Here is a 283,179-nt window from a genome sequence, read left to right as displayed (position 1 = left end):
AGTAACACCAATAGCTCCCTGCTCAGAGATGAGGCTTTTCACCCACAGCTCACACAGCTCCACGCGCTGCTCCCAGTCTTTAGGGACATTCCACAGGAGTACGACAGCCCCATGGGATAATCTGTGTGCCAGCAGAGCCACGGTGCCCAGCCTGGCACCCCCAAACCACTGCCAGAGCTCCCTTTTGGGCTGGAGCCCTGTGAGAGCACACCTGGGCTGCTGCTGCTCCTGGCTGTGCTGCTCCTCCTCTCTCCTCTCCTGTTTTCCCTTCTCCCCTCCTGTTTTCCCTTCCTCTCCCCTCCTGTTTTTCCTTCCTCCCCTCCTGTTTTCCTTTCCTCCCTTCCTGTTTTCCCTTCTCCCCTCCTGTTTTCATTTCCTCCCCTCCTGTTTTCCCTTCTCCCCTCCTGTTTTTCCCTTCTCCCCTCCTGTTTTCCCTTCTCCCGTCCTGTTTTCCCTTCCCCTCCTGTTTTTCCCTTCTCCCCTCCTGTTTTCCCTTCTCCCGTCCTGTTTTCCCTTCCCCTCCTGCTCCTCGGGTCTGGCTGCGCTGGATGATCCCCGAGGTGTTTCAATGGAAGGTGTGATGCCAGCAGCGAGTTGGGGTGGGTCAGCCAGGTGAGGCCACACCTGCCCAGGGCTGGCAGCAGGGGCAGTGCCAGGCACCAGGACTGTCACCTGTGGGCCGGGAACCGGGGCAGGTGAGCCAGGAGAGCTCTGCTCTCACACCGAGCACACACACAGCACCACACCTGAGCACCACACCTGAGCATCACACAGAGCTCTCCAAGGCCCAGGAGCTGCCAGATTCCCTCCCCTCACTGCCTGCTCCCAGCTCTGCTGTGCTCTGTGTCCTGCAGGAGGTTTTCAGCTGTTCTGGTTATTCCTCAAACTCTCCTTGTCTGCACCAGGCCCTGGCTGGCACTGGGACTGTCAATTCTCATTCCTGCATTTTTCTATTAAATTTACCGTCCTGTTTCTCTGCTTTACCTCATATAACATTTGAGCTTTTCTTTCCCAGCGTTCTTTTAACAGCACTATTGATTCAAATGGATGCAATAAATCGTTTTCAAAGAACATGTTCCTGTTTAAGATCAAATCAGAACACTCAGCCAACTTAATTGTCTTAAAAGGTGTGCTGAGGATCAGTGGTGAAAAGTTTCTTTATTGGATCAGATTCTGATCACAGATTTAATGAGACTTGCATGGTATGAGACAGGACAAATCTGGCCTTTAATATTCACAGTTCTCCAATAAACCTCAGCAATTAGTTTTTAAATAGCAGTAGCAATATGCACACTATTACTTACTGTGAGAGCTTCAAACATTTAGCATAGGATGGTTTTCCTATAAAAATAACTTTTAAACTTTGATTGACAAAGACATTAATAAAATACTAAAAATACCTTCCTGTAGAGAACATAAATGTTATTTATCCCAAGCCATCCTGTGTCCAAACCACACCAAGTCCCTGTGATTCAGAGTTAGACATCTTCCATATATATTCCTAATTTATAGACAGAGTACATTGGATTGCTGGGATGACAGGGATCCAAGATGAGCCTGATACAGAAAAAAGACCAGAAGAGAGCCTGTCCTGCCTCCAATGAAATAATGACACCAGGCAGCACCACTGCCAGGTAAAGGGAGAGAAACAATTCCCAAAGCATCCTGCTAGCTGGAAAACAAACCATTCAGAGATGAGAGAATGATGTTCTGGGCAACAAATGCAACCTGTAAAACGCTCTGCAAACTCCCCAAGTGCTGCAGTGAGTGTGCAATGCAGAACACCAGGACAGCTCCTCCTCCTCCCTCTGACAGTCCCCAAGGAAAGGCTCCTAAACAGCCAACAGGGCTGTGCCACAGACCCTGCTCTGTGCCAATGTGCCACTGTCACATTTTCTGAAAAATCCCCTCACCAGGATTTCTTCTCCTGAGAAACCTCAGGGAAAAAGGAAACCAGTATGATCTCATTTGCTTCTGCTGTGTTTTGCAGGGAGGGTGGGATGCAGGGGGATCATTCTCCATCCCAGGCCTGCTTCACACCCACCCAGAGCGGCTGAATTTCCAAATCTCCCTTTTGTCGCAAATCTCCAGGTTCCTCTGTGCCCCTCTGTGGTGCACAGGAGCATTTTAATGTGTGCAATCCTTAAATGTCAGTGGCGTGGCAAGCAGATGAGTCTTTTATGACAGCAATTTTTCTTTCATCTTTCCTGCTAAAACTATGCAGCAGGAATAAAGACAAGGTTTAGATGGTGAAAAGTGTGGTTTATCTCAGCCATCACAATAATTGTGCCTTTACCCACATGAGGCTATCAGGGCACTGAGGCTCCATCTTCCTTTCAGGGGGCTCCGCTGCAAACTGAGCCGCTGGAGCAGAATCCCCCTTAGTGCTGCCCAGGCTTTGTTCTGGGCTCTTCTGGAGCTGCCCCAGCTGCCCTGGGCACCGAGGGACCCCAGAGCTGAGGGACAGTGCCTGCCCAGCCAGCAGCACAGCCCAGCTGCAGCACAGGGCAGGAAAAGCCATTTTTATCCTGCTGCTCCTCCCACCTCGCTCCCAGAGTTTGGTACGTGGCACTGGCAGAGCCTGCAGAAGGAGCCAGGGATTTAATGAGCATTTGAAAGTTAAATAATTTGTGGATGTGACTGTTCTGAAGCCTCTGTTTGCAGAGAGCCAAAAAAAGCAACATCTCTGTATGCAGAGGAAGCTGAACCTCTCTAAACTTCCCCAAAATCTCTTCAGAAAGTCCTGGAAATGCCAGTTGAGGCAGACAGGCTCCAGTTTGGGAAGGCCACAGACTCAGGACATGTTCTGTTACAGCTGCTTAAGGATGGAGAGATCTGAAATCCACCACGAGTAGATGGAATAGATTTTCTTTGCACCATTTTGAAAACAACTTTGCAAACATTTATCACAGTGGCATTCAGCTGAATCACAGTGAAGCCTTGAGGTGTTTCTGCTGTCAGGCTGAGACAGCACAGAGCTCACTTAAAACAAAATTGTAATAGCATTAAAAGGAAAAAACACACACGAGTAGCAGGGGAAAAAAGAAGGCAACACTTCAGAGGTTGGATGCTGGCCGTGAGATCACCTGGCTGCTTTGCTTTTGTCTGGCTTAGGGATGATTGCTCTGGTGGGAACAGAGCAGCCCCAGCTCTGCCTGTCCCTCTGCAAACCCCTGTGCCCATCCCAGCAGGGAGAGCAGAGCTGGCACCGCGTCAGCACCCAAACCCACTCCCCTCCTGCCAAAGCTCATCAAACACGCCCTGAACAGCGACATCCCCGACCAGGAACAGTGGGAACCGCTCCCCAACCCTCAGCTCTTCCACATGCCCAGAAAGGAACCTGCGATGAAATGACAGCTTGTGAGGAGGAGCAGGCAGGAGCTGTGTCCATGAACCTGCTCACAGAACCTGCTCGGAGCCTGGCAAAGCCTCACCCCTCTGCTCTGCCTGCCCAAGAGAGCTCATGAGCCACTGCAGGAGCCTGGATTAACCCCTCAGGTGATCTCTAATGGAGCTGTAATTAACAATCTGCCTGGAACTGAGCAAATCACCGTCAGTCCTTCAGGCTCTGAGGGAGAGCAGGACTCCTCTGGGGCCTGGTAATTCCAGGGTGGCTGATAAAATAGAAGTCAGGAAGTTGAATAGCTGATGTGTTCAACACAGCATATTTTTAATTTCCCCTGCCTTGTTTGTGACTAAGATCTTTCCCATGCTGAGCCACGGAGCTGCAGCATTATTCACATGCACAATTGGAACAAAGCAGCAAGCAGCTCTCACTAATTCCCTATAAAGCCCGAACAAACCGTGCCATTTGCAATGCAAATGTGATTTCAAGCTTCATTAACGTCCTCTGTAGGGCCTGGTGCCTCGGTGGTGGGACAGTGATGCTGCCCTGCCCCCAGACGTGTGCCCACACCCTGGCACCCCCAGCCCCTCTGCCAGGGGAGGAAACAGGAGCACAACGAGCAGCAACAGCCACCAGCACGAACAGAGCTTGCTGTGCTCCACTGGGAAAGGTTAACTTTCATTTTAATGGGGTAAATCCCTGGTGCACCCAAACAGTGCCATTTCTTCTGCCTGTGCTTCAATAACCTCAGATCACAGCGGTGAGCGGGGATGAAAATGGGAATTAATTTCCTCAAAAACAACCCAGACCACCCCTGTGAGCTTCCTTTTAGTCTCAGGACCGAAAATGAGATCAGATTGTGAGATAAAACCTTTGTGCCAATGGAGATGTGAGATAAGAGCTGTTGTGGCTCCTCCTGTGCATCGCTGGTGCTCCCAGCAGCACCCAGACCCTGCTCCATGCTGAGGAGGAGGATGGAGCAGGGACAGCCCAGCTTTAGGGCAGCAACTGTGCCCATGGCAGGGGCACAGGGGTGACTCCACGGGAGCCCTGCTGGCTCTGCAATGTTTAATGTCCAGTAATTACATTTCATGGAGGACGTGGGAGCAAACGCTAATGGACAGTTTGGAAACAGCACTGCAGAGATTTAAAGGCTGCTTGCAGAGGAAACTCTGCTGGTTGTGTTGGCTTGTGGATTCAGGCTGATGCAATTACACACCAGAGCAGCTTTCCACGAGGGTAACAGAGGTGTAAACTCTGTAACTTAGATATTTTCGTGCACTTTTTAAACTTTGTTGGCAAACCTGGCGAAGTTTTCCCTTGAAGCAAACCCCAGGGGAGGTGAGTGGGGTTTGGCAGTGCCAGGTTCGGGTGGAGCGGCCACGAGGGGTCCTGCTCAACCCAGCCTGTTCTGCACCTCCCTCAGCTGAATGTGACAGAATGCAAATGCAGACAGGCTCACGGGCTGGCTCCAGAGCTGCACGCGCTAAATTTAGGGAATGCAAATACTCCTCTGATTCATCTGCCCAGGGAGTGCCAGTGCAGGGATAAATCAGAGCTGGCCCAGGCCACAGCAGCTCTGGGTCAGCCCAGACCCTGACCGTGCCCTGCCACAGCAGGACCAACACCTGGGCACAGCCAGGCTCTGCCCTGCTGGGCAAGCTGAGCTCCTGCCTGCTCCGGGCTCAGCCAGAGCCTCCCTGCCCTCCTGGCACCCTCTGGGGGTGTGCCCAGGGCTGGCTCTGCCAGCACAGGGGGCACAGGGCACTGCTGGCACTGCCAGGGATGCTGAAGCACTCCCATGAAATGCTGGTGGCACAGCCCACCAGGAGCTCCTCTGGGACAACAAAATTGTGAATGAGGAAATAAAACCCTGACAAATATCTGCCTTTTGTGTGCAGGACCTGGAGCAGCAGGGCTGGAGCTCAGCACTTTGGGAGCTGCTGTGCTCCCTCAACCCTGGGCTTTCCTGACCAAAGCGGCTTTTGCAGCTGCTCAGCCTGCAGAGCACACAGGAGCAGATCCCAGCCTGCAGAGCACACAGGGAGCAGATCCCAGCCTGCAGAGCACACAGGGAGCAGATCCCAGCCTGCAGAGCACACAGGAGCAGATCCCAGCCTGCAGAGCAGATCCCAGCCTGCAGAGCACACAGGGGCAGATCCCAGCCTGCAGAACCAGGACACAGAACAAGAGCAGATCCCAGCCTGCAGAACCAGGACACAGAACAAGAGCAGATCCCAGCCTGCAGAACCAGGACACAGAACAAGAGCAGATCCCAGCCTGCAGAACCAGGACACAGAACAAGAGCAGATCCCAGCCTGCAGAACCAGGACACAGAACAAGAGCAGATCCCAGCCTGCAGCCCAGGTGCAGCACAGCATCCCTGCCATTCACAGCTCACTCTGAAGAATGGCACCTGCAGGCTCACAGAGCCAGCTGGGACAAAAACAAACTCCTCATGTCCCCTGTGAGACCCGACCTTTCCTCTTCATCTGAGAGGATCCCTTAAACCAACGTGAGCCCTTCCCCAGTGCACGCATGCCATTGCTCTGAAAACTTCTATAATCACATCCTGTGAACAAACATGAGTCATGAACCAAACTCTGAAAGCAAACAGGCTCCAGAATGAATCTCCATAATGATCCCATTACCCTGGTGCTGCCCGAGCTCTCCCCATAACTCACTCTGGCATTTCTCTGATGGAGATAAGGGGCAGAAAGAGTCCAGTGGCCAGGCAGCCTCGGGCTGGGGGAGATTATGGAAGGAGACAAACAAACCATTACTGAGGGTCAGCTGGAACCGATCCAGTGACCTGCGGGCAGGGAGAGGCGCAGAAAGCAGGGAAAGGAATTAATTTATTCCTTTTTGTCCCCCAGAAAATGCTAGGAGCTGAAGCATCCAGAGCCAGGCTGTGAGGGACCCAGAGCTCTGCCCCTGTCACTTGTGTGTGTGAGGAAAGCCAGGGTGTGCAGGCAAAGCCAGGAAAGGCTGGGGAGCTGCCAGCACTGGAATCACAGCCCCGGAGCTGGGGCTGAGGGGGGCAAGGCCTGCGGTGACCAGGGCAGAAATGGGAGGTTCAGGAGCTGCTGCTGCAGCCCTGGCTCCTTGCAGAGCTGTTCTGACACAAACCCAGGCTCCCATCCATCACTCCTGACTCCACAAATATCAGTGGGAGCACACTCCAATCTCCACCACGTCCCATGGAGCCAGGTCACCGCTTTTTTGTCAGATCATACCTAAAAGGCATTATACATATATTTATTTCCATCTGTTTTATAGCCTTCATCACCATAGTAACTTATCCTCCTGTCAGGCTGCACTCGGGAGAGGGAAAATCCACATTCCCTCATCGGCACTCAAGGTTACTGCACCATTTCCACAAGTGATCTCAGGAGCCCGTCCTGGCTGCCACATTCTGTGCTCCTGCTGGTGCTGCTGATGGCCTGGGCCTGGGGCAGGAGAGGAAATTCTCCCAGCAGGGCATCAGAAATGAGCTGCATGGAGCACAGAAAACAGCGCTGTAAATCCTTGCATTCAGCTCCATCTCAGGCCACATCAACTGCTCTGAATATTGGATTCTTGTCTGATGCTTAAACTTTAAAAGAAAAAAAAGAAAGAGGCAAGATAGAGAATATGAGTCCAAGGAGAGGCTGCAGGCACTAGTTGCTGCATGTAATCACTGAAAGCTGTAGCACTGTGAATATATTTCTGATTATGTTTCAGTGTTTCATTATTAAAAACGGGCTGCAGTTGATTCATAGTTTTGTTGCAATCAGCTGAAACCCAATCACCATCACAGCACCAAGCACTTCTGAGGCAGCCTGGGGCTGCCAGGGAGAAACACCACTGAATTCCCAGGGCCCTGCACCTCCCCGGGGGCAAACGGCTCATGGGTTTGGGAATTTTCTACAAAACTTCAGCGTTGGGTTTGCCCTTCCCAGAGCAGCAGCTCCCTGAGCACAGCCCTGCATCCCAGCATCACCTGAGAGCTCCATGGGCACAGCCCTGCATCCCAGCATGTTCTGAGAGCTCCATGAGCACAGCCCTGCATCCCAGCATGTCCAGAGCTGCCATCCCTGAGCACAGCCCTGCATCCCAGCATCACCTGAGAGCTCCCTGAGCACAGCCCTGCATCCCAGCATCACCTGAGAGCTCCCTGAGCACAGCCCTGCATCCCAGCATGTTCTGAGAGCTCCCTGAGCACAGCCCTGCATCCCAGCATCACCTGAGAGCTCCCTGAGCACAGCCCTGCATCCCAGCATCACCTGAGAGCTCCATGGGCACAGCCCTGCATCCCAGCATCACCTGAGAGCTCCCTGAGCACAGCCCTGCATCCCAGCATCACCTGAGAGCTCCCTGAGCACAGCCCTGCATCCCAGCATCTCCAGAGCTGCCATCCCTGAGCACAGCCCTGCATCCCAGCATCACCTGAGAGCTCCATGGGCACAGCCCTGCATCCCAGCATGTTCTGAGAGCTCCATGAGCACAGCCCTGCATCCCAGCATGTCCAGAGCTGCCATCCTTCCCCAGAGCAGAGCAGCCTCTGCTGGGCTCCTGCAGAGCCCCCGGGCAAACCTCCCCTCTCCTCCTCCTCCTCTCCTCTCTCCCGCCCAACCTGTTCTCAGCAATTCCCATCAGGCACACCGAGGGGTAGCAGCAGGGTGGGGAACAGCGTTTGTATTTTTGCCAGACGTTGAGCAGGAGCAGCAGGAGCAATAATGGCTTGTCACTCTGCCCATCCCTCTTCCTTCCCTCCCTCCAACCTGTCACTTAGCTTTGGGGTTGCCCACGCAAAGAAGCAGGAAATTACTGCCATTTCCCTGAATATCAGACAATTTATCCTGTACCTTTGGTGGGTTCTTCCTACACAATTACAGCCCAAAGGGTGTCGGTGAAGTTGTTAAGAGTGTGGCAAGAATCCACAAATCATTAATCCAGTCCTGTGTTCCACCTCTAATTAGAGGCAATTTGCATTGCTCCATACACACATTGGTGCCAAGAGCACTCAGGCTGAGGAAGAAGATGGATCTGAGCATCATTTGAAGCTCGAGGGGCAGCAGGGGGAGGAGGGAAGGGAAAGGGGTGAGCAGGGATGGGGCAGGAGGGAAACAGAGCCCCACTTCATGTTCCTGTCCTTCCCCAGGGCTGTCAGTGAAGTCACATCTCCACTGGCAACATCACAACCGTCTCCACAGCAACAAATGTGATGCTGCAGATCGCTGAAATATCTATTTTTGAAAAGGTAGGAGGAAAACACAAATGTGGAGCATGTAGGGGTTGAACAGCCACACAAGCCTAATGACTATAATGGGAGGTGCACAAAAATACTGAGAGAGGAGCTGAGCAAAACCCCCTCTTGCAAACTCCTTGCTGGGCCCCTCAACACCTCAGGGCAGAGAGCAGAGGTGTCCCGGGGCACCAAAGCCCCTGACCCCTCAGTGTCCCTGTCCCTGCTGGACGTCCCCAGCCCAGCAAGGCCAGGCAGGAGCTGGGAACCCTCTGGGTGCCAGGCCCAGCTGAGCCAAGGAAAGCCAGGATTACACCGGGTTAAAGTGCAATTACTCCCCAGGAAAGGACCTAAAAGGGATTTGCATCCATAAAACACAAAGGGAATAAAGTGAAGGGAGACTTGTTTCCAGTCTAATTTAGATGTAGCCGAGGGCTGTGAGCAGCGCCGCCCCCAGGCTCCTTCAGCTGCTGCTGGAACTTGGAGGAAGTTTCTGCTGTGATTTTTGTGCCATCCAAGGTTAAAGCGCGCCTGCAGGTTAGCAGCTCTGGGAAACGCTTCTGACACTTTGGACAGAACCTTAAAGAGCTCTTCAAAGGCAAAGAGGTGTGAATGCTGAGTCTGTTTGACAGGCTCTGTGCCAAACCTTCTGTGCCAGACCTTCCTGTGCCAAACCTTTCTGTGCCAGACCTTCCTGTGCCAGACCTTCCTGTGCCAAACCTTCCTGTGCCAGACCTTCCTGTGCCAGACCTTCCTGTGCCAGACCTTCCTGTGCCAGACCTTCCTGTGCCAAACCTTCCTGTGCCAGACCTTCCTGTGCCAGACCTTCCTGCTGGGGTCAGGGCTCTGAGCATGGGATCCCATCACCTCCTCAGCAGGGTGGAGCACTCAGGAGGAAAGACAAGAGCCCTTATCTCTCCCTGGGGACACGGCCTTGCTCCCAGCAGAGCTCCAGGGCCACTCAGGCTGTGGGCTTGGGGCTGTGACATAATTAATTATTCCTTCCTGAGGCAGCTCCCTGAAAAGCCATTTCCTCAGGAGATGCAGGAGGGGAGGTGGAGGCCCCAAAGTGGGAGGTAGATGCTCCCTCTGTGAAGCATTATGAATAAATAAGAGAATTAAGAATAAATAAGAATAAATAACCTCCACAGTCTGATGTGGTTGTGAAGAGGATATGGATTGTCAGTGCAGTTTCTGCATCCCCTCTCCTGGAATTGTCCTTAATCACAAGAAGCTTCAGAAATTGGCATTTCCCTATGCCCTTTGTACCATGGCAGGGGTCTCTTAAGTAAAAGGTCACAATTCAACACATAATTCTGTAAGCTAAAATTTAAATGCTTAATTTATATTGCTAACTTAAGCAAACCCCCAAAACCTCCATTTCCTCTGCTCCTCCAAGCTCCCTCTGCCATTCTGGAGGGTTTGGACAACGCCCTCAGGCTCAGGGTGGGATTGCTGGGGCTGTGCAGGGCCAGCCTTGCACCAGAGACTGACCCCTGTGGGTCCCTCCCAAGCAGCAGATTGGTAAATACCCAGAATCACAGAAAGTCCCCAAATAATTGGGAAATGAGAGTGTGGGGTAAGAGCAGAGGTGGACAAATGAACAGAGCTGTGGTGCCTCCAAATGCCTTCTGGCACACTCCAGCCATCACTGCTGTTCCTGCCTTTGGGAACTGCAGATTGTAACCAAATTTATGCAAAGCAGAGCCCCGAGAAGATGCAAAAGCTGTGTTTAAACTTCACATAGGAAGTGCAGTGCAGTAAATATTTTTAATTGGTGCTGTGAGTGATGCTGGCTGCTGCTGTGGCTGTGCCCTGCTCGGGTTGAGATCAGCACTTTGTCACCGAGCTGCTGATGGCTCCCACTGCATGCACACTAACAAGGACCAGCATATGAGAGCACCATAAATACTGCAGAATAAATGGGAATACTCTCCTCTCCACAAATAATATATCTTTCTTCAAAATGAGTCTCCCTGCTCTGGCACAACACAATTGGATTGCCTTGGGTCTGTTTGGAAGAAAACCCAGCCCTCAGAAAATGCCACTTTCTCAAAACACAGAGGAATGGATCCATTTTTGAAAAGGGATCCCCTGGAAACATTTGACCCTACATCCCTCCTGGAGACATTACTTTATCTCTGATTTTTACATGGATAGCAGAACACTAGCATGCACAACTGCAATTAATATTTTCTAATTTTCCTACCTCATGAAATACAGAAATTTAAATCACCAAGGAATTAGAGGAATGAAAGGAGCATTATGTTTAAGCAGGCACATAATGTGGTTTGCATCATGTAATGGATGTGTTTAATGCAGTTTTACACAGCAAAGAGCCCCCCTGGGATGTCCAGCAGAGCAGTTTGTCCTGGGGCGAGCAGGAGCTCAGCCCACACCCAGCTCTGTATTTTTCATTCTCCGGCCAGGGGAAGGTTCTGCAGGGCAGGAATGTGCTGTACACCTTAGGAGGCTGTCAGGGAGCTGCCCTGTGGGAGCTGGGGCTGCCAGGAGGGCCAGGGAGGGTGGGGATGCTCTGAGCCCCTTCCTGACCACCCCCAGCCCCTCCATCCCCCTGGCCTGGGGCTGCCAGCACAGCTGCCCACATCTGGGGCCCAGCAGCTGAGGAGCAGGGGCAGGAGCCTGGAGCTTCCCAGCCTCAATACTGGGAAGGGAAGGAGGTGCTGGGATCATCCTGGAGCCCAGGGCAGCTCCATGAGGAGCAGGCAGGGCCAGGGCCCTTCCCAGGGCATCACCGAGCTCCACTGATGGGGCAGAGAGGAACAAACAAACAAACAAACAAACAAACAAACAAACACAGCTTTTCCCAGCCTCCAAGTGAGGGAAATACATCTGCACACCTTTCTGTGCCCAGCCTGGCCCCTCTGCTCCTCCAGACCCCCAGGGGTTAAAGGAACAGCAGGAGCTTTGGAAGCCGTGCAGCCCCAGGTGCTCCGTGGGACCCTGAGCATCACCTCAGTGCCAGACACAGACCCCAGCAGGGCACAGCACACTGACCTGCCCACAGCCAGAAATGAAGAGACATGCCTAGGATCACTCTGTTTTCCAGTGTAAACACGAAGCCAAGAGCATACAGGGAGTATTGGCTTTAGTATCCAATAAAACAAGAATAAACTTTATGGGGATTTCTTGAAAAATTACCTTTCACAGCCACTTTTATGCAGGCAGAGTTTCTGATGTACAGAGGTTCACTTAGGAGGCTGCAAGAACAGAGATCCCTGATCTCTTTCATCTTTTTTCATTAAAAATCTGCGGTTGTGCAGGGTTGAAAGTTCTCCAAGATTTTATTAAATTGGGCAAAGCCAGAGGAGAAATAGCAAATAATGTTCACAAGGATAAAGTTGTGCTCTCATTATAGACTTCACACTCTCCTCTCGATGCTGGGTTTTCATTCTCCCCTCTGGCACTCTCTGGCCCCTGTTCATTTTGATGAACAACACCTTCTTAGTCTTAATTTAAATCTAGATGCAGTGTAATCTTTGTTATGCCATATCACATACAAATCTTGTTTGGGACTTGCTTGCTTTTTAATAGGCATGCCAAGGCATGGCTTTCATAAAATTCTACCTAAAATGTTCTTTAGACTTAAATAACAGAGTTACAAAGTCAGCATAATGGCAGCAAAAGAGGGTGGGGGGAGGGAGAGAAAAAAGGAAATTAAAGAGGTAATAAGAGAGATTTCCAGGTGAGATTTGGAATCCAAACAGTGCCAGGAAGGCATTTCAGTGGAAGGGAAGTACCCATGCATTGGACACTGCAGAGGATGGGGCTCTGCTATAAACCTGACACAGAGCTGAGGTGTGCAGGCAAACAATCACAGCTCTCCAGGAAAGCAGCAGGGCCAGGGCACTTTGGGGGTGGGAGAAGGGCCTGGAGAAGGCTGTGGCTGCATCCCCAGGGTACATCCACAATGGAAGGGGCATGGAGAAAGGCTGGAGCTCTCAATTAGCCACCAAAACTCATGGGCAGAGACCTTGGAGAGAACCAAATCTCCATCCAGGACCTTGTGGAGATGGAATTTGGGACAGGGGGATGCTCAGACCCTGGGCCAAGGGAAGGGAAGCCAAGAATGGCAGCAAGAAATGGGCAGACAACAAATCTGTGCTGGTGGCCTGGTATCCCCCTGAAGGAGGCTGCACCCAAGGGGTGGCTCCTGCCCACAGCAAAGCCCCTTTCACCCCAAACCCAAACAATCCAGGAGATGAACCCCAGCAGGGGCAGGGACGGCTTCCACTCACAGCAGAGCCCCTTTCACTGCACACAGTTCAGGAGATGAACCCAGCAGGGGCAGGGGTGGCTCCTGCTCACAGCAAAGCTCCTTTCACCCCAAATAATCCAGGAGATGAACCCAGCAGGGGCAGGGATGGCTCCTGCTCACAGCAAAGCCCCTTTCACCCCAAATAATCCAGGAGATGAACCCAGCAGGGGCAGGGATGGCTCCTGCTCACAGCAAAGCCCCTTTCACCCCAAATAATCCAGGAGATGAACCCAGCAGGGGCAGGGATGGCTCCTGCTCACAGCAAAGCCCCTTTCACCCCAAATAATCCAGGAGATGAACCCCAGCAGGTGCCAACCCTGGCACAGGGAGAAGGAGCAGCCCAGAGGAAGGTGGCACCTCTGCCACCCCCCTGCAATCACTGCACTCACCCTGAGCCCCCTCATCAGAGCTCATCGAGCAAACAGAGCTGATGAAATCAGGGGAAATATTGCCTGAATAGCTCTTGAGACGGGCTCGGAGATTTCTGCAGCCTTATTAAAAATGATGGGCAAATCCTGATCAGCTTCTAATAATGTCAGGTGTAATTACCCACGTGGATTTAGTCCTTACAAGAAACAATTTGCAGCACTTGTAGGATTAAATATTTCATACAGTGGAATGAGAAAATGGACACTGGCCCTACACAGAGCAGAATTCTCCTGGGAACAAACTTTCTTACAGAGGTTTATGAATTTTCTGCTTCCAGATGCATTGGGAGCACAGGTTTGTCTGTGGCACGAGAATCCCCACTTCCAGCCTGGGTAGGAATCAAGATTCACAGAGAAATGTGGAAATAATTAAAGGAGGGGGGAAAGCTACTCATGTTTTAATTTCATGCCTAGGTTCATTCAGAGTTTAAGATGAAGGCATGAGTCACCAGTTCCTATTTTATCCAAGCCCAAGCCCTGGGAGTGTTAGATTACAGGGAGTTGCTGTGGTTCTGTGCTCTGCCAGAAGCACTCTGGGTACTGGGGTACCCCAGTTCTGGGCTGCCATTCTCCTGATCCCTTGCCTTTGAGATTCAGCCCAAAGCAGAGGCTGTGCCACACTCAGGCCGTGCCAGGCCCAGCCTGCCCCGGGAACGGCTCCAGGGCTGCAGCAGGGCTGCTCACGGAGCTCAGCCCTGGGTCGTTGGTGTGACGGCCTCAGGAAGCACCTCCAGCCACAGCTGAGGGGAAAGACAGAGCTGCTGGTGTGCCCGAGCAGCCCCTGGCCCTCCCTTGGTGCCACCGGGGCTCAGGGGAGGGATGGATGGGACAGGATTAACCACAGCCCCTGCGGGTCAGACAGTCACCTTTCCTAAAAGCCACGATTTTCTGAGAAAAGCCTTGTGAATGAGGAGGAGCTTGGCTGTGTTTAAAGGTTCTGGCCAGGAACATTGGCCCTTTCCCTGGCTGTGCCTCAGCAGCTGCATCAGAGACGTTTCCAGAGCAGGGAGCAGGATGAGACTCCTGCAGCCCTCACCTCTTTCCCTGTCACACACTCCTTCAAAAGGTTGCTGTTAAAATGCAGGGCAGCCTGGGATCAGAAACCAGCAAAACAAAGCCAAAATCCCCACTTTTGGTACCTTTTGTACCCCAGCTGGAGCTCCTGACTGTCCTGTAAGAACGTGACCCTGGTTTCACTGGTTCTAAAGCACTGACCCCAACAAACACCCCCTGATGATGGTGGTGTGAGACCTCCGCCTCTCTGACCTCTTCAGACTCCCAGAGCCTTTATTCCTTACATTTCATTAATTAAAACTACACATGGCACAGGCTCCATGCTTGGCTTGTATCCAGCTTCCCTTCATTCTTCCACTTGACTGAGAGCCTTTAAGTCGTTTCATTCTCCAGTGCTGGACAGAGCTTTACCCTTAAACAGCAGAGTATTTTCTTCTGCTCAGCATGAAAGGATAGTTTTAGCTGATTAACTCAGACATGCTCCAGAAAGAGTTTTTAAATTCAATTTTTACATGAACATCGTGTTCACATTAGAAGCCTCCATAATGGGGGAAAAAAAGGGATGATTTCTCAATAATTATTAAAAAGACCAGAATTTCAATTAAATTCCTGACCAGTAACAGGAAGGGTAAGAGAATCCAATTACAGCAACTCTTTCTTCCATCAGATGCTCCATGGGGATAGAAATGTCCACGTGTGCGAGTAGAAATTGCAATCTGAGATCCCACATTAGGATGTTGGCTCTGAACTGAGCTTTGATTTTCTGCCACTTTCCCTGACCAGCAAGGTGCTCCCCCCTAATCACACAAAATCAGAATTTATCAACAAGGGCTCTTTAGGGTTTGGAGATACCAAGAGCCCATTACAGGCATTTTGCTCTCCATCCTCTCAGCCTGCATTCCAGATCTGTGAATGTGCCATCAGCTCAGCTACATCGTGATAAGTGGCAGCAGAGTTGTGCCAGCCACTCTATAAATGGAATTTTCAAGACAGGCGAAAAAAAATAACATGAAATGAACCAAACCAAAACAACAACTGAGTCTGTGCTGTTTAATAGGATGAGAGAGGGAGAAAATTCTCGATTGTCAGAACAACTGTTGTCGTTGTGGGGAGAAAAAGGATGGCTGTGCCCAGTGTTCTTTGGGCCCAAAAACAAAGGAGGAAATAAATATTTCCCTTTTGTCTCTGTCTGATTGCAGGGCAGTCTCTCAGTGGCACGATTTGGGAGTGACCTGTGCGTGGAAAGCTGAGCCCTTGCAGAGGGCAGCACACACAGCACAGAGCAGTCCTGGCTGTGCAGTGACATTTACCCCAATATCCCAGCCAGGCAAGCAGGAAAGGCCAAACTGAGACCTCCTACAATGAAAGGGCTGAAGTTTGGGGGTTACAGCTGCAGTAGCAGTTTATAAGGTCGGGTTTCTGTGCCTTTGTGCTGCCACCTACACTCCACCAAGCAAGGAAACACTCCAGCTCTGCCAGCACAGCAGCACCTGGAAAACCCTAAAACTCTTCAGGGCTCAAATGTCTGAGCTGGGACTCATCACACCCAGCTGGGCTACTTGGCTGCCTTGGCTGGAGCTCCCCACACCACGGCCTGGAGGGAAGGAGGGCTCACCTGGCCTGAGGCTGCTGCCAGCAGCAGGGCAGGGCAGTTTGTCCCAGGCGCCCTCCCTGTGGGTTCAGGTGACCCAGGTGTCACCCCAGGCCTCCCCAGGGATCCCCCAGCACCCCCACATCACCAGGCACACACACAGGCAGGGCTGCAGCTGCTGCTCTGAGGGATCTGGGGGGTTCTGCACAGGACTGATCCCATCTGCTGTTATCTCCCACTGCTCCAGGTGCTAAAACAGCATCACTAGTAAAGCCTAAACGCTGGAACACTGAGAATATCCTTTTTCTGCAGGAAAACACAGAGGAATATTAACGAGACAGAACTGGCTCACTCTGGAATGTCACCACAAGGAGATTGGCTCTGGCACCAGCAGCCACCCTCCCTCAGAGGCTGCACCTGCAGGGGCCAGGCTGGGTTCCCTGCACAGGGAAATGGACACACACCCTGCAATGGCACCTTTGGAATGCTGCATTTCCAACTGACCAACACTATTTATCCTTTCATGAGGCATTTCCAACTGACCAACACTATTTATCTTTTCATGAGGCATTTCCAACTGACCAACACTTTCATTCACCCTTTCATGCTGCATTTCCAACTGACCAACACTTTCATTCACCCTTTCGTGGGGCATTTCCAACTGACCAACACTTAAATTCACCCTTTCATGCTGCATTTCCCACTGACCAACACTTAAATTCGCCCTTTCATGCTGCATTTCCAACAGGACAAACACTTAATTCACCCCTTCATGGGGCATTTCCAACAGGACCAACAATTTCATTCACCCTTTCGTGGTGCATTTCCAACATGACCAACACTTTAATTCACCCTTTCTTCACAAGCCCATCAACTTTCTGAGAATGCAGCTGCACTGAAATAATGGTGCCATTACACTCATATCTCATTTATGATGAAAGCCAAAAAAGCCACTTTTATCACTGAATTCCCAGTACTTCTGTGGCTGGCTGCAAGGAAGGCCACAGTGCCAGGGATTATTTCTCTGTTTCAGAAAAGAACATGACCCACCAATTAAAGTCCAGCACTAAAGCTCACCCAGCCTGTGACAGCAGTGACACATCTCAGCACCCACTACAAAAGAAAAGCCACTGACCACAAAATACAAAGGACAGGGTTGTTTAAAAAAAAAATTATTTCTTAATAAGGACAGGCCATTTTATATAAAATAATAGGAGAAAATTACTGATTTTGTTTGACCCCAAATGACCCCATTTAGCTGCAACAAGACCTCAGTGGGGTTTAAAGCATCAGGCAGAGCCTTTTGCCTCCAGCCCAGTGGAAGTCATTGAGCATAAGCTGCACAAATAGAGATGCTCAGATGTTCCTGTCCTCACTTTAACTCAGCACACGCTGTCAGGTGGAGAACATGCTTTTGGAAATGGTGAGGGGTTCCCAAGGACAAACACACTTCAAAGGAAAATACCTAGTGCCACTTTATTTCTTTTTTTAAAGTATTAAAATGGATTTTTAGACAAATAATGGCACTGCACAAATCCTGTCCTCATTTTCTCCTAGAGGTTCTCCCACTGATGCTAGGGCTCAGAAAATGAATAGCTGGAGAGGCGAGTCACAAATCAGCACTGGAAGCAAAGGGAGATAGCAAAAACTATTACCTGACAGCAGATAGCTACAGAGCTCAGCATTTTTATCAGGGTTTGAGTAATGGAACTTCCACAGCAGGAGAGCAGGGAGGGGAGCAGGTCAAGGCCAAACTCTGACTCTGAAAGGGATGCTGTGACAAACCAGGAGCTGCCAGACCCCTCTGGGGGCCCCAGACACTGAGAAATGCCTGGGCTGCACACACTGCGCCCAGGCCTGGCCAAAACCCAGGGAAACCACACCAAAACTTGGTCTGCAGAACACAGCCCCAGGTTTGGGTCTCCTCTCCCAGAACCAGCAGCACTGGGGTTGCTGAGTGCTGGTTCTGTGCAGCACCTCAGCCCTGCCCATCAGCAATGCCAGGGTGGCAGAGATGGGGCAGCTCCCAGGAGCCTGGGTACAATATTCTCAAAATATTGTGAGAAACAATATTGTCTGTTCCTAAACCAGATCAATGCAAGTGCTGGGATAAGAGTGCTGAATAACCTCTCACCCAGCGCTAATCCCCTCCTGGGCTCTCCATCCCCAAATTGCTGTGGCTGGGGAGTTTAGGATGCTTCTGAAATGCTTTGATTGTCTTCAGCTTCCCATTTTCTTCCCTCATGCAGCTCTTCCCTCTTACTGAGTCAACAGAATAATGAGGATGCTGTTCTTAGGTTTAAAGCTGAGTAAGTGACATTTCTATCCATTATTTATTTGCCTGGAAACTCTCATGAATGCCACCAGTGATAATCACCTAATTCCTACCAATTTATTTCTAGATCACCATCACACACCAAGCGTGCTGCAGGTAGCAGCTCAATCCAATATTTATGAAGTGGTTTTTCTGTCAATGAATGCAGAGAGCCTCAGCGTGGTCACAAGCACAGCTGCTTTGTGGAACTGGGGACACATGGAGTTAAACAAGTTACTCACCCTGTGCTGCAGGAGTTACTGTGCACACAGGTTACTCACCCTGTGCTACAGGAGTCGCTCTGCACACGGGTTACTCACCCTGTGCTGCAGGAGTTACTGTGCACACGGGTTACTCACCCTGTGCTGCAGGAGTTACTGTGCACACAGGTTACTCACACTGTGCTACAGGAGTTACTGTGCACACAGGTTACTCACCCTGTGCTACAGGAGTCGCTCTGCACACAGGTTACTCACCCTGTGCTGCAGGAGTTACTGTGCACACTGCAGTTACTGATAAAGAATGAGAATGAATGAGTAAAATACAACTCAGGTAAAAGTGGTGCAGAGCTAAAGGAAAAGCATTCCCTGGGTGCCATAACAACAAGCCATACATTTATCCATTCTGCTCAAATCAAAGACAAACAATTGCATGTGACTGCAGACTGAAAACCAAATTCTATTTCTCACTACAGCCTCTGCCAATTCCACAGGTCTGTATAAACCATAATTTTTCCATATTTTAGGAATCCTCACAGATCTCCTGCAGAAGGTTGGAGGTCACAGAAACCCCAAAGCCCTTTGGCCCCAGGCAGGGCCAAAGCCCAGCCCTCAAACCCTGCCAGGTTCCTGGGGATGTTCTGACTGGCAGCCTGTGATGCCAACATCACTCCTGCTCCACCACCAAGATCCATCCAAAGCCCCACATTTCACCTGCTCAATCTGCACAGCCAAAAGGACCTCACTAATACAGGTGACTGAAAGATTTCAGGGCAGCTCACTCTTTTGGGGTGGATTTATGAGGATTTGTGAGGTTCAGGTGCCATCCCTTTGGGCTCAGAGGTGGAGCCAAGGCTGCTGCAGCTCAGTGCCAGCAGCTCTCCCCAGTCCCACTGCTCTCCCTGAGCCAGGCCCAGGCTGTTGGGAGTTATTTTCCTCAGAATCTGACAAACTTCACTCTGACTCAGCCTGATCTCCATTCCAAAACAGGGAAGGGGAAAGCAGCCAAGCTGGGGAGAGGAGGAGGAGGAAAGGGAGGAGCAGGCAGCTGATCTGTTTTTAGAAAGAAGAGCAAAAGGCAGCTCAGATGTCCCTGATCCCAAGCAGAATAGTATCCCATTGCTGATCTTTGTTCCCCACTGGATTCAGGACTCCCATGGGCCTTGGGGCCAGTGGGGCACAAGAATGGGCACAGCATTCCCCTGGCAGGGATGCAGCAGCAGTGGGTAATTCACTGAGGGTGGTTCTGGCACACAGCCACGAAGAGGATGGTCAGAAACCCTGGCAAATGGCACAGGGAAAGATCCAAAGGGGAAAGTTTCACACCAAGGATGCCCAGCCTGGGTCAGGATCACAGGGAAGAGACTTTGCAGTCCTCATTTGATCATTTGCTCTTCTCTCTCCCGCTCAGAGCACATCACAAGGGTAAACCCTCCCTCCCTCAGAGCCATTTGTAGCAGAAATCCTCCATGCCCAGCTCTGCAGCCCCTCAGCACCAACCTGGGCTGCTGGGAGCTGCCTCTGGGACTGGGGAAGGGAGCAAGGGAAACGAACCAGAAAATATCCATAATAAACCCAGGACCCAAACTAACACCTGGAACTGAGAGCCATCCATGAGGCAGGCGCGGGGCCGGCTCCCCGGAGCTCTGCTGCACCGAGGGAAGCTCAGGAAATCCAGCAGAGCTTTGGGTTTGGTTTTTGTGCCGTGCCCACCTCCCACTGCCCCGTGCCTGCAGAGTGCCAGCCAGAGGTGCCAGCCAGAGGTGCCAGCCAGGCCCTTCACAAACCCTGCCAGGGCTTGGAACACGTTTTGCTGTCTAAATGCCAGAGCTAAATGGTGCTCAGCTCCTGCTGCCTCCCCTGCCATGGCCAGGCCCTCTCAGCTGCACAGACCATGCAGACAGACATGCAGCAAATAAAAATAAAAATAAAAATAAAAATAAAAATAAAAATAAAAATAAAAATAAAAATAAAAATAAAAATAAAATAAAAATAAAAATAAAAATAAAATAAAAATAAAAATAAAAATAAAAATAAAAATAAAAATAAAAATAAAAATAAACTCTTAAATAATAATAAAAATAAAAATAAACTAAAAATAAGCATAAACATTAAATTAAAATAAAATAAAAATAGAAGTAAAAATAAAAATAAACGTAAAATAAATAAATTAACGTAAACATAAACATAAAATAGAAATAAATTAAAATTAAAAATAAAAATATAGATAAAATGCTTCCCAAGGAGCTGGGGGTGTTCCCAGTGCTCCTGGGCTCCTGCAGCTGCCTTGATCCTACTGATGCTGGGCTAAACCCCAAAATGAACAACACACTGCATCTCCCACCGCCTTTAATGTAATTAATGGGTACAATTAGTCAACCAAAGAGAAAATCCTCTGGCAGAAAGTCCATAGCAATGTAAATTTCAGACTATTTTTTGGAATTATTTTATTTACTTGGCACCTTTGGCTTTGTTTTTCATTCATCATAATCCTTTTATCCCCTGAAATCTGTATTGATTCCATTTCAAACTCTGCTCTTAATCTCATTTAATACATGTAGACATTAGACCATTTCATATTCCAGTTGCCTGGGAAGTTGACAAAACCAGCTTTTTATAACCTCATTTTTCATTCAAATATTTCTCAAATTCTGTTTGCAGCCCCCTCACTCCTCTGGTTTTCTTTATTCTGAGCCTAAATAAATGCATACCATGACAAACACCTGTGATTACAGGGCAGCAAATTCCCAAATAACACCTGCAAAGAGCTGATTCCCGGATTTGTGTCTCTGATTTGGGACCTCTCAGGCCTCCACACAAGGGTACAATATTGGCACGTGCTGAGGCTCCTCATTAGTGTGCCCTGCACGCCCACAAATGGCTTTTTATTTTTTACCCACTTGTGCATTCAGTGCCGTTAACTCCTCCTGTCGATTAGGCAAGGAATTCTGTGAATGTTTTACTGAAAATGGCAGGAAAAAATCAGAGTGCAGGTATGGGAGCAAGAGAGACTGATCTGAAAAACCTGAACCTCATTCCTCAAGCAGCTGCAACTTTCATTGATGCTCAAAGCCAATTGAAGTCAAGCATGTGAGGCAACAGCAAAATCATTTCTCTATATATTCAGGAGATTTTCATCCCAAGGGCTGCTGAAGAGCTTTTCCAAGATACATAATGAGGGCTAAATCAATGGATCTCAAAAGGGAGAGACTTCTGGGCTGGAATTTGATACATTTCTGGGAGAAAGGATGGGCAGAATATGTTGTGCATTAAAATGACAATGAAATGCAGCGCTGGGTCGTAGGGGTGATATCACAGGACTTTCAAAAGGCACTTGCATTGCCACAGGAACATGTCAAGGAGAGATAAAAATAAACCAGCAGCTCTAAACAGCTCATTAGCAGAGCCCCACGTCCCCTGGTTCCCGGGGACAGCGACCCACGGGGGCACAGCCTCCAGCCCTGCCCTCCTCAGCAGCAGAAATCCTCTCCTGGGGCACAGGGGACAGGGAAACTGGGCTGGGAGGTGAATCCTGGGTGGGAAACTGGTGAATAAGTGACAGCAGAACAGCACTGCCACAATGCTGACGGCATTGTCCCTCTCTGTGCGATGACATTTTTGTTATGGATAGCCTTCGCATGCTTTAAAGTGGAAGTTGGCACCTGAGGGCCAAAGCAGCTCCCCTGGGACACAACCAGCAAATTCCAGGCACCGTTCCCAGGGACACCTTGGCCAAATGAACTCCCCCAGCCCTCTGGTGAGGAATGAGAAGCTTTGTGAAGAAACCTCCCCAGAGCAACATGGTCCAACGGTCCATGGTCTGCAGTTAATGCAACAAACCTCTCCTCACACTGACCCTGGCAGGGCCTTCCCTGGAGAGAGGAGCTCCTCAGTGCCCAGGGCTCCATCCTGAGCCAGGAGCTCCTCAGTGCCCAGGGCTCCATCCTGAGCCAGGAGCTCCTCAGTGCCCAGGGCTCCATCCTGAGCCAGGAGCTCCTGAGTCCCCAGGGCTCCATCCTGAGCCAGGAGCTCCTCAGTGCCCAGGGCTCCATCCTGAGCCAGGAGCTCCTGAGTCCCCAGGGCTCCATCCTGAGCCAGGAGCTCCTCAGTGCCCAGGGCTCCATCCTGAGCCAGGAGCTCCTGAGTCCCCAGGGCTCCATCCTGAGCCAGGAGCTCCTCAGTGCCCAGGGCTCCATCCTGAGCCAGGAGCTCCTGAGTCCCCAGGGCTCCATCCTGACAGAGGAGCTCCTCAATGCCCAGGGCTCCATCCTGAGCCAGGAGCTCCTCAATGCCCAGGGCTCCATCCTGAGCCAGGAGCTCCTCAATGCCCAGGGCTCCATCCTGAGCCAGGAGCTCCTCAATGCCCAGGGCTCCATCCTGAGCCAGGAGCTCCTCAATGCCCAGGGCTCCATCCTGAGCCAGGAGCTCCTGAGTCCCCAGGGCTCCATCCTGAGCCAGGAGCTCCTCAATGCCCTCAGCCTCTCCAGGCACCCCCAGGCTCACTGAGAGCTCACACCTCCCTCCATGGCAATGAAGGCAAAGCTCCAACCACTGCTGCAGCTGTATCTATAAATCCACCAAGGGAGGGGGTTAAACAATGTGTTATCAGCAAATATTCTCTTAAAGGAAAAAAAATTGTGGCTAAATGTTGTAATAATTGTGGGATAAGTTTTCCCTGAATAATAATGGTTACAGATCTGAACTGAGTATGGTGAGGAGCAGAAACAGCTCAGAAACTTCAGGTCACAGCTTGGAGAGAAGCAAAAACCTCCCCAGATCAATATCAGCAATGAGTACAGCCCATGTCAGGTTTGGATTTTGCAGAGCCACTGGTAATCTGACAGGACTTCTTCTCATCTCAGACCCCAAAGTTCAAAGGAATATTCTAATATTGATTTGGCTCTAAACACCTCCCCTGGAACAGCAAGGCCAGCAGAAGAAAGCCAGGCACATGAAAACATGAAAACAAAGGAGATTGCAGAGAGAAAATTTTCATTCTTACCAAAAAGAAGAGAAAAACCCAACCAACAACAACAACAAAAAAAAAAAAAAAAAAAAAAAAAAAAAAAAACAACCCCAAACCCCTCAACAAACAAACCCAACCCAACTCAGCTGTTACATCCCTTTCCAAATTCTCTCTACACCTCTAATTTGAAGATATTTTTGCCTTGAAAGAAATAATTTCAATGTAAAATTATTCCATAGCATTTGCAGTTGAAATCTGCCTCTGCAAGGACTACTCCATAGTTCATTTAGAAGAGAGAGAATAAAATGCAAAGGAAATGTTTATTTCTGTACCATCAAAAGTCAGCTGTAATTTAATTAGCAGCTATGGCAGATTACAAGATTTGTGATTCCTCCAATAAAGACAGATTTTTTTAGGGGCAATTAACACAAGACCAGATGTGAAGCCTTGAAATTCAGAGAGAACAAAAGTGGGAGGTGGAGGTGACAATAAAAACGCAGGAAGTGGAAACAAACAAGGTGTTTTCTAATTTTTATCACAGTTGTCCTTGCCTGGGGGGAGACAGGTTACTGTTACAGGGAGATTAAATAACTAAAATTAGTGTGCAGAGCTTCCTCATGTGCAAAATTGAGTTCCTGTTCTCCATGCCCCTCCATTCACAGCAAAGTTGTTTATTCATTAAAAAAAAAAAAATTACTTGTAGCAGTATTTTGGGGGTTCATGAACTTTTATTATTTGTGCCATTTAATAAGCACAGGGAAAGAAAAAGGTCATGCCTTGACTGGAATAGCTTGTAAGTGAATTTATCAGCAAAACACAGAAGCTGGAGATAAAGGCAATCCACGTTTAGTTGCTGTATTTGATTGTTTTCCTTGTGGCTTAATAGTGTAAATTAAAAGAGAGCTTAAATGTTAGCACCACTGACAAGATGGCACATCCAAAATTATAAGGAAGCAAATAAAATGATTCATGTGGAATTTTGAAATATCTCAAAATATGTCAGCCAGCAGATGTCACAAAACCTGCAGGGGATGATGCAGTGCACCAGGAGAAGGGCAAGGCTCTGGCACAGCACAGCATGGCAGGAAATTATCCTACCAGTGCCCATAAATCTGAGAGCCTGCGAAGGAAGGGAATAAAACACACCAAAGACACAACAAACTGAGATTTTCTCTGCCACCATCTACCCCAAAGGAGAAGTGAAGTGCTCAAGAGCAGCATCTTGAGCATGGCAGAAAACAAAGCTGCCATAAACTAAAACAGAACATTAAGAAACCTCCAGGACAGTGTGACCTCACCTGGGTGTGACAAGGTCAGTGTTCAGCATCACCACAAGTGCTGCAGACCAGGCAGTGACCTGGAACTGCCAGCAGAACAAATTCCCAAATATTGATTTTTATTCACACACAAAATGCAACAAATCCCATGTGAAAGACACCATTCAGAGCAACTGGAAAGTGCTTTCCCCACTGGCTTTGCCAAATGCATTTCCATGTACTTATGGAAACACGGGAAATGTGTATGAATTCATTTCTACCCCAGCGTGATGCTGACAGCAAAATCCTCAGCCTAAGCAGTGATGCTCAGTAAAGAATGGACAAAACCTGACCCAATTTGCCAAAAAAAGGCAGCAAAGGGTGCAAACAAGCATTTATCCTGTGCAGGAAAGAGCCCCAGCAAATAAACTCTCTGTTAAGACCCTTGAACACTTCTAAAGGCCCTGCAAGAGCACTTTTCCTGCTGCCCCTGCATTTATTCATTGGGCTGAGGGACTGGGGAGCTCTGGCAGAGCATCACCCCCAAACCAGGCAGGGATGCAGAGCCTGGGGACAGGGGGGCAGCACAGGGACTGCAGAGTGTCAGGGGAGGGGGTGTGTGCTCAGATTAATTAATCCAATTAAACATCCGTGCTGGGAAAGGTTAATAAAGAGAAAGACAGATTTCCAACCACCTTGACCTTGAGTTGTTAATGAGGTGCAAATCCTCTCCCTAGGAACTGTGGCTGCTTGAGACAGGCTGCAAGAGAACCTGCAGAGCAGCAGAGCATCCTGTTTATCTCCTCCTGGCCATGGATGCAATCAGGAAATGTGGGAAATGTGGGGCTCCTAACTCGAAGCAGCTTGTGACATATAGAGAGGAAACAGAAGCGCTGTTTCAGTCAGAGCACCCACTACGTCCAAAATAACAATCCACCCTATCCACTCTGACAAAATAACACATAATAGAACTAAAACTGTGCTGACAAAAATAGTCTGTTAAGCTTCCCATTCCTCTGAGGCCTGCAGTCTATTTTTGCTGCTGAGAGCTGAAGTTACACACGCCCCACCGAAGCTCAGCCACTTGAAAGAAGCAGCCTGCAAAGCATTAATAATTCATCTGATTGAGTTTAGCTGGCACACTCTGCAACCAAACTGCACCAAACTCCTGAGGAGCGAGGGGAGCTGCTGCAGAAGGATATTTCCTGCTTTCCAGCACCTTTCCTTTTTCTCCTGCGTGTGTTTATTGGCCATGAAAAGCAGTCCAAGAGGGGAAGGGGCTCATGTGGCACCGGGGTAGGAGAAGAGACATCAGAAGGGTGAATTCTCCATGTCAACCATGACCCACCAATCCAACTCACTTCTGCCAGCTCTGTGCCCTTTGCCAGTCCTTCTGAGGAGTCACCCCTGGCAGGGGAAGGGCACAGAGAGCTCTGGTGCCATCCTGCCCTTCCCTCAGCCCTCAGGTGCCCAGAGCTGAGGAGCAGCTCACACCTCAACACCCCATGGCTCCTGTGCTGGCACAAACAGCTCCAAAGGACAGTCCCTGTGCCACACCACGGACTCAGCCCTACAGTCAGGGCCATTCTTTTGACTTTCCAAACATTTTCCAGAGAATGGGACTGAACTAAAGCCCTGGCAGCCTCCAGGTTTGTTCACTCTGGAGATGAGTGGGAGCAATTATCTTGAAAAGGTTCATTCTCCAGAGTGAAGATGGAGAAAGTTAAATGTATTGCAAGCAGTGAATAACAGCTGAAAGGGAGAGCACATGCAGCTAGGACTGACTGAAACAGGAATGCACAGAGCACTGGGGTCTGCAACAGCAATCTGTGATGGCACAGAGGGGATGCTGAGCATGCCCCAAACAGAGGTTCCTCCTGAGGTGAGATGGAGAAGGCCCAGCTTTATTTCCTGACACACCTGTTCCTGGAAGAGTTGCAGGTTTTATTTTCAGTGTCCCGGACCCCAATCCCTGCCCGTGGCTGAGCAGGAGTGGCACTAAAGCAGCCAAGGGAGCCAGGGCAGCCCCAGCCCCACCACAGCAGAGGAGCAGCAGCTCCAGCAGCAAAATGATTTATTATCCAAAAGGATTTGTCCCAGTTTAGTTACAGAGCTGGGTTTCAGTGTTTTGTAACTAACACAGGCCCTGGGAGGCCCACAATTACCTTTTGTATTGCAGCTAAAAGTGCAGGTGTCCAAACCTGAGACAGATGATAATCCATGGGCATTCATCATCCCAGCACCTGGGGACACAGAGCTCTGCAAAAGGCAGGACACAATGTCTGGCAAAATATGTCCAGGAGAAAATCCACGGGCTGAGTGCCATCAAGAAGAGCTGCAGCTCACAAAGAACTTTGTGCTTTCAGCTCTCTGCTTCTGTATAATCTCATATATATATTTATATAGATAAGCTAGATCTTAACAGATGGGGAAAATCCATAAATTAGGCTTCTCTGGCATTAATTTGTTGGTGATTTTTCATTTGCATGAAACCAACCTTAAGTAATTTGTGTTTATGAGAAGGAAAAAAACAACAAGATCTTTTACCATATTGAACCTAACCATCTCATGGAACAGGTCATTCATTGAATCATTATTGGATTATCTTCCAGTAATTAAGTCTCTTCGGTACAGCAGTTATTCATCTGAGTAGGTCTTAAAATACCACAGCAAGAGAGCATTAGCAACCACTTTTAGAAAAGTAATTCAGCCTAAAGAAGATGGAATATCATTTGTCCTTCCCAGTGTGTTATTCTGGCCCCCAGAAGCCTCAGATCCTGCTGGAGCACCAGAATGGCTCAGAAACACCTGCTCACCCCACAGAGACCTTCCCTTCTTCCAGAAAATTCAGGATTCGAGCAGGGTGCTCATTGTCCTGGTCTGTACAGCTGCCTGTGCCACAGCAGTACAAAATGAACAGCCAGGTCTGTCATCACTTTGATATCTTGTGAGCAAATAAACCACACGCAGGAATTGGCCAAAGTTTCTCCAGGATGTGCACACCAAGCCATTTCTCTTAAGAAGACATCCCGTACATTGGGACTGATTTATTCTTTTCAGCTGAAAAACGTGTCCATGCAAGAAGAGAGGAATCTGATTGTTTGTCTGGGGGATTTCCAGACCTTCAGTGCTGCAAATCCCCGGGCTGCAGCCACCAGGAGGGCCCAGACAAATTGCTGCTGAATGGGCTCAGTTTATCCAGCAGCACAGGACATCTTTGGTGAGACAAAGACAAAGCCCAGTGAAACCCTGAGCAGAGCCACACCATCTCTGCTATTTTCCATCCCTGTGGCCACATCCAGCCTTTCCCCTGGGAGCAGCAGCCCCAGAGCCCCACCACTGGGGGCACAGGGGCTTCCACAGTCACTGCTGGGGTTTGGTGCCCAGGAGAGCGCTGCGCTCACAGAGTGGGAACAGCCCGTTGTTCAGAAGTGGGTGATTCAACATCTCCAGGGTGGCTCCCCTGCCCTTTGCTTTCCCCTCCAATTTGTTCTCCAGTTTGGGTGTCCCAGTCTCCCTGCTCTCACTGCCCAGCACCAGGCGTGCTGTGGCACCGTGGAAACCAAAGCCACCCTCATCCTTGTGATAAGCAAACACAGCACTTTTGAGGATGAGCAGTTCTGCATTTCTGCGCTTATTTCAGTTCTGTTTATTTTCTGGTCTGGCACTTCCCAGCTGAAGTTAAAGCTGAAGTTATGCCCTATCACACTGCAGAAGCCATCAGCACACAAATCCCCAGTTCAGCATTGTGCCCACCCACACAGAGCTCTGCAGGCAGGGACACATTTTTGTTCCATCCCATGGAACACATTTTAATCACCTCAACAAGGGAAAAACATTGCCACCCTCTGCTGCACCTTGCCTGGGGATGCCACAGCATCAAGAAAAGCCAAAGATCCCCCACAGAAAGGCCAAGATTGGGACAATAAAGCAGCCACCAAAAGCCAACCCAGCTTCCCCCTGCACCAGGATCTGCTCGGGCAATAAGCCCCTCTGAAAAGGAACCTGGCACATGAGCCAGCATTACCTCTGCTGGGGTTTCATTTATTCAGTTTCAGACCTTTATTTTTAATTCAGAGCCCTGACAGTGCTGCCCTGCCCTGTGACAGGGAGCAGTAAAAGCCAGAAAATGAAATGTTGTAATGAATAAATGGAGAATTCCAGAGAACTCAGGCTGGAGTCCCCAAGCACTGTTATTTGAGACTTGCAGTGAATGAGGGACAGAAATTTTCTGGACATTACCGTTAAAGTTTTATTGAAGTTTCTCTTCGAAGTGTAGGTGATAAAATTTGGCTCATAAACCCTCTGAGCTCAGAATATTAAAGAGACATTACATTATTTATGGCTGAAAAAGGACAAAATACCAGACCAAATTACAGAGAGCCAGCTATGCCAGCTGTTTCACCACAATGTGTATTTTCAGTCCTTAATTAAAAGAAGAAACACGAAGTCCCAAGTCACAATGATTACACAGCTTTGAAGGAAAGAACTAAATCAAGTTTCTCATGATTCTCTGTGGACTTAAATTAAGTTCTCAATCAAGTGGGCAGTTAACCATGTAAGAACAGATCTCTTCAGGGCTTTAATTCAATGTGACTCATCTAAGTCACAACTGCCTTGGAAACTTCAGGTTCTCTTCTCAAGGGGGAAAACCCAGGTTACACAAGAGAACAAAGCTGAAAGTTCACCCTTTGGAGGTCAGATGTACAGAGAATGGAGGACAAGGAGCAGACACAGAGAATTTGCAGGCTGTGCCATGCAGTGGATATCTGCCTTTCCTGCCAAGGGGAGGGTAACAGCAAGAAGCAGTTTCTCAAAAGAATTGGAAATTATAATATATATAGATGTACCCTGAAGTGCAGCCCCCTCAGGAAAGAGCAATCCAGGGCTGCTGCTCCATTCAGAGGATCAGGACGCTTTATTTCACACAGGCTGGGGGTGGAACTTTCAGCCTCAGCAGATGTTCCTTCCTGAGCTGCTCCTTACAGGTGGGCAGGGAAATGTCCCGGCTCCTGCCCTCTGCCAAGCAGCCATCAGGGTTGGAGGGGTGATCCGCAGGGGACAGCGTTTTCAGAGGCAATGAGCACATTTTGGAACACAAAGTTCTCTGCTCATGCAGGGCACTTTAGTGCAGGTTATTGTCTAATCCCTCCAGGGCTGTGTGCAGCACAGGCAGGGGGCTGAACACTGCATTTACTGACCCTAAGCTTGTGTCACCACAGTGACAATCAGTTATTTCAAACTGAAATAACTTCAGTTTTCAGTGGGAATTTGGGTGTGAACTCCAGTTTTTAATTACAGCTAAACTGTTCCCATCCTGACGAAGGAGAGCCCTCAAACACAGGACAGGCTGAGCAAGCCCAGCAGAGAAGTGACTGCAATAAATCACTGGCAATCCACACACCTCCAAAGTGCCCAGATTGTCTCGGATCCTGTTCCCAACCACCCATCCCTGTTCTTTACAGCTGCCTTTCCCTGCCAGAGCCTTTATGGGCGTTAAGACAAGGCAATGCTAACAGGATTTGTGCAGCTGACGCCTCCCAGGGGTCACTGTGCCCTGACTGGAGCACAGACTGTTCCTGCTGCAGGGCAAACCTGCCCAGAATGGCCACTGAGCACCTGGGGCTGCAGGGAAAGATCCATCTCACCCTGGGACACCGAACCACGCTTGAACTTCCAAAAACCTCATTTTGCTGGGGATCAATACAGTCAGTGCAGGTGTTCGGGGGAAAACAAACAATTCCATTTGCTGGGCATTGCCTGGCAACCCCCCCAGAAGCTCTGCTGTCCCTGGTGATGCTCAGCTGGAGGATAAAGCACTGACAGAGGGCACAGCCTGTCATTATTCCCTGCAGTGACCCCAGCCCTGATGCTCTCACCTGCAGATCCACCACGAACCAGGTGCTCTCCCCTCCTCTGCCTTATCTGACAATCAATTTCCTGGCATATCAAACCAATGATTATTAATGGTGCCACAGCTGTCCATGCCAGCGATTGGGATCAGCTCAAGTTCTCTTCAGCAGATAAATATTTTTCTATTTAAACCTAGCAACACTGGATTTATGGGGAAAACTGTCAGCTCCTCAGTGAAGAAACTCTATCTTCTCAAACATTTGTGCAGCGTGTAGTAAAACATAACCTTGATCCAAATATAAAAAAAGTGTTTAGGTAGGAGATGAAAGGGGTGGTTTCTTGAATTAGAAATAATATCCTAGCCAGGAGTTATTCATGAAAGTGGAGTCTTAATATTTACTTAGGCTTTCAGCAGCACTGATGTGCACTAGAATTTATTAACTTTTCAAGTATTGCCCAATGTACCTGGGCACTGAGATGTTCCCCAGAAGCTCACCACAAGTTGGGTCTATCAGTGTCTATTTTAGGCATTCAGCTGGGCTTGGTTCTGCCTCACCTGGAGTCAAGGTTTAAAATACTCCTTTCCAGACCCAGAGGTATGGTTTGCTTACAGAAACGGCCCAGGAAAGGCTCTCAGAGCCGTGCCAGGTCTGTGGGCAGCTCCTGAGCCCCTGGCTGCTGTGGGTTCCTGGGCAGGGACAGATCCATCCCCTCTGTGCTGGCCCAGGGGCAGTCAGAGCCCCCAGGGGTTTCTGCAATGCCAGCCCCCACCGGGGCCCTTCCCAAATGCCCAGGCACATCCCAACCCTGCCAGAGCCAGAGGGGCTGAGGAGCCCCGTGAGCCAGGGCCAGTGCAGGGGCTGCACACGAGCACAAGGCGCAGCAGAACCCTGTGCTGGCGTTTTCCTGCATGCCCAAGCTGTGGGGATGGCTCTGGCTGCAGCTGCTCTCACACCCAGAACATTCCCTGCCTTGCGCCCTCTGCAACACTCACTGCATTTCACATTGCGGTGGGTGAGCCCTGACAAGGCACAAAACTCATCAAACAACTCCTGGCATGGCATTGGGCAGTTTCCTGCAAGCCTTCTCTCTGCTGAGTTTGGGTGCAGAATGTCTCTTTTAATAAACTGGGTTCTGCAAACACGTATCTGAATATTTCCATAAAAAATAACTCAGATGTTATCTACAAACAGAAGCTGCCCATTTCTTTATGGCATCAGCTCAGGAACACACCTGGGGAATTTGCAGTTGAATGGTGAAAGGGCAGAATGCATCAAGCACCAGAGATGAGGAATCACCAGATGGGAGCAGGACCTGCCCTTGGAGGGGCCAAAAACACCAAGCTCTGTCTCAGGGCTCCAAGCTCATCGGGAATGGATTCCTCATATCCAACTGCATCCCTTCCCCATTTTCAGTTTGATGCAGCACGTTCATTTTCAGGAGATATTTTTTCCCCAGGAGCCCCAACACTGTTGTCACAGCTCCTGGAACTTCTCTGCTGGCTCCTGGCCCAGACAAGCTGTCAGTGAGCACATGCCTTTGTTATTGCTGAGACAGGAGATTGGCCAGCTCTGCTCTGAGCAGGGCCGGCTGCTCCAAGGGTGCTCCCTGGGCTCTGAGTGCTCAAATGGCCCCTGAGCACCCACAGACGCCCAGGCTGAGCCTGCCTCAGGGAGAGCTGCAGGCCAGGAATCCTCGCCCATCCTTGGCAGGGTCTGTGGCACCCAGGGGCTGCACACCAAGCACTGCAGAGAGGCCCAGGTACCCTCTGGAAATGGTCACTGCTGAGCACTGAGCTAGTCTGGCTTGCTGGAACCTGATCCCAGGGCTGGGCTCGTGCCTGGGGCCCTGTCCCAGCTCTGGGCTGCTCTCAGAGCTGCTATTGGGTGGTGCTGTTGATTTCTGCAGTTTTTCCCCATTCAGAGCCTCTCCCTGCTGTCACTTGGCTCAGCCCCACTGAGGTGTGACAGCCCAGCATGACAGATCTCATCACAAGTTCCCAGATAGCCCAAGCTCTCCTCCCTGGACTCCTCTGTGCCAGAGGACTTTGCCAACCTCAAACCATATGGTTTTCCTTCTCATGCCTGGAGACCCCAGTGCTCCCCTGCCCGGAGCTCTGCAAGCAGCAGATGGGGCTGCCATGGACCCCTCCCAGCAGAACCCAGCGCCAGCACACCCAGAGCCCAGGCAGGGCCACCCAGAGCCTGCTCCCACTGCTGGGAGCCCCAGAGCTCAGGGAAACTCTCCATCACCACCAAAACCCTGCCAGCAGCCACTGGCACTGATCGCACTCAGAGCCAATTCCAGACATGAGCTAAACACAACATCCAGTTCTGTCCAAATCAGCTGGGAGCTCCTTATGAGAATGAAATGAGGAGTTGAATTGCTGTGCTTTTACATCCTCCCTGCAAAGGACAGGCCAGCCCTGTGAGCTGCCAGCCTGAGCCTACCTGAGGCTGTATTTCCCTTGCTGGGAAGGGAAATCCTTGTTCTCCTCCCTGGGAGCCATCCAGGGCACACTGAGAGTCACCCCCAGCCCTGGCCCTGCAGAGGGGTTAGCACAGAGCTGCACCCCAAGGTCCATCTGCCCTGAGACCCCAAGGGAACCCTTCAGCACACTGAGCTGTGTTTGTGACCCACCTTGGGGATCCCATGCCAAGGGAACCCTTCAGCACACTGTGATGTGTGTTTGTGACCCACCTTGGGGATCCCATGCCAAGGTCCAGCTGGCACTGATGGCAGGGAGGACCCTGAGTGATGGGAGCCCCGGCACAGTGACAGAACCTGCAGCAGATGGGTCAGGATGAAACACAAGTGCTGCTGCCCTGGAACACAGCAGTGATTCTGTGCTGGCAAATGCACTCCGTGCTGAAAACAAACTTCTACTCATGTTATTGGTTCTGAGGCTTGTAAGTGGTTTTCAGCCAGAGTTCTCTGTGGGAATGGTTTGATCTCTTCAGTGCTACTCAATTCCCAGAATCAAGTCAGATCCAATAACACAGAGCAGCTTGCAAACAGAATATTTGTTTCTAACCCGTTTCTGAATGATTTCCATTATTACTATTGAAGGCGGGAGGATCAGACAGCCCTTGTACCAAAGACTTGAGGGGTTTTCTGTAAAGCTAAGGAAGTTTTGTAAGAGCAGAACAAGAGCTGCACACTGCCAGTGTGAGCACAGGGCTGAAGTGAGCATCAGCAGGCAGTAAACTCGCACTACCATCAGCAGGAACACACATGCACTAACAGCAGCAGGAACAAACATGCACTAACATCAGCAGGGAACAAACTTGCACTAACATCAGCAGGGAACAAACTTGCACTAACAGCAGCAGGGAATAAACTTGCACTAACAGCAGCAGGGAATAAACTCGCACTAACAGCAGCAGGGAACAAACTTGCACTAACAACAGCAGGAAAAAACATACACTAACAGCAGCAGGAGCAAACTTGCACTAACATCAGCAGGGAACAAACATGCACTAACACCAGCAGAGCACAAACATGCACTAACATCAGCCTTTGCAGCAGGAAGGAGCCAGATCTGAGTGCTGGGCAGGCTCCCAAGCTCAGTGCTCTGTGACCTGCAGGCAGAGGTGCTGCAGAGTTCATTGCAGCCCCACAAGTGCCAGACCCCTCACAACCAAGGGAGCCACTCGACCTGTTAAAATGAGGAATATTGCAGAGTGCTACCTTTCATTTCTGCCCAGAGAACCCCCCTGTGGCAATGGGCTTCCTTCAGAGCCCCTCACAGCTCTGCTCTCCCCATCCTCCTGCACAACTGCTGCACAGAGCTGCAATTGCTGCAATTTCTGGGGTGGGAATCCCATCCCCAGCCCAGCCAGGACCCCCTGAACTCAGCCTTGCCTGGCAGGGGCAGCAGGAAGGAGAACATTGCTGGAGATGCAGCAAGCCTCTGACACATAATTCTGATTTAAAGTCACCTACAGAACACCTGAAGCTAAGCTTGGACTCAGCATCACCCACAGCTGGTGCTGCTTTCAGCAGAACCTGCATGGAAATGAGATGAACCTGAGTGAGGGGCAGTAAAACCTGACCAAACCAGCTCCAACATCAGCCCTTGGCTCTCATATCACAATAACAAAAGTACAGCACAGCCAGAGTAATGAGAGCTGGGCCAGCTTCACCTGCACTCTAACTCAGCCTCTGCCTCACTGGAGGTTATTAAATGCATAAATTGGTACAAATCAAAAAGGTGTCTTGAGAACGCTCACGTGGCTTCCCAATTTTATTAAAGTGTTTGAGGATGGGAGTTCTTAATTGTCACGAAATTCATCTTCTAACACCAGCAAGCTCTTGTCTAGACAGATGAAAATGAATAATTTTGTAGCCAGTGCTGACAAACTGCAGTTCTCCTGCCATGGCAGATGCTCCCCAAACACCTTTATGTAAACATTACTTTTAAAATCCATGTGGCACGGTCACCTCATCCTACCAGAGGGGAAACAGACTCAGCATCTCTTCATCATCAGGGAAGCCATTTCAGCAGCCCCAGAAGCACCAGACCTTGTCCTGACACTGTTTAGTGCAGCTCTGTCTTTACACAGTTAACGTCCCCATCAAGAAATGACAAAAAGCATTAATGACTGCAATGTCTCATTAATTAGTGTAAGTACAGGTGAATCAGTCAGACCAGCCAACTCAGTAGAACTTCTGGTGCTCACAGCATGTTAATACGTTCCTAATTAAGACCATCAGCATTCCTTTTAATTGATACATTGACTTGGTTAAGATTTAATTGAAATTTTCCCAGCTCTCATTTTTCCAATTCAGAACGTGTACAACAGGAAGAATGAAGCTGTTCCCTGCATGTTTGTGGGGATGAATTCAGCATTTCAGCTCCCAGCTCATTCCACCCTCCAGGTCAGGATGGAGTGTGAGAGAAGCCCAGAGAACATTTGGGAACGTGCACAGACACACAGACACTTTCACACTCAGAGCTGTCTTTGGGCAGGACAGGAGCTGCTTCTGCTCCAGGAGTGACACATGGGCACCAGAACTGCACAACTAAAGATTCCTGTGCCTTTGGTGCCTCTGAACCCAGAGACTGAGATCCACCAACATCCACTGAGCTTTGTCTCCAGAATTGCAGATTTGGAGAAAAACCCTCAGGGACAGGATTCCTTCAGCTCCTGTCCCACCAAGTGTAAAGTTCCAGACTGAATCAGTGAATCGCTGGTTTAAATTTCTGTCCCCAAAGGCAAAATGAGAACTATTTCCACTATATCGCTGCGTTTTTTAAAAACAAAGAGCACTCAGTGTATCCTCCCATCTGCTTTCTTCTGTGCTTGAATCACTTCAAACCCAACAGAGCTTCTGAGCAAGTTGTGTGTTTAACAAATACCCTGAAGAGCTATTGAATTGAGATTCACAAAGTGTCAGAGAGAGCCTCCAGAGGATTTACCTGCAGGCAGAAGAGGGAGATGAGAAACAAAACTATTTCCATTTTCCCTTGCTAGAAATATTTCAAAACATTAGAGAAATATCGGAGTGCTTTGCATATATTAAAACTGAACAGGGAAATGCCTTTTAATTGCACAGAAACTTCAGTTTCCCAGAGTTCTGGAGCACTTTATCAACCCTTAAATCATATTCCCATTCCCACTTTAATTGCCTCTCTACAGTGCTGGTTTCCCTTGAGGCTGAGAACTTCAGGAACAGATTTCCAGGGAATATCAGAGAGCTGTGAGCAGGAACCTCTGCCAGGGGTTTGCAGGGAGTCCTTCCCATGGACCAAATGGCAACACAAAATCCCAATTCTGCCTCTCTCTGTCACACAAACAGAACATCCCCTGCCCTTCCTTCCTCTGCGGATGGAGTTGAGCACAAACTTCCCCCTTGGCCATGTACAGCAGTTTGCTGAGGGACGTGGGGCTCCTGCCCCAAAACTGCACTGAATTACCCTGAAAACAGCACAGGCAGGGCTGGTTCCCCCAGCAGAGCAGTGGGAATCACTCGGTTGGGGGTGATTCTGGGGGTTTGCACCAGAGCTGTACCCACGGTCATCCCCAGTACCCTCCCCAAAACAATTCTCCCTGTGCCACGTTCCCAGAGAAAGAAAGAAACTCTCCCCAAAGAGGCTCTCTAGAAACTGCCCCACTTCATCTCCTAAAGAAAACAGCAAAAATCCTTCAGCCATTTCATTTTTCCCATGGAATTGTGCAGTGATGGAGGCACACCAGGAGTGCAGCCCCTGCCATGTGTGGGGTTCCTTGAAGGGCTGGAATCCAAATAACAGTGCCTGGGAGGGAGAACAGAGGGGGAAGCACAGAAATAGAGGCATCGAGAAGGACAAATATTCTGCTGGTAGGCAGGCTCATGATGGAAGGGGGATTATGATTAAAGAACTCTCGAGAAGAGAACTTGAAAACAAAGAGAAGAACTGCCCAAGTTACAGGACCCAAACCCAAACAGAGCAGAGGAGGCTGCATCTCCCTGGCCCCTTACATGGCAAATCCCCGAGGAACCCCAGCCTTTGTTTGCATTTCACGTTGCCTGTCAGGACAGCACAAGGGCTCTGCTCACGTCTCCCGTTTATCCTTGGGACTTCCATGGGGATTTTAAGGCCTTTTTGCGGGGGGGAAGCACAGCCTGGTTTGTCTCCATGGCTTTGCCAGGCAGAGGGTCTGGGCAGCACCAGCCACCACCCAGGAGCCTCCCAGGTGGGCACGTCCTGCGCTGAGCAGGGCAGAAAGCATCACCCGGGGGCTCAAACCCTCCCTGCCAGGGAATGTGGGGCTGCTGTCACAGACATATTTTATGACACTTTTTTTTGTTAAGATTTTTTTTTTTTTCCTGAGAAGCTGAGAAGCTTCAGAAACGAAATGTAAACAATTATTTGTTGCTGTAAAATGCAACAGGTGCATTTTTGATTAGTTTTATGTAGTTGTTTTTAATTAATGGTTAATTACAGTCTAGCTGTCTCAGACTTTCTGGTCAGTTATAAAATTTTATTATCATTCTGTTTATTTCCTTGCCAGCCTTCTGATGAAATCCTTTCTTCTATTCTTCTAGTATAGCTTTAGTATATAATTTTCTTTTAATATAATATATATCATAAAATAATAAATCCGCTTTCCGAAACACGGAGTCAAAATTCTCATCTCTTCCCTCATCCTGGAACCCTGCAAACACCACCCCAGGCTGCTGTGTTGGGATTTAATTCCAATACTGCTGCTCTCAGCCCTCTGTTCCTTGCCCAGCTTTGCCGTCCCAGCCTCAGCTTTGGGCAGACACAAAGCACTGCAAATACCACCATGAAACCTCCTGAAACTGGGCACCTCAGTTGTGCTGATAAATCAGTAAATGCTGCCTGAACAGAAACGTTTGACTTTAACCTGGGCACCTCTGGAGGAAGCCCCTGCTCCCCTCACTAAAATCCCAGCACCAGGGCAGTGTTTGTTGTGGAGTCACTGGGCAGCGCTAAAACTGCATCACTCCAGGTGCCCACGTGTGGATCAGTACTTAACCAGTCAGGTATTTTTAGCCCTGCCAGGCAATCAGGATGCTGTTCACAAAACACTTTACCTCAAAATAAAATTGCCTTCCTCAAATAACACTGTCAGGTTCTGTCCTTTTCACGCTTAATGTGAAACTTCAAATAAAAGATAAGGCAGTTTGTTGAGAAAGGAAGGACTGCTCTTAATGGGAGAGAAAAATGAATGTGTAATAGGCTAAATTTTAGTGATTATCACTGAGAGAAGATGTTGAGGTGTAAGGGACATGAGATAAGGGAGGAGGAATGGGGGAAGGAGCAGCCCTGGTTGGAAGGAGCCTTTCCATGGCCACAGCCTCACACCATGAGAGCCCTGGGGGTTAGGGGTGATTTAGGGGTGATTTCTTTAGAGCCTGCACAGCTCCCAGGGGCTCCAGGGACTGCCCAGGGCCTGGGGGAGCCTCCCACCCAAAGCCCAGCTCCATCCCATTCCCAACACCAACCATCCACATTTCCCTGTCAGGCTCTCCCCTGCTGCTGCTTTCCCTTCTCCCCTCCCTCCTGACCCTCAGATCCCACACAAATGCACTTTCCCTCTTTCCCAGACTCCAAAAGCCTTTCCAAAGCACCAGCTTTTCTCCAGTGGTCCACTCTCCCTAATCCCCACCAGTCCTGGCACTTCCATCTTCTCAGGCTGAAGATGAATGAGGATCTGAGGTGCCAAGGGATCTGCAGACAGGCCCTGCTCTGCTCTCTGGGGTGTTTATGTAACCCAGAGAAATGCCCTTTGCAGCAGAGCCAGGCTGGTGGGACACAGCATCAGCAAGAGAAAACCCTGGGTCTGCCACAGAGAGACAGAGCCTGAGAGCAGGGCAGGACAGACCCCAAACAGCTGGATGCCAGGGAGCAGGACTGACCCCGAACAGCTGGATGCCAGGGAGCAGGACTGACCCCGAACAGCTGGAGCCCAGGGAGCAGGACTGACCCCAAACAGCTGGAGCCCAGGGATCAGTGTCTCTGAGCAGCATAAACAGCTGGAGCCCAGTGAGCAGAATAAACCCCAAACAGCTGGATCACAGGGATCAGCATCTCTGAAATGGACATACCCCAAACAGCTGGATGCCAGGGATCAGTGTCTCTGAGCAGATAAACAGCTGGATCCCAGGGATCAGAGTCTCTCAAGACACCAGCTGAAGAACGGAGCCCCATTTGTGTTACCACAAGCCAGAACGGGCACAATTAACCTTGCAGAGTGACAGGAGAATTCTTTGCTGTGTCACAAATCAGCCCCATCCTCGGCAGAGTTTTTGACTTTCACACGGTCCCATTTGCAGGAGGGATTCATCTTTATCTCAAACTGTAATTGAATGCCAGTAGTTACCTTGGTGACATTTAAAAATCTATCCCTGTGCTTTGCTGTCAACACTTTATAACACAATAAAGTGCCTCATGGAAAAAGTCAGAGCACAGCTCAGGGAATAGTTCCTATGACAACTCCATGAATCAGGGGACGGCAGAGGTGCCCAAATGGACAGCAGCACACAGGCAGGGAAGGGCCAGGCTGGGGTCAGTGCTGTTCCCAAAGCTGTGCTGAATGCAGCTCCCAGCCCTTCTGTAATTACACAAATCCTCCCGTTCCCCAGGCACTCTCATTGCACTGCAGATCCCATATCCCTGATATTTATTGTGCAGCCAGTCCAGTTGATTTCTGCAGCCTCTGCTGGAGGAGCCACACTTCTGTCAGTGCTGCTTGTGGTATTTCAGGCGTTAAACGTGAGTGGGAATTGAGTTATTGGTCAAAACCAGAATTCCCACTCTGGTTCTGGGACATCCCCTGAGATGCTGGGACAGAGGGCACTGGGCTCTCATTCACCCCTGGCAGGTTCATTGGCCACCAGAGGCAGATTTGTTGCACTGGTGCTGCCCCACAGCTCCAGCTCTCCATGAGAAGCAGGAGAGGAGCTTGGCTGAGGCTCGGCATTGCTGAGGAAAGGCCCCAGTGCCCCGCTCCACCTCCTCTTCCCGTGCTCTTGCCTTTCCCTTTCTCCTCCTTTCAGCTTCCCTGCTCCCTCCCAGCTGCCAGGGCTCCTCCCCAGCGCTCAGCCCTTCCACCCCTGCCCCTCTGGGCCCACAGCACACAGACATCTGGCCCGTGGGTCCCTGGAGCAGAGAATTCATTCTGTTCTGTTGTAGAACTAAATCTGAGCTGAGTTTATCTGGAAAAGGCCCCAAAGCAGCTGCCCCTGGCCCTTCCTTCTTGGCAAAGCTGTCCTGGCTCCTGTGGCTGTCCCCCATCCACACCCCAGAGTCCTCAATCCATCTGCAGGAGACAAACCCAGCCTGGCATGCCCTGAAGATAAGGCTGAGCTTTCCAGCTGCCCTTGCACTTCCAGCATCACAAACCCAGGTTATCCATTTTATTAAAGAGCATTTCCCACTCACACAAAAGTGATGGGCCCTGCCAGGCACAGGCAGGCAGATATATGAGGAGTAAAAAGGGCAGATCTCAATCAGAGCATCCAACAAAAACTGTCCTTGTTCAGCACTCCCCAAAGATGCCAGAAGTTTTGCCACTTTCACTGGAATTTCAAACAGAGGGAACAAAACATGAGCAGACTGATGATAACAACGTGCCAGAGAAAGACAAACCAGGTAAACCAGCAGATTATAATCGTGCCCTTCAGTAAAGTTCTTTTCACCTTAAATCCACTCAGAGTGGAGATAATCTTGCCACTGGAGACCACAAAAGAAAAGTTATTTGCATACAGAATAGGCTCACAGAAAATTAAACTGCTGTGCAAAACTAGAGCTTATTATGCAAGAAATGTGATAAGCTAAAACATACAAAAATCCTCCTCAAGATCTGAGCAACACGAGCTAAAAATACCTCTATTGCATGTCATTTACAAATTCAAAGAGTTGTTTAGGCTGTGTTTAGATTGTGATCAAACAACACTCAATACATATTTTTTTTCCACTTATGATTAAAGATAGTGCTGGATTTTAGGTGTTCTGATTGCTTTCCTCACTTCATTTTTAGTGCTATTTTTAATTTGCTCTCGATGTTCCCTGCACCCTTGCTGAGGGCACACTGGGAGGGTACCACGGTCCTGCTCACCTTGCTCTGGCAGCCAGGAGGGCTGGCAGCGAGCAGCCCTGGGCTAACCCCAGGCTGGAGGGTGGGGAATGCTGTGTGCCCCTGCTCACAGCCCTGCAGGGCCTGGCACAGGCACCCACTGCAGGGCTCCCACCCTGGGACATGGCACAGACCTGCTGTGCCAGGGCTTTGTGCACCCAAACTGCTGGGAGATGGCACAGAGCTCCTGTGCCAGGGCTTTGTGCATCCAAACTGCTGGGAGATGGCACAGAGCTCCTGTGCCAGGGCTTTGTGCACCCAAACTGCTGGGAGATGGCACAGAGCTCCTGTGCCAGGGCTTTGTGCACCCAAAACTCCTGGGACATGGCACTGATCTGTGCCAGGGCTTTGTGCATCCCAAACCCAGGGACAGTCACAGACCTGCTGTGCCAGGGCTTCCTGCATCCAAAGCCCAGGGATGTGGCACTGATCTGAGCCAGGGCTTTGTGCATCCAAACTCCAGGCTCCAGGTGTCGCAGCCTGGGCTGGCACTGTCCCTGCCTGGCCCAGCGCTGGGACAGCTCAAGGCAGGTATCCTGTACCTCAGGGCAGGTGTCCAGGAATGCTGTGCAGGTGCCAAGGCAGGTGAGTTAAGTCTCGCCATAACTCCTCAAACTTTTCATTCTTTCCAGCTGCAAAGAGCAGAGCTCAGTGCCGTGATGAAAAATTCCTGGACGTAAATTACCATCATTTTTCTGTTACATAACATGATTTATCCAAAGCATGCACTGTGCTCATTCCAGCTTCCACCAAAGTCAATAGGACTCCAAGTGTTCAGCACCTCTGAGAAACCAGGGCATGCTTATTCATGGGTATAATTTATGGTGCCCAAATTAGAATATTCTGTCCTTAAGTTCCCAGTGCAGAGCTCCTTCCCTTCTGCGTGGACATTAATGGAGCAACGCAGGGATTTACCCCAGATATTCACTGGAATGCCCAGGACTGCTCACACTGTAAACAACACCAAAACACCTGAGCTCCTGACCCTGGGGATCTCCTCTGCCCACCCACAAATTGCCTCCAAGCAATCTCCTCCTGTACAGGAGCCCTTGCATCCATGGGGTGCCAAAAATGAGAAACTTCCAGAGATGCTCAAGCTGTGCATGCAGGGCAGCCATCACCTGGCAAGGCCATGGGGAAAGGCAAAGCAGAAATGGGTGGGGAATTCACTGTGCTGGGCTCTGCTCATCCCCAGGGCCATTTCCCAAGGCAGTTCTGGTCACCATCCCCTCCTCATGTGTCCTGGACAGAGCTTTCCTCCCTCCCTTCCTTCCTCCTGGACTGTGCCTCCAGCCCTCCCTGGGGGTGCCTGCTGGCCCTTACCTGGTGGCACTGAAGCCACCCTGGAGGTTCTCCAGCCCAAAGGATTGAGTGAAGGAGCAGATCAAGCCTCCCTCCCAGGAAGTGTTCCTAGAACTGAGCCCAACAAAGCCAGCCAGACCTTTCTCAGTGTTCAATCCTGGAGAGTCCGAGTGTGCAGCCCAGTAACTCAGGACAGTGCTTGTGATTTTTTTTTTTTTTTCTTAAATATGAAAAAACTAAATCCACTGAAAACCAAAATTACTGATGTTCCACTAAATTAAGGGTCTCAATGAACACTTCAGGCACAGATATGCCCAGAGCCCATCACACCGTGCACAACACAACATTTCTGTTGCCCCCACTGCTGCTCAGTCTGGGGCAGGCAGGGCCAGCAGAGGCTTGGAGGGAGGACAGGTGGCTCCTGTCCCTTCCCAGCTCTGTCACCCCCGGTGCAATGATCTGTTTATTGAGCCCAGCACACACGTGGGCAGATCAACTTAAAAAAAAAAAAACTAGTATTAGGTATCATGTGTTACAAAGTAAACTTTTCACAGGGAAGATGTTTCTATAGAAACTAATGTTTTTCTGGCAACGCATTTCACATCAGGGTTGCCGTGGAAACAGAACCAGAGATGTGTTCAGCAAATAAGTTGTCAGTGCTTTCCCCAGCCCCTGCACCCTGCCCTGTGGGCTCAGGGTGAGCACAGCACCCTGGGCTGCCTTGGGGGACTCAGTTTTTATGGGGGTGTGGAATCCTCCCTGCCATGGAGAGCATCCTTGGCCCCACTGTCCAGAGCAGTGAAAGGCTCAGCTCTGGGACAGTGCTCACAGGGGCCTTTGGATGAGGGAAGAGATGAGAATGTTGACTCCATGTTTCAGAAGGCTTGATTTATTATTTTATTATATATATTACATTAAAACTACACTAAAAGAATAGAAGGAAAACTTTCATCTCGGAAAGCTAGCTAAGCTAAGAATAGAAAATAAAAGAATGATAACAAAGGCAGTTGTCCCAGACTCTGTCCGAGCCAGCTGACTGTGATTGGCCATTAATTACAAACAACCACGTGAGACCAATCCCAGATGCACCTGTTGCATTCCACAGCAGCAGATAATCACTGTTTACATTTTGTTCCTGAGGCCTCTCAGCTTCTCAGGAAGAAAAAAATCCCAAGAAAAGGACTTTCACAAAAAGATGCCTGCAACACAGGTCTGGATCGGGTTAGAAACCCAGACAGCCCAGGAAAGTGCCAGTGACACACCTTCATCTGCAGGAGAGCAGTGAAATTACCCTGCTGGGAACAGCCCTGGGCACTGGAGCTTCAGAGAAACCCGAGGTGCTGCTGGGCTGTGTCGCAGGGAGCTCAGCCCATGCCAGGCACAGCTCTGAGCCCCCTGGCTCTGAGCAGATTTAGGCTGCAGCATTCCCAAGGGTAGCACAGACTCCCACTCGCCTCCAAGGGGAGTCTGCAGAAAGATCACAGCTCTGATCTGGCATTTACATAGCAGCTGGGATTTTAATGACTATTTGTTCAGCACCTCCCCATCCATCCAGCAGCCCTCTGTGCCCCTCCAGCCCTGGCACTGCTCCTGACCTTTGCTTTCCCACCCTCCCCTGGTTTTCCCTCCACCCTGAGCCCCCAGCCCAGCAGGCAGGGGATGCTCACATTCACTGCCCCAGCAGGCTGCTCCCTGCCCTGCCCTGCCTTCCTCAGGAAGAGCCTTTGCTCCTCCAGCAGCTTTTGGCACCTCGTTGTTGGCTCAAACACAAAAACCCAAACCCCCATACAGAGGTGCCACCTGGAGGGGAGGAAGCCGTGCCTGACTCTCCATCAGCTCCAAATGCAGCAGCACACCTGGGGTGCCCCAGCTCTGTCCTTCAGAGCCTGCTCCAGCAGCTCCGAGCGCTGCACATGAGGCAAAGGAACTGTTTGCTCAAGTGCCATTATGGTTCCCAGTCAAAATCAGCCCCCAAACAGAACAGCCACGGTGCAGAGACTGAAGGGAGTGACTGAAATTCCTCCCTGCTGGCCCCAGTGCCTTTAACTGGCTCAAAGGGCAGCCCTGCTCAATTCCTGCCCTGCTCCCAGCGGCGCCTCCAGGGCTGGCTCACATTCCCTGTGCTCAGGGTGGTGGCCTGCACACATGGGGAATTGATCCAGGGGAAATCAGTGCCAGTGCAGCACAGAGGGCCATGCAGATGGGGCTGGTGTCCCACAGGAGGGGCACTCCTGCTCCGTTCCTCACAGAGATCCACAGGGAAATTCCACACTGGGCTGGGTGATAAAATCCTCATCCTCCAGCCTGCAGCAGCACTGGTTGGAGTAGCTGAAATGATTTCATATTTCTGTAACCATGCAGCGGAATAACACTGACTCTGACACCTCCCTGTTTCACACTCTGCCCCCTCCTACCTGCTGCAAACAGAAGGAGCAGCCACAGCTCCTGGTGCTCCATCCTGAGGTGTTACAACGAGACAGTCCAGACTCAAATGGCTTCAAGGAATCATGTTCAGGAGCAGAGTGATAGTGTCCTTGCTCCCACTAAAGGCTCAACGGAATAACCTAAAACAAATTAGTAAAATTTACCTGGGATAGCCCATAACTGGAATTTTGAAGGAGCCACGTACCAGTCATGATTACAAGGAAATATCTGAGCTTTGAAAATACCACCAGAATCGCAAAATAGCTTGACATGGCCTGGGCAACAATTGGAGAGTGACCTTAAAGCTCCTCTGCTGACAGATTGTGAGTTACAGTGAATTTTACTAATTCATATACGCAGGTCCTGCTCACCCTGGCCTCTGCTTGCAAAGCCTTGGGCTGGAATCTGCTCAAGCCAGGAGCTGCTTGCACATGCTCAAGAAATGCTAAATATAAACTGGATAATATGCAAAGAAATCATTTAAATGAACTTTTTAGGTCAAGGTCCAAGTCTTTGTTTGCCCCTAAAAGCACCAAGGGGACAGTGAACACCTGTCCCAGGTACAAGGCCTGGAGCACTACTGCAGCTCAAACAGAAAATCAAAAGGGAAGTCTCACCAACCCAAAACATCCTGAACCCATAGCACTTGAGAACCAGACAGAAATAAAGACAGGAAATAAGTCTCATAGAATGAATTACCTCCTACATCATCATATTGCCCCATAGTTCTAAATCTCTCCTTTTATCACTGTTTTAAAAGCAGATTTTCAAGGGCACTGCCTCTTGATGAAGAGCATTTCCTACATCTCCTTCAAACACTTCAGATTGCTCATTAAATAATCTGTAAATCATGAATTGCAAAGGCATCATTTCACTGTAATCTTTTCATGGAGTGGGCAGACTTTGGGTCTGCCAAGAAGAAATTAAGTACAAGACATAAAGGTCTCACATTCCAGAGCCATCCAACACTTCCTAGCAAGCTCAGATATTTCATTCAGTCCCAAACTGAATCCAACCCACAAAAATAAAAACCTTTGGGATTACAGCTAGGGCCTGTTTGCCTTCTCCTCTTCAGCAGCAATACCTGAAGGCTCTGCCTGAGCAAGGATCCACTGCCCACAGAGAGAGGAGAGCAGCACCACCCTGTGAAATTCACATTTCCATTTCTGGGTCCTTAGAGATGGGGCCATTAGAGCTCTCCTTAACAAGGCAACAACCAGGGCCCTGCAGAACTGTCTGGAAGCACACAAGGTGCCCTGAGGAAGAGAATGGAGTTTGGTACTGGGTAGGGTCACAGTAATGAACACAGGAAAAAATATATATATATATAAATAATCCAGTCTCTGAAAGGCACAGAAAAGCTTCAGAAGGGGCCCCTTTGCTGCACCTCACTGCAGCTGCTGCTCACCAGAGCCAGAAGCAATTCCTGCAACAGAATTAGCTTTTCCAAATGGCAAAAGCAGAAGGTGGCAAACTGTGACCTATTGCCAGGCTCATACATTAACAAAACCTCTTGTAAGCATTTTTTAAAAAATTATTATTAGGAAAACTCTAAGCACACAAGCTGGAAAATAGTCACATTCTTAATACAGATGAAAGCTGCTACCCTGAAGTCCAATCACACAAACAAATAGAATAATAAAGCAGGTGACATTTCCTATTAGCAATCTCCACTGGCTATGTTGGCAACTCTTGAGAAGCAAACTAGTGAAAAGTACCAAGCCTGTTTTGTTAAGACAGTGAATAAATTGGGTTCTTGTTAAGCCCTGATTGCTCCTTAAATATTTGGCTAGACTTGAATTTCTTGAGAGAGAGAGGTTTAAGGCCTTTTCAGTCTGATCCTGTGGGAGCTGAATACAAAGCCCCTCTTGTAAAACACCCTCCTGCTTGTGTGCAGTCTGACAGAATCAGCTTCATTACTGAGACTGGATGAACCCACTGGGCTCAGAATCCAAATAGGAAATGCCCATTCATTCTTGCTCTGGACACTTCCCCCCATGCACCTTTTATTTGCTTTGTTCCAGCACATTCCATGGCCTTGTTCCAGCTCCTGGATGAGCCCAGTGCCCAGAGCCCTTGGGTCTCCAGGTGGATTCACCCTCCCAGCTGCAGGTGTGTGAGCACCTGCGTGTCCTGCATGGGTTGTGTTGCAAGAAAATTGATTTTCCCCAAGCTCTGCATGCCCTGCACGGGTTTTGTTGCAGGAAATTGGATTTTCCCAAGGTCTGCCCCTGCCTTTTCCCAAGGTCATTTTGCCCCGGAATGCACAGGAGCTTTGGAAGCCCTTGGGATGGTTGATGTTCAGGATGTGAACAAAGAGGGGAAAACAAAGCACTAAAGAAAGACAATTTTACTCTCTTGCCAAGGGAAAACCAGCCAAGACCTCTTCACAAACCCCAGCACGCCACTGTGCGGGGAGCTGACCTGACCCCACCAATGTCCCCATTTCCCCTGCAGCAGAAGGATGGGAGCTTCTGCAAGTCAGAGAGGCTCCAAAGGGCCTCAGAGCCCTGAACCCAGCCCCAAGTGTGCTGCTGCCATCACAAGAGCTATAAATAAATCTCAAACCACCCAAATCCCATGTCAGTACAATTTCAAATGAGCCTGGGCAGAGAAGATCAGCCTCTCTTGGTTCTAATAGCATTGACTGCCTGGTAACAAGATGAAGAGCTCTCATAAAAAGAGACAAGCAGCAAGAAATTGTATTATGTACTAATACCCCCTCACTGGCAGCACTTATCTGCAGGGCTGAGGTCTGCACGGAGAGAGGGAGGTAAAAGCTCTGTTATCATCAACAATGGCTCTGCCTCAGCACCACAGGGATCCAGGGAGGATTGGAGCCCCTCTGGAGCCAGGAACAGCATTACCTGCACTGGAGCCAGGCCCTGCTGCTGTACCTGTCCCACAGGTGTGCACAGGGACAAAGCAGAGCTGTGCAAGCCCCAGGAGCAGCATTACCAGGCCCTGCTGCTGTACCTGTCCCACAGGTGTGCACAGGGACTCCAGCTGCTGTACCTGTCCCACAGGTGTGCACAGGGACTCCAGCTGCTGTACCTGTCCCACAGGTGTGCACAGGGACAAAGCAGAGCTGTGCAAGCCCCAGGAGCAGCTCAGAGCCCAGCACTCCCCAGCAGCAGCTGCCCCTGCTCTGCCCTTCCTCCCCATCACTCCCAGCCCTCGAAGCCTCTCTGCGCTCAGGGACCAGGGCTGGGCACAAGGAGAGAGCAGCACAGGAAACAGCAGCAGTTCAGAAGGGAATAAAGTAAAATAAAACTCTTACCTGCACTGGGGTGTCCTCCTCATTCCCCTCCCAGACTCAGCAGCAGCTCAGGAATCTGCCTCTTCTGATGGGAGGAATTGAAAGGGGATGGCTGAATGTGCTCCATTGCAGAGCTCCAGGCTCGGCCTGAATTTTGTGTTACAGGAGTTTAAAAAAATATAAAATAAAAACCAGGAAAGTGAGACCAACACATGGCATGGAGGAAAGCAGCACTGGGAGTGTTTGTGGGAAAGGGGGGAAGCAGGAAGAGCACAAGTCCCCACACACAAATATTGCTTTCAGCTGCTCAGTAACGAGAGTTAAATAGCCCTGCACAGCTACAGGTGTGACCAAAAATGCAGCACTAAAATGCTGATGTTTAAAGAGAAATCAACATGTTTTCTGAAAAATAAAACAACATTAAGCCCTTTGTAATGGGAATAACTTTAACTAGCCCCCAAACACTCTGAGGGCTGTTGAGCCAGCACGTGGCACAGCCCTGCTATGGGAGTCCATGGAACAGCATCCTGCTCTCTCCCAGAATCTGGCTTTTAAGGTTACCTTAAAGGTCTAAAGAAAAATCCAAGAGGATGCTGTTACAAAAATGCCTTTTCAAAGTTCTGCTTCAGTCAGCTGAGCAGGCTTTGGGTTTGGGGTGCCCTGGGTGCCCTCACAGCCACATCCCTGCCATGGGCACAGAGCTGCCCCTCTGCATCCACAGGCACAGCCCAGCAGAGCAGCAGGAGAACATCCCTGGTCCTTCCCCTCCCACAAACCCCCATCTGAGGAGCAGTGAAACTGTGGCTCTCACCACTAACACTTCTGGCTTCCTTAAACAAGAAGATATGTGGTAAACAAGGAGGAGAGAAGAAAGAAACCAGTGAAGTTTTACAGTTTAGAAAGCATAATCAAAATAAAGCAACCCCTTTTCTAGAAACACTAGATACACATGCAACCCTTTTGTATAATCTTTTGTTTGACAGTGTTCTCAAACTAAGTAAGATCACTAAAAGCAACACTAAAATTAAAGAGCAAATATATGGGACTGAAGGAGATTTCATGACAACACCAGGGAAGAAAAACTAAAGATGTTGGTCAGAATGACAGGGTTTTGTTTAAGAACACATGTACTGCTTTGTAGCTGGGAGAAGAAAAATTGATTTTCCAGACACTGCTATAAAACATGCCAAGAGCCAGAGCACACCAAAGCAAAGAGCAGCTGCAGCTGGATAATAAAACTTCCCAAATTCTCCATGCATGCCCATGTATGGCAGGAAGGAACCACCCTGCACTTCACTTGGCTCCCTCTGCCACAGGGCAAAGGACAAAAATCATGAACAGAAAGCAGAATTAATACCAGAACCCCTGGGCATGGGGAATCATCATCAGGGAGGAGCCTGGGATCAGCATCCCTGCCCTGCTCAGTCCTGGGCAGTGACCCCTGAGAGCCCGGCAGGGATGGATGGATGAAAGATGGATGGATGGATGGATGGATGGATGGATGGATGGATGGATGGATGGATGGATGGATGGATGATGGATGGATGATGGATGGATGGATGGATGGATGGATGATGGATGGATGGATGGATGATGGATGGATGGATGGATGATGGATGGATGATGGATGGATGGATGATGGATGGATGATGGATGGATGGATGGATGGATGGATGGATGGATGGATGGATGGATGGATGATGGATGGATGATGGATGGATGGATGAAAGATGGATGGATGGATGGATGGATGGATGGATGGATGGATGGATGGATGGATGATGGATGGATGATGGATGGATGGATGGATGATGGATGGATGATGGATGGATGGATGGATGGATGGATGGATGGATGGATGGATGATGGATGGATGATGGATGGATGGATGATGGATGGATGATGGATGGATGGATGATGGATGATGGATGGATGGATGGATGGATGGATGGATGGATGGATGGATGGATGGATGATGGATGGATGATGGATGGATGGATGATGGATGGATGATGGATGGATGATGGATGGATGGATGGATGATGGATGGATGGATGGATGGATGATGGATGGATGGATGATGGATGGATGATGGATGGATGGATGGATGGATGGATGGATGGATGGATGGATGGATGGATGATGGATGGATGGATGATGGATGGATGATGGATGGATGGATGGATGGATGGATGGATGATGGATGGATGATGGATGGATGATGGATGGATGGATGGATGATGGATGGATGGATGGATGGATGGATGATGGATGGATGGATGGATGGATGATGGATGGATGATGGATGGATGATGGATGATGGATGGATGGATGGATGGATGGATGGATGGATGGATGGATGGATGGATGATGGATGGATGGATGATGGATGGATGGATGATGGATGGATAGATGGATGGATGGATGGATGGATGGATGGATGGATGGATGGATGGATGGATGGATGATGGATGGATGGATGGATGATGGATGGATGATGGATGGATGGATGGATGGATGGATGATGGATGGATGGATGGATGGATGGATGGATGGATGATGGATGGATGGATGGATGGATGGATGATGGATGGATGGATGGATGGATGGATGATGGATGGATGGATGATGGATGGATGGATGGATGGATGGATGGATGGATGGATGGATGGATGATGGATGGATGCATGGGTAGATGGATGATGGATGGATGGATGATGGATGGATGATGGATGGATGATGGATGGATAATGGATGGATGGATGATGGATGGATGGATGGATGGATGGATGGATGGATGGATGGATGATGGATGATGGATGGATGGATGGATGGATGATGGATGGATGGATGGATGGATGGATGGATGGATGGATGATGGATGGATGATGGATGGATGGATGGTGAACAAGGGGGGAAGGAAAACTCCTTCTGGATGGAAACCCATGGCCAGAGCTGGTTTTGGGACCCCCCAGGTGAGCTCAGACATTGGAACATTTCCCAGGTGTGTGCACACAGCTGTGCCTCACACACCCCTCACAGAGGGCAGTGCAGTGCAGGGTTGTTGTTCCACACCTACTGATGCTGACAGGCTATAAATAGGATAAAACAGACTTGGCTGAAAGGTTTCAGCCAATTTGAGTTTCAAACCCACTCAAAAACCTGAACCACGTTTGTTTTATTTTCAGTTTGCATCCCTAAATAAACGGAGACTCAGGGAATGTGCGCAATCTGCAAAGGTGCCTCCATCAGCCTCCTTCATTTGCATCTCCTCCTTTCAACTCCTGACGTACATCTTTATCAGAGAAAAAATCAATGTTACTTTCATTCTCCTTAAGCCCATTTTTGTACTTTTCCGTGACAAATTATTCTTTTAATTTGGAGTCTGGGAAAGAGACTGAAAAGCTTTTTTTCTGAAAGCTGAGACCTTGTTGGCAAAGTAAAATGAAATCATCCAGTCCCACAAATCTGGGGTTTTTTGTAAGTATAAACCTCTGAAGAAGTGGTGGTGGAGCTGCTCAGAGGCAGTGCAGCAGGCAGTGATGGCAACCTGACTGCAGTGACAGAAGCAAGCAGAGATAATTTAGCACACATCTCTCTTTATTCTTGCTCTTTGAAAAGGCCTGGTCTCTATAGCAGCACACTGTGGATAAATATTGCCTTTGTTTCCTTTCCTTCTGGGGGTAAATTTACTTTTTCCTCTTCAGATAGCAGCTCTCATCCTAAACTGCCTCTCCTGGGGGCCAGATTCACCCTGGAGTGGGAATATCTCACAAGGAGTTTAGACAGGAAAATATTGGAGCGAGAAAAATTAAAGCAAACCTAAATCTGTTATCATTGTGCTTGTCTTTAACCAGAAAGTGTCACAGGCATAAGGAAAACAAAATCTATGGGTCAGTAAGACCAGAATCAGCCCCAGCTATGCTGAGCTTGGGCAGAATGGGGTTCAGCATTCGTCCCTCCAGGTGTGTTTGTGACTAAACCTTAGCCCTGAGCTGGAAGGCAGCACTTGGCAGGATTTGGGCTCTGTGGCATTGCACAGCACAGCTGGAGCTGCTCCTGCCCCCAGAAATCCCCTGTTCTAGGGCAGCATCTCAGGCTGATGGCTGGGACTGGCGAGTCTGGGACTCCAGAGGTTCCCAGAGATCCAAGGACTCTTCCTGAGGAGCAGCAGCTGAGCCCAGGGCAGCACTCAGTGCTGGATTGTGCTGCTAAGGACCATGGAATTGTGCTGTGCCCCTGTCCTGGGGCTGCTGGGCCATGGTTTGCTCAGCTCAGGCTCTGCGTGGTGTCTCAGGACCCTGAGCTCCTTGGCCATGGTTTGCTCAGCTCAGGCTCTGCGTGGTGCCTCCTGTCTCCTCCTGGTTCCATGGATCATCCCTCTGGCATCCTGCCACCTTTCTCATCCCTGGTTATCATTTCAGCTTGATGGAAAACCTGTTCTGAGTCCTGGCAGGGAGGAGCTCTGTCATTCCAGAGGTGTCATTTGTACCTGCCAGCCTTGGGGCTCAGGGTGCTCTGGGAAAGGGCTCGGAGACAGAGACAAACAAATCTGCCCTGCTGGAGACTTCAGCTGTGCCAGGATGTCTTCGTTTCATTGTGTAAAAAATGTAAACAGGGAGGAGATCTACTCAAGGGGAGAGCAGGTAACTCTGGCATGGATGGCATGGGTCTGCTGGAATAAGCTTTATTTACTGGGAGGGATTTTCAGGGGGGATTAGGAGTTGGGTAAAAATGCAATAAACTGTGCTCAGGGCAGCACACAGGGAAGCTGAAGTAGAGGAGAGCAGTAAGAACTCAGCCACAGGAGCTCTCACAGGGAGTACAACACATCTGACTCTGGAACAGGAGCCAGAACTGTCCAGGCAGCACTGAAAATATTGGGAAGCTTTTCCTGCCCAAAATAGCAAGAATTAGCATTCATGGTAGAATGCTGCAAGATTTTAGCATCACTGGAGGGTTCATCCCAAAGCCTGGGAGCAACAGGACAGGTGGGAATGGTGTGGGATGGACACTGGGAATGGCCTCTGGGATGGACACTGGGAATGGACACTGGGAATGGCAGTGGGATGGACAAGGAAGGAATTCTGCTCCTCCAGAGAGGGCTGGACAGGCCCCAGCCCTGCACAGAGGCTGCAGCTCCCCATGCAGACAAAACCATTGCATCAGCTCTTGAGGAATAACTGTGGCTCACGGTAGTTCACAGAAGCATTTTCCAGGAATTAGAAAAGTTATCCATTGACTCAGAACGAAGTCATACTCTGAGTGCAGCACATAATTACTTCTGCCCACAACGCAGCATCAGGGAAGATTTTAACAAGTCATTATGTGCTGGCTTTCAGAGGGAGCTAATTGGATGCTCCAGGTCAGTGCCTAAGTACTGCTACTTCCAGCAAGGGAGGAAAAGACCAACAGTAATGTCTGTAATTAAAATGGAATCGGTGTGTGCTCAACCCCCTCCCGAGAGAGCCAGCCCAGCCCAGGGAGCTGCGCATCTCTGGTCCTCTATTACTGCAGCCTCTGCAACTGGAAGTGCAAGCCAAGCCCAGGGCAAGGTGTGAGCGTCTGCTCCAGCTCAGCCTGCCTCGCACCTGCAAGCAGAACAGCTCTGTCCCTGTCCCATCCTCGTCCCTCTGTCCCTGTCCCATCCCAGGGCAGAGCACCCTGGGCAGGAGGGGAGGGGGATCTCTGCTGGACCACCCCACAGCCTTGTTCTCGTGTTCTCCCTGGCAGTGAGTTTAGCAGAACGCCAGAGATGAGGAATTACGGCCCTAAGCTCCCTTTGCAGGGACAACCAGCTGCAGTCTCACCTGCAGTGTATCCCAGAAGCAGCAAGAGCCTCTCTAGCTGCTGCTTGTCTTGTGGAACTCTTACAGAAATGCCAGTGGCCTGAGCTGATTTATTCCATTTCCTCTTACTTCTGTCTGGAGTGCTGTAGAGAGAGGTTGGACAATGCTCCAGGTACCAGTGGCTGTAAACCACAAACCAGGAGGAATGAGACTGAAAAACAAACTCAGGCAGAATTCAGTACCAAGCACCCCACAGCATATCCATGAAAACAGCTGCCTGAATTAATCATTAAAGTAATTGTGCACACTCTACACTACAAATTGCAGAACTACCTGAGTGACTCCCAGATGTCCCCAGTGAAGCAGTTCTGAACTCCCCACCCTGCAGCCAGCCCTGCTCTGCATCCCTGGCCATGGCACTCCCCATAGAGGACAGTTCAGTCACTCACCAAGGGACAGGAGATGGGATCTGTGCCGCACACTCCGTGCTGCTGCTGCTCCAGGGCCCATTTCCCAATTAAACTGCTCCAGTTTATCTTCCTGTCTGACAGAAAAAAGAGTAGCAGCCAAGAACTCATTAATATCTTTCCATCAGAGCACTGCTAAGCTGAGATTTGATCAGCAAAGCAATCAGACCTTGTTATAGCCATGACTTGGCATTGCAGAGATTATTTAAAGACTGAAGATATGGAGATTTTCCTTAAATTTGTATGAAATCAAATGAATCTTTACCTTTTGCTGTCCTGGAATGCCTGCAGATGCAGAGGAGCAGAGTGACCCCAGAGTGTGTTTGTTCCTGCAGAGGAACCATCCATTTGTGAGTTATTTCAAGAGATTTGTCAAGACAGTGCTGGTTTATCTATTTTATGAGAGAAACAGCAAATGCCAGCATTGTTCTTCAGTTCCCAGAGCCATGAGATCCAGCAGAGAACTCAGTTCTACAGTGCAGCCCCCAGCTCCCCTCCTTAGCCAGATTAAACACAGAAGTGGCAAAAAGCACAGATTTACTGGGCTCATGCTGGAAAATCACACTTCTTTATTTGTTTGGTGGCAGCTTCAGGAGCCACAGCGGCGGAGCCCATCGCTGCTGCACGAGGACAAACAATCCACAGTGCTAATTAAACCTCAATTTGCTCACACCCTGAGCCAAAAAAGAGCCAAATGAAAAGAACTGTGATCATCTGCGACCTTCCCTTCTGCCCAGAGCAGGGAGAGCTCTGGGTGCCACGGGAGCAGAGAGCAGGAGGGCCAGAGGAGCCCCAGGTGTGTCTGAGCCCTGCCCAGGTGGAGCCGGGACCCCCCAGCAGCTCCCAAGGCACTCCTGGCAGGAATCCCAATGGCCAAGCAAGCCCAAAGCTGCCATGCCCGAGTCCCAAGGGTTTGCAGCTGCAGCCAGGAGGGCTCAATCACACAGGAAATGCCCAAAGTATTGTTTATTTTTAGACGCATCCATCGGCTTCAGAAGTGCAGTAAAAGGGAATGGCTAACCCACCGTAAGCTGCCAATGGAGAACCTGATCTTATTCTTGTGATTTCTACAAGAATTATTCTCAGAGCAGTATTTCATAAACTTAATAAGAAGGGGAAGAATCTTATTAAGCAGAAAGCTGGTCTACATTTTGTGGTGATTTTGCTGTAAGCGGGTCCTAGAGCTGAGCAGTAATTAGGTATAATAACTGCACTGTGCAAGTCTTGCTTCTTGTATGAGTGGTTCCACGTCTGAGGTATAACAATCACACATAGGTTTAACTTTGAATTAGTTTAAATTGATTTTATCACATGCTAGGAATGCTAAACCTCTCCATGAGATATCTTACCTGGCCTCTACTGCATTTTCTTTTCTTAACTATCAAGAGTTTCAGCAGTTATTGAAACACAGTAAGGTGAAATTAGTAGTCTGGATTCAGCAAAAGAGATGTTCAGGTTCACCATGTGGAGGATTTATTTACTATTTTGGAAAGAAAGCAGTATTATGGAGCTATATACTTCCCAAAAAAAGAGTAGCCCACTGGGAAATGTTATAAAGCAGGATCAAAAGCATTTCTTTCAGAGCTGCATGCAGCTAAAAATTAATGAGTTCCTGTGTTATTTGTGCTCCCAGGTTTATCTGAGATTACAAGTTCATGTATGTGGGACTTTCACAGACCTGCACCTCTTTCACAAGGAAAGAATTGAAGAGATCAGAAGGAAAATCCATCAAGGTCCCTTCAGCAAAGCCAGAGCAGGGAATTGCTGTGTGTTTGCTGTGCCCAGATTGGGCACAGAGCTGGGAATTGCTGTGTGTTTGCTGTGCCCAGATGGGGCACAGAGCAGGGAATTGCTGTGTGTTTGCTGTGCCCAGATTGGGCACAGAGCTGGGAATTGCTGTGTGTTTGCTGTGCCCAGATTGGGCACAGAGCTGGGAATTGCTGTGTGTTTGCTGTGCCCAGATGGGGCACAGAGCAGGGAATTGCTGTGTGTTTGCTGTGCCCAGATTGGGCACAGAGCTGGGAATTGCTGTGTGTTTGCTGTGCCCAGCCCTAGATGGGGCACAGAGCTGGGAATTGCTGTGTGTTTGCTGTGCCCAGCCCCAGATGGGGCACAGAGCAGGGAATTGCTGTGTGTTTGCTGTGCCCAGATGGGGCACAGAGCAGGGAATTGCTGTGTGTTTGCTGTGCCCAGCCCCAGATGGGGCACAGAGCTGGGAATTGCTGTGTGTTTGCTGTGCCCAGATTGGGCACAGAGCTGGGAATTGCTGTGTGTTTGCTGTGCCCAGCCCCAGATTGGGCACAGAGCTGGGAATTGCTGTGTGTTTGCTGTGCCCAGCCCCAGATTGGGCACAGAGCTGGGAATTGCTGTGTGTTTGCTGTGCCCAGCCCCAGATTGGGCACAGAGCTGGGAATTGCTGTGTGTTTGCTGTGCCCAGATTGGGCACAGAGCTGGGAATTGCTGTGTGTTTGCTGTGCCCAGCCCCAGATGGGGCACAGAGCTGGGAATTGCTGTGTGTTTGCTGTGCCCAGATTGGGCACAGAGCAGGGAATTGCTGTGTGTTTGCTGTGCCCAGCCCCACATTGGGCACAGAGCAGGGAACTGGAATTGCTGTGGCAGCAGCCCCAGAGCCCTGCCGGGTGTGTGTCTGTGCTTACAGCTCTGGCTGCTCCTCGCTGAGCTCTCCACACCTCCCACCCAGGCTGAGAGCTCTCCTGGGCCCGTTCCACGGTGCCTCTCCAGAGGGTTCCCTTTGCAAAGGAAGCTCTGTTCCAGCAGGGAACACGTGCATTCCGTGCTGCTGGCAATCTTCTGCTTTGCAGACACAACAAACGACAGAGGGAAATCAGCCCAGGCTGAGCAGGAATTTCCCCAGGTCTCTGTCCCATCTCCCCATGTCCCATCCACTGCCTTACTTGCAGAAATACTGAGATAAAATCATTTCCATTCTACTGCATCCCCCCAGCTTTTAGTAACAGCAATTACAGGACTCATGCACGACGGCTTTTGCTTAATAAATTTTTTCCTTTATGCTGTCAAAATCGTTTCAAAAGCTCAATACAATATATATTTTTGTATGAATCAAAAGTATTATGACTAAGATAATTATTTCCTATCCGCTGAATATATCACCAGTATTAAAAACTGACTAAGCTAGAAAAAGAGATGTAATGGAAGGTGATCTCCTCTAACGTATATTTTTGAACAGAAATAAATGACTGAAAATTGTGTGCCAGGTGACATTTGACAGTCTGAGTGATCTATCATCAGGGAACCAGTGAATTTAGTTTGGATTTAAGGACCCTCTTGCCCCTGCAGTGTTTCAGAGCAGAGGTTCTATTCAGGCTCTAACCTGAGGCAGGGGCAGTAATGCAATATTTAGGAGCAGTATTTAGGAGCAGTATCCAGGAGCAGTGTTCAGGAGCAGGGTTTAGGGCCATTATCCATTCTCACTCACAAAGCTGAACACCGCTGCTGCTGAAGCACATGCTTGGGAAGGCATTTCTCAGATCCTTGCAAGGCTCTTTCAGTGCAGTAATCTGAAAAAAACCCACGATATGTTTTTGGAAGCCTGCCAGAGTGGTGATAAATAATCCACTGGTCCTGATAGTTTCAATAGAGCAGTTCCCTGAAGCTCATTGCAGCCCGAGATCCTCCCTCTCCTGTAAACATTTTCCAGTGCTCTCGTCGATACACAATATAAATTAGTTATTTAAACACACTCAAAGTCCTGCATTTTAGCAAAGATTTTGGAATATAAACATTTTTGAAGCTGGCTCCTGGTTCAGAGCCACAGTTACAATCCCTTTCCTCGGCTGCAAAGGGACAAGAATCACCTGCAGACAGAAATTCCCCTGTTCTTCCCTTGCTGGGAGATATCCCACACTCAGAGCAGGCAGGAGCTGTGCTGAGGTTTCCAGCCCATTTCCCGCTGGTGCCCTGGCACAGCTGGGGCTGGTCCCGGTGCCACAGCAGCCCCAGCACCGTGCAGCTCCCCGAGCATCCTCGGGGGAATGAACATGGGGGAGGCTGGCAGCACGAGGACTGGAGTAGCGTCTCCAGGGTTTGTAAATTAATTTTAGCCGCGCCGGGCACCTCGCAAACACAAACGCGGCGTCCCAGAGCTGAGCTTGGAGGAGGGATGTGTTACTCCTCGCTCCCCCGGTGCCACTAACGCGGCACAGGCAGGCAGGAGCTCCTCAGGAGCTCTCCTGGATGGTTTGCAGCAAGGACAGGCAGAGGCAGAATGGGAGAGGAGCCTGGTGCACAAACACACAGCTCCCAGCAAGCTGCACAAGGAATGAGGCTGAAGGAAAGCTCCTCTGCCAATAGAAACGCCCAAGCAGCTGTTAAATGGTGAAAGGTGACAGTGAGATATCTCAGTGTAATCCTCTCTCTGCTGCAGACCTCCTGTGATCCATCCAGGGGGTTCAGGTGTGAACATCAGTGCCAGAGTTGTGTAAAATGCCCTCACAGGGAGCTGGCCAGGAGGGAACATCAGTACCAGAATTGTGTAAAGTTCCCTCACAGGGAACTGAGCAGGAGGGAACATCAGTGCCAGAATTGTGTAAAATGCCCTCACAGGGAGCTGGCCAGGAGGGAACATCAGTGCCAGAATTGTGTAAAATGCCCTCACAGGGAACTGAGCAGGAGGGAACATCAGTGCCAGAATTGTGTAAAATGCCCTCACAGGGAGCTGAGCAGGAGGGAACATCAGTACCAGAGTTGTGTAAAATGCCCTCACAGGGAGCTGAGCCTGACTCACCCATTGAGACAGACACAGATCATTCATGGTGGGCACCCACAGCTCCTCCAAAGCACCTCAGCTGGCAATAAAGGCAGCATAAGGGGATTAAATTCGTGTTTATCTCAAGCAGAGCTCTATCCATTGGAAGGTGCACTGCAGAGGCACTGCACTGAGAGTAATGGAGCTGCTCATGAGAACAGACAAGAGAAGCAAGCAACAAGACTGCCTGCAAGGGCCATAAATCAGCAAGGAAATGTGTCAACATGCAGTGACAGGAGCATTGGGTCCACTGGCAGGAAAGCTGCTCCCCTTGAGGGGCCAGAGCTGCCCTCAGTGCAGTCCCCTGGATCTCAGGGGATGGCACAATATTGCAAACAGCAATTACCTCCCACCCCAAATCATCCAGGCTGGCACAGCCCCCTTGGGAAGCCCTCAGGAGCCCCCAGAGCCATCTCTTCTCCAGGCTGCACAAATCCAATCCCCAGTGTCCCAGCAGAGAAGGCGCTCCTTGCACTGACCATCCTGGAGGCCCTCTCTGAACACGCTCCAGCCGGGGGATGCTTTCTGCCCCGAGTGCCCCAAATGAATGCAGTCCTTCAGCAGAAAGGAATTCAGCCTCCTGCTTTGTTTGGGAGGTGAGAGCTGCTGTGAAGCTGAAATTCCCTGTTTTGCTGGCAGCACTGCTCCTGAGTGTGGAATCCACCTGAGTGCAGAATGATGCTGGAATTATCTTAAAAAGCCAGAGAAACTGATAGAACAGAATTTCAATGTCAGCAATCAAAGGAACAGAAGGAAAAGCAGCCACAGGCTATAACAGTAATGAAAGTGGGATTAAATTTTTTCTCTGCAGCACTGCCAGTTCCTCAAGGAGCACGGAGCAGTTGATTGACTCTCGGAATGCTTGGCCAGTCCTCCAGGAACAGCTGATCACTGCAGAAATGGGGCACTGCTGGCCACCCTCAGGGGCAGGGACCACCTCTGGCTCCCCCAGGAGTTCTGTGCTCATGCGGGATGGGGTGAGGCAGGCCTGAAGAGGGGAGATTTAGCATTGCCATTTGCCAGGGCAGATTTAATGCTGGCCCCATCAGTGACCTCACAGGCACTGCTCACTCTGGTGTCAGAGTCCTTGGCCTCACCTGAACCTGCCAGGGCAGAGTCCAGAGGAGGGGCAGTCCTACAGAGCGTACCAAGCAGGCTGCAGGACATTCACATCAACACTGACCACAGTAATGACCATTCTCACTCATTATTGCTCAAAACTGGAGTTGGGAGCTGCTTACTTGCAGTGGAGAGTTCCACTCTGCCTGTCTCCAGATGGAAATGGGATCCTGATCCAAACAGCACAGTCAGGGATGATTTACAGGACAGCAGGAGACTCTGCATTAATCATTTGGGGTGGCAGTGAGTTGTCCTTTGGTGCCTCCTCCTTTAGGATTGCTGTAACTCCACGGGCAACCAGAGCTCACAGAAATCAGGGCTGGCAAGTGAAGGTTGCAGGAAATCTCCCCTGCCGCAGGCATGGTCACTGCCAGTGCTGAGAGCTCTTTACCCAATCTTTTCTGTGAATCTCCACTGAGCAGATTTACAGCCTCCTGAGGTTCCAGCTCCTCTCCATCTACTCACAGGGCAATCATTTTGTCTGGTTTGTTTGGTTTTTTCCCCCTGATATCTAAAGTAATCTCCCTAATTGCACTCCAGCAAATTGCTTTCTGTCCCATCATTTGTGGTCAGAGGACAAGTGTTTACTGTCATCTTTGCAAATGTGTTTATACATTCGAAGACAGTTGCTGAGTCCTTACATTGTGTTTTCTTTCCCGGCTCAAGTAATGAATTCCAGCCTTGCACACAGCTTACATTTCCGAGCCTCTCGCCGTTGTGGCTGCTGCTCTCCTCTCTGCTTTGCCTAAATCTCTCTGGCAGGGTGAGTGACACACCTGAGAGGGGGCTGGAGCGTCCCAGCCGAGGCTGGCCAGCGCTGCAGGAGCAGGAACGCCTCCCTCGGATGTGTCTGAGATGCTCCTGATCTAAGTGCTGCAGGAGCAGAGATGCTGCCCTCGGATGTGCCTGAGTGCTGCAGGAGCAGAGATGCTGCCCTCGGATGTCTCTGGGACGCTGCTCCTGCCCTGAGCGCTGGGAGCAGCGGGAGCGGCTGCTCTGCACCACTGCCCGGCCGCAGACTCCAGCTCGGGCTGCAGACTCCAGTCTGAGTCTCTCTGCAGCGTGTCCCCCTCACGGTGCTTATTTAAAGTGTGATATTCCTCCTCTGTGGCACACCACATCATTTTGTCCCCTTCAGAGTTCAGACACGTTCTGCAGAGCCTCGGGGTCGTTTGAAATCTGAGCCTGGCACTCCGTGCTGGAGTCTCTGCACATGTTCTAGAAATGCCCTCCATCCTGTCACCCAAGTTATTACAGCAAACACTGACCAGAACTGTTCCCACATTATTCCGTGGGAGACCCTACTTAGCATGTCCTTCCTCTTTGACAGCAAAGCCTTTTTAAATGCGGGCTTTTGTTAGCAAGGTATTCCAGACTGTTGCACAAAAGCCAAAACTCGCGTACCTGTCACCGTGGCCAGTAACACCGATCACCTCCCTGCTAGAGGCTGAGAGCCTGCCCAGAAACCTTTCCAAAGGCAAACAGAAATCCTGTGCAATATCAGGGGAAAGCAGCCCGAGCCGCCAGCCCTCTGCACAACTGCTGTTCAACAGCTCCGGCGGAGGAATCTCAGCACGACTGTTCCTGTGTGCCCACACAATCCCGAACCACGGTCCCGTCTACTTTAGGGGGAGAAAAGAGGTGTTTGGCTAAAATTACCGTAGTACAGATTTTTCATTTGTATTACCATAGCAACAAAGGATTTGGCTTGACAGGAGACCCCGCAGCGCTCCGGGTGAAGGGCGCGATGCCGCAGGAACAGACGGCCCCTGTCCCCATCCCGCACGGAGTTTGGCACATCACCTGCGGGAATTCCCTCCGCGAGCGGTGCCTGGGCAGGGGAGGGAATCAGAGCCCAGAGGGGAGGTGGTCTCTGCACCCACGGGGGACAGCGGGGCACGGGATGGGAGCGTTCACTCGAGTCTGCGACAGGGCTTGAGCTGCTGCTGCCTCCTTAACCCTGGCTCCGAGATTCAGCTCGCTGCTTCCAAGTGGAGATTGCATCCGCACAGAGTAACTTCCGCCCAGATGTCAAACAAATGTCATTAAAAAGTAGAGCGGGGCGACATTCTCCAAGTCTGTGACAATGCCCCGGTGTCTGATTGAGCAGCGAGGGCGCCCCGGGAGCGGAGCACGGGCTTGGCGCTGCTGGAGCCTCTGCGCACTTCGGGGACGCGGACGGGATGGGATTTGTGCTTTTACCCGTAATAACACTGCTGCGAGCGGCGAGCGCCCGGTGCGCACGGCAGGGGCAGGGCAGCGGGCGGCCCGGGGTGCCAGCTGGGCACGGGGCAGGGCTGCGGGAGCCGCGGGCGGCCCGGGATGGGCACGGGGCAGGGCTGCGGGAGGACGGGACAGCCCGGGACGCCACCTGGGCACGGGGCAGGGCAGCGGGAGCCGCGGGCAGCCCGGGATGGGCACGGGGCAGGGCTGCGGGAGGACGGGACAGCCCGGGACGCCACCTGGGCACGGGGCAGGGCTGCGGGAGCCGCGGGCAGCCCGGGATGCCCCTGTGCCCGGCGGGCACGGGGCAGGGCTGCGGGCGGCCCCGGCCCGCCGCGCTCCTCCTCGGCTCCGGGAGCTCCTCCTCCTCCTCCTCCCGCTGCCGCCGCCGCTCGTCCGGCGCGGGCGGTGCGGGCAGGGCCGCCCGGGCTCCGCTGCGGTGCCGGTGCCGGTGCCGCACCATGCGCGGGCCCGGGGCTCGCCCGGAGCGCTCCCGTCCCGCCCGCGGCCCCGGCGGGGGCGCAGCGCGGTAGCTCCCGGCGCATCCCGGCCCGGGCAACTCGCGGGCGAGTTCGGGCGCCTCGCCCGGCCCGGGGCGGCCGCGGGGGCCGGGGGCGGCCGGAGCCGGGGGCCCCCCGGCCGCAGCAACAGGTGCCGTCGGTCCGCGGCGATGGAGGGCGGCGAGCGGCCGGCAGCCCCCGCCGGAGCCGGGCCGCCCGCAGCGGGAGGGGCTCGGCCGCTCCCCGGCGCCGCTCGTGCCCTGGCCCGGCCCCGGCGCGGAGGAGGCTGACGGCGCTCCGGGCTCTCCCCGCCGCTCGCTGCTCTGCGGCTCCGCTCCGCCCGCTCCGGGATCCCGGCGCACCATGGACGCTCGCGGGTCCCAGCGCTGCCGCCTCGCCTAGGCTGAAGGTCCTTTACGGCTTTCCTTTCTAAATGATTAAGGGGTGTCTTTGGTGTTGGCGTGTTTACTGACTTCTGCTCGTCGGTGACTGACGGGCGCATCAAGTGAACTGTTCTTGATAGGCGATGTCTTTCCGGTAGATTTTTTTTCGTTGGAAAAGTCTTGGGGAGGGGTCGAGGACAGGATGAGCATGAAAGAACTCTTCCTTGATTACGTATCTTAATTTTGTTAGCAAAATATTTATCTGTACAAGTAAATGTCAAATCCTTTACTTTTTAAAATTATGTTTAAGGGATTGCTATGAATGTTACTTGCTGAAATTTGTTGACATAAATATGTTTCACAGCAGGAGAGTGACTGCAGTTATTAATCCTGATGTATTTCAGAACATTCTCCTGGGGATATAAGTTATCTGCAAAGTTATTTCACTTTTGATTATTATCAGTAGTATAAGGCTCAGCTTTATTAAACCAAACAGTGAGTAGCATATTTGACATAATTCTCTTTGTAGGTTGTCATAAGATGCCACAACTGTCCGGCTCAAGGAGAGCAAGACAGAGAATATTTTTTTCAGCTTATCTGCTTTTCAGGAGAGTTTTGTTTCATGCTATACATTGACCTTTCTAAGTTTTACTTTGGTTTGGTGGAAGTGCAGTTTTGCAAGCAGAGTTGAAGTTTGAGGTCTGTTCTCAGGCTGTAAAGAGCTGCAGGAGTGTGGCAGGAGGTGCCTGGCAGGGAGGCACAGCACAGAAATCCTGTGCCAGGGGAGAGCTGAGTGTGGCACTGCTTGGAAATGCTGCCTGCTTAACTAAGGAAGGACTAAAGGAGATGGGATCGTTACATTGTTCTTTATGGAATTCTTTCCAAAAATTCACTAGATTCATATTCAACATGCACTGAAATCTGAAACTTTTTTTTAATGTCTTTTTAAACTTAATTTACAAATGGTAAAAACTAACAGAGATGAGCTGCAGGCACTGGAATTGACAGAAGAGACATGGGGGGAGTTCTGCATCTTGTTTGCAGGGTTGTTTTCATCCGGGCGCAACTTTAATTGTCTGTGCCGTGGAACAGGAGCAGGACTCCTTGCAGGAGCTCTGATTACATCAGAGATGCACTGCAGAATTCAAAATACTGCAGCGGACACTGGGGAGGGGGGGAACAACACTTGCAGTGGAATTTTGTCTTGTTTCTCATGAGTTCTATTTCCTTCTCTCAGAAGGGCATCTTTAATAATTCTTTTCCCGTTGCCTCGGAACCTGGCATCCTTCCTGAATTTTGGCTGCAAGTAAGGGCAGCACGGATTCCTAATTTGATTTCTTCACCAGACATAATGGATATCATCATCTTGTGCAGGACAGATTTTTGAAAATGTGTCCTCACTTATTTGCCATGCCCAACCCACCCCTCGGAGTCACCCAGAGCCCCTGCCCTGGGCCAGTTTTTCTGTGTCACTGCAGGTTCTGAAGGCAGAGCAATTCCCAGGTGGGTAAGGCAGGAGGGGACAGCCCTTGCCCCAGTAAGTGCACAGAACACGGGAGCAGCGATGCTCAGAGAGAAGGGCTTTGCCCAGGAGCAGGGCACACTGCCAGCAGGGCAGCAGGAGCCTGAGCTGGGCTTCAGCAAGGGCAGAATGCTGCTCAGAGCCCAGGAGGGCTTTTACCACTGGCCTGACTCCGCCAGGGCAGAGCAGAGCAGAGGATTTCACTGTCACCGAGAGCCCTAAAGTTCACCTTGTTTAGTTCTGGGAAGGCTGGGGCTCTGGGCTGGTGTGTTTGTGTGACCTTGCATTGCTGTGTGCTCCTGAAGGCATTTCTCACCAGCTGTCCCCAGTGTCACCAGGCTGCAATGGAGGAATAAAGCAGCTTGCTTGGGCTTTCAGCTCAACAGCAAGGAGCCCTCCCATTAATTAGATCTCTCTCCTCCTAAAGCAATGCTGACCATCATTCTGTCGAGGCACCCTCAGAAGGAAAAGAAGAAACACACAGAGAAATGCATTGGTTTATTTTTTCTCCTCTCTCCCTTCCTTCAAGTCAGGCCACGTTTATTATTGTCCTTTATCTCCTCCTACTCTTCCCCTGTAGATATGATGCTGCGTGTATCTGAGGCAGAGAACATGAAAATAACCCATGTGGAGCAGCAGATCCTACGTGGGATTTGCAGCCTTGCCAGCTCTGGTGATGGCAAAGCAAGGAGCAGCCCTTTCTGAGTGCAGCCACTCAGCGTGGCACACAGGGGATTCATTTGTCCAATTTGTTGTCTCACACAGGTCGAGGAGCTGGCAGTGAAGAAAGAAATCCCTTTCTCTTTGCTCTGCTCTTTCACAGTTGCTGCCTCAGGGTTACAGCGTGTGTCTGACACACGCACAACATTTACATTTCCCTCTCTCCATTTCTTCCCATTGTGTCAACTGTGGATATGCTGGGAGATCAAACCAGTGACAGGGATGAGCTGCCTCCTCATTTTTCCTGGCTGAGATTCAGAGGATAAGTTGTTGCTAACCAACATCATCTGGTATTACAGAAGGGAAAGTGGTTAACAGCTCCCACTTATCCATATCTTATATCAGTCATAATCTCCATTCTGTTTGGACCAGCCCTGCTTTAGGCATGGTGAGGCAGAAGGGAAAAGGCATTTTTAAATAAAACAGCAGTTGGTCTGGGAAATGAAGCCCTACACAAACATCCATCAGGCAGCCCTGGTTCCATTTCAAACCATGGCTTGCACTCCAGTGGCATTTCTTCTGCTGATCCATGGCAGGGGTGGGGCAAGATGAGCTTTAAGGTCCCTTCCAACCCAAACCATTCTGTGGTTCTGGATGAGTGAGGAGTCAGGAAATAGCTCTCCACCCAAAGCTGCCCTGTAAGTGTGCACAGAGCTGCTCTGCTCTGCCCAAACCCCCGGGAAGTTCAGGAACAGGACTGGGAGAGTTTTTAATTGAAGCATTGTAAGTGCCCTTGCAGCAAGGAGAGCTCTTAAACTGATGTGCAGCTGTGCTTTGAGTCCTTTGCTGTTGTGTAATCATGGGTTTTTCTTCTTTAATAGGTATGTGCCACTCCTGGTGTGGTTTATAACCGCAGCTTCTGAAAAGGAGGTTCTGTGGCTCAGCAAGTGGCCCTAGCAGGGGTTGTGTCCCTGGGGTGCCCATCCAAGGGAGGTGAGTGCAGCCAGGACAAGAACAAAACTCTACTGAGGCCAATCAACTGGAATATTTATTCCTTTCCTGTGAACCCGAGGCTAGAAAGCCAAAATACTGGTGCATATTTAATGTCTCTGTATTGGACAATCTCCTTAATAAATAAACACTCTTGTCCAGTGAAACTCAGGGACTCATGCACTCGGCTGAGGCTGAGTGTGCAGATAAAAAGCCTTGGGGCAGGGCTGCTCTGCCTCCCGTGCAGGAGCAGATTCCAGGCTGACTCCTGAAGGGCAGTGACTCGAGGAGGCCACAGGTTTGAACATTTCCAGCTCCCGTGCTTGATACCCAGTTGAATTCTGTTCTCTCCACTCCCTGGACTTTACGCCAGTGTTGCATGAGCTGAATTTGAACAGGATTTTCCAAGCTGTCATTAGAAATGTTTGGCCTCTTACAATCAGAGGTAAGGGCAGCTTGGCTCAGTGTACTGCAAGGACAAAGCCCTGTTACTGCATGTAGGGTGTCAGTGATAACTGAAACAACAAGGTCTGCATGGAAATCCTGTGTTTCTGCGCAATCTTTTGTAAATGAGGCCATAAAAAGACAGTTGCCGTGTCATTAATTGTGTATAAAATCTGTACAAATCTTCATGTGATCACCAATACAAGTGAGCTTTTTATCCCACAGGTTGTTTCCCAATGGCCTTTTAGAAATTAGTCTTGTACTAACTGGTTTTTATAAAATGTGTATTCACTGAATTACAACATAACTGACTTCTGATTCTTTCTATATATTTCATGGGTGCTAAAATACTCAAAAGTTTTATGAGTAATACTTAAAAAAATTATTAAATTTAATTTTCTACAAAGCACACTTGAATTCTGTGTGCTCACAGATTAGTGTCACTAATGTGATACTGTCATCATTTTTATACCTCCACTCTGAACCAGAAACATCCTACCACATGAAGGAAATTTTCCTGGTTTCCATCTTTACCTACTGGGAACTGAGGCCTCTGTATCTGGGACAGGAGAAGCCTCCAGTGTGATGAACATGCCAGGCAGAGCTCCTGAACCTGGCACAGCCCCTGGCATGGGTCAGTGCTGCCCAGCTGGACAGACCCAGCCTGCCCAGAAAGGCCTGACCATGCTCAGCCACTGCTGTTTCCTTTCCAATTGCTCTCATCATCCATAAATGCTTTTGGGCTCCAAGCACTACACTTGCTCAAAACCTGAAAGCAGCCTGCCACTTCCTCACCCCCATGTCTGTTTTCTGTTCCAGAAGACACTTGCAGGAGCAGCGAAGGGATGCAAAGTTGTCTTCCAAGATGACTCTTATGCCTGGAGAGAACTCCGACTATGACTATAGCGCCCTGAGCTGTACTTCAGATCCTTCCTTCAACCACACGTTCTTTCCAGAGTCTGAAACCCTCAAGGGAGTGTTTTACCAAAGAGCCAGGCTCATCCATCCTCAGGAGGATCTCCTCAAAGGCTTCCACCCCGACGACCGCAAGCGTCACATCATCATCAACGTGGGCGGCATCAAGTACCTGCTGCCCTGGACCACGCTGGACGAGTTCCCCCTGACGCGCCTGGGACAGCTCAAGTTCTGCACCAACTTTGACGACATTCTGAACATCTGTGACGATTATGATGTGACGTGCAACGAGTTCTTCTTCGACCGCAACCCGGGGGCGTTCAGGACGATCCTGACCTTCCTGCGGGTCGGCAAGCTCCGGCTCCTGCGGGAGATGTGCGCGCTGTCCTTCCAGGAGGAGCTGCTCTACTGGGGCATTGAGGAGGACAACTTGGACTGGTGTTGTAAAAGGAGGTACCTGCAAAAAATGGAGGAGCTCACAGAGATTAGTGAACGGGAGGATGACCTCCTAGAAAATGAAACAACAGGTGAAACAGTAGAGGAGACAAAAATTGGTTTGTGCATGAGAAAGTTGCAAGACATGGTGGAAAGGCCCCAGTCTGGCCTTCCTGGAAAGGTGTTTGCGTGTTTGTCTGTTTTGTTTGTAACTATTACAGCAGTGAACTTATCCATCAGCACCATGCCTGACCTGAGGGAGGAGGAGGAAAAGGTAAGTTACCTTTCAGGATGCCAAGTGGTATGTGCTGGGAAGAGCAGAGCAAGTACAAGGTCTGAGGTTATTGACTTCAATGGGGATTTTGCAGCTGTATTTAGAGTGAAGAATATTTGAAAGTTACATGACTCTTCAATTACTCGTAAGAGAATTAACCATAGCCAGTTTTATGTCCAAAGAAAATTCTCTTAGCGTGCACTCTTCTGTATATTACCTTTAATGTTAGACTTTGTATTTAGAAAGCCTGAAATTCCCGAGCAGTATCTTCTGTGGAATAAGCAGAGCCTCTCTAAGTTTTGCATTTAGCATGTTCCAAGCTGCCAACGTGTTTCCCCATAGCAACAGCTTCAATTCCTTTAATATTTTGGGTTAAAAAAACCAACACAGAAGCCTCTCCTCCTGTCACCGCACCGACTAAAACAGTTATTACCCAGAGCCGATTACAAACTCCTGCTCTTTCCCGCAGGGTGAGTGTTCCCAGATGTGCTACAATATTTTCATTGTGGAGTCCGTGTGCGTGGCCTGGTTCTCCCTGGAGTTCCTGCTCCGCTTCATCCAGGCCCGGAGCAAGTTCGCGTTCCTGCGGCGGCCGCTGACGCTGATAGACATAATCGCCATCCTGCCCTACTACATCACCCTGCTGGTGGACACGGGCTCCGAGGGCTCCAAGAAGCCCAGCTCGGGCAACATCTACCTGGACAAGGTGGGGCTGGTGCTGCGGATCCTGCGGGCGCTGCGCATCCTGTACGTGATGCGGCTGGCGCGGCACTCGCTGGGGCTGCAGACGCTGGGGCTGACGGCGCGGCGCTGCACGCGCGAGTTCGGGCTGCTGCTGCTCTTCCTCTGCGTGGCCATCGCGCTCTTCGCGCCCCTGCTCTACGTCGTCGAGAACGAGATGGCCGACTCGCAGGAGTTCACCAGCATCCCCGCCTGCTACTGGTGGGCCGTCATCACCATGACCACCGTGGGCTACGGGGACATGGTGCCCAGGAGCATCCCCGGGCAGGTGGTGGCCCTGAGCAGCATCCTCAGCGGCATCCTCCTCATGGCCTTCCCGGTCACCTCCATCTTCCACACCTTCTCGCGCTCCTACCTGGAGCTGAAGCAGGAGCAGGAGAGGATCATGTACAGGAGAGCGCAGTTCTTGCTGAAGGCCAAGTCTCAGATGAGCAACGAGTCGCAAGGCAGCGAGGTTTTGTTCACCACTCTCTCTTCCGAGACTAGGGACAATGAGTGAATTTACCTTCCTGTTTCTCTTGCTGTCGTTGTATCAGAGTCCATCTTTTGATTCGCTCTGGAAGCACCTTACAAAGGTAATCCTCATATTAAAATGAAGAGAAGGGGCTCCAGCTGGGACCTGATGTGGTTACAGAGGTCTGTTATTATGCTGTTCCTTCTCCCCCATATAATGCATAGGGCAGAACTTTCACTGAGATCATGCAGTGGGATTTAAAGAATTAAAATTTCTCTGGCAACAACAAAAAAGAAGAGCAACATATAATTATGCACTTGACAGGCTGTTTTGCCATTTGTAATACACATTTTTCCAACCGAATCACAATGTACATAATCATTAAACAGGCGACCATTTTTCTTGTTCCTCTTGTATATAAATAATGTAAATACATCAGGATTAATGGCTGAATTGTCTCCCAGTAACACGCCTTAGAGGGTAATGGAAATAACCACAGATGTTTGTCCCATTGTGCTTTAAAAAACGTCACGTAACATTCGTCACTCAGCACAGAACCAGCTCCTTCTGTGCGAGTCAGCCCTAACCACAGCAGAACAGAAGAATCGAGCTGTTTATAGCCTAACCTTGCTAAAGATGTAAATACTCAGAGCTCACCAGCTTCAAAATTTTAATTGATGTTACAGCATTGATCCGATGCCATCGAATGCAACATTCCAAGGAGCAAAGCCTTGGAGTTTTGTAGCACTTAATGTTATTATAAGAGGTGAGTAGCTGCAAACCCAGTGAAATATGCATGAGGAGATGCCAGCCTTCCCCGCCATCTGTTCCCAGCTTCACTCTCCCTCAGCTCTGCGGGGAACTGGGAGAGGGCAGCCCCAGGGGCCCCAGCGCTGCTGGGCAAACCGGGGCCACCCTTCCCACGAGCTGTCCCTGCGGCAGCAGCAGGAGCCCCGTGCCCGCGGGAAGAGGAAAATCGGATTGGAGTCGTGGAGGGGAGCGCAGAGAGCTCTGAGCTTCCCTGTCCTCCATCAGGAGGGGCTCAGCACAGGGTTCACTTCAGCTCTGCCGTCAGCACACACCTGCTGGCAATGGGCAGGGTTTGAAACCGGACAGAAAAGCAATGAGCAGCCTAAAGCACAGGCAGGTGTTGTTCATCTTGGTCCAGGCTCTGTCCTAGCACAGGGACACTCGGGTTTGGCACAGGATCTGTGCACGTTCACCACAGACCCCCTTTACTTTAGAGGGACTGACCCTGGCTTGCAGAACAGCTCAGGACAAAAACTCCAGAACTCCAAAAACAATTAAATCCACTTGTTTGATTTCATGTGTGCTTAGAGGTAAAGAAAAGCTGATTTAAAGAGTTTCACCTATTTTCCACTCTTTTGCAGTAAAATTCCTTACTAGCAGTTAACAGCTTGGGGAATTTAGAAGTCCCCATCACACTGACCAGTGCTTCTTTGTCTTAATTTTCAGAAATACTATTTCTTATTGGCATTTCTGGAGCAGGTTGCATGAAATGTCAGAATGCATAATGGTTTATGGTTTAAATGAAGGCCAAGGACACAACATTGTCCTTCCAAAAAAAGTAAAATCAGTTTCTCAGTCTGTGCTGGTTGGCCAGACCTACAGCACGCTGATTTTCTGTGCAAATGTCTTTAAAATACAATTTGAAGCTGTTCTTATATGCTTGTTCCTGAAGGAAAATTCCAAAACTTTTAAAAATGCACTTTACAAATAATTAGGGCTCTAGCATTCTCCAGCCTGTGGTAGGGAAATGTGCCTGTGGAACATTACTGCAGAGTGCTAAAATACCCAGTCTAAACTCTTGGCAATTAAGTCTGTGCCAAAGCTGCAAATGAACCAGCTTTTCACTCTTGTTCTTCGTCTTTAATTAGAGTTGGACAAAAAACAGGAACATCGTGACAAAAATTTCTTCTCCCCGTTTTTTTGAAATTTCAGAACTGTTTGATCATCTGGAGCATTGGCTCCAGCACAAGTGCTATGCATCTTCTACCTTTGTGTCAGCGTTCGTTATAAAAAGAACTGGTAATTAGATTAGTCCTGTGAGCAACAGTTGCTTATCTAAGAATGTGTTTGACAGGCTGAGCCATAAATAAGGAGCTTTACGTGAATATAGGGAGAAATCAAGACTTACCAAATAAAACCTAAGCTCATTTCCATGTTCTGCTAACTAATAAATGCTGTAGGGCCATCCATTTTCTCACTGTCTTTACATTAGTGCTCATTTATTTCATGTATCACTTAATTTTTTTTTATCCCACAACCGGAGCTTGATTCTAAAGCCCTTATCCAATAAAAATAAAATAAAAGCGTCACCCTGGAGTTGGGTGTTGGTTGAGCAGAAGGTGAAAGTTGGTTGAGCAAGGTGAAAGCACCTTGCGTGTTGCAGGCTGTGCCAGGGCAGGGGCAGGATGTGCCAGCCTGTGTGGGGCTGTGCTGGGCAGAGGGGCCTGTGCCCAGCCCAGGGTGTGTGACTGAGTGGCTGTGACCCCTCTGGTGTCAGGTTTTACAGGGGAACCATTGCTGTGGTCCTTGTGCTAATAAATCCAGCTGAGATGCCCTAAAGCACAGCATCAGTGTGAGCCCCAGAGCTCAGTGTGAGCCCCAGAGCTCAGTGTGAGCCCCACAGCTCAGTGTGAGCCCCACAACTCAGTGTGAGCCCCAGAGCTCAGTGTGAGCCCCACAGCTCAGTGTGAGCCCCAGAGCTCAGTGTGAGCCCCAGAGCTCAGTGTGAGCCCCAGAGCTCAGTATGAGCACAGATTCAGTGTGAGCCCCAGAGCTCAGTGTGAGCCCCAGAGCTCAGTGTGAGCCCCACAGCTCAGTGTGAGCCCCAGAGCTCAGTGTGAGCCCCAGAGCTCAGTGTGAGCCCCAGAGCTCAGTGTGAGCCCCACAACTCAGTGTGAGCCCCAGAGCTCAGTGTGAGCCCCAGAGCTCAGTGTGAGCCCCAGAGCTCAGTGTGAGCACAGATTCAGTGTGAGCACAGATTCAGTGTGAGCCCCAGAGCTCAGTGTGAGCCCCAGAGTTCAGTGTGAGCCCCACAGCTCAGTGTGAGCCCCACAACTCAGTGTGAGCACAGATTCAGTGTGAGCCCCAGAGCTCAGTGTGAGCCCCAGAGCTCAGTGTGAGCCCCAGAGCTCAGTGTGAGCACAGATTCAGTGTGAGCCCCAGAGCTCAGCGTGAGCCCCAGAGCTCAGCCCCAGCTGCTGGGTTCCATCTTTCCTGGGGCTCTCAGAGACCATGCCTCTCTGCCCTCTGTTATCTGGGTTTCTAATCAAACCCATGGCAGTGATGGCTTGGCTCAGAGCTGGCACTTTGCTGGGTCACAGCTGAGGGCTGCCACCCCTGTTTGGCTTTTCCCAGTGTGTGCAGCCACCAGGGCAGCTCCAGTGCAGGCACTGGTGCTTTGGTGGGGCCAGCAGGGCAGAGCCTGTCTGCAGCAGCAGCAGGGCTGGCCCTGCTCTGATTGCTGCTCTGGGGCTCTGGGCAGCTGGAATCCCCCAGCAGCAGCTGTATCCCATGGATTAATGAAGTGATGGCTGTCCCTGCCTGTCCCCGGGCTCCCTCAGGGACCGAGGGCTGCAGGGTGGCACAGGGAGCAGGGCTGGGCACAGCTGGGCTCTGAGCAGGGCCACAAAGCAGCAGCAAAGGGAATTATCCCCCTGCAGGAAAACCCAGGCACGAGATTGGATAGGGACACCTCTTCCTTGCCTGCTGTTCCAAGAATCACAGTCACAGCTCTTTGGGACAGAACTTTAAAATATTTCAACAAAACATCTGTCAGATTCAGAAGAGAACAAAAAGGATCCATAAAAACTGAGAAAGAAAAGTCCCTGTTGAAAGCAGAATTTCCAGGTAAGGTGGTGCATTAAATTACTTTCCCTGAAATCCTTCCCTTGCCAGCCTCCTCCTGCCTCAGCAGCACAGGGATGAAGGCAGAGCCACGAGGCTGCTGTAAGAGCACAGCAAAGAAGGTGCTGAAAGGAGGCACTGAAACCATTCTCATCGTGCTCACATTCAGTACAGGCCAAGGTCCTCCAAGTTCCCTGCAGGGAATATTTAGAGCTCATCTCCCTGTGACCCTTGCCAGTGTTCCCAGTGTAACTCAGTACCCCAGAGCAGCACAGTCAGAGGCTTCAGCAAGGTCTCATTAAACAAAAACCTCCTGCAGGGCTGAGTCACGGGCTCCCACATGTCACAGGCACGTCTGGGAGGAAACCTGGTGTGCTCCACCAGCCCTGACCCGTGTGGGAAGGGTTTCACTGGTTGCTGCAGAATTTCACATCCCTCTTTGGGCTCTGCAACAGGCGGAAAACTGGAGTAGATAATTCTAAACCCACATAGAGTGAGTTAACAGTTTAATAATTAGAATTTGAATTAGAATAATTAGAAATGAAACAATAAAAGAAGTGTCAAATGTGACTTTGAAGACCACGACATCAATCCCTGCTCACACCAGTCGGTGCCATCACCCCTGCCCTGAGCAGCTGGCTCTGGCTGGGGTGTCACAGATGTCACCATTTCCACAGTCACTACTCACCGTTTACTACCAGGAGTTGGTACAATACTGCATGGCCCATTTTTTCTGTGTTAATAGTGCTGTTGGGTACCTCATGCAAGATTTGACAGTGGATTTAATATCTATCTATCCAAAAGATGACAGTGGTACCAAAATACAGGGAGGAAAAGATCCCAAGTCCCACGAGCTGGTGGATCTGGAGTATCCCAAACACAGAGTGCAGCCCACAGAATCCAAAAGATCTGAAGGCATGGAACTAGAGTCATTCATCTTTTCAGCAGGTGAATGTCACCCCTGTCAACAAAAACGCACCTCAGAAGTTCTCTTGCCACAGCAGAAATTGCAAACCACTGGATTTGCCCACTCACACCCTCTGTGGCATCTCAGCCATCCCATTCCAGCATCCCTCACCATCTCAGCCATCCCATTCCAGCATCCCTCACCATCTCAGACATCCCATTCCAGCATCCCTCACCATCTCAGCCATCCCATTCCAGCATCCCTCACCATCTCAGCCATCCCATTCCAGCATCCCTCACCATCTCAGCCCTCCTGACAGTAATGGACAGAGCCAAAGGAGGGTGGAGGCCAGGTTAGATGGCAGAAGTGTTCCCTGAATGGAAGCAGCTTGTGTGAGCCCTCAGGACAGGGCTCCTCTGCCAGTCACTCTGCAGAACCGTTCCCCACTAATAAAGATACACTTCTACACCTCCAATAAAGTCAAGGAGAATTTTGTCTGCTGCCACCCTGAAGGTGTTCAGAGTTTGGCCCATTGATTTTTAACAATAAAACTAGTGCTCCCTCCCTTTTTGCTCATTGTTTTTCTTTGTCATTTCCCAGTGTCTCACAGCTCTGAAATGCTCCCTAGAAATCCCTAACGAGATGAGGAGTGTTCTTAGCCAGGAGCCTGCCAGGAGCATGTGAGGGAGCTGCAGGATCAGGATATCAGGGGATCTTCTGCCCTCTTCAGCACGGCTTCTGCTTTTTCTGTGCCTGCAGGAACTAATCCAGAAGCAAATGTCACTTGAACAGAAATTAAGTTCTACCATAACTGGAACCACAGCAGGCCAATTAGGGTAATTAGAGCATATTTGCTACACTTTATAAATATTCATTCATTGTCCCTGCAGCCCTTGTGACAGGAGCCGGAGCCTCGTGCAGCACCAGAGGCAGGCAGGGCACAGAAACCTGTGTAACTCTGTCAGGCTGAGCCTCAGCTCCTCCTTTGTCAGGTCCCCTCATTAATGACAGCAGCTTTGTAGCCATCCTTAATTAGGGTCATAATTTAACTCCTACATTCAGTGTGGGTCCGGAAAAACGGGGCTGTAAACCACAATAATTAGCCTGCTCAAGGGACGACCTGGAATATGAGAATTTCCCAGCCATCATCTGCAGATTGGGATTCTTTAAAAAACTTTACAGTTCATTTGACAGCTGTCAGTCATGAAAGTGAAGTGGTCAGCAAGATAATAATGTTTATCTTTTTGTTAAAGATAACAATATCATTTTAATGGTGCCCACCTCAGGAGCAAAGGAGGCAGCAGGATAAATTTCTGTAGTTAATTCTATAGAGAAATGAAGTTTTGACACAGAACTGCTGAATGATAAATTGCAGTGCTGCTCTCCCTCTCATTAGTGATGCTGCTCATGTCACAAAGCAGCTGAGAGGAATCATCCCTAACTCTCCCTGTGCTGGCAGCTCCCAGGTCAGCCAAGGAAAAGATGACTCAGTTTCTTCACTCATAAAGGAAAGCATATTTTGTGAAATCAATAAATTTTATCCTCATGCAAACCCAACCCAAGAGCACAATCGCAGGTGACTTTAATTTTGGAGAGGAATATTTCTGGGGACAACATCCATGGGCAAAGCTAAGGCTGCAAAGCATCTCATGGCACAGTGAGGGGAGGCTTCCAGGAGCCCTGAAACTGGTTTGAGGAAACTTTCACTTGAGAGGGACCTGGGAAAGCCCCAGGTGCATTCTGTGCATTCTCCTCCCTCTCCAGGGACAGCTGCAGTGCTGCAGGCACCTGCACAGCACCGTGAGGATTCCAGAGGAATTCCCCCAGGGAAAGGGTGTCCAGGCCCTGGCAGGGGCTGCCCAGGGAGGGTTGGAGTGCCCAGCCCTGGAGGTGTCCCAGGAATTCCTGGAGGTGGCACTGAGTGCTCTGGGCTGGGGACAGGGTGGGCACCGCGCACAGAGTGGACGGGATGTTCCTTGGAAGTCTTTTCCAACCTCAGTGACTCTGGGATGCTGGGATTCTGAGATGCTGGGATGCTGAAATTCTGGGACTCTGGGATGCTGGGAGGTTGGGATCCTGGGATTTTGGGATTCTGGGACACTGGGATGAGTTACAGTTGCATTTTTGCCTGTTCCTGACAGGCAAAGCCAAAGGACAAGTGCTCCCTGTAAGTGCAGCTCTGGCTATTTTCTGTATTGGGTACAGTTGTATTTATCACTAGGAGAGGGACGGTGCCCCAAATGCCCACCTGGCCCCAGAGGTGGCTCCGTGCTGCTGGCAGGGTCAGGAATCGCTGGGAAGCGCCCCAAATCCGGGGTGAGTCGGTGTTTGGGGATGGGACGGGTTTCATCCTTGCAGAGCAGGACCGTGCCCAGTGCAGGGATCTTACATTGCCATCTACGGGCCGCTCCCGGCCAGCTCCGGGCTAAAGCTCCCCCCGGCACCGGCCCACTCTGAAAGGGGGGAGAAAATACTTAAATATCTGGGGAAGTTTTTTTAACACCCAGAGGAAAACTTCAACCCACTGCACTGCAGCCGTGGCCTCTCCTTTCCAGAGCGGGCTGGGGGTCTGCAAGGAAACGCGGATGAAGATACCATCACCGTCACTTCTGCAAGGGGGAAACTCCTGGAAATGGTTCTGCAGCTTTTATTTGGTTGCAATATTGACAGGAGATACTTTTCAAAAGGCTAACACAACTTTATCTGACTAAAATTAAGATTTTCCAGGTCACGTGGGCAATGTAAACACCTCCATCGCTTGTACAAGAGCAGCCTGCTAAGTAAAGTTATGGTTTTATTTATAAAAGGAATGACAGAATCTACTTTAAGTGATTAAAAAAAAGATACAGTCATCTAATTGAGGATGACAAGGCAGCTATAGAGAGTTTTAATGAGTTCCAATCACTGTCACACCTGCTCCCTCCCACTACTCCAGCAGTAAAGTGAAACAGAGCAGAGTTTCAGAAGCGTGTTTGAAATGACAACACGCAAGTCCTGCAAATGACTTCGGTAAATTCTGCCCAAAACATTTCTGTCCCCCATGTGGAGTACACCTCTGGCTCTGCACATACTTATGTGTCCATACAAATATATATATAAAAGGGCAGCTTTAAATACTGCGATGATTTTTGATAATTTCAGACCCTTACATAGTGAAGTTAGAAGTGTGCTTCACAAAATGAGAACTTTTCAGCAGGGCCTGAAGCAGTAGGAAAAGGGGAATTGATTTGAACTAAAAAGGGTAGATTCAGACTAACAATAAGGAAGATTTTATTAATGTGAGGGTGGGCAGGCCCTGGCACAGGTGCCCAGAGCAGCCGTGGCTGCCCCTGGATCCCCGAAGTGTCCGAGGCCAGGCTGGACAGGGCTGGGAGCAGCCTGGGATGGTGGAAGGTTGGGATGGGATGGGATGAGCTCTAAGGTCCTTTCCCACCCAAACCATCCTGTGGTTCCATGCCTCCTTCCCCTGCTCCCGAGCAGGTAAATGCCCATCTGCCCAAGAGACTTCATTTCCCAGAGGACTTGCAAGGAGCCATTTTAAATTTGGAGATAACCTTTCCTCAGAGCAGGGATTTGGTCTCCTAGCAACAGCAGGAACACCTTGAGAGCCAAAGCACAGCTTCCTCTCCCAGCAGGAGCATCCCTGTGCCGCTCCTTCCCCAGCGAGCCCAGCGAGGGCCAGAGCACCCTGAGGAACAGGCAGCACCCATCTGAGGGTGCCAGGGGCAGGGCAGAGCCTGGGCACAGCTCTGCCACAGCCTGCTGGCCTGATCGGCCTGCCAGCTGTACCCTGATCCCCGCGGATACCTTCATTTTAATCATCCCCAATGCAGCCCAGGAATACTTTCTTCTCTGGCTGGAAAACTTGTACGCAGCAGAACTGCACTGAATTTTTATCAGCTTGCTTTTCTGCTGAGGTTCACATGACAGCCATCACTTTGGAGGGCAGCTAGTTTTTGTTCTTAGCAGGAGTAGGAAATAGCAAAATTGCAGGTACTTTGCAATGAAAAGCACCAGAGGGCAAAGCAGCACCATCACAGATGCATTTCAGTTGGCTCTGGATCAATCACATGGAATATATTGTAAAGAACAGATCAAACGAGCACAGTCAAGGCTAAAAGCCTGCAGAATGGGCAAACAGAGGTGATTTTCTTTTCCTGCACTGACAGCAGTGTCTCAGGTGCTTTGGTGCTGCCAGGGGAGCACAGAGGGTGCAGCTCTGTCAGGGCTCCCATCAGAGCAGGTGCAGTGCCCCACTGCCTTGTCCAGGTCCCACAGTCCATGAATGTGAGCTATTACAACTTTTAGAACATCTTTATTAAATTGGTTCCTTGGAACTTGCTCACTGGAGTAAGATTTCAACACAACACACACACAGCAGAGACTGGGGGGAAAGTGATGTGCACCAGATGAGTGCAAAATAAAACTTCGCAAACTCTGCATTTCTTCTCTTTCACCTTATTCTGCTTTTCTCTGCTTCTTGTCCTGCCCTGTACCTATTTCTCCCCCAAGATGTGGAAGCTGCAGAGTGAGGCAGAGCAGCAGGGCTGCTATATTTAACCAAACAACACAAACCACAAAAGGTTAATGCCAGAAACCAATTTGTGGGTGCATTTTCTGTTGTTTACATTGCTGCAAATGTTGCTACCCTAATCCACGTTAATATTCATCTCCATTTTATTTTATTTTATTTCCCTGGTGTTTTTTTCAAAAGACCTGCACAATGATGGATTTGTACCAGGGACCTCAGCTCCTGCTAAGCTTGAATTGCATCTCTGAAGCTCGGGAGAGCTGTGGTTTATTAACTTGCAGTGCCACCTAGCACACAGCCCTCACATTATTCTTTCTGTAGTTTCACAAAGGACAGCTCAAAGCTTCCACATTTAAAAAAAGGATAAATCTATGCTTGGAGTGTTTGAAGGACCTAAAGCAAAGTTTTGTTTAGAACAGTGAAGTTTGTATTAGAAAATGCAACCCCAAGACATGGAGGGCGAAGGCCAAGATCTTGTCCTGACCTCCTCCCTCCTGACAACAGAGCCCAGCCACGCTCAGCCCTGGCCAAAGCAGCTTCCCTCCATCCACAGTGTCAGCACGCCCAACCTTCCCACAGGGCTTGGGCAGCAATGCAAACCACAAAGTTTTAGTGCTTCTCTAGAGTTTCTAAGGAGAGCTTCTCCCAGTGAACAGAGACACCACTACATGTTTGGAATTGAAGAATTAAAACAAGTCAAAACAAAAGATAAGCCTGCAATAATAAGAATGGTTTGGGCTTAGTTATGATTTTATGATCCTTGATTGTTCAGCCTATCTTCAAAGAGCCCAGCACTGCATTTACAGAACAAATAAGCAAAACAATCCTGGAACAAGGGAAGAGACTTCACACACAATTTCTATGCACTCAGATTTAGAATCAAAGAGTTTTTCCCTTCTCTCCAAGTCCTTGGGTTCTCCTTGCTTGGACTGACTGAAAGGAATGCCTTTGTGAGGGCAGAGGGATGTGTGACACAGCACCCACCATGGCACTGACAGAATCACTGCCCCTGCCGCCTTTCACATTCCAGTCTCTTCTTGAAGTCATAGTGAAGAGAAATCACAGTGAAGACAGACAAATGTGAACCCAGGTCAGGCATTTCAGCAAGTCCCCCTGGTTTCTATTTCCCAAGAGAGGAAACTCCAGAATCCAGGCATTGTGACTGAGCTGTGTCTCCACAGCCCCACGACTCTTGGGCACACACCACAAACACTGAAATTTACTTTAAGTCCTTTCCTGTTTTCATTGTCCTCTAAAGTGCAAGATCTGACTCTCTGTTTACAAATTCACAGCTGTTCCTTCACGAGGCTAGAACCATGGCATGTTATAATGCAGCTGGGAGTGTGGCTGTTCTCAAATTTATTTTACCAAAATACACATTTCCAACTACTAATTATAATGGCACTATTCCTTTTTTCCCCTGGTACAATGTGAAGATTAGTCATGACAGGTGTTTCTTTCCTCCTCAGAAAGTAAAGAAATCCATACCTTAATTAATATAAGGAGATAATTGCTATGTGAGGTGATGAGGCCTCAGGCAGCTCTGTTAAGCTATTTATTTCTCCTTCTTTTCATTCAGTAAGTACAGACACTCCCCAGATGTGCAGAGCTCTGCATGCCAGCCAGCAAATCCAGCTGGGGAGGTGCCACTGCCACAGCAACAGGGAGAAAACTCAGGAAACAGGGCTCTGTCCTTGCAGGAGGGAGGATAAATACCTAATTCTGCCCTCTCTCACCTCCCCATTATCCCTCAATCTCTCAAATCTTGTAAGCACTGATAAAAACATTTTCTGTCTGTTTTACCAACTTTCCGGGGTCAAACTTATGTCTTATTGACAGTTAACCTCAGTTTCTGTATTCAAGCTGGGGAATCACTGCTTTGCCTCCCAAAGGAGGATGGATGGCTCTGGAAGTTCTTTACACCCAGTCCATAAATACACACGGCTCCTACACAGAACTGAAAGGTGTTGACCACCGTGGTCTCGTTAGTGCTGTCCTGGCAATTCCCTGTCACAGATTAATAGTGCTGCAGACCAGCTAGGGATTAACAGTAATTATTTTTTATTCATTTCATGCACTGTTTCAATTTGTTAATCACTTCAGAGACTGAGCAATAAAATAATTCCTGTGTTTTGCTGTTTTCCAGGTTACAGTTGCTAATTAGGATATTCTCAATCACCATGTGCACAAGTCAGTAGTTATGCCAAGTTTTTACTATTAAATCATAACCAAGGAACTCTTTCCATATAACCAACATTTCTTTCCACTTTCATGGACAGATTTACATTTTTACAAAAATAATCAGACAGCTACAAAAATAAGCATTTTTCTTAGGAAAAGAAGGTAACATAAAAAAAGCAGTATGGTATTTCTGTCTGGTTTTCCCATGTGACATAGCCATTACACAGAGGAGACGGAACCCTACAGAACACACTCTGAAGATATGTGGGTTTTTTCACCATTTAAAATTCTAGTACTGAGGAAAGGTTGAGTCAATTTTAGTGGCCCAAGCCATGAGCCCCCCTTTGATATCCTTAGCTACCACAGAACCAAATTCTTCGGCAGGTAACTCCTGCAGAATTTTTACAGCCTTCTGCGAATCATTTCCTAACTTGCACACGACATACACGGGGAGCGGGGTTTGGCCGTCAGTTCTCTGCCTTTCCTCGCGAACCCTTTCGTGCAGGCGCCGCAGGGCGTGCGGCTCGCGGTCCTGCAGGCTGCGGAGCGGGATGTGCAGGGCGTGCGGCAGGCGGCAGATGTCCGCCTCCGCCGGCGGCCGCACGTCCAGCAGCACGTGCGGGGCCCGCGCGTCCAGCAGCGCCTTGTACTGCTGCACCGACAGCCTGTCGGCGGCGGGCAGCAGCTGCAGCGCCCGGCACTTGTCCGTGGCACACGAGCCGCAGAACGCCTCGTAATCCTGCAGGCAGGTGATGCTGGGGCTGTCCCCGCACACGGCGCAGTCCGCTCTCCTCGGCCGCAGCTTGATGTTGCGGAACCGGCCCTCCAGGGCGTCGAACGTCAGCATGGAGCCGCTGAGGGAGGAGCCCATGCCCGAGGCGATCTTCAGCACCTCCAGCGCCTGCAAGCAGCCGACGATGCCGGTGACCGCGCCGAGCACGCCGCCGTCGGCGCAGTTGGTGACGGCGTCGGGCGGCGGCGGCCGCGGGAACAGGCAGCGGTAGCAGGGCCCGCCGCGGTGGTTGTACACGGCCAGCTGCCCCTCGAGGCGCAGCGCGCTGCCGGACACCAGCGGCCTGCCGGCCAGCACGCAGGCGTCGCTCACCAGGTAGCGGGTGGGCGCGTTGTCCGAGCAGTCGGCCACGATGTCGTACTGGCGCACGAGGCGCAGCGCGGAGCGCGGCCGCAGCGCCCCGCGGTACGGCACGTACTGCACGGCCGAGTTCAGCCGCCGCAGCGCCGCGGCCGCCGAGCGCGCCTTGGGCCGCCCGCGCCGCGCCTCGCCGTGCAGCACCTGCCGCTGCAGGTTGCTCGTCTCCACCACGTCGTGATCCACCAGCCCCAGGCGGCCCACGCCGGCCGCCGCCAGGTACTGCGCCAGCGGGCAGCCCAGCCCGCCGCAGCCCACCACGAGCACGGAGCTCCGCGCCAGGCGCAGCTGCCCCCGCACGCCCAGCTCGGGCAGCACCAGCTGCCGGCTGTACCGCAGGATCTCGGCCGCGCTCAGCGCCGACCGCGCCGGCAGCGGCGGCAGCTCCGCGGGGAAGCCGAGGGATCCCTCCTCCTCGTCCTCGTCGTCGTCCTCGTCCTCCTCGTCGGCATCCCCCGAGTCTCCCCGCGCCAGCTCGGCCGCCAGGCGCTCCCGCATCCCGCGGGCTCCGTCCTCATCCTCGGCGTGCCCCGCGTCCCCCCGCGCCGGCTCGGCCGCCGAGGGCTGGCGCGCCCCGCAGGCTGCCTCGTCCCGCTCCCGCTCTCCGTCCTCCTCCCGCTCGGCCGCGTCCCCCCGCGCCAGCTCGGCCGCCAGCCGCTCCCGCAGCCCGCGCAGCTCGCGCTCCCGCCGCCGGATCTCGGCCCGCAGCCGCGCCGCCGCTGCCCCCGCCATGGCCGCCAGCGCCGCCCGCCCCGCCGGCCCCGCCGCTTCCGGCGCGGCGCCGCGTCACTGCCGCCATGGCGGCGCGGGGCCCCGGGCGCGTCTCCGTGCTGCTGCCCACCTACAACGAGCGCGACAACCTGCCGCTCGTCGTGTGGCTGCTGGTGCGCACCTTCGGCGACAGGTACCGGGCACGCCGCCGGGGCCGGGGCTCGGAGCGGGGCCGGGGCGCGGAGCCGGGGCCGGGCAGGGCTTCGCAGGGACAGCCGTGTCTGCGGGGCTGGGAATGCCCGCCCGTGGAGTGACCGGGCCGCACAGGCGGGGAGGGCGGTGCCGACCTCCGTGCGCACACGGCTGTCCCTGACCCGCACCGAGCCGCCCGTCACTGGGCTGGAAATCCGTCCCAGAACATCCAGTCCAAGCCGTGCCCGTCCCCACCCTGTCCTCGGCACCGAGTGCCGCCTCCAGCCCTTCCCGGGACCCCTTCAGGGATGGGCACTCCAGCCCTCCCTGGGCAGCCCCACCTGCTCATTGGGAAATCATTTTTCTTTCAGTGGGATCGACTTCGAAATTATCATCATAGATGATGGAAGCCCAGATGGGACGCAGGAAGTTGCTCAGCAGCTGGAAAAAATATATGGATCGGATAAAATAGTGAGTTGTGTATTCAGTAATGTTTCTTCTTTATTTTTTCTTTTTTTTTTCTTTTTTTTTTAATTGGAAAATAGTGTAAGTCCTTGAGAACTGGGATGGATTCCCTGTATTTTTTCTTCACATCCTTAAACAAGTTGTTGTACACCACTTTAGACAAGTGTAAGCTCGGGACAGTTCATTCTGACCAAATATGCAAGATCATGAATTGTTTGCAAAGTGTTGTCAGTCCTTGGTGCATTTCTGTGTGCTCCTGAGCAATGACTGTGAGTGTTGCTGTACTTGGTGCAGGCCCAAGGGAAAGATGGGGTTTGGATAAGATTTAATTTCATTTTAATTGACTGCAGGAGTAAGGAAATTGGAAAGATGAAAGCTGGGCTGGGCGTATGATTTATTTTTAATCTGTCTCATTGCATTCCTCAAGAACAGGATTTTTTATTTATTTTTTTATCTCTGTAATATATTACTACATAACCCTCAGTTATATACAAGATGCTGTCATTTACTTACTGGCAGTCAGATACTTTTCAATCTGTTACTGTGTAAATGCCAAGTTTTTTAAAGTATTTTTGGACTAAGTTGCATTTATGAAGATTGTTTTAAGAAAAAAATATATAGGAAATTTCAGAGTATTTTTAAAACTGTATGTCAACTCATTTATGTGTTCTTTATATCTCCTGTAGCTTCTGAGACCCAGAGCAAAGAAGCTGGGCCTGGGTAAGTCCTTATTAACTCTGATTAGTAAAAGCAATTAAAGAATCTGTTGTATACTTTGATTCAGTGTATAAAGGTGCAGAAGAAATCACAGTAAAGCCCAAAAGCAGAAACAATTCTCATCAAGCTGTTTGTAAACAAACAATCTTTAAAAATGCACATGAAAATCCCAGTGTGTTTCCAAAGCAGAACCTCAGAGCAGGTCCTCAGTGCTGCCCTGACCCCTGAGCCCAGGCTGGGGCTGAAGGATTGGTGATGGTTTGGAGCCCAGTCTGCTTCCTGAGGCTCCTGAGTGCAGGGGCTGCTCTGTAAATGGCATTTCAGGTAGCGGCCCATCCTCAGGTGCAGGTTCTGTGTGCATTGCTGTGTCAGAAGGTGAGGCCAGTTGTTTCTGTTTCCATCAGGCACTGCTTACATTCATGGGATGAAGCATGCCACTGGGGATTTCATCGTTATCATGGATGCTGACCTCTCCCACCACGTAAGGCTGCATGTCCTCTGCTCTGGTACACTCTGCTGGAATTCACTTCTCAGTGCTTGCTCTTATGGTATCCCTGCCCTTTTTTCTGATCTGTCTTTCTTTCATTTCAGCCAAAATTCATTCCAGAGTTTATCAGGTGGGTGCTGATTATAGTATGAAAGTTGATCTTTATAAATTATTTATGAGGCAGAATATGAAATTCTGTGCCATAGTGGGTAAAAAATAATGATTAGATTCCCTGAAGTAGCTCTTTATAAGAGAACAATTAAAAGATGTTTGAATAATGCTCATAGCCACTCTTTGTCTCTTATTTGTTCAGAAGTTTGTAAAATACAGATTTTGTATTGAAAGGTTGATTGTTCTTACTTTGAAATTTGAACTTTGAAACATTCCTTCAGCTTTTCTGATAAAACCAATTGTTTACAGAAAGCAGAAAGAAGGCAATTTTGATATTGTATCTGGAACAAGATATAAAGGAAATGGAGGAGTGTATGGCTGGGATTTGAAAAGAAAGTTAATCAGGTTAGTACTTTTCATCTCTTCACACAGAAATTTGTTACTTGTAAATAATAATTCCATTCCTGTAAGCTGAGCTCCCCAGTCCCCAGAAGTGCTGTCCCTGCTGGGCACTGCAGTCACGCTGAACACCAGGAGCACCCACCACTGGCAGTTCCTTGGTTCAAATCCACCAAGAAGGGCTGGAATGACACGGGTGGGCTGGGAAAGGGGGTTGGAGCAGTGGCCTCAGGCTGGGACAGACATCCAGTTCATCCAGGGAACAAGCTGAGGCTGAGCCCTGCAGTGTGAGGGACACCCTCACCTGCCCAGCTGGAATGCTCCTGTCCCTCCCAGACAACAGGCAGATGTTCATGTTTATTTATTTATCCTGTAAAGAATCTGGAGCACAAGCTGTGTTGCAGTCTGATCTGGAGGTGGATTTGGATTGTTCCTGGTTTTTCATGGTTGGAGTGAGTGCCCATCTTCTTGTACTAAACAGCTCTAACATGGATGTTTTCTTTCACAGTCGTGGAGCCAATTTTCTGACTCAGGTCCTGCTGCGACCGGGGGCATCAGATCTGACAGGGAGTTTCAGGTAGGGTCTGGTTTGCAGTTCCTGAAGTTTATTGGAAATTAAGAAACTGCCGGATAAGGACTGGAGTAAGAATGACATTCTTTACTGTGGACTGTGAAATCTGTTTGGAAAGGGTGGAAGGAACAGTGGATTAGATTGCAAGAACTGCTGCTCCCATGACCTCGTTAGAGAGTTTATAAATAGTAATGAGCTGAGTGATTGCAGTTCAGATTCCTACACTCTGTCTGGATTTCTGTGTTCCAGAAACTGGGTTTCAGGCTTTATTTCCTTTGGAATTGTTCACAGGCTGTACAGGAAAGAGGTCTTACAGAAGCTGATGGAGAAGTGTGTTTCCAAGGGATATGTGTTCCAGATGGAGATGATTGTGCGGGCTCGGCAGCTGGGATTCACTGTTGGAGAGGTATGGGGCCAGCTGGGATGGGCACACATTGCCCACTTCTGGGTACTGCCAGGAAGCAGCCAAGATTTTAAATTAATACAAAGAAATTACATGTGTAGAGTTCTGTTTTTCCAGCTGTGTCAGGTGAATGCCAGACCTGAAGTGCAGTTTTTTATTCCCCTCTTCCTACTGCCATTCCTTTTGCAGCACACAATTTTACAAGGTTCCTCAAAGGAGGGAAAGAAGTCAAAATACACCACAAAGCTGCTCTGAGCCTTTTCTTCCCTGCTTCCTATTGTACAGACATCTCTACTCAAGTCTTTACAAATTATTTCATTTCTCCAGCAGCCTGATTCTATTTCAGATTCATTCTCTGTCAACTATTGCCTTGTTATTTTCCAACTTTGCAGCTCTCACAACTTTCTGCTTCTAAACTCCTTGAATGTGCTGTCTACAGTCAATGAAAAAACTCCATGCAATTGTTAGATTCTCTATCTCCAGCAGCCTGCTGCCTTTTTTATTTCATTGAATTGCTCTTGCTGCATCTTTAGAGATGCTTCACTGGGAATCTCTGTGCAGGAGAATCTCAGAGCCAGTTCTTCATCCTCGATTCCAGGACTATAAATTGTCAGAGAATTGTGGTGCTTGTACTCCTCTCTCCAAACTTCATGTGTGGCATTTCTCCATTGACACAGGGTAGAGCATTTCCTCACAACAAAGCAGCTCTTATCTCCCACCTTTTTTGCTTGTGGAACAGCATTACAGGGAAAAAATATTTCTTCAGCAGAGTTGAGAACTGAGATTGAGCTGTGCCAGTTTAAAAGGAATAAATGGCTGATGAGAACTCACACAGGCTGTACCTGGAGAGTTGCATGCACATCTCTCCTGTTCTGCTGTATTTCACCAGGTGTGCAGGGTCCTCCAGCACATGGAATAGAGCCTGTGAGAGCAATGAGGGAACCTCTTGTGCAAGGGAGGCAGAAGCCCAGAAACAGCTCAGTGCTCAATTCCTGTGCTGAAGGGTAACACTGGAGTCCCCTCATTAGATGAGATATTAACTGTTCTTCATCCTGGTCAGGAAGTGCCACTTGTGCCATCCTGCCCTGGCTCCATACTCAGTGACTTCTGCCCTTCAGCTGTGTGGAGTTGCCAGGATTGTCACTGGGATGGTCCAGGTGACACTGCTAAGACAGCAGAGTCATTGCTGAGTCTCTGCCTGCCTTTCTGGGCATCTTCCTGTCCTGGGCTCTTTCCTGTCTTGGCCTCACCTGCTGGAATCGTGAGAGACCCTCTGGCACATGTGCACAGGCCTGGGATTGGTGTATTCCTCTTGCCAGATGATTTCTGGTTGACACTGCCAGCTAAACACCAAGCCAATTTTTTAGTGCCTATTACAATTGCAATTCTTTGTTTTAGTTCCTGAAGTATTTTAATTTGCAGACAAACATTGTGGAAATGGTTGAATATTCTAACACAGAGTGTTCTGTCACATGTCCCTTGTGTGTGCTCAGAGGGGTGAAAGCAGAACGTTCCCAACATCTCATGAGCAGTGAGTTCATCTGGACAGTGTCACTTTGTGAAGGAGACCAAAATTAATGTGTTAAATGCCTGTAAATGCTGCAGATAATCTATAAAGTGGCCAAAGACTGATAAAAACAGGTCTTGTACAATAGGTGCTGTCATGTCCTGAGGTCATCTCACAGCCAGGGTGAGGTTGAGCTGCTCTGTGCTTCCTGAGGCACTGACTCAGAGGCTCTGAGTTTGGCTGACAGGGAAATGCTGCAGGCTTTGTGAGCTGTTAGTTTGCTCTGCCTGGGTGGATCATCCAGCTGTGAGTAATGCCTTTGGATCAGCTTGAGAGGTGATAAACCAAGCCATTCCACACTCCCCAGCTGTGGGGCACCACTGCAGCCCTGGTGAGAGCTGCCACAAAGGAGCCAGCCTGCTGCTTGCCTCCTCCCCATGCCTGAACAAGCTCCAGCTCTAAGGGCCTTCTTTTGTTTCCACAATTCCTGATGGTTTTGGTTTTGAACCTCAAAACCAATTTTGCTTGTTTCAACAGGTTCCCATCTCCTTTGTGGACCGTGTCTATGGAGAATCCAAACTGGGAGGCAACGAAATTGTCTCCTTTCTAAAGGGGCTCTTGACCTTGTTTGCTACAACCTGAGAGTTCATCCTGAAGTAAATTTGTTAGACAGATTTTCTGATGTCTGTGTAGATTTAAACATATAATGGCAAAAGCCTGATCGTTTGTGAGGTGGCCAGGAGACCTGCCATGACCTAACAATTAAACACCATCAACAACAAATCAAACATTCTGCAGCCCAGAATGCTCCTTCCGACAGAAATGGACTATATGGTAACTAAAAATTAATAAAGGCTAATGCTTTTCTATTTTTGTAAGAATAATTGTCTTAATAAAGAACACAAAGCTAAATGATCTTTTGCATTTGGAGATGAATCATTATTCAGCAGAAGATAAGGATAATTTTGAAATAAATATGAGCAAGGACCAAAAAACCCTGGAATGTGTCCTGTCTTTATTCTGTGGTTTGTAAATATTAATTTAAATACTTACTAATTAGTGTCCTTCCTTTCCCCCAGCACATGTACACACTGTCATGAAGCAGCTCCAAAGTGCTCCTGGCTGGGGCAGTGTAAGAGAACTCAGAGTTCAGTGGTTTGTGCCTGGACTGGGGAGAAGGAATATCCTTTGGATAGAAAATGGAGCCATATGCATGGAGTCATTTTGTGGTGTGTTTGTCCAGAAGCAGATGAGTCCCTTTCCTTCCCTTCTTTAGAAACTAAACCCATCTAGAGTCTGTGAAGTGGGACCTCAGCAGGCTTAGGGAACACCCCAGTCACTCAGGGAAGATAGTGCAGATTTTTTCCTGATGTCACGTTCCAGTTTGCAAAGTGAAGTCTGTATTTGCTCCGGATCCTGAGGAAGGATGTGCAAGCAGCAGTGCAAGTTTTTGTTTCATGGCCTGATAGAGCCAGAACTCAGAAATTACGAAGCTCTTGCAATCAGATGTGCAATTGGGAGGAAGATGAGATTATTCCAATAATGGCATTATATATCTGTATTAAAAATATAGAAATTATAGATACATAGCCTCTTTTTTTTTTTTTTTTTTTGTGGACACCTGGGTCAGAAAATTAATGGTGTGACAGGAGAAGCAACAAGTATTTTAAAAATGTTGCCTATTTTGCTTATGTTTGTCGGCATTCCTTTAGCATACTAGATGCAGTTGTTAATGTTAGAAAACATATAGGAAGTCTGTAGACAAATGATGAATTTATATTTCACAGTCATCATATTGATAAAATAATGCAACAAAACTTGGAATAAAGGTTATTTTCTAGTGGACAGCTTTGGAGCTAGTTCTGTGTTCTCTAGTGGGGCTGTACAGATTCTGATTGTTTCTCCTTTGCTGACTGTCCAAAGCAAATGCTACAGATGGAATTTGCTTTCACATAATAAAAGATGCAGATTTTGAATCCACATGTAACTGGATCACAGTGACTGAACTGCACATTTTGTGACATTTGCCTGTACTTTTTCAGAAAATTATATACAATTTCATTTGCTGCAGAATAATCAGAGAATAATGTACACAGAAATACATCTCTGGATTTAAGGGTCAGTGAAATCTGCAGTAAATAGGTTTTATCTATTTATACCTCATTTGAAGGTTTCATAGGAAAAAATCATTATTTTAAGTTAAAAATAGTTACAAGGTTTTAATGACCAAATAATGAGGGTTTAGGTATTTATTTAAATATATAATGCTGATCATTTACTGGAATGCAAATTAAGCCTCATGAAGTTCATCTTTTCCTCATTTTTATGTAGGGACATATAACAAGTCCAGTGTATGAATTATTCATCACCTGACTGCTGTGAATTAGGGTTCAGCTTTTAGAAGGTCCATGGCTACTTTTTTAATTATGAAAATTACCAGGTAAAATTCCTTCATTTATTGATGAGATCATGTTTGGAGGAAGGTGCTTTCACATGTCAGTCAGGGTCACAGCACAGGAGCATTTTGTGTGCTGCAGTGTGTGAAAGTTTGAAATGTGTCAGGGCAGTCTGGTTTCAGGTAAATAGGTGACATTTCTCACTATGCTTAAAGGTGATGGATTTATCAGGGAAAAAAGTGCTTTAAAGGAACAAAGCAAGAGCTCCATGGCATCAGGACATGAGCAAACACAATAGTGCCTGAAATTAGAAAAAACTGGTCTCAGTCTGCACCCACCTGCTTCAGGAAGCTGCTCTGAAGGAAGTAATCCATGGATCCCATGGGCACAGGAGGCATTAGGAACATCCATGGATCCCATGGGCACAGGAGGCTTTAGGAACATCCAGGCTTTCCTGCCTTAGTGGGATCTACAAACACACACAGTTCACCACACACACCATGGAAACCAGGAAACCATTTGGCTTTTCCTAGCGAAAGAAAGTCTTGTGATCTTGCTGTTCTCAAAATGTTAGTAACAGACTATAGTGGAACAGCACTTCTAGAATCTTTGAGGATCAGGTACTTGGAACTCCATATAATGTCTTAAATATTCATGTACTAGGGATTTATCTAGTGGCATTTTAATTCTCAGTTCCTTAATACCATTGCAATACTCTCCTTGCCTTGTTTTGGCCACCACAAAACACTGACTTGACATTTACTGAGAATTTTTCATTTTATGTCCTTGGCTTTACGGTTCCACATAAATCAGCTTTTCTTAATTACATCCATATTCATTTCCTAGGGAGGCACAAATACTCTGCTAATGCACTTTCTCTCTTATACTTTCTCAGGAATCTGTGTCTGCAAGCACTCAATCATCTGGCAGGAGCAGAGCTTTAATTGTTTCCTGGCTCCCATCAGTTCAGAGCAGGGCTGAGGATGCTGAATGCAGGGGAGAAGGTAACTCACGTTTGGCACTGTGATTTCCCTGTCCCTGAGCAGGTTTAGGGGTCAGGCACAGGGCCCAGCAGTTCAGTCCCTCTGGCCCAGGACGGTGCTGAAGCTGGGACATCCACTCAGAGCCCAAGTTCTGGCTTATTTGTGTTCTGGGATGTGAATCCGGTCAGTCCCAGATGCCCAGCTGCTCTTTTGGTGAGGATTTGTCTGCTCTGAGGTTCAGGGGTTCAGCTTCACTTTTACTTAGGATTTTTGACAAAATCTGAGACTTTAACCTCAGCCTGCAATAAGGATGAACCTCACTGCCAATACGAACACTATAATCAAATAGATTTTCCAGTGGACTATGTAAAAGTACAACTGCAAGGCTCCACAACCTTCTGCATATGAACAGTAAAAAATAATGGTGACTAATCAATAATATTTATTTGAGGGCCTGTCAGGATCCCAAGTACAAGGCTGGATTGGAACCTTGGCAGAAATGAATTCAGTGACAGATTGCCTGCTGAGTTCAGTGCAGGGATGACTTCAGTGGCACATTTCAGCGGCTGGCATTCCAGAGCTGAGGCAAGTGCAGACACAGGATCAGCAGGAGCAGGGGCTGTGCAGGGGCCAGGACTGCTCATCAGCCCCTCCCTTGCTTTGGAACACGTTTGTTAGCTCCCCTGTGCCATGCTGCAGGAGACATGGGCAAAGAGAGAAACCAGTGCCAAGCACAGCAACCTGGAGCATCATCTCCTCCTCTGTTCCTGCCACACTTTACCCTCTCTCTCCAGGCACTGCGGCAATTAAAAACTTTCTTATAGATTGGTTGTTACTGTTCAGGGGGAAATATATTGGAACCAGAGAGAGAAAAACTAATTGCACCTTTTAATTCAAAACTAGATCTGAAGACTCAGCCATTGAGGGGGATTTCAACAAAGCAGAGAGCATAAAGTGGGAAGTTGTCCCTGAACTGACTTTTCAGCAGAAACTGGCACCAGTGCTGGCAGGTGTCTGAGCAGCACAGGAGCTGGGTGGCTTAGTGGGTCTTAAAGATCATTGTGAGATCAGTGGTCCTAATGCTGATTAACTTACTTGTATTTATTATATAATTAATTATGTTGTGTGTAAAACCATCTATAGTTGTCTTAATTATTTTTCATTTGAATAAAGCCCAAGCATGACACTGCTCCTGAACTCGTACTAGGATGAATCTGAACTCGTACTAGGATGAATCTGGGCACAGTTTTGACCTGAAGCAGCAGCACAACGCATGTGCAATTAAAGCTATTCAGCCTGGGAGTGCTAATTGTCTCCCCTCTGGTGTGAAGCACTTCGTCTCTTACAATGCAGTGATTTTACTGATTTTTCTAGTGGCTGTATTGTGAGAAACAATACCCACTTCTGCAATAGAAAAAGTAGATTAAGACTATTAGTATCAACTTCTGTTTAATTTTGTTCACTCTGTACGCATAGGAGAAAAATGATATCAAGACTCCTTTTCTCCTTCTTCCCCACTGCTCGAATTTTGGCTTTACCATCAATCTTTTCACCCAAACTTTGTAAATTCTCATCTTTCTTCCCCAGCTCTCTGTTGGCAGCTGTCACTCTGCACACCACCATGAGAACCCTCCTGAGGTGAATGAGAACGAGATCTTGTCCATCATTCAGGACTGCTTTCACACCCCTCTCATCCTTCCCCATTTTCCCAGCCTGTCATTGCAGATCTTACCCCGAGGCAGGCAGGGGCTCCCTCTGCTCCAGCTTCTGCTGCCACGTCTCCCTTCCCTCCTGTTCTCTGCCCAGCCTAAAAACCCCTGCCTGCACTGAGTGCGCCGAGAGTTTCTGCCTCCCGACACTCTCCTTTCTAGCCGGGTCCAATTTCACCCCCTCCCATGCCAAATTCCAGTTTCTAAACTCTTCTCAGATGGTTTTCCATACTGCAATCACAGACTGAGCACCATGAACATCATGGCTGGGAGTGTTCCCAGCTGGAAACTCCCTGATACTGCTGCTCTGGGGGAACTCTCCAACCACCTCTCTCTCCATCCCAACCTTCTCTTACCTTGTCCTCTGATGAGTATACACAGCAAATACAAATTTACTACATACCTTCACTCGCTCCCAGAATGCAGGGCAGGGAATGATGCCCAACAGGCTGCTCAGTTCTCCTCTCTGGATCCCAGGTCTCTGTGTTTGAGCTGTTGTGTCCTCTGCACAGATCTTCGTGCTGTGTTCACTCCCTTAAACACCTCTCAAATATCATTTCTATCTCCAGCTGCATTATCATGTCCCACTACACTCCAACCTTCAGACACTTCTGCTTACTCAAATCCAGCCCTTAGAGTAGGTCTGTGGGTGCTTCTTCTGGAGCTGTTGTATTTTTTGCATTAAGTGATGGCTAAAAAGTGGTCAGTGGCAAGGCACAAATAAAATAGTGCTGAAATAGGAAGGTGCTCAGCTTTGGGGCTGTGTATTTTAGGAAGGAGCAGACTGGCTCAAGCAGCCATGAAGTTAACTGAGAGATTCTGAATATCGTCCTGACTTAGCATAATTTTGAAATGTTTCCCAACATGCTTCAATAACATGATCAGTAATTGTGTCATCAGAAGAAAAATATCAACTCTTAGAAGGCAAAATTATGTTGTTATAGGAAAACCAAACCAGCTCTCTCTGCTTTCCTTCCTTGAGACAGATTCCACACGTGTCTCAGGTAACTCCCAAAGTACCTCAGTTCTAGGGGCTCTAACACCAAAGCACCAGCTGTGGTTTTAAAGTTTTGTGTAATTCCTGGTTTTTTAATTTACATTCCCATGTAAAAAGATTTGTGACCTCCTGAGTCTTGTGACCACTGATGTGAAGATGCCACTTCACACCCAGTGAAACCCAGGTGTGACTTGCAGTGCCAAGCAGGGGATTCCCATGTCCCACTGAGCCAGAAAGTCCCAAGGCAGCCTCAGAGACACAATAAAATGTCACCAAATTCTTCATAAACACTACTTCAGTGAATTGTGATAGACAGCATGTACAGATTGTCAGGACACCAGTCACCTGAAAATGCAGGAGATCCTTAAGTTACATAAAGTTTAAAAAATTGGCGACAACTTTTCTCTGCTTCTATACTTCAGGCAAGGAATCAAATTTCCTTTCTAGCACTGTGAAGCTGAGTTCCAACATGTCACTGAACCAGAAAGGGTGTGAACACTGAGGATGGAGGGAATTACACTTTACTTCCTCCTCCAAGTGCTTGTGTCTTTCTGAAACAACAAAAGCCATCCATCCCTGCCACTCCTAGAGGGCTTTTTAGAATTCATCCTCGTTTGTTGAGGAGGTCTTGAGCAGTGTCATGATCCACAAGGAAGAACTGCACGTGGGGTCTTGTCCTGATCCAATGTTCCTGCTGCAAAATGGGATGTCCAGTGGCTGTGCACAGGTGTGTGAGCACATGTGTACAGGGCTCACCAGAAAGATCACAGCCCCGCCTTTGGGCGCTGTTCTCAGAGTGTTAACCCAAAATGGGAAGGCACACGGAGATTCCTGTGCACGGCCAGGAGCTGGACTCGATGGTCTTGGCGGGCACCTTCCAGCTCAGCACATTCTGTGCTTCTGTGACCAATTTGGATTTCAGACATGGCAGTGCACAAATCACACAGCTCCTGTGCGGCCTCACAGAATTCCCCGATCACTGCCACTGTCCCAGCCCGTGGCGGGCTGGGCAGGGTGTCCCAGCGAGGCTCCCACATGGCCATTGCCTCACTCGACGCCTCCTCCCCTCCCTGGGCGCCCCAGCCCCGGCCAGGCTGCGCTGGGCACAAGCCAGAGCCAGAGCCAGTCTGGCTAGGAAGGACTCGATGGCTCAGCCGGTGCCACCTCCCCGCTCCAGGAGCGCCAGCCCAGAGCACATGGCACAGGACCGTGTCCAGACTGTTCTGGAATGAGACCCCAGAGCTTCTCTGGGCTCCGCTGAGGGCTGGCACTGCCCAGGGCAGCAGCTCTGCCTCCTGTGCAGGGGAATTGCTGGGCTCAGTCCCTGCCCGTGGCTCTGGGGCCATCGCTGGGTCGGGAGAAGAGTCTGGGCCTGCCGTGACCCCCTGCGCACCGGGACAGACACGGACAGCCAAGGCTGAGGGCTCCTCTCCAGCCCGAGCAGCCCCAGCGCCCTCAGCCCCTCCTGAGCACGGAGATGCTCCAGGCCCTTCAGCATCCTCGCGACCTCCGACGGAGGCCCGGGCGGCCTCGAGGCCGGCTGGAAGGCCCGTGGGCCGGGCTGGCAGAGCGGAGCGGAGCGGGCCGGGCGGAGCGGGGCGGGGCGGGAGCGCCCCGGGGCCCGCGGGGGCGGCCCGGACCCGGCCCCGGCCCGGCCGCTGCCCTGAGGCGCCGCCGCCGCCGCACGAGGCCCGCGCGCGCTCCCGGGGCCGCCCCGCGGTCACGTGCGCGCCCCCCGCGGTCACGTGCCCCGCCCCGCTCGCGCCCCCGCCCCGGCGGCGGCGGCCCCTCGGGACGGGATGTAGTCCCGGCCGGGGGCGCGGCGGAGGGATCCCCGCGCCGGACCCAGCCGCAGGGCGCGGCGCCTCCTAGCGGGGCCGGGGTAGATCCCGCCGCCGCCGCCATGGCCGCGGCCGCCCCGGTGCGCCCCGCGGGGGCCCCCCCGCGGCGGGGCCGTGTCACCGCCCGGTGCCGCGGGCGCGGCGGGGCCGGTCCCGCGGGGACCCCCGGGGCTCCCCCGCCCCCCCGGGGCGCGGCCCCCTCCCCTCCCGCCGGACAATGAGTCCCGTATGCTAATGAGGGTCTGGCGTCACTTCCGCTCTTTCTCGGCCGCCATCTTGGCCCGGGCAGGCTCTGGGCAGCGGGACCCGGCTGTATTGTCTGAGGGGCCCGGGCGCTGCCCCCGCCCGCGCCCCCGCCCCGGGCACCCGGCCCAGTGACCGCCGCCCCCGCCCCCGGGGCCGCTCCGCACCGCCCGCCCCGCACACTGCACCCCCTCCCCGTCATTTCCCCCTTTGTCTCCCCCGCGCCGCCGGCGGCTCCGCTCCGCCCGCCCGCCCCGGGACCGGGCGGCGCCGGGGAGGGTCCGGCGGCCCCCCCCGCCCCAGCCCGCCCTCGCTGCGAGGAGAGCCCGGTCAGGTAGGTGCGAGCGCGGGTCCGCGGTGCGACCCGGGCGGGGACAGCGCCCGACCGCCCCTCCCTCCCCCGGGCATCCCGCGCCGTGCCCGCCGCCCTGCCCGCCGCACCGGGCGTGCGGAGCTGGCAGCGGCCCCTCCCCGCCCGCACACATGTTGAGGAGCCCCGGCGACTGCAGGGACCGCGGCGCTGCTCCCTCCCCGCCGCCGGCCCCGGCCGCCTCCCTTCCCCACACGGACGTGTCCCGGCAGCCCGAGGGAGCGGGACCGCTTGCTGCCGGCCGCGTCCGGCATCCCGGTGTGCAGCTGCGCTGGGCCCCGCCGGCGGAGTTGGTGCTGGAGCGGCCCCGGGGACGCGATGAATGGGAGCAGCCGAGGGGTCCCTGCCCGCGGGAAAAGGCGGGATCCGCCGCTGCCATCCCGAGCCGCAGCCGCGGGATGCGGCGCCGTCGCCTCACCCATCCCTGCCCCGGGCTGCAGTTACCGACGCCCGGTGCTGAGACAAAGGCGGGAGACACCAAACCCGGAGCCTGGCAGCCGCACCGGACAGATACTACCCCCGTGCCACGCACCCCTTCCCGCGGCGGCTGCAGCCCGGGCGGGGGTTCCCGGACAAGCGGCAGTGTGTGCGCGGTGCCGGGTGCTCGGCGCACCCCCGGTGCCTCCGGGCAGCGGCCGCGGGCGTGACACCCCCGGCCCCCCCGAATCCGCCGCAGCCCGGCCGGGGCGCTGCGCGGCGGCAGCCGGCAGGGGGCGCCCTGCGCGCCGGGCACCGCTGCGGCGGGGGGCGGGGGACGGAGCGGGCACCGGGCGGCTCGGCCCGGGCTCTGGGCCCCTGTCACCGCCCGGCCCGCGTTCTGGGCCCCTGTCACCGCCCGGCCCGGGCTCTGGGCCCCTGTCACCGCCCGGCCCGGGCTCTGGGCCCCTGTCACCGCCTGGCCCGGGCTCTGGGCTCCTGTCACCGCCCGGCCCGGGCTCTGGGCTCCTGTCACCGCCCGGCCCGGGCTCTGGGCTCCTGTCACCGCCCGGCCCGGGTTCTGGGCTCCTGTCACCGCCCGGCTGGCTGGCCCCACTCTGGGCACGGGGCTGCAGTCCCCGCTGTGGGGCGAGCCTCGAGGGGCTTTGTCTGGGACCGCAGGCAGAGCCCCCGAACTGGGCGCTGCCAGGTGTTGATGGTTGTTGGGTGTATTTAGGCCGTTTGGTAGGTCAGAGAGGTTTGTGTTCCTTGTAGAGAAAGCCCCCTTTTTCTTGAGTTGAGGGGTTTATTTCCCTAGCTGTGTTTCTATTTATTTTTGCTGCTATTTTCTATTTCTTCTTGGAGGTGTGAGGTCCATGCTACCCCACCTGTCAGGGTAGCATGGACCGACCTTAGCTGGCTGCTGTGCAGCTCAGCCTTGTGTGCCTCAGCAGTGCTCCCTCCTGCAGGGTCTCCTACTTGGAAAACTTTCACTTGAGGACTCTGCAAACTCATAATCACAAGTTGTCATCCTTCTAGGTGAGAAAGATGGATCAGTTTGCTTAAGAAACAGAAAGGCTTTTTTTTTCCTGCTTTTAATAACGAACCAAACCAAAGCTTGGTTCCTTTGCAGATGTGCAGTTGCAGATGTTGAGCAGTAATTTGATATCAGTAGATGAACATTACCATGGTATGTGCTGAAATCTTAAAGGAGACAACAGAGGAGAATTGTTAAGAGAATTACACCAGATGCTGATGAGTTGTAACATAATGGTTACCTTTTCTGAAGATTTTTACAGCATATATTTCCATCTTCAGTCTAACTAGAGATGTCCTTTTTGACACACAACAAATAACTTGTTCTCCAAAACTGATACTAAGCTAGATGGTTTTGCACTGTTTTTTTTAGTTAGATGCCCTTTGCTCAACTTAGCATTATTTCTTAGCTAGCATTCAAGAGTGACTTTTTGGTATCCAGCAGACATGAGATGCTCCCAGGGGACATCTCTGAGATCATTGAAAACTGATACCATTTTAGTGCCCCATTACTGAAAGTAATTTTTTTTTGTTTTGAATAGAAGCGCTGGTCCTTCAGACAGGTTTGTAGAAGGCATCTCTTTATGTTACCACTATTTCTGTGTCAGGGTGTGTTGTCATGAAGAGCCTGCAGTGCGCTGTGCTAGGCTGAGGGAGGTAGCTGCTGCTGGCTGTGCAGGGGAAGGTGAAAGGTGACTCCTTTGCCTGCAGGTGAGACAGACCCAGTGCCACAGTTGGCAATGAGAAGTCTTCACAGGAGAGGAAGACTGAAGAGGAACTTCCTGACTGTTTTGGAAAGTTCATGCCCTGCAGCATTCAGCATCAGCTGCACACCAGGAAGATGTGTGTGCTCCTCAGGCTGAGAGCAGGAACGTGATGGATTTTCTGTGTGCAGGGCAGAGGTTGCCAGTGGCCAGAAGTGCTCCCTGCCGCTGGCACAGTGGTCCCTGTTAGTGCCACAGCGTGTGGGTTAAGTGTGAGCTCTCACTTGTTGGTGCTGCCCCAGTCCCTGTGCTGTTCTGAGCACTGTGAGCTGGAGGGAAAGGCAGGACACTGTTCTGGGGCTGCTCACACACTGCAGGGTGAATAACGGCTGATTATTCCCAGCTCAGCTTTGCCACGCTGCAATAACATAAATACTGAAAGCAAACACTGAAGTTTACAGTAGAATTCTGGAATACGGAAATGTATCAGAATCTTATCAGTAGTCATTAGTGATATGGTCCAAATGTGTATTTTATAGCTTGTTATTAAGATGGCAGCTGATTTGATTGATGCAAAGAAAGAAATTGAAACAAGTGATTTTGTGGAAGCAAAGATGGTGCTCCTAGGTTAATATGTTTGAGGTAGCTGCAAGTAACATTTAGCAGCTTCATAGGAAATGTGTTGGGGTGGTTTTTGTGGGGTTTTATTTTCAGAAAGGGGAAGTTATCTTTGCTCTGCTACTTGAGGTGTTTAAGGGAGACAAAATTCCATTGGGAATGAACAAAGCAATATCAGATCTGAGGAGGACTAGTTAAAAGTCTGTAGGAGAGGTGCCAGGAGAGGCAGGGAACAGCTCTGGGGCTGCAGCTGCTCACTGTGTTGTTTCACAGGTGCCATTGGAGCTGCTCTACCTCCACGGGCAAAATTGACAAATTTTTAAAAGTCATTAGTGCAGCTGAGTTTGTATATTAGTAATGCTACTTGTAGTGGGATTATTTTCTTTAAGATGCACACACCATTCTTGTTTGAAAAGGCAGCAGCTGACTATGCTGGCCTGTATCTAAACGAGCATCTCACGATTTTTTTTGTTATTTTGAGTCAAGAGCTGCTCTGTGCCCAGATTTGCACACAGACATATGTATATATATATAGGGTATGGTTCCTATGAACATAATTGTAACAGGATAATTTCTAATGGGGAGATAGTTCTGCTCATAGAAATAAATCTGTTGCTAGTGATGTTTCTTGATAGTGTAAGAGATGGAGATGACCATGAAAGGTGCTGCTCTGAGTCTCTGCATTGGAAAAAAAGAGCCCTTGTTGATGTTAATTTAGTTTTACTAAAAAGAAATCCTATACCTTCAGTATATGTGGGAGGTTTACTTTGCCTCACCTGACACATTTGGGAAGAATGCCCTTGCTGCCTAGGCAGGATGGCCACATTGGCCTGTTCCTTTGGAGCTTTCAGGAGGAACTGAAGTCTGGTTTGAAAATCAGATGGGTGTTCCAGATTTGAGTAAAGGCTTTCCAGAGGGTGGAACTCCTGTTTATCTACCTGAGGGCCATGTGCCTCCAGGCAAGAACTGCATTGTTAGAGCTTCACTGCAGCTCTGGTGTCAGAAGGCAAACTGGAGCTTGTATTTAGTGTCTCTGATGTCTCTGTAGTGCTCTTGAATGTGAATGAGGGTTGATGGTTTGGAGTAAGAATGGAGTAAATACCATTTTTTCTGCAGTGACTCACTTTCAGTTACCGCCATTTATATCCTTACTGGGTTTTGTTTTGGTGGGTTTTTTTAAGGTGGCATTAGAGATTATTTAGATGAAAACTGAGAGCGGCTGTGGAGTCCAAGGCCTGTGTAGTTGACCTTGTGGACGCATCACACCTACAGATGTATGCAGATCACTTGGCAAAAATCTTTCATTTAATGTCTGCTTCTCAAGTTGTATCTAAAACACTCAACCATAAACAGAAATAAAGCAACTGTGTGAGCAGCTGTTCCCTGAGGGAGCACTCCCACTCCTCCAGTGCTGCAGGTGGAGGACAGGGCCTGCTCTCAAGCCTGCCTTCACTTTTGGCTGTTCCTTCCCTGCCCCAGCTCCTCTCTCAGGTCTCAGCCAATGCTTTCTTTCACCCTGTTCTCTCTGTGTGCAGTGATTCCTGATGGGACTCTGGATCTCACCGCTTGTGCTGCAGCTGGGCCAAGGAAGCTGTTGGTGATGCAGCTTCATAGCAGCAGCAGTCAGGGGACAAAATGGTCTGGAAGTCTAAGTGGGCACGATAGTGGTCTTAAAATGCTTTTTCACCGAAATAGTCAAATTCAAGTTTGTGATCTTTTTTTTGTTTCCCATTGCTGCTGCTGTTGCTGTGAAGCCCTTTGCCTGTCGAAGGTTCCTGAGGCAGATGGAGGACAGCAGTAGCTGAGGTGGCCCAATGCTGGAATGTAGGCAGGGACTGGAGCCTTGGGAGCTGTGCTTAGGCAGGAGGGGAGAGGTAAGAAATGTGCAGTGTAAGACTGAGCTGGAGCTCTTGTTTACAGCCTTTCCCGTTGTAATGGCAGCGTTGGTGCCTCGCGTGTGTGAAGTGTAAGGCGAGGGAAAACAAGCAGCACCAGCCTCCTTCGGTGCCTATTTTTACCCTTGGAAAACTCAGATGCAGCCAGTTGGCGAGATCCCTCCAGTATCTGCTGGATCTGCTGTCTGAGACAGCGTGCATTGGCGGGGCTTTGGATGGGCTGGGCAAAGTATTGCTGTGCTCTTCTATGTGCCCGTGGCTGCTGAGGGCACAGCAGGGCTGCTCTGTGCTCTGGGTGTGCATGCCTGAGTGCCTGTGTGTGATTGTATCTGTGCCTGTGTCCGTGTATGTCTGTGTCTGTGTGTGTGGGAGCTGCCAGGGCAGAGCTGGAGCTGCTTCCTGCTGCCCCGGGGCTTGGCTGGAGCCCAGCACCGCTGTTTGGGTGAGGGAAGGAGCTGCTCTGCCCCAAACCACTCCTCTGGCTGTATCAGGGCTCTGCTCTGGCTGTTGACACAGTGCTGATGTCAGGAAACATGACACAGAGGGCAGGGGACCATTTTCACTTGCAGTCTGATCTGGCTGCAGTTTCCCAGTCAGTGTAATCCAATCATAAATTACGTGTATATTGATTATTTGCTTTGTTCTTGAACGTTTTACAGCAACTACTGTGCTGCTTTGTTTAATTACACAAATGTTTTTGTGAGCTTTGGATTGAAAATTTAAAGGTGATTCTTGATTTAATTTAAATGGTAACTGCTCATTCATTAATCATGCTTCTGTTTCCAAAATTATTTTTATTCTGGGATTGCTCATGCTTAGCTACAATCTAGATGAGGATTATTTTGGAATTGTAGAGCATACTCATGTAGCCGTTTTTCCTGATCACTGAGGTGTGGATATCATGGTGTAAGCAAATAATATCCTTTGTGCTTCAATGATCTCCAGGCTGGATTTCAAATTTCTGCAAGATGTGCAGGCTTTATTGCATTTCACACCAAAATCTTTTAGAAATAGCCCTGAACAAGCCCGACTCTCACACAGAGAATGTGTATTGAATATTGATTTAGCTGCCCATGTTGTGTGCATATAAACATTTATCTGTGGAGGTCTTGAACAGTCACAGAAGATACTCTAAGATGGCAGGAGGTGTGCAAGCGTAATTCTGGAGCTGTGTCTCTAATTCAGGATTTCTTGTGCCCTAGAGAATGAACATGATTTCAAAGTGCTTTTCAGAATGCAACAGAGGTTGCAAGAGTTGATGTGGCCTTTATCACGTGTGTTGAAAAGATCCCTCAGAAAACATTCAACTACAGCTACCAGCATTCTTTAACATACCTCAGCCTACATCATCAAAATCAGAAAATGCACCAGTTGTTCCCAGCAGAGCCTGGGGAAGCAGATTGTTCATCAGAACAGAAATAAGGAGTTGTGGTTCCCAGAGCAATCAAAATATGACCATTTTGTATTTCAGATGGGGGCACAGAGATGCCACAGTGCCCAGGACTCCTCCTGCTGAAGCGAAGTTGATGAGGAAACAGTTAATTCCTGCTCAGTTTTGCAGTGAGTGTCCACACCCACCAGATGGAGCTTCGGGCTCCAGTGGAAAATTCCAGAAATTGAGCAAGAATGAGAAGTGTGTGAATGACTTAGGAGATCCCTGTCTGCAGAACTGCAAAAGGTGGTTTTATAGCCTTTAAATAAAGAATGAATGGAGACTGAGGCATGCCAGCCTTACTGATTCCTTTCACTACAACTGCCTTCCATAGCTCTTACTTGGATGGGAAGTTGGGAGTTCTTAATGCAAGAGTCAAGCTGAGGCTAGGCAGCAAGCCCAAACAAAAAGGTATAAACCAGAGTTTCATAAACCTTTGCTGAAAATTGCCTGTAACCACTGAAACAGGATGTTAAACGTTTTTAGTCTCAGAATTTCCTCCCCAGGATAAGGTGGGGTTTTCTTTAGTGCCACATTTTAGATGGACTTCTCTCCCGAGGCTGTGTTTGTGTAGGATGCCCTAAAAAGTGGTGTGAAATGGTCCTTATGTTTTGACACACAACTTGAAACTGGTTTTGGAAGTTGCTGATCTAGTCTCTGAAGTGGATTTTAGTATTTTTAAATCCTTGGCTTTTTGACAGAGGGGCTGTTAACAAACTGCCTGTGTGCCTGTGAGGGAGAGCTGGAGTGTGTCAGGTCTTACAGTGCTTTGTCCAGGTAGCAGCTTGTAGCTGGGGCTTTCCATCAGGGTGATATCCTCAGCTTTAGAGCTGGGCATTCCAGAGGGTGTCACTTAAAATTTGTGTTGATTCCCGTTTCGTGTGCCCAGCCCTGTTTTGGGTACACACCCGAGCAGGAGAGCTGGGGCTCACTCAGAGCAGGGGGTGCTGGCTCTGCACCCCAAATCCCTGCTGGAGCTGAGCTGTGAGCCCTGGAGCCCTCCCTGCTCTGGGCAGAGCTCCCTGCTGCAGGTGGCCCCTGGGCTGAGGAGGGCTCTCAGCTGGAAGTGTCACTGCTGTTACCAAACAGCCTCCTCGGGGTTCCAGCGCATTGCAAAGGAGCCCTCCTTGTCTGGCACGTCAGATGTGCTGCTGAACAAATCTCATTGCCCTCACAGGAGTGCGGGTGCACAGCCCTCACTAAACCAGGCCAGAAATGCTTCAAGGAGGGAAGGGAAGAGTCCCGGGGAAGAAAGTGAAAATGTCAGTGTCAGCCAGTGAGAGGTGTGTTGGAAGAGGCTCTTCAATCACTCTCTCTGTACAGGGAGCAGAGAGAGTTAATTGCAACTCTTACTTTCAGGAGGGCTCTCAGTAGTTTCTGTTCTCCCAAATTCTCTCTTCTCTCTGATACTCCTATTCCTTTTTTCTGATACTTCTATTCCAGTTGCTCACTCTTCCCTGAGATAACCCTTGTGCTTCCCATCTATCACTGGTCCTTGCTCAGCTGTCGTGGAATTGTCAGGTCTCGGGGACAGGTCATCACTGTCCTCATGTGAATATAGAATATTCCACACCATCATACCACAGAGCATCATTTAACCTGCATACACGGAGAGGCAGCTTCTCTGTTGCTGTGGGAACCACAGGTTCATTTTCTTGCATATTTTCACTGTATTTTAAGAGATTTCACTCAGTGTTGCACTACCAGCTTTCTCTGCAAATCTGCTTCATGGCTGGCTTTTAGAGCAGGCTATGAAAGGCAGTTTGCTGGGCAAATTGTTGTAAGTTACCTTGTTTCAAAAGCAGATGGAGTAGGGAAATAAAACACACAGTATCAAGAAACCAAGTGTTATTTCATCTTGCCCTGGAAGACGGAGCTGTTGCCAGCTCTGATGTAAGATTCTGTCTTGGGCTGTTAGGTAGAAACCAGTAACTTCTTCAGCTTGAAATACTGGCAAAATAGTGGCTAAAATCAAAGACATTTGGATGACATAACATAAGAAGCATGCCAGATGCTCGGGGATCCTTGTCAGCAGCACAGCACAGGGAAATGATCCTCAGTGTCTGGGAGACCCAGCATGGGATGAAGTACTTCCCTGAGCTCAGTATCATCAGCCTGATGCAGTAATTGCCTCTGATCTGCTCTCCAGGCTGATGGGTCCTCACCCAGAAGTGTGTTTGCTGCAGGGAGGACTCGCTGGGAGAGAGCTCATTTGGACTTGCTGGACACACAGGGACACAAAGTCTGCCTTCTGTTCAGAACATGATCCACTGTGAAACAAAATAACCCATCTTTGTGTGGCTGAGGGTATGGGTGATGCTCTTGTTAAATAAAGCACGTGCAATATTCCAGTATTCAGGTTTGCTGCCATGTGAAGTATTTTAAAAATGTTGTCTTTTTTAATTTCTTAAAATGTTGTAGTGTCTTGTCTTGGAAGTGTACTTGCCAAAGAAAAGCACTCTGTACTTGAGGCTGTTCTGTCTGAGTAATCAAGAGATTAAAATCTGACAATTTATATTGCCTTACTCCCTGGCAGAGTAATTATTAATGACTCAACAAGTTTTGCTTTTATAAACTTTAGATTTGGTAGTTTCAGATTTTATGGCTCTAACGGTACCTGTTGTGTTTCCACTATGTGCAAGACTGACTTTCTGTCCGTGGCTGATGTCAGTTGAAGAGGGATCAGTCTTCCCACAAAGTGTGATCATTTACATGCCATTTCCCAAACTGCCCATCCTCTGCCAGTTTTAATCTGGGTGCTTACCAGAGGAATGTGTGTCCTGGGGCTGTGGCTGGAGGCCGTGTCACCTGTTGGATGTCCCATTGTCATGTAAGGTGGGACGTGTTTGTAGGGAACCTCCCAGGGAGTGTCCTAGAGTGGTGGCAGTGCCCGAGGATGGCGGCAGTGTCGGATGGAGATGTGGCAGTGGCGGACGATGATGGCAGTGCCCGAGGATGGCGGCAGTGTCGGGTGGAGATGTGGCAGTGTCGGATGGAGATGGTGGCAGTGTCGGACGATGATGGCAGTGCCCGAGGATGGCGGCAGTGTCCCTGAGGGGCCAGGCGCAGCTGTGCTGTGCTGCTGATGCCTCAGGTGCTCGTGGGGCTGAGGCACAGCACTGCAGAGGGAAACGGAGTGTGAGGAGGAGCGTTCCCAGCCTCTGCCCTGCTGGGTTTGTGCCCTGGGTACCTGAGCTGAAACCTGAGCACTGCAGAGTCCCCCAGCACAGTCGGCACAAACCTGGAGCACAGGCGTGCTCAGACCTGCTGCAGCACAGCTGCCCTGCAGCCCCAGCACAGGCACGGCTGCGGTTTGTACCTGTCAGTGTGACACTGCCCTTATCACACCCCTTATCTCTTGTCTGTGCTCTCTGTTTTGTCCAGCAGGATATGAGCCTTCCTCTGTGCCCGGGCCTTGGGCTCCCCCAGGGGGTGTAACAGAGCCCCGAGGGGGCGTTCTGCAAGGAGAATTGGCTTTGGAGGCTTGTGCTTGAAGCTTGTCCAATGAGTCTGAGACGCCCAAGCACCATTCATTTCGGAGGTAAATGCTTCATCAGAAGTACTGCAGAGATGGGGAGGAGTAAAGGTTTTCCTTTGCCAAAGTATGGGCTAAAAAAGGATAGTTTTGACTGTTTGCTTCTGAGGTTTGGACATTTTGAACTTAAAGGAACACCAACTTGGATTCTAGAAAAATCGAGAGGTTGGGGGCTTTGGGATCAATAACTCTGGCAGCTTCACTGCAGATTAATTGGTTTCCTGGTTTAAAATTCTCACTCTTCTGCCGGTTTAAAACCATCAGAGGTGAAAGTGAAAGCTAGTTTAGTCTGCAAGAGAGATGATTCTGGAATGCTAAACAAACTGGGGGAAACACTCTGACTTGGGATAGGAAAGTTCAAAGATCTGCAATTTAAGTTGGATGTCCCTTTAAGTTATTCCTTGGAATATGACATTACGTATTTGAATCTCAAGTGAAATGTTTAATTTTGGAAATTCAGCTGAAATGCTTTTTATTAAGGCATTTTCTATCATTTGTCTATAAACTGATCAGTCAAAGTGGGCTGTAGAAAGGGAGGGGAGGGGAGAATCCTGTGAAAAGATAAAACCAAAGGGGGAAAAGCTCCCAGCAGCAGAAACAAATGAAAGAAAATACAACAATGACAGATTGAAATGTTGCTACTTGCCTTGGGTGGGGGAGGGAAAATCATTTGCATGATGTGTTTCATGTTATTGTTATTGAAATTGAACCAGGTTACTGATAAAATTGTAATGATAATGTACATTTACAAAGATAATGAGTTAAGTTTGCTCTGGTAAACAGCAGTAATGTCCTGGCACTCAGCCCACAGAGAACTGAAACTGTGGTACAGATTTGCAGTGGCTGGGTGGCACTGAGGGTGTGATCCTGGGCTCCCGTTGCTTTTTGATTTTAATGCCAACTGTTACTGAGAAATATTTAATACCCAAACCCAGGCTGTCTGGTAGAGAGCTACCCACCCTTTTAATGAAGTCATTTTTAGCATAATCTGAATTTTATGTACTAGTGTGTTACCACACTGCATGAAATTTTTTTATTATGGTGTTTGACTCTGCTGCAGCCCTTCCCTTTTAGCATTATTATGGATATTAATAAATTTGGGGTTGAATTATTGGAATGAAAGCCATGGGATCATGATACAGACCTAACAAAGGCAATAGACCAGAGTAGAGGGTTAAAGTGTGTGGGGTGGGATGTATTGTAGGGGAAAGGAACAGCTTGTAGAATAAGGGTTTGAAACATTGCTTTTTCTGTAGGAAAAAGATGGAGTATTGCATGCTGGGAACAAGTGCTTTCCATAAGGTAGCTAAATTTTAAAAGTACATTTGTTTCATTTTGTTTTAGGCTTTGCTTAAGTATTGTAATCTAGTAATTTTGTCATTTCTGCAGTTTTCATTCTGATTAGACCTCTGCAAATCTTTCTTCAAAACTTAACAAAAACCCAACCAAAGAACTCAAACCTGGCCTACAACTGCAGTTTTCCTTTTCTGAAACATTGCTCAGTGTGTACAGAAAAATATTTAAAGGTTATTAATAATTATATAAATTCTTCCGTAATTTCAAAATTGCAGGTACTAACACTTTTACATATGAAAATGTGAATGTGTTGGGTGACTACAGAGAAATGACCAAAAGTAAATACAGTTTGTTAAATGTAGTCTCCATTGACACCTCTCTAGAAACAAAATGCCCCAAGCCTCAAAACACCAGCCCCAAGAAGCCCCACCCCTCAGGAATGCTGTCAGCAGAAACTCCAAGTAAATAGTCTCATTTTTTTCCCTTTGTTCCTGTGAATAGCAAGACATAACACACTTGGAGGAAGTCTGGGTAGATGAGTCAGGACTTATTTCATTAACTGCAGTTAAATGTTTTGGCCAGGTTTCCCCAGGAAACAAAGTTTACACAATTTTTCAGATTGTGGCTTGTCTCCTAATCCCCCTTCCCTCCTCCCAGCCAAGAGAGCCATTCTCACCCAAACTGGGTGGAGATGGAGGTCTGGAAAGAAAAATTAGCACCTTTAAATTGGATTAAATGCATCCCTCCAGGAAGAGAGGGGACTGGTTTGAAGGTCCCCAAGTTCACACCTCTGTCCACCCACAGCCTGTTCCGCAGCGGGAGCAGCAAAGCCAAGGGGCTGCCAGAGGCTCTGGGGGAGGAGGAGCTGCAGGGAGGGGACAGAAATGCCACTGCCACTGCTCAGCCGGGGCTCCTGGGGTCACTGAGGGGCTGCTGACCCGGGGCCTGGCCTGGCCCAGCTCGGAGCGAGCCCCGGCTCAGGAGGGAAGAGGAGGAGCAGGGCATTGAGCAGGGCATTGCCTGGGTGTGAAGTGTGGAGCTCCAGGCGAGCTCTTGTGCCTGACCGAGTGCATGTTCAGAGTGCGTCATTCCATGGATACGATGTTATTGCAGGTACAGCAGCAGCTCATGATGCCCCGTAAAGCTTTTCTTTCCCAGAAAGAAAAGCAGGCTCGTGCCAGGGAAAGGGATATGTTAAAAAAGAGGAGGAGGCGACAAGACTATCTCAAAAGAAGCGTGGAGCCGCAGAAAAATGCAGAAACAATAAAATGGCACAGGGATGATGAGAAGAGGAGAGAAAATGAGCAAGTTAAGGACAAAGATATCAAGAAGCGGTGGAGACAGGATGAGAGAGAACGACGAAAGAATGTGGACGCTATGAATTGGCACAGGGAAGAGGAGAAATGGGAAAATGAGCGAGGTAAGGACCAAGGAGGCTAAGAACCAGCCAAGAAAGGAGAGGGGGAAGGAGCTCGGAAAGGCTGGACCTTGTGAAGCAGCAGAGCATGATGAGGGGGAGAGGGGAAAACAGAGTAAGAGCAGTTGTGTTTTATAAGCATGCACAGAAATAACAGCAAATAGTATTGTTTAGTTCAAAATTGGTTAAAAATCTGCTTTAATCAACTAGAGCTCTTACACTGCTGATTATTTTAGAAAGACAAGATTGAGTTGAGTCACGATGGGACAGAACAGGCTGAGGTTGTACCTTGCTAATACAAATGTCTGTGTTGCACACTTGTTCACACCTAATGCTTTGTTCAACAGGGTGGTTGGTAATTCTGGTTGTCAGACAGATCACCAAAAAGTTCATGTTTTCTCAGTTTTCATAGTAGGAATAAATGAGAACATTAGGAAGGGAAGGGTGAACATTGTGTGCTCATAAGAGAAATTAAAACTGATGCTATATTTCATTCTTTTTAATCATGTAAAGAGGGTTGAAATCACATCTGCAGTTTTATCCCGAGGTCACTTATTTAGTGAAAATTGAATGGAAGTGTAAATTTCATGGAATGCTTTTAAGAAACATTCAGCTCAAGAGATAAAATGAAGAAATTAGAAGACATTAAGAAGAAATTCTTCCCTATGAGCCCCTGCCAGAGGTATCCCAGGGAAGCTGTGGCTGCTCCGTGCCTGGAAGTGTCCAGGGCCGGGTTGGATGGGGCTTGGAGCAACCTGGGATAGTGGAAGGTGTCCCTGCCCATGGCAGGGGGGAACTGGATGGGCTTTAATGTCCCTTCCCACCCAGGCCATCCCATGGTGATCCTATGAAGAAATTACGTTAGTGCAGGAGGGGTAGCTGGAGTGGCCTCCTGAAGATCCCTGGCCAGCTCGTACAGGTGTGGGTGCCTGAACGAGATAAAAGGCTTATTTCTGGCTGCAAAGCATTGTTTTACTCTGCAGCCTGTGACAGTAGAAAGCCATTGTGCTTGGTTGTTCTGTACCAAAGCTGAGACATCAACCAAGTGCAGTGCTGGGGCTGAGATCAGAGGGAGGGCTCTGTGCACTGGCACAGGAATGCAGTCAAGAAAACATTCACTGTTGCAAATGTGAAGTGAGAACTTAGAGTGTGGTGCTTCTAAGTTAGTTATCTTCTGCTCTTTCATAGCTTGTCTTTTCTGCTTGCATTTGGCTACTGAATCGTTCTAGGAGTCAGTACCTAGTTGTGGACAGGACCTTTATGCTGGAAACTGCACAGACAGAGCAAAGGAAGGTTCCAGATACTGCTCACAGTCCCTGTGCTTCCTTTGCCATTCCCTTGTGGCTGGTGCAGCCAGTTTGTGTACACACACGCTGGACATAAGAGAGAGCTTTGGGATATGCCTTCTGAGGCACCTGAGGATCCTACCTGGAGATTTCAAGTCAGGGTGTTGCTGGGGTTGGTTTTAAGCAGTCATTTATTCATTCCACCCAGCTCTTCAGTGTAGGTTGATGTGGTCAGAGATGCTCCAGGTGTCTTCCCTTAAACATCAGCTTTTGGCCAGATAAAGGATGCCTCATTTCCAAGGCAGCATTAATGCCTAGATGATGATTTGAGAGGCTGCTTAATCCCAACTACTTTTATGTCCCCATCCAAGGAGGTGCCAGCAGAGTGATGTTTACATTACAGCTGCAGTTACTTGCTGTAAATAGAAATGGATGGAGATGCTAAAAGCTTTTGTTGTAGTCACAGCCTGTAATAATATCAGACTGTATCTGACTCTCCGCTCACTAAGATTAAATAGTCAGACATTTCCTAAATAAAATTAACTGTGTATGCCTAAGGATGAGGGGTTTTGTTACAATGAGGTGACTTGGATTCAGCTGCCCAGCAGAACTTGCCAAGTAAGGTTGATGTAAAAAGCTGGAGTTTGAAAGTTCAGGTTTCAGGTGTGAAGATCCAACTGTGTCCTCTGCTATGGTGGGTGGTGATAGGTAGTTCCAGGGAATTTCATGTCTGTAAAATTTGACTGAGGCAGGCAAAGGGCAGAGGCAAGAAGATGCTGCAGATAGACCAGAGATGTTGTTTTCAGGCAGTTGGAAATAATTTGGTTTCTTTGAGTTTCTGTACATCATGGTACCTGTGGCCTGTTCAGCTGTATCAGATACAGGATTAAGAGAAAGTATTTGATGCCTTTGCTGAAGAAGCTCAGTGGAATTTTGAAATTAGCTGTTAGATACCAAGCAGTACTTTGAGACTTGTGCCTGACTCAGGTGTACAAGTGATCAGTGCCTACAGACAAGCTCTACACTGACTCTGGCTGTGTCATGAGACAAGAAATGCTTTTCTTTGCAAGCACAGGGCTTCACTCTTCAGGCAGACACTTGGGATTCAAAGAAGGCAGCCCAGATTGCCAGGAGCTTTAACATGCACTATGTTCATGCACTGCTCTTTCTGCAGTTCATATTAATCACTAGGAATAACATTTCTGATTATCTCCTGGGATTTGAAATTCACTTGAAAATATTAATTCAAATCCTGACCATGCTTGACTGAGCTGCTTCACTGATTTTTTTTCTGAGACATGGGATCATGCAGTCACTGGAGGTATTTCTGAAGCACTGAAATCACTCTTCATGTCTTTAAAAGGGACCTGGCTTGCTCTAGGTTGTATTAGACATTGTTTTTCCAGTAGAGATGAGGATGGATAGAGCATAGGAGACGAGCAGTTCATGAGTTGGGTTCCCTTTCAGCGGGGCAGCCCAGCCAGGCCCAGTGGCACTGTGGGCACTGATGGGAGGGAGGCTGACAGTTCCCAGGGACACAGAGAGGTTTAGGTCATCTCTTGTACTTTTCCCAGTGGTTTCTCTCTCTGGAGGGATCTGACCAAGCTTTCAGGTCCTCTCTTCCTAGGAGGGTGTTTGCTAAACAGCTTCAGCCAGTTAAAGCTCTGACTACAGTGGAGGGAGGAAACAGCATTAATTTCTTACCCTACCTACAGCAGAATAGAAGAAGCATCTTTATCACTGAAGAGACACTGAAATCTCTTGCAAGACTGGCACAAACCTTGAAGCTCAGCTTGCCAGTTTTCAGATCCGTTGGGATACATTGCACAGGAGAGAATTGAGTTCTGAAGTACTTCAGTGTAGGGCTGGTAAAGACAGACACTCTGAAGAAATGAAAGTTATTTCCAGAGGCAGCCCATTGCTCCTGCAGTAGCTGTTCCATCAGTGTGCTGCCCTTTCAGCATTGCCCTGTGCAGCCTCATGGGCAGCCTCAGCAAGGAACAGGCCAGAGAATGTAACAGTGTGTTAGGGAATGGCACAGCTCTGGGACCAGTTCTGTGGGGGAATAAGGCAGTTAATTACTGATAATGAAAAGTGCAGTATTATCAAACAAAACACATTTGACTTAAACCTTTCTCTTGCTCTTCTTTTCCAATAGAAACTATGTTCCAGCTTCCTGTCAACAACCTTGGCAGTTTAAGAAAGGCCCGGAAAACTGTGAAAAAAATACTTAGTGACATTGGTTTGGAGTATTGTAAAGAACATATAGAAGTAAGTATGGCACCTCCAAGGGTTAGAGCTAAAATGCTGCAGAGTCAGGGGGACAGGGAGATATTTGTGTATGCCGTGATTTTTGTTTAGACTCGTTTTAAGTTCCACACAAAGTAGGAGTTAATTAGAAACTTGAGATATAATGTGCCTGTAAACACTTCTAGAAACATTAGTGGCTACTGAAACCCAGGAATGCTGGAAGAAGCAGGATGGGTGTGGGATATTGGGGCAGAAATGGGTCTGAGGTTTTCAGGAAGTGTTTGTGCTGCAGCAGGTCCTGAAGTTACAGAATCACCTCTGTGGCTGGGTCAGGCTGCCTTCATGCCAACGGCGAAATGCCAAAGAAATGCTTCATAAGATAATTTTTAAAATAAGAATTAGGAGTCTTGGACATCACCCGTGTCCAACTTTAAAAGCTTCCTGTGTGAAATTAATTAAAAGCCAAACAAAACCAATCAAACAAAATAAATACCACACCACCACCCTCAGAAAAAGCAGCCAAAAAACCCCAAAGCCACACATCAGTTTGGGAATGCTTTTCTCCAGGATTGCTTTTGGAATGAGATGAGTTTGTAATTACAGTGTAGGCTGGTCAGGAGGATGAGTGGTGAAGATGTTTTGCAGGTGTTTTGTGATATGGAGAATATTCAGAGCTCTCCCCCTCCCAGGAGGTGCTCTCCAAACTCCCCCCTGCCCTGAGTGATGTTCTCTGCCTTGGCCAGCAGCACCTGGGAGGGTGCAGGGGTGCTCAGGGATTGCTTAAGGGAGCCCTTGGGCCTTGCTTCTGACTCTCTGTCCTCTCTTCCCATCTTCCCTTCTCCAGGATTTTAAGCAGTTTGAACCTAATGACTTTTATTTGAAAAACACTACATGGGAGGATGTGGGACTGTGGGACCCATCGCTTACAAAAAACCAGGTTGGTAAGAGTTTCACTTGACACTGAGGCTGGAGTGGGTCATGCTGAAGGGCATTTCCCAGACATGCCAAGAGCTTTTCCTGCAGTTTTCCTCACTGATTTTCAGGTGTTGGCAGCTCAAGGGGCAGCAAAAAGCTATGTGCTTTTTTTCTTACTTTTGTGAAGTTGTTCCTGGTGTGTGTCTCAGGATCCTGGGTGGCCAGTGCTGCAGAGCTGGTGGGTCCTTGCTCAAGTCAAACAGCTGCACCTTCGGAGCCCATTCCCACCTGTTCCCAAGCCTAGCACAATTTCACCAGCCCTCTGGCCAAAGGATCAACAACTTTATACAATTGGCAATGGGTCTTTCACCTTTCCTTAGATGTTTTATTCCTGGTTTCCATCCCTTCCAAAGCTGTTTCCCTGGATGCTGCTGCTTAGTGCAGGGTCACTGTCAGTGCAGCTCTGGGTCCCACAGGCTGTGTCCCACATCTGCTTTGGGCATTTCTAGTTCTGCTCAGCAGCTCAGTGGCACTGCAAGTCCTGCTGTTGTGATGTTTCTGAGCCAGTAATAAAGGAATTTTGAGTTGAGCCAGCACTGGAGGGAGGAGATGATGCTGTTGATTCAAGCAAGTGATGTGGGCTGCAGCATCCTCTGCTGGGGCTGCAGGACAGAGTCATCCCAGCAGTGAGAGGTCAGAAACCTCTCTATAAAGGAATCCCTGTGTGAGCACCTCAGAGCTCAAGTAGAGGAAAAGTAGGGGACCCATCCTGTCATGGATTCCTACTGTGACTCTGAAAATTACCATTTAGTACTGTCTTGCATAAAATACACTGATGTCCCTTTTTCTAGGTAACCCAGAATAAAAATTGTAATATAAGAGGAGACAGCTCTTGGTTGTTTTTTTTTTTTTGTTGGAGCCAGTTTCCACCAGGTGTGTGAGGCTTCAGCAGGTGGCCAGAGCAGATATTCCGGCTTCCTTCTGCAGTGCAGCTCTCCAGCTCCCTCACCTGTGACGTGTGTGTAGCTCAGTGCACAGGACTTGTTCTGACACTCAGGAGGAACCTGTGCCATTGAAGTGTGTAATGGATAAAGACACTGAAATAGCTGAAGTTATAGATCCATATTACATCTCTCAAGTTTGGCAGATTCAGGTGGGCAGTATCTCATCTGGTTACAGTCTCATTTCCTCAAACAGTCCTGCTTGGCTTTCCCCCAGAGAGGAGCTAACAGAAACCTTTTCTTGCAGCTCAGCTACAGGGAGGAGGCTTTTTGTGACCAGTAGGGAAAGACACTTCTGACTCAGCCTCACCTGCCGAGGTCGTGGCTAAACCCCTGAGGGACCCCTTGGCACTCAACACATCATGTGTGTGTTCATGTGAGCAGCTTTTTAGGGGCTGATGCAGTCCAGAAATGGGAGAGAAGTGAATCGAAGGTTTGAGGCAGTTGCAGGGGACTCATGAGTGTGTTCAGAAAGGTTGTGTAGAGAATACCATGGGTGTTATTTTGCTGAGAAGTGCAGTTGAATATTTAGTCTGTGCTCTGTTCTCTGTTCAAGGACTATCGGACAAAGCCCTTTTGCTGCAGTGCATGTCCCTTCTCCTCGAAGTTCTTTTCAGCCTACAAAAGCCACTTCCGGAATGTTCACAGCGAAGACTTTGAGAACAGGATCCTGCTCAACTGCCCCTACTGTACCTTCAACGCGGACAAAAAGACTTTGGAAACGCACATTAAAATATTCCATGCTCCCAATGCCAGTACACCGAGTGGAGGCATCAGCACTTTCAAAGATAAAAACAAACACGAGAGCCTTAAACCCAAGCAGGCTGACAGTGTGGAACAAGCTGTTTATTACTGTAAGAAGTGCACTTACCGTGACCCGCTCTACGAAATCGTTCGAAAGCACATTTACAGGGAACATTTTCAGCACGTTGCTGCTCCTTACGTAGCCAAGGGAGGCGAAAAGTCCCTCAATGGTGCGGTTCCGTTGAGCTCCAGTGCCCGAGAGGAGGGGGGTATCCACTGCAAACGATGCCTTTTCATGCCGAAATCCTACGAAGCTTTAGTCCAGCACGTGATCGAAGACCACGAACGAATCGGGTACCAGGTCACGGCAATGATAGGTCACACCAACGTAGTGGTTCCCAGATCCAAACCTTTGATGCTAATAGCTCCCAAACCCCAGGATAAAAAGCCTATGGGACTCCCTCAGAGGATGGGTGCCCTGTCTGCTGGCAGCGTCCGCTCGCTCTCGTCGCAGCAGATGATGAACAGACTCACTATACCAAAGCCCACGTTAAACTCTGCAGGAGTCAATATGATGTCAAACGTTCACCTACAGCAGAACAATTACGGGGTTAAATCAGTTCCCCCCAGTTATGTTGGTCAGCCGGGGGGGAGGCTCAGCCTCAGTGGCAATGCAGCTGTTTCTCTTTCCCAACAATCACAAAGCATGAAACAGTTTTCAGCGAGTGGCAATGGAAGGCCTTACACGCTGGGAGGGGAGCAGAGGTCCCAGGCCTCAGCCAGGTACTCGCTGCAGTCTGCCAACTCCTCCTCACTGTCGTCGGCACAGCTCAAACAGGCGTCGCTGTCGCAGTCCCAGGCATCCAGAGCTCTGGGGCAGTCTGGCTCCAAATCCCCCGTGGCTGCTACAGGTCCTTCCGCTGTCAACACCTCATCCACGCAGAAGTGGAAAATCTGTACAATCTGCAATGAGCTGTTCCCCGAAAACGTGTACAGCGTCCACTTTGAGAAGGAGCACAAGGCCGAGAAGGTGCCTGCGGTGGCCAACTACATCATGAAAATCCACAACTTCACGAGCAAATGTCTCTACTGTAACCGCTACCTGCCCACGGACACGCTGCTCAATCACATGCTGATCCACGGGCTCTCCTGCCCCTACTGCCGCTCCACCTTCAACGACGTGGAGAAGATGGCTGCCCACATGCGCATGGTGCACGTGGACGAGGAGATGGGACCTAAAACTGACTCCACTCTCACCTTTGATTTGACATTGCAGCAGGGCAGCCACACGAACATACACCTCCTTGTCACCACCTACAACCTGCGGGATGCTCCTGCCGAATCCGTAGCTTACCACGCTCAGAACACCCCCCCGGTCCCCCCAAAACCGCAGCCCAAAATCCAGGAGAAATCTGACGTACCCGTCAAAAGTTCTCCGCAAGCAGCAGTGCCCTACAAAAAAGATGTAGGGAAAACTCTGTGTCCTCTGTGCTTTTCGATCCTAAAAGGCCCCATCTCCGACGCACTGGCACATCACCTCCGGGAGAGGCACCAGGTGATTCAGACGGTTCACCCCGTGGAGAAGAAGCTGACCTACAAGTGCATCCACTGCCTGGGCGTGTACACGAGCAACATGACGGCCTCCACCATAACGCTGCACCTGGTGCACTGCAGGGGCGTGGGCAAGACCCAGAACGGGCAGGACAAAGGGACCTCGTCCCGGCTGGGCCAGTCCCCCGCGGCCGCGCCGCTGAAACGCGCCTACGAGCACATGGAGTTCCCCCTGATGAAGAAGAGGAAGATGGACGACGATGACTCCCCCTCTGCCTTTGAGGAGAAGCCTGAAGAACCTGTAGTTCTAGCACTGGACCCCAAGGGTCACGAAGATGATTCGTACGAAGCCAGGAAAACGTTTCTTACAAAATATTTCAATAAGCAGCCCTACCCCACTCGGAGAGAGATCGAGAAGCTGGCGGCCAGTTTGTGGCTCTGGAAATCTGACATCGCGTCTCACTTCAGCAACAAAAGGAAGAAATGTGTCAGGGATTGTGAAAAGTACAAACCTGGGGTGCTGCTGGGCTTCAACATGAAAGAGCTGAACAAAGTCAAACACGAGATGGATTTTGATGCTGAATGGCTGTTTGAAAACCACGACGAGAAGAATTCCAGGGTCAATGTCAGTAAGACTGTTGATAAAAAAATCAACTTAGAAAAAGACAATGACAGTTCCTCAGACAGCTACGAAAACCTAGAGGAGGAATACAGCGAGAGCCGCAGTCCCTTTGGCCAGCGTGTGTCTGACATGGGTGGGAAACCCTCGACAGACAGCACAGTGCAGGACCCCCAGGACAGCTTAGCCAAGGAAATCCTGGAGGAAAACACACTACAGTCTCCAGAGAAGGCTGAGCAAAAACAAGAGGAAAGCTCTAAATACGAAGAGATAATTGCTGCTGAAGAGCCCACAAAACTGGTGGGTGACGTTTCAGATAGCGAAGGTGATCAGGATGAGCAGGAAGATGCAGTGGAGTGGAAGGATGGAGCTTCCCAGTCTGAAAGCGGGCCTGGCTCCCAGCAGGTTTCGGATTTTGAAGATAACGCATTGGAGGTAAAACCAGAAGTGTGGACAGATGAATCTTCCCAAAGCGAAGATGCCGGGGGCAGTAAACCCGCTGTGGAGGCCAAGGGGGGTGGATCGGAAAGCGATGAAGAACAGTCAAAGTGGAAGAATCGTTCCTATGGAAAAGTAGAAGGGTTTTGGTCCAAGGACCAGTCGCAATGGAAAAACGCCTCCGAGCTGGAGGAGAGCCTGGCCAGCGAGCAGATGGAGTGGCAGAGCAGCACAATGGACAGCGAGGACGGCGAGGCCTTCGGGGCCGTGGGGGCCGAGCCCATGCACGGCAGCCTGCCCGGGGTGGAGCTCAGCAGCCAGCAGGCGTGAGCAGCCCTGGGCCTGGCACTGCCCGGGCGCCGCTGCCCTGCCAGCTGCTCCTGCTGCCCGGGCTCGTGTACAGATCTGCTGGCCAGGGGCTGGGGGCTCCTGCTGGCACGAGCACAGTGACTTCGTGTGAAAATGGATACGCTGGTGGCTCCAGAATGCACACAGAGAAAAGCAGAGGATTATTTTATCTGCATTTCCAGCCCTCCCTTCACCTTGTCCATGTTGAGTTGTGTCTTTCCAAGGGCCCCTCTCCGGTAGCGCCGTGCCAGCGACCCGGTGCCCTGTATAGCAGACTCTGGGCAAATGGAGTTTTCATGTATCATTCTGAATAGTTGAAATGTATATTTGTACAGTCTTTTAGACCTATTCAAGTGAAGCTTATGGAACTGTTCTTGTGTATCCATCATAGATCTGTTTCTCTTTTTTAGTGTTGCCCTGCTGTGTAATAAATGCTGTATCTAGTTTCCCTAGCAAAGCTTGAGACTGCTCTAGTATGAATTTTGACAGACTTAGTTTTTGCACATAACCTTGTACAATCTCCAACCAGAGGCCAGCAACATAAAAATATATCTGGGCTCTGTTGTATTATAGAATTTTCTTGTTCTGAATATCCTTGACATGACAACTGATGACAAACATATTTCAGAGCCATTTTCTGAAATCTTTTAAGCTAAAAAAGAAAAATCACATGCAAGAAACAAGTTTGCAGCTACTAATTTTGACACCTTTTAGATCTGTATAAAAGTGTATTGTGTTGAAGCAGCACACTGAGACAAAGTGCTGGATTTGGATATTTAGTTTTATCTTTAGTTAACACCAACAAGGTGTTGTATTCATTTATACCATCTAATATATGACACACTGTTGTAGTATGTATAATTTTGTGATCTTTATTTCCCTTTGTATTCTTCATTTAAGCATCTAAATAAATTGCTGTATTGTGCTTAATGTAAATATTTGCTTTATTACATGCAAGTGCTCCATTCCTGGTTGGTAAATCCAACCTCACTATATTCATTCCTCCTTTTTTGCCTCTGTTTTTCCAAGTGCTCCCCAGCCCTGCTGGGGCCTCTCTGTTTAGTACTTACTGAATACTTATCTCCTTCAAGGTTATTGAGAATATGCAGAGTAACTTGGGCTGAAATGTGTTGTTCCTGTTCAGTGCTGTAGAACACAGTTATAAATAGCATTGTACTGGTTTGCTTGTTCTGCATCCTGGGGAAAGGAGATCTGTGGATTCCTCAATGAATGGAGATCTGATTTCACCTGGAAAATCCTCCCCTGAGTGTGCAGAGCTCTGGGCCTGGGGGCCAGGAGGGCAGTGCTTTGGAATACTGACCCTTCACAAGGGGAGCACAAGCCTGGAAGGTAAAGTAAACTGGACACCAGAAAAACTGAAATGGAGTTTGTTCAAAGCTGTGCTTGGTTTGGCCAGGCCAGGCGTGCAGTGTGGGCTCTGGGCAGGGACCTGAGGGGATTCACTGAGATGCTGCTGTGATAAGAACTCTGTGCAGTGGGGAAGTGCAGCAGCCTTTATCTGTTTAGCAATGACGCAAACAACTTTTTATCCTTTTATCAATGTGCATCACACTTGTCTCAGTACCTGCTAAGGTAATGTTAGTGTTAGCAAACTTTATAGTTAAAAATCAGATTGCAGTGTTCTGAAGTCCTGGGTGTAGTCAGTGAAATGTAAGACTGAAATACGAACTCTTTAATAGTGTTTCATTTGCCAGAAAATTCCAGGAAATACTATTTTATACAGTGATTAAATTAAAGGTCTTGTACGCAACCATTTTCTTACCAGGATATCAAGAAGGATGGAGGGTGGTTATTTAAAGTCTTGGCATAAACTTTCTAGTATTTCAAACCAGTTACTCTTCAAATCTGGCTTTGAGGCTGTTCACTGATTCCTCTCCAGATTTGAGGCTAACCACACTTTTGAGGAAGTCAGAAAGGGGAAGAAAATAGCTCAGTAAAACTGGAAGGACCTTAACCCAATGTGTGTAATTTAGGATGAGCTGGATGGGCTGGAAGTTCCCCGTGTTTCCCAGCCCCTCTGCAGTCATGGGCACATCCCAGCTCCTCCTGGGTCAGATCCCCAGCCTTTCACAGCCTCCCCTGCAGTCCCGGGGCAGATCCCAACTCCTCCTGGGGCAGATCCCAGCCTTTCCAGCCCCTCCTGGGGCAGATCCCAGCCTTTCCCAGCCCCTCTGCAGTCCTGGGGCAGATCCCAGCCTTTCCAGCCCCTCCTGGGGCAGATCCCAGCCTTTCCCAGCCCATCCCGGGCTCGCAGGGAGCAGCTCCAGCTGCCCCCGGCCCTGCACTGGCTTCGGGAGCCCCCCGGGGTTGGTGCTGTGGCCGCAGGCTCGGGCAGAGCCGAGGTGCTGGAGCCCTGCTCCTGCCCTGAGCTGCTGCGCTCCAGCCCGGGCTCTTTCCTGCCTTTTCCTGCTGCTCCTCGCTCCTTGCCTGCCCTGTTCCCGAGGCACAGCCGCCGGGCAGGGATGTCCCGGCAGGCAGGGGCTCGCAGGCAGCTCTGTGAGCTCCTGCTCTGTCCCTGAAACACGCCCCAAAGCCGCCCTTCCCCTCAGCGCCCTCCTGCAGGGCCGTGGCTGGATCCTTCCCCTCCTCTGGGACTGCTGCTCAATCAAACCGTGTCTGATGTCAGCTGTGCAGTGCAGGTTCATTGCTCCAGCTCTGACCCTCGCTGAAATCAGCTCCAGTGCCATCTGCTGCTGCTGTCCCTCTGTCGCGCAGTGACAGCTCCCCAAGAGCAGCTCACCAGTCAGGACTTGGACCTTTGACACGTATTTGCATGGCAAACCTGAATATTCACCCAGGAAAATAGGAAAATTTTATAGGAAAATTCTCTTATTCTTGCCACTAAGAAATAAGCAGGTTTCAAATACTCCCTAGTACAGTTATAGGAAAGTTTCCCATTGTGTAGAACACATTTCACACAGCTGTGGTAGGAAAACAATTTCCATTTTAGTCAGAACCAAAAGATTTCAGGAATATGTCATGTGCTTTGTCTCTCCAGTTCTGTTAATAAAGAAGTTGATATTTGCATAAGCAGGTTGGTAGAACTGGGAGTATTTTGTTCCTTTTATAAGTGATTTGTCTCTCTGTAACCCCAGCTCGTTTGTGATGATCCATTACAAGAACCTGCATTGCAGGGGCAGAGGCAGCCACTTGCTCTTGTCTCTATTGCTTTATATTTTAATTTGACTTTATCTTTCATCATCAGTCCCACTAATAAATATGAAAAGGTTGTGTTCATTTATTTCTGCATCAGAAGAGCTTTGGTCTCCATGGTTACAGCCATGCAGCTTTACTTTCACCATAAGCTTGGTGCTTTTTTTCCCTTTACAGACTTTGCAGTGGGTTCTCCATCTTGAGCTTTTCCACATGCATTTTTAAAACAAGCATTTTTTTCCATTTCTCCACATTGTACTTGATGCAAAGCCAATAATCTAAAAGGAACATCCCCTCCTCTCTTCCCTATTCAAAGAACTAGGGGTGTTTAATGTTCCTGGGGCTCTTCTGAAGTAAAAACCTTTAAAATGCTACAGGTGCAGGGATGGGCTGTGCTGCTGGTGGTCCTGGCTGAATCACACCTAACTGCAAAATGGAACCTGCAAAGGCCCAGAACAGCTGCACAGAAAGTTTATTTCTATCATCGAGGTTATATCACACAGCAGTTTGTAAAACACTGCTCCTGGTGCAGAGTGTGCTGGAGGCTTCAGCCAGCTGGTGTTTATGGCATTTTAAAATTCTGCCACTGACTTCAAATTCTCCTGCAAAATCAGTGTTTGTGGAGCTGGCAGAGTTGGCACAGGACTGGCAGGTTTGCACTAGAGCGCTCTCCAACCCCTGATCATTTCAAATATTAAACATGAAGGTCAACAAAGTGAGATTTTTGGATATTGTCTTCACTGAATTTGGAAGCTCAACCAAGTACAGACTCCTGGAATCAAATCTTGGAATAAATCTCTCTCCACAGAGCTACAGCAGGGTCAGGAATCTGTGCTTCCCCTTAGAGCTGCCAGCCAAAGACCTGAGGTGTAACAGAGCCAGGGTGTCCTGAAGGATGAACCCTTCAGAATAACTCAGGCACCTTTCCCAGGAGCCTCTTGGTTATCAAGAATGACTTACTCTGACTTTTGGTACCAACACTGTCCCAGGAGAGAGCCTTAGCTGGGGAGGCTCTGCAGGTCAGAGGGGCGAGATCCAGGCAGGACATGGCACTGAAACAGAAACAGGGCAGAAATTCAGCTTCTTGCTCAAGAACAGGAAATAATACTTGAGGGAATTGTCTGCTGAAAGAGACCGGGGGGTGGAATCATCATCTCAGAACTGAAGTTGCTCTCCAGTAATAATAACTGACTTTGTAAGCAGTGCTGAAAATGTGAAGTTGTTTACTCTCACACCTGATTCTACAGACTTTGAAATCATCTTAGCTGGCTTAATATTGAACAGATAAAAATAGAGTAGAACACTGGGGAAATTAGTTTTAAAGCACAGAGAAATGCAAATGAATTAGTACCACTTGAAAATACTGACTACAGAAGAAATACAGAGAGGGATTTGGGTTTGCTTCTGGGGTTTTTAAGAATTCAAATAATTGATTAATCCCGAATTGAGGAGATAAGTAATTTCTTTCTGTAGTGCAGCAATGCAAACCTCCAGCTTAAATCCCAGTCTCAATGGAAAAGGAGCCTGTCTTTCCCCTGAGGCTGATGCTCTCCAGGCTCTAAACTTCACCTATTTCCAGAGGCCAGTTTGCTATTTAGATTAAATCTTCCTATGTATTTGTGTGCAGTCTCCTCCCTGTGTTTCATCACCTCCTTCCCTTGGGCACAACTTTCAGTGTAACCCAAACCCAAGTTTTCCTTCTCTGACTCTCAGCCTTCACAAGCACTGGCAAGACAAGCTGGGGAATCTGAACTGCTCATGGAAGTGCTGCTAGTCATGACCTGCACCCCTGTGAAACAGAAAGGACAAAAAGCCTGAAGCAAAATCTGTGAGAATATCCAGCTGTAATAATTCATGGTGGGATATGAACACTGTCACTGTCTTCCCCAAAATAAAAGTAGAGAGAAGGAAAAGTTACAGACCACTCCAGTTTTCCGAGTAAAATAATCTGTCCCTCATTTTTAGGGCAGCACTGCCAGTGGTCAGCCCGGGATCGAAGGGCAGAAATTGGGCTGTGAATGACAGTAATTAAGGTTAACGAGCTGGGTGCCAGTCTGTTTGCAGAAAGCTCTGGCCAGAGCAAGCCAGCTTCACTGGGGCACAGCCTCTCCCACAGCCCCAAAAGCAGCCTCTGCCTTTCCCAAGCTCGTGAAACCTCTGTCCCCCTCTGCTTTGTAACCTGTTACTTGAGAGAGTGAGAGCACTTACTACCCAAAACTCCTCCAAAAGATGATGCTACAGTTGCAATGAGAGTTTAGTTTTTTTTTTAGATCCCTATGATAGTAAATGTGATGCTTTGATGTCTAATACCTCACTCTTTCTCTAACATTGCAGCTCTTTTGACTCACACCTTCCCCTCTGACCTGCAGGTGCCACGTTCTCTGTACCCCCATGGGGCATTTTGGGGGTGACTCCCAGAGCTGTGCCATAACCACTTCCAAAACGGTGCCATAACCACTTCCAACACCTCTCCTCCTTTGGCTGCATCCCCCAGACTCAGGGAGGAACTCTTGTGAGCAGCCAGAGTCAAAGGAACCGCTTCACCCTTATCTGAGGTTCAGCTGCTGAATCCCTGGGAAAGGAGAGGCCGAGCTCCCATTCCACACAAGGCTTCCTAAAGAGGGCCCAGGAAAGCTTTTGCACAGTGGGACAGGTGTCCCCCAGGGCAGGAGGAACCTGTGCTGTGCACAGCTCACGGGCTGAGAGGAAATCGTTCCTTTGTGGTCAGGGAAACTCAAAGGAGAAGTGAGGTGGTTGCCTGCTAAGCAGGAGGGGGATGAGGGGAAGAGGGAGAAAATGTCTGAAATTCCAAAGGCTCCTGAAGCGATCAAAAGAGAAAGGTTTAAGCAGGAGCAAAGAGCTTTTTGCCTCCAGATCACTGGATTCCTCTGTGTCCCCGGATCATAAAGGCAGATCTCTCTTGATCTGCCCCTGTTTTCTATTAACTCAAAGATCCAACAGTGAGGGAATAAGCTGAGAAAATAAAGATTAAAGGAATTACAGAGGAATTTAGCATTTGGAAGGCAGTGTAGCATGTTCAGATGAGGCCTGATCAAATAATAGTAACGAAAGGATTAAAACATTTACCAGAGCTTTTGAAAAATCAAGCACACGCCACTCTGCACTTGCAGGCAAATAAAAGCACTGGCATGTAGAATCATGCCTGGAAGATTAAAACTTCTGGTGGCAGCTTTAGAGACTTCAGTCAGCTGCATTTTAACAGGCAGCAGGTTATCCAGGGAGACAAATTGTGTGACACAGTGTGGAAGGCACTAAAAGCACCCCGGAGAAATGCAGCTGGAAGCCCCCAGGCCCCAGATGGCACAGCAAACACAGGGAGCAGAAAGAAAATGACCCATTTAAGGGCAGAGTGGTCACTGACAACTCAGCCCAGTGTCAGAACAGCAAAGCTGGGCCTAGAGCTGGTCATTCCAGGGTACATCACATCCAGGTGAAATTCTCTTCAGGACAGGAGTAGTTTCTGTCCTGGGGCAAACACAGCAATGTCAAATCACTCCAACTTTCAGAGCACAAGCCCTGGAGCCTAATTTTTGCTTTCCTCCCACAATACATATCCTGTACTCAGCATTCCTTGGATTCCATTCTCCATATGGAGCACCTTTACTGTCACAGACAGGTAAAGGAATCACAGTACTGCTCTGCAAGCCCAAAATGACTGAATGAGGAGCACAAGCTGTAGGATTTTCTTCCTGGAGAAACACAAAAGTCCTTTCCTTCCTGTTGTTCCAAACACTTCTGTGCAAGCACTCTGGAGCAAAGTCAATCCCATGCAAGCTCCAGAAAGCATCACATAGATCTTGTTGACTGAAACTGGTCATTAATGACAACCTTTCACTTACAACCTACAATTTCCTCAAGGCAAGGATAAATCAGGCTTCCCTTGTGAAGTACAATACCCTGACAACACAAAAAAATCTGCCAGAGAGCTATTTGTATTTCATAAATAATAATGAGATACATGAAGTCAAGAGAATTTAGAAAAAACACAGGAGAAAGAACCAACAACCATGTCCCACTTTTCCTCCCTCAGCCTCTTCAGATCCGTTCAACAGCTGCAATAATGACCTGCACAGATCAATAACCCTGCAGGAGCCTTGGGAGCTCAGCTCACTGGCTGCTTGGTCAGAGGTGGCTGCACACAGCAGTGTGGGAGGCAGCAGAGGTGGGACAGGAGCTCAGCACAGGCTGGCTCCTGAGTGTCCAGCCCCAGGGGTGGTGTTGGGTCTGTTGCTCACCAGGTGATGGGTGCAGCTCCTCACTGACAGAATCGTTCCCAGGATGCAGCTCCTCACTGACAGAATCGTTCCCCAGGAGGAGCAAGAGAAGGTCTGGGTGTGTTTTGGTGCCATTTGTGGTGCTGTGACAATCTGTGTCTGAGAGGCTTCCTCGGGCAGCCAGCCCTGCCTGTGGCATGCCCAGACTCCCAAGTGCCTCCTGCTCAGCTTCAGGAGAGCCAGGAGGGAGCTGGAGTGAAACAGGGAATGAGACAAACCAAGATAAACAAAACCAACACCGAGCACATCAGGCTCCAGAGCAGCACAGGCAGAGACCTTCACAGACCCTTCTAGCACAAATACTCCCATTTTATCAGTGAGGTGACTCCATGCACTCTTTGCCCTGGCTTTTACTGCCAGCCCTGCCCTCAGGTTCCCAGCCCCTGCCCAGTGGGACAATCTAAGGGAGGGACCAGGACAGGCAGAGCCAGAGAGGGACTATTGCAGCAACCTGGTGAAAAAAGGAAAAACCCACAAACACCAACAAAACCTTTGGGACCAGGTGATGCATTTGGGGATGCTAAAGCTGCTGGTTCCCAGCACTGTGAGGCTGCTGCCAATCAGCTGAAATGCCAGGGCAATCAGAGCAGGCTCTTGATGGCTGGAAAAAAGCCAAATGTCATGTTCAGCTTCCAGAGGGCTGAGGAGGAAGAACTACAGGATGTTCAGCCTAACCTCAGTCCCAACATGGAGCAAACCCTTGTGGAGTCCATTCCCAGCACTCCAAAGGAGAGGGGATGATCAGAAAGGGTCAGCACAGCCCTGCTGAGGGCGAGCAGGGTCAGTGCCCCTGATTCCCAGCTGGCAAGGAGGCGGCTCTGGGGCAGTGCCCCCAGAGAGCAGCAGCCCCTGGCAGGGGAGAGGGGGCGCAGCGGGCACGGCACCAGCACAGCCACCCTGGGCACACCAACCATCACGGAGGCTGAGCAGCTGCTCCTCAGCCTCAGGAAGAGAAGGAATGGGCATGGAAAGCACCTTGGACCCTCCAGCACATCCTGCAAGTGTGGCAAAACTGCAAGTGCCAGATTTAGCCTGGCAAAATCCTCAATATTCTCATGCTCATTGGGAAGGCATTCAGAGAAACAGAGACTGACCCACCCACGAGTCACAGGAGATGGAAAATCATTCTCATTTTCCAAGAGTAATACAGCAGGAAATAAAGATCAGTGAGGGCTGGCTGGTATGACAACTCCAGTGAGCAGCTGGGATGCTGTTCTGTGGTGGTACAGCAGAAATTTGCCCACAAATACAAGAATAGCCAGCATGGCTTCACTGTCCAGCAAAGCTGAGGAGCTTGTTTCCAGCTGAGACCAACAGCTGATGCTCAGAGTATAGAAACAGGGCAAGTATGCAGCACTCCTGCCTGAAATACTGCCCTAACCTGTAGCAATCTGCAGCATAAGAGTTCCTTGAAATAGAAAATAGCTTTGCTCAACAACTTTGATGATTTTTAACATCTATAAATCTTCTTTCAGTTACAACTGCAACGGTGAGTTCCAAACCTCAGTGATGCATCGCATGTCCAAAACCCTCCCTTAGTTTATTTGGAGATCATTCCTTGACAATCCCTACTTACTGTCTCGCGCAATTTCAGATTCCATAAACTCTACCAGATTCCTGTTCAGTGTGGAAAAGAGAAGACCAAAATCTGCTCAGCTGTTTCCCAAAGGGATGTGAATCCCAACTCCTGCTCCAGATGCCTTTTCCAGTTCTGCTGCAACGGGATCAGGACTCAGTCAAAGATGAAACCACAGATGCAGAGAGGGACAGAAGACGGTTTTGATTTTCTGTCTTCATATTTTTCCTAACAGCTCCTAACTTTCAATTCTTTCTTGCCTGTAACTGACCTGTGAGCTGAAGGTTTTCCTGAGGCCATCTGAATTACATGATCCCTTTCTGTAATGAAAAATGCTGGTTCACAGACCAACACCTCACTCACGTGCGGCTCCCTCTTATCAGCCCCAGCTGCATCACAATTCATTGACACCTCGTTTTGGGCGGTTTTCCTCTCAGTCCCTCCATGTTGCAAGGTCTCTCTGCAGCCATTCCCTTTTGTGATCTCAAAATAGCCATGCCAACAGCCTTTCTCACCTCATGGTTTGCCTCATTTTCTAAATCCTTAGTGAAGGCTGAGGAGCCTGCTAGAGATACGGACAGCACCTGAAAGGTTTCTTCCCAAGCCTCTTAGCTCAGGAGCATGTAAAATATTTGTGATGCCAAGAGGATGAAGGGGCCACTTCTGCACTTTGCAGGCCCATCATGGAACACATTCGAATATGTGACTTTTAGCACCTGACAAGAGCACAGCCACAGTGCTTAGGTGGGGGGAGAACATCCCAGACGGTCCCTCCCCTGATACAAGCCTGTTTCTTTTGTAAAAAGAAATAATGTTATCTCTTATGGGCTGGAAATTAGAAGTTTTGCAGTCCCACAAAGTCCTGCGGCAGAGGGCACTCGGGAAAGAAGAGTTCAGCAGGAATGCTGGGGGCTCTGCGCGGGTTACCCAGACTTTCCTGGGAGAGACGCTCACAGGGAACAGCTCTCCCTCAGCCGTGCCAGCGGGCACAGCAGGGCTGGGGGGCCTTTGGGGGCCCCCAAACCCGGCCGGGGCAGCGAGGGGAGGGAGCCCCGGTCAGCCCGGGCCGGCTGCACTCGGACACACGGACACACGGACACACGGACACACGGACAGACACACACGTGTCCTGGCACACACCGGGCAATCGCTGCAGTGTTCCCGGGCAGGCACAGCCCAGCAGGGAGACCCCAGCCCACCCCAAGTGTGAAACCCGTCCCGGCAGAGCCGGACCCGCGGCGCTCAGCGCCCAGCCGGGCACAGCCCTCGCTCACACCTGGCTGTCCCTCCCTTCCCCAGCACAGCGACACAACGAGCGCCGCCGGAGCCCGAAATATCCGCGCTGACTATAAATACACGATGAAAGAGCTTTAAACTGTGCCCTGGGGCAGCTCCCGATTGGCTGCCAGTGATGTCACCCAGCCCCGGAGCCCAGCCGGGGCCGGCCTGGGGAGGCTCCGCTCCGAGCTGCCGGCCGCGGGAGCGCGCACCGCGGGGCCGAGCGCGGCCGAGGGAGCGGGGAACCGGGGGGAACCGGGGGGGAAGCGCAGTGTAACCACCCCGTGGAACCACAGTGGAACCGCGGGGTAACTGCACCATATAACCAGAGTGTAACCAGAGTGTAACCAGAATGTAACCACAGTGGAACCGCGGTGTAACTGCACCATATAACCAGAGTGCAACCAGAGTGGAACCACAGTGGAACCACGGTGGAACCAGGGTGGAAGCACATTGTAACCACACCGTGTAACCAGAGTGCAACCAGTGTAACCACGGTGTAACCACGGTGTAACTTCACCATGTAACCAGAGTGTAACCGCAGTGTAACCTCACCGTGTAACTGCGGTGTAACCGCATGGTGTAACCGCAGTGTAATCAGGGTGTAACCAGAGTGCAACCACGGTGTAACCACACAGTGTAACCCTATCGTAACCACAGTGTTACTACACCGTGTAGCCCCGCGCTCGCTGCCCCATAACCACACCACAGACCCACACCTTCCCCCAGGAGCCGCCGTGCCCCCAGGCCCTGCTGTGCTCACAGCCCCATCCCAAGGACCACGCTTTACTCGGACAAAAGCCTTCCTACAGGAAAGGCTTTTGAAATCAGCGTTTGGGTATTAAAGACACACTTGTGCACATCCAGAGCAAGTCCTTAGGCTTTTCCCAGCAGTTGTGACCTTACATTTCTAATCAAAGGTGGGTTAGTACTCTGCCCTTCCCTTTCCCCACGCACCTGGCCTCCAGTCCTGTTTGAATAAACTGCTATGGAAGTGAGGAAGATTTCACACAAACCCTAACATTACCACTGTCCCAGGCTGCTCCAAGCCCTGTCCAACCTAGCCTTGGACACTTCCAGGGACCAGGGGCAGCCACAGCTTCTATGGGCAACCTGTGCCAGGGCATCACCACACTCACAGCAAAGAATTTTTTCCCAACATCCCGTCTAACACTGCTCTCCAGCCATTGCCCCTTGTCCTGTCACTCCAGGCCCTTTTAAACATCCCTTTCCATCTTTCTTGTTGGTGCCTTCAGGCGAAGGCTGCATATTGTTATCCACTGTTGCTCCTTCTGCCTTTCTTTGCAGTTTCGTATTAAAGACAAGTGTGCTAAAATCAGCGATAGGAAAAAGCCCCCACAAGCTGAGTGTCTAAAATCCTCCCGCTTTCCTCGATTACTCCTAAAGGACCTCTTGACCGCTGAACCCAGCACATACCATGGGTTATTTCGAGTGGACCAAGTCCATTAACTTGTAAACACTCCTGGAAACCGGGAGGCAGCGCCAGCCCGCTCCTGCTCCCGCTCCGGCAGCGCCGCAGTCCGTGCGCTCACACTCGCCATCTGCTCGGCTGCGTTTGTAGCGCAGGACAAAATGGGACTGCTGGGCAAAGGCTGCTCGGAGCGCGAGGGGATAACCCGAGACAAAATGGGACTGCTGGGCAAAGGCTGCTCGGAGCGCGAGGGGATAACCCGAGACAAAACGGGACTGCTGGGCAAAGGCTGCTCGGAGCGCGAAGGGATAACCCGAGCTCACCGAGCCATCAGCTCGGGCTCGTTTGGATTTTCCTTCCAGCCCTCGCTCTGTCACCGCTCGGCGCACCGGAGTCAAACGGCGCCATAGAACCCAGCGCTGCTGCCTGGCGATGGCCGCGGGGGAACCGGGAGAAGCAGCCGGAGCCCGGCCGGGAGCGCGCACAGCGAGGGACCGGGGGGACGGGCGGAGCGAGGGGAGGCGCAGGGATGCTCAGGAATGCACGGGGATGCTCAGGGATGCACGGGGATGCTCAGGGATGCACGGGGATGCTCAGGAATGCACGGGGATGCTCCGGGATGCACGGGGATGCTCAGGGATGCACGGGGATGCTCAGGAATGCACGGGGATGCTCAGGAATGCACGGGGATGCTCAGGGATGCACGGGGAGGCTCAGGAATGCACGGGGATGCTCCGGGATGCACGGGGATGCTCCGGGATGCACGGGGATGCTCCGGGATGCACGGGGATGCTCCGGGATGCACGGGGATGCTCAGGGATGCACGGGGAGGCTCAGGAATGCACGGGGATGCTCGGGTGAATGCACGGGGATGCTCCGGGATGCACGGGGAGGCGCGGGAATGTTCAGGGATGTTCAGGGATGCACGGGGAGGCGCGGGAATGTTCAGGGATGTTCAGGGATGCACGGGGAGGCGCGGGAATGTTCAGGGATGTTCAGGGATGCTCGGGTGAGCGCACGGATGCGCGGGGAATGCTCAGGGATGCTCAGGCATGCAGAGGGAGGCGCGGGTGAGCACGGGGATGCGCGGAGGGATGCACATTTTTCTGCCGCTGCTGCGCAGCAAAGCTCCTTCCCCGGAACACCACGACATCAGCCCAGAGAGCCCAAAGCCACGGCAGCAGTGATGGAATGTGCTCCATTTTGGGAAAGAGGCATGGGTTAAATTCCTTCTTTTCAAAAATGAGATTTACAGTACAAACCCCTTCTGATTCCCTGGGAAACTAAGAAAGATCAATTCTGTGCCCCAAAAGTCACACACAGCTGGAAAAAAGGGCTTTAGCATATTCATGCCACAAACACCTGGTTCCAGACCCTTCATCCTTCACACCCACACCCTTTTACTGCCAGTTCAGCTCTGTCCTCTGCACAAAGGAGCCCAGGTGTTTCTTGAATCCACTTTGCCTTTCCAAGGCTTCACTCATTCCCCTGTTAATGAAACCCATATGGTTGAGTGTTACTCCCTGTCTTCCTCAAGGCCCTTTTCCAGAGACTTGAATCCACTTTATGACTAGCTTTCCCTGTACTACAAAAAGTTGCAGAGGTTTTATGAGCACCTTTCATGATTCTGAAGGCTACTATAAAATGACTTATTTACTTGAGACACCAGGAACCAAAGATGAGTGTCTCCCATTTTCAAAAGCATCTTTGTCCAAGATCACCCCTTTTACAGCTTTCCACTTAAGAGCCACTTCAAGAATTAATGTGGCAGACTGCATATATTAAACTGGAAGCTCAGAGACAGAACAGCTTGCATGAAGACAGCTGCAGTGATTTTCAACCCCAATTGAATCCTGAGTATAAATTATGAACTTGTTTTTATAAAATAAAATGTTTGTAAACAGATAATAAATTTATAGCTTTTTTTTTTTTTCTGTGCAGAAATAAAAATAGGAACAGAATAAACACAGATATTTTTGCTTTTGTCACACTGAGACCACAATTTCCTCAGACATTCCTCTGATGGGACGCCGTTCCAAAAGTATCTATTACATGGTTACAGCAGTGAGGAGAGGAGCATAACGTGCTTGGAGTCAATAATCCACAGAAATATGGCAAAACAAAGTTCCCAACATGCTCACCTCAACTATGGCTGGCAAGAACAGAAATTCTCGGTGTACTAAAATCCATTTGAAATGTTTAACCCTAACATCATCCAATCTGCAGGATGTTTCCTCATCTCAGCTGGAATAGAATGTGTGGCTGGAAGAGCACAGTATAACCAAAGAAACCCTGAAACAGGAAACAGTCAGCCTTCCCTGGTAAGCCAATTCTAATATTTGGGAAATGTGGTTATTTTCTCTTAACAGCAGATGCATAAATGGCACAACTGTAACAAAGTTCCAGCCCAGGTTTGTGAAGAGGAGTCCTGACCCATAAGTGTTTCACACACGCTGTTGTGTAACACTGAGCACACCCAGCCCTGTCTGACGGTGTAAATGTGGCACCGAGCCTGCACTGCAGGCAGAAATGCAAATACAGACAGCAAAGCTGCTGCTGCTGCAGCTGCAGCCACCCCCTGGCCCAGCAGCCAGGCCTGCAGAGCTGCAGTGGAACACACAAACACTTCCATCGGTGTGAGCAGCTCTGCTGCAGGGACACACAAACACTTCCAGCAGTGTGTGAGCAGCTCTGCTGCAGGGACATGCAAACACTTCCATCGGTGTGAGCAGCTCTGCTGCAGGGACATGCAAACACTTCCATTGGTGTGAGCAGCTCTGCTGCAGGGACACACAAACACTTCCATCGGTGTGAGCAGCTCTGCTGCAGGGACACACAAACACTTCCATCGGTGTGAGCAGCTCTGCTGCAGGGACACACAAACACTTCCAGCAGTGTGTGAGCAGCTCTGCTGCAGGGACATGCAAACACTTCCATCGGTGTGAGCAGCTCTGCTGCAGGGACATGCAAACACTTCCACTCTGTTCCTGCATCCCTGACAGCAGCACAGGGTCTGGGGTGAGGAGACAATTCCTGCCAGTGACCGGCACCAGCAGTACCTGCTCTGTAAGGAATTCTCTTTAACTCTGCACAGGGCAGTGTTATGTAAAATGCTGCCCAAGGAAGATTTTTCCTGCTTTTCAAGAGCAAGAATCAGAGCCAACACCCGTGTGCTGCAGAGTGCATTTCAAGCTGAACTAACCAATAGTCCCTGGCACTGACACGGGGGAGGAGCTCTGGTTCCTATTTTCTGGCACAGATCAGCCCGGCTTACAGAAAGGCAGCATTTTACAAATCTTTACATATGTAGCCAGAAGCTTTTGTCAGTGCGATCCAATTATAGCTTAAAAACAACTCCTATGACAGAAAAGAGACAGAGCACTAATGAAGGTGCCTCTCTGACAAATCAAGTTTTTTCTAGTTGTTTTTGCTCATTCATTTGATCTCAGTACTGGAATTTTGTAACAAGAATTGGCTCCGTATCTTTCAAAACATAAAGGGCCTAATCCCTCCCATTAGAGAACAGGAAGTCAGAAGCCAATCTTAGCACTGACTAAAAAAAGGAATCTGGATTGTTATTTAAACGTCTTTGTTGCACATAAATGAGACCATTTTTCCCTGGTGCCATAACAGCATGATGGCTCAATTAAAAGCTGATTGTCCCCAACAAGCGGCACCTGCTTACACAGGAGCTTTGCCCCAGGTGCTGTCTCTGGAGCAGTGGCTCTGCAGTGTCCCCTGTGTAACTCCTGAGTGCACAAACGCTGATGGTTGTGCCCCTGCTGTCCTGCCTGGCAGGGTGACAGGGTGACAAGGACACATCTGCTGCAAAGCCTTTTTACACTGCTGGGAGTGCAGCCCAGCACAATCCACTCAGGTGGGACAGGCAGTACTTCTGTGTTTTATGTTCTTGTCCACTTGGAAAGTGCAGATTGTCACTGTCCAGCACTGTGACAGCTGCAGTCACTGCTGGGCCTTCTGCATCTTCCCTTGAATGTTCCCACCTTAAACTGTTTTATTTCTCAATGCACAACGAGGGCTCTCAAACCAGTTAATGCACCAGTCCAGGTCACAATGGAACTGGATGAACATCAAGCAGGTAAAATAAAATAAACACCCCCCTAAAATTCTTATCATTACATATTTAAGCATGTGCTAGATTTTTTTTGTGTTCCCCATTACTAAAAAAATGGCCTGTAGTACTCAGCACTTGAAAATTAATGAGTTTAAAATATGAACATAGTACACCCCCAGTTTTGAAATATTCTGCTCTATTTTCCCTCCTCTCATCTTTCCCATCTGGTATGGTTTAGTAATAATTTAACAAATATTTTTCTTCAAGACTGTCAGAAAAATCTCACAGCACTTTGAAAACACCAAATATTGTCTTGTGAGGTAAATTAGGACACAAAAAGCAGTGTGACATACATGTGATCACACATTGTCAGTGGCAAAGAATTACAGAAATTGCAATATGTGCTGCTCTGGAGTCTTCAAGAAGAGAAACTGTTAATATACAGCAAAGAGTGAGGCTGACACCTCCCTCGAGTTCCGTTTGAAGGACGATCTGCAGAAGTAAAAAAGTGCAAAGTCTCCAACAGGAAAGATTCCTTACCCCAGTGATTTATTGCTGATAAGACACAGCTGCCTGTCCTCTACACGAAGCAGAACCCGAACTCCTGAGCTCTGTCCTGCCAGAGAAGGGGTCTCAGGTCACTCTGTGGAGATGCAGCAGCAGTGTGGGATGCCACCGGCCCACAGGAGCCAGCTGAGCCCTGGTCTCTGCCCCAGGTGCTCCAGTCAGACCCAGCAACAGCTCCTGCTCCTTCCTGGGCTCAGCTGAACCAGCAGAGGAGCGCAGAGAACGTTCCATATCCCACCCTCAGTTTCCCACTGCCATGTCTGAGAATCAGCTCCAGGGGTCAGGAAAATCCATCAGCCAGCACCTCAGCCAGGAGCAGAGAGCAAACCTCAGAGGAGCAGCTGCTGGTCTACTGATTATAATATTTATATGGCAAAAAAGACAGTAAATTGCCTCTAAAATAATCTAATAAATGTGCACTTTTTCTTCATACCAACAGCCTGAGATTTTTTTTTTAAGTTATGTTTTACAAGTCTGCAAGTATACAAGGGTTAAAAAATACTCTTTAAATAAATATTTGACAAGATTCTCAGCCAATGCCATTGAAAGAACATTTCCAGCTCTAAGAACACAGCAGCTATTACAAGCTGAAAACAGCAAGAGTTGCTGATGTCCAGCTTTCTTCCATCAGCAGGTATGAGTGGTTTCCCTAAACTCCACATGCTGAAGTTCTCTAAAACAGATTTACTGTCCTTTCTCTAAGGCTGCTGCAGCCCATTCAGCCAGGGCACAGATAACATCTTTGAAGAGACATGTCTGAAATTACAGTTTCTGCAATATGAAGTTCAAGCTTTACAGCAGAAAAGCTTTTCTGCCACAGAGCCGCAAACTTCTCAAGAGAAGGCTCCTTCCCCTGTTCTGCTCCCCCTGGAGGTGTTTTATTCCTACAACCCAGCAGCCTTACCCAGCCATGTTTGTAATTTATATTTAGTACAAGGTCCTTTCTCTTCAGCCCACCTTGGATGTTCCAAACACAGAGAGTAAATCCTGATAAATCAGTTTTCTCCCATGGATTAGATCCCTTTCTCTTTTCCTCACCAATGTCATCATTCCAAGGTGCTTGCAAGCACGAATACACCATTATGCAAAATTTCAACATTTTTCTTAAAAAAAAAAAAAGCTTGTTCAAGCCCAACTCAAGGAAGTTTCTGTGTTTCCAGCCTGGCCTTCGTGTTCTTACTGGTGTCCCAGTTACACAACAGTGTTTGCATGGGCAGCCCAGCCCTGCAGAACCTCCAGCTTGGATCCTTTTTCCAGATGGGGTATTTGCTGCAGGCTTAACAACTTTGGAAAGTTTTAGGCAATAAAACCAAATCAATTCAGATAATGAAATTAAGGAAAAGTACGTGTTGTTTAGCTCTTTTGAAAAGCCCTGATGCCTTCATAAGCTACAGCAGGGATTTCAAATTGGCAGAAAACTACCCTCATCTGGGACATATTTTCCCATTTCCAGGAAAATATGACCGAATTTGGCCAAGTTACAATTCTTTACTGAATTCTTTACTCTATATAAACTGTGTTTTCCTGAAGATTCACTGGAGCCCGACAGCTGAGGATGAAATCAGTGTGCACCAGCCACACTGAACAGTCATTATTGTCCTGAGAGCCCCTCTTTGCCCTGGACTGGGCTAATAGTGCAGGGAATTTTTTTGGCATTTTCAGGTATTTAATCTAGAATCTCAAATAAAGCTTAAATGACTGCTGAAGGTCATTTGATCCATGGATCAAGCTTTATGAACTCCATCAGTACTTGTACATTTCACTGATTTACTTGTACATTTACATTTTACTCCAACAGGTACTTGTACCTTTTCACCTCCTAAAAAACAAACAAAGACACAAATGAGCCACATTTTGTGAAAAACGTGACACTCATTTGTGTCTTTGCTTATTTTAGGTAGCTGTGTTTTTAACAGTTGAGTATAAACAGAACAACATAATATATAATTACTCCTAGTAAGATTTTATGGTATTTTTATTACCAGATCGACGCAGATCAAGTGCTTTATTAGTGCTCTAAGTGCTCTGCAGTAGCAAATCAAACAGCTGTGCCGGGGTGCTTTAGGGCTGTTTTAGGGGTGTTTTAGGGATGTTTGCAGGCTCTGAGGTGTTTGCAGGGCTGTGCCGTGGTGTTTTAGGGGTGTTTGGGGGCCGTTTTAGGCGTGTTTCAGGGTTTTTTTAGGATTTTTTGCAAGCTCCGCAGCGTTTGTGCGGGGGTGTTTGAAGGGCTGCTTTAGGGTTGGTTAAGGGCTGTTTTAGGGGTAATTTAGGGGTGTTTTAGGGGAGTTTGCAGGGCTGTTTTAGCCGTGTTTCAGGGTGTTTTCAGGGCTTTTTGCCGGTTCCGCGGTGTTTGCTCGGGCCCGGCCCGCCCGCTCCCCTCGGCCCTCAGGCGGCCCCGCGAGCGCCCCGGCGCCCCCTGGCGGTGGCGGCCCCGCAGCGCCGCCCGCGGCCGAGATGGCGCCTGAGGGCCCTGAGGGCCCGGGCCGGGCCCAGAGCGGGGCCTGGCCCGGCCAAAGCGGGACAGAGCGAGGGGACAGAGCGAGGGGACAGAGCGAGGGGACAGAGCGAGGGGACAAACAGAGGGGACAGAGCGAGGGGACAGAGCGAGGGGACAAACAGAGGGGACAGAGCGAGGGGACAAACAGAGGGGACAGAGCGAGGGGACAGAGGGGACAAACAGAGGGGACAGAGTGAGGGGACAAACAGAGGGGACAGAGCGCGGGGACAGAGCGAGGGGAACGGCGGGGACACCCCCACAGAGCCTGTGCCAGCCCTGCCCAGCGACGCTCACATCAGGCACAGCCATGGCCTGCGGCACAGGCGCGAGAACTTCTGCTAGGTCAAGCCTTGTACCGTACAGAGCTCATCGGAGCGCGGCTTCACCTGCCACAGCTGCTAATTAAACATCCTGCATCCGACTGCTGCACGAAATTAAACATTGGAATGGGCGGCAGAAGCCGTACGCTAGGGGAAAGTGCCATTCCCAACTGAAAATGCGAAAAACACAACCGTAAGGCAACTCTCTGTGAAAAGGAGCCGAAATTCCCATTTCTAAGGCGTAGGACCAAGGAGACACTCAAGAAGATGCAGTCACAAAAGCTGTGATCAATTCTCAAGCAGGAAAACACCCAAATTCCACGGCTGCTTGGGGCAGGCTACCGAGATGTGCGAGGATCAAGAGAGGTCAGCAGTAAAGCAGGTGTTTAATTTCAGCTGAAGAGTCTGAAGGGAGCAGAAGGACTTCCAAGGAGCAAAGAACATAAATTATTTCTGTATTTCTCACTAGAACTAACAGGCACTCACTTGTACAGCACTGTACTAGAAAGCTGTTTGTGTCTTCTTTATTTCTTATTTAACACCAGTACAAGTGGTGCTTGTCTAAACCAATAGACTCCAGCTGACATGAACTAATACTTGAATGAAACTTGTTCCCTACTAAGTAGTTCACTTTGCAACATCATCTTAATCAAGCTTGAAAATTCAGTATTCATTTTTTGCAAATGTAAACAGCATTAACGAGATTTGTGTCTTGCCCACTGCAGATGTGTAGCTGACGGAAGTAAGACAAACACTGCCCGTGGTTCAACCACATGAAAATGATGTGGGTATCCTGGACCAAGCATTGTGTCATCACCTTGAAAACACTGAACACAAAACCAAAACAAAGATCCCAAGATGTGGATATGTGTAAGTGGTCTGATTATCGCAAATCATTGACAAACACATGCAAAGATGATATCAAGGAAGAGGCATGGGGAAAAATTCTCTGAATAATGAAACTGAACAAGTTTCCGTTTCTTTTTCCTTGGAGACAGAAATAAATAACGTCAACATTTTACTGTCAAAAGGAAGGAAGGGTGTGAGGGGAAGCTATTTAAAAGGTTGGTTTAGAAACATCTTTTGTCATGACAAGAGAAAATTTTAAATAAACTGCCCCAAAAGAACATTACCAACTTTACATCACCACCAGGCTCAGATGGGATATCGGCTTCCTGCAGGTCACAAAGGGAGCGCTCCCAAGTGCTCCCACCTGGGGTTTGGAGCCTTCCTCTGTCCTTTGGTGGTGGTGGGGAAGCGTCTCAGCCTGCAGAGGGCAACTTCAGAACCTCGGTCTGTGCCCTCGGGGGTCCCTGTTCCTTACCGGTGCCTCCCGCGCGCTCCCGGTGCCTCCCGAGCGCTCCCGGTCCATCCCGAGCGCTCCCGGTGCCTCCCGCGCGCTCCCGGTGCCTCCCGCGCGCTCCCGGTGCCCCCCGCGCGCTCCCGGTGCCCCCCGCGCGCTCCCGGTGCCTCCCGAGCGCCCCCGGTCCATCCCGCGCGCTCCCGGTCCATCCCGAGCGCTCCCGGCGCATCCCGAGAGTTCCCGGTGCCTCCCGCGCGCTCCCGAGAGTTCCCGGTGCCCCCCGCGCGCTCCCGGTGCCCCCCGCGCGCTCCCGGTGCCCCCCGCGCGCTCCCGGTGCCTCCCGAGCGCTCCCGGTGCCCCCCGCGCGCTCCCGGTGCCTCCCGAGCGCTCCCGGTGCCCCCCGAGCGCTCCCGGCGCATCCCGAGCGTTCCCGGCGCATCCCGAGCGCTCCCGGTCCATCCCGAGCGCTCCCGGCGCATCCCGAGCGTTCCCGGCGCATCCCGAGCGTTCCCGGTCCATCCCGCGCGCTCCCGGTGCGCTCCGGGCCCGGCTGAGCCCAGCGCGCCGAGCTTGGCCCCGGCGGAGCGGGCGGGAGCGGCGGCGGGAGCGGGAGCGGGGCGGGCTCGGCTCCGGCTTCAGTCACCGGGAAATGAAAGGGGGCAGGGGAACGTGGAGCCCCAGGGCGCTCGGAATTTCTCCGTCCCCGTTTGTGGGCATGGAAAGGATTTGGGGTCAGAGACGCGCCCGGCTCACCACCAGGTCCCGTCCTTGCCCCCTCCCGTTCCGGGCTCCTTTCTGCACTACAGAGATCCACGTATTGACATTGAAGCATATTTGAAAGACAGTTAACAGCATCTCAATGTTTAATAAAACTCAAATGGGTTTTTTTTGCAAGTCGTTTTTTGAAGTTTTAGCTCACTTATAATCTCATGAGTTTGCAAAAATATATCTACTCTTCTCATTTTGCTGCACAGGACAGAAAGTATGAATAGCAGACTAAGTAACAAGGTTTTCACAAGATTTAAGCAATTAGGTTTTTAAATTTCAGAAATACAACACCAAGCATTTTATGTAATGATATGCAGCATTCATAGTCAGAGAAATCTATGTTTCTATATTCAACTCATTCTCCCCAGCTTTTTCAGAATTTCAAATCATTTCTGCCCTCCAACAGAAAAGAGAATCTCACTTTAAAAAAAAAAAAAATTATTGGGTACGCAATATCCAGAACAATAGCCAGGAAACAAAAGGCAAAAAAAGCAAAAAGTCTTGAGAAATTCCAGTGTCTCACAAGAATACTCTTCTCATGTCTAGAATTTACTGCTACAGCTCTGAGGGTTGAAAGGGACCAGGCTTGCAGTTAGAGATAGGATCTTTGACCAGCTCATACAGCTTCATGGAGCACACAAACTTGTGGCCATTGCAGAATTATGTCTTCCTTTCTGCAGTGTTTGGGACTCACCTCCTTTATTGGTTAATTTATTTGCTCCCTGCTCTTTATTCTTTTCTCCATTTTCTCTCGCAGCTGTGGCTATTAGGCCACTTGCAGCCCTGGTTTAGACAGGACAGACTGTGATGCACACCAGCTTTGTGTGCTGTAAGCATGACCCCTGCACTGGGTGGTGTCCCTTCCTTCTCTGGCTCCTTCCACATCAGCTGCTGCTCTCTGTTCCTCAGCTCTGAGCGCTGCCATTCCATTGGCGATTACAAAAAAGCCATTATCAGTACCTGGGCACTGCCAGGTGCTCACAGGAGCACTCACAGGACAAGAACCACGCTCTGATGTGGGGACAGTAAATACACTCTTATACCTACTTAATCATAGCACCCCAGAGCCTGAAACAAGTCTCTCACTGATGAAATGCAAGGTATTTCCTTATGCTACCAGGTAATAAAATAGTATTCAATAGAAAGGAATGTTAATTGGAAAGAGAGGAAATGATATTAGCAACACTTCTACCTGGGTGTAGAACTGCAGGTTTAATAGCACAGCACTTCTTTAATCGCTTTGTGCTTCATGGCCCTAAAGCACTTTTAAATCAAGCACACGACATCAAGTCCCCAGAGACAGATTTGTCTCGTGTGTGAGAGGAAAAGTACACAAGTGATCTGTCAGAGCTGCACAAGGAGTCTGAATTCCTACATCTCAGCTGCAGTCTCGCCTCCCCAAGGACCAGCCGTGCCATTTATTGCATACTTCTACAGCATCCAAGAATATTGTTACCATCCAGCACATCTTCCCTTGTGTTAGCACTGGAAGCCATTTATGAAGCTACCTTAAAGCTGATTTTTCCTCTCTACCATTACCATGTCCAACTACATGCCAGTATCTGAGTGTGACACTTGTACTGCAAGGAACACAGTCAGAAGACTTTTGGAAAGTCTGTAGAATGCCACAGGTAATTTGAGGATAACAAAAAACTTCAAAGGAGTATTTAGCACTAGTCTTAATCTTTCTCCTCTTGGTATACTAGGGAGAGTAGGACTTCCACTTGATCACTTATGAAAATACAGTATCTGTAAGCATACATGAACTTTCAATTCCATAAAATAACCCAAGTCCTAATGCCTTAAGAGCTCATCACCTTGAGAAAAGTGAAATGCTCCAGGGTTTAAAGGACAGATGCAGTCAACAGCTGCATTCCTTCCTCAAGGAGGCAGCAGTAGGGAAAGTTAGTCTTCCTTGAAGGAAGTTTAAGAAAACTGCCATGGGTAGGAGTGCTCTGCAGAAGCAGCATTGCTGAGCTGTGCGAGCGCACTGAGCCTCACTCCCAGCCCCACCAGGCTCACTCCATCCTCTGACAGCCACTCCCAGGGACAGCTCCTCAGTGGGTGAGCCCAGGCCCTGCCGAGGCAGGGAGCAGGGCACAGGATGCACCGCAGAGCTCTCACCATGCCAGGAATGGCACTCTGCTCCAGCATTCCTCGCAGGTGTCCTGCGCAGAGAGCAGCACTGCCCCAGCTCCAAGCCCCTCGTGCTCATGCCCAGGGCAGCAGCCTGGCTTCTCTGGGCTACAGAGTCAGTGCTGATCCCAGCCCTGCCGTCCCTAGCAGGGCTCCGTCTGCAGGGATGGAGAGCCCTGAGCACACAAACCATCCAGTCCCACAGGCACAGGGAGGCGCAGGCAGAACTCTGTGCTCAGCCCCAAAGCAGCAGGAACAAAAGGCACAGGCAGAGGGCTCAGCACAGCCACAGTCTCTCCTCCCTGGGTAAATGTTTACTAGGGCTGCCAGGGCAGGAGCAAACAGTTGTAAGTGAAGTGGGTTTGAGTTCAAGCTGTCCCACGGACACCAGTAGAGATACTCACAGCAGCAGGGACAGCATCCCCAGCAGCAGCAGCTGACCCAGGTGACAGCAGCAGGGACCTGAGGCTGTGCCAGCAGCAGCCCTCAAGGAAGGGTCCCTGCTGCAGGAGCAGGCACAGCACAGAGAGCGGCAGCACTGAGGGGCACACGGCTGGCACTGCCCAGGGACACAGAGAACACTGCCCAGGACATTGCCTGCTCCCCTGGCTCCCTGCTGCAGGAGCAGGCACAGCACAGAGAGCGGCAGCACTGAGGGGCACACGGCTGGCACTGCCCAGGGGCACAGCTCTGCTCCAGGGGAGGGACAGGGACACAGAGAACACTGCCCGGGACACTGCCTGCTCCCCTGGCTCCCTGCTGCAGGAGCAGGCACAGCACAGAGAGCAGCAGCACTGAGGGGCACACGGCTGGCACTGCCCAGGGGCACCAACTCTGATTCACAGGAGGGACAGACACACGGAGAGCACTGCCAGGGAAACACTGCCTGCTCCCCTGGCCACAAGAGAAATAGCAAGCCCAGCTATTGTCACACTTGAGAAAAAGGATACATTCTTCCTCATTTTATCTGACAAAGTAACTGAGAAAAAAGCATTTCATTTCTATATCCATTTATTATTTTGGTCTGTAAAAATATAAGACTAATATACAACTACATCTAGCTTGATTTTTGTAAAATCAATCTTCATTCGGTGAGATACCAATGTACATTATACATTAAAGTTGTAAGAAAAATACTGATATTTGACATTTTAAACAAGTTCATTCATGTAAAAATCACATTGCAAGTAAAATTTAATTAGAAAATACATAATATTCACAAAAATACACATGTTAAAGACAGCTTGTGAGAACATTGTCCTAAATTTAATTCAGGTGTGGAAAAAACATGATTCACAGTTAGGCTTGACTTCTCCAGTACCACAGCAGAACTTTAAAGTAAATGCATCTTAATTCTATTAAGAATTTGTTCTTCCTATTAAGGTGCACTTGGATCTCCCAACCACCAGGGAGGAACCACTTGTCCCCCTCCATGCATGTACACAACATATAACACTAGTCAAAGGAATTTTAGTTTTTCATTCCATTGTGAAATAATTTGGGTATTTCATAAATTAATTTATAAAATCTGGATTGAAAATACAATTTACACACACAGGATACTTAATACACAGATTACATCAATAGCAGCGTAATATTGTCAATCATGCGCAGCATCCTCACTATCACTTCTGGAATTCTTTCTCCTTTTCTTAGCTATAGATAAAATCTATATAAAACAGTCAAGCCTCTAAGTATTGTCTTCCAGGGAGAAAACAGTATAGATGTTAAAAATTTAGGAGGTAGTGAATGAAAGGCTAACAATTTCAGCATATTTTAAAAAACCCTATACTGAAGCCCAGTATCATTTATATATAAAATTAAATTTAGCCACTCATAATCAACCATTGATCATCCCAAAGTAGCAATTTAAAAATTTTGTAATTAACAGTGTAGGTATTAGTAAGATATGGAAGAACTTTAGAAACTTTATGGTAACTGCAGCGTTAAGCAACTACATGCTGTGCAGTCTGTCATTATAACTGTAAATACACATTCTTTAGTTTTATTCTTTTTTTATCAAGTCCCAAATGCTTAGTTTTACTACATGTCACCAAATTTCTGTGAAACAGAGCACAATCTACGTCAAAAAGAACATTATCTCATGTTTAGATTACTCGGTTTGCAGGAAAGGTCCCAAGAGATGAAGTCTCATGCAGTTTAGAGCAGGACCTCAGTTAAATGTCTACAAGTCCTTAATACTGGCATCAATATCACTCAGACTGCCCACGCACGTGCCTCGGGGCTGGCAGCTGCCCAGGCTCCTGGCCAGACTCAGCCCTCCCAGGCAACTCCATCCTTCCAGCTGTGATCTGAGCTCCAAAATCCTCACGGGCCACATCAGCCCCAGAGGGGATTCGCATGGAATGAAAACGTCACACCTGCATTAAGTGCACTACCAGTTCATTCTCCGTACCTCTGGACCTCTCTTCTCCCCCGTCCAAGTGCCTTTATTCCTTTGATTATTCACAATACATTCAAGTAAACCAAAGGCACAGAAGTGCAAACTAGCAGAATAATGAGTCTCACCCTCCACTGGTGATTTCATACAGGAAGGAAAGTCTTTTGACAAAGGAAAATGAAGATATTTTCAAAGTAAACAATCTTCCGTAAAGAAAGGAAGTGTAGAGCAGCACTGAGAGAAAACATGCACAGGTAAAGTCTCCATGTTGCAGAATGAACATTCCTTTTTCTCATTTCACACTAGGGGGATGTAGTTACTTCATTTTCAATAATTATTAGCAAAACAAGTGAAATACTTGAAAGATCTTGCTCTTGTAAGAGATTCCAGGGCTCTCCACACACACCAAGAAACCATAAATAAGTGTAACAAAGAGCCCCTCACCTGCAGAGTACCACTGCCTGCTGTGCCTGTTCTCCATAAATCCTAAGGGGGATGAATGCCTCTCTTGCCATCTTGGACTCCAATGGCATTGGAGGTTTGAGAAAACTGCTCATCAGATACTCATTTCCAATGTGCACTTTGTAACATCACTCAGCAGGGATTTGTTTCTGCAGCAGTGTTTGCATCATCACAAAAACCTGAAACAAACACAGGTTTAGGCTCTGACAGTCTGTGACGACTTCTACAGATGCCCTACCATTAAACTTACAGTTGAGTTGGTCTCCTGTTAGTAAAGTTACCAGAGGTAGATTTTCCTCAAATAGACTGAGGGGAAAAAAAGAAAAGGGTCAGTCTCCCTTCCCACTCATCACACCTTCCCAGAGGGTGGAACACACTCCCAAGCACCTGACTGCTGCTCTGGGGAGCACAGGACCAAGGACAGAACTGGCAGCACCCTCCTCCTCCTGCCAGAGGCCATGGCATCCCTGGGGAGAGAGATCCTTCTCCCCAGTCCTACTGGTCCCAGCTCATTTTCCTGCCACAGCTTCTGTTCCCAGAGGGGGGCCAGGTTGGGAGCCAAGGGCCAAAGGGGTAAAGCGGGAGATACAAAAAGGGGAAGGATAAAAGCAATGCTGGAAGCCTCTCCTGCAGCTGTCCCAGTGAGTGCAGTGGTTACACACACACACCTTTGCTTTGCAGCATCAGGACTTGTCATCAGTGTTTTCACACAGAGCAACACTAATATCCACAACACCCAGCCAGGGGCACACAACAATCTGCATTTACAGAGCAGTTCCTAGGAATGAATAAGTTAATATCACATGGCTCAAACAAGGTGTACTAAAGCCTCACTCTGATTTAAAACTTTTTTAAATTCAGGGATTTAACAAGACTGATCTAACTTGTTCAGGTTTGAAGAAAGTCACTTGTATATAATCCAGACTCATTCCAACAAACCTTTGCTAGTAGAAATCATTACAGTTTCTACTAGGACTGCAAGTGTAACAGAGATTGCATTATGCTATTTCCATAGCATTAAGTTTACATTTGATTTGTTTGTAATTTACTGGGATTAATAACTAAATCCAATGATATCCTTAAATATTGCAAACTAGAATGAGAACAGGTCTATGACGCATTAGTGTTAAGACTTTCACATCTGAATTTCAAAATCAGTCATTATAAGTAAGCCTGGCCATTAAAACCAGTAATGGTGCCTGACTAACACACCTGTGGTTGCACATTCACTCATAAAGGAACAGTGACCTCCAAAGCCCCACTGCCCACAGAGCCCTGCTGTCCCTGTGTCACCAGGGCCAGACCAGTCACCCCACCTCCCCAGTCCACTTCTAGTCCCTCTACCAGCTCCCTCTTGCCCAGAGCCATGCACAGCTGCCACTGGAGCAGCAGCCAGGACAGGAGTGAGGTGGCTGGGGCAGCTCCATCACAGGTAAGCAGCCCTTCAGAGGAATGTGAAACCACAGCCCGTGAGACAGTCAGCTACACACGTAAGGAAGTTTACTTCTATGGAACCAGTAGTATACAGCATAAAAAAATAATAAAAATAAAGTACCTTTAAAAGAAAGCTCACAGCCATCTCTTAGCTATCCTTCATTTTCAATTTAAATTTTCATCATTCAGTTTCAGCTATTTATCAATTATTGTCCAGCTTTGTGAATTATTTACATTGAAGTGCAGAATTAATGAAGTTAGTTAACTTATGTAATTTTGAATTTCTTGATTTTACATTTTTCCTTCCTTTTAATCTAACTGCAGTGCTTGGTAGATGGAGAGGTATAAAGTGTGTTACATATTAAGCCCAATTAAAACATGTATGGCATCCTTACTTATACAAAGTACACCGATGTAATTTCATAGTGTTATTATAGTTCCATCTTCTTCTAAGGACTTACGCCCTGGCTCTGGGGCCTCATACTCCATGCTAATGCTGCCTGTCAAGTGATTCAAGTTCATCTCACTGGAAGGAAGGAATCCATTTTGTGTGGACTCGTGGAGGAGTTCAATTTGCGATAAGGATTCTATGCTTTCGCTGGCAGGCGTAGCTTTTGGGATCTGCTGTGGCTCGCCACTGTCTTCAATAATAATGTCCTCCTCATCGCTCTCCTCTTCTCCTTGCAGCAGACTGCCCAGGATGTTTGGAGTGCTGCTGGGGAGGCTGGACTCGGTGGACTGGCCGGAGCTGCCCGAAGTCCGACTGTTCCTCACGACGTTGTTCCTCTGGTTGGCGGGTCTGACCGTGATGATCAGGTTGCGGCTGTTGGCAATCATCATGTCTGTAACTTGATCGAGGCTTTTCCCCGACACCTCTATGCCGTTCACCTCCAGCACCTCGTCATTGACAGCCAGCAGGCCCGTGCTCTGCGCCAGCCCCCCGGGCACCAGCCTGGATATGAAAATGCCGGGCACCTTCTCCAGCCCGTGCGGGGTGACCCTGACGCTGGAGCCGTCACGGATGTAGAAGCCCAGCGGTTTGTCGGTGCCGTACTTGTAGAGCCGCACCCTGCGGTGGGTCTCGGGCAGGATATCCACGTCTATGATGGAGGACACGGGCCTGAAGTCCTGGGGCATGCTAATCACAATGTGGGGCTTCTTCTTGTGGTTGTCTGGACGTAGCACGTTGGATAAGACGTTCTTCTTCCTCGTCATGGTATCCGTCCCAAAGGCACTGTAGTCGGCATCCTCTGTAAGACAGAGCACACGGGGATTAGAGCCTGCAGACAGCCAGGTCACACTGCTCCCATGTTAGCTCAGCACAGGCAGACAGCTCATCTACAAGGTGTCAGCCTTACTATCGTAGAAGAATTCCTCTCAGCTCAGGAAACAAAAGCTTTAATGTTATGAAACACAAAGTTTGGAACACTTTTGGTTTTCTACTACTGAAGGAAAGAGTGTGCACAAAAGAAATTAAAACCAGTTAGCAGCAGCAGACACAAAGAACTACAGCTGCCTGAGAAAGGGTAGAATGGAAAGAGTGAGTACATTCCTAGAAACATTTTAATTTTATTCAGAGTAATTCCACTTGCTAGTTTTCTCTCCTCAGGTTTCAGATCATTGGAAAAGAAAGAATGAAAAAGGGAAAGCAGCCAGCGTGCCTATTATTGCCTAGTTACTGGGAGCCAGCCAAGTGACCTGGATTCAAACTCCAGAAAGCTTATTCCATTCTGCACTCTTCCCTGCCCCCACGCCATGTAGGTAAAATGGCTGTGGAGCAGAAACAAAGAGACCTCGCACACAAATACTTCAAGCAAAACTGTTCATGCAAGCAATGCTGTAACTGCCACAACTTGACACAGGAATAGGCAAATGGCTTAGAGCTTAAAAAAAATCCAAAAGAAAACATATTAGTCCCACAACTACTTGTAAGGGACAAGAAAACGTGTTCTGCAGAAGCAATACTGATTTCTGAAATGCTTATTTACCAAAGGTTCCATTTTTCTTTTTAATATGCAATAAGTCACCAAAAAGAATCAACCTAAGTACATTCCGATCTGGACTTCCTCTGATTTATGCGTAAATTGAGTGTAATCACTCAGACTACACACATCTTTGTTCTGCAGGGGAAAAGCCCCAATAATCATGCAGAACTGGACTGCACTAACCCCAGGACCCGGAGAAGTTGGGATTTCATTGTATTATCCCATTCAGATGTCATTGGTACAGCCAAGAAAGTGGAAGAATGGTTATACATTCAGTCTGTGGACTGGCTGACTGTGGCAATGCTGCCCTGGTGGCATTTCAGGACAGCTGCCAACTGCTGAGGAAATCAATGAGTGCATTTGCTTCTGAGGCTGGGATATACAGACATGAACCAGCTCCATTTGGACTCCTCAGATGGTCAAAATAGACCAGAGAAAGTACACCTAGAGCAACAGGCTAACACTACTGCAGCATGTAACACCAACTCCTCCCTTCCCTTCCCTTCCCAGCCTTTGGGGCTGCTGAAAACAAGAACAGTGCTTTGGCTGCTCTAGGAAGGCAGTCTTGGACCTGGTACTCTAAAAGATAAAGGACAAGAAGAAAAGAAACAAATTTAAATTAGCCCACAAAAAAAAAAAACCTCAAAGGGATTTACTGTCAACTCCTGGCTTGTGTGTACACAATAGTTCATCAACATGTTTTAGAAAAATGTGTCCTGATGATGGCCTCATTTACATTTCTTTTTTATTTCCCTTGTTTAAAAAAAAATAATTACACCATAAGGAAGGCAAAGCTCTTGCTTAGCTGTTTGCTAAACACAGAGCATCTTTTGCACTGATGTTTATAGATAAAGTTGTTCAACAATTTAACTCACACAATCAGGAGTTATTTTTGAAGATACCTAATTCACACAGCTCTACTATACCCTGAAGGCACTTCTGTAGCAATCTCAGCTACTTTGTAATTCAAGGTTTAATTAATATAACATTAGATCTTAACATCAAGCACAAAGGCTTTAGAAACAGCCTAAAATCTGATAGTCACATGTCTAAGGGTGTTAGGTCAGCTGTGGTGAAGAGCTGGTGCATTAAAAAACAATTCAATCTCTCCAGGCAAAGCATTTTAACAGGTGAGCAGCGTCTGCAGTGAAACACCTACAGAAATGCAAACTCAGCCTTTTCCCTTTAGAAGGCCCTTTGGAATGTCTGACTATGATCAGCTGGTTACACCCTGCACTCCCATCCACTGCTGACAACATACTGCCTTTTCAGACAACATGGAACAATTCTTTTTATGTTCGCTAAAAAATGATGATCAAAGGGAAAAGTGAGAGAGGTTTTGCCCTTATCTCCCCTGACAACCCATCCAACCAGTTCCCAGTTAGGCATCTGGTGTTTCATTGAAAGGATTTTTGCAATTCAATGAGGTGCAATAACTTCTCTTTTTTTTTATTTAGAACTACAATTGTTTACAAAACAAGCTGGAAAGGACAATTGTGAAATTCGATCCGAGACAGGTCTTACTTTAAATACCAGGTACCACTTGCACTCACTCGTGCTAAGTGCAGGTTGCTGATGGCAGCTCCAGGACACAGGGCCCAGCACACTGGTGCCCCTGAAGCACTCGGCTCCTGCTGCTCTTAGTACAGCTGCTGGTTTAGAAAAAGGCACGAGAAAACAGGACAGCAAAGCTCTGTCAGGACTGATTCTGCCACGAGTGCTCTCCCATGTCACTGCAACATTGAAAGGTGTGCAATTGATGGGGTTTTCTCCTTAATGTCAAAGTGCACAAAGTCAGAGAATCAGACAGACTCTGTGGTATTTCACCTATTCTATCATATCAAATATGTAAAGCATTCAATGATCCCAGCTTGCCACAGTGGCTAGAAGGCTTCACCTTCATGGCAGGACACACACCCTGCAGGAAGTCTGGCATGAGCAGATATACAAACAAATTTATTACATTCAAGTAGGTCTATCATGTCCTGTAAATGATCAAAGACAGTTTGTGCTCTTTACTCAAGTTGGATTTAGAACTGTTCCCAACTTCCTTCACAGAAACCACCTCCCAGCCTGCCTTCCACAACTATCAGCTGGTAACTTCTGTCCAAATCAAATTTTTCCAGTTAGCAGAGAAGCACAAAGATCAGCTGCAACAGGACTGGCTTTGAAAGAAATATTATGTAAATCTCTGTATGCAAATAACAGATTCCAAAGGACTTTTTAAACAAAAACTTAGAGTAGAAAAACATTTCTTAGAAAAGAATGGAACTTTAAAAAGTCCTTTCAGAAGACAAATCAGAAGTCTTAAATTGAGCTGGTGGTTTTGTTTTTAGTAACTTTCTTAAGTTACAGGACACATGGCTGAAGTAAAAGCATCCCAAAACTGCAAGCCAGATGTCAAAACATTTAAGAAACTGACAAACCAGAGGGAAAGGTTTTTTTCATTATAACTGCTCTTGATAGTTAAATAATTCAGAACTAGCATGAATCTTAAGATAAACAGTTAAGGTTAGAGAATTTGTGAGGAAAAAAATAGTGGAAGGTTAATAAACTCATCTCCCCAAATCTGAGCAGAACAGCACACTCTGGGTAACCTCTCTTCACTGCTAAACAAGTTTTCTAAAGCAATACTCTCAAGTACAAAGGCATCTTTGTTCTGGCACCTCACTAATCAGTTTAAAGCCCCGGCAAAAATATTTTGGCCTAAAGCCAAAGGACAAGGTGTTAACTACAGATAGTGTGAAGGAGAACGTCCACACTGGGCAGGAAGGATTTCTCCCCCCAGCAGTTTCAAGCTCAAGGTGGCACCAATCTGTAGAGACTTATTACATGAAATTGAAAACAAAAGCCCACAAATGCCAAATCTGGTTTCAATTTAATGTTATTGAAGACAGATTTTTGAAATATTTTCTGACCCATTTGCAAATCAATGTAGAGTTACCCGTTAAGAATTCAATTTTCAAAGCCCCCAAGTAGTTAGTGTATTTGAACAGAAATGCAATTTAGCATTCTTTAAATATGACCCAACAAATCTCCTCCTATTTAGTCACGAAACAGAACAAAATATGGTTTTAGGAAACCAAGCTGTGTTTTTAGGAAGAGGCCTCAGAACAGCTAGGCCAGTCCAGAAAGAGCTGTTTAAAAAGCCAACTGCTCTTACTTCTCAGCAAAGTAAAGCTTCTCAGTGACCAAGTGTCTCTCGAGAGGCACAAGTGGATTAACCAAAGAATCCACTTCTCTCTAAATACAGCCACATCCGTGCACAACTTGCAGGAGTTGGATACTGTAATTTAGAATCCTTCCAGGGACTGTTAAGGACATTATAATGAAATGTATCTCCTGTTATCTCTGCTGTTCTCATATTTACAATGCAAAGCTCCCCACATCAAGCTGCCCTTCAGCCTATGCAGACTGTTCCCCTCCATTTTCTCTTCAGAAGGGTTTTTCTCACAGACAGAGTGACTCCCATACATCTGGATTTAATCACAATACATCAGTTTAACCTTTAAATACCAGATGTCAACAGTACCTGTTAATCTGTTAAACTGCAGAATGAAATTCCAGAGAGGAATGTTTTCTGCAAACTGATAGCCAATCCTGACTTGTGCAACATCAAGCCCCAGTTTGGATTTTAGCACTGGAGGAGCTTATAAAGTATTTTAAAGGAATTTTGTGAAATACAATTAGAGGAACCTAAGAGGAATAATTTGTGATTTCATTACAGGATCTCTAAGTTTTTTACTACATCAACCAAGCCACATAAATGTTCAGGACAAACAAAGCTTTCAGAAATGAGGAATCAAAATCAAACAGGAGAGAGAAGAGCCGCTACTCTGGCATAACTCTTCCCAAATTTTGGAGTCCCATTATCACAACCATTGCTTATTAGTAGAAGCAAAACCGTCCTGCAGCTCCCATTTCAACCCCTCAAGGTGTTCCTGGGATGCAATATACTAAGAAGTTAATACTATTTACATTAGATTTCACTGCAGTCTGCTCATACCTCAAGTTGGCTTTGCACAAATTACTTGAAGTTTCTAAATAGTTAAGACAGTATGATAAAAATACATTATAAAGAATCAAAACACTTTCTCTCTTTCCCCACAGTGGCTTTTTTTCAAAGATCCCAAATTCCCAACTACTGCTGCTGGAAATACAAAAGAAGTCAAAGTTCCATTACAAAACCCACAAAAACTTTTTGGCTGATTTAAGAGAATGCATGAAAGCCACAAGTAGCCTTGCAGGTGGAAAAGTAACTTGTGTCACTTATTATAGTTCCAAACCAGCCCAGATCAAAGCAGCCCCATCAACTGCAGGTATTTGCTAAGGCATTTCTTTTCCATTCCATAGGCAGAGCCAGTAAGGCTGCTGCAATCTGTGAATTAAGGACACTTAAATCACACTGCACAAAATATGAACCACCCCTAACTCCACCAATCCAGCCTTGGTAACAGGCAAACCATCACAAATAAAATACAGAATAAAGTTGTTTCTGTATTTTCCATCAAACAAACACCTACCCTGTATGCAAAGATGTCAGCGAAGGCCAAGCCTCAATTTCATCAGCAGATGTGATCAGTGTGATCACAACTAACTCCCAGCACAGTGCAGTGGGGACTGGGGTGCCAGCCTGGGCTCTTCATTCCCTGAAACTCCAGGGGCAGAAGGCTCTCGTGTCCAAGGGAAGGCAGTGACACCTGGTATTCCTACACAGCTTTTCCTACTCATCAATTCTTGTTCTGATAAACTAAAACGGAATCGTCATCTTCTACTTTTGTGCATTATATCAACTCCTGGCACCAGAGTAGTAACAAATAATCCACCTGGATCAAATCAAGGTAAAGGATTGTAGGAAACTAAAGATTCATGATAAATGCAACACCAGGAACAGGCAACAGTAGGAACAATCTAAAACCATATGGTGTTAAAATATAAACTCAATAATCCCAGGCTGACAAAGTGGCTTATCCCTTCCTGTCATATGGCTACTGTAGGGGATTAGATGGAGTCATAGGCCTTGTCTCTCTCCAGGTTCTGCTAGAGCAAATGCTTCACGCCTCTGGCACTTCAGCACTGAGAACACAGGCCTTACCAGTCTGTACTCTCAACACAAACACTTTGCCAGCACTCAGCAGCTGCCAAGCAGCCACACTGGTTATGAATATCGGGTTTGTGTCAGGCCCTTGAGGAGTTGTTCACTTTTTGGAGTGGGAGTGGAGAGCAGGTTCTGATGCCCAAGCATTTTCTAGGGAAAAGATGCCTGTCTTCACAACGAGGAACAACACCACATGAACAAATACAAACTTCTGATTGGATTTTCTTCCCTTCATGAACAACAGCAGACAGCAGGAACACACAACCAGAGCAGACACAGTATTTTTAAAGGCAAACCATCAAAGCAAGCAGCCCTCACTCCTGAGGTTTGCTAACTGATATAAACTTGTCAACCGAAAACTTCATGTTTTATCAGGAAAGTGTGATAAGAGTAGCATATTACAAAATTAGTCTTTAATTTATATTTTAATACTGCATTTAATACTTCATGTAATAACATTTTTAATATTACTTTCCATCCTGTAATGATCTGTCTTCTTGTCTGATCAAGATTGGAATTTTAAGTGAAAAGTATCCAACATACAGAGCAGAAAAGCTTAGAGGTTAAAAGTTTATTTTCATTTGCATACATAAAACCAGAAAGAAGCATTTGCTGGAGATTTAACTTGACTTTAACTCAACTAAATAGAAGCAAAACATCACAAAGTATAAATAGGTTGCCTGAGGAAGCTCTTGCAAGAAAGACAAACTGTGAATACCTTTCATGACTCATAATTATTACGGAATTTGACATGAAGAAATAGGACTGAAGGGTTTTTTCCTCCATACATCACACTGCATCTGGATGAACAGATGATTCACATTCTTCCAGTGCTCTTACCTTTTCTCTGAATGAAAATCCTGAGGAGAGGATTGGCTGTAGAAACTGCTTTGTGATAATTGTCATCATTATTGATAGGCAGCAGGTCTCCGTGAATGTCCGTGTATCCCACCAGAACATCAACGTTTGGGATCTTGTGCACGTGCTGCAGTAATCCATAGAACTCCTCAAACTTGCCAGGTTTGGATCTCTCCAGAGAAAATCGTCGAAATTCAGCCCCAAACTACAACAAAAGATATCTTACATCATTAATATGGAAGCAACAATTATTTTATGTTAAACCAGAAACATTATGGAATTAAAAGTGCACTAAAAACTACAACAAACAATTTTGACATGGTATAAAACAGTCAGTGAAAACAGCTGGTTTTTTTCCCCCAAAGTAATAACTAGTTTTGTACCAGGTGAAACATGTACCTTTGAGCATGCCAAGGCTGTTTCACTGCTCCATTTAACGGGAGCACTCGGGTGACAAACCGGTGCAGGGATGGCTGCAGGTACTCACACACTCATGGAGAAACCACGCTGGGCAAGGGACAGAGCAGAGGCTGCACTGCTGTGGCACTCAGTGACAAACCGGTGCAGGGATGGCTGCAGGTACTCACACACTCATGGAGAAACCACAGACAGAGCAGAGGCTGCACTGCTGTGGCACTCAGTGACAAACCGGTGCAGGGATGGCTGCAGGTTCTCACAGGCTCATGGAGAAACCACGCTGGGCAAGGGACAGAGCAGAGGCTGCACTGCTGTGGCACTCCACGCAGGGCTGTGATTAACACCCTGTGGTATGTGCCCACCTGGAATTCGGTTCGAGAACTACCAGTGCCCTCGAGAACAGCGTGCAGAGATTGTTACACAAGCGTGGGTCACCCACGCAAGGTGAGCAGCCCTCACACCCCCGGCTGTTTGGGCAGGAAGTGAAAATGCCCCTTGGCTGTGCAGACGACATGGACTGCTGCTGCTTTTCAGTGCAGCCCGGCTCTGGGGAGTGATCTCAGCTCCACTCTGCTCCTGCCTAAAGAGAGAGAACAGGGGCAACAGCCACTGCCTTAAGAGCATTCAGAAGATTTGTGTGCATGAGCAAGGCTCAAATCTTGATTGCAACAGTCTTTTAAATCAGGGTTCTATCCAGGATATAGAATCTGGATTTTCCAAGTCTGGTAAGGTTCAGAAAATATAGGGAGAAAAAATTAATCACTGACATTAATTTAAGGGGTAGCATTTGCTTGTAGTCAACATAATCATTCAACAAAAAACCCAGCTCACAAATCCACTGAGGCTCAGTCTCCTACATCATCTCTAAAGCAAACACTTATTAAAACACGTTGCTTATTAAGGCAATGATACAGTGGGGGCAGGCAGAGACTCAACTGGGTGCCAAGAAAAGGATGAGCATTTGATGTAGACTAGACAAATTGCGATTTTTACCACACATAGCTAGCAAAATGTTGGTGTTCTGCCTAATAAGGGCAGGACCCAAAGCAAACAGAATATTAGATAAAAATTACTCTAAATCCTCCGTATCAGGCACATACACAACATACCAGAGACGTCAAAAGGAATTTAGATAGCAGCAGCCAGGTTACAAAAACCAGAACAGCTTGTATACGAATTAAAAGGATAATAAGCTAATAATTCAAAAAAACTCAGTTGGCTGGGTTTTTTTTGTATGAATACTATTGCTGACCTACAGTGAAAATAAAGACATTAAATAATTCCTTTAGCAAGTTGAGTTTGAAGTAGAACAGAAACACACAGGAACAAAATGCTCTGAGCGCACGTTTGAGCCTCAGTGTCACATACTTTGGTGTATCTCACACACAGGAGATGTGGAGGTGCACTTCACCTCACACCCGATTACAATCTTTTGGAGAATAAAAGCCTTGGAGCTCTCACATACAAACAAAGCACTGAAAACCAGGAGACAAGGACCTCGTTGTTAGCACGTTAACACCATGCTAACTCAAAACAAGCTACACCTTCAACACCCCACCTTCCTCCAAAAGCTTCAAATAAAGGAACTATCTGGGAACATTCCTGCTCTAAAAAACCTGCAATTACCCTGCCATTGCCTAATGAGGCAGAAGGGACGATTCGTACCTGCTTACAAACAGAAGGCCAGCCCACAGGAGGAACTCCCAGCACGTCAGAGCAGCACGGCCCAGCCGTGACATCAGCGCAGGACTCGCTGCTGCCCCAGCCGCGAGGTGCGAGCCCCGCAGGAGCTGCCCGTGCACGGCAGCCATCGGAACTGCCTGGCTTTCAAGGATTACATAGCTTAAACAGAGTTCAGTAATCAAAGTTTTAAAAAGCCAACAACCTCACCCTCAGGCTGGAAGAAATGCTGAATCTGACCGCAGCAAGCAAAGGGCCAGATTTTCAAACGTGTGATTTTTATTTTTTCCATGTTATTTTATAGATATTTGGTGCAAACACCAAAATACTCCTAATCCACTCGTATGTCCTAACACAGTTTGCTCAATACTATTAGAAAGCAGGTAAAAGACAAGTCCAACTGCGCAATTCCATTATTTGAATGCCTGAAATGTCTGTATTTTCTATCAGATGCTGCCCTCCATCCCGTGAAACACGGCTGCGCTCGGTGTTCTAGAGGAGTAACCCAAGCGGAGAAGGCTCCTTGCCACCTGAGCTCTTGACGAGCCCGTGCTGCTCGCGGAAACTCCCCCGGGAGAAGGCAGGGGAGCCATGGCAGCTCACCAGGAAGGCTCCCGGGATGCTCACCTAACATTTATGGGTCACCTTTTTAAAGTCCTCTGAAACACAGCACAGAGCTGCTCTGTGCAAGTCCCCACCACTGACAGAACACGAGCTGCAGTGACCTTCTCTGGCTTACCAGTTATTAAGATTTTACTCAGAAATAAATGTTGTTCCAAGTCATGAAAAGGGGGAAACTTGAATTTTAACATATAGACAACTAGAAGCTTATTTTAGGGTTTCCATACCATCACTAGGAACTCTAGTCTGGGGAATAAAGTTTTATTTTCCCCGACAAGAAAACGGGCTGACTGGAATTCAAGTACTATGGGGAATCGGCAGGGCGAGCTCAGAGCAGTTACCCAAACTGAATAAACTAAACTAACAAAAGGATTGTGCTCATGTAACTGCAACCACAGTTGGGCTGTGCTGGCCCAGCCTCGTCAGCTGAGGCACAATTATTGATTTGGAATATCTAAATAAAGAGCTGTACATCATGGAGCAGCCTTCACAGCCCAGGCCACTCCACAGGAATGGCTCCCTCCACCTCCCACACAGGCGTTTCTTCTTTCTCTCCAGAACTGCTCATTTTCATAGAAGGAAGATGACTCCTCTGCGATATTAAATTGAGGTGCTGTTAAATAATGCATTAGTAACAAGCAGTTCTAGGAATGCCTTGAATCCTGCTCCATAATATGCACTTGAGGGACAATCCCTATTCATTAGGGCTACATTTCTCTGCACAAACACCAGGAACACAGCACACGGCTGATTCCCTAGATAGATTTTAAATCAAGGAAAACACACAGCGGGGAAACAGTAGGGCTGAGGAAACAAGTGATTTGGGTTTGTAAGCACATCATACTGATCATTCTCAACATTGTAAGAGCATAAATAATAGACTTCACCATCACAGTACTAACTTAACTGGTATTTGAAATAACAGCTACCAGATACTTCTGTACCTTGCTGATTTAGGGCACATGGAAATTGAACACTTTAAAAGAAATCATCCTCATTGAGGCTATAGAGACACCCACCACACTCTCCAGAAGTTACAGCACTATGATGCTTTATCCTTAATGTCCACACAGCTCGAGTCCTGACTGCTGCTATAACACCTCACTAGCAGCAAAGGAGGGGACAGAACACAGGCTGCTCCCCACTTCAAAAACAACCCAAGAAAGCCATGTGGCCACCAATGGAAAACACATTCCCACGTGGATGCACTTACAATCCGCCTAGGCAATGAAAAACGGACTTTAACTCAACACTTCTTTGACTAATAGAGACATTCCACCTCATACTGTACATCCAGCAGTTTTACAATTGGAAATTATTACAAACATAAAGCAGAATTAAAAAAAAAATCTAATTTCTCTCAGAATATCTAAGTTTTACCAGAAAAGCTTTGTCTAATCATCAAAAAAAAAAAAAAAATTTAAAAATAGAAGAGAAGTGGATACACGCATGGGAGAATTGACAGAGCTGGGCAACGCTGTGAGCACCTGACACGGGTGATCCCTGCGGGAACACACAGGTACACACTCCTGCAGCACTGCCAGGGTAAAAGTCTCCCGGGGCCTCCAAGAGAAGGCAAACTCCACTTTCGGATAAGCTAGCCAGGGCTCACCTCTACCGCTACTGTGAGCCTACGCTGTACCGCACAAAAAGCTACAGAAAGACATAATCAGTGGGGAAAAAAGGTAACTACAGAAACAGTCACTAACAAACGCACTCACTGCAATTCGGACAAAGAGAGGCTCTTGAGGCTTGCCAATTATCACAGAACTTTTAGGGCTGGAAGGGACCTCTGGAGATCATGTAGTCCACTCCCCAAGTATGTCTCTAAGCACCTCCTTGGCCCAGTGATCCCACACTTTCCCCACAGCACAAATTTGTCGGTAGGTCTTTTAGTCCCTCCAGAAACTCAGGGGCCAACTCCACTTACCTGTGTTCTTTTAAACCACATAAAAACCATTTATATTTTTTACCCGCAGACAGCGCACCCAGCAAGCGATCCCACCACCTCCGGCGGGGCGGCCGCGGGGACAGGCGGGGAGGGAGCGCCGGGGCCCGCCCGCCCGAGCCCGGGAGCCTACGGAGCGCTCAGGCCCCGCGGGCCGTGCCCCGGCGGCCCCTGGGCAGGTGAGTCAGCAGCTGACGCCGTCCCTGGCCCCGTCCTGTCCCCGCAGCGACACCGCGGCCCGACGGCCCCGCGGGGCCGGCCCGCTCCTTCCCCCGCGCCCGCGGCCCTCAGGCGGCGGCGGCGGCGGCGGCTCCCACCTTGCTCTTCACCTCCATGGTGCCCAGGCCGCGGCTGCCCGCGGCCCCGCGCTGAGCCCGGTTCATGCCTCGCGCGGTCGCTGCGTCCGCTGCTCTGGCTCCTGTGTCCGCCGGAGCGCGGCGGGACGGGCAGCGGCGCGGCCCAGCCAAGAGCCCCGGCACCCGCGGCCGCTCCGCCGCCTCCGCCCTCAGCGCGCCCGGGCCGGGGCGGGGCCGCGCGGCTCCGGCACCTGCCGGGACCGGGGCGGGGCCCTCGCGCGCCTGCGCCACCTCCGCGGGGCCGCGCACGGGCGGGGCCGCGCACCTGCGGCCGATGCGCAAGATGGAGGCGGCGGTGTGGGAGCGGTGCGCGCTTTGTGCGGGCTTTCTGCTTCTGTCCTGCAGCCGCTGCGGGCCCTGCCTCCGCAGCCGGTGTACCGCACGGGGCTGGAGCGGGGATCGGCTCCCGCTGCCTCCTCAGGCACCTCCCGCCCCGGGGAGCCGCCATCCCGCGGCTCCGCATTGTCCCGCGGCCCTCAGGAGCCTCCATGCCGAGCTCCGGATCCTCCACAGCCCAGAACCCTATCCTTCCCACAGCCCCGCGGAGCCAGCCCTAACCCTAACCGTCCCACAGCCCCGGGGAGCCAGCCCTAACCCTAACCCCAACCCCACAGCCCTGAGGAGCCGCCATCCCCCGGCCCTCCGCCCCTCACAGCGCCGCAGCCACCGATCAGGCTGCCCTGCAGGCTCCGACCCCTCAGACACCGAGCTTGGGGCTGGGCTGAGCAATCTCCGGACAAAGATCCCTTCCAGCCCAAGTTCTGTGATTCAGGGATCTCGGAGTCTCACGGATGTAACACACAGAGCACACCAGTGTTAGTTGATGTTTGCACATTGCATAAATAAACCTTGGTCAGGCCAAAAGTGGAAGTCTTCCTCTCAGGATGTGGCTCTGTGTCCACCTGTAAAGGTGTTCATGGAGCTTGTTTCCATTTTAGTCACAAATAAAATTGCGGGATCTGCTAACGTCAGAGCTAACCTTCCATATTGTATTAATTCTGAGACAGATCAATTTCATTTAAAGGCCAGTTAAGCTACCCTGACAAAGGTACAAACCCCAGAGATTGTAAACTGCCTGAAAGAAAAAGACTTGTCACGTGTATGGACAAGAAGAAAGCATGTACATTAATCTCATTATGTCAACAGACCTTTGAATTACAGGTCTCTCCATCATCCATAAATCTGGTAGAGGAGAACGCAGTGTGAGGTTTCATCATGTAGATCTGTGCGGATGGCGGTGATGGGAGCTCAAACAATGCCTTGCACCTGAGGCACGCCGCGGGTGTCTAGTCACTTCTCAAGTCTCACTTGGTAGTCAGTAATTAAATAAAAAGCATCCAGTGCTGAATCACTCCTAAGTCGGTGCTGATTTTTGTGCAGTTGATCTTCCTCCCATCACGCCAAAGGCAAAGGAATTGCAGCTCTCACTCGATTCAAGACAAGCTGTAATTAGCACAGAGGATATTGTTAATAGTTAAGTATAGTTTGCTGCCAGACGGTGTCTAGGCTGATTCAAGTCTTCTCATCCTTTATCCAGCATGTTTTGGTTTTACACTGCAGAAGGACACATGGAAAATTCAGCCTGTAAATTCTGATAGAATCTGTGATCCTGGTGCAGTAGAAGGCAGATTACAGCTATGAGAGCAAGACCAGGATAAAACCTCTTATTCTGTCACTTTGTAATTATAACATTGAAAAGAGTTTGGACTGCTTTCCATATCTGTCTTCTACAGCTCTGTTTAATGAACTGAGCGCGGAGAAGAGTGCAAGAGACAAGGGAACAGTGATTTGTCTGGGGCTTTAAAGCTGTTGGGTTGGCTCTTTTCTCCTGGAGAAAGGGAGGAAGAACCTCCTAAAGCTGATTTCTGCTTGGAGCCGCTGTGCAGTTAATTTTACTGCTATAGATTTATGAGGTATCGCCTAAGATAATTTGTTTTCCATTGTGCATTCCTAGCGTGGCTGGAGTGCCAGGCAGTGGGTGTGGGAGCGAGCCTGAGGAGTCAGGGCTAATTCATTTCAAGTCACTGGAACCAACCTCATAAAATGTATTAATCACTGGCTGGCTTTCATCACAAGGAGCTGACGTATGGGGAAGGAATGTGATAAACAATTTGATCTCAGATAAAGGTGGGGAGGGAGGCAGGCTCTCTGTGCCTGCTGCAAGGTAAGCTTAAAGAGCTATTTTAGTCACAAGTTCTGTACAACCTGTGATTCAGACCTGATCAAGCTATTCATGGCACATTCTGTTTCTGTGAAGTTGAAAGACAGGTTGGGTTTCCTGATCTCTGAGCAGCTGGGGGAACTTTTTTGGGAGGCCTTTATTTTTACTTTGTTTGTTTTGGTGTAGAAATTCCATCACTTAGGTCCACCATGCAGTATACTGAGATTGTGCCGTGATGCTGCTTCCCTGTCCCAGATTTCCCACATTTTAATTGTTGTATTCCATACAGCCCTGCTGGGAGTTCAGAGGGTACTTCCAAGTACAAAGCACAGAAAATTTCTGTCAGCATAGATTGACTGTTATTGATGATCCACCTAATCTTTTATTGCATAGTTCAGGGCTTATGCTGACTTCATATTTAACATAAAGTAGTCTTTATTTACACTGTCAATGCCAGCTCACAGGAGTGATTGTTAGATGTACGAGATTGTAATCTGATCTTGTCTTGGAGTTGATGAGAGGCTGGAGAGTTTTTCTGATGGGGAGAGAAAACTAAAAGGGAAAAAGAGAAGCTTTATTTTTAAAATGATAATAAGGTCCTGCTTTCTTTAAAAAATAAATTCTGTACTTACAGGCTCTGATACCTTCTGCAATTTTGATACTTTAATCTTGTGTCCCAGTTACATTTCCCTACAAAGAAGCATTTTCAACAGCAGTGTATACACTTGGATACTCCGTTTTCAGAAAATTAGGGACCAGCATGACCTCAAATTGCTTTTGCCCTCTCCTTGGTAAGTGAAGGATGCAGATAAACCAGTGCTGCCATGAAGGCACCTGATGTTCACAAATGCAGAAATATTGTAGAAGTGCCCATGAATGCAGGGAAATACACTGAATACCTTTCTGCTGATGGGGCTGATCCTGAGGCAGAACTGTGAGTTCACAGATGCTGCCTCAGAGAGGGAGAATCTGAGCAGGGGAGCTTTGTACAACTGATCTCCATGGAGCACCCTCCATACCAACACTCCACACAAACACAGGAGCAAGGCTCAGGGCATGGCAACTCAGCTCATTTATAATAACAGGAGTATTTAAATAGCACTCGTGTAATAAAAAAATTTATTGCTTACCCTGAAATTGTGACAGCTATAGGATTTTATTTTGGGGTGGGTTTTTAGTTTATTTGTTTGTTGGAGTTTTTAAAATTTGATTTTATTGAGGGGGGGAACAAGAGTTGAGTTAGTAACGAGTTTTTCTGCTCTGTTTCTGCCTTTGCTTTCTTCTTTCCTGTCAGGACAACTAGCAGCAGTTTTTTCTTCCTCACTCCTCTTCCAGGAACCTTTAATTGTTACTTTGATGCAATATTTACTTACCTGTCTGTGACAAAATGAATTGATTGTTTTTAAAGCTCATATATGAGATCTTTTCCAATAAAATATTTTAGTTTCCTGGGGTTGGGGAGTTTTCTTTAGTTTTGTACTTTTGTTTTGTCTGCCTTTATGGGAAAGGTTGTTTTCATGCCATGCTGCCTGTGAAAGAAACATCTGTTTCAGGTGTGTTATAAATCCAGTTATAAACTAGGTCCAGCAATAAACTCATGAGGTTTTCTTGAAAATACTTTCCTAGCAAGTCAAAAGCTGATACTGATACATTAATTTAAATTCTCTGAGGTTTCTAACTAAAATAATGAAAAACTTTTAAAGCTTTCTCTTCCCCTCCATGTAGTAATCCATTCGTGTCCAATGACTCTGAATTCCTCTGGAATTCCCCCTTATTTAAACAGGGCAGTTTGAGCCCAGCTGACACCTCACACTTGCACTCGTGTGGGGTTTAATGATTTAATTCTCGTGTGGGGTTTAATGATTTAACTCCCCTGCCCGGAGAGCTCAGAGGAGCCACGCTGGTGCTGAGCTGTCCAGCTCCATGGGTGACACTTCAGGGGTTCTTTACACAGAAGAATTCGTGAACATTTCCTGCTTGGTTTTCCACTATTCACTGTGTATTCCTGGTCAAGAATTTTGGTGGGGGGAGGGCAAATCAAAGGAATAATTGTTGTAAAATTTACTTTAAACTTCGTTCGGGAAGTTTGGGATTGGGATTTAAATTTTGTCATATTCTTAGATAAAAAGCTCTGCTTAAAAAGCCTTTTGGAATAAAGCCTTTGCTGTTATGCTTATCTGGAAAACATATTATGGCTACTTGCGAAGAAAGCTCTGCCCTCTGCCAGTGACTGTCACCCAGTAAATGTGACATAAGTGACACTTCTGTGCCAGCACTGAATAAGGAACCCTTGTACCTTTTGCCACAAAGGAACATTTTTACATGAATGGTGATTGATAGAGCTCAGAATTACAGTGAAGCAGGCTTTGTAGACTCCCCAGTTTTATGAGCACCAGCTCCTGTTCTAGTGCCTGGTGTCCCCGCTGGAGTGGCCCGTGCTGTGCGGTGTCCCTGTCCCCCAGGTGTGCTGGGTGAGCACGGGGTGATATTTTGGCCTCCCTTTGTGAGTTTGGACTGCTGCCGTGCCTCACTGAGACAGTGAATGCATTTTGCCAATGATTCCTGCATATATAATGATAGCAAAAATAATGATAACTTTTATGAAGTAATGAGGCATTGTTTGTGGAGGCTGAATTGTTATCGGATGGCACAGGAGTCAGGCAGGAGCGCTCACAGAGCAGGAGCTGGCAGCGCCGCAGTGCTTGAGAAGAGCATCGGACGCTTGGGAAGGGAATCGCTGCGGCCTGGCCGTGTCCATGGCGCGGGGTCGCCGCTGTCGCGACTGTCGCGACCGTCGCCACCGTCCGCCCCGCGGTGCAGCGGCAGCCGCCGCCGCCAGAGGGCGCCGTGCCCGCGCTGTGCCCGTCACCGGGGCTGCTGCCGCCGGAGCGGCGTCCGTTAATTGCACCGTTAATTACACCGTTAATTACACCGTTAATTATTTACACCGTTAATTAATTACAGCAGCGGCCTTGGTGCACCAGACTGCCCAGGACATTTACCGCTCCCACAGCCTTACCTGTGTTTGTATTGGCTGTGTCACATTACTGTCACCGTGCTTTAAAATGTGACTCACAAAATCACAGAATGCTCGAGCTGCAAGGGACCTTAAAGCTCATCCCATTCCACCCCGTGCCACGGACAAATTCTGCTATCCCAGGCTGCTCCAAGCCCCATCCCAGCTGGCCCGGGACGCTTCCAGGGATGGGACAGCGTTCCCAGGGATGGTGCACACTCGTTTGATTTCTTTGATTTGTCGGAGACTTCTTGTTGTAATCATATGATGAAGTTATCAACACTTTGGAAAAATGTAAAACAACTATAAGGAACAAGTTTTTTTAGAGAAATATGAAATTTTTACTGTAATTAGATGATCAGATTAATTTAGGCTTTTTTGTCTCAGTGTTTTATGTGTCCACACACAAACAAGCCAACATCCCTGTGAGACCCCAGAGAGAAAACAGTCAGATATATACACATTAGTGCAACACACTCGCCCCTGTTTATTAACCAGATAGTGCTGGGGCAGTGGTCTTAAGTAAAACTACAAAAGTACAAGCCAAGGAGACTTGAAAAGTAATTCCAATTTTCCATGCATGTCACATTTGGAAATACTGAATTCTGTGAGTTCAGCCACTGTCCCAGTTGTGTTGAGGTTTTAGAAGATGCTCTTTGCTTCTGTTGGCAGGTCTGTTAGCTTCCCTCCTGAGCTATAATACCAGGAACTAAAAACTCCAGTAGTGATAGATGCACAAAGAGGGAAAAATAATCATGTGCTTGGAGCTGGGATGTGTATTTACAGTTCCAGCTCACAATAACCCCCCCTCAGAGGCTCAGAGCAAATGCTCTGTGCAGGGATGGTTTGCTGGAACGTGCTCTGCAGTTTGTTGTGCTACAGCAATGAAAGCGCCTGGTCAATGTATCAGTGGGCTGAGAGAGAATCCACTTCTGTGCAGATCATTATGAAGATGTAAGTAACATTCTAAAATTAAAAAAAATACAAACTACAAAGGGGTGGGGTGGAGCCACAGGCAAATGTTGGCATACATATTGCTTGCATTAGGAGCAGCAAGAATTATTGTCCCTGCAAGTCAGCCTGGTGCAAAGGATCACAGCAACGGGCCCAGCTACTGAGTTTTAGCTCTTGCTTTTATAAACAGAGCTCTGGTTTACAGCAGCCTTTCTAAAAGTCAGTTTAGTCTGGATCTTCTTGAGGAGGCTGGGCTGGTCTGCTGGTTGGCTGCCTGTAATCTGTCCATTTAGAAAACAAACAAAAGTAACTTCATTCAGGATTTAAACAATAAAGTTATGATTAATCTAGTTATGCCAGAACACTGGTGATGCTGAAGCACTGAATGTTTAATGTTGTTGAAGCCCCGGTGAATGCTTTGCTGTAAAATTATCTTTGTTTATTGTTGGCTTACAGTGATGGATGTTGAGTGGCTGAATTTGGGAAGGGGTTTTCTGAAGCACGCTGAGATCTCTGAGGAAACATACTGGCATTTTTTAATGTCCCTTTAGGTCTGAGACACATCAGAGTGTGTTTTATTTTCTCACTGTAAATATTATAATGGTGCCAGCAATGCCGTATTTACTGCTTTTCATATGCGTGAGAATACTAAACATATGTATTTCTAAAGGAAATTCCAGAAGAATGTGAAACTAGCTTGTAGCAATAATTTGTAGGTTTGTGTCCATTGTTTTCAGGAATATGTAAATTGTTACATTATAGAACTCACTTTGAACTCTGCTGCATAATTAGCTGCACTAAACATCAGTATTCAATTTGGGAAATCTGTAGCCAAGTGTTTTATTAGAATTTCGTGGAAAAGGAGAATGTGAACAAAACCATAGAGCAAATGATCTGAAATGCAGTTAAAAATAATGAAAACCAAGCACCAGCCACATAAACACACCAGATGAAGACACAGCAAATGAAGATCATAAAAAGTAAACTGGAATAAAAACACATAAAGCCATTCCTCAGCTGAAGTAAACGGGGACATCTGCACCAGGAGTGAGGGAACCGTAGTCCTTGGTGTTTGCTGAGGGGCTGCTCTGTGGATTTTGTTCAGAGGCTCATGGTTGGGAGGAAATGACATTAACAGCAATGGCTCTTTGGGCAACTGGTTGCACAGGGCTCCTGCAGAGATTTGGTGTTGTGACAAATGTCCTCCCACAAATCCAGCTGATTTCAGCTTGTCCCAGTGTGCTCTGCCCTGCTGTGGGGCCAGCACTGGGGAAAGGGCCCTGCTGCAGTGCCAGCAGTGTTCCAGCACTGTCCTGAGCTGCAGGACAGCCCCGCAGTGCCTGTGTGCCCCAGCCCCAGCAGTGCCTGTGTGCCTCGGCAGCCTGGAACACCCCACGGGCACCAGGACAGTGGCATTTGCTGGGCAGGGTTCTCCAGGACAGCTGCAGTGGCATTTGCTGGGCAGGGTTCTCCAGGCACTCAGTGGGTGTGACCACAACCCCCCAAATGCCAGGAAAATCAAGCCCAGAGTTCATAGAGTTACAATGACTGTACTGTCAGGTACTCACCTGTTCAGAGCCATGGATTGCATCTCCTTGCTTTGCCCCAGCTGTGACACCCGTGGTGTTCCATCACTGCCCTTTGCAGGGCTCCAAGCCCCAAGCATTTTGAAGACCTGGTGTGAAACCCACTTTTGCTTGCATGTCAGCACAGTTCTTTCTGACACAAATAAAACCCAGGGTGCTCGAATCGTTGGCTCAGACAATTCCATCTGGTTTTGCTCTCACTTTCATGTGTGCCAGTTCCCTCATGCCTCTCCTCACAAGCATGTTCAGCTGTCCAAGAGATCTTCCTCTGCCCCCTTCCAGACTTTCCTTTAAACATGTGCACAGGAAAATACAAATCCTGACCAACTGCATAAAGAACTGGGAAGGGAAGCAGTAACCCTGCCCTGAGAGGCTCTGCTATGGGATCTCTGATCAGCTGGAGCTTTGGGAGCTTCACTTTGTGTTTCAGCCTCCTGCAGTGGGGTGAGTTTCAGGATGTGTGTGCTGGATGGTGCAAAGGGAAGAAAACACCATTACTAATGAAGTTATGGTAAGGGCATGGCCAAATTCCGTGCACTCAGCTCATTTTGGGGAGTGTCTGGCTGCCTGTGCTGTCCGTCAGTCAGCACGGGGAAGTGCTGCTAGGAACCAGGGGAAAATGGAAAATGGATGAGGCACAGAGGCAGCCAAGGAGCTGTGCCCAGGCAGGGACAGGTTTGTGTGGGGTGTTTGCTAAAGGCCTGGCCAGGCATTGTTCAGGGGAGAGGCGTGAGTCTCTTGGGGTGAGACGAGGAGCAGGGAGATCCCAGGCTGCTTCCACATGGCAGCTTCACCTCCTCATGCTAGGACTGCCTGGAAGGGGTCTCGAGGGCCGGCAGAGGGGAGATCGTGCCCGAGGAGCAGCACCTGAGCAGGAGGAGGTCAGCAGTGGGTGCAGCAGGAAGGACTCGAGCAGGATTGCTCAGCAGAGAATCAAAGGGAGCAAATGACATCTCCCAGAACAGCAAAGCTGTGGAAGGGCGGGATGGGGAAGGCAGGAGGCAATGAGAGAAAGATTAAGAAGATGATGATGATGATGGTGATGATGATGATGATGATGATGATGATGAGCGTTGTATGACCGAGGGCTGGAAGAGGAGGGAACCTTTAGAGGACGGTGAGGAGGCAGTGTGGGGTGAGGCAGAGGAGGAGGGAGCAATGGCAGAAGAAGGTGGGACAGGCGGGATCCGGACACGGCAGAAGCGGCCCGAGCAGAGGGGGTGAGAGCTGGGGCAGGGGAGCGGGGGCGTCACCGGGCCGCGGGGAGGGTCCCGGTCCGGGGGCAGGGGAGCGGGGGTGTCACCGGGCCGCAGGGAGGGTCCCGGTCCGGGGGCAGGGGGTGTCACCGGGCCGCAGGGAGGGTGTCCGGCCGGGGGCAGGGGGTGTCACCGGGCCGCAGGGAGGGTGTCCGGCCGGGGGCAGGGGGTGTCACCGGGCCGCGGGGAGGGTGTCCGGCCGGGGGCAGGGGGTGTCACCGGGCCGCAGGGAGGGTCCCGGTCCGGGGGCAGGGGGTGTCACCGGGCCGCGGGGAGGGTGTCCCGCTGGGGAACGGGAGCGGGGGCGTCACCGGGCCGCAGGGAGGGTCCCGGTCCGGCTGCCCTGCGGCAGCCGCAGCTCCATGAGCGAGAGGGCGCCCGGGATGCTCCCAATGAGCAGCAGAGGGTCCGGGCCGTGACCGCCGGCTCGGCATGAGCCGGAGCCGCGGGCGCGTTCCCAGCCCCCCTGCCAGCGCCAGGGGGGTCGGAGGGGGAGCGAGGGAGGGACGGAGGGAGGGAGGGAGGGGAGCGAAGGGGAGCAGCGAGCGGCGCGGAGCGCTCGGCGTCCAGCGGCAAGCGAGCGCTCCGGAGCCGCGGCTTCCTGGAAGCGCAGCCCGGCTGGGCGGCGATAAGCGGCGATAAGCGGCGATAAGGGCGGCTGTCCGGGCCCTCCGCACCGGCTGCGACAGCCGCGACAGCCGCGACAGCCGCGACAGCCGCCACGGCAGCGGAGCCGAGCCGCGCTGCGCGCCCGCCGCCCCAGCGCAGGGGGCACACAGGTAGGGCACAGCTGGGCACAGCTGGGCACGGAGAGGGCGCGGGGCACCCGCACTGCCCGCAGGGGAGAGTGCGGTGCCGGCAGGGGACACCGGCTGGGGGGGACACGGACACCGGAGCCGGGATGGGTCACCTGCGGGGACACGGTCACCTGCGGGGACACGGTCACCTCTGGGGGGATGCGGTCACCTGGGCTGTCCGTGGGCAAGCCTCAGAGGATGCCCGGGTTCCTGCAGAGCTGCCGCCGCGCAGAGAGGCTCGGTAGTTTTTTATCCGGGTGAAGGAACTCGCGGCAGGACAGCACCTGGCTGGGGCAGGTGGGACTCTGCGAGGAGCAGGATGAGGTTCATGCCATCCCATAGAGCTTGCCTTTTGGAGGTGTTGTTGCATGAGCTGGGTATATTTTCTGGCTGTATTTTAGTTAACTTTCTTTGTCTGTGCAACGACTTACATTTTATTTGCCTTCTTTTTTTTTTTTTTTTTTTTTATTGCTTATTCGTGTAAATACAAGTTGAGGTTTTGGGTCACAGCCCAGTTGCATTTTGATTCAGACAGAGTTTAATTTCCCCTGTTAAAAAGTGTTTTAAATAAGTTGGGCCATATGGAGTAGAGTTGTTAATCAACCAAAGAAACTTGAAGGAGTTTGAAAAATAAGGTTGTATGTTTCTGGAGCCATTTCTTGAGTATTGAACCAACACCAGTACTCAAACTCCTGATTCAGTCATTTCCTTTGCTGGGATCAAGAGTTAATCTGTCCTTACCTGTGTTTTCACAGCTGCAAAATGGGAGCTACACCTATTGATGAGGTGCTTTACTTTTATTTTTTGAGCCCTTAATTAAAACCAATAAAAGCAGAAGAAGATCATTTGCAAGAGTAGTAAACAGTGCAATATATGTCTGAGGGAATATTGCATGTTGGATGGAGAGGCTCAGCAAAGATGCTGTGGCTGAAGGAGTGCAGTGAGGAGCTCCTCCCTGTTTATTCCTGTGTCACTCAGTTCATCCCTTCCCTGCTGCTGCTCTGGCTCCTGCACAGTGACTGACACAAGCACCACGTGTAGCACACAGGAAAAGCTGCACAAACCCTGCCAGAATGGGCTGGAGTTGTCGTGGAGGGGCAGCCCAGCCCCTTTGTGCCCCAGGTGTGGAGAGAAATGTGTGAGATGAACACGTGTGACTGGTGTGCACATTAACCTGGCAGCATTCCCTTCAGTCAGAGCCTGGATCCCTCTGGGGCAGTGGAAGGGCTCCCGTGGGCTGGCAGGGCTCATCCTGGGCCAGGGCTCTGTGCTGGAGGAGCTGCAGGGTGCTCTGGCTGCGGGGAGGGAGCCCAGGATGGAGCTGTGTAATGGATTCCCCAAGGGACAGGGGAAGATGGGATGGTTTCCTTCTGCCAGGACAAGGAGCAGCTGCACAGCTGCTCCACAGTGTTCTCCCCAGCCCTGGGTTCCTGTGGAGCAATCAGGCAGCGAGCTGGGATCCTGTAGCACACATCCACCAGTGCCACTTTATTCCCTTCCAAGCTAATTGATTCCTGCACAAATGCTCCTTTGCAATGTCTCATAAAGAGTCCGAGAGATGGACCAGAGCCACTCTGGAGAGGGAAACCAGGCTCAGTCTGAGGGGAGGGGAAAGTTGTGATCCTCATGTGTCCCTCAGGGGTCTGAGGAGTGACAATGTGGGGTCACAGAGCACCAGGACAAGGCAGAGGTTTGGGTGCAGAAAGTTATCCAAGATAAGGGAAGGGAGGGGGAACTGTCCCTGAAGGGTTATTAATCTGTTCCATTTGGATGAAATAAATAGAAAGACTGGAATAGAAGGAGATCATTTGTGTAAAATAGTAGGTTTAATATTATTTGAATCTGCACACTTGATCTTAGCCAAAAGGCTGAGGGAGCAGACTGAATTATCCAGGCTGTTGCTGGCCAGCACTGGGTTTTGGGAGGTGATTGCTGGTGACAATCCAGAATTATGGACAGCCAGTTGTGCAGAGGACATCAGCCAGCCTTTACTGGCTACAGGTGCTCGGGGCCTGGCTGCAGTTCCAGCCCTGGATGCTGCCTGCAGAAGCACAACAGGGACACACATATTTGTGAAATACCAGGTCTTATCCACTTTTTTCAACTTTTCCATTTCTGCTGCCAGTTTATTCTCCCTGAGGACAGACTGCTTTAAACCAGTATGTCTTCAAAGACAGAATGCCTGAAAACTATCATTTTTATTCAGTTCAACTTTTCAGGGCAAAAACTTGGTTTTCAGACAGACAAGGCATTTAATCACCACTAATTGAGAAGATCAGAACACTGAGATGATCTTGTCATTAATACAGAAATACCCTAAGTGTAGTTAGCAAACAATTTATATGTAACTGCTCTAGATGTGAATTTAGCTGTTTCAAATTAAATAATAAAAACTATTTTATGGAGAACATATGCAACTATTATTGGGACAGTAACCGTGTCAGTGACATTTTATTGCTCATGTTCTTTCCGTGAATCCATCCCTGATCTGCTTGATGAAGTAGCAAAAATCCCCTTCCCTTATTTCCATAATGTCAAGTCTATTGGTCCTCAAGAGCTTGAAGAGCTCAGGGCTGCATGTTTTGGGAAGAGTTTTTTCAGTGGAAGGGGGCTCAGGCACTGGAACTGCCCAGGGAGGGTTGCAGTGCCCATCCCTGGAGGTGTCCCAGGAATTCCTGGGGGTGGCACTGAGTGCTCTGGCTGGGGACAGGGCGCAGCTTGGATTTGGTGTTCTGGGAGGGATTTCCAATTTTAGTGATTCTGTGATTCTGTGAGGAGTAGCTGCTCATCCTGGGGCAGCTGAGTTTTACAGACGCTTGAGGGGTTTTGGGCGCTGACAGGTCAGGTGTGAATGGTGGTGATGATCCAGCAGTGTTTGTGCCGGGCTGGAGATAAGAGATCAACATCAGCCTTGCTCCATTGCATAGGGAGAGTTCTGTTTATGATTAGGGAATGAACCTTTTCCTCTCATCTGGATAATTGATTTATTCACACAGCAGGAACAGCAGCAGCAAAGCACTCATCATTTTATTTAAAAAAAAACCTGGCTTGTAGACTGTATTTACCATGAGAGCTTCCTCTGACCATTGTTGAAATGCTTTAAGACTTGCAGTTTGGAGCTGTGCATAAACCTCCATGCTGCTGCTCTGTGTGCAGGGGAGGCAGAAGGGGTGGCTGGGTACGTGTGCTCACAGACCCCTGTGCTCACAGACCCCTGTGCTCACAGACCCCTGTGCTCACAGACCCCTCTGCTCACAGACCCCTGTGCTCACAGACCCCTGTGCTCACAGACCCCTGTCTGCTCACAGACCCCTGTGCTCACAGACCCCTCTGCTCACAGACCCCTCTGCTCACAGACCCCTGTGCTCACAGACCCCTGTCTGCTCACAGACCCCTCTGCTCACAGACCCCTGTCTGCTCACAGACCCCTCTGCTCACAGACCCCTCTGCTCACAGACCCCTGTCTGCTCACAGACCCCTCTGCTCACAGACCCCTCTGCTCACAGACCCCTGTCTGCTCACAGACCCCTCTGCTCACAGAGCCCTGTGCTCACAGACCCCTCTGCTCACAGACCCCTCTCTGCTCACAGACCCCTCTGCTCACAGACCCCTGTGCTCACAGAGCCCTGTGCTCACAGACCCCTCTGCTCACAGACCCCTCTCTGCTCACAGACCCCTCTGCTCACAGACCCCTCTGCTCACAGACCCCTGTGCTCACAGACCCCTGTCTGCTCACATCCTGCAGGCAGAACAACAACATCACTTTCTTCTTGCAGTGGAGTTCATGTTCTGGCCCAGAACTGCAGCACCAGATGTGTTGCCACAGAAACAATTTAAAGGGAGAAGGAATTGTGAGCAAATTGTCTTTCTTGTGGAAAATGTTTGAGAGCCTCTCCTTGGTTTCCCTGTTTCTATCTGTGTGTGTGTGCACAGCAGAGAATAAGGGACAATTTTGCTTTTGTTTCCTACATCTGCTATTGGTTTAAAATTCTCTATACAGGGTTGAAAATTGAAAAATATTCTATTGTGGGCATGACTTACGTACCTCAGAGGCAGTTTTTATTAAATCCTGATTCATTTTTAGAAACTTTTTTCCTTTAAAAATGTGCTGTTTGCTAGCTGATTTACTTACCTTGACTTGCAACATGCTTTGGAAAATATTTCCAGTCACAGTTGTTTATGTGAAAGTAAGAAAACATTTGACTTTATAGTTGTCCCAGATTTGGATGCTGAGAATTAGGATCACATTCTCCTTACTACAACTGACATGCTGATGAAAAGAGGGAATGTTTACAGGAAATATTTTGATTTAATCTTGCCTAGGAAGCCTTAAAGTAGCCAAAGGCCTTGATTTTAGCTAGCATTTCTTTTTCTCAAACCAGCAGATGCTCTATTCAACACACTCTTTTCTCAGCTGTTATGAAAATATTTCTCTGAACAAAATGCAGTGTGAATTACCTTAACATGTCCTTTTGCCATTCCTGACCAGAGCATAGCACCCTTATCCTGCAGGTTTGCATTCTGTTTGGGGACAGTAATGAGAGGAACATCCAGGAGGGTCCCAGCCCTGGCAACATTTCCAAAAGCCACAATGCAGACATCAAGAGCTTGTTTCCACAGCTCTTTGTGCTTCATGCATTTGGGAGGTCTTTGTCCCTGCACAATGTGAAATACTGCTGGTGTGGAGCTGAAAGAGCCGTAACTGGTTTATCTCACCCACAGCCAAGGTGGAGTTTGGCTCTCTTTGGAGTGATGGAAAGATTTGCTATATGCAGTTGTGTGCATGGTGCTGCCCTTGATTTGGAGGGAATGGACACAGAGGGCTGTCCTGAGAAACCTCCTGTCCTTATTTCTGTGTTTAGTATTCCCCTCTGGAAGAGTTATGATTATTAAATCTATTTTCTTATAGCCAGACTTTCAAATGCCCCTGAGTCTGGACATGCACAATTTATTCCCATTTTTACTCATTCTTGTACAAACCTGGGATCTTCACTTTTCCTTTGATGAAAATTCTTTGTAACAGAGATATATCCAGGTATCCCTGAATCAGGAGCAGTTTCTTATGCTTTAGAAGGCAGTTTAGCCTTATTCCAAGTGCCCTGGATTGCAGTCTGGAGCTCTGGAGCTAGGCTGCGTGCCATGTCCCACACTGGAGCCCTGGCAGCCCCACGGGCATCACATCACCCAACAAGATCTGCCAGGCCGATAAGGAGCTCATTTCTGCGCTGCATTCCTTGTGCAGGCACAGCTCCAGCCCTGGGTGTGGGAGGAATGCGGAGCTGGGCCTGCAGCTGGTGTCTGCCCAGGTTAGAAATGAGTTTGCAGAGGGAAATGTGGCTCTGCAGCCCTGCTTGCCTGGGACACCTCAGCTATTTGCATCCAGTTTCTGCTCTTTGGGGTGGAACCTGCCCTGTGTTTACAGGCTGATCCAAAGGTGCCCTTAATTAGTTCCCATCTCTGCTGTTTGATCCCATGAGAAGGCAGCTTGCTGTTCCCTTAGGCAGTGGAGCTTTCCCAGACAGGCATTGTAAACTGGAAATATAGGTACTTGTAATTTTCTTAAAAACCTCCTTTGGGCCTGAAATGTCTTGTGCTTGGTTTCAATCCAGTATTGACTAAGACTGGAAAGTGTGAATAATGTCAGTTCAGCTGTATTTGAGCTATTCAAATAAATTTAAAACTATGTACTTTCCACTTACACTGTTCCATAATTCTCTGCACTTACATAACCTCTGTTTTATTATTGAAATGGCTACAGACTTGAAGAGGGAAATATAATTTTCCAATACTGGGCCTGAACAGATAAACAGAGAGGCAATTCCAAGGCCTCAGTGTGCTTTAAAATCTGAATGTTTCTGCTTTAATGTTGGTGTGAATAGGTTTGTACTTTTAGTGGTGCAGAACGAACACCACCTCCATAACCTCCCCTTTCCCTGGGCACTGGATTTCTGAGATGTTTCCATTATGTAACTGAAATCTCACAGACAGAGTTTAGAAGATTTCTCCAGATTGCAGGGAAGGATTTTGTTTGCTGAGCTCTGCAAAGTTAAAGCAGCAGGCTGGGGTTTTCCAAAGGGATATTCCCCATGCAGCCCAGGGCATGTGGCTGAGACTTGGTCTGCACAGAAAGTTCAGGGCCTTTGCTGGAGTTTTGAAGGCAATTGTTTTATAACAGTTAGTGACCTGGTTTTTTGGAATGGCAGAGAAGAGAGGAGCATTTTCATCGGGTGGATCATGTGTGGAAATGCCTGGGTTTGAGTCCTGCAGTAACACACAGTGTTAGCAAGTTTGCTGTAAATGTAACTGCGCATTTCTTAGGGCTGTTAGCGCAGCACCAAATGCCCAGATGGATGGAAAGGTGTCCCTGTTGTGTGAAATGGAGCCCCAGACACTGCCCTGGAAGGTGAGGCCCTGTGCAGAGCCCTGACACACAGAAATGTTCCTTCAGCCAGCACTGGCACAATAGAGCTGCCCTTTGTGTAACTCTGCTGAGGTCACTGGAGCTCCTTCCTAATTCCCCTGGGCCCAGTTGTGCCTCTCCCTTTTTCTGAAGGGTTCACATGCCAATGTGTTGTGCAACAACATAATTTGTTAACAAATAAAGAAGAATTTAAATAACCTTAGAAAATGAGTTGGGGCGTCCCGGCTGCCTGCAAACAAACAGAAGAAGTGCAAAACATTTAAGCAGCAATGCAAAGTATCTCAAAATTGCTTGAGCTCTGGTTCTTCAAGAAAAAAAGCACAATTGTAAGGAGAACATGCTCTGCAGGAGAAGGCTCTGGATGAGAAAACACACTGCATCTTCTGGTAAGGTCTCCACTGCAGACATGATTTCTGTGCTGTGTTCCCCAGAGCTGTGGTGATTCACACATGATGAATCTTTTCCCTCTGTGTGTGTGTGTGAATTTGACTACTTTTAGTTTCACTTAAAGCAATAAGTGAGGATACTTTGACCTGTAATTGTCAAATGATGTTTACAGTACAGTAAAACTGTATCTTTCTGTAAAATATCTGTCCTGAGGAAGCCAAGTCACACAGAGCAGAACTCTAGTTTGTGTCAGGACAGGGAGAGCACTGCCTGCCCTGCAGCTGTAATGGGGTCGGGCTGGATTCAGCCCTGGTTCTGCATTAGTGCATTGCTGGCATCTCCTGTCAGTGTGTTCTCTACCTCAATGGCCATTTCTGAATTTGGAACAGAACCCAAGGGTGCCAGCAGGATCCCTGCCCCGGGCACTGCCCTCGGCTCTGCAGAGCATCTCCAGTGGGCTTCAGGAGATCCCTGGCCCACAGATGCTGAGTGAACCATCCAAGGTCTAAGAAAAACTCCTTGTGATGCTGAAGAATAGGAAACACTAAGCAGATGTGTAGTTGCAGTGAAAGCCCTGGGTCCTCAGGGAACAAACAATTGGGTTCACAGTCTTTGAAGAAGTCTGAAACAGAGCTGAGTGATTTTTTGTGCATGAAGCTGAAATGCATTTTCATGAGTGACTCTTGCCGTGTTTGTTGATGGTATCCATAACATTTCAAGGGACCTTAAACTGCATTAGCTTTTGGCCTGAATGTTGAAGTGGTTTGATCTTGGCTGATCCTGCTGAGCAGCTCCTGCTTAGCACTTCCAGTTGTGTGTGCCCTTTCCTTCCAGGAGCAGCTCTGTGTGCCTGGGCTGGGTGTTCTGGGGGCCCTGACATTTCCAGGAATTTGTTATCTCTGGCAGAGGCCTCCCCACTGTCACCCATTGATAAGTGGAAGGGTAAACATGTTCTGATGAGACAGCGTCCCTTCAGAGGCGGAGCACCAGCCTGATCCACTGCACACTGCTCCTCCAGAGAAATGTTCTTCTGCCACTCACTGGTGCTTAAAATTGTCTTTACTGTATGATTCTTGTTATGACTTACCTGCTCTTGCTCCCTTTCAGTGCTGAGGGATTTTTGTTGTTTGCAAATTCCAGTCACGTTGAAGCCATCAATTCCTAGTCCTGCTGGAAACGCCCCTGAAATGAGAGTGGCAGCTCTTTAACTTCTGACGAGCCTGAGAAGGGAGTTCTCCCATTTTCCATGTGCTGGAACACCTGAATTAAACACAGTGGCACAAGGGCTGGGGCAGGGTGTGGGGAGGCCAGGGAAGGTCTCAGCCAGGTTGAGGCACAGCCGCCCTGCTTTGGAGATGGGCTGTCAGAGGGCTTTGGGAGCCCTCCCAGCAGGAAAACAGCTGCTTTAGAAAAGCCCCATGGAACTGCCCCTGCTGGGATGTCTCAGGCTGGAGGAGCTCTCAGGGGCACTGCAGCAAGCCCTGGAGGTCTGGGTTTTTAGGGTTTTTTAGGGTTCTTTAGGGTTTGCTGGGCAAACGATGCCCAGAAGTCAGTACACAAGTTTGCCCCCTCTGATTTTATGACTTTCCAGAGAGTGCTGCTGTGATTCTGTTTAGGCTTGAAACAATCCAAAGCTTTCTTCTAGGCAGGGCCAGACTGACTAAACTTGAATATCTGGTTTAAAAGTAAATGTAGTCCAGTTTAGACTGCATTTTCCTCAGCTGCCTTCTGCACCATTTGTATCCTAATGCACATCAGCCTTTCAGCTGTTTCCAAAGCCATCTCCTTTTGAATGTTTAATATCTAAGAACCAATTAGTTCCATTTTGTTTTCCTTGGATAGTTTGCAATTAAACATTCTTTCAAGTGGGCTTTATTTAGCTAATTCCATCACAAAAATAAGCTCCAAGGGAATGAAGAGAAGTTCAAGCTAGCCAATATTTATTTTTATTATTAATAATTTATATTATGGGAGTTCCCAGGGGAACCAGGGCCCCACTAAACCCAGTTTCCTCTGCATGTAATGACTGTGTCTCACAAGACTTTATTCAGCAGAAGATTCCTTCAGTGCAAGGGACCTGCTCCACACTGCAGGGAAAGGACTGGTGGAGAGCACATGAAAACAAATCAGGAATCATTGCTTTAAAGGAGCTTAGGCTTGGCACCAGAGGGAGAATCTGATGCAGCTTTTCTAAAAAAGAAAAAAAGCCACACTTATGCATTTTTCCAGCCTGAGTGCCAAGCCATGACCTCCAAGGTCTCGTTGATCATCTCTGAAGTGATGGCAATGCTCCCAGTGTTTCTGAGGGCAGAGAAGGGATGGCCCTAAAACCTTACCTCTCTCTGAGCCAGCAGCAGGGGACTGGATATTTCAAACACACACTGGTGGGCAAAGTTAGTTTACAAATGCTCTTGTTCAGTCGGATTTCTAGCAGAAGTTATGGCTTTCACAGTGTCTGATCCTCAAGAATTGGTGTGCTTTAGGTTTTACAGAAGTCTTGGGAGGAGCAGTTTGGGGACCCTTTGGAGCTGCTGAATGCAAAGGGGAGCAGAGCCAGCCCTGGGGTCTGTGCTGGATCCAGCAGGGTCAGAGCAGCTCCAATCCATCCCTGGGGTCTGTGCTGGGCTCAGCAGGGTCAGAGCAGCTCCAATCCATCCCTGGGGTCTGTGCTGGGCTCAGCAGGGTCAGAGCAGCTCCAATCCAGCCCTGGGGTCTGTGCTGGGCTCAGCAGGGTCAGAGCAGCTCCAATCCATCCCTGGGGTCTGTGCTGGATCCAGCAGGGTCAGAGCAGCTCCAATCCAGCCCTGGGGTCTGTGCTGGATCCAGCAGGGTCAGAGCAGCTCCAATCCATCCCTGGGGTCTGTGCTGGGCTCAGCAGGGTCAGAGCAGCTCCAATCCATCCCTGGGGTCTGTGCTGGATCCAGCAGGGTCAGAGCAGCTCCAATCCATCCCTGGGGTCTGTGCTGGATCCAGCAGGGTCAGAGCAGCTCCAATCCATCCCTGGGGTCTGTGCTGGGCTCAGCAGGGTCAGAGCAGCTCCAATCCATCCCTGGGGTCTGTGCTGGGCTCAGCAGGGTCAGAGCAGCTCCATCCCTGGGGATCCCACTCCACCTGGGGTCTTGCATGGGCTAAGGGGTGTGGAAATGGTTTTGGGCTGAGCAGGGCTGTGTGTGCAAGTGCAGCACTGCAGATTTTCCTCCTGGAATTCCCATCCTCCTCCCTTTCCCATCTGTTGAACCATCAGCCTTTGCAGCACTCTTTCCATAACTCCACGGGCAGGACCCAGACAGTTTTCCTGACCATCCTCTGTCCTCATTAGCTCAGTTTAAGGGGGTGAACATCTGGTTCCAAGCACAGCACTGTGGTTAGCATGGGGGCTTTTTCTCTCCACAGAAAAACCACCAAATCTGGCCATTTCAGATTTTATAGGCGCTAGAGCTGGGCTGTGCAAAGTTCACCTCATTAAAAACAAGCCCAAACCAAATAACAGCAGAGAGCAACGGTGTAAGAAATGTGGGCCATGAATGTCAGAGCGTGTGCATTAGGAACTGGTAAGAAGTGAAGGGAAAATACAGATATACCCACATCCATTCAGACTCTTGCGTTTTCCCACAAGTAAATATTTGGCTTTAAAGCATAAACCTTTTGTCCCTTCTATTTATCTCTTCTACGAAATTTTATATACTATTCCTCTGTTTCCAGTGTTCTTTGGGATGCTGATCCTAACTTAGCAACTTCTTTATTTCTGTGGCACAAGACGATCTTGGTAACATTTATGGGAATAAACCATGTTGGCCACAGGAACGGGCTGGGCGGTTCAGTTCCTGTAAAGGGACAGTGCTCCTGGTCAGACAGGTGAATGACACCGGGCTTGGCCCACTTCAGAAGCACCAGATGCTGTGATGCACAGCTCTGGGTTTTGAGCACTCCCTGCAGCTTTCCTGAGCCCCACACTGGGGCTCCCTGGCAGCTGGGACCCCCAGAACCCCATTTCCACGAGGAAGAGGGCACTGCCCATGGGTGAGCCGTGCTGAGCTGCCCCAGGGCTCCCTGGCAGCTGCTGCTGGAGGCACCCAGGGGCCACCGTGCCTTGGAAAACCATTGCCAGGTCAGTAACTGGGGCAGGCCAAGTCCTGCTGCTGCATTCTGCTGGGAATCTGGGATAAATGGCTGATTAATTCCTCTGGGTGTGCACACTGAGAGCAGAACCTGGAGCTGAGGGCTGGGATGGAAAGTGATTGCAAACACAGGAACATTTGGGGTGCAGCCCTGAAAAGCTGCTCGCCCTGCGCTTGAAATTGGAGTCCTGTGTTCAAAGAGCCCCCAGAATGGGGCCATGGACCTGACCTCCAGCATGGGACGAGCTGTCTGAGAGCTCTGCCTGTGATATTGAAATTCATTGCTGGGCTCCAGAGTGCCATTTCCAGCAGCTGGCAGGGAGCTCTGGGAGGGCCTGATGAGCAAAGCAATAACTTGGATCAAAGCTCTTTATCTGATCTCTTTCAATGGCTCAAGTATGGCTAGGAGGAAAGTATTTAAACAAGTATTTAAATGTATATTCAAGAGCTGGATCTGCATAGGTGAAATTTGCAGAAGTACCAAAACTAGTTACACAGTGAAGTCCTGTCTTTCTAAACAATGCAAGCTCTGGGTGTAATTCTTATTAAAAATCAGTTGAACAGGCTCTCAAGAGCCTGAAGTGCCCATGAGAGTGGGGATTGTGTTCCTGAATCATTTGATATTTTCCAAACAGGACGTGACAGATGTAAGTTTGGTGCAGACTAAAGGGCCCAACTCATGATCTGAGTTAAACAGGCTCAGGTCAAGAAGAACATGAGCAGCTACACAGGGGAACAAAAGCTTCCATCTGGGGCAAAACTGGTCTGTAATTGCTCATATTGCTCAGTCTTAACCCAGCAGGGATCCTGCTGAATGGGTGGAAGCTGCTGGCTCCCTCCTGTCCCAAGGGTGCTGTGTGTCTCCCCAGTTCAAATGACTTTGCTTCTTTTGAAGGATAACTTTTTCTTAGCTCTGCCCATAGCGGTATAAATAGAATGTTTGTCCAACAGCTGAACAAAACCACTTGAAGTGTAAGGGGTCTGAGTGATAAATGTGGAATGTTTATGCAGCACAGCAGACATTGCTCCCGAGGTCAGTGGTTCTGCTGAGGAATGCTGGGGAGCAGGGGCTGAACTCTGGGTGTGTTTTCCCAGGGGATTCAGCCCAGGGGTCACTGGGTGCTGCTCCATCACACCCCGGGGCTGCTCAGCCCCTCTCACCTCCCACCCCTGCTCTGGGTGCCCCACGTGCCCGGCAGTGCCACGTCCAAGGCAGGACTGGAACCACAGAACCCTCAGGGGTCAGGCCTGGAGCACCCCGAGGCTCTCACAGGGTTCTATTCCAGGGTGGAAATCTGATTTTCCCTTTATCAGAATCACAAAAGAGAAATGCCATTGTCAGCTGTGATAGCACCCAGGAGGGGCAGGTAAATCCTCTGTCCCTGTGGTTTGAAACAAGCAAGACGGGAAATAACTGTGATTACATCAATGTGATGCAGGCAAACACAGCCCAGCCTGCAAAGCCAGTCTCAGAGCTAAAGCTTTTGGTGTAATCATGCTGGGGCTGTGTTTTCACCCACTGCAGTGTGTTCCTTCCAGCTAAACCCTGATCCTGATGCACTTCCAGCAGCAAAGCTGTTCTTCTGTTAGGATTTATAACAAATTCAGGGGAGCAGAATGGGAACCTAGCAGCCTTGAGTGGCTTTTTTTGAAACAGCTGAGGATTATTTGGAATCACAGCCTATCCCTGGAGTCAGGGAAGGTCTCTGAAGGCCCTCAATGTCCATGCACTCAATCTCTGCTGGTTTTGGCTCTGGGCAGTCCAAGCTGGGTTCCAGCAGAGGTGGTGCAGAACCAGCACAGCCCAGTGTCCCCTTTGTGTGGCTGCCATGGAGTGAATTTCATAAAACCATGATGTAAAAGGCATCAATTCCAGTGGCAGCTCTGCAACAAACCCATGTGCTCTGCTGTGCTCTCCTGATGGGCACCAATGTGAGCCCAGATTGCAGCAGGAAGGCTCCAGCCCCTCCAATAAACTGTTGGGCTTCCCACATTGTGAATTAACCATCACGTTGTGATAGTACAGAATGAAATCAACTCTGTTTGCTTCCCAGAGCTCAAAGATAAAATTGCTCCCTTGTCCTTCCAAGCAAAGCGAGTGCAATATTTACAAATGAAATTACGCACAAAAATAACAGGGGCCTAAAGGCAGGCAGAAGGTTTGAGCAGGCAGTGGGAGGCAAATTGTCACAATCACAAAAGGTGTCCCCAGTCACACAGGTGAGCCTCAGCCTCTGGAGCCATGAACAGCTGGTGTCTGTAGGAATTGTTATTGATATGGTTATTGTATATCTATATTGTTATTGTATATTGATATTGTTATTGTATATCTATATTGTTATTGTATATTGATATTGTTATTGTATATTTATATTGTTATTGTATATCTATATTGTTGTATATTGATATTGTTATTGTGTATTTATATTGTTATTGTATATCTATATTGTTGTTGTATATTGATATTGATATTGTTATTGTACATTGATATTGTTATTGTATATCGATAGTGTTATTGCATATTGATATTGTTATTTTCTACAGAGACAATAATTTGATTTCAGCCTGGCTTTTGTGGTGCCAGGGAAGAGCAGGGTGCCCATGGGGAGCTCTGGAGGCTGCCCAGGCTGCCAGGGCAGCAGAGCTGGGGCAGTTTGTGCAGAAGGAGCCAGCAGAAAGTGTCCCCTACCCACTGCCCACTGCCAGCTGGAGCATCACAAACTGTAGGTCACCCAGTGGACTCTCTGAGAGGCTGACACCAAATCATGGCCACTCACTTAAAGCCCAAAACACGAGCAGAAACGTTTTGCAAGTGGTGACTCATATTTTCCTCATGCAATTGTTAAACCATTGTGCCCAGAAACAATTAAAGATGAGAGTAGGGCTGGAAAAGTTTATCCATAAGCACAAACAGACAGCATGATGCAGTTTGTGGAAGGTGAGGGTCGTTGGGCTCAGGGGGGGAGCAGGAGGTGCAGTCTGTGTGTCCTGTGTGTGTGTGTGTCCTGTGTGTCCTGTGTGTCCTGTCTGTGTGTCCTGTCTGTGTGTCCTGTGTGTCCTGTGTGTCTGTGTGTCCTGCCTGTGTGTCCTGTGTGTCCTGTGTGTCTGTGTGTCCTGGCTGTGTGTCCTGTCTGTGTGTCCTGTGTGTCCTGTCTGTGTGTCCTCTCTGTGTGTCCTCTCTGTGTGTCCTGTCTGTGTGTCCTGCCTGTGTGTCCTGTGTGTCTGTGTGTCCTGGCTGTGTGTCCTGCCTGTGTGTCCTGTGTGTCCTGTGTGTCTGTGTGTCCTGCCTGTGTGTCCTGTGTGTCCTGTCTGTGTGTCCTCTCTGTGTGTCCTGTCTGTGTGTCCTGTGTGTCCTGTGTGTCTGTGTGTCCTGGCTGTGTGTCCTGCCTGTGTGTCCTGTGTGTCCTGTGTGTCTGTGTGTCCTGTCTGTGTGTCCTGGCTGCCCAGGGAGCCCCAGCCTGCCTGGGTCACACCAGAGCTGGCACACCAGGATCTGCCTTGGCAAACAGAGCACCGAGCCAGGCCCAAACAAACCTGCCCATTCAATCTGGAAAATCCAGTTTTGGCTGGGAGATCCATTCCTGAGCCCCGAATCGTACAGATGCCATGAATTAAAGCCCCCAGTCAGAGTCCCTGGCAGTGGGAGGGTGCCCAGGGCTCACAGCTGCCCTTGCCCAGACCCCGTGGCTCCTCCAGCAGTTGGGGCTCCAGCTGTCCCTGGCAGCACCTCCTGTCCTGTGCCCTGCTGTGCATCCCTGGCTCTCTGCCCCATCCACGCTCCTGCTCCTGGGGAACATGAAAGGGAGGACGTGCCTCTGCTCCCCAGGCACAATCCTGTTCTATGGGACCTGGACCCTCTGGCCTGCACAGCAGAGGTTCCAGGGTGGAGGCAGATTTGAGCTGAGCTTTGTCAGGGCCCTTTTCTGATTTATTTCTGCCCTAAAGGGAGGGCACAGTCTGAGATGGGACCAGATGCTTCTTCTCAGGGGCACTTGTGTAGCTCAGCACTTTTATACAGACACTCCAGCTAGCAAAGCCTCTGTTTAAACAACTGCATTTATAAGTCTTCCTTACAAATAAAATCTTTTATTGACATCCACCTTATGGTGCTCTGCTCAGGAGTGTGAAACGAGCTGTGAGATTTCTAGGTGACCACAAAAAAATCCGTGTGTAAGTGTGTATTGAGAGGCACTGGCTTTGCTGGCGTGGTTTTGAGGTGATAACCCTTGAGTGGTGCTTTATTTAATTCTCCTCATTCTCAGGAGCGGGAGCTGTGCCGGTGGGCTCTGCTGAGAGGGGCAGCGCCTTAGAGCAGGGCAGGGCAGTGGGGACTGAGCTTTGGGCAGTCACAGGAATGGCCCCAGAGGGGCTGACACGACCTTGGCCGTGCCATGGGAGGGCCAGGGCATCTCTGGCTGGTGCTGCATGGCACAGTGCAGCTCCTGGCAATGCAGAGTGACGCTGGGACATGCACACACGCGGTCAGCTCCGGGCAGGTTGGGCAATTTCAGAGTTTTGGGGTCTCTACATTTCCCACAGTCCTTCGCATCCAGAGCTCAGTGCCACAGATTTTACTTCAGGAGTTTTCTCGTGATTGTCCCCATTCTGTTCCCCGCCAGGGGTCTGCCTGGTTGTGTTTGCTCCATATCTCTGTGCTCCAAAGGCTTTCAGAGCCATGGTGGCTCCACAGCAGCTGCTCCTGCACTTTCCTCCTCCCTTACAGCCATGAACTGAGTTTCCCAGGTCAAAGAGCTGAAAAATAGATCCTGGGAATCTGGCTTAGCCTTGATGAGGGATGTGGTCAATAACCACAAGGCTATTCCCTTTATTTCTTCCTTTAGCAGCTTGTTATGCAATTCCATTTTTCAGTAAGTTGCATGCTTTCTTCAGGCTAATGATCCTTTTGATGGGGTGACAGTTCACAGGCTTACAAACATCTCAGATCCAGAGGGAAGCACGGAAAATGTTGTGAAACTTCAGCTGGGATCTGATGCAAGTCTGAGCTCTGATGGAGGCTATAAGGGGGATCTTCTCAAAGCAAGGCAACAGAAGAGCTGTGTGGTTGGATTCAGGGTGGGGAGAGGCACCTGAATTCTGTGTGACAGATTTCTGTGCATCCTCCTGAGGCTCTGAGGCACACAAGGGCAGAGCTGCTCCCCAGAACTCAGTGTTGGATGGTGAGTGATGGAGCCCGATGCAGCCATGGCACAGGGATCAGGGCACACAAGGGCAGAGCTGCTCCCCACAACCCTCTCTGATGGATCCAGTGTTGGATGATGAGTGATGGATCCTGATCCCTCCAGAGCACATCCTGTGATATGGGACAAACCTCTGCGTGCAGCATTCAGAGTCCTCCTTGGAGTTTGTCCTTCTCCCTCCAAACACATCCTCCAGCTTTTTGTTATACCCAGATTTACTCACTCGGGGTGTTTACATTACACCAGCCTGAGGGGGAAAGGAAGGGAAATTTTCTGTATATGAACTGTCTGGGTGATTTTCTACAGCTGCTTTGAAGGATGTGTCTGTTACTTATATTGGGCCTTGGATTCTGGAGACATATGGCAGAAAACACAATTCTCCACAAAGCAGAGGAGTTTGACTGATGGAAAACAAGAGAGCAATCCAAGGGAAGCCCTGCCAGAGGAGGAGCATGAACCTGGAATTTACTGTTGGAACCAGACTTCTGCCTTGGGCTGAAGCACCACGCAGCCAATCCCAGCACTGAGTGCAGGGGGCTCTGCACGGATGCAGGGAGCTGCTTTTGGGACCCAGCTGAGTCTGCAGCCTAAGAGTGGCTCTGGCATCCACCCTGGTTTGGAAATGCACGGGCTGGCCCCACTCCTGAAGCACCGGGACAATTACAGGAGTTTTAAAGGGTCAGAAATTCAGAGAGCCTCTGAATGGAGGCTATTCTGGCTTTTGCATAGTGAGTTTGTAAAATCAATCAGAAATTGAAGAGGGCACGAGAGATTTCATTTTAGACCATTCAATCCTTTATTAATTGTACCGTGGATGGCAACACAGGAAACGTGAATTGCAGACAAGCCTTTTTTCCCAATTTATTCTGCTGTGTGTTGTTTTGACTTTCCACTTCCCCGCAGCTCAGCGCTTGCAGCAGCACGAGAGCCAAGGCAAGGGGCTTTGGCCTGATGTGTTTTTGTGCTTTGTTGCAGGAGGCAGCAGCAGGAGCACCAAGGCAAGGGGCTTTGGCCTGATGTGTTTTTGTGCTTTGTTGCAGGAGGCAGCAGGCTCGCTGAGTGGGAGCCATGTCAGTGAAGCTCACCTTCGTGTCCCCTGGGGATGGGGGTGGCATCAGCAGGAGCTGCTCCTTCACCGGCTTCAGCACCGTGCAGAGCAGGAAACTGGGGTGAGGGACACAGCAGGAAACTGGGGTGAGGGACACGGGGCCAGAGCCAGAGCCCTGCTGCTGGCACTGCAGCCACCGGGGCGAGGGACACGGGGACAGCTGGAGCTGCTGCACCATCCCGCACTGATGGTCCCACTCTGCTTTCCATAACTCCTTGGGCAGGAGTAATGCAGCCTTTCCACTAAAAATCCTGTGCTCTTTGTGAATTTAGCAATGCCTGTAAATCCCTGTAGATCCTGAGTGCTTTTAGAAGATGTGACCTAGAAATGGAAAATTAATACAATCTCTGAGTGCCAGTGCATGCTAGAGTAACAACAAAGGAAGTCATTTAGCAGCACCATACAGAAGTAGTGGGAAGTGTACTGTACTCAAAAACCATCCTGTTGTGTGTCACTAAAATACCTGACTCAGGTAATGAAATATCCTTTCAGAGAACCACATGACCGAATTCAACTTTTGGGTAAACACAGCATGGTAAAATATCAGCAAAAATTGAAATCCCTGTGTGATTGGGGAGTCTTCAATTTGAATAAATGAATTTGTTGGTGAAAATGAAAATTACTGTTACCCCTAGCAAAGATTGGATATCTAAAATCACACCAACAGCTAAGAGCTGGAGAAAGCTCTGTCAGATTGTATAGAAAAGCTCTGTCAGACTGTACAATGTCGGACTGTACAGAAAAGCTCTCTCAGACTGTACAGAAAAGCAGGAGCTGGCAGGGCCCTGAGCAAGGTCTGCCCGAGGGTGAGCACAAATCAGCCCCACATGGACATTCCTCTGCACATCCTGAATGTACTTCTGCTTTCCTTCAGCAGCTTCCCCGTGGGTCTCTCAGTCAGACTCGATTTTGTGTTTCCCCACCATGGTCTCCACAGGAAGTAAATGTTATTGCTGTTATCTGTAAAGTGGGAAATCTGATCCTGAAATTACCAGGTTCACAAGGGAAAGCAGCATGGGAACATCCAGCCTTGAGCTACTGGCCCTCCAGGCCATGTCAGCTCCTCCACTTTTGTGTGAAATGCATGGAAATGGGATTAACATCAGTGCTCAGCTGGGCTCCAGGGACTGGGGGATGCTGAGGGAAGGGGGAGAGGGAAATCCCAGCCCTGAGTGCAGGACTGAGCTGCTGTACCAGGGAAGTCACCCCCAGAGCTTAGGGGCCGCACTCCAAAAATCTGCAGGTAAATTCCACAAAGAAACAAAACCCAGGAGTATTTGGGTTTTTAATTTCAAAATTAATTTTAATTTGGGCTTTTAATTTCAAAACAGAGTTGTCTTGTCTCTTCTATGTGGTATCTTGCTAATTGGAGTACTCTAGAGCTTGGAATTAGATGCTATTTCTTCTTAGCATGAAAGAATCTTAAGCAATGAGCATTCTAGGAGACTCTCAACTGCTCTTATTGGTCAGACTGCCCTTTCCAGTGTTATTCCTGTTCAAACAGTCTCACTTTGCATGGAATTCCTAAAGACACATTATTATAGTAAAGAGAAGTGATATTAATGTAAGGTTCTCATTTAGCAGTTATGTTCCTTGTTGTAGGTAACCTGAGCTCCAAATGGTTTGGTTAATTAATACTTTCCATTAAGGCATTATAAAAAACCAAGATAATCAGTGGTGTGAAGAAATGAAGCATCCAGCAATGCTTGGCAACCCCTGGTTTATCAGATCTTTTGCAGAACAGCTGTTAAAAACTGGAGTTAAGTGGAAATTTAGGACGAGGATAATTAAAGCAGGTACTCAGGGGTTTCTCTAATAGGACTGGAGACAGCTCTCAGGTGTGCTGGGCCTGGCTTTAATCAGCAGCACAATAATCTGCTCAGCCTCAGCCAAAGCCTGAACTGAAAGCAGCCAGGGGTAACTGCTGAGCCTGATGGGTTCATCGTTCCCCCAGGTGAGTGGAATTTGGGGTGGAAATTGCAGAGAAGGTAGAAAGCTTTTCAGAGAGCCACTGGCTGGTGTGGCCTGCCCTGGGAGATGGGAAACCTCTGCAGGTAATGTTATTTTAGAGGCTTTACTTACAGGGATTATTAACAAACCAATGTAAAAATAGCCCAGACTTAGGGGAGGATTTAGAGAGAGGGAAGCCAGACAGGAATTATTTGCAGAGAGCTCGTTTTCTGCTTTAAAGGTGTTTCTTACTGATGATTCAAGGTGTTCCAACTCCTTAGAGTGGCACAAAAAAGTCTGTAATAAAAAAGTGGGGGACTTTTCGTAGAAACAATATTGAATTTTGATTTTGCAGTTGCTATTAAAAGTAATTAGCTTAGGTGTTAGATGCTGAAAAAAACCCTTGCTAATTGTATCTTGTGTGCAGTCTGGGCCTGGGTTTTGGAAGCTGAGTGTGCTCCGAGCCATGGTTTGGAGGGATGGTGAGGGCAGGGCAGGAAGCAGCAGCTGCTGAAGGCTCCTCAGGGGAGCTGTGCCCAGACCTTGGGCAGCCACGGGTTTGTGTCCTGGCTTGCACGGTGGGTCAGGGGGCTGCGCTGCTCAGCAGGGCTGCCCTGGGGTGAGCCAGGCTGTGCCCAGCCCTGCCCTGCCCTGATGGGCACACGCAGCCAGCTCTGGGCCGTCTCCTCCTGCCAGGTGCTCCCAGGAACGTGCAGGTTCTCAGTGTGTCTGGGATTGCAGAGCTGCACCTGAGCTGTGTGCCTCAGCATCTCTGGGCTCCGCACCTCTCCTGATTTCCTTCTCCCCCCACAGCAAGTCCCTGAGCAGGAGCTCCGTGAGGTCCAGGATGTCCCTGAAGCCCCCCAAGGCCTACAGCTCCCTGCAGAAGGGGGCACTCGTCTGGGACCCAAAGCCACTGCAGGTGAAGAAAATTTTTGAAGCTTTGAAGAAAGGACTTAAGTAAGGACTTTTTCAGTATTGTGATTTGCCCTCCCTGCTGAAGTGTGTGTGGCTCTGTGCCCTGTCCCCTGGGGCTCCCCTGTGGTCACTGCCCCGCTCCTGGGGCCCTGGGAAATGGATTTCACTCCCTCTGGGTCCCCTGGCAAGCCCCGGGCTCTGTGCTGTGTTAGCTCTGGTTATTACGGGGACAGTGACGCTGCCCATCCCCTGGGAGCAGCTGAGGGTGGGCACGGGACAGCCACACCTGGGCAGTGATGGCACAAAGCTTCTGCAAGGGAACCGTGGGCAGCTTGCTTTGGCTCAAAAAGCTGATTTAAAACGCAGTCTGGAAGTGAGGGTGTGCCCTGCAAAGGCAGAGTGGGGAGGGAGGCTGGCTCACCAAGCACTTCTGTTCTCCTGGTGCTAATTGCTGAACTAATTACAGAGTCAGCTCTTCTAGCAGGGTGTCAGGATGGGTCTTTTGGTTTTTTCTTTATTTTTTCCTCTGCCTCTTAATAGAATTAAACTCTGAAGTTCAAAATAACTCTGTGATGTCTGGGTGCCTCGTAAGGCAAAGGTCTAAGCAGGTTCACGTGCAAACTTCAGATTTTTGATTCCCCAGAATGTTCTGGGTCGGTTACCACAGGAGCTTCACGTACAGCCTGCAGCTGCTATCAGAAGATAAAACACCTTGCCCTGGTTTGTGAGCTCTGGAGCTCCTGGCAGCCCTGCAGTGTGGTGCTGCTGTCCTCCACATTCTGCTACTGTGCTCATTTTGGCCACGGTTTGTTTTCTTAAGCACAGAACATCAAATGCATGTAGTAACACTTTATAAAGTCAGATGTGTCACGTTTTGGGTCCAATAAAAGACTATGAAGTCTTCCCCCTAAAAATACCCACCAATGTCTTATAGAGGATTTAGATTTAAAAGAAACAAGGAAACCAAATGTTTTTGCAGAGCTGAGAATTTATCTGAGCCTGGGGAGGAGAGGCTGTAAAGTGGGTCAGGATGTGTTCCCAGTCCTGCAGCGAGTGCCACATGCTCAGTGCTGCCAGCATGACTGGTGACTAATTGACTGGAGGAACCTACACAAAACAACTGGATCAAATAGCAGAGCAGGGGCCAAGCTTTAAGCAAATGCAGGCTGAGTCCACTCGGGACTGGAGCTTTCAGTACAGAGCATATTTTACGTGCCTGCTTCTTTATAGCTCTAGAAAATACCTCTTTATTCTGTTAACCATCTGGCTGCCATTCCAGCAAGCTGCTAATTCTAACATGCTAAAGCTAAAAGTGATGAAGCTTTTCTGAAAGGTGAGTTTGTGCTTTTGTGCCTCCAGCCTTGGCTCCTGCCCTGCGCTGTTCTGGGCAGGTGTTGGGAGCTCAGCTGAGTGCTGAGGTGTGGGATGTCCTGGGGGACCTGGATTTGGAACAAGAGAAAGTAAAATGCATCAAAGCGAGTGTGAGGAAGTGGAGCTGTCTAAAATGAAGTTATTTGGACTGCTCAGAGACTGTGTCTAAGAATGCAGTGTTTACCAGGTGATTCTGGTCCCTTTTAAGCACTGGAGGAAAAAGTTACCCAAGTCTGCTCTGCATTAAAAGCAGAGTTGGAGGAGCCCCAGCTGAAAAGGTTTCAGGCCCTGTGGAAGTCCAAAGGCACAAACCTTGCAGGCAAGCAGCTCTGGAGAGGCCAGCTGGCACCCAGGGCTTCACACCTTGCAAAATGCACCTCATCCTGGAAAAGGGATTAAGGAATTGCCTTAACACAGCCCTCAGCTGTGTTTGCTGGAGCCCTGAGCAGCATCTGCCCCCTCACCTGGGCAGGGTTTGTGAGCTGGGCTTGGAGGGCTCCGTGTGGAGAGGCTCTGCCTCTGAGCTGGGGCTGCCTGGGGGCTCCTCCTCATCCTCCTCAGGCACTGTGGGCAGGTGAACCTTTCTGCTGATAACCTGTGAGCAATGAACCTTTCTGCTGCTGGACCCATGAGCAGATGGACCTTTCTGCTGATGGACCTGTGAGCAGATGGACCTTTCTGCTGATGGACCTGTGAGCAATGAACCTTTCTGCTGATGGACCCATGAGCAGATGGACTTTTCTGCTGCCTCACAGGGAAGGGTCAGGCAGGAGCAGCCGGGGAAAGCTGAGAGGGACATCTGTGATTTGTGTGTTGGAATTTGGTGTTCTCCTCCTCCATCACCTGTAACGTCCTGCTGCAGCAGCTCCCCAAAGAATCCCTAATGAATGCCCAGGCTCTGACGTGGCTTCCTCTCTCCCCAGTGAATACCTGGAGGCACACCAGGCTGAGCTGGATTATCTCTCTGGGCGGCACAAGGACACAAAAAGGAACTCTAGATTGGTAAGGTGCTTTCAATGTTAAATACTGAAACAAAGATCACAGAGAAGGTGTTTTCTCCCAGCTGGGAGTCCCAGGGCTGTCCAGTTAAAGCACTGAGGTGGGATCCTCAAAGCAGCACGATCAGAAATGTCCCAAGCAAGGCAGTCCCAGCTGTGAGAATTTACCTTGAAATTTCTCAGTTTCAGTACCCAGCAGTGCCCTTCAGGTCGTGTTTCTTTACTGGGCTGTATCTGCTTGTTTCTGCTCCCTGATCAGTGCTTGTAATGCTAATTTAATGTCAATTAAGATGCTCCTGGTGACTCTTGCAGTACCTTTGAGAGTCTCAGTAGTGGCACAAATCCAGTGCTCTCCTCCTCAGCCTGTGCCATTTCTCTTTCAGGCTTTCTACTACGACCTGGACAAGGTAAGGCTGTTGGGAATGGGATGGAACGCTGTAGAGGAGAAATGGGTGATTTTCTCTCCGATTTTCGTCTGCTGTGTTACCTAATGTCTCATTTGGGAAATAACTTCTTACATCTCTTTCTCTCTCTGCCCTCCTGAAAAGCAAATCCGTTCTGTGGAGAGATACATCAGGAAATTGGAGTTTCACATCAGCAAGGTGAGGGTTTATGCAGTGTGCTGTAGGGCTCCCACTGCTTTGTAAGGGATTTATCCATGTGGAAAATGCTCTGATTGCAGTTCAGCTGAAGGGGAGAGTGCTGGGGGCTTGCTGAGGGCTGTAGCCACTCTCTTTGCAGCAGGAGGGGATTTATATTTATTTATTTATTTTCCTGAATGGCTCTATTCAGGCTGAATGTTGGGCACGGCCCAACCTGAGTTTTCCTGCGAAACCAGTGTGCATTTTCTGCTAGTTTGTTCAGCAAATGCTGCTCTGGGAAGCCTGGCATGTTCTCCCCCTTCCCACGGGGCATTTCTGTGTGTGCTGCCTGCCAGGGCTGCCAGAGACTCCCCTGTGGCACAGGCAGCACTGCAGGGCTGCCAGGCTGTGCCCAGGGACCTGGGCTCTGCTCTGGGATTCCTGTGAGCAAAGGGTTACTCTGCTTCTTGTCTTCTGCTCTGGGAAAAGCAGGGCTGGTTGTGTTCTGGAAAGAGCACAGGATGTCGAGGAGCAAACTAAAATGCAGGAGCTGCAGCATCCTGCAGAGCTCTGACAGAGGGGTTGGGGTTGGTTCTTGGGGTTGGGTTGGGTTGGTTTTGGCAGAGCTCTGACAGAGGAGTTGGGGTTGATGGGTGGGTTGGTTGTTGGGGTTGATGGGTGGGTTGGTTGTTGGGGTTGATGGGTGGGTTGGTTGTTGGGGTTGGATTGGTTGTTGGCAGAGCTCTGACAGAGGAGTTTGGGTTGATGGGTTGGTTGATGGGTGGGTTGTTGGGGTTGATGGGTTGGTTGTTGGGGTTGGGTTGGTTGTTGGCAGAGCTCTGACAGAGGGGTTGGCGTTGGTTGTTGGGTTTTTTGCCATAAACACTGCTGAAGTTCCTTCCCAAAGCTGTGCCAGGGTAACTCCAGTGCCTTTTCTCCCCTGTCCCAAAGGTAGAGGAGCTCTATGAAGCTTACTGCATCCAGTGCAGGCTGCGGGACGGGGCCACCAACATGAAACAGGCCTTCTCGCTGTCCCCTGCCACCAAAGCCTCCAGGGAGAGCCTGGTGGAGCTCTACAGGAACGTGCAGGAGTGCACAGAGGTAGGAGATCCTTCCCACCCACAGCCAGGACCTGCCTGCTCCTCCACAGACCCGTGCTGGGGGCTCCTGCTGCCTTTTGATAATGGTGGGGGTTAAAAACCCAATGGGTGGGAATGAAATACACTGTGTGGAAAATACATTGTACACTGTGTGGAAAATACATTGTACACTGTGTGGAAAATACATTGTACACTGTGTGGAAAATACATTGTACATTGTGTGGAAAATACATTGTACATTGTGTGGAAAATACATTGTACATTGTGTGAAAGCCCCTTGGTGCTGGGGTCTCTTATGGCTTCCATGTAAGTGTGGGATGAGAACTGAAGGAATAAGCTGTGCTAGTTTTACAAAACCAGTGATGGAGGGTAGCTGACAGTGCTGAGCTCAAGGAGTTCCACTCTTCTGTGGAAGATTTTCTGTTGTACCAATGCATTCACTTTATTTTTATCTGCCTTTACCGGTGAAAATGTTTGTGTGTCCTTTAACAAAAAAGAAATTAAGTCCTTTAGATGCAATAGCATGTGTGGGGCAGCAGCTGCCCTGCAGAGCTGGTGACTGTGCAGCCTCTCTTGCAGGACATGTGCTTCATCGAGGGGGCCCTGGAGGTGCACCTGGGGGAGTTCCATGTGAAGATGAAAGGTGGGGTCCCTTCTCCTTTCCTCTTTCACTGATTTGGGATTGCACTGATTCATTGCTTGGGGTTTCTGGGGAGCAGTCTGACTCACTGAGACACCTTGGATAGGATTCTGGTTTTGCTCCAGTGCCATCGAACACATCTGCCATGGTGTCTTATATTGGAATACAAAGCTGACAAGCTTGCTGTTCCAGCTCAATTAAATGCTTTTTTTCCCCTTTTAAGAGTGTGCTGGGCTGGTGGTGCAGCTCCTGCACAGGGCTGGGGACAAGAGGGGCTGTTCCCCAGAGGGTCACTTGGATTATTGCAGAGCTGTTGGGGCTTTGTAAAGCTCTGCAAACTCTGGGATTCTCCTTCTCTTTCCAGGGCTGGTGGGCTTTGCTCGACTCTGCCCAGGAGACCAGTACGAGGTGCAGTACACAGCTTTTGTGCTTTTTGTGCTTTTCCCTGCAGGGAGAGGCAGGGGCAGGGCTGGGAGGGGTGGAAGGAGAGCAGGAGCAGGCTGTGACACGCCAGGCTCTGCTGTGAGGAGAGCAGAGCTTTGGCACACTCACTGTGCCCTGGGCAGGCACAGAGGGGCTGGGTGTGATCTGGGTGCTATGGGAGCCTTTAAACGATGCCAGGGATTGCCCACCAAACCCCCAGTGCCAGGGCTTGGCCTCAGAGCTGCCCTGGGATCCGACACCAGGGGCTGCCTGGAGCTTGGCACAAGGTGAATGCAGCCAGGGTCTCCCTGGGCTCCTCCCCAGTGCCTTGGGTGCTTTTCAGGGTTAAACCTGCTGCCCCATTCCTGGCTCCATTTTCTGCTCTGTGCAGTGGGCAAGGGATGGCTCTGCTCCTGGGGGCTGAAGGGATGCTCTGGAACGTGCTGATCCTCTCTCCTCTCTGGTTTCCAGGTGTTTGTGAGACTGGGGCGCCAGAAATGGAGGCTCAGAGGCAAAATTGAGACTGATGACAGCCAGACATGGGACGAGGAAGAGAAGATTTTTATCCCCAATCTGCACGAGAAGTTTGAAATCAAGGTGTGGTGTATAATGGTTGGATTGGAAGCTGTGGCTTAACAGGTCTTCTGCTACTTCCCTCCTAGGCTACCAAGGGCTTCTCAACATTCTTACATAGTTTTCTTTTTCCATCTATGTAAAAAATGGCAGTTAATCCATGCTGAAGGGCCATTAATCCTGATTTTCCTTTGGCACTAGCACCTGTATCAGTCCATCTGCTTTCCCATGCTCTGGGATATGTGGTTGTGTTCAGGGATTTTTGTTTGCTGATGAAAGTCACTGACAAATGTCCTCCTCACCTCCTGCCCTTGCCACCCAGTGCTCCATGATTCAAAGAGCAGGTTTGAAATCAGTAAAAGCTGCACAGCTCCTGTGTGTCCCCAGCTCCTGTCAGTGTCCCTCGTGGGGACAGTGGCACAGGGCTGTGCCAGGTTGGGTTTGCAGTGGGGACAGTGGCACAGGGCTGTGCCAGGTGGGTTTGCAGTGGGGACAGTGGCACAGGGCTGTGCCGGGTTGGGTTTGCAATGGGGACAGTGGCACAGGGCTGTGCCGGGTTGGGTTTGCAGTGGGGACAGTGGCACAGGGCTGTGCCAGGTGGGTTTGCAGTGGGGACAGTGGCACAGGGCTGTGCCAGGTGGGTTTGCAGTGGGGACAGTGGCACAGGGCTGTGCCAGGTTGGGTTTGCAATGGGGACAGTGGCACAGGGCTGTGCCAGGTGGGTTTGCAGTGGGGACAGTGGCACAGGGCTGTGCCAGGTTGGGTTTGCAATGGGGACAGTGGCACAGGGCTGTGCCAGGTGGGTTTGCAGTGGGGACAGTGGCACAGGGCTGTGCCAGGTTGGGTTTGCAGTGGGGACAGTGGCACAGGGCTGTGCCAGGTGGGTTTGCAGTGGGGACAGTGGCACAGGGCTGTGCCAGGTGGGTTTGCAGTGGGGACAGTGGCACAGGGCTGTGCCAGGTGGGTTTGCAGTGGGGACAGTGGCACAGGGCTGTGCCAGGTGGGTTTGCAGTGGGGACAGTGGCACAGGGCTGTGCCGGGTTGGGTTTGCAATGGGGACAGTGGCTCTCAGCTTTGGCACGGAGCTGTGCCAGGTGGGTTGCTGTGGCCCACAGCAGGTGTACCTGGGCTGCTCTCCTCTCCGTGCCGTGGTTCAGGGCTGCCTGCTGAGCCGGAGCTGGCTGTGTTTGTGTCCCTGCAGGTGACAGAGCTGCGGGGCCTGGCCACCATCCTGGTGGGGGTGGTGACGTGTGACAGCAGCAGCTTCTTCAGCCCCAAGCCCCAGGCCATCGTGGTGGACATCACGGAGCTGGGCACCATCAAGCTGCGCCTGGAGGTGCTCTGGAAGTGAGTACAGCCCCGGGCAGCAGCAGCCCCACCCTGGGGAGCAGGGCAGGCCCCCAGGGTGTCCCTGCTGCATTCAGCACCGTGCTCCCCTTTCTGTCTGAGCCCCTGCCCCTCACAGCCAGCCCTGGGCAGGGCAGGGGACAGGAGCTGCTCCTGTGGGCTCCCAGCTCGTCCTTTGTGCCACCTCAGCCGTGGCCTGACCCAGCTCTCCTGGCAGGGCTTTGCCTGCCCCTGTTTATGGTGCTTTTCCCTCCCGAAATCTGGCAGTATATGGGGTTCATAGTCTGGAAGCAATCCCTTCTGCTCTCTCCTTGTGACCCCAGCAGTGGCACTGACAGGCACGGTCCCTCATTCACACTGCAGAACGTGCCCCCTTTCCTGTCCAGAACTCCAGAATTCACCATGCCCACAAGCTGTCCTTCCAAAGGACTGGATGGGAGAATCCCCTCCTGTTCTGGGCTGTGGCACAGCTCCTCCCATCCTGGATCTCCTCAGCACATTGAGTTTGGGGCAGAACTCGGCCCAGAGCTCCCATCCAGTGCTGCTGGCTCTCCCTGTTTGCAGTGCCCAGCTCAGGGTGCAGCTTGGGGCTGGCAGGAGCAGTCCCTGGGATGTGGGACAGCCTCCCACAGCATCCCACGGCCCTGGGGCTGGGGCAGCTGAGCTGGGAGGGCTGCTGGTGACCCATTGTCCCCGGGAGCTAATTAATTGTCCTTGGGATTAATCCCCTGGCACCTCTCAGAGCCTGAGAGCCCGGCTCTGTCTCTGATCTGTGATGTGCTGGGGTCCCACCAAGAGCATTCTCCAGTGCAGAGCTGCCTCTCCTCTGGCAGTCTGCTGCTGGGGCTGTTTACAGAAGAGAGAGGCTGTGTGTGATAACTCAGGGTGTTTCTGTTTCAGAGATGGAGCACGCATAACAACAGCTGCTTTTCCCTCTGATTTAAGAATAACTAAACAAATCCATCTGATTTGCCCAAAGTTCCCTGAGAGGCAATTTTTCAGTCTAGACCTGCTTTGTGAGGGATCCAAATGTAGCTCTCTCTTCTGCTTCTAAATGTACATTTTCTTTAAATAGGCCTCTGGTCTTCTGGGCTCAAACAAAAGTGCCTTCAGCTCCTTTATAGATGGTGCCATGAGGAGTGTGAATGAGCCTGGGCCCTTGCAGAACGCCTTTGTTGGCCAGTTTGGCAAAAGGCTTTGGGTTTTTTGCCAACCCAAACAGCAGTCTGAGCTCTGTGTCTCACATGCAGGATAAAGAGAGCTGTATTCTCCTTTCAGAGCCCCAGCAGTGCCCTGCTCTGGGATCCAGGGGCACCCTCCAGGCAGGGGCACCCTGGTGGCTCTGCCCTGAGCAGGGCTGGCTCACAGGGGCTCCTGGAGCAGGGGACAAAAAATAAAGGGAGAGTAAAGAGGAAGGTCTGGCTTTGATTTTGGGATGGATTCCCACTGCCAGTGCTGCTCTCACAGATGCAGATTTAGGTGGGGAGGCAGTTCCAGTTCCTCCTGCAGGACCTTCAGGCAGTGATCCGTTGGAGCATCTCTGCCCTCATTGGGGCTGGGCAACCTGGAGATGGTTCTTGTTAGGCTGGGAAGGGTGGGAGAGACCCAACAGCCCCTCCCTGCTGAATGCCAGGGGCATTTCCCCAAGGATTAATGGGGGAAAGAAAAATCTCATTATTAGCAGCAAGTTCGGTCCACTTGACTGGAATTGGCCTTTTTGGGGTGTTAATGTAAACCTGGGTTCAGGCTGAGCAGTGGGATTCAGGCAGGGAATTGTGTCCACACTTCTGCTCTGGGGGCATTGAGTCCATGGAGTGGCTGCACAGGAGGGAATGATTGGGGCACAGAATGGGGTCAGCAAAGATGACCAGACTTGTGGGTCACTTTAGATTTTTATTTTTTTTCTTTATAGAGTTTTTCAGTCCTGCAAAGCTGTTGCTGGATAATCCTGTGCAGGCATGTGGATGTTGGCTGGGAAATGTGGACAGGAAATGTGGAGCCACTCTCCCTCTCAGCCCAGCCACAGCCACCCCCACCCCATCAAAGTCCTCGCTCCAAATTTAAGGTTAAACAACGACATTCCTGCATAGTTTCTACCTATGCAGAGGTTTTGTGTCAGTGATTTCAGGAAGTGACTAAACAAACTGAGGAAGAGCCAGTGACAATTAAAGACAATGGTCTGCTTGCAGAGTCTGCAGTGCGACAGCCCCCAGCCCTGGGCTGCCTCACAGTGCAGGCTGGGTCTGGGGAAAGCCCACTGCATCCCTGCCTGCTCTGATGGCCCTGGAACATCCCTGCTGGCTGTGTGGCACAGATGGAGCCACGGAGCTGTCCCTGTGAGAGGGGTCGTTGGCTGGGGAAATGTGGAGGGGATGATGGGTCGTGCCCAGGGAGCCCAGAGATAAGAGAAGCTCCAGAGCAGAGCCCGTTCCTGCTGTCCATCCCTCTGCTCTGCTCTCAGTCCCTCCTGCAGGACCAGGGGCTGCTGCTGGTCTGGAGCCAGCTGAGGGGCTGCATTTGGCTGGAGGCTTTTAGGAAATGTCAAAGGGGCAGAGCAGATTTTGTTTGTTCTCATTCCTCTCCCAGAAGTGTCATTTTGCATTACTGCATCACTGTATTAAAAGCTGAAAATGAAGAATCTGAGGAATGGATCCCTGTGACTTTTGTTGAGAATGCCATGGGTAGGAGTAATTTGCTTTCATTAGTAAACACAGCAGGCTTTGGCTAAAAGGCTCTTGCTGTCAGAAACCCGATTTATTTCTGCCCATGAGTCAGTGCAGATGCTGTTCCTGAGCTCTGGGAGTGGGGTGATGGAGCCCAGCTGGGGGACACTGCCTTGATAGAGCCCAGCTTGGGGACAGTGCCTGGCCCAGCTTGGGGACAGTGCCTTGGAGCTCCAGGTACTCCCTGTGCTCAGGGAGCAGTGCTGCCTGCAGGATGCTCTGTCCCTGTGCAGCTCGAGGAGCCAGACAGGGCTGGGACTCTGCTTTCAGCTTCTGCTAGAGAGCAGAAATTAATTTCCCTGCAAGTGATTAGCCCTCGTTATCGCTTGCATGTCCTGCAATGAACAGCTGAATTCAGCTGATTTTATGCTTCTCTTTGGTTGTTATACTCAGTCACTGAGGCTGCAGGTTTGCTGCAAACTGTTCACTGCTTTCAAAATGCCAGTACTCAAGTGGGAAAGCAGACTTTCTTTTGGTGCCACAAGGCATCTTGGTAGGCAGCAAAAAGTAACACGTATAGAAACCAAACTTAACTTGAAATGTGTTTTCTGTCTCCTGGTTGGCTGAGCTGCGTCCCAGGGGATCATTCATGTGAGTTTCCTGGGACTGCTTTGGGAAGGAGCTGAGAAAGCAATGGCTGAGGTGCAGTGGGTAATTAGGAGCCTTTGGAGCAGCCCTAGACAAACCCTGCAGCGCACAGGCAGATTGCTCTGGGGCTGTCAGTGGCTCATCCCTGCCTGTGTGAAGCACAGACCCTGCCCAGCAGCTCTGCACAGGTCTCTGCCAGCCAAGGAATTGCTTATTAATAGCTGCAGGATAACGAGGGCTTTTATTGGTTTTTCCAGGTGGTGTGTGCTCTCAGGAGGGAGGCTGGCAGCTCTCCATTATTACATTTGCTGAGCTTCCTTCCCCTGTGGCTCTGTGGCTGTCACTGCCCAGCCCTGGGGTCAGGAGGGCAGAGCTCTCCTGCTTTGGGCCCTCTGGGCTCCTCTTCCAAAGCCTCTGGCTCGGGTTCCTGTCCAAAGGGTGTTGAGAAATCCGTGTACAAACCACAGCCCTTTTGCCTGTGTCTTTCTCTGCTGCAGCAATCAAAGGTTCTGGCTAGAGAGGCAGTTTCTGTTTCATTTTATTCTGTGTGTTGCTGACTGAACATCCCTGATCAAATCCTACCAACACCTCTGTGCTTGCTCTCACTGACACTCGGGCCTTTGTCTCTGCTGCAGCCCCTTTGACACAGAGAACCTGTTTCTGTCCCCTGGAAGCACCGCCAAGTTTTCTGTGGGCAGCAGGAAGAGCTCCTTGTACAACTGGACCCCCCCAAACACCCCCAGCTTCAGAGAGAGGTATTACCTGGTGAGTGCATGGGGAGAGCAAAGGGCTCAGCACAGACCTGGGGCTTGGGGCTGGATCAGGCTGTCCAGGGGCACACAGAGCAAAGGGCTCAGCACAACTTGGGCTTTGGGCTGGATCAGGCTGTCCAGGGGCACACAGAGCACAGGGCTCAGCACAGACCTGGGGCTTTGGGCTGGATCAGGCTGTCCAGGGGCACACAGAGCAAAAGGCACAGCACAGACCTGGGGCTTTGGGCTGTCCAGGGGCACACAGAGCAAAGGGCTCAGCACAGACCTGGGGCTTTGGGCTGGATCAGGCTGTCCAGGAGCACACTCAGAAATGTGAAAACAGCACTCTGCCACCTTTGCAGTTTATTTTGGGGCTTTGTTAATTTTTTCTTTTAACCCCTATTCTTTGGAGCTCTAGTTTAGATCCTGTAAAACAGTTTTGAAAGCCCTCACCAGGACTCTGCTCAGCAGCTGGGGTGGCAGGGGTGGGCTGTCTGCTGCAGTGCTCTGCGCTGGGAATGCAGCTGGGAGCCAGGAGAGCAGAGTCCCCTCTCCCAGGTGGGACCTCGGGCTTTGCAGCACCTCCAGGCTCACCTGGGCATCTCCTTGCAGTCTCTTTTGCAGCAGAGGCAGAGCCCGGGCGATGGGGGGGAGGAAGCCCAGGCTCCCAGCATCCTGAGCTACTTGGCTGCCTGTGATTTCGATGTCCCCGGGAGGAACAAGCCCCACAACCCCGCGGAGACGAGCGAGGGGGACTCGTTCAGCTCTGAGGATCAGAAAGGGGCAGAATCCAGAAGCACAACCCCAGCCCTGGACCACAGGACGCTGCCGCCGGCGATTATCCGAGAGGCTGGAGCAGAAGAGCTGCAGCATCCCCTCCCGGACCACAGCACTCTGGACATCCTGAAGAAGACCCCGTGCGGGGATGGATTCCCCAGGAGCCCCTCCAGTTTTCCCCCCCGTCCCAAGGGCGGGGCAGATTCCTTCGGCCCGGCCCGGGGCCGCCCGGCAGAGCAGGAGAACCTCAGCCCGAGGAGCTGGAACGCCGCGAGCGAGCCCCGAGCGAGGGGCATGGACAGGAGCCTGCAGGAGCTGCTGGCCCTGCTGCGGTGGCGGGAGGAGGAGGAGGAGGAGGGCCGAGCGCCGCTGGCCAGGCTGCGGGGACAGGTGTGCGCCCTGCGGGACCGCCTCCAGGTACGGGCGGTGGGGCCGGGTGGGAGCCGGTGCGCTCGGGGCGCTGCGGCCACCGGAGCGGGCGGGACCGGGAGGGACCGGGGCTGCGGGACGGGACACGGAGCGGGAGGGACCGGGGAGCAAAGGGGAGAGCAGCGGGCACGGAGCGGGAGGGACCGGGGAGCAAAGGGGAGAGCAGCGGGCACGGAGCGGCGGAGCAAAGGGGAGAGCAGCGGGCACGGAGCGGGAGGGACCGGGGAGCAAAGGGGAGAGCAGCGGGCACGGAGCGGCGGAGCAAAGGCCGCCCCGGTGACAGCTCTGGGCTGGGCAGAGCCCGGGCTGGTGTCCGACTCTTGGCGTTTGGGCTGGCGTGGAACTTGGTGTTTTTCGAGCTCAGTGTGGCCCGAGGTGACCGCAGCAGCTCAGAAAGGCCAGTAGGTGCCCGTGCCCCTTCTCCTGCCCGGTCCGTGCCCCCGTCCCTCTCCTGCCCGGCCGGCAGGGGCTGAACTGCGTGTTTGGAGCTGGGCTTGGGAGGGATCCCGGCCGGAGTCAGAACCGATGATAGCACAACTGCCCTGGCCTCTTGCTCCAGTGAAACCCCTGGAAAAACAGCATTTAAACCCAAACCAAGCACCCTCAGAGCAGCCTTTCCAAGGGGGACAAAGGACAAAGGTAGAGGCTCCATGAAATTCAGTGTTGATATGAAGCTCTTGGGTGCCGTGCTGGGATGTAACGGCCCCCAAGGCTGGTGCTTTGAGCTCAGAAACAGGGAACGAGTGAAAACTCTGTCAGTGACTGAGGATGCAGAGAATATCAGCTCTCACCAGCCTTGGCAGGCATGGAGATAAAGAATCCACAGAGATTAACTAGCACATTATTTTAACTAGCACATTATTTTGGGGTCAGAGAGGTGCACCAAGAGCAGACTTCCCTGATGTCTTAAGGATGAAATCAGAAAAGCAAAGTGATTTATTATTGGGAATCATTTCCAAACCAGCAAAGAACAACTGCAAAATGGCTGGCCAACTACAAATAACAGTATTTCTTTTTCCGTTTCATCAACAGCTGAAGACACTTCACAAACATTCCTCCATGGAGAGTTTGATGGTGGAGACAGTGCTGGAGAGTTTTGATTTCCTGAACAACGACTGCAGTGCAGACGAGCTCTCCCTGTTTGGGAGTGTGAGGACAGGCAGTGTCAGGTACGTGCTGCTCCTTGTGGGACAGGCAAAGGGTCCCACAGCAGCCTCACAGGGCTGGGAATCAGCTGTGGTGTCAGATCCAGCACAGAAAAGCCTGACCCTGGTTTTGGAGAGAGTAATAAATATAAATAGTTAAAGAAAATGCCGGTTTCTGTTCAGTGCCACCTGGTTTCTTTCACAGCTCCTGTTGAGGCTGTCCATTTCAGTTCTGTTGTGATGAGATCTGTAACTCTCTCTTCCCCTGCTCTCACCAGCACATACAATGACAACGTGCTGCAGCCCCTGGGCTGTGACACCAGGCCAGAAGCCCAGGATGTCACCACGGGGGATGAGAACCTGGACGTGCTGCTGCTAGCACACCTGAGGCTGTGCAAAGCTCTCCTGCAGGTACAGAGCAGCCTGGGGCTCCCACTGCCGCTGTTGGTTCTGATTACAGCAGAATTGGATGTTTGGTTTGTTTGGTAACAGAGAGAGACTCAGAATGGAAATTGGGTGCATTAATGCTGGGTACACGTGTTCACACAGAAAGGGCCTTGCAAAACTCTGCTGCTCCTCTCAACCTCTGGGTTTTGCTGAAGCTCTGAGCAGCAGCGCTGTGCCCAAAGCAGGCTGCAAACACACAGGCTTGGCTTGGCTTGGGCCGTGTTTAATGAATGAAAACTGCTACAACAGGGAGCAGGTGTCTGGTGGGCAAGGGGCCTTCTGAGAGCAGAGGGGGTTTCTCACTTGTCTTAAAAGTTGGATTCTGAGGAATAAATCCTCATTTATCTGGAGCTTCATCCTGCCCTTGTTTCAGCTCCCGAGTTATGTCTGTTGCCTTTCAGAAACTGAGGACCCCAAACGTAGCCCAGGTGGTCCAGGAGAGCATTTTGGAAGAAGTGTCAGAGCAGACACGAGTCCTGGGGGATGTCCTGGATCTGTCTGCAGAGAAAAGTGAGTGCCTGCCCTTCCCCAGGCATGCAGAGATGGGAGAGCTGCACCCCTGGGGTTCTGCTGGAGCCTCCCCAGGCCCAGGGCTTTCCTTCTAAATTCCTTGCAAACATGGGCATCGTTAAACCGGCTCATCATTAAACCAGGGCTCATTCTTTGGGTCATTCTTTCTTCTACACAGAAGGAAGAAATTTGGAAAAGTTGGTCTCAGAGTAGCTGAACTGGTATGTTTTAAACAGGGCTGTTGTAGATGGTCAAACAGCAGCAGAGCAGCCTTAATAAAATCCCCTTTTACATCTGTGCTTTTCCTTTGGGTAAGCAAACAGCCCAAATTCTGTGCCCACTTGCCAGAACAGTTTGGTGGGCACAGAATTTTGTCTCAGGTCTTCCCACTACTAAATTCTTCCATTGGCTGTTGGACATGACAAAATGCTAAAGCACAATGAGAGGCTTGGGAGGCTTTTGTTCTCATCTTGGTAAATGCAGCAGCAAGAATGCAAATTTTAGTTGGAAGCATTTGGTGCCAGATTTTATCCTGGAGCTGTGAGAATGAGCTGTTCCTGAGCAGGGCTGGTGCAGAGTGATGGAGGCTGACAGGCAGGAGCTCCGTGCCTGGAGGTGGAAAGGGAGGGATGGAGGGTCCACGTGAGGAGCCACCAAATGAGGGTCCACGTGAGGAGCCACAGGGCTCCTGAAGAGCTGCACGTGCTCTTGTGAAGAGCCTGAGAGCCCCAAGGGCAGAGCTCTGCCCTGGGCAAGGAACAGAGGCAGCATCCCAAAAACCCTTGGCAGTGGCACCTCCTTGGCTGACAGAAGGGCAGCCACTCAAACTTCTAGAATGTTCTTCTGGAACTGACTCGGAGATAAAGGGAGCAATAGGAGACAGAGGAGCTGCTGATGGCAGTTCAGGAGCTCAGTGCTTGCGGCTGTGAACATTTGGGCAGCAAATGTCTAATTTTTAACAAAACCATCTCTAATACAAATACAAGTTAGTGCTACCCCAATCCAGATAGGCCATCTGCTGCCGAATTCCTCATGTAAAATCCCAAAGCTGCTAGAGCTCGCTGACTTTTTAAAATGTTGGGTTTCAGTTATTCAGAAGGCTAAAAAGAAGAAGCAATATCTGAAAATCTGGAGTGATCTTGCAGAGCCTGGCAGCAGCATCTTGGTGACCTCGGCAGAAAGGTTCCGTCACGCTCTGAAATACACAATGATGCTCAAAGTGAAGGAGAAGTACCCCAGCCACCTGGAGACAGGTACCCCGTGGGCCTTCATTTCAGTGCAGGGCTGGAAATTGTCCCTGTGCATTTAAAAACCCCAAACCTTAAATTGTCCCTGTGCATTTAAAAACCCCAAACCCTAAATTGTCCCTGTGCATTTAAAAAACCCCAAACCCAAACCTTAAATTGTCCCTGTGCATTTAAAAACCCCAAACCCGAAGCTCTCACTTGCTTCCAGCAGCTGCCAGGTAACCCACCTGCTGTTTTGTGTGTGTCCTGCTCCCTTCTCGCCGCAGTGCTGCAGAGGCTGCTGGAGCAGATCCTCACCTGCGATGGGCTGCTGCCCTCCTGCCCTCTGCAAGCGGAGCCGGTGACCCTGTTCCAGTTCTATCGCTACCTGGAGCGGCACCGCATTGGCAGCCTGGAGAAGCACCTGGCCAAGCTGGCCAAGGAAGGTAAAGGCAGCGCTTGGCTCCTCCTGCAGGGCAGGCTCCAGATGCAGCTCCGGAGCAGGAAACAGCCCAGCCCCTGCACTGACAGCTTGTTTCCGTTCTTACTGCCCTCTTGACCGTGTAGTTTAATCAGAACAGGAAAAGCGTGCTTGACTCCCGTATGTGAGCATGTGCAAACGAACCCCCTGTGAAGGATGGGCTCATCTCGAGTGCCCTGAAAATAGTTCTGGGATATTCCAAAGCCATAGCAGGCACAGAGTCAGAAGCAGCCTCCAGCTGCACCCAAGGACTGAGCACAGTCTGTGGCTTGGGTCACTGCTGTAGCTGGACTCAGACACAGAAAAGAACAATAAAATTGCAGAGGTTTCTGACCTGCATTTCGTAGCCTGAGGTAGCCAGTGCCTCGCTGGAGTGTTGTCCAACACGTGAAAGTACTCCACAGCTTTCTCTGTACTAGGAAAGAATTATTTAAAAATAGTCCTGGTATTGGCTGCATCTTCAGGCATGTGCTGATGCAGAGGACTCGTGTGGAGGGCTTTGTGTCCTGGGGTCTGTGTGTGTCCCGGGTCCAGCCAGTGTTTATGTGCGTGTCCCGGGGCTGGTCGGGTTTGTGTCCCGGGATTTGTGTCCCGGCTCCGGCCAGGTTTGTGTCCCTGGCGGAGGCGTTTCCCCAGCGAGCGCCGCTCTCTCCGCTCTCTCCGGCAGTGATGCTGATCGAGGAGCTGCAGTGCCCCGGCCGGCTGAAGACGCTGCGGAGGCTGAAGGGGAAGAGGCTGAGCCGGCTGCAGCCGCTGCCGCGGACGCTGCGCCTGCTGGGGCTGCTGCAGCTGGACGAGAACCACCGGGTGGGCAAAGCGGCCACGGCCTGCCTGGCCCGGGCCGGCGGCAGCGGCAGCCTCCGGGCCCGGGTGAGTGCGGGGAATGCGGGGGGACCGAGAGGAATGCGGGGCACCGTGGACTGGGGGGACAGCCAAGACTTTGGGGCCAGCGGGGAATGGGGAGACGGTGAGGAACGGTGGGGACACCGGGGAATGGGGAGACAGTGAAGACTTTGGGGCCAGTGGGAGCTTCCCCGGGGCCCACAACCCTTTCCTGGCCGTGTTTTGGCCGGGACCGAGCCCCCAAGGCAGCGGCGCTCCAGTGTCTCTGCCTTGGTTCATTTCACGGGTAACACCTCTCCTGCCATTGGGTTGGGTATCAAATGGACTCTGTGTTTTGTTTGCTGCGCGGGTATTAAATTGACTCTGTTTTATTGGCTGTGTTGTGCCCCAGGCTGTGCTGTTTTACACCGATGCTCTGTCCGGCTGTGACTCGAGGCTGCAGCAGGCTGCGTGTCTGGCTCTGAAGAACCTCAGGGTGAGCGCTCGGCCCTGCCCAAGGCCGGGCTCAAAGCCTGGGCTGGGTTTAGCGGGAGGGGTCACTGCAGCCGGGAACCAGCAGCTCTGCCTGCCGCGGCTCCGGGCTGTGAACGCCATCCTTGCCGGGACAGGGAGCTGTGGCAGTGCCCGACCTGCCAGGCACAGCACGGGATGTGGGAGCTCCTGTGATGCTCCGAGCTGAAGGGCGGTGTCCGACTGGGGACATCCAGCACGAGCATAAACCAGCAGCATTGCTGTATCAGTCAGTTCTAAACACTTAACTGTACAAACCTGAAGTTAAATCAGGGGATATTTTTAATAGCTCACTAAAGTCAGAAAACAAAACGAATGTTTGCATTGCTATTATAAGAAACAGCACAGATTTAAACCTTTCCAAGAGCCCTAAGCTGCTGTAATAGGTTTGCACACAAACAGGGAACCAATGCCTGCAAACAGGTACCCACACAACAGCAAATCAGGGTCGATTTAACCCTTTCAGTGAAGGTCCTTGTTGACTGGTACTGATTTAATGGTCCCACAACCATGACCTGTACCCTGGAACTTTGACACTTTCTGATGCCCTAAAACAGGAGAGAAGGTAACAAAGGTGAGATCTTATCAGGAAGTGTAACTGCAAGCCAGTATGCTGGGGAAGAGAAAGGTCCTGGTGGAATTTGGATTGCAGAGGAGATGGGAGTTTGTGTCTGTGTTTGCTTTGTAGAAATGTCCACCAAACTGCTGAAAAGCTGCTTAGGCAAATTCTGCTTTCTTCCAACAGGCTGTGGAGAGCATTGAGCAGGTTGCCCACCTGTGCCAGTCTGAAACAGAGGAAGTCAGGAATGCAGCCAGGGAAACCACGCTGTCCTTTGGTAAGGCTTTTGTACAGCTTTAAAATGGTCTCAAAGAGGGATGTGAAATAGTGCAGGACCAGGAGGGGCCTCAAGTTCAGCCTAAACACATCCAGGACAACAGGAATATTTCATGAACAGCTGTTTCATACCATGAAGACAAACTTTACATCACACATAACAGCCAAGGGCCCCTGATGAAATTTATAGAACCAGACCAAGGAGATCCTGAAGGATTAGGTGCTCTAGGAACCACTGAACCTTTTGGAAAGGTCGTGGATAAGGACTGACAGTGTGATGCTGGTTCATTACCTGTTCCTTCACTGGAATCCAAGTGACAAGTGATTCACAGTGGAGGGGACCTGATAAATTTCAGTGCTCCCCACCTCCTCCTGCCCAGCATTTGTGCTTTTCCTGGGGCCCAACAGCTGGAATGCTGCCAGAGCATGGCCAGGCCATGCAGAGACACCCACTTCCCTGTTGTGTTCTTCCAGAGCCCACTTTGAGCCAGGCTCAGTTCTGGCATCTCCACCCCTGCCCCACAGAACACTCAGGCCCACGTGAGACAGGTTTTCCAGCTGTGACACCCCAAACTGTTACTCATGGAAACCATTGCAGGAGGCCTGATTTTCCATGGTGGCTCCAGCAGGTTTTGGAGAACTATTCCCTGAGGGATGTTTGTCACCCTTGAGTCAGTCCTTCCCTTCCTTCCCTCCCTCCCTGACAGGAGTGTCCCCAGAGGTTCCTCAGGTGCCCTGCCTGTCCCTCAGCTGTTTTCTCTCCCCAGGGGAACGGGGCCGACAAGCCTTTGAGAAGATGGACAGGATCTGCTGTGAGCTGAGAGAAACTGCTCAGGAGGCCGAGATTGAAATCACTGTGTTTTAGAGAGCTGGATCCCTCTGTCCTCACAGCCCCACGGGTACTGAGGGTTTGGTTCTGTCTGGTTTCCTTCTGTTCTGTCCTGTCCCTGCCATCTCCTGCCCCAGCACAGGTTTATTTCCAGAGGGGACAGTTTGTCATTGCCGTGATGCAGCCTGGAATGCATTTTCTCAGTCTCTCTGCACATGAGGAAATACCAAGTGCTGGACAAATGAAAACTGGGATCTCTCAGAATGTGGATCCAGGTCTTCACTGGAGTTCAAATCTCCATCTTGCTGGAATTAGCTGCCCCTGCTCCAACTCTGTCCAATATGATCCATTTTCCCAGGAAGTGGTTTATTGATTTGGCATTCTCCAAGGAGAGAAATGATCCCTGTCCCAGACCAGCTGCCCTGTCAGTAGCACAAATCCAGCACCACTGCTGGGTGGTTTCCTTTGCTGGGGCCATTCAGCTGCAGAAGGAGAACCTGGCACCCCCTGAGTCAGTGTGCAATTGCTGCAGGGCCAGGCAGGCTCTGTGAGAGCTGCGTGTGCCCACTGCATTTGCCACGGGCAGCTCTCACTGAGGGACAGACAGGTTTGCTCTTTTAAAACTCTGGGCTCAGTCACAGACCGAGAGTTGTCCTGCTCATCCCCCAGCCCTGGCTGGCAGGGTGCCCATGGGGAGCAGCCTGGCTTCAGGTGCAATACTTGAAAGGGGGTTGGGATTGTGTGTACATATTTTTTATATATATATATACACATGAAACTTTTCTATTTGGTATTTATTTGTTGGATTTTGTACTGTTTTCTAAAGTTCAAATAAACCATTTGAGACAAGTTCCTGGGAGTGTTTCCTACTGCTGTGTTTGCAGCCCTGGGGAAGGTAAGAGGCACTAAACCCCCAAGGGCCAGGGCCCTGTCCTGCTCCACTTTGGTGAACCCTAAAAATGTAAACCAAAGGTAAGTACTGGAATTCAAACACCAGGATGTGCAGGCTGCAGCTGCAAACGTTTCAGCTCCTGCAGAAACCAACCAGGGTGCTTGAGTTCCTGCACTTCTTACCCTTAAAATTTAACTGCTCAGTGTGAAAGACCAGAAGAGGGGAATGGAGGTGGCAGGGAGGGATGGGGACCCTCTAATCTTTTACTGGAGCTCTGCCTCCACAAAGTTCTTACAGCAACATTTAAATCCCTTTACTCTACAAACCTACTCCCCAACCCCTTATGTGCACGTGCACGTGACAGAAGCCCATGGATCCAGCCCTGAAGCAAGGACACATTCAAGTGAGTTCTTTAAAAAAAGAGTTTTATTGTTACAACTAAAATGAGAACTGAAAACTTGTATGGGAGATTGAAAAACTGTACAGTTGTACTCTAACCTGGGAGGCCCAGCAGCGGCTTACACAAAAGACAAGATACCTGAAACTGTATTATACCAAAACATTCAGCTTTTTTGTTGAGTTTTTACATATTTTTTTATAAAAGTTTATTCTATGGCAATCTGTAAAAAAGAAAGACCTGATGAGTAAATATTTGCTTAAGGCAGATAGCAGAGCAGCTCACTAACTTTCTAACGAGTCTAACATGGATGTTTGTCCATTTCCAAGAACAGGTTACCCAACACCCCACTGTGCTACGGTATATACACCCCCCAACTACCACAGACAGTACAGGACAGCAAACAAAATGGGCACAGCTCAGCATGGCCAGCCCTGCCCACACCTCCCTGGGCCCTGGGCACACTCACTGCGTCCCAGCCAGGGTCAGAGCTGGGCCTGGAACACAGGAAAGAAACAGGCACCAACAGGATGCTCAAAGCTCCTCTGGCATCTGCAGGGACTGTTTGGGTAGAATCATTTGCAATTGAATAACTCTGTATTCAAAGGAAGGATCCTTTCTTTTCTGGCCATACCTAGCATTTAAAATATTCCCTCTTGGGAAGGTGGCCAGAGCTGGGGTGGGTTTGTTTCTTTCCCCAGGTGCCCCAGGCCCAGGGGAGGTGTGGAAGGGCTGCCTGAGCTCTCTGGAATGTCTGTACTACACTCACTCAGCTGAAAGGAACATGCTACCACCGGGCACACGGGATCCCACGGGAAGTCATGCCAAGGATTAGGCGAGTACACGGGCTCTGATAAACACCAACGGTCCAGTGCTGAACAGACACTCAGCAACACCCTCTGAACCACAGCCACTAAGGATCAGGTCATGCAAATATCATTTGGGCACATCAGGAAGCAGGAATATAAGTTCTGTCACCTTTCAAGCAGGTGGTGTTTCATCGGGACACCGCAGACTTCACATGCACTTGAGTACAAAGGGTACAAATAGTGCCTCAGGGCAGGGGCCTGCCCACGCTGCAGAGAACAGTGGGGACAAAGCAATCACAGAATGTATCTTAAATACACAGATGAGCCATTATATATTACCATTTTTCTATACTCATTTTTCCTGTTTCCAATAATATAACTAAATATTGACTGATTACAACATTCCTCCTTTCAAGTACTGGTCTGACCAACAGTCTCACAGGTAAAGGATTGAGTCCCAGTACTACCTGAGGATTTATTATTGTACTCTTGAAAAGCCCTTGATGCAAGCTTAACAAAACACAGACTAGAGTAACTCCCACCCCACCCACCCCTCACCTACTCACCCACTGAAGGAAGAGCTACACCTACAGCCAGCTTGGCCAAAATAAATAGGGAGTGGAGGGGCTCCCCTGGGCTCCTCCACAGCGAGGGCTGCACTCAGGGTGGTTAAGTGCTATAGAGCTAGAACGACTTCAGAAATAAAACAAATCAGTAACACTGCTGCACATCAGCTGTCATGGGGCAGTTCAATCACTGCAGCTCCCAGGAGTGACTTTGCTCCTGTCCTCTGCACCATGACACAAGCAAAGAAACCTTTGCTGTTACTGTTGAAACTATGAATAATTTGGTATTGCCCCGAGGAACAGCACGGGTGCAACGCTGCCTCCAGTGCCAGTCCTCCCCACACACCAACCCTCCCTAGCAGCACTCAGCCCCTGAGCCTGGCTGCTGCGGGAGCCCACGGGGCTGCCAGGGCCGGGACTGGGACCCTGCTCGCAGCAAAGCAGGACACAGCAGCACTGCCAGCACAGCCCAGGGGCTGCTCAGAGCCCAGCACGGCTCTGCTGGCCTGCTCCTGCCCCGGGGAGGCTGCCCCAGCAGGGATTGCTCTGGCTCTGCCCAGAGCCTCCCTGCCCAGAGCCACGCTGGGCCCGAGGGGGCAGCTGCAGAGTGAAACTGCATCTTACATTCCAAATGCTGAGGTTTAAGGACTGGTCCTTCCACGGGCCACGGGCATGGCCCCACTGCTGGTGGACATGGTTTGGTTGAATTTCCCTTTCCTGTTTCTCTCCCTCCCCTCGACCTCTCCCAACCCAGAATATAAAAGTAAAAACAGCTTTAGAAAGGATGGTGCAATGTAAAGAGGCATATGTGCAAGTAGAGTGCAACAAAAGTCAATGAGGAGATACACTTAGTAAAGGAAAAAAAAAAGAAAAAAAATCAAAGAGCTGGACGTGTTGGGATACCCTGAGCAAATGCAGAAGCCTGGTTCTATCAACACAAATAAAACAATCAGCTCTTTAAGAACAGTTATGCCAAGATTAAATATATCAATACCACAGGCACTGCCCACAACTCAGTCTTTAAAGATGAAGCAAATTTTAAAAAAGACAAAAAACAAGCCAAAAACCAACCACAAACACACCTCCCCTTCCAAAAGTTTACATTCTTCAGGTATGTGGGTTTCTTTTTCTTTTTTTTGGGAACTTGTCAATGTAAGTCATGTATTTGGTTACAACACTTGGAGAGTACAAGCAAGTTTCACTTGTGCCTAGTTTTTTTGAAACAAAGAAAATGAACTGGCTTTTAAAAAAGTCTAAAAACAACAATGTGTTGTAATTCTATTATTTAGTTAAAAAAAAAAAAAAAGAAAACAAAAAAGGAAAATAGACTATTTGGCATTTTCTCTGCTTACTCCTGAATATTTCAAGGCCCTGAGATTACAATATTATGTTCTTGGGACCACAGGGCTGGATAAAACCCTAGTGCATCAATTCTCTCATGAAGCCCTAGCCAAAGTTCTGGCCTTTCCCCTAAATCTACCTGCTCTGAGCCAAGGCTGCCCTGCCTGGCGGGGCTCGCGGAGCCGGGCGCGAGCGGCGCTCCTGCCGCCCTCAGTGGAAACACACCCTGTAGCACAGGTAAGCTCCCGCCGTCAGGAACGTGAACATGCAGATATTCACGAGGAAGGGCTTCCAAGTGGCCACCACGCTCTCATCCTCCTCCTCCGAGCTCTCCTTCACCGACTCCTCCTTGCGGGGCGCGAGCCGCGGGTTGTCCCCCACCGGTCTCCTCCGGGCCTCAGTGTCGTGACTAGAGTGAGGACAGAGGGAGGGACACTCAGGGCTGGCTGGGAATGAATAGTCCGTGCTGCAGGAGAGAAGCCATGCAGGTGCTCCAAGGGCAGGGAACACCGCAGAGCTGGAAAGCTCCTGGAGCTGCAGCAGCCATCAAAGCACAGCCTGTCTCCGGTTGGGACACATCTGGCTGCTCAACAGAGGGTTAGGAAGAGCTTGGAGGACTCTGTGCCCTTTAAAGAATAAGCTTTAACCACCACCTGCTTTCACTGCTCATCACAAATCTGCACCAAGACAGGCAGTGAAGGAACCCAGCTCACACCCCCAGCCGGGTCAGGGGAACACCAAAGTTCTAAACTTGAGCACCAGCCCAGAAAGCCAGAAAGGGACAGAATGTGGCTGCTCGCTCAGCCCTAACCCCCAAAGTGCATCTCAGGGTGGAAGTGAGCATCTCCTCCCCTCTGCCAGCCCCTGCCTGTGGCTCTGTGTGCAGTGGGCAGTGGGCAGTGGGTGCTTTGTGCTTTACCTGTCTGTGCTGGGGGCCGCAGCCGAGCGGGCCCTGCTGTCTGGAGCTGCCTCCTCCACGCTGCTGAGCGAGCTCCTGATCTCCTCCTCCACTGCCTGGGGCTTGCCCAGGAGCTCGGGGTGCTCGTGCATCCTCCCGTTGTGCATCTCTGAGGTTCTCTTCGGGGGCCTGGGAGGTGGGGGGGTGTGCTCAGGGGGTGGCTCCAGGTCCTCGTTGGAGAGCTCCTTCCACTGCTCCTTCAGGGAAGGACAAACCTGGTAAGCTTTTCTCTTCCAAGCTGCTCTAACTTTAAACTTTGCCATGGCAGAATCTTTACACTCTACCTTTTAATTAATTCTTACAATGGTTCTTCATTTGCATTGCAAAAAAAGAAAGAAAAACCAGACACAAAAACTCCAAATCCAAGCTACATCCACTACACACAATATATTGGCCATAAAAGCAAGAAATTCGAATCTGCTTCTAAAAAACTCAAGCACAAAATAAAATCTATTTTTCTAGAGCTCTGCTTACCATAAAAAACCCTGATGAATTTAATCATGGCACTTAAACTTCAGGCATATTAGAAAACTTGTACTGTCTGAAATTCCAGGGGAGGCTGATGCAGCAGCTCCACCCCAGTCACTGTGCAGGAAAGCACAGGAGACACCTGCTACATAAGAGGTACTTTTGGAAATAAATAAAATACAGCACTTTAGGTCATGACAGATTGTAAAGCACTGTACCTAAAACCCCCATAATATAACCATGTACTGAAGCAAGCACCAAATTTGAAGCTTCTTCCCATCCTGTTCCTCCCACCCACTTGCTGCAGTTCTCTGGAGCTGCCAGGAGCACTCACTTGCACTGAAGCATCTCCCATGATGAATTTTGCCCCTTCAATAACAGCTAGGTAGGAGAAGCGGAGCTGGTCTGCAGTCTGGATGAGCCCCATCCTGTACTTCCTCATCTCCAGGAGAACCTGCTTGACGTCCACGGAAGAAGGATCTTTCCGTTTGTCCATCTGCAGACAGAAATGTGAAACGTGTTTTCTGCTCTGAGGAGGGTCACTAGTGACTCATTCTGTGGTAGGGCCTTCATACCACCCTCCACACCACAGAATGAACAAACTCACACACAACTGCTATCAGCAGCTCATTAATGGGTCTCCAAAAACACCGAGGGGAAAACACTGGGCCTCAAATATGCTGCTTTCCCTGAAGGCAAAGCCTGTCTTTGTGAATCACTCTGAAAACTGGAGACCTCCCTTCCCCAGACTCAGAATGGCCACTCAGGAACCAGACCTGCCTTGGAATGCACTCGTGGAACAGCGGAGTAAAGCAATGGCAGATGAAAGGAATCCTCCCCAGCTCCTTTCCAGCCACCCCTGGGCTGCCCTGTGCAGCGAGCAGAGCAGAGCAGAGCAGAGAGAGCAGAGCAGAGCAGAGCAGAGAGCAGAGCAGAGCAGAGAGAGCAGAGCAGAGCAGAGCAGAGAGAGCAGAGCAGAGCAGAGAGAGCAGAGCAGAGAGCAGAGCAGAGAGCAGAGCAGAGCAGAGAGAGCAGAGCAGAGAGAGCAGAGCAGAGCAGAGCAGAGCAGAGAGAGCAGAGAGAGCAGAGCAGAGCAGAGAGAGCAGAGCAGAGAGAGGAGAGCAGAGCAGAGAGAGCAGAGAGAGCAGAGAGAGCAGAGCAGAGAGAGCAGAGAGAGCAGAGCAGAGCAGAGAGAGCAGAGCAGAGCAGAGCAGAGAGAGCAGAGAAGAGAGAGCAGAGAGAGCAGAGAGAGCAGAGCAGAGCGGAGCAGAGCAGAGAGAGCAGAGCAGAGAGAGCAGAGCAGAGAGCAGAGCAGAGAGCAGAGCAGAGAGCAGAGCAGAGAGCAGAGCAGAGAGCAGAGAGAGCAGAGCAGAGAGAGCAGAGCAGAGCAGAGAGCAGAGCAGAGAGAGCAGAGAGCAGAGCAGAGAGAGCAGAGCAGAGAGCAGAGCAGAGAGAGCAGAGCAGAGAGCAGAGCAGAGAGAGCAGAGCAGAGAGCAGAGCAGAGCAGAGAGCAGAGCAGAGAGAGCAGAGCAGAGAGCAGAGAGAGCAGAGCAGAGAGCAGAGCAGAGAGCAGAGCAGAGAGCAGAGCAGAGAGAGCAGAGCAGAGAGCAGAGCAGAGAGAGCAGAGCAGAGAGCAGAGCAGAGCAGAGAGAGCAGAGCAGAGAGCAGAGAGAGCAGAGCAGAGAGCAGAGCAGAGAGCAGAGAGAGCAGAGCAGAGAGCAGAGCAGAGAGCAGAGCAGAGAGCAGAGCAGAGAGCAGAGCAGAGAGCAGAGCAGAGAGCAGAGAGAGCAGAGCAGAGAGAGCAGAGGCCCTGCAGAGTGCCTTACCAGCAGCAGGCAGGTGTCCACCAGGCAGAAGGTGCCCGACCTGCCGATGCCCGCGCTGCAGTGCACCACGACGGGGCCGTGCCCGGGGCTCAGCGAGCCCGACTCCCGCACCTTGAACAGGAAATTCAGGAACGACGCCGGCGACTCCGGCACCCCGAAGTCGGGCCAGGTGGTGTAGTGAAAGTGCAGAATCTCTCGAGTTTCCTGGCTCTGCAGAAACAGGGGTTGGGTACACCAGTCAGGACTGGGAACAGCTGACTGAATTCCAAAGTTTCACCAGTCTGAGGGAGCTTTTATAACTGCACAGCCAAGAAACTCATTACAAGTAATGGTCTGTTGTGGGAAGGGCTCCACTGGGAGCAAAGGGAATTTACTTGTTTCAGGTTTAGTTATTTCAGTACAGTTCAAAAGCTTGTGTCACTCTGGGTATGGCTGACACATGAAACTGCCTGGAGGGTCCCCAGGAACGTCTCATAAATACCCAAGAGTTCCATTTCCACACCATCTCATGCAGGATCGTCAATCCAGGACAATTCATGACCACCAATTTCCAGCCCTTGTTGGTGAGGATGTGAATCTCACCCCAAGGAGAACAAGGACTGGATGAGAGCTGGTACTCACAGTCAGGTTTTCCAATTCCAGCTGTCGTACTGTGTAGTAGGATTTGATATCTTCAGATATCAAGGTTAGTTTCAAGTTTGTATCTTCAAAAACCATTTCTTTCTCTTCCTTCCGTGGCCAGTACTGTGCACACTTTACCTAAAACAAGTAGGAGACATATAAATGTCATTACCCCCTCCTGACTGAATTGCAATTTTCTTATTAAGGTTTCCCAGAGAGATGAGCTCTGCAGAGACTGCTGCATGCCAGGGACTTTAATGAGCCAACCAAAGGGGAAAGCAGCACATTTTCAAGTGTGCAGGAAAAACCTGGGACTAAAATACTCATCAGCAGCACAAAAAGGAAAGTCTGCACCCAAGCTCCTGACACTGAAATGTGGGATCCTGTGCCTGGGAGAACTGGCCCATCCTCTGCCCTGGGATCAGGATCACCCCTGACCCTCCCCTCCCCTCTCCCAGTCTCTGCACGTGGCTCAGGCCTCTTTTGTTAAAGGGCAAACAATGTGGCCAAACCAAAAGTGGTACAACGATGCTAAACCAACAGCAGGCTCAAGACTAAGGTGATTTCAGACAGCATTTCAATAAACAGAAAACCCCTGCAGCATTTTCTTCATAGGCAGACTGAGAGTGATTTTGCTCAAACTAATTCTAATTTATTTTGAAAATACATCCTCTTGTTTATCATGGTATAGGATGCAGCTATAATTCTCTGCACTTTTTGTCTGGATTTATAAAAGTTATAGCAATTGCCTTAGTGTCTAATTTCTCTACAGTGTGTCTGCAAACAATATTTTGTCGTGCTCCACTCTAAGTCTCCCACTGCTGTTTGCTGAGGAGTGTAAGCACTGCCCTAAAGGATCACAGTAATTTGTTTTGTTCAAAACTAGACCAGTGCAGAGACAGAGCAGGAATGGTTGGAAAGGAAGAAACTATTGTAAAATTTGGTTACCGCATCTCTTTTGAAGATTAAATTTCACTTGTAGTACAAAACCCAGCAAAACACTGAAAATTCCAGACTGCAGTTTATTAAAGCACAGCTCACTGCCCAAGAATTTTCCTGATTATTGGGAATGTTTTCCTGATGATGCAAAAGCATGTACCACCCAGTTATCACTGGTGGATACCCAACACCCTCACTGCCCTCCTCCAAAACGTCTTTGCACAGGATTATACTTCATTGTGTACAACAGTGACACTGGAGGGGACAGTGTGCCTCGGGGCTCAGTGCGTGATGGAGACTGGAGCCCCAGAGCTTTCTCTACTGCAAAGCCACTGCACACTGCAGAGCCCTGAGAGGTGCAGTCTGTGCACACCGAGAACAACTGCAGAGCCCCTGGTGAGCAGCAGAGACTTCCATTTGTGTGGAGTCACGGTGTGTTTGTGTTTCATTTTAGCCAAATTCACAAGAAATTAAGCCCCACAATTACAAACCCAGCGATTTTCTTACTGCAGCAGGATCAGTTCACCAAGTATTCAATTCCAGGTACAATTTCTTAGACAAAACTACTTGCAGTCATCCCATCCCATTCCTTGGGTTGGTTTTACTTGGGTTTTTTATTACAGAAAACCATAAATGTGCTGAACACATAGCTAGAACTGGGTGAGTACTTACGGATCCCTTTTCCATCACTCTGTTCAACATGACAACACCACGGCTTTTCTGTTCCCAAACCATCTCCCAAAAGTGACCACAAGTATTTGGCAAAGGTCCCTGCAGAGACAGCATCACCAGAAATAAGCATTATTTTCTGTAAATGTCAGGGCATTCTTCCCCAGTAACAGTCCCTGCACAAGGCAATAGATTCAAACAAGTAACAAGCAACTTCTCATTTAAAACTGTAAAAAAATGCAGTGAGACAGCTTGAAGTTCCACGTTATGAATTTACCCATGAAAGCATGGTTAATCTTTTCCCCCCATACATAAGAGGAAGAGAGACAGTCTCATTGTGAGAACAGAACTGGGAGTGAAAAGTGCTGCATTTTCTTAGGAAAGATATACAAAGGTCATGGGGAAATAAACCCCATTGACTGAAAGCAAAAATAACATCTGTGTCAAACTACTCTGCAATCCCTCATCCTTATGCATGATACTTAAAAATTACTTGACTAAAACATCCAAAAGACTGAAAAGATGCAAAATCAGTAACAAATTATATGGTTTTCCACAATCTTCACAGATCTGCCTTGCGACTGAATGAAACAGTGACTCCTTTTAAAGACTATCTATTCCCAAAGTAGATTTCCTTATAACTTCCTACTTCTGCTATGTTCCTTTGCTATTTTCTACTCTGAAGCTATTGCTCTGAAGCTTGGGTTTGATCCACTCCTGTGCTCAAACAGAACAGCAGCTCCTCAGAAAGAATGACTGGATTTAAATAAAGCCATTAAATGTGCATCAGGACAGTAACCAGTAACCAATAACCAGTATCAGTCACAGCACCTCTGACTATTCCCCCCAGAGCTCACCCCTGTGATCCACCCCCATCCTGAGGCAGGGCATGGGAGCTGTGCTCAAAGGAACATTTTCACATTGCACACTGCTCTGCCCATTTCTTCCTGAGAAGATTTATCTCTGTTCTTTAGAAACAGGAAGGAAGAGCTGTCACTTGAAAATATTAATCCCAGCCTACCTTTATCTAAAGCATGGGAGGAAGGGGTAAAAAAAGAGCCAAGATTAGAGATCAGGACAGTCTCCAGGGAAATGAACATTTAGCACAAACAAGAAGCCTGGCACAGTAGCTGGCTCTCAGAATAAGACAACAGGGCAGGTGGGTACTTTTAAATTTGTTATACAGGTAGGTGGGGAATTGACAGATTCAGGGAAAAGCAGTCACTTTTATACACACACAGATGTTTGTATGCACTTAAGTAGCTTTACAATAAAGAAAACAAACAGAAAATCCATGAAAAACAACTCCAGCCACCATAATATTTTTATTACGCACTACCAGCAATTACCTGGGTAAGGATGTAGCTCCTTTGGGCCTCTTCCATTTTTATCAAACTAGCATTGATATAGTCATTGTCACCTTGGTTTAGCTTAATTCGACTGTGATCAACTGCAGCACAATTAGAAAACACAGGTTAATGAGTATGGAACAGCGCAGGCACATCCTCATCGGCAGGGGGGTCACACCCTGAGCTGGGCTGGGCAGTGCCCACTGGAACAGCCCCTCGGAGCAGGGAGCAGCTCCCACTTCACTCCCAGGGGCACACTGCGAGGTGAGGCACCTGAAATCATCCCCACTGCGATCTGCAAACCAGAGCACACTGACCTGTCCATTCAGGCAGCAAGTTGCTGGTTTTAAATAAATCTAATTACACAACTGCCTATCTTTCCAGCTTAAACATTCAAATACAGCTTGTTCAAGGTTGTTAAAGGTTTGTCCAAACATATATTGGGCAAACAGGACAGAGACCTTTTATTCTTATAGGTATTTAGCTACTGTTCCCAACCTGACCACTCTTTCATGTACAGAAAAAATGATCAAAATTCAAGAAATACAGCAAATGTAAATGATTTGCTCTTTTGTTAGTCACTTGCTCAACTTGGGACTAAAGAAACCAAACCACCAACTAAAAAAACTCAATACACACACGAGTTCCCACATTTTGCAAGAAAGCAAACAGACTGAGAACAGGATTATCTAAAGGCAAGAAGGAATTTGTTACTCACAACCTCAAACATTAGAACTGCTTAGTAAAGCAATTACAGTAAAGCATTTCTGTTCTGGTTAACTGCCCCAAAGGCTTCAGGAGCTTTAAGCACCAAGGCAGAAGTTCTGTGCCCCAGAGCAGCACTCTGGCCTGGGACACAGCTGGGCACCTGGCCTGGGACACAGCTGGGCACCTGCCCTGGCACAGCAGATGGGCACCTGCCCTGGCACAGCAGCTGGGCACCTGGCCTGGGACACAGCTGGGCACCTGGCCTGGCACAGCAGATGGGCACCTGGCCTAGGACACAGCTGGGCACCTGCCCGGGGACACAGCTGGGCACCTGGCCTAGGACACAGCTGGGCACCTGGCCTAGGACACAGCTGGGCACCTGCCCGGGGACACAGCTGGGCACCTGGCCTGGCACAGCAGATGGGCACCTGGCCTAGGACACAGCTGGGCACCTGGCCTAGGACACAGCTGGGCACCTGGCCTGGGGACACAGCTGGGCACCTGCCCTGGCACAGCAGCTGGGCACCTGGCCTGGGACACAGCTGGGCACCTGCCCTGGCACAGCAGATGGGCACCTGGCCTGGGACACAGCTGGGCACCTGCCCTGGGACAGCAGATGGGCACCTGGCCTGGCACAGCAGCTGGGCACCTGCCCATCACCTGAGCTCCTGCTCTGCTCCAAGGAGCTCAGCCCTGTCTCTGGCAGAGTTCTGTGCCACCCAGCTCCCAGAGAGGCACTGCTGCCACCTGTGCTGCCTGGCAGGAGCTCTGCTGGGTGGGAGCTGCACAGGAACCACCCCTGCAACCTCAGAAATGCTACTTCAGCCACCATTCTCAATGGTAAAGCAAGTTCCCCTCTTCAGATTTCTGCCCACAAATTCAGACTCTGCTGTGTGCTGCTCTTGTATAACCCTGTGGATATAAAAGCATCCTGTGACACCAGTCTCACCGACAAATAAATATAATAACAAAGAGTTGTCCTGGTGCTTATCCACCTAACAGAATCTTGTCCTTACAATGAACATTCAGCTGTGAAAAGTCATTAGAAGTCAACAGTCTTACAAACAATGGAAAAGAAAGTGTACTTACAGGGGCTGACATCTCTGTACCTATTTCTATTTTTGTTTCTGGGATGTTTGGCCACTTTACATGGAAAATCACTGGCTTCATGCCTGATGTCCTGCAACAACAAAAAAAAAACCAAGCAAACCCTGTTACGTAGGAATCCATCTAATTTCATACCATTGGATATTTTAAGGCCAATACCATCTGACTTCACATCTTCATGTGAGGGAATTCTGGACAGAAAGCACTTTGGGCCTCCAATTAAGAATCGAGTTTAAATTTCTCAGAATGCAACACTAATATTATTTATTAAAATATTATTAGTTTGCATAATAAAGCAGCACAGCATTCACCAGACATGATGCCTTTCAGCTCCTGAAGGAGCAGGGTCTCTGCCCCAAACCAATTCCACATAAACTGCTTTAAGGCCTTCTTTGTAGCATCAGTGGAAATATCAACCCTGCTTCTGACTCAGCACAGTGAAAACATTCACTGTGATAGAAAAGAACTTGTCTGCCCCCCTTGGCATCACACACACACACAGAGTGATTTGTCTAAGACCCCTTTCACCAATATCCTGAGTTATCAGCACCAGGTCACAGAGCTGCAGGGGCAGAAGTCAGCTGTGCTCAGCTAAAAGAGATGCAGCACCTCAAACAGATCACCAGGGCTCTCTCAGATAGGTTCTTCAGGTGCATATAATAGCTCAGCTATCTGAGACCATCTCAGAAGTTAAAATAAAAAGAATTCTGCTATCCTTGGACATTAGTCCCAATTTGCTGAAACAGAATTTCACATTGTAAATAAATACTGTGTAAGCACAGTTCTGCATACAAAGAATCAAGACTTTTTCAAGTGGGCCATCTACTGCAGCACATTACCTGTTTATCTCTTGTCTGCATTATTCACGTATGTACCAATTTACCCTGAATGCTACATGTCAGAAGAAGAGTTCTGATTTACATAAACCTGCCCAAAATTAGCACAGTATTCCAAACCTGAAATAAGGGCTGACATCAGCTGCCAGCTTTTTATAACTGAACACATGGCTGCCAGTATTTCTGCTTATGAAGAATGCAGTCTGGAGAACATGATCTGGACTGCCACAGTCTAATATCTCAAACACGAGGCAGCTAAAATGGGTGTTTTCACAAATTTGTCTCTGACACTAGGTTAGTGACTTTGTGCTTTACAGGGATTTATTCTTCCATACTGACTGTACAGGATTAACAAGAGAAAAAAACCAGGGAACTAGGAAAAATGGTTTTCTAGATCACTAACCACATTTCCCAAATGTGTGTTGAAAATCCCCAACACCCAAAACCAACACAACTTCCCCCCACGGGATTCATATTATAAAAGCATCAAAATGCAAACCAAGCCAAGATCCCTAAGGAGTTTTCCCGTAAATACTGGGCTATTTTAGCAGCAGCACTAATACACAGTTTCATTTCACAGCATTAACAGATTTGAAAAAAACCTGTCCCCTCTCTTAAAACTAAATAAATCAAATGCTTCTTTACAAATTGGAATTATACAAAGGAACTCTAATACAAAGATTCTACACTGAAGCATCCACATGTATGTGCACACACAAACTACTGCCAGTCCCCAGGAGTTCCACAGATTCCAATACCAACATCAGGAACTGAAAGTGGCAATTAATTGTGCAGGGAATAGAGAGCTGGCTATTACCTCACGAGAAAATATCAGATCTTTTTCAAGATGCCACAGCGCCTAAAGGTACTTGGAGAATAACGGAGTTCTAGAGATGCTGAACTCCCACAGGCACAGAGAAAATGGAAAGAAACAAGTCACAGACTATTTAAAACCAGCCGTGTATTTCTGGAGCATGTTTCAAGAAACAGGAAAAACCACGGGCTGGGGGTGGGATGGTAACAAGAGAGGGATGGAAGCATGGCAACAGGCAAGCTCTGCCTGGTGTGGAAAGGCAGCCAGCAGCCAGCACTCCACTGCTGAGCGTGAGGAACATGGGAAAATGGAAAATCCTGGAGAGCAGGCAGGCCTGCACATCACACAGGGCACAGTCTCCTCAGCAGTGGGGGGAAAGTGGTTTGGAGTTTTGGTTGGGGTTTTTTTTGGATATGGAAGTTGCTAGAACATCTAAAGTGACCAAGGAAAATTTATCATCCAAGGTCACTTCCAGGATATGAAGCTGACTGCGGTGGAAATGCAATTGCCTTCAACAGAGAACATGGCTGGAGAGAAACAGCCCAGTGCCCACAGGAGCTGTGTGGCCACGTCAGGGGCCTTGTGACACACTGCTGGAGCCACATCACTACTGACACCACCCAACTGCTGGTAGGGTAGGCTCAGAACATGCTCAAACAGTACCACAAGGTCCCCACGCTGGAGAAATCAGACTCATTCACAGCAGGGAAATCTTGTGCTCTGAGGAACTTGAGGCCACAAGATGTCACGAGAACTGAAGGTAGCAGATGAAGGCAGGGATTCATGAAGTTACAAAACACCTTCTTGAATCACACCCAGTCACACTGCAGAGATCCTGCCTGTCGAAAAGGAAGCTTGACATTTCATTTAAAAGGTCGTGCAATATAAAACTTTAAAGAGGAAGGGCTAGAACTGAAGTCAGTTTTCCCAAGTCAAATGCTTTGGGTTTGGAGCATGAGTCACCTCACGGCACTCATCTCCTGGTTTTAAGCCCTGTCCCCCCAGTACTTTGGGGTGGAAAGGGGAAGTCTGCTGAAGCCCTGTTCTTCCTGAGCTCTATGCACAGCAGCACATCGGGCTTCACTTTCCCCATCCTGCTCAGATGCCAGCAGGAGATTCAGAAAGAGAAGATGCACCTCAAAATCCCCAAGTAAATATTCTGTAAGACCACAGGAAGAGTGGCCATGCCATCAGCCATTCAAGCACACTGTGCAGATTTGTGTATCAGTGTTTAGAACAACACTAAAGGTGCAGTCTCAATGTCTTCAGCTTCACCAGACCCACTCCCAGGAAGCCTTGCAGCAGGGCTCAATTTGATCACACTATCTAATTGCACCATAAAGCCTGGAGCAGATCACACTCAGAGATAAGAATTTACTGTCATTTTAGCAGTTCTGCTCCTACGGGAAGCAGCAAATGCCAAGATCTTATCAGGGGCTACAGAATTGCTCCTAATCCATCTACTGAGGCACTCATACTAAGGACAGCACTTCACGAAAATTATATATAAAGACTTACATAAAAAAAGTAATCTTAGCTAAAATACAGGTTTCCTCTTGAAGCTGCCACTGAAGAAGATGATGACATGATACTGCTGGAAAAGGTGGAAGAGTAAAAGTTACAATAAAGTGGAAGGTGCTCTTTCCCCATGATGTCACTCAGGCTGGTTTCAGAATGGAAATACCCCTACAATCCAATGAGGTTGCAAAGAGCTGGAGAGAAGAGCACAAGAAAACCAGCAAGTACCAAGAGATTCACAACAAACACCTACTTTACACAAGTGGGAAAAGGTCTTCAGATGCAGATGGGAGAGGGCAACCTGAGGCCCTGAACTCACTCCCCAACAAAAGAACTTCATGAAGATATAAAGCACACTACTGCTCAGGTAGCCCACCTTGACAAGGAAGATTTGATTTCTTATCCTATATTAAGCTTTACGTCAGGGTATTTGGGCAAGAACAAGAAATGAGGATGTAACTCGTAGATAAGAGGAACGTCATCTAAAGATCAGATAAATGAACAGACAGCTGCATCACACAACATAAATCTTAACAAGCACCTGCAGAACTTTAGCCAGCTAAGTGAAATAAATGTGGATTTTAATACCCTTTAAAAACATTTCATCTGGTCTCCTAATTTTGCTTTCAACTAAGATATGGTAGTGTTGATTTGCTTACTAATCTCCCTCAAAAATAAAAAGAAACCAATTGCCTGCTATGTGAAGCTTCTTCCTGAGGTTGAGCAGCACAGAGAGGAAAGGACAGGCTTGTTTAAAGTTCAACACCACTTTTACAGGAGGTCAGAATAAATAAATAAATAAGAAATCCCACACTTGCAACACGGTTTCCTAGAAAGGCCCCTGCTAGTTCAGCAGTGCCCAGGCACCACGAGCCGGCCGTGACCATCAGAGGGTTTGACACCAGTCAGCTGCTGGCAGCACGGAAATAACCCCCAGCAGAATGCAAACTGGCCGCGGCTGCCGCATTAAATCACATCAACACGTGGCAAAGTGGGCTCATTTTCCCCAGGGCCGTATTTATCACAGCTAGCAGGTATTCCAGACTGTCTCTCTGCACCGACCAGCTCCAACACGCCTCGCTGGAGAGGCTCCTGACAGCAAACCCTGCAGTCCCTCACTGCAGCCACTTCCCCAGGGAGATAACTGCACGCTGTGGGCGCCCGCTCTAACACCTGAGCGCCTCTCAGGGCCTGGCAGCGCTTCCAGAAGGGACAAAGCCACGGATTTGCGCCACTTCCACACTTTACCAGTGCATTTATCTTGCACGTTCCCAGAAGGAGGGCACTGCTGTCAGTAAAGCACAGCAACACTGCACAGCCCAGCTGCTCAGATTCTCAGATTGCCTCAGTGTCATCTCCAATGGGTAAAAACTGATTTTTCAGTTCTGGTTCTTATGAGCGTTGCAACACACAGAGGGAAATCAAAGAGCTAAACTCTAGTTTCAGGTTAAAGAATTACATGAGACTTCTCAAATTTCAGTAAGTTCAAAATATAGTTTGTCCTTGAAATTTATGACCCATAACAGAAGAAGTTCAGAGCTGCTGGCAGGAACATTCTACTTCTGCTGTTTTGTAGCCATGTACTCACTGCCAAAACAGGAAACGACTGAATGGAGTGTCAGCGTAAGAAAACAACTCAAGTTCCCCTCTTCTTCTCCACATCCATCTCTATTTTTCCTCCCAGATACTCAATCTGCTCCAGAAGTGCATCTTGGACATTACTGGAAGGATAGAGACGTTTGACAATGTGAAATGGCTTTTTCTTGACAGCTGCTGTGCAAAAGCAAAGCTTTGCTGTCTGTATCATCAAACGAAGTCAGTGCCAGGAAATAAACCACACTCTCATTAAAGTGTCAAGAGGTTCTAACTCAGTTGCTCTTCTTCTGTAAGAAAAGTAACCACTGCAATGAGATCCACACCTTCATTTGCCCAAACATGAGGGGTCTCTACACAGAGTTCTGGTTTAACCTCATCTCAAATAGACTGGTGCATCCCACAGACCACATATCCACATAACTCCTAAAGGAATTTAGTCTGCCTAGCAAATCCAGACCTTAATTTGTTTGCAGTATGGTTTTGTGTGAGTTTAAAAATGTATCATTGCTGGCCCATAGGGCATTCCAGGCTTCACAGACTGACAACTGTGGTTATAAACAGTCCTGCTTTCCTAGATACCTAATATTTTCATTCTGACATCTCCCAAGCCATCTAAGAGCATTATAGCTTTTACAGAGCTACCACCAAAAAAACACAAACAAAACCCAAGGCTTTGGAGGCTTCAGAGGAGAAAAAAAAAAGACACGAACCCAGCAAATGCTAGAACTAAGGGAGGGATAAGAAACACTTCTCACACCTTTCCATGTGCTGCATAACCAAGGCATTTCCTAGAACTTAGACAAGCTGCAAATAGCACATTTCAAATTGGAAACAAAAGGATAAGAAATGCCCCCACTGCAGATAGCTTACAGTTTCTCAAGGGGATTTCTGGCTTCATGAAATAGGAACCATGGAATGATTTACCATGGAATTTTTACCCATACTCACTCAGAGCCCTCTACTCTCTTTCAGAGATACTGTGCTGATAACCTCAGTTAATGTTAAGAAAACAAGACTGTACTATCTCCCCCAAATCTTGCATCATCCATTATCACCATTCCCCAAATCTTGTGTAATCCATTACCACCATGTAATCTTAAGATAAATGAACTAATTTGATTAATAAGTAAATAAGATAATCAAATGCAATTCTTGCTTCCTCACCAGGTAACACATTCAAGGTCTTACCAGTTAAAAGCGGAACAGATTTTTACAGATTCTTTTTCCTTTTCTCCCATTTTTGATCCCAGTGTATGCATCTGCTCCAAGACTCCTGGCTCCGAACATATCCTGCTCTTCTATTCAGTTGGGCATGCTGCACACTGCCCACTGAAAGAATACAGATTTGCAGAATTATCTGGTGTCACCTGCAGCTGAGGAGGAACCTGAAAGGCCTCTGCAGAACCAGGTACTGTCCCAGCAGAGAAGGACATTATCACCTTCTGCCTCAAGAGATTCCAGGACATTGCTTAGGACTGGATCTACTGCCACAGCTGAAGGCCCCTAAATCAGTTGGGAAGATCATTAACACACTCATCTAATGACCTGTGCCAGCCCCACTGCAAGGAGCAGGAGCACACACTCAGAACAAGCTCTGTGCACTCCATGAGTAATATCACAAGTGAGTTTGAAAGCAACCAGCCCTAGATGTTCCACTCTTCTTACTAAGCCTCAATGAAGGTTTTTAAAAAAAGCCTTCAGTTTAGATTAAGACGTGCACTTCACATGCACTGAGCTACAACCGAAACTGGTCTGTGGTGTTTGTGTCCTTTCACCTTTTCCTGGAAAGTGTGTTGACTAAAAGCCAAACAAACAGCACAGCACTTTAGCTGCTTAACAAACACCGCAGTCATTTCACTCAGGACAAATATTTTAAAGAAACAGAATAAGACTGCCAATGCTCAATTTATTTTTCAAGAAAGAAATGGCAACATTTGTGTAGTTGTCTCATCAGCAGTTTAAACTCACATAGATACAGAACCACCACAGCATTATTTTTAATCCTTTTGGAGATTACACAACTTTAACACGTCTAGGTTACCAACTGGTATCTTAAAAATACTGGTCACAGTAACAGATAACGAGACAAGTCCAGTAGTGACATCTGCTCATCTGTGACTTGCAGAATTTGCTAAAACACCAGAACAGGTCCCAGCACAGGGTGATCCCCAGACACTGCAGCTGCCACACGATCCTGCTCCCTGCCCGGGCTGCCACACAGAGCCTACTGCTGAGCCCGGACTGCCTCTGCTGGGACAGAGCTGAGGAGAACACAAGTGTTCCCAAAGCACTCCCAAACACCAGCCACACCTTCCTGGGAACACAGCCCCACCAACTCATCAGCTTTCCCTTTCGTCCCTAATTGAAACTAATTAGGGAGCAGCCATGAAGCACCAGGGAGTTTAGTCAGGAGTAAGGATGTGACTCCCTCAGGGACAGGTACAGCACCTACAAATACACAAGACCTGAGCAGCACCTGTGGTGTGTCTAAAACTTCCAGCTACTACAGTTATTATCTCTCCTAAATCCATCATTTTTGCTTATCCAGCAGAGATAAATTATTTGTCAAGCTTTGGGACATCCTGCAGTTCTAATCCTCAAGGCAATCCTAACAAGTCAGAAAAAGAGAAGGTTTTTAAATGGTCTTCTAGTGGTGATGTTGGGGTTTTTTTTCAGTTTGGTTTTATACCCATACTTTAGCACCGGGACAATTCCCTGGAAGGCATGTGATTCCCTGAATAAGATCACAAGGATTTCGAACCCTGGATTTAGCAAACATTTAGGACAATGCCTCTGACACTTCTCAGCCCGTTCTGCAGCACTGTTTCTGTCGCAGAGAGGTGAGGGGGCTCCAACAAGAAAACAGACACCTCTCCTGAAAGGCGCCACTCACTACATTAAAGGGGTTACCAGTAATGAAGACCAAAGAATTTTACATTACCACTTGAAAACATGAAATAATCTGGGCTCAGAAATTCTGGTGGGTGCTCAAAATAAGTATTACAAACTAGGTGGAATCAGAGATGTCTACACAGAGACAGAGTCAGAGCAAAACCTTCACCAGTGTCAGAGAGGCCTTACAGAACCACACGTGCCTCAAAACAAAAAATCTGAGTTGTCAAAGAGCTCCACACTTCCCATATTTACTTATCAAGCTCTTTACAAATTCAACAGCTTGACTTGGCACCTTACAACACCTCCCAAAACCACAGGCAAGGCAGTGAGTAATAGGGGAAGCAGGAGACTTTGTTACACTCCAAGACTTATCATCAATTCCTTTTTGTTATGCTGGTAACACACCATCAGCATTTGCTGCAGAGGGAAAACATGGGCTGGTTGTGAGAACGTGCACACACATAATCCTTTGCTCATCAGAGACTCAGAGCTACAAAAACATACTTCTAGAGTTTACAAAGCAAAATACCACACATTTTTTCACATCACTGCTATTGTCCTTTGAAAACCCTAATGTCAAGTTTGTTGTTGTCATTACATTACAAAATAAACATCTCTGCCTTCTTGGACTGCTGAAACACTACAGGGCTTCAGTGAGAATGAGACCTCATTCTAGAGCAGGGATTTTGATCTCCACACTCTCTCCCAAACAGCCCTGGTGCCCTCCCTGAGGAGCGGTGCCCCAAGGCAGCCCCAGCAAGGACAGGCAACCCCTCTCTCTCGGCTGCCCCAAGGGATGCTGCTCGTGCTCTCCCAGTGGGTTCGTTCCCAGCTGGCATGCCCCAACTCCCAGTTTCTAACTTAGTGTCTCACTTCCATTTCAGAAGCCCGGCCTTGGCTGTGCTGGGCCAGCTCTGGAGTTCTCCTTTCAGCAGGGAGGGCATTTCTCTGGGCTATTTGTTTAGGCTCTTTGTAGGAATGCTTTTTCTTCCCTGGTTCCTGGAGGCAGGGGAAGAAAGCTTTAGATGAGCTCCCCTACCCCATCATGAGCACTGTGGAAAAAAGAACTGGCCCTGGAAGGGAGCACCATTCAGGGAATCCTGCATTCCTCTTGTATTCCCGGCAAGAAGCTCCTTGTAAATACAAAAGCACTTCTAGATTTACTCTCAGTGGCGTATTTCTGTATTTTCCATGATGACACAAAGCCAGAAACAAAAGTATTCCTACCTAGGAATCAGAACTTCTGGAGTTTGCCTCATTTTTATTTTCTTGGTTTGAGTTGGTTTGAGAGTCTCTTTCCATCATGGAAACAGGATTTTGTGAAAACAGAGTAAATTTGTAAGCCTCATTTTCTACCCCTAACACTGACTAAAACTAAACTCAGATTTTATCTATTGTAATTTATAGGACAGAATAAGCAAGCTACTGGCGTTCACAGAAGACAACAGGAATTACAATGGTTTTTCTTTAATACTTATCTGGAGTTAAATGAGTTACATATGCATTTAGAAAGAACAGCCAGTTGAAGCAGTTTTAGACACCAGCTTGCCATATGCTATGTTAGACTGATTTTTTTAAAGGAACAAATTTATGCATGAAGTAGGTCTATTCAGTACATTCAGATTTTGAGGAATGCTTTTTCTTATCCAGTAATCTTTGCAGAAAGTTCCAAACAAAGCTTATTAGAAAAAAGAAACTAGTTCAGAATGTGATTTTGAGACTATCTTCACAATATCTCACAGAACTGCAAACACTTTGTTTGATTTAAAAAGTAAGGGATTGGTTTCACTAAAAATGCTTATTGTCAGGGTGATAAACGCACAACAATATAATTTTTAGAAGTAATAACATGGGAATCATTGAAAACTAGAGACCTTGTAAGATGGCTAAAAATAGTAATTTGAATTCCTAGCTTAGTCAGCTTGGCCAGAAACAGCTGTGTTCACTGTAACCTCTAATTAGTTTGCATATTGTCAGAGCCCCAAAGATTTTTTCCCTCTCCAAAACCTACTAAATTGGCCTTCACAGCACAATGCTGTTACCACACCAGATGCTACAGAATATCCAGACTTGATAGACTTCCCACTGCTCTTTCTGAAGTGTTTCATTTATAAAGGCAAATATTGTCATTTGATAAGGTAAAGGCCAACTCGCCTCCACCTGGAGCATTCAGAAGAGCCTGCCTTGAAAGGCAAGACAAGCTCCAGTTCCCAGCTGCTTCAGATGAGAAAGAAAGCTTCTAACACAAATAAATCCTTCATTATTTTGAAACACAAAGCAAAGTCAGAATATGAGGCAGATTTCTCTTCCCTCGTGGCTAAGGGGTGTTCCTCTGAGTAATAATTTCATTCACACTGGGTACTGCAATGTGAATCTAAAAGCTAAACTGGATTTTCTAATGTATATGCACAGGTTAATGAAATAGTCACAGCATTACTACAGTGGGGCACATGTTCAGAGCATGTCAGTGTTATTTTTCTATTTAGAATGCTGTGGGACAAGCAAGAGCCATATTTCCAACTTTCTACTAATTCCATAAAAATTCTCCAAGATATAAGGTTGTATGTAGAGGAAGTACTAAAACACACCAGAAAGAGAGTGGAGGAATTTTTATATAGGAAATTGTGAACTCTGCCTTACCTATTAAAAAAAATATCATTATCTACATCTTCTTCAGTGGCAAACTTCATTTCCTTGAAGCTGTTTGTACCATGCATTGCTCTACTCTTGAGAGGCAGACTTTAAGTCAGATGTATGAGGGGGAAAACTGAATTTATTTAGTATCAAGGAACCCCATGCATTCAAAATTATGAAGCATATGTTACACAGGCACCAGATCCATGATGTAAGTGGGTCTGCATTCTATCTGTTCCCTACAATTAAGGGTATAAGACCAAACTCCAGCAAGTTCTAATCTATGGCACAAAAATGTTTCACCATGCTGGCCATTAGTAAATAGACAGGCAACGGAACTACGGATTCATTCTGCCAAAGCATGCTCATTATTACACTGTTACTAAAAGCTTTTTATCATTCCCAACCTAACAAGATTCCAAGAGTTTAAAGGGAATGTACAATTACCAGGATTGCACAATGCAGGTTCGTGCCTCTGCATGCAGGGAAAGGTCAGACGGGAGCTCTGCTCCCACAGCAGAGGCAGAGGCAGCCCCGCTGCAGCAGCTTTGGCTCTCAGCACACGGCCCAGACCCCTCTTTGGGAACCCTGAGTAGCTGCACTGCTTAACCACCGTTTCCAGAAAAAAGTTTTAAGTGCCTTTTCTTAAGAAAGACTTTAGGACAGCAATTGAAGGAACTTGTTGGATTACAAATTTGCATGAACAGCTTCTTTCAGCTGGGATCTGTTTAACATGGGGCTGCAGTTATAATTACAGATGCCCACTCCACCGTACTTAGAATATTCAAATCTGGAAAGGAAAATCGTAGTGATGATTAAAACCATACTGAATTCACTGAATGGTGCAACCTACAGGTTGCCAAGCTACTGCAATGCACACAAAAACCTGCTGAGAACAAACAGTACTGCTGAAAACAGATGTTAGATAAAGCAGAATTAGGGTACTCCTGCTTTTCCACACGACTGTCTAATTTGTGTTTAGGAAAGCAATCTAAGTAAGCTAGGTTAATATTAAACCTTAGAGCATTCTGAGCTGCTCAGCTCCCAGTCCATGGCCCAAACACAGTCTGGGGTCAATCACCACCCCAAACCAGCCAGACCTTACAAGCTAAAATGTATTCAGTATTTTTATTTCTCCAAGCAATGCTTCAAGACACTGACAGGACCAATCCTGTGTTATTAGAGGATGTTTTAACTGTCACTACAGGCACAGAGAGCTTTCATGCCCAGCTGTACAGGACATCTTCTCATCTGAAAGCAACTTAGAGTTTATAAAAACAAATGTCAGTGTTAAACAGGGACATCACATAATCAAGATAAATGCTCACAGACATCCTAATGCAGGACAGATTCACACTCTGCACTCCAGCACACGAAAAAGACTGCAAAACTTGACAAGCCAGGCCTTCAAAGGACTGCTGAATGCTCCCCATGCTAATGCCACAGACTGCAGTGAGAGTCAGTTGTGAGCATCAGATGAGATAAACAGTTTTGCCACTTCATACATCTACTCATCGTGCTAGTTAAAAAGAATTAATTCCGAGAACTAAACCATCTGATTTAGCACAGCCAAGCAACCCTCAGCACGTCTGCCTCTGGTAGTGGCAGTGTCCTCCCTGGAAACACGACTCCCATTGCTGCCAGCACTCCCGCCAGCCCAGACAGTGCTGCACTGAACCCACCACACCCCAGGCTCCACCAGACTCTTGCTCATCGTGTTCCACTTCCTGCCAGCCAAAGCCAGTTATCAGCTGTGACTAAACATGCTTTATCACTTGATGTCTACCTCAAATCCTCATTTGCAACTGTAGAACAGATCTGGAACACCTACAGAAAAAAATAATACTGAAAAATGCAGTAAATATCTTGAAATAAACCCTTCACGTCTATCACAACTCTTTCCACTCCCCACTTCCAAAAACAGCTACACCAAAGGCTTCTGAGCACTAATCCACAAATAAAGGTTATCAACGATCAGAATCACACACAAATGCCTCCTTTAATATCAACACTGCTGAGAGCAAAGCGTTTTTAAATTATATTATTCTTCTGTAAGTATTTCAGGACAATTTTGCCTGTAGAGAGAGAGTTTAATATGCAGAACACATTGTTAGCAAAGACTCTGGAACAAGAAAACCCAAAAGATGTAGATGTTATTACATGAAAGCAATAAATGTTTGAATGCTTGTTCCTAACTGGGTAGCAATATTAACTTATTGAGCTATTTTTACAAGATAAGAAGCACATAACAGTTTTAGCACCCCAAATTCCATGTGGTACAGAACTCAGCAGGCAGAGCAGCACACAAGGAATTTCCTGCTGTCAGCCAGTCAGTCACAGAGCAGTATCCTGCACACTGGACTGTGTGGGCGACCAAGCAAAGCCTTGTCTGACGGGCTTGGCTCCCAGTGGAGACTCCTGACGGTCAGCTTTACACAAATTAAAACACAAAATCAATGACAGATAAGACGTAAGTCAGTCGTTTCCATGAAACCTTTCTGCTCCGTCTGCTTCCTGACAGGCTCTAAAAAGACTGGTAAGATTAGACTCTCTACTAATGCTCTCACGTGGGCTAATAAATCCAGCAACTCACAGCTCTAAAGATTTCACACATTTTCAACCCCCTGCTCCAATCCCTTGCCTCTGCTGAGCACCAGACGAGTCTGATGGACACAGGGCAGAGAAGCTGCAGAAGCTGAGGGCCCCTGAAAGCAGCCCTGTTCCTGAGCCCTGCTCCAGAGCAGGGCTGGGCACCGTGGGCTTTGCCCCTCCAAGTGATCAGAGCTTCCCTGTGCCCACCAGCACTGCCCAGCCAGCAGCTGCTGTGCCCTGCTGCTCCCAGGGTGCCACATGCTCCCTGGTTTATCTCGCGAGCTGTGTCACTTATCAGGGACTGCTGGAGAGCAGAAGGCAACGGGAGTGATTTCCAAAGGGAAATCATTAATGAGGCAGGCAGGTAAGGCTGCTCAGTGCCAAAGAGCACTGCCCCAGCGCTCACACCAAGCCCAGCCCTGCCACTTTAGTGCCCTACTGATGCCACCCCAGCTCAGGGGATGGGCAGGGATCAGAGGAAGGGGTTTCTTGCTTCCCAGCACACACTGTCCTGCACACACTCCCTATGAAACAGCACCAGGGCACATCTGCTCTGCTCATGAAACACCTGAGGCCAGTTCTGAGAAGGTTTCAATACTGGGAATGAAAAAAAGTACAGGCTGAAACACGATTCTTGCTCATGACACCCCGCAGACCACAAAGTTCTAGGTAGCAACTGCGATTTACTGTGAAAATCCTCCACTGGCAGAAGTTTGAGAAAGAAGTGACTGTTGATTTCCAATTTAATTAAACTCTTAAGGAAGAAAACAAAACCATTTTCCAGAGCTGGGTAGCTGTGCACCCCCACTCCATTACTGGGTAGAATTCCCCATATCTCTTCCACTTCCAGAAATATGGGGAAATTCTGTCTAATGTGTCAATATGTATTTTAGCTGTTGAAGAAGCCATGTAGTATTTTTCCAGTTCTTGCTCCTATGACCCACCCTTTCCTTCTTTCCAAAAGAAGTTCCTCTTACTAAAACCTCTTGCTTGTGTCAGAGTTGTGTTTTTCCTGTAGCCCCGTCTTTAGTCACTGATGGTTGTGCAAATGTTAACAAAGGAGATATAATTCCACGTGAGGATGGCAGAGGTTTAGTCCTACTTCCAGCAGCTGCAATGACTGTACAGAAGACTGGAAAAAATAGGCCACACACAGCAAAATGGAACTGAGATCTTCTGAACGAACATGGGTTATTTTTCCTGTCAGAAAAAGGAAGTATACTCTTCCTTAGTCAAAGATGCATTTTTAAAATAGATTTCACATTTTACTTCCTGCCATCGCATTAAAAGGTCACGCTGTTTATGTTACTGTAACCTGTTACTGTGGGATCGGGGATGGTATAAACAAGCAATTCTCATTGAACTGTGCACAGGGGAAGAAGGTTATGAGAACATTCCTCTTCATGTGTACAACACTTGTTCCATATAAATCTAAAGAATCTGAGAAACAGAGTGTCTTTTGTAGGATGGCTCTCAGCATCAAGCACTTGACAGAATCAAGTATCACAGAATCACAGAAATTCAAGGCTGGAAGAGACCTATAAGATCATCGAGTCCAACCCATGTTCTAACAATTCAACTAGATCATGGCAGCAAGTGCCACATCCAGTCTTTTTTTGAACTCTTCGAGGGATGATGACTCCACCACCTCACTGGTAGATGATTCCAGTATCTGACCACTCTTTCTGTAAAATACTTCCTTCTTAATTCTAACTTGCATCTCCCTTGGCGCAGCTTGAGACTGTGTCCTCTTGTTCTGTCTGTTGTTGCCTGGAGAAAGAGACCGACCCCCAGCTCACCACAGCCACCCTTCAGGAAGTTGTAGAGAGTGATAAGGTCACCCCTGAGTCTCCTTTTCTCCAGGCTGAACAACCCCAGCTCCCTCAGTCGTTCTTCATGTGGCTTGTGTTCCAAGCCCCTCACCAGCCTTGTTGCCCTCCTTTGGACACGCTCAAGCATCTCAACGTCCCTCCTAAAGTGAGGGGCCCAGAACTGGACGCAACCGACTGTCAACCAGCACCCCCAGGTCCCTTTCCACCTGAGCACTGTCCAGCCATTCCGTCCCCAGCTTATATCGGTGCAGGGGGTTATTGTGGCCAAAGTGCAGGACTCGCACTTGGACTTATTGAAGTTCATCCCGTTTGATTCTGCCCATGCGTCCAACCGTTCCAAATCTCTCTGCAGAGCCCTACGTCCCTCTAGCAGATCTACACACATTCCCAATTTAGTGTCATCAGCAAATTTACTAATAAAAGACTCTAAGCCCTCATCCATGTCATCAATAAAAATATTGAACAGAACTGGCCCCAGCACAGACCCCTGAGGGACACCACTGGTGACTGGTCGCCAGCTGGATGTGACACCATTCACCAGCACTCTCTGGGCCCGGCCATGCAGCCAGTTCTGAACCCAGCAAAGGGTACTCCTGTCCAGACCACGGCCTGCGAGTTTGTCTAGGAGTATGCTATGGGAGACAGTGTCAAAGGCCTTGCTGAAATCCAAGTAAACAACATCTACAGCCTTCCCTGCATCCACTAGCCGGGTTACCTGGTCATAAAAGGTGACCAGGTTAGTCAGACATGATCTACCCCTCCTAAATCCATGCTGGCTGGGTCTGATACCCTGGCCATCCTGCAAGTACTTGACAGAAGCAGCATAAAATTCTGAGAACTTCAGATACGAGCAAAAGGACCTGACAGATCACAAATACAATAGCTGCTTTAGGTTCAGAATAGTACTATGGAGTAGTATTTTGAACTAGAATTATTTTAGTCCATGAAGTACAGCGAGCTGTCAGCCCAGAGGGGAGGGTTTCCTCTGCCTGCAGCAAGGTCTGCCCAGCTCCACACTCACCCCTGTGCTCCACAGAAGTTTTTCTGTAACTGCCTAAACTGGCAGAATGCAAAACCTGCTGTATTCTTGCTTTATTTTCTATTTCTATTGATGTAGAAACTGTTTTAACCCTCTAAGGAGAAGAAAAAGTCTGCACAGAACAGTGTAAATCTGATTAAATGATCTCTTCATCATTAGTGAAACAGGTAAATCTTCATCACTGATCTCTTCACCCTCAGTGCTGAAGGTGACTTTTGACCCCTGAATTACAACTTCCTAAAGCATCCACAACAACCAAGAGCAGAGATAACTGTTCACATGGAAAGTATACAGAATTAAAAGTAAGAAAAAATAGAAAAAGATTTCTAGAAGTTTCATATTATGCCTGCTCATTTTCCTTCCCAACCAGGATGTAATTTTTTTCTACTGTTCTATGAACTTGCTTTCTCAAACACAGAAAATGCAACCCAATTTGAAAGTAGATCAGCTATCACTATTAGCAGAATCACATGCATTTCCAAGAATCGCTTTTACCAGTTTTTCTTGGTATAATATGACAGGCAAGCTGTTGAATCTTTGCTATATTCTGCGTGGGTGAGAGAAAAAGCACATCTGAACTCACAGAGCATGGCAGAAAATGAACTGGCATTTGTAGTACACGATCTACAAAGCGAACACACAAAGGCGTTTGGATGCTCTATCAAAGTGCCTCTCCCAGTCAAACCAGCAAGGGCATGTCTCCTGGCAGCAGGGAGGAAAAACCACCTCTTCTGCAAATCAACGTCAAACAAGCTGACCAATGACTAAAAAACCCCAGAAAACCTCAGTGGTAAGCACTGCAAACACGCCAGCTCGGGGATCAGACCAAGTCTGTGCTCATTGTGAACCGTGCAGAGAAGCAATCACTGGTAAGGAGTCACTGAGTATCCCCAGGTATTTAATGAGGCTAAATCACAACCCAAACGGATACCTGGGTCATGCAAGTGACACTGATCTAAAACATGGTAATTCTCAAGTCTACAAGAAAGTAGCAGTGATATTTCAGTGGAAGCCACATCTTTTGAAGACTCAGCTAAAGAGAACCTTTGGACAAAGTCCATTTGCAAAGCAAGTATTACAGGAAAACGTTTCATTTTAATGTTGAGGTAACTATAGGATGAACTGTTATTTCAAACCTACCCAGTACATTTAGAAAGTCATTTTAGTTTGAAAAATATTTGGTCTACCACTACCATATTTTATTCTCTGCTTACAAGGGCTATTTCTATTTGAAATTTACCATCATTTGGCATGTGACCAACACTGCTTTCTCCTTAACAGTTTTCTTCCATACATCTGTGCTTCCAGCACACAGAGGAGGCAACAGGACCGTGTGGAAGAACTAACACCAAAAATGCTCAGAAGCAGGTGAGCACTGTGTGTACATTGTACGATTTCTAAACTTTTAGCAAATGATAACCATAACAGGCTCCATTTCTCCATGCTCTGTTACAAGCAAGACTATCACGGAAGCTCTGAGTTCAAGTATTTAGATTTTAAACTGTGTAGAAAAAGCAAGAGTAAGCGGCTCAGGTGGCTTTGTATAAGGGGACTTAGCCAACCTCAGATCTGCCAGCAGCAGACACAACTGGTGCTGCTCTGAAAGAGGCAGCAGTAACAGCCAGGCCAGGCAGCAGAGCGCCCTGAGCCAGCCCCAGGGGCACAGAGGTGCCAGCCCCAGGGGCACAGTAGTGCCAGCCCCAGGGGCACAGAGGTGCCAGCCCCAGGGGCACAGAAGCGCCAGCCCCAGGGGCACAGAGGTGCCAGCCCCTGCAGCTGAACAGCAGCTCTGCTTTCCAGGCAGGATCCCGACTTTGTGAGCCACAGACACTTAGTTTCTCCATCACCAACCCTGCCCACGTGTAGGAAGACTCTGCACAGCACAGGAAAACATGGAATATCTTCAGCTGATTGAAGGAACAGAGACTCCCTGCAGCCCTGAGTCTAAAGCCAGCTTTCCACAACCAGAGCCAATTATGCTCAGCCCCAAATGAATCAACAGAGCACAAATTAAGCAGTGGCAAGGCGCTGCATGCAGAGACCTGCAGCTAGAACTGGCAGAATAAAGCACAAAGATGCATTTATAAGAAGTCATGTTCGTGCCACAATTTATCTGCTGCTTAGCACCCAAGCAAAGGAGTATTCCAAATGCTCTCAGACTGCAGCCTGCACTCTTGCTGCAGCTTATAAACCAACAGCCCTTGTAGAGCTTCCTGTCCACTGACTTTAAATACACAACACAGCCACACTGTTACAATTCTTCAGGGTCAACCATTTCACAGTTTACTTTCAGCATCAAAACCCATCTACATAAGAAAATATTCTACAAATATTTTTCCAGAGACAGCGAATACCTAAAAAACTTCCCATGCCTTTTCTGTCTTGATAGAGGGATATCCAAAATATCCATGATATCTTTCTATCTTCCTCCCACAATGTGAATGAAGTTCATTAATTTTCATAATTTGTAGTATTTTAGTTTAGCTTAGAGAGGTTTGAAAAACTAATGTTCATGTTAATATCTGGTTAAAAGACCCTCAAAAATTAATAAAGAAACTGAGAACAGTTATTTACAGGCCTAAAGCCCAACTCCAACTACACTTCAGCTTTCCAGAGATAGGTAGTTCTGTTTTCAGGATACTCACTTCCAAACATGCTGGAAAATCTCAACTATATCCAGTTCTTATTATAAATTCCACTAACGATAAAAACTAGAAAATAATGCTCATTTTAGTTTCATTCTGCTACCTTCACATGGAAAACTCTGCATGAGCTGTCCCCAAATGACAGCTCTGCCTCCATCCATAGTGAACTGATCCCCCAGTTGAATGGCACATCAGTAAATAATTCAGAGGTATTTTTACTGCTCCTGATAAGCACATCAAAGTTAACATCATTGGCCAACATGCTAAAGTCAACATATGTGGTTTATATAAACACAAGAAGCAACTCTACCTGTACTTGAGGGATGTGTTTTTAAGATAAAATCTCGTTCTATCACCCTGTGTAAGAAGTTAGAAACTAAAATATCTCCTAAAGTTCTGAAAGACTTCTGCATGTAAAATAACTATGAAAATCTGACACTGCACTCACTGTGAGCAAATGACAACCCAGAGTTGTTTTGATATTCTGGACAAATATTTACTTTTCTTCCCAGCTTTAAAAGCCTAACCTGCGCTTTCCTTAGCTTTGGGGTATGGGTTTTTTGTTGTGACATCTCCAGAGTGAATGCTTCTCATTCCAATAGATACTTCTAATGATATTTCTGTAGGGTGCATATAATTCACTTACCCTTAAGCATTTGTTTTCTGTTGCACACCTTTACCACAGTTAGTACATGGTAAAGCTCACATTCCTCTAACTCACTGTTTCATGGAAGAGGATTTTGATTTGAATGTGCCTTTCTTATGCTTATGTTTCTCTAAAATACAAGCAACAGCCAGAACCTCAGCAATTTTTCTCACTTGGGTCCCTGAACAACCTCTACAGGATCTCACAGCTCACAGTTCTTGTAACAAGTAAATCTACAGGAAAGCAAGGGATAGAAATAGGTATTAAAAACTAAATAAACATAAAAAAAAAAAAAACAGAGTAAGAAAACACAAAGAAGTTCATCACTGTTCATCCTGTTCTGACCAGCGGTACAGAGAATGGCTCCATATTGTGCAGTGCCCAAGACATGATCATCACAAAATCACCTAAACAAGGTCTGCATTTTGAAATGTTTGTGTCCCCATCCTGTGATTACTTCTGCTGAAAAAAGAAGGCAATCTAAATTCTATTCCTTCACAACTGTACTATCATAGCTGAACACAGCTTCCGCTCATGCAAAAAAAAGCAGCACGGACAATTTTAACCCTTGCAAGTCATGGGGCACCCAGACACGTCTCCCGTGGCCACTCCTCCCTGTGTGCTGCTGATTCCTCCTGGAGATGCTGGGCTGTATCTGGAGATAACAGACTGGGACAAGGAACACGGGCTGCCTGCAGGATGCTTCACCTGCAGCACTGGGGAACGTTTCTGCATTTCAGCAGGTACAGTCATGACACTGAGGTACCAGAATCTGTGGTACAATTACCCTGGGGGAAGATGTTTTTCTGCACCAACCTCATGCACTGCTCTGCCTACTGCATTGTTCAAGCAAAAATCAGCCTTGTAGGATAATTGCTTTGTTAATGTCACAGCTCAGACAATAAAAGCACAGCTTACCTTGTCCTTCCAGATGTACATGACCTGCCAAGATGCCATTTCCAACAGCTTATTTAAAAGCAGGATGCAGTTGAGAAACTGAATTTCATGACATAGATGCACATATTTACTAATCGATCAGGGGAAAAAAACCAAGTGAAAAACCCACCCCCTGTGCTTGTCAATAGTTGGATGCAAATCAAAGAATCACTTTAGTCCTTTTTTAAATTGAATTTTAGTGCTCAATCAAAGCTCATGCTGTGCCACAGTTTGAGCAGGCCACTGAGTCATATCATTCAAAGAGAGCAGGACAAAAATATTACTGAATGCTGATCCCTCATTGAAAATGGGCCATTCTCTCATTCTACTTAGATATTTCACTTCTGTAATTAAATTGTACCTGTAGAAATGTACCGCTTCAATTACAAAGCTCTATTACTCAAAATCATTTCCTGAGCACTAAGCCCGCAACACACCAAATCATCCAGAACAGTTCAGCAAAAACATAACGTCATATATCCACATGACTTTCAACTGATACAGTCAGCAAGCACTGACACTCGGCAGGGAAGGGAAATGTAGGAAATGGACCTTCCCAAAAGCAGGCTCAACATGTCATGCTTATTCTCTGAATGCCAGACAACTGAAGATTTTCACCCGGCAAGCTACTGATGTTAATACTTGCCTGCTGCGATTCTGAAACTGAAGTCCATTTATTTCACTTTTACACACCTCTTTCTCTCAATGGTCTATTGCCAGAGAAATTCACAATGAAAGAAGCGAAGCTCAACGTCTGTGTTGCAAACGTGAACTTCAAGTCATTCATTTATGCAATATACCAGCTTAAACATTCAAATGGATGTTACAGCAACGCTGCCTGATCTGACTGAACACATCCGCCCAGTCATTCATGTATTTCAGCTTCTCTTAAACTTCATTTTAGATAAAGGTGTGAAAAACTTTTAAAGATAAAAGCACTAACTTCTGTGGCTTGTACGTGAAGCTGGATCCAGAAGGCAAACACTGTTGCAAGCATTCGCGTTTGCAACAGGGTTGTTTTAAATATCGCAAAAAAATCTAAATGCAGTAGATGACACAATAAATACCCAGTACCAGCTAGCTGCACAAGCATTGCTAATTCGCTGCTTCAGGCGCTGTTCTATGATTAAGGTGACCGAAAAGCCAAACGCATTTGATGCCCCCCTCGCTGCTCCTCTGTTCGAGCCCAAAGACAACTCTGGCGGATGGGCTGCCCGGTCCGGGAGGGGCAGCTCGGGCAGCGCTGCGGCCCGACGGCCCCGCGGGGCTCCAGGGCTGAGATGCGCCCGAGCGGAGCTGCTCGTGCTCCGGGCGGGCATTGCCGAGCGGGGCTGCCCCTGCCCGGGGAGCGGGGGCAGCTCGCGGTGCCCCCGGAGCGGGGAGCGAGCGGGGAACGAGCGGGGCGGCGGTGCCGGGCAGGGCAGGGCTGGCCCCGGGGCCGGGCAGCAGCGGCGGCATCGCGGGCAGCGGGAGGCACGGCAGGGAGGGAGGGAGGGAGGGAGCGCTGCCGCCGGGCCGGGCACGGCCGGCGGGCGCTGCCCCTCACCTGGTAGATGGCGGGCCAGCTGGCGGCCTGGTCCAGCCGCTGGAACTCCTTCTCGATCTCCATGGCGGGGGCCTGGCCCCCCGCGCCGCTCCGGCTGCAGCTGCTGCCGAGGCCGCGGCGGCTCTGCCCGGCCCCCGCCCTCCCGCTGCCGCCGGAACTGCGCACCCGCCCCGGCGACGCGACGTCCGGGGCGGCGGGAGCGGGGCCGGGCCCGCCCCACGGCCCGGGGGGCTGCGGGGGCCGCGCCGGGGGCAGCGCGCCCCGCCCGGGCCTTCCCCGAGCCCGCGGGCCCGAGGCCGCCGCCGGCTGCGAGCGGGGCGGGCCCGGGGCGCCCCTCGGCCCCCGCGGCCCCGGCCCGGCCCAGGGAACGGCGGCCCCGGCCCGGCGGAGGGGCCGCGGGGCGGCGGCGACGGCGAGGACGCGGCGGAGCGGGGCCATTCTGTCCCCGGGCCGGGCTGTGCCGGCCGCCAGGAGCGGCTCGGGTCGGCTCGGGTCATGCGCTGTCGCGGCGGGACGGCCCGCGGTGCTGGCACGCTCCGGCGGGCAGGGCGGTGCGGGCACGGGCACGGGCACCGAGGGACCGCGGGGGGACCGCGGGGCCGGGTCTGGCCGTGCACCCGGCTGGCATGCGGCTCCGCGGGCTCCGTAGCCTCCGGCAGCACATTGCTCTTGCTGCAGACAGATGGAGAGGGCTTCCGCTCTTAACGCGGTCTGCAGAATGAAATCAGTCCTGCCAGTTTCTCCTTTCGATGGAAGGAAATGGACAAGCTCCGCGTGCTATTTGATCATCTGTTCTCTTGCATTCCTGCTCCGGAATGGCCATTGCTGCCCAGGTGCTATAGCCCTGTCCGAGGAGGCAAACCTGCCAGTCTACCTCAGCTTTTCCATAAGGCCATTGATTTCTAAATGGAATTGTAGCCTACACGTCTCAGAGAGCCCTCATCCATAGTGCTGAATTTGAAATGCAGATATTCCAACCAGACAGACATAGATATCCCAAGTCATGTATCACAAACAAATTGATACTCGGTTGGAAATTTCACAGAGTAACCTAGAAAATTAGTGTATCACATTTCTTCATAAATCTCTGTCCATTACAGTGGCAATATGTCTGGCAAGTAACATTTTAAATGTGTCCAGCTGGTTCAAGAAATGATTTTACTAAATAATTGGAAATTTTTGAGCAGATGGACTACTTCATAAATATTTGCTTTTATCTGTGTATGCCCATATAAAAGAAGTAAGAAGCAATTTCCAGAGTGGCACACATTGTGACTCTCGTTTTGGCGAAACACAGCAAATTGATGGATGTGCTATGGAATTCTGGCTTTCGTTTTACACGCAACGATATCCAGGACTAGAAAACCGAGACCCTCACAATATGCAGATACAAATTTATGCCAAATCATAGAATTATTTGTGTTGGAAAATCCCTTCAAGGCCATCAAATGTAAGCTGTGCCCATCCCCACCTTGTCCCCAGCCCAGAGCTCTGAGTGCCACCCCCAGGAATTCCTGGGACACCTCCAGGATGGACACTCCAACCCTCCCTGGGCAGTTCCAGTGCCTGAGCCCCCTTTCCATGGGGAAATTCCTGCTGTGCCCACCCTGAGCCTGCCCTGAGCCCCCTTTCCATGGGGAAATTCCTGCTGTGCCCACCCTGAGCTGCCCTGGCCCAGTCTGAGGCCGTTCCCTCTGCTCCTGTCCCTGTTCCCTGGAGCAGAGCCCGACCCCCCGGCTGTGCCCTCCTGGCAGGAGCTGTGCAGAGCCAGAAATTCCCCCCGAGCCTCCTTTGATCCAGGTTCAGGCCCTTCCCAGCTCCCTCAGCCCCCTCACAGGACACTCCGGACCCTTCCCCAGCTTTGTGGATATGCTCTGGCATGAAAGCTTTATCTCCTTGGCACCTCGTGCCCACACTGTTCAGGTACCCAGTCCTGGAGGGGACGCTGGCATGTTCAGGGTTGGTCAGCCTGGTCAGCTGCACCCTTTGCTGCCTGATCAGCGTGGGGGCAGCAGCAGCTGTGAGGGGCCCGTGTGGCCTCAGTGTCCGTGTGGGAGCGGGACAGGAGCGGGCAGCAGGGACAGCGGGGCAGCGCCGGTGCCACACGGCAGCGGGGACAGCCGGGCAGCGTCCCTCGGCAGTGAGGGCAGCGGGACAGAGTGCCTCGGCAGCAGGGACAGCTGGGCAGCGGGATTTGGCTGGGACAGACCTGCCAGGGGGCAGGTGAGCAGAGATGAGAGTGAGGACAAAGAGATGCGACATCAGAGACCGGGCTGGGACTCAACGCCGGGCCGGGAGTCGATCAGCGAGCCACGTCGGGCCCGTGGTACCTCAGGTGTGTGAGAGCTGGGGGGGGGCCCTCAGGTGTGTGAGAGCTGGGGCGGGGGGGGACCCTCAGGTACGTGAGGGTTGGGGGTTATACAGGTGTGCGCGAGCCCGGCTCCATCAGGTGTGCGCAGACAGGGGTTACACAGGTGTGTGCGGGCTGGGCTCCATCAGGTGTGCGCAGACGGGGGTTACACAGGTGTGCGCGAGCCCGGCTTTCTCAGGTGTGCGCGAGCCCGGCTCCATCAGGTGTGCGCAGACGGGGATTACACAGGTGTGTGCGGGCTGGGCTCCATCAGGTGTGCACAGACGGGGGTTACACAGGTGTGTGCGGGCTGGGCTCCATCAGGTGTGCACAGACGGGGGTTACACAGGTGTGTGCGGGCTGGGCTCCATCAGGTGTGCGCAGACGGGGGTTACACGGGTGTGCGCGAGTCCGGCTCCATCAGGTGTGCGCGAGCCCGGCTCCATCAGGTGAGCGCGGACGGGGGTTACAGAGGTATGTGAGGGCTGAGGGGTTACACAGATGTGCACGGGCCCGGGCCCCTCAGGTATGCGCGGTCCGGAGTTTCTCAGGTGTGCGCGAGTCTGGATCCCTCAGGCGTGTGCTGCCCCAGGTCCTTCAGTTTTGTGCGGTCCCGGCTCCGTCAGGCGTGCGCGGTCCGGGCCCCTCCCCAGCCCGCAGCCGGGCTGCTGTCCCGGCAGAGCTCCGGTGGGGAGCCCCGGCAGAAGCCCCCGCGGCAGCCGCACCCCGCGATCCCGCGATCCCGCAATCCCGCACCCCGCAATCCCGCAGTCCCGCACCCCGCGATCCCGCATCCCGCAATCCCGCAATCCCGCAATTCCCCGATCCCGCAATCCCGCAGTCCCGCATCCCGCACCCCGCAGTCCCGCATCCCGCACCCCGCAGTCCCGCAGTCCCGCACCCCGCAGTCCCGCAATCCCGCAACCCGCACCCCGCAGTCCCGCAATCCCGCACCCCGCAATCCCGCAGCCCGCAATCCCGCAGCCCGCAATCCTGCAGTCCCGCAGTCCCGCACCCCGCAATCCCGCAATCCCGCAGTCCCGCACCCCGCAATCCCGCAGCCCGCAATCCCGCAGCCCGCAATCCCGCAATCCCGCAGCCCGCAATCCCGCAGCCCGCAATCCCGCAATCCCGCATCCCGCACCCCGCAGTCCCGCAATCCCGCAGTCCCGCAATCCCGCACCCCGCAATCCTGCACCCCGCAATCCCGCAATCCCGCATCCCGCACCCCGCAGTCCCGCAATCCCGCACCCCGCAGCCCGCAATCCCGCAGCCCGCAATCCCGCAGTCCCGCACCCCGCAATCCCGCAGCCCGCAATCCCGCAATCCCGCAGACCGCAATCCCGCACCCCGCAATCCCGCAGCCCGCAATCCCGCAATCCCGCAGACCGCAATCCCGCACCGCGCAATCCCGCAATCCCGCATCCCGCACCCCGCAGTCCCGCAATCCCGCAGCCCGCAATCCCGCAATCCCGCAATCCCGCATCCCGCAATCCCGCAATCCCACATCCCGCAGTCCCGCACCCCGCAATCCCGCAATCCCGCAATCCCGCAGCCCGCAATCCCGCATCCCGCAGTCCCGCAATCCCGCACCCCGCAGCCCGCAATCCCGCACCCCGCAATCCCGCACCCCGCAGCCCGCAATCCCGCAGTCCCGCAATCCCGCAGCGATGGCAGGAGCCGCTGGGTGTCACTGCTCCATCGTTGTGCTGCGGGAACGCGGGGAGCTGGAATCCAGCCCTGCCCAGCGCCGGGGCCAGGCGGGAACGGCACGGCTCCTCCTCGTGCAAGCTTTTACACTGTTCCTTTCCATTCCTCACTGTGAATATGTACTTTGCCAGTGGCCAAATGTTTCAGCCTGAAATGCTTCTATAGGCAAAATTGGCCCTGGCATACCTTGGCTTGTTTTGTAAGGTTTCTTTGGTGGCTTCTGAACTACTCCCTTCTTAGTAGGAAGCAGTACAAATAAATTAAAAAAAAAAAACAAAAAAAAACAAAAAAAACCCCAGAAAAACAGAAACCCTAAACATCTTACAATACAATTTATTGATGGTTGGGATAGAATAGGGAAGGTAATAGGAATGTGTGGATTGGAATTGTTACATCTGTTTTCATGACATTTCCAGTCCTGGCTCGCAATGGGAAAAGGGTAAATTAATCTCTGGATTTATAACTTCACCTGAAGCCAAAGGGGGTTTAACCCGGTGCTGAATTGAGCACAACTGGCTCCACGGTTTTGGATACCTGTCCCAGTAGAGTTGAAGGTCTGAAATATATTCCAGCCAAGAATATGGGCTGGAAACATCCACTTGGATCAGACATCTGTGCCCTACAAACATGTTCACCCTTTAATACATATTTAATCCTCAAATTGTGCCTCCACACACAAATGCACAGCAGAAAAAATTTCCTAACAGCCTTTATGAAATTTATGATCTACCTTACAAAATACTAAAAGTTGCAAAATCTGCTAAGTATTGCAGGGAAAAAAAAACACAGAAGAGATTAAAAGTATTACTGGTGACTTAGATCCATATAATAATGGAGGATTAGGTAAATAAAAATGATCTGTGGTCTCAGGACACAACCCTTCTTGCACTTTGCACAGAAGAAGGCGGTCCCTTCCCAAAATAATTCCAACCTGTGCAACTTAAGGCACACTGTTTTTTCATCCCAGAATAGTCTGATTCAGAGGTTTTGGTTTTCAAATTGTCCACTAGAGTCTGGCCCTTGAAATGTCAGTAAGAATCCAGGGGAAAGGGTAGGATTGTGTTATTTCTACTTCATGGAAAAGGCAGGTGCTTGTCCCAGCACAATCCTACATTTCATAGCCTCTCTTCATCCTCTGCAGCTCCAAGTAACTTATGGAGAAAGTTGTGAATACACAAATGCACAAAATCACTGTGGAGTGGCAGGGTGTGTGACTGCCCAGGCTCGCTGCTCTGCCAGCTCTCAGGCTTTGGCTTTGGGGAAACAAGTTCTGCATGGGATGGGGTGGGATGGGATGAAACGGAACTTAAACGCTGGAAACAGGACTAGGACACCAAAAACTCTGCTACTGCCTCTGTTAAAGGAAAATAACTTGTGTGTGTGTGCCTGGGCAGCTCCTGCTGTTCGGATCTTTCAGAGCCCCCATGGGTTTGCAGGGTGGTTCGTTCCCTGCTGTGGTAGGAGCAGGTAGAGGCAGAAAGCTTTAATCAGAGCTGTTAATGACTGTCTCACCGTTGGGTGGCACTCCAGTCCTTACTGCTCGTGGTGAGCACAGCTTGGATTTTACTCGTGCACAGGATTTTTAAGTCAAGTAGTAACGATTGGGAAGACTTTTTTTATGGCTAATGTGATAATGGAGTACAATTACACTTGCAGAGCTGGCTTTGGTTTCACAGCATTATGCTTTAGGGGGTCTGTGTTGAAATCTTGCTAGATTGTTTAGTTTTCTAAATAAAGATTTCCAAATGCAGTTGGTTCTGTCATGAGGGACTCAGGTGTGATGGACTCTGTGGTGTCAGGAGAGATGTGTGTGTGTTTGATTGTAAGGTAATTTATCCCCGGGCTTTCAGCCACTGTTTTGTGCTTTATGCAGTGTTTTAGATTAGTGAGAGAATGTTTTCAGCAGCCCTTTCCTTAAATGATCCTTTTCCTTGCAGCAGATGCAGCATCCCTGAGTCTGGAATCACTTTCACCTCCGCTTCCAGGGCTGCAGAACGGTGAGTGCTGCACTCTGCCCATCTCTAGTCTGGCAAGCAGAAATATTCTCCCCCTCACACTGAAGATACAAATGTTCACTGTCTGCATTTCATTCAAAGTTGTGACTGCTGGTTTTACAAATGCAGGGGAGCATTAGCTCTGTGGTTACTGTCACAGCACAGGTTTTTACTGAGACAGGGTGTCCTTGGTGGCACCGTGAGCGCAGCATGGCAAGCAGGGCAAGCAGCTGCTGCGGATTTACCTGGGATTCCTGCAGGGTTTGCAGTCTGCCCCCAATTCCTGGCTGCCAGCAGCCTTGGCTTGGAGCAAAGTGAGCTCCATTTATGATTTGCTGGCTGCTTTGAGGCTGGGTACCCAAGGAGAAGTGTGTGGCAGCAAGGCTGACCGAGCCTCACCTCCTCTGCCACCTGCTGCTGGTTTCTGTGGTATCCCAGCGCTGCAGCTCTGCCAGCCCCAGGGTTTATGCAGCTGCACTGGGGAATGGAGGTGGGAACAATGCTACTTTAAAAAATACCAAAATCCCCCAAAAAACACCACCACCAAAAACCACACCCCACAAAAAAAAAAAAAAAGAGCTTTCTTCTGGATTAGTTTTAAGCAAGATGAGGTCTCTAGTACAGTAAACCACATGGCACATAAACAATATTTCTAGTGTTATAAAATGTTGTTATTTGTTGTAATAATAATAATAATAATAATAATAATAATAATTATTATTATTATTATTATTATTATTATTATTATTATTATTATTATTATTATTATTATTATTATTAATATTATATCCATGCCATCCATAAGTAAGACTGTAGTTACAACAAATATCTTGTGTGGAAAGAGCAGCCTGAATTCCTTTTTGTCTAGGAGGAGAACAAAAGCCTTCTCATTTCAGGTAAGCCTTTTGGAAAAACAGTGATAGGGAAATAAAATCTTATCCATTTTAACCAATATTTCCTCGAAGCAAGTGTGACTATTTTTATACTGTCCTCCAAAGAGCAATTATTTCTGGAGGCACATCTTAGTGCTTTTACAGTGAGAGTTTTGTCACTCCTTATTTATTTCCCATAACGGAAGAGGAGCTCAGATCAACTCCCTTTTGCTGGGTCCGAGGGGCTCAGTAAAACTGCTTGTGAAACTGCCACCACATTTGGGATGGCAGCAGGGAGATTTACACATTGTGTTCCCCCTGCACCGTACATAAACAAGTATCTTTCGGCTGAAACATTTTGTACAAGTGAGATACAGTAAAAAAGTCTGGCCCACTTTGAAAAGTAAATGGGACAGAAAAGTCCCTCTGCAGGGCAAAGAAACTTCAGTGCATGGCTGGCCCTGGTGGCCACCTGCCCAAAGAGGGGCCTATGAAACTTTCTGCTGATGGGTTATCTGAATCTTATCTGCTCAAACACTTCAGAGTTCAGCAGAAGCAGCCAAAGTCAATTTCTGCTCAGAGTGTTTTAAACAAAAAATAAACAGAAGGGAGAAGCTGCGCGTGTGCAGGAGGAGGCGTTGGGGTGGAGAATGGGCAGGGTGGTGCGGCTGGGGAGGGGATGGTTTAACCCACGTTGGCTCTCCTGAAATCCTCCTGGGGCTGTCCGTTGTTTTCTCAAATGAAAACTAAATTGCACAATCCATAATTGTGGTGGTGGAGAGCTGCTGGTGCTCTCTCTGACCTGCTGGGTAGGTGAAGCAATTGTCAGTATAAATTAGAAAACAACTGTGTCATTATTCAGTGACAGTTATCTGGTTCTGCACAGCCTTCTGAAACGTGTGAAACAGAAACATAGTTTTCAGGTCTTTGTTAATATTTTAAAGTACTAAAAAAACCCAAACCAAACCCCTTCTCAGTGTGCACTGATGGTTGAGATGAGTAATCTGCTCTCTGCTACCCTCCCACCTGGATCAGGTGTTCTCAGCCCAGACATCCAGCTACCTTAACTCTGAATGGAAATGGAGATGGTTGTATTTCACCTGTAATTTCTCTTTCAGCCTATTAACACCTTGTCTATTGAATGTAAGGGCTTGTGTTCTCTGCTAACCTGTCACCAGTGGCTTTCAGAGCCGCTCTGTTCCAAAGGAAACACCAAGAATGATTGTGCCAGTTTAGTGTCCTTAAAGATCAGTTCCTTTCTCTGTCTGTGGCATCAGGCACACCACATATGAATCCTCTCTGAGTGCTCCTGATCAAGAATTGAATCACAAGATTTTCTTTATAAAGAAAACCCTTCCAACAGGAATGAATCTCTCTTTTGTAGCTGATAAAATAGGAGAAAATTTAACCAAACCGATTTATTCTGGTTCCTATGAAAAATGTTGTCAGTGAAAACATGGAACACTTACAAAATATCAACATTTCACTCCTATCTGCATGTAGATCAATATGAGTGGGTCACAGTGACCTCTCAGGGAGCAGGTGTGTGTGGCAACCAAAACTAATATGTATTTTAAGGACTAAGGTCCTTAAAAAAACAGAAACCACTTTTATCCACAGACGATCTATTCCCAACAGGATAATTTCTATACTATTTTACAGTTGGTTTCAGGGAAATTTTAGCTTTTTAGTTGTTGTAGTAGTTTGGGGTTTTTTCCCACAAAGACTTTGAAACAAGGGACTTCATTTCTGCTACAGCAAAGCATTTTCAATATTTTCAATTAGAACATCTTGTTTTATGAAGTGAAAAATCTCTGCTGCCAGAGCATAGTTTGAAGTGCAGGAAAAGGCGGTGTCTTCACAGGAAATTGCCATTTTTCAGTGAAGCAGCATCTCTGAAATTCATTCCACCATGTAACACTTCAGTGAATCACAATAGTCTGGGGTTCAAGGTTTACTTTCCTTGTCTGAAATAGAAATATGTAGCTGAGCTTGGTAGAGCAGGGATTGAGCACTGCTTGGGAATGTTTTAGCAAAGCATCCTTTGTCTAAAAGTGCTGTTTCTGGGAGAGAAAACACTTGTGGCTGTGTGCTTTTTGCAAAAGACATCTGAGCCTCAGCTGGAATTTGTAGCCAAAGGAAGAGAACGTGAGAGAGGTGCAGTGGTCAGTGCTGGCAGCCCCAGCTTTGCCTTGTGCCTCCCAGAAGTGTCTCAGAGAATTGGCTCTCTGAGATTTGTCTGCCTTTACAAGGGTTACGTGCTCGTGTTCTCCTCTTGGAAAAGATTTGGAAGATCTTTAGCTGTTGCAGTTTGGGACGCAGCCCGATTTCGATACCTGAGGATATTTCTCAGGTGTTTATTCCTGTCCAGCCTCGGGTGGTTCAGGCAGTGGTTGCATCCAGTGGCTCCCAGCCTTTTCCAGTCTCGCTGTGCATTTTGGTTCCACTCCTCCTCTCTGGGGGTGTTTGTGCCCTGCCGTCCTGCACGTGCTGCCCAGATGAGCAGAGCCACGGGGTGCACGATCCACCTCGTGCCCTGCAGCCCTGGCACCCTGTCCCTGCCTGGACGAGGTGGGGCTCTGCACACCCAAAACCAAAACTCTCTGCGGGGACAACAAGACAGCTGGGGCTTGTTTGTGTTTAGCTTTGCATGTTCTGCACATAAGCCATTGATCCCAAGGAAATAATGAAGAGGAGGAAATCCATTAAATAAGTTATTCAAAAAATATCACAGAACTTGTCAAATTAATGATTTCACAAGAGGCATCCAACTAATTGTTTTTGCAATACAGCAGTTTTTTAGGGATTAGAGAAAATCCAAACTGTTGGCAGGCAAAATCCAGCTGAGATGAGATCAAAATTTTGCATTAGAGCTTAAAAGTATGGAAAATGTTGAATTGAATAATTGTCAGATTTTTTTAAATGATTTTTTTTTTCGCTTTTGTGAAGCAGCTTTTATCAATGCAAAGCCAGGCGTAGGAGAAGGATGAATGTATGAGCCTTAGGGCAGTTGATGTTGACCAAAGAGTGGTAAATGCTCAGTAATGAAGTTTTGTTCAAAGAGAAGTGGCTCAGTGAGATGTGAAGCTAGCAGAGCATCCATTACAAATTAAGAGATAAATCTGTGGCTACTTTGAAAATATTCTTTATTGCTCAAACTAAGAGCAGTTGTTCAATAAGAACAATTCGCAAAAGGGATGAAAAAATAATGTTACAATTATGGTTTAAATGTTATGAGATTAGAAAAGGAAAATAACTTATAATTTAGTCATTATGAAATAATGCCAAATGGATAGGTAATATTTTCTCCATGTGGGGGTTTTAACTCAAATGAACATGAAGCCAGGATTATCTTTCAATGATAATGTGACTTGACAAAAATTCCCTTTCATTAATCCATGCACATGTACATTAATCCATGTAGGTGTAGCTTGCAGTTCACTATGGACACTGCCCGTGATATTTCAGAGTGCTCAGCTTTATCAGCTGTCATTATTAACTGTGCCTGCATTGCTCCTGCTGATTAGCAGGTAGTGGGATAGTGAGATAAGCAAGGCATGAGAGGTTTATAGACACGGGCACCCCAGTTAAACTCTCCATGGAGCAGGGCAGGCCAATTTTCTGTGAAGAGTGGGGATGCTATTGTCCAGATTTGTCTCATTTCAGCTTAAGTAGTTCCAGATTTCAGTGAAACGTCATGCTTGTGAACTCTTTTTTCTTCATATGTCCCTGATGACTGGGTATATTCAGCTGAAACGGGGTTTGGACACTCCACTTACTGAGGCTGCGAGTCTGATGACCTGGGCCAGAAGGAATTGCTGAAATTGGCTTCTGGAATGTAATGAGATATTCTTGAGTCTCGTTCAGGCTCACACTGAGGCAGGAGGCGCCCAGCTCATTTCCCAAGATGTCCTTCCTGCCTGCCTCCTTGAAGAGGCACTGGGGTTCAGAGAGCTGTCTGCTGGCAATTGCTGAGCAGCCTCAAACTCCAGAGTGGTTGAAACTCAGCATTTTCTGTGAAGAGCCCAAGAACTCCAACGGTCAGGAAGGTGATGGACATCTGCAGAAGATTTTATTGGGAATTACATTTTAAATTACTGACATATACATTTGTTTCCAGAATTAATTCCATGACAGACTATCTAACATTCATAGACAGTTCAGAAATTTCTCCTATAAACTTCTGTAAGTCAGTGGCTGCAATGCTACAGCTGTGGGTATCGGGGATGGAACTCTGGTGGTTGTCAATCAGGAATTCCAAATTCATATCAGCAATACCTATTGCACTTGTTGCAATTCAAATACTTCCTAGTCCTTTTAATATTTATTATGATTTTATTTCTGTGCTTAGTAGTTAGTTTGGAAGCTTGGTGGTTTTTGTTTTTTACCCAGCACCTCAATTATGGTTACGAAGAGACTTTCAAGATTGTTTTTCTGTCCTTAAACCACCTTCTGAGTTTTGTGTACTAACACTGCAAAATCTCTACTTAAAAACCTGTTTAATATTTAACTCAAATAAACAGAACAGAGATTTTTTTTTAATATACAAATCAATCGCAGACCAAAAAATAAATCTTTGGATCATTGTGTTTCAAATAATTTGAAATAAAAAGCAAGAACGAACAGAGCTTTTGGAGCACTTCAGCAAGTGCTGCAAAGAGCAGGATGGAAAGTATAAAGTATTTTAGGACATCTTTTTGCTGTGTGCTGTCTGTGTTAATAAGATTGGTGCTTTGGAGTGGTAACCTAAGAAGGTGCTGTGCAGAAAAGCAAAAGCCAAATATTGGACCTGACATAGTTCATTGAATTTTCTGCTGATTTGCCCTCAGCCTCGTTCTGTAAACTGCCTCTTCCCAGGCAGGGTGATAAGTTTCTACTTGCTGCTGTTTTTTTCCGCGGTGGAGCTGCTGTCCCAGTGCCAGCACATTATGTTCCTGGTTAGAGCCGTGACGTCAAATGGCATCTGGCTGCAGGCCAGGGAATGCTGCTGGGAAGGAGGCAGTGAATGAATGGAGTTTTGAGCTCACGCTGGAGCTGCCTCTTGCGGAGCCAGGAATCCTCTGTGGTGCTCAGTCAGCTGGGTAATGGACATTTATCAGTGCTGCTTAACAGCACTGCCAGGAGCTTCAGTGGGGACTCCCAGCACGGACAGCAATTCGGGAAAAATGTCATAAACTTCAGGTTCAGAACTGGGAATAGTCAGGAGAAGCATCAAGGAAGAAAGATGTGATTCAGTGCAAAGTGAATTCTGCTAAATTCTAAATATAGTAAGTGGAAGAAGCCTGAGCCTGGAATAGTTACTGTCCAGTGCTCAGAAACTGAAACAGAGCACACATTCCAAATTGTAAACATTCCTGTGAGCTAACCTAGTAACAATGCATTTCTTTTTAAAATAACCTCCTTATCTCTGCATGACAATACACTTCTGTTACCTGTACATTTGCAAAACCGAGGGATCGAAATTATCAAAATTCCAGTCAGGATTCACCATCATTGTCTGTACGCAGTTTTAGTCATTGCAGTCAGGTTCCATGTCCTCTCCAATGCCCAGCCTTGCATGGAAGAAATAATCTTCCTGTGACAATACTGTACCTGCTTGCCTTCAGTTTCAGTATCTGGAGCTCTTCAGCAGCTGTTTGCACAGAAACAGTAAATGCAACGTTTAGAGCATCCTCAGAAGTTAGCTACTGCCTAGGCTTGGCAGGAGAACAGAGCACAGCCTTGAATTTATAAGGGAGAAGGGAATTCACATATGGAAGCTACACGGATGGATGCTGGGGCATAACATGCCAGCTGGGCCCTTCTGATGTGCAAAACCAGGAGCTGATGAATTTCGGGCTGTCTGTGGTACTCAGAGCTCTTCATGGCACACAGTAAAGAACAGCATTGAACACATCTGTGCACTCAGACGATTGCAATAAATGTTTTACTGTTCCATAATTTAAAGACACTGTAATCCAGACTGAGAAAGAATTCACACTTCTAAATTAATTTTGCTGATTGCTGCTACTCTTCAACGAATATAAAGGTGCACTTCTAAATCTTCCACTCCGTAGGAAGCGATATAACAATTATAACTATTTTGGCATCCAGGAGATGCACAATGCCCCATTGCAGGAAAATGCCTGTATTCTTGGAGGTATTTACATGTTTCTTTGAAAGGATTCGTGCTCCTCCCTTAGGGGCTCCTCCAAGCTCTCCTCATGCCCCTGTTCACACCTCTCACCTCCGCAGAGGCCCTGCTGCAGCCCCAGCCCCTGGCTTTAATGCTCCAGGGCTCCTCTCCTCACAGGCTCCACAGCTCCTTTTTCCCACAGAAGTGAAGGGAGCAGTAGGGGATGTGGGAATTTTGTAATGGGTGGGCCTCAAAACTTTGTGTTTTATTTGGGTTAGTTCCCCCAAATTTCCATGCTGCTGGCCCAACCAATTCAGTCTGGTTTGGTCAGCTGATAACAGGGCTGGACTACATGGTGGCATTTTTGAGTCCAGGCAGTGCCACAACACATGACTACAAAGAGCTAAATAATGACAATTAACTGGACTTCCTTGAACCTTCCGAGAAATATTCTGATTTATTCATAGCAAAGGTTCAGAGCTGCTCATGCTTTAATTGAACCACTTCACTCATCCCTAAATGAAAACAGTTGCAGTGTCCAACGTACATAGCCCCAGGCACCGTAAAACAATCAGATGAAAAGACTTTGCACCGTAAAACAATCAGATGAAAAGACTTTGCTTTGTCTTATTTATTTACTTGAAGCTAAAGAAAATGCCAAAATTCTGCCCTTGAATAAATCACCACTTTTTACATGCTTTACCCCAGGCACAAGTTCCAGTTTTTTCCTAACTCATGAGTTGTTTTTGTTTGTATTTGTGTTTGTATATTTTTTATATCCGAGTTGTTTACTTTTCCTGCTTCTTAAAATTGTCTCTTCTCTTTAGAAGTAGGGGAGAAGGAAAGATATTGAGGTGAAACCACAACATGTTTTCATTTTCATGTAACAAACAGATCTTTTTTCACGAGCTTCTTGAGGCACTAAATACCAAATATGGCTTGGGACAATAAATTATACAATTCTTCAGAGAATGCAGAGCTGGGAAAAGAAGAAATTCAAGTGTTTGCAACATGTTTTAAGAGAGATAGCTGACTGAGAATTCATTAACTCTACGTTGTCTCATTATTTGTATTTGTAAAAGATACTCATATTATTTATCCTTTTGCTGCTCACTGCCAGTGGGACAGTCCTTACGAGTATTTGTACCGTTATTTCTGTTTTTGAAATGCCTTTCTTACAAATTTAGCAAAATCCCCATGAAACTGAGGCTGCCAGGTTCAGAATGAGAGTCTGTGTCAGTCTGCCCTGATGGCTGCTTGGTGAGCGCTCTGTGGTTTGCAAATTGAGTCCTGCAAATTCAGTTTGCAAATAGAGCCCAGGAATCAGCTCTAGAGAATCCTCTTGCAGGGACAGGGATAAAACCTCACCTGCCCCTCCTTGCAGAGGGGCTGAGCTACCTGAGGCACACTGTGCAGGAGCATTCCCTCCCTGGGGCACTGCAGGGTAAGGAGGAACAATCGCTTTGTACCACGCCAAGGTGGTTCTGCAGCAATGAAATGATGTAAGGGGGGCTCAGGCTGAGGAGACGCAGCTTGGCTTGTTCTGACTGGTAAATTGCTCTGTATGTGCCTTGTGTCAGAAGCTTCGGACACCTTCACATCAGGATTGGATAGAATGTCCTAGAGTCTCTGTGGGGCCTGGCATTGTCCAGCAGAGCAGCCAAGGATCCCAGAGTGCCCATGTCCTGCAGGGACCCAGTCAGAGCCCAGGGACACCCAGCAGAGAATTCAGCTTCTCTGGGACGCCCAGCAGAGAATTCAGCTTCCCCAGGGACACCCAGCAGAGAATTCAGCTTCTCTGGGACGCCCAGCAGAGAAATTCAGCTTCTCTGGGACACCCAGCAGAGAATTCAGCTTCCCCAGGGACACCCAGCAGAGAATTCAGCTTCTCTGGGACACCCAGCAGAGAATTCAGCTTCCCCAGGGACACCCAGCAGAGAATTCAGCTTCTCTGGGACACCCAGCAGAGAATTCAGCTTCCCCAGGGACACCCAGCAGAGAATTCAGCTTCTCTGGGACACCCAGCAGGGCAATTCAGCTTCCCCAGGGACACCCAGCAGAGAATTCAGCTTCTCTGGGACACCCAGCAGAGAATTCAGCTTCTCTGGGACACCCAGCAGAGAATTCAGCTTCCCCAGGGACACCCAGCAGAGAATTCAGCTTCTCTGGGATACCCAGCAGGGCAATTCAGCTTCTCTGGGACACCCAGCAGGGCAATTCAGCTTCCCCACCCTGGGTTCTGTCACTGTGTCCTGGCTTCACCTCCTCTCACGCAAAGGTGAATTCTTTCCTTCCTTGATCATTCAGTGTAACATTCATTTCTTATCACCACATGAACCTCACATACCTATGTGCTCAAACAAAATGCAAAAATTAGCTGGGCAGGTCCTGCAAAAGGCCCAAGCATTTAACATGTCCTGCTTTAACAACCTCCACTGAAAAATGTAAATGTCATTGATAATGAGGTGATGAATGAGATAGGGAACAATTCCTGTCTTATACCTCCTCCTGCTGCTGTAGAACTGAGGTGAACTCTGCATATTGAGGTTTGTCCTGAGAAAAATGAACACTGAAAGGTAAATACTTGTGAACTTGCTTTATCAAGGACTGCACTGATTATTTTAATTATGAATGAAAAAAACCCAGTCTTCTGGCTTTGGAGCTCTGCAGTGGTTAAAATTGTGAACTAATTTTAAACATGAGAACTTTATAGATTAGACCAGACACCTGAACTGTGTTACAACCTCCCAACCCCTCCTGATGCTGCCGAATGAAAAGCTGAACTCTGTGTTAGATCGGCACCACAGGTATCCAAGCAGAGCATTCCTGTGATCTTGATGGCAAAACTCCACGGCTCTCTGGATTACGTTCCTGGAGAAGCCGAGGAGAGGAGTCAGCGTCAGGATCACTGCCAGACCGGTTCCTCTCAGGTGCTGATTCACGGGACGCGGCGTGTTTGAGGAAACGCACAAACCATTCCTCCTCATCAGCAGACGTGTCCGAGTGAGCGCTGTCAGCTGTCAGCCCCAGCTGCACACGCTGTGCCCTGGTGCCCGGGCACGGCAGCATGGCTCTTTGCTTGGCCGCTCTGTCTGGGACTGTGAGGTGTGTCCGTGCGGGGAGATAGCGCGGGGCCGGGCTGCGAGGGAGGGAATGTTTAAGAAGTAGGATGATAATGAGCGCAGGGCTGTGCTGGGGAGATTTGACTGAGCCCCAAGTGATTTTGGAAAACGCAGCAAGCGCTCGCAGTGCAGAGCAGAGCAGCTGGGTGCTTTGAGGTTTGCTGCAAAGTGAGCTCACGGTGCTCAAATACCCACATATATCATTATGGTAATTGTGGAATATTGTAGTAATAGGGACTTTTGCCTATGCAAAGTGCAAGTAATGGGACTTATAACATAGCTAGCCTTGAGAGAGGGAAAAATGCAGCTGCCTCCCAGAACAGATGGGAGATGCCAGTAGTTTAGAGCACGTGCTTTTAGACTCTCCAGGTCTTACTGAAATCAGGCTTCACGCCCACTGCCCACCTGATTTGGGGGTGGCATATTGACACATGAATATTTCTTTCTATTGACACAGGAGCATTTGGGGCTTTCTTCAAGATGTCAGTGTGCTGTTTATCTAGGAGACTAACAGACATACTGCTTGGAGGGGGCCTTTACTGAAAACTTGTTCAAAGTTTTGCTTGAAGCAGGGCGAGCTGGGTCACTGCACTGTGTACACTGCACTGTGTACAGCTGAAAATTGGAGCTGTTTGACAGAGCTGGGTGGGAGCAGAGCTCTAATTTATGTGAATACAAATCCATTCTGACTGATAAAATTGCCTGGGGGTAAAGCACCATTTCTATGTTGCTTTTTGCCATGGGGGAAGTATAAGCAGTGCTTCTGTTACTTGAGACAGAGCTCTCAGTTGAGACAAAGATTTCCACTCTAAACCATATAAATTGAGAAGTTCTTAGTTTACAAGCAGTTACAAATTGTGAGGAATTGTTTTCCAGCCCCTTCTGCTGCCTTTCTACATGTCTTGCTTCAGCTGCTACTTTGAAGCCACCCCCATTTACAACACTATAAATGAGAGGAGAAATGGGCTGCTTTGATTGCTTGGAAAATTTACCATGAAATGTTGAGATTGTCTACAGGTATGTTCAGTGTCTGCAGGCAGAGGTGGTGCTACAATAAGCATTAAAAAAATGAAAAAATAGTGCTAAAAATCTGCATTTATGGAAAATGAAAGAATAGTTCTAGACTAAATTCAAGGAAACTCCCTTGACTCTCTACCCATAGCATGGAATACTTCAGGTGTTCCAGCGTGGTGGGGAGCAGGCCATGATCCAGCTGAGCACACCCCAAATGGTGACACTTCCATTTCCACTATATATTGTGGGTATTTGCATTGAAGAGATCGCTTTTGCTGGGATGGATGAAACAGCAGTGAAAACACTATAGTAGGATCCTGGGATGGAGGCTTTTGCCAGTTCGTAAATGCCTGCAATGGAAATAATGCCTCTGAATAACATCAAAATGCTAAATGAACTCTTCAGCCATCTCAGTGTTTCCATTTGGAATGCTGAATAAAGAGTCCTATTTCTAATCCAAGTTAGTTTTTATTAGCTCTCAGCGCATTTAGCACAAGCACAGACCAGTTCTGGAATCAGCCAGGGCACAACTTGAATAAGAGGGAAGTTATTTTCTGCCCAAACACTAGATTTATTAAGGCCTGTTTTTTTCCTCTCATGAAAGACTAGTTGAAACTAGTTAGAGGAAGCCACGAGAGCAGTTCATACATCCCTGGGATCTTGGAGACACGGAGGTGCAGCACAAGCAGCGCTGCACCCAGAGCTGGTCCATCCTCCCCAGAGTTCAGGGAGTCCTGGTGCAGCAGTCCCTGCTCTGGAGCATCCTCCTGCAGAGCTGATGGAAAATTGGGATTGCACCACGTGCAAAGTCCAGCTGGGTAATTCAGGCTAAGGGCGGACAAGTTCCCAGCTGTCTGAAATGAGGATTGCTTTTGCTTTATTGTCCACCTCACCCTTCCAAGGACACTCCTGACACTGGCAGGGCGAGCTCTGCACCAATGGTTTTGTTAATTACCCCGCTAATTGACTCGCTGCTCACAATACAGACCCGGTGGGAGACAGAGAAACGGGTGATGATCAACTCCACTCATCTTCATGCTCCTCAATAAAAACCATTTTTCTGTTGATCCCTCTCTGGGGGCCTGTTTAATGTTTCACACAGTGCAGGAAAACTGCAGCAGAAGGCCCAACATCCACTGTGACCTTGTGCTTACAGCTTTGGGAGGGTAAACTTTGCTTTCTCCAGGAGCTGCAGCAGCTTCCTGCACTTGGCTACCTTCACTGGTTTATGTTTCTTAAAGGCACCTTGAATTCTATACAATTTTCTGCTGTTCTGTGCGGAAAAAAAAAAGAAAAAATTATTTACATATTTAATTATTTAGATTTTTGTCCTGACTTTCTATTAGCTGAAGTAAAACTATGAAGTATTTGCACATATTTTCCCCAACACTTGTGAATTAACTGGGTTTGGCCATTAAATGTCTTTCAGTTGGTTGGTTTATGCTTATTCAGTAAGAGTTCCTGAGAAGATTTTCTATGGGAATGTATTAGTCTGAGTGCATTTGGAAATTGAATTTGAAGTCTATTCTCTCAGGACTGAGAGAGTTTGTGTTTAGCTTTGTAGGGTAATCCCCCTGCCTGCCTCTTTTTCTGGTGTATCAGATCTTCTTAAGTCTGGCCAGCTGCTGGATTTTGGAACAAGGATTCATTTTTATTGGGCTTTAAATACCCAACCAGTTTAGAAACCTTTGAATGTGTAGGCACATCTGTATGCCTCTGTATGTGGTCACCAGTGGGGCTGGCATAAAGGGAAAGGCAGGAGAAATTGCTGTGCTGTAAATCCCCCATCAGCTAAAGTTGAGTCTTTTTGAAGCGTTGAGCTGAGCTGGTGCCAGAGCAAATTGTTGTGTTGCTGGAACTAAGTAAATGCATATTGCAGAGTAAATGAAAATGTGTAAGGAATGCTGCCTGTTTGCAAGTGCATTAATCTAACACAACTGTAGGCTGTACTCAGTGTCATGACTGAATGCAAAGGAAAACAAAATTGTGCCTGATGAAAACATCTGGGTTCAAATCTTGATGCCAGTAAATTCTTCCCCCACTGGTAAAAAAAAAATAAATTGTAAAATCACATTCTTTTTGGGTTATGTGATTCCTACACAGAATCCTCTACAGAGAATTTTCTACAGAGTCCTCCAGCTCTTCTCCTGAACCCACAGCTGGCAGTGGCCACGTTTGGGATCCAGCACAGGGGGAAAGGGGCTGAATTTGTAGCTGGCAGGGAGGGGAGAGTTCACCTCCATTCAGGGACTTACTGACTAAATGGACATTATGATCCTTAGATGGGATGTGGGATTCACAGCCTGAGAATTCCTGCTTTCTCTGTGAGGTAGGAATTGTCTTCAGACACAAGGAATACAGAATTGGAGAGGTGGGAATGGGGGGCTTAGGGAGGTAGCAACAAAGGATAATATGAGAGTGGAATCTTGAGTGTTCTTTCACTGAATTATGAGCAAAGAGGGAAGGATGAGATGGAGACGTTCTTCTCAAATTTTGTTCTGAACATGAGAAAATGCAGAGTAGCAGACCTTGCCAAGGATATGACTTGGTTATTTCCAGTAAAAGCATCCAAGCAGCTTGTGAGCACTGTTTGTTGGTGGTTGTTCAGAACGAGCTCCCACTGTAACCCTCGTGTTCAGCCCCGGTCTGTGCCCAGCCGGGTGGCAGCTGGCTGCAGCAGCCCCAGAGCGGTGCCCTGGCCTGGCCCCAGGTGGTACCCACGGGCAGAGTGTGCCAGGGCTCTGTACCCAGGGTACCCAGGAGTGTGCCAGGGCTCTGCAGCCCCTGGAGCCAGCATGGCAGGATTTCAGGTGACATCTGTGCGAGTGCTCGGACTTTACTCAGCTGTAATCATGGCTGGGATCCCCATTCAAACAAGCCCTGGGGGTATCTCTACACCAACATAGACATACGGGCTTGGGTGGGCTGCCTTGGAGCAGCAGCAGTGGTGGAATGGCAGCATCAGCTTTCCAGGGCTGTCTGAGCGCCCGGGGACACCGGGGACACCGGGGACACCGGGGACAGTGACACTCAGTTCCAGGCCTCTGCTGTCCCCCTGCTGCCACTCCCTGCACTGGTAATGGTGCCTCTGGCTGCAGTGCAGGAGCTCTATAGAGCTGCTCCGGTGCCCTGTGACAGAAAATAGGCCATTGACTGGAAAAAACCCCAAATAATGCAAAGACAACTTCGCTCCATTGCCACGATGCGATGTGAGGCTCAAAGCCACAGGAAGCACTCACGCAGTTTCCTGCTCTCTGCAGGGTACATGTGTGACATCTTTTCAGGTCAGAAACCAGGCACAGCCTCTCATCATGACCTCAGTGCAGGAGCTACTGATCAGGTCGTTTCTTTAGCGTTGCTCTGGTTTGAAATTAGAACAAAGGAAGGAAGCACTTAGCTCTTTCTAGTGAAATGCTTATCTGTCACAAGAGGCATGTGGCTTTAGAACTGTTTCTCTTGCTTGTCTCAGATGCAAAGAGCATGCCCTGGATTTGGAGTTCAACCAATTTCTTAATTAAAGACAGTTTTATGGTCAGCTTGGAACCTTGTCTATTCCAGCTTCAGTTGTTTCAGTTCACAAATAAATATTTTCCAATGGAAGTTTTAAAAGGAAAAATATTTTCACAGAGTAAACATAGAATTTCTGCTGGGGTACAACTGGCTCAGTAGTCCTGATAATGGACTGGACAGCATTTTTGTATGTAACTTATCAATTTTACTCCAACAGGCAGTTATTGCCCAAATTAATCTTAATTGAACATCTCTTTTAGGGCCAGAATGAGACAATTGTGTACATTCTCTTTAGGAGCTGGTCAGCTCCAGGAATGCTGTGTGCACTCACCCTGCCAGGCAAGGGCAGCACGTGAACCAGGGTGCCCAGTCCGGGAAAGCACAAATGCTTCAGATGCTACAAATGAATAAAATAGAAATTGATTCAATAACGTTCAGGGATGGGTATCTTTGGGTTTGGAGGCTCAATGGCAAAAGCTCATTTGCAAGCACTTCAGGACTGGCTCCACCAGGAAAGGCAAGCAACTGAGCTGGACTGCTATTCCTGTCCCATTAAAATTGCCTTTCAGCTGCCTTTCATGGGGTTTTGTTTGGGAGGTCCTTGGTAGGTTTGCTAACTGACTTAGTAAAGCGTTGATTTCGTTATCCAGGAGAGACTGATACATGAGATAAGCAGATGGTCTGAGCTGGCTTTTCAAGACTGCTCACATGTGTTTACAAATATTTCTGTTTACTTAATTTGTGACAGCTAATACTGAGTTCCAGCTGTTTATGTGGCTGTGTTTTCATACACTGGTCATAAGGATTCATTACAAAAACCTGAAAAAAAGCAAAACTAAAGAGTGAAGCTTTGGAAAACCAATAGATAAACCTTTGACATTTGTATTGTTTTGATGCAAATTGTAAATCTCGAGGTGGCATCTGTTCAGAATCTAAATGTTTATGTGGGATAAAATCTGAAAGCATCAGTATCAACACAGGAACCTTGTACTAGAGAGGGGCAGTGTCAGCTTGTGATACCAGGAGTCAGCTTCCACCAGAGATAACCACAGAGACGTAGGTTCACACAATCTATGCCGTGTGTGCACAACACGTGTTGATGTAACCTCTGGGGCCACCTCCTAGGTAAATAAATGCCATTTGTGAGCGCTGTGGGCTGACAGGCGCTCGATAGTGCCAGAGGAAGCTGTGGATTCATTGGACCTGTTTGCCTGAGCCTCACCACAGACTCAGATTAAACAAAAAACAAACCCTCAAACTGACAGTGACTTTATGAAGGTGTTTGACAGATGTCTCGCCTTCCAAAAGTGGGATGAAGGCAGGAACTGTGGAACACAGTTTGAATCTGCCTGTTGTTCACAGAGAGTGTTCATAAAAACAGATTTAAACCTCACATACACCTGAGTGTAGTGGAACATCACTGAAGCCTGTGAGGATCTTGATCCTGGGTTTAGATTAGATTCTCCCCAAGCTCAGCTGCAGGCTGGCTGCCAAGGTCCTTAGCACTAATCACAATGATCAGAGTAAAAGCTCAGTGAAATTTGCTTGAAAGCCACGACACTTGTGGTAACGATTTGAAAACGAAACTTTTTGTTTTTATTTGGTTTGGGAAATAAGATTTGGTAATCAGCTGGCTGTAACAGAATGAAGTGCACTCCCTCAGCCACTCCTTAAGCTGGGCAAGGGCTACTCAGGTGAGCAGTGTGCCAGAAGTCAAGGCTTGCAGTGCTCCGGAGGGCTGTGTCACACACCACTGCGACTCCTGGCCAGGGTCACCCTTGGTGCCAAAGCACAGCACATCCACGCAGATCTCTGCAGCAGTCTGACCTGTGCACGGCGTTTTTCAGGTCTTCTGATAAGATTTTCAGTGGCATGCTCTTGTTTGTTTAACACAAATCATTAATTCCTGGAAACGCGTGTTACCGTGTTCTCTGTGAAGAGGAAATTTGTTGCAGGTGGGAAGAGGTGGGGGCAAAGTGAGGCATGTGCCAGGGAATAGTGTGGTGCAGTGATGGTAAATGGTTGGTGAGCCCCTGGGATGGGCCTGGCTCTCGCCCCCTCTCAGCAGGAGGGTAAATGGGAAAGCAGTCCCACTTCAGCTCTTTGCTGGGTGGGTTTTGGACCTGTCTCCTCAGGAGCCAGAGCCTGCCACCAGTGGCTGAGGTCGTCCATGTGTTTGGTGAGCCAGTGACTGGCTCTGCCTTTGTGAAACAACAACACTTCAGCTTTTTCTCCAGTGCAGCCAGGGACTTACAATTGGTGTTATGAACCCCTTTCCTCCGTGCCAATCTTATTCTTGGTCTGTTTGGTCTGTCTTGAAGCTGATAATGATGAAAAGGGAACAAATCTGTTGTCCTGAAGTCTTTGCTGCCTTCTTTAATCCCTGTGGGATGAATATGTTTTGGCACATTCAGTGGAAGAGATTATTTGGAACAGACAAAAGTACCAAGCTGGCAAGTCCTGGATGCCTGAAGGTGTCTGTCAGAGGGGCTTGCTTGTGAAATACTCAGCTGCAGGCAGGACTGCAGTTCCTGAGCTGTTCTTTCACTTAGCATGAGGCAATTCCATAGAAACAGAATAGTTTGGGTTGGAAGAGACCTTGAGTGTCAGCCAGTTCACCCCAACACTTCCACGGGGGAGGGTTTGCTTTTGTTTTTCCCCAAAACCACTGACACAGTTTGTGAGTGTGCTGTGATGCTGTCTGGGGCATGCAGCTGTGCCTGTGACAGCAGCAGGGACACGAGCCCAGCCCTGCCTCAGGCTGTGCTGCTGCTGCTGCTCCCCAGGCTTTGGGGGGCCCTGGGGCTGCTCCCCCTCCCTGGGCACCAGGACAGAGCATCCTGCCCCTCTGGCAGCCCCGCTGGTCCCTCTGGCCTGCTTCACACACCAGTGCATGAAAAGAGGAGCGAAGCCTTTGCTGCTGCTTTGAAAGCCTCAGAGAGATGTTTTCCTGGCAGAGGGAAGCACGAAATGCCACGTCCCATCTCTCAGACGCCCTCCGTGCTGCAGCATCCCCTCTGGGCCTGGGGCAGCGAGGGCTGGCACGTTTGCTGGCCACACTTGGGTCACAGCATCCGTGACAGTCTGGGGATGGAGCAGCACTGCAGCCAGCCCTCCCAGGGCTGCTGGGGATGGAAAGCAGGACTCCATCCCTGGGTGCATCCCCTGCCCTGCTGACTGGCAGCTGCAGCGTTTGAGCTCATATTCCTTACCACTTTTCTTTTAGGTTTTGATTTTTTTCTTTTTGTTTGTTTGGGAATTTAGGCTTTTTTGGGGAGGTGGTGATGTTATGTAAGGTCACGAGTAGAAGGACCCAGCTCTATACACTTTTACTCATGTAATGATGGCCTTGGCTTGTCCTCACTATTTATTCACAATGTGGCCTTGTGGCTTAAAACAGAACAGAACTTTCTGAAACAAATGCTTGCTCTACATTTCTGTCTCAGATTCCATGCCCTCTGCAGAGTGTTGAGCTCTCTGGGGCAGGCACTGTGTGTGTGGATGCCCACTCCAGGAGCCCTGGACAGGGCACAGCTGTAGCACTCTGAAGCAGAACCAGGATAGAGGAAAACACCTCTCTCTCCTGTCCCATCTCCATTGTTCTCTGCAGCCTGCAGGATTTACACCCCACCTCACTGCAGTGGGCAATGACAGTGACAGGAGTGGCTGTGTCCTGCTCCTGTGGCAGGGGCTGGCCCTGCCTGTCCCCTGTGCCACCCAGGGCAGCTCTGATGGGACCGGCTTTGGGACAGGATCCCAGAGATGCACACTGGGTTTGGGACAGGATCCCAGAGATGCACACTGGGTTTGGGACAGGAGATGCACACTGGGTTTTGGGGCAGGAGATGCACACTGGGTTTGGGACAGGATCCCAGAGATGCACACTGGATTTGGGACAGGAGATGCACACTGGGTTTTGGGGCAGGACATGCACACTGGGTTTGGGACAGGAGAGGCACACTGGGTTTGGGACAGGAGAGGCACACTGGGTTTTGGGGCAGGAGATGCACACTGGGTTTGGGACAGGATCCCAGAGATGCACACTGGGTTTTGGGGCAGGACATGCACACCGGGTTTTGGGGCAGGAGATGCACACTGGATTTTGGGACAGGCTCCCAGAGATGCACACTGGATTTTGGGGCAGGACATGCACACTGGGTTTGGGACAGGACATGCACACTGGATTTTGGGGCAGGAGATGCACACTGGATTTTGGGGCAGGAGATGCACACTGGATTTTGGGACAGGCTCCCAGAGATGCACACTGGATTTTGGGGCAGGAGATGCACACTGGGTTTTGGGACAGGAGATGCACACTGGGTTTTGGGACAGGAGATGCACACTGGGTTTTGGGGCAGGACATGCACACTGGGTTTTGGGGCAGGAGATGCACACTGGATTTTGGGACAGGCTCCCAGAGATGCACACTGGATTTTGGGGCAGGAGATGCACACTGGGTTTTGGGGCAGGACATGCACACTGGGTTTTGGGACAGGAGATGCACACTGGGTTTTGGGACAGGCTCCCAGAGATGCACCCTGGCAGCAGCAGCACCTGGCCCTGAACCTGCTGTGCTCCCTCAGTGCTTCTCACTGGGCTTTTCCAGCCTTGCTCCCATTTCACAACAATGTGCTTCTGCCAACACCACCAAAGGCATGTCAGCAGTAGCTCAAAATGTAATTTTCTTGTCATGTACTGTTGCCTAATTATTTATATTGCTTATTAGAAATATGGATAATTTAACATAATCTGCTGGGGATTAAGGCAGAGACAACCATACTTTACATGCATTTCAAATAGAAAAAACAGAGACGAGGGCTGTGAAAATCACCTGGCAGTTAGCATGTGACATCTCTGTTACAGCTCTATTTCTTCTGCCAGGCAGGTCTCTGTTTATTTCCTTACTTTCACATGTCTAGAAAGAAGGATTGGGAGAAACAGTTAGATCCAGCCTTTGTATTTAGCATAGTAAATCATGTGGTTCTGTTGCTTTGCCATCATTATTTCACTGAACCAAATTTATCCCAATGCATGTACACTGATTTAAACCAGAAATTAATTTAGCCCATAACTTTTTTTAAACACAAAAATACTCAAGTTGGGTGGAACTACAACTGTAATTGGAGTCAGAGTCTGAAACAAAAACATTAAAGGCCAAATTCTCCTTAGAGGACCTGACCTTAGACATCTCTTGTCCACATTAAAAAAAATAGAAAGGAAAAAAGCATGGTCTATTGTCTCTTAAACTGGAATATATGATGTCATATCAGGACTCCAAAGTAACTCCCAGTGAACAAACATTATCAGCAAAGAACTGTGTGTATATGATCAGGAATAATTTAATAACTGAAAATGACTGCAGTGCAGGAGATATGGAAGACCCTGTAGGAACATTTAAAAAGCCATTTGAAATGTTTCAGTCTGTGTATTCTCTAAGGGCTCTATTTGAAAAAAATATTCTATTGGCATATCAAATATCATCCAGCTTGTGGAGTCCCTGGGTACCCCTGGGTACCCCTGGGTGTGCCTTGGTGTCCCTGGGTGCCCCTGGATGCCCCTTGGTACCCCTGGGTGTCCCTGGGTGTCCCTTGGTACCCTTTGGTGTCCCTGGGTGTCCCTGGGTGTCCCTGGGTGTCCCTTGGTACCCTTTGGTGTCCCTGGGTATCCCTGGGTGTCCCTTGGTACCCCTGGGTGTCCCTGGGTGTCCCTTGGTACCCCTGGGTGTCCCTTGGTACCCTTTGGTGTCCCTGGGTGTCCCCTGATGTCCCTGGGTGTCCCTCTGTTTTTGAGTCATGTCAGCGTAAACTACTAAAACTAGGGGCTGGAATTTATAGCAAAACAATTTAAAGGTACAAATAATGTAATTATTTAATGTCATTATGCAAAAGGTTGCATTTGGGGAAGGAAAAATTAAATCTGTGGAAATTCCAGAGAGAAGAATTACAGTGAGAGGAATCCTGACAGGATGAAAGAGAAAGCCGTGTTTCTTGGGCATCTGGTTTGAGTTGCTAAACCAGCCATGTCTGGATAAACAACAGTGAGTGTCACAAGGCACCCCTGGGCTGCAGCAGGCACTGTCCCAGGGTTTCTGGGATGCAGCGACGCTCGGGTAAATCCTGCTGAGGACACCGAGAGTCAGCTCCAACAATGAGCAGGAAGAGGAACAGGGAAAATCCCGAGCACCTTCCCATAAGCCACCTGAAGAACTCGTCCCACGAGGCTCAAGTGTTTGTTTCCATCAATACCACCCTGAGTACACAAAGCAACAACCCATGCCTGGAGCTGCTGGCAGCAGGAGAGCAAAACAGCCGCGGGAATGAGACGTGTGTCAGGACTTGCTCTTGCCCCACAGGGCTGCAGCCAAGGCAGGGCTGAAATGTGGGCAGCCAGCCCCTATTCCCAATGGGAGGGCCTGCTTCATCACATTTTGCTCGGGTTCAAAGCCTTAAGATATTTCAGTGATGGCAATTACGGGGTTTTGTTCTTTACCTTCTGTGACTGGAGTTTATAAACTGACTCCCAGTATTCCCTTGCCTTCATGAAGACTGGATTTCTTGTAGGAAACAGGAGGGTTTCTGTAGGTTTCTACATTTATGGGGTGGCAGAGGCCAATCCAGCCCTCTGTGGCCATGTGTGTGACCAAGGAGTTTGGTCTGGCTTGTGAGCTGGCTGAGATGGGCAGAACGTGCCCCATCCTGGCAGGAGCAGCCGTGCCCTGCTGTGCTCATCACACTTGGACAGACCTGGTGCAGGATGGATCTGGGCTGTGAGAGCAGCTCGTGTCCAGGAACCAGCTGGACACTTCTGGGGGATCACGTTTACAGAAACACTCCGATCTTGCCAAACAGAACAAAATCCTGAGCTAGCTGGCCAAGAGCTGGGTGAATACCACTGGCAAGTATTCCTTTGACTAATTTGTTTCCATCAGCCTTGAGTCATGTGTGCTGTGTCTTCATTCCTCATCTGGCTGCATTCTTCAGTCAATTAAATTATTTTTAACATCCCTTATTTAGCTTTTGTTCTTGTAAGCATTTCTTATTTCTGCTGGTAGAAACAGCGATACTGACGTTGCTGAGGTTGCTGTGTTTGCTCAGTCCCTGGATTTAAACGGTGGTTTGTGATTCCAGCAGGGCGGTTTGTGATCCACGGCGTCCTCGCCCAGGGATGACAGCCCTGCTGTAAATGCTGATGATTTACTGCCTTGTTTTGTGAGTGGCCTAGTCAGGGCTTGCCATGTGAGAAGCTTTTGCCCTCTGGAATGGATCAGACCTACCTGGGGGTAAACTCAGCTCAGCGAGAGGCAGGCATTCCTTTGGGAACATCCCAGCTGGGAACTTTCCTACAAAAAGAGGAGAGGAAAACAGAACCCGGGACCAGGTCACTCCTGCCCTTCCCTGCTCCTGAGATTGTCTGGGGTCACTTTCCATGTTCCTCCTCATTGCAGCCCTTGCTGTGGAGGGATTAATGCACCCAGAGGACAGAAAGCTGCGTGTGGGAAGGGGAGCGTGCGATGGGACACAGCAGACCTGATTCGCTGGGAAAATGCAGAGCTAGGATTGATCTGGAGATCCAGAAGCAGGCAGAGGTGTGAAACACCTGCAGAATAACATTGGCCGCCCTTTGCATTTCCTGGGGGGCCAACAATAGGAAATGGCATGAAAAAATCTCCTGGGGGGCTGACAATATGAAATGGGATGCAAAACTTGGAAGGGTGAGGGGGTGGATTTTGAAAATCAAAAGGTAGATAGATGAAAACTAGAAGCTGAACAAAAGTGGTTTCCTGGGTTTGCATCATTCTTGTGACTGCCTGGGATCTGAGTATTGTTTTTACCTTTCTGACAATTGCTGCTGTAATTCCTGTCACTCCTGAAAACTCTGCTGTAATAATGGAGAGAATATAAGCAGACATACTGATGCAATGGAGAATCTTTTGTTTTGCTGTCTTTAGACAGGTTTTAAAAGCCATCACAAGCAACAGGGATTCAAAGCAATATTCTCAATGTTCTAGTCTCATTTATCAATATTTCAATATGAACCACTCTGTGCACAGTTACAACGTGAAGCTGCATTTAAGGCAACATAAAAGAACAAAAAGTAGCAGAGATTTCTGAAGTGCCATCATGTATATGCTCAAATACATTTGGTATATATACATGTGTATCTTGTATATTTGGTATATATACATGTGTATCATGTCTATCTGCAGTTCCCAGCACTCTAAAGCCCTGCTCTCTGCCTTTCTTATTATACACATGGGTTCAGACAGTTTAGATTTATATTATTTAACATCTCCTTTACATACACACAAATTATACCTAATTTGTCTTTAATTACTGAAAGCATATTTCCTTAAAATTGTGTAGTTCCGTTCCTTCTCCTTCACCTGGCTAAAAAGCCTTTTAGGTGAAATCCTGGTTTGTGGGAAATCACATTGAAGCCGCAGTAACACAGCAACCAGCAATTAAAAATAAGCTGATGCAAACAACCAGAACAGCAAATGTAATCAAAAGCCAGACCTGACACTCTGCATTCTATGGATTTTTTCTGATTCTATTGGGAGCAGTTGAATTTGCCTTGCCCTTTCCTTCAGGCTTTCTGTGGTTCCTATTAATTAGAATTTGTGCTTATAAATTGCTGTTTAAGAAAAACCTCTTCAGCTCTGGCTTTTTAGTTTTGGGTTTTGTTTTTCCTCCTCCTTGCAGCTCCCCAGCAAATGCTGCAATTGTTTACCCACAGTTGGTTCAAACAAGGATGGACTGATGCTTGAGATTGTTCTATGAGACATTTTATTTGAATTGAATTGCGATCCTGGTTTTTCAGTGTTACTGGTTGGGTGGTTGATTCCTTTCTCAGAGGAGACAGTGGGAAGGGAGGGTTCCTTCGTTTCAGGCATGGCATGCACTGGTTCAGTCCTGGCACAGGGGGGGAAGGTCTTGCTCAGCCTCAGAGAGAATCAACCCGGCAGCAGGAACAGCTCTGGACGGGGCAGCCAGGGGCCAGCTTCCAGCCTTCTGCAGTAGTGAATTCACACTCTCTCAGTAGGGAATTCAGTTGTACACCCATTGCAGCTTCTCTGTCTCCCAAAGCTCAAAATGCTCATCTTCAGGCTCCTGGAGTGTTGTTTTTCCCAGAGCACAGCTGCAGCCAAACCCAGGGTGCAGCTGTTTCATCTTCTGGGTGAGGCTGGGGCTCTGTGGAGCTCTTGCAGTCAGGATTTGGCCAGTGCTGGTATTTGGTGTCTGTCCTGTATGCCCCACTGTTTCTGAAGCACAGGACCTTTCAAAGGCTTCATCCCAGAGCATCCGCGGTGGTCTGGCATGTGTGCTGTAGGAAATCGCCTAGAAAGTGCAAATATTGCTTGTCCCATCAGCAAAGCGTGTGGAGAATCATATTGTGTCATATTATGTGCCAGTGCCACAGCAGCATCAGGCCCAAGGACCAGGAATGCCAGAGCTTCCCATGGAGAAACACTTATCTCTGAGACAGTCACACCAAACACTTCTCTCTGAAATACTTACACCAAACACTTATCTCTGAAATAACTACACCGAATTCAGGTCTGGCCAGTGAGCAGACAGTCCCAAAGAAGGTGCCAGTGGCTCAGTTCAATTCCTCCATCTGCAGAATCAGTGACCAGCAGGCCCAGCACACTCAGGGCAGCAGACAGACCCTTGGTGCTGACAAGGAGCCCCTGGAAATGAAAAGGTGTTATCACCTGGAGGTTATGGCTGTTGACATGCACAGCCATTGCTGTTGTGCAAACAATAAATTTGGTTGCAATGCAGCAGCAGAAAATTCTCAGCGTGAAGTCAGAGAGAAGAGTTATTGAGAGGTCTTGCCAGGATTTGAAAAGAAGAAAGGAGTTTCTAAGGGAGAAAAACAGCTTGAGGGAAAGTCTAAATTTAGAAATAGGTCTCCATGTTTAATAAGATAAATATAAGGCTGAGTCAACAGTAAATATATCCAGAGATTAATGATGGAAGTGGAGCAGACACGGAGGAATCCCATTCTCACAAGTCAGGAGCACTGGGAGAGCTCTCAAAGGGACAAAGGGGCTGGTGGGCAGCACCCAGATCTGTTCCCTGCTGGAGCAGAGGTGTGCCCGTATGGCTGTCTCACACATATAAAGCGTTAGATAAACATGTATATTTTAAGGAAGAAGCAGCACTTCATGGCGTGAAGGCAGTGAAAGTGAAGGTCAGAGATCAGACATGAAGGTCTGTTCCACCTCCACAGAACAGCTCACCAGTTTGTGTGTTTCATTTTGCAAGTGGACGCTCAGCTATTGTTTCTTTCTATTAGGAAAAGATAGTGATCTCAGTCTTCTCATAGCTTGTACAGAAAAACAATCTTATTCAGCTGTAGCTGTGCTGTGGCCAGATTTCCCACCAGTCCTGTGGTTTAGCTCCATTGACTTTACTGCAGCAATGTTTTCTCACCCTGGCTGAGGATCAGCTTTGGCGCTTTGAGTTTTTGATGTAAAATATTTCCAGAATGAAAGGTATTGTCCTGATGTGTTACAGAGGGTAGTAATGAGGACTTACTGCTGTAAATGCTGTTGGATCAGGCTCTGGCTTCAATGCCTGTTTGTTCTGGGGACATGCTGACTGAAGCATTTCATGGAACCTGTTGGTTGACAGAGAGGGGCAGAGCTGAGGGGGAATGTTTGCTCTGGGTGTTTATCTTCCCTGTGCTGCACAATCCGTTCATTCCTCTCCTCAGCTGGGATGGATGGAGCACCAGTGCAGTTCCTGCTGCTGCTCTTGGCTGGAGCAGAGTGGCTCTGGATGGAGCCTGCCCCGTGTCCCCTCTCCCTGCCTGGTGGCACCACGGCTCTGCAGGCACTCAGGATGCTCCTGCTCCAGTCCTGGTTGTTCTGCTCCTCTCACGCAGCCTCCTTCTCCCACAGGCTGGCTGTGTGTGCATCACCTGAAACTGCAGAACTGAGGTTTCACCTCTGAATGGACATGTTGGTCCAGATATTTAGGGAAAAAAAACCACAAACAAACAAACAAAAAAAAAAGCCAAATCTGAGATTTAAGGGTGTTTTTATGTAAGGCAAAACTGAATGTTTCTTTTTCAGACTTCTTAGCAACTGCAGAGCAGAGGGTGGCTCCCTTTTCTCATTGCCCTCACTGAGGGCAGTGCTCCCTCAGATGGGGCTGTGCTGTGAGCCAGAGCCCTCCCTTATCTCACTGGGAACTAAAGCTCAGGGGTTCTGCTTAAGCATCTGTGTCCTTATTCTGGTGGCAGAAGAATCTTTTCCTGTTTGTACCTAATAAAATGTCTCATGATCCAAGACTGGCCTGTCACCTCCATTTATGATTTGGCACATTAAATGTGTGTCAAATGTATGCTGTCCCTTATACAGGTCTGTTTGTTTTCTCCTGGTTTGTCATTCCCCTAATCTAAACCACAAAGCAGTTTTTTCTGAAAGGTTTACTGTGGAGAAGCCTGAAGACTCTTTGTCTTTTAAACTGCAGGGGAAATGGAATACTGAATTAGAAATGAAAGGTGAACCAGGCAACAACAGCCTGCAGTCAGGGGAAATAATGCCGCCTGAAATTGAAATGTTTCTATCTGGGCTAGCACACTTTCCTGTGGTGTTTCGCCGTTCACAGTAACATTAAGGTTTTATGCAAGGAGCAACAAAAAGAGGGAATGATTGTGTGAAAGTGTTGGACGCAGAGCCCTGAGAGCCCAGCTCTGTGTGACGGCCAGGGCTGCTCCCTGCTCGGGGCATTTCCATCTGCAGGGCTGCACGCTCGGGGCAGGGACCCAGACGCGCCTTCCCGAGCACCTGCTGGGCAGGAGCTGCGCGGGCGCTGCAGGGAACGCGGGCAGGCGAGGAGGAGCAGCGGGCACGGGCACCTGCCTGGCACTCTCAACACTCCCTTTGGGCCAGGGGATCAGCCCCACCTTTAAACGTGTTTCAGAAAAACTAAAGAATAAACAGAAGATGTCCCAGTTTTATCCAATGCTCATTTTTTGATTTGTCAAGGTGGTTTTGATTTTTGCTTACATCTTGAATAAAAGAATAAGGGATCCAAGAGCTCTTTAATCAGAAAGCAAGGGGTGAAGTGTATTTCTGTGGACAGACTGGTATTGATCATCAACAGCTGCTTTGTCTGTGCACTTGTGCCATCTCAGTGCTCTGCGCAGGTGCCATATGTGTTGACACAGCTACATTTAATAGGGCTGCTGCTGAATAGAGAGCCAAATATTCTAAAAATCAGCCCAGGTCATTTGTGGTGTAAAAACCTGGAATGTAGTGAATGCTGTGATAAGATTCTTGTGAAGATAGGGAAGGATTCATCTGAATTCTCCTCAGGGCATTTCTTTGGAAGTTCCACTTCTATTTTGCTTGTCGTGTTGTAAAAATATTTGCAGATTTGAGGAGTGTGCTGGTTTTGCATTTTGCTAGAATATTTGATGCTGTCTTCATACTGATTGGCAAGACAAGCCCTGGTTGTTCTAGCAAGTTCACCCTGATGCTTGCTTATGCTAGAAAAAAGAACTGTATAAAGCTTAGAGTTTACAGTTCCATAGGAAGCTAGAGGAGAAAATGGCTGCACTATGCTTTGCAGGAAAAACCAAATTTTTTTTTTTGAGAACTGAGCAATTTTCAAGCAACTGTGGCAGCTGGTGAGGCAGCTCTCTGTGCAGCTCTAACCTGCTGGTGTTTCATGGTGCCTCATTGCATCCTGGTTCACAGTGGTCAGCCTTTAAAAGGCGCCTGAAAAACTTTCTAACAGGACTTACATATCAGATGAGTGAGGAACACAATGGCTTTTCTTGTAAGTGTAATGTGAACTTTGAGTTACTTTCATTATTTAGCTGTGGCATAAGCTAGACTGTGTCTGACTGGGTCCTGCAGGAAAGCTGTGGTAAATCTCTATATAACAATGTGGAACCAAGTAAAACTGTACCAGAAACTGTACAAGGAATAACCCATAGGGCCACCAGGGAGCCTGAGCGTGTGATCTGACACAGCAGTGGCAAAAGGAGAGCTGAATCATCTCCCAGGATTCAGTTCCATGTCCTGAACAGGAGCTGCTTCTCCTCAGTGCCTGCAGTCACTTGTTAGCATCAGCTGGAGATCTGCTCTTCAAATGCTCCATTTTCTGGTCTGGGTTGTAAAATTCTGGTGGGTCTTTCAACATGCTGCCCTGTGTCTCTGAGGGAATAAAGGCAGCCAGGGCTGGATGCTGCAGGGCATTGAGTGCAGCCCTCTCAGCCAGCTCCCAGAGCCAGGGAGAGCAGGGCAGCGAGGGAAGGCTTTGAAAAGCCCAGACCCTCGTCCTCGCTTCCACCCAGCTCTGTCAGAAACTCACTGCAGCTTTTTCATGTCATCTCAGTAACTGAAACCAGCACCAAAACCCAGGTTTCAGAGAGGAGAAATGAAAAGTGAAGACTCTTATCACGATACAAACTAATGCTTCTTGGAAGGAGCAGCATTGTGAGTTTGTACTCCTGCCAGCAGAGGCCGAGGCCAGAGCAGTCAGGCTCTTCCATCTGCAGGACTCAGACTCACTGGTCACCAGTGAAGCCTTTGAGTCACCCTCTGAAATGCAGTAACTTTTTTGAACTTGTTACCAAGTGACCCAGACTAGCCAGAACAAAGCAAATCCAAAAAAGCCAGGCCGTGTTAGAATAGAAATTAAAATGCTTAACCTTTTCAATGGAGAAAACTCCAAATTAGCTAAGACAGAACAGAAATAAAAGAACTTATAAACAAGTTCCCCTGCCCAGGCCTGGGCAGCAGCTCCTCCCCTGTGTTCCCATCACCTCTGAGCCTGGTGCTTGCTCAATCGTCCCTCTCTGGGCTCCTTGCTGTGCCTGTCTCTCCCCATTTGTCTGGCAAGTTCTTTCTTCTGCCCTGGGAGCTTCTGTCTGAGCAGCCTCAATTGCTGCTCAAGGGGAGAAGCAATTTCTCACTCCCTCCACAGGATTTCTTCAGAGCCAGCCACTTGCTTTTTAAAGGCAAACAGCACACAAACTAGCGACAAATCACACAGATACTGCCTGTCACAGAAATCCATAGCAAACGGAATAAAAATGAGATTTAAATGATCTCTCTGAAGTTCCACTGGGTGTTTATGGCATGAGCAGGATTAAAGGCAGTGTCCTTTGTCTGCTTTGTGGGTATGTTTCCTCTCTGAATAATGCCATGCTCTTGCCTGGAGTGCTTGAGAGCGAGAGGATCCTTTGTAAATTCTGTTTTCATTGGGAAGTCTGCAGGAACTTTCACAAGCTGTTCTGTGACACTCTGCAATGTCCACGTCATGTCGAGCAGGGACATCCAGCACTTCAGTCCTGATGGTCTGGCCATTGTTCTGCACAAAATGAGAACACCCATGGCATAAACACCTTGCTCTGGCCAGAGTGGGAAACCTCATGAAATCTGAGCTTGCTTTGTTAGGGGAAGGGAAGGGGAGATATGTGTGCTGTGCTGCAGCCCTTGGTGTGTTTGGGATGAGCTCCCCTGGCTTGTTCTGTGCCCATGGCTGTGGGAGAGCAGCTGCGGTGCTGGGCTGCCAGCAAAGAGCAGCAAAGAGCAGCAAAGAACAACAAAGAACAGCAAAGAGCAGCAAACAGCACCAAAGAACAAAAGGATTGCCAACTCCTGTAGTCTTTACAATGTGTGCAAACTCAGCCTGCTCATATATTGCTTATAGCAATATCTTATACGGCTTAGATCTCACCACTTCTCTTTTACTATTCCTTTCACTGGCCCAGTAGGAGCAGAAATCCAACTGGATCAATGGGAACACTGTATGTTTCCCATTCCATTGCCATTTTTGATTCAGGACACTTTTACTTTGGCTCAGCACCTTACCCAGTGCATTTAAATCTATATTTAGTTTCTCGCTAGGGAGAAGCTCAGTCACACAAATCCCAGCTGTAGTGGATGTTTTGACATGCACGCTGTAAACCAGTGATTAGCAAGCTTTTTCTTAGTCCCCACAAGGCAAGATGAGTTATCCCACTGTGATTCTCTTGGTGAAACTGTTTGACATCATGGCATCCTGTGATGCCAAGTGGCCAAAAATTACAGGAACTGTAATTCATGGGCAAGGTGAGGACAGCTTTCAGGGAGATACCACAACATCCTGTCACTTTGGAAATTCTGGCTACATAGCTGGGGAGCTGCAACTTGCTTAACTTCTGGTTCTAATTCTGGCTCCCAGATGTGGGGCTCCAGCTGCAGAGGGCTCACACGCGAATCTGCAGTGCCAGAGGGACCAGGCCATGCTGGGCTGTGTGATGCCAGCTGTGGCCTTGCACCTCAGAAACACTGAACAATTTCCACTTCCAGTGAAGAGACTTTCCTTCTCAATATAAACGAGAAAAAGAGTTTTACTCTAAAAGCACATGCAACATAATGTTTGCTTCTCTAATGTGTCAAATAGAAGATACAAAATGAGAAAACATGCACTGAAGCTTTTCAACAAGCTGAAATAAAAACCAACCCCCAACAAAAGGGTCAGTGGGTGCTTTATGTGACAGGTTATAGGTATCCCAGGCATGAGTTTTGAAGGCAAATCAAAGACAAATGGATTAAGGACAGCCAAGCTGCTAAAATAAGACTCATAATAATAAAAGCCAGCCCAAATGAATCATGGATAGATTGTGAATCACATTCTGCGACAGAAGAGCGTCCCTAAAAGTTTTGTGGCTCTGTATCTTAATAAAAATGATTTCACAGTGGAAGTATTGGACATTAAAATGACAGCTATGATGCAAAGCTCTCTGGATACTCTGTGTATAATAAATAAATCTCAGAATATAATGTTCAAACATAGGGAATTCCCTCCTGGGCCAGCCCAGTGGTGTGTTTTAGGTAGCACACAAAGGAGGTGCTTTTCAGGACAAGCCCCGAGCCTGGCCACTTTCTGAGCACCATTTCCCAGGTTTTCCCAAGGCACCCAGAACTGTTCTGTTCCACTGTGAGCGTGGAGGGTCCATCCCTGAGGTTCATCCTCCCTGAAGGCAGCAGGGAGTCAAATTTGTGCAGAGGGCCTAGAGCAACAGAGCCCTGTAAGTGCCCCAGTGATGATTCCAGCATGGGGATTCATTGCCTACAAACGGTGCCAGAACCTCCTGGAGAATCAATCCTTGGCTGGAAATGTTTGGGTATTCTCTGGTTCTGGTGCTGGGATCACCAAAGCCCCTCAGAGTCCCTGTGGTCAGTTATGCAGAGCCAGGACATCACTATTGCAGCACAGGGAGTGCAGAGTGCAGGGGTTAAACCCAGAGCCCTCCCACCCCACCAGTGCTCAGGTTCTGCTGTGGGAGCACCTGCTCCTCCTTTTCCAGGGAGGTATAATTGGACTTTGTTTATGGCAAATAAAGGGTTTCATTGTAAAGACTGATAGCTCCTAATTGGGAAAAATCTGGCAGAGATTATTTGTCAGTTTTATGGAATAAAGCTGCTTGTCATGCTTTTACCTCCAGGAACTGGAGCAAGGCCAGGGGAGATTGTTCTCCTCTAACTTTTCATGAAGAGCTTCTTTTCATAGCTCACAAAAAAAAAAAAAGTCTGAGAAGAAAAGAAAGAAAAAACCAACAAAGAAACCCCCCAAAACAACACAATTTCAACACCCAGCATCAGGAAACAGGAGTGGCTGAAGAGCCAGGCTGTCCCTTGAAGTTACACAGTTGTTCATGGGCTACAAAGCTGTTAGACCTCCAGAAAAATGATTCCATGTTAGGAATGCTCTTTGTTAAATACAATGTCTTGTTCTGATGTCCACTTTCAGACCAGGATGCAATAATTCCAAAGGGGATTGAAAAGACAAAAACAATCCAGTAGCTGGTAAATAAATTTTGGAAGCTAAATTCATCTCAAAGGAAGGATTTTAGAAATTACTTGACCACCCTGAGTAGATGTTTGCAGCCAAAGTCATGTGATAAATAGTTGGGGCATTTCAGTTGTGCAGACAAAGACAGGACAAGGTTTCATGTTAGAAGCAGAAGTAAAAAAAAATGTCTCTTTAAAATAAATAATATACAACTTTCCAGTAGTAATTGAACATTGTAGTTGTTTATCAGGGACAGCAGTGGCTTCACCCGGTTTTGAACCATCAGAATGGAATTAGATCCATTTTGAGAACATGTGTGTTAGTTTAGGCCTGAAAGAATTGCAGCCTCTGTATTCAGGACAAATTAAAGGACCATAATGTTCCGTTCCATGTCTTTCAGCATTTGGCTCTATAAATCTGCTTCAGAGAAACTTCTGTTGGGCTGGGGGCTGAAGGGCTGGGAGGGCTGGGAGTTTTGGCTGTCGCTGTTCTGTCCCCTTCCCTTTGCCTCTGATGTGCTAAGGGCAGGTAACGCTTTTGGGGTTGTGTCACAGGGCTCTGCTTTCCCCAAACACAACTGGGGTTCAGCTGCCTTCTCTTGGCTGCCTGTGCACTGAGCTTTGCTGTTCATGTGGTCAGAAATGACTTTTGACATTCTTCCCTCTTTGGGAGCTCCTGCTTATGGGATTGGGAATAACCAGAAATAGCTTCTTTTTCATTGCATTTCTGCTCCCAGGTGAAGTGAGTCCCTACAGCGGGTGATGCTCAGGGTATGTCCCAGCATGAAATATCACTGCATGGTTTTGGCCAGCCTCCCACAGGCAGAAGGCACATATCTTTACATACCTTCTTTTTACACACCTGTACCTTGTTTCACCATCAGGTGGAATGTGGAATCTGCTGTTTCCCAGCTATTTTGGTGAAGGCTAGACTGAAATGCTAAGCGTCTCCTTTTTACGTGTGACAAAATGAAACTCTGGCTGTATTATGGCTGATTGATATTTTCCTAAATATCCAGTAGTCTGTGTAGCAGCTCTCCAATGGAGTTTGGAGCCTGAGACAGGCAGTTTTAGGGCAGGCACAGCACTGAGGTACCTGTGGCACAGTCTTGCAGAGTGGCACGCTTTAAGGCCTTGTGTCCATGCAAGGACTCAGAATGAGCTGTATTTGTGCTCAGCTGTGTTTATGATCAGCGCCTGTATTCTCTCTGTATGCCCACTGATCTCTGTTTTAGTGGCATATTCAGCCTGTGATTTTTCAGATTTACCCAGATTTTGTAACTTGTTGATTTCTCAGCCAAACTCAGTATTCAGCACAGAGCCAAATCTCCAAGGATCAGTGGCAGAGGGGATGCCACCCAAACCTTGATCTTCTTGCTCCCTGAAGTACGCAGGCTTGCCCAAAGTTCTGCCATGAGCTTTAAAGAGGTTTTCAGGGTTGATATGGTATGAAATGCCAGAAGAAGCACCAAGCTGACACTGCCAGCTCCGTGTCACTGCCCTGGCAGAGCTGGGAGCTGGGCAGGCACTGCTGCCACTGCCCTGGCAGCCCTTTGCCCCTGGCACCACCTTGGTGCCCCGTGCCACACCACAGACACAGGGCAGAGACAGTTCTTTGCCAAAGGGGAGGGCACCAAAAATCTCCTGGGCATTCTTCAGTGTCGCAGGCACCAGGGGATTGCAGGTCCAGAGTTAACAACACCGGGAAAAGCAGGAAGGGAGGCAGGAGACCAGGAGAGGACAGGAGAGGGCAGTGGTGGCACTTTCCCCGGAGGAGCTGATCCTGCAATCACTGCTGCAGCCAAACGCTGCAAACAGGCAAGTTCAAACCCCAGTCGGTGATCACAGCCTCGATGAGAGGCTGCTCTAAGGAATTAACCACGATAAGAGCTGCGGGCAGAGGTGTTTGCTCAGTGTCTGCTCCTCCTGTCCCAGCCAAGTCCACGTTCTGTACCTGCTGAGCACATCACCTGCCCTTCTGAAATGGCAGTGATTAATGACAGCGCTCGCTAACACCTGGGCTGTCCTGGGAGCAGCAGGGCTGTGCTGAGGCGCGGGCAGGGCACCGGGGCAGGGGCTGCCCTGCTGGCTGTGGGCAGCCTGGCTGCCTGCCACAAACTCAGGTTGGCAGTTTTGAATGAACCTTTTAGGAGATGCCTCAACCAACCCACCCTGCGTGGATCCTGTGCCCTATTCCTCGTAAATAATGAAATGTGGAAAGGAAAAGTGACCGGGTTGTATTGGGAAATGTACCCTTGTACCTTCGTATGAGGGATGGAGAGGGAAGGGTCCTGGCCCCACGGACAGACCCCAGATGAGACACCCTGCATGCCCATCCTGGGGGGCTTTTCCAGCCAGGCCCTGGCTGCCCAGAGCTGAGGCTGTTTCTAGGGGGGAAGAACCACAGAAACAAACCCTGAGTAGCTTGGAGTGTCTGCGGGGGAGGCTCAGAGGAGCAGGGCTGGGCTGGTGCTGGGCAAATACTGCATGACACAAGTTCAAAGCAGGGAGAGCAAACAATGATAGAGCAAACACATGTCAGCCTTCCAAACAAGGTGACACCATTTAGACCCTAAAAACGGTAAAAGATTTTTGCTTTTGTCCATAAAATACATAAGGATAAATGGCTGGCTCATCCCAGCAGAGGGAGACTGGAGAGGGAAACTGAGGGAGGGAAGAACACCCCAGCCAATTTGTTGATGACTAAAATACTTAAAACAGCAGGCTGCTTTTTAAACTTAGAAGGTGACTTGCTGAGTGGGTATTGGCTGCTCACTCCTGGTCCTGATAAGAGCTCCCACGGGACATTCAGTTCTTTCCAGCTTCTCCACACGGGTTTATCTGTGGACATCAGAGCAGAGCAAAGGGAAGGAGGCCGGGCAGGTTTGTTTCATCTCTGCTGTGACTAATGCTGTGTGCTGGGCTGCCTGCTCTGTGCAGTGATGGCACTGACCTGCCTGGCCCTGGCAGCATCGTCCTGCTTGAGCAGGGCTTGCTCTGGATGAGCCTCCCAGCCCCAACCATGCTGCCACTCCATGCTCTGCTGGCAGGGTTGCTTTGATAATTACCACAGGACACAAATGATTCTAAGAGCAAGATTCAGACAAAATTGATTTTACCAAGCTGGGAAACCCAGAGATCACAGTGAGCATGCCAAAGGCTTTGGCTGAGGAGCTGCTGAGGGCATGCAGGGCTGTTCATCCCTTGCCAATCACCGGGACAGCCCCACTCTGGCACATCTGCCTTGCCACAGACCCTTCCTATCACTGTGATCTGAGCTGGCCCTCTGTGAGCAAAGCTGTTGGACTCCTGAGCTCTTCCCCAGCCTAAACTGTCCCTAATTCTACAGTTCAGATTTTTATTCTGTTTTCACAGGATAAAATATCACAGTTGTGTTTAATGTGAGTTATTCCCCAGTAGTGCCATGAGTGTGCCTCTTTATGCCCATAGAGATAATTTAAGCTGAGTCAATGGTGTCACTTTCTTGGGATTCAAAGGTGCCCAAGATGTTCTCAAAGCACACAAGGGAGCCTGATCACACTGTTGAGGATCAATCCTTTTGTCTTATGCTTATTCACAGCATAGCTTATTGTATATACACCTGGTAACAAACACCTGGGAGGGTGGGCATTGAGTTCCACATGAGGAGTGGGGCTGGCTCTGCAGCACGAACAGCTGAGAGATGGAATATGGATCTATTTTAGCTGAGCCAAAATGTGTGGAAGCAGAGTGATAAGGGACAGGCAAGGGGTCAGTGACAGAGGCTGGGCAGGAGGCGATACAAACACAGCTGATAGAAACCCAAGTGTTTGCAGCA

General features: G+C 48.9%; 8 protein-coding genes across 20 annotated transcripts; 4 read left to right on the top strand and 4 right to left on the bottom strand.

The window, feature by feature from the left end:
- Window positions 1-63,192: 63,192 nt before the first annotated feature.
- Window positions 63,193-72,107, top strand: KCNG1 (potassium voltage-gated channel modifier subfamily G member 1). 2 transcript variants are annotated; one of them, XM_059480903.1, is made up of 4 exons: window positions 63,193-63,359; window positions 66,397-66,508; window positions 67,769-68,573; window positions 69,043-72,107. In XM_059480903.1, exons 3-4 carry the CDS (start codon window positions 67,815-67,817, stop codon window positions 69,811-69,813), a joined length of 1,530 nt encoding a protein of 509 aa, XP_059336886.1. In that variant the 5' UTR covers window positions 63,193-63,359; window positions 66,397-66,508; window positions 67,769-67,814; the 3' UTR covers window positions 69,814-72,107. The 2 variants fall into 2 exon arrangements, with proteins under 2 accessions (XP_059336886.1, XP_059336887.1); XM_059480904.1 differs by lacking the exon at window positions 63,193-63,359 and having other exon boundaries at window positions 66,135-66,508.
- A 9,010-nt stretch (window positions 72,108-81,117) lies between these two features.
- On the bottom strand, window positions 81,118-83,142 carry MOCS3 (molybdenum cofactor synthesis 3). Of its 2 annotated transcripts, XM_059480788.1 has the most exons (2): window positions 82,366-83,142; window positions 81,118-82,161 (listed from the first exon to the last, which is right to left on the bottom strand). In XM_059480788.1, exons 1-2 carry the CDS (start codon window positions 83,140-83,142, stop codon window positions 81,550-81,552), a joined length of 1,389 nt encoding a protein of 462 aa, XP_059336771.1. In that variant the 3' UTR covers window positions 81,118-81,549. The 2 variants fall into 2 exon arrangements, with proteins under 2 accessions (XP_059336771.1, XP_059336770.1); XM_059480787.1 differs by having other exon boundaries at window positions 81,118-83,142.
- Window positions 83,143-83,200: 58 nt separating this feature from the next.
- On the top strand, window positions 83,201-88,968 carry DPM1 (dolichyl-phosphate mannosyltransferase subunit 1, catalytic). Its single transcript, XM_059480689.1, has 9 exons — window positions 83,201-83,314; window positions 83,685-83,784; window positions 84,465-84,498; window positions 84,900-84,976; window positions 85,087-85,112; window positions 85,403-85,498; window positions 86,001-86,069; window positions 86,355-86,469; window positions 88,511-88,968. Exons 1-9 carry the CDS (start codon window positions 83,208-83,210, stop codon window positions 88,613-88,615), a joined length of 729 nt encoding a protein of 242 aa, XP_059336672.1. The 5' UTR covers window positions 83,201-83,207; the 3' UTR covers window positions 88,616-88,968.
- Window positions 88,969-96,168: 7,200 nt separating this feature from the next.
- Window positions 96,169-118,949, top strand: ADNP (activity dependent neuroprotector homeobox). 5 transcript variants are annotated; one of them, XM_059480618.1, is made up of 7 exons: window positions 96,169-96,476; window positions 105,998-106,154; window positions 107,405-107,450; window positions 108,558-108,864; window positions 112,306-112,418; window positions 113,242-113,334; window positions 114,870-118,949. In XM_059480618.1, exons 3-7 carry the CDS (start codon window positions 107,412-107,414, stop codon window positions 117,993-117,995), a joined length of 3,678 nt encoding a protein of 1,225 aa, XP_059336601.1. In that variant the 5' UTR covers window positions 96,169-96,476; window positions 105,998-106,154; window positions 107,405-107,411; the 3' UTR covers window positions 117,996-118,949. The 5 variants fall into 5 exon arrangements, with proteins under 5 accessions (XP_059336601.1, XP_059336602.1, XP_059336603.1 ...); XM_059480619.1 differs by lacking the exon at window positions 107,405-107,450 and having other exon boundaries at window positions 106,001-106,154; XM_059480620.1 differs by lacking the exon at window positions 107,405-107,450.
- Window positions 118,950-142,452: 23,503 nt separating this feature from the next.
- On the bottom strand, window positions 142,453-158,877 carry PARD6B (par-6 family cell polarity regulator beta). 2 transcript variants are annotated; one of them, XR_009419290.1, is made up of 4 exons: window positions 158,656-158,877; window positions 153,655-153,877; window positions 145,853-146,981; window positions 142,453-144,476 (listed from the first exon to the last, which is right to left on the bottom strand). XR_009419290.1 is itself a non-coding variant. In XM_059480945.1 (3 exons), the coding sequence occupies exons 1-3, from the start codon at window positions 158,719-158,721 to the stop codon at window positions 146,152-146,154; spliced, it is 1,119 nt and encodes a 372-aa protein (XP_059336928.1). In that variant the 5' UTR covers window positions 158,722-158,877; the 3' UTR covers window positions 145,781-146,151. The 2 variants fall into 2 exon arrangements, 1 of the variants encoding a protein (XP_059336928.1); XM_059480945.1 differs by lacking the exon at window positions 142,453-144,476 and having other exon boundaries at window positions 145,781-146,981.
- A 9,472-nt stretch (window positions 158,878-168,349) lies between these two features.
- On the top strand, window positions 168,350-208,541 carry RIPOR3 (RIPOR family member 3). Of its 5 annotated transcripts, none has more exons than XM_059480685.1 (22): window positions 168,350-168,446; window positions 185,629-185,757; window positions 188,460-188,606; window positions 190,859-190,937; window positions 191,317-191,340; window positions 191,482-191,535; window positions 192,466-192,615; window positions 193,194-193,257; window positions 193,619-193,662; window positions 194,149-194,274; window positions 195,452-195,597; window positions 199,544-199,673; window positions 200,273-200,854; window positions 201,899-202,035; window positions 202,290-202,422; window positions 202,860-202,968; window positions 204,057-204,221; window positions 204,482-204,640; window positions 205,343-205,545; window positions 205,910-205,993; window positions 206,774-206,864; window positions 207,631-208,541. In XM_059480685.1, exons 2-22 carry the CDS (start codon window positions 185,657-185,659, stop codon window positions 207,726-207,728), a joined length of 2,826 nt encoding a protein of 941 aa, XP_059336668.1. In that variant the 5' UTR covers window positions 168,350-168,446; window positions 185,629-185,656; the 3' UTR covers window positions 207,729-208,541. The 5 variants fall into 5 exon arrangements, 4 of the variants coding, with proteins under 4 accessions (XP_059336668.1, XP_059336669.1, XP_059336671.1 ...); XM_059480686.1 differs by lacking the exon at window positions 168,350-168,446 and adding an exon at window positions 175,235-175,271; XM_059480688.1 differs by lacking the exon at window positions 168,350-168,446 and having other exon boundaries at window positions 185,660-185,757; window positions 188,460-188,568.
- Window positions 208,542-210,376: 1,835 nt separating this feature from the next.
- Window positions 210,377-242,025, bottom strand: PTPN1 (protein tyrosine phosphatase non-receptor type 1). 2 transcript variants are annotated; one of them, XM_059480938.1, is made up of 9 exons: window positions 241,872-242,025; window positions 220,325-220,415; window positions 218,528-218,628; window positions 217,182-217,280; window positions 215,571-215,708; window positions 214,950-215,159; window positions 213,458-213,619; window positions 212,617-212,852; window positions 210,377-212,106 (listed from the first exon to the last, which is right to left on the bottom strand). In XM_059480938.1, the coding sequence occupies exons 1-9, from the start codon at window positions 241,932-241,934 to the stop codon at window positions 211,908-211,910; spliced, it is 1,299 nt and encodes a 432-aa protein (XP_059336921.1). In that variant the 5' UTR covers window positions 241,935-242,025; the 3' UTR covers window positions 210,377-211,907. The 2 variants fall into 2 exon arrangements, with proteins under 2 accessions (XP_059336921.1, XP_059336922.1); XM_059480939.1 differs by lacking the exon at window positions 241,872-242,025 and adding an exon at window positions 241,400-241,528.
- A 2,818-nt stretch (window positions 242,026-244,843) lies between these two features.
- On the bottom strand, window positions 244,844-245,791 carry LOC132078783 (keratin-associated protein 5-1-like). Its single transcript, XM_059481110.1, has one exon. It carries the CDS (start codon window positions 245,789-245,791, stop codon window positions 244,844-244,846), a length of 948 nt encoding a protein of 315 aa, XP_059337093.1.
- Window positions 245,792-283,179: the final 37,388 nt, after the last annotated feature.

This window comes from Ammospiza nelsoni, chromosome 12 (genome assembly GCF_027579445.1).
Source record: "Ammospiza nelsoni isolate bAmmNel1 chromosome 12, bAmmNel1.pri, whole genome shotgun sequence".
NCBI classification, from domain to species: domain Eukaryota; kingdom Metazoa; phylum Chordata; class Aves; order Passeriformes; family Passerellidae; genus Ammospiza; species Ammospiza nelsoni.
Note: the sequence above shows the minus strand (reverse complement) of the source record. Positions and strands in the feature narration are given on the sequence as shown.

What these genes read in the sequence shown, in the direction of transcription:
- LOC132078783 (XM_059481110.1), bottom strand. Translation starts at nt 245,791, where the DNA reads ATGCGGGATTGCGGGCTGCGGGATTGCGGGATTGCGGGATTGCGGGGT.
- RIPOR3 (XM_059480685.1), top strand. Translation starts at nt 185,657, where the DNA reads ATGTCAGTGAAGCTCACCTTCGTGTCCCCTGGGGATGGGGGTGGCATC. An exon ending in TGGAGTTTCACATCAGCAAG is followed by an intron (nt 191,536 to 192,465) that starts GTGAGGGTTTAT and finishes CCTGTCCCAAAG; the next exon opens with GTAGAGGAGCTCTATGAAGC. An exon ending in GGCCAAGCTGGCCAAGGAAG is followed by an intron (nt 204,641 to 205,342) that starts GTAAAGGCAGCG and finishes TCTCTCCGGCAG; the next exon opens with TGATGCTGATCGAGGAGCTG.
- ADNP (XM_059480618.1), top strand. Translation starts at nt 107,412, where the DNA reads ATGGAGTATTGCATGCTGGGAACAAGTGCTTTCCATAAG. An exon ending in GAACAAGTGCTTTCCATAAG is followed by an intron (nt 107,451 to 108,557) that starts GTAGCTAAATTT and finishes ATGTTATTGCAG; the next exon opens with GTACAGCAGCAGCTCATGAT. An exon ending in GAAATGGGAAAATGAGCGAG is followed by an intron (nt 108,865 to 112,305) that starts GTAAGGACCAAG and finishes CTTTTCCAATAG; the next exon opens with AAACTATGTTCCAGCTTCCT.
- MOCS3 (XM_059480787.1), bottom strand. Translation starts at nt 83,142, where the DNA reads ATGGCGGGGGCAGCGGCGGCGCGGCTGCGGGCCGAGATCCGGCGGCGG.
- PTPN1 (XM_059480938.1), bottom strand. Translation starts at nt 241,934, where the DNA reads ATGGAGATCGAGAAGGAGTTCCAGCGGCTGGACCAGGCCGCCAGCTGG. An exon ending in TGGGAGATGCTTCAGTGCAA is followed by an intron (nt 212,853 to 213,457) that starts GTGAGTGCTCCT and finishes CCTTCCCTGAAG; the next exon opens with GAGCAGTGGAAGGAGCTCTC. An exon ending in GCGGCCCCCAGCACAGACAG is followed by an intron (nt 212,107 to 212,616) that starts GTAAAGCACAAA and finishes TCCTCACTCTAG; the next exon opens with TCACGACACTGAGGCCCGGA.
- KCNG1 (XM_059480903.1), top strand. Translation starts at nt 67,815, where the DNA reads ATGACTCTTATGCCTGGAGAGAACTCCGACTATGACTATAGCGCCCTG. An exon ending in TGAGGGAGGAGGAGGAAAAG is followed by an intron (nt 68,574 to 69,042) that starts GTAAGTTACCTT and finishes TCTTTCCCGCAG; the next exon opens with GGTGAGTGTTCCCAGATGTG.
- DPM1 (XM_059480689.1), top strand. Translation starts at nt 83,208, where the DNA reads ATGGCGGCGCGGGGCCCCGGGCGCGTCTCCGTGCTGCTGCCCACCTAC. An exon ending in GTGCGCACCTTCGGCGACAG is followed by an intron (nt 83,315 to 83,684) that starts GTACCGGGCACG and finishes TTTTTCTTTCAG; the next exon opens with TGGGATCGACTTCGAAATTA. An exon ending in TTCATTCCAGAGTTTATCAG is followed by an intron (nt 85,113 to 85,402) that starts GTGGGTGCTGAT and finishes AATTGTTTACAG; the next exon opens with AAAGCAGAAAGAAGGCAATT.
- PARD6B (XM_059480945.1), bottom strand. Translation starts at nt 158,721, where the DNA reads ATGAACCGGGCTCAGCGCGGGGCCGCGGGCAGCCGCGGCCTGGGCACC. An exon ending in CCATGGAGGTGAAGAGCAAG is followed by an intron (nt 153,878 to 158,655) that starts GTGGGAGCCGCC and finishes CTTTTGTTGTAG; the next exon opens with TTTGGGGCTGAATTTCGACG. An exon ending in GATTTTCATTCAGAGAAAAG is followed by an intron (nt 146,982 to 153,654) that starts GTAAGAGCACTG and finishes TCTGTCTTACAG; the next exon opens with AGGATGCCGACTACAGTGCC.